This window comes from Homo sapiens, chromosome 15 (genome assembly GCF_000001405.40).
Source record: "Homo sapiens chromosome 15, GRCh38.p14 Primary Assembly".
NCBI classification, from domain to species: domain Eukaryota; kingdom Metazoa; phylum Chordata; class Mammalia; order Primates; family Hominidae; genus Homo; species Homo sapiens.
In genome coordinates this window covers 93,889,169-94,177,526 of record NC_000015.10, presented here as the reverse complement: position 1 = coordinate 94,177,526, position 288,358 = coordinate 93,889,169, and the positions used below count along the sequence as shown (strand labels likewise).

General features: G+C 38.8%; 4 long non-coding RNA genes and 2 pseudogenes across 7 annotated transcripts, besides 3 other annotated features; 3 read left to right on the top strand and 3 right to left on the bottom strand.

The window, feature by feature from the left end:
• Positions 8,579 to 9,259, bottom strand: H3P40 (H3 histone pseudogene 40; annotated as a pseudogene).
• LINC01581 (long intergenic non-protein coding RNA 1581) lies at positions 69,589 to 272,124 on the top strand. The gene is made up of 9 exons (NR_120320.1): positions 69,589 to 69,648; positions 94,172 to 95,252; positions 175,768 to 175,851; positions 194,506 to 194,634; positions 202,121 to 202,531; positions 214,595 to 214,843; positions 228,306 to 228,462; positions 229,945 to 230,030; positions 271,207 to 272,124. It is a non-coding gene; the product is annotated as a long intergenic non-protein coding RNA 1581 (long non-coding RNA).
• LOC105369203 (uncharacterized) lies at positions 78,091 to 113,537 on the top strand. Of its 3 annotated transcripts, XR_002957694.2 has the most exons (4): positions 78,091 to 78,270; positions 106,880 to 107,003; positions 110,599 to 110,758; positions 112,235 to 113,537. It is a non-coding gene; the product is annotated as an uncharacterized LOC105369203 (long non-coding RNA). The 3 variants fall into 3 exon arrangements; XR_243236.5 differs by lacking the exon at positions 78,091 to 78,270 and having other exon boundaries at positions 106,646 to 107,003; positions 110,648 to 110,758; XR_932631.3 differs by lacking the exon at positions 78,091 to 78,270 and having other exon boundaries at positions 106,646 to 107,003.
• Positions 143,255 to 149,026, bottom strand: LOC105371032 (polyadenylate-binding protein 4-like; annotated as a pseudogene).
• Positions 150,693 to 150,987: a silencer, noted in NCBI's record as "tiled region #6915; HepG2 Repressive non-DNase unmatched - State 22:ReprW, and K562 Repressive non-DNase unmatched - State 24:Quies". NCBI's record gives its function as "represses a minimal TATA promoter and a strong SV40 promoter by Sharpr-MPRA in HepG2 and K562 cells {active_cell/tissue: HepG2 | K562}" and the evidence as "EXISTENCE:reporter gene assay evidence [ECO:0000049][PMID:27701403]".
• On the bottom strand, positions 193,377 to 276,826 carry LINC01580 (long intergenic non-protein coding RNA 1580). Of its 2 annotated transcripts, NR_120322.1 has the most exons (4): positions 276,749 to 276,826; positions 271,238 to 271,355; positions 207,832 to 207,933; positions 203,595 to 204,067 (listed from the first exon to the last, which is right to left on the bottom strand). It is a non-coding gene; the product is annotated as a long intergenic non-protein coding RNA 1580 (long non-coding RNA). The 2 variants fall into 2 exon arrangements; NR_120323.1 differs by lacking the exons at positions 203,595 to 204,067; positions 207,832 to 207,933 and adding an exon at positions 193,377 to 193,741.
• Positions 193,614 to 196,182: an enhancer, noted in NCBI's record as "VISTA enhancer hs1686". NCBI's record gives its function as "enhancer in: neural tube[12/12] | hindbrain (rhombencephalon)[7/12] | midbrain (mesencephalon)[8/12] | forebrain[5/12]" and the evidence as "EXISTENCE:transgenic organism evidence [ECO:0001131][PMID:17130149]".
• Positions 258,196 to 258,777: an enhancer, noted in NCBI's record as "OCT4-NANOG hESC enhancer chr15:94461979-94462560 (GRCh37/hg19 assembly coordinates)". NCBI's record gives its function as "activates a minimal SCP1, AML or CMV promoter by ChIP-STARR-seq in primed H9 embryonic stem cells {active_cell/tissue: H9 hESC(primed)}" and the evidence as "EXISTENCE:reporter gene assay evidence [ECO:0000049][PMID:30033119]".
• Positions 276,827 to 276,927: 101 nt separating the features above from the next.
• On the top strand, positions 276,928 to 281,468 carry LINC01579 (long intergenic non-protein coding RNA 1579). The gene is made up of 4 exons (NR_138083.1): positions 276,928 to 277,176; positions 277,392 to 277,491; positions 278,191 to 278,263; positions 281,098 to 281,468. It is a non-coding gene; the product is annotated as a long intergenic non-protein coding RNA 1579 (long non-coding RNA).
• Positions 281,469 to 288,358: the final 6,890 nt, after the last annotated feature.

Below are 288,358 nucleotides of genomic sequence, written 5' to 3'. Positions count from 1 at the left end.
CTTCTGCACTGGGATCATGTTTCTAAAACATAAACTTTGGGGAATATATTCCAATCATAGGACCCATTATGAACTGCATGTCTAATCCATGTAGCAAAACGTCATGAGGAAGTGGTGTATAGATATGAGGCCTGCACAAGCCCTAAAGGCACAAATAAATTACATCAACACATGACTCGCATTTGTTGCATGCCTACTCCCACCAACCGTATCATGAAAGATTATCTATTACACTCTGTATGCCAAGAGAGCAAGTGGCTTCTTCAGATTGCTAAATGTTTCCATCCAAGACTGTGATAGAGTCATGGAAATAAATCCTAATTCAGTCCAACCTGAAAGGGCGGGAAAAAGGAGGTATCCTCCTGAGTCACTGGGGAAAAGTCCATGATATTGTTCTTGATTATAAACTGGATTATGATAAAGATGCCAGAAAAACTGCTGAAAGAAATTCAACAAAGATCCCAGAGAAATGCAGAACATCAGAGTATAGGTGAAAAATATGATGAGGGAAAGAGATCAAAGGAAGGGGAGAAAGGGTGAAGAAGGCTTGAAAACAAAGTGAAAGGGCCCAATGGGAGCAAGAAAACAGATGACTTTCCAGAGCTCAGTTAACTTTATCTAGGTGGCTTTCCTGGGGAATGCCTGGTCATTTTTCTGAAGGAATTCCTGAAATAGGAGGGGGCATGGTAGAAATGACAGGAGTGTCTGAGCTTAATGACAACTTGGTGATGCTGAAGTTCTCAAAGCTACATAGTCTCCAGAAGTTATGGTGGCTTTCTAGCATATGGCACAGAACCTAACAGGTAAGTTGAAGTAACAGAACAATCCAACATTTACCACGGTGTTTAATACTGGTACTCCAACCAGATCCCCATGGATTCCCCTTATTCTATTTTTAGGGCCCCAGAACTTTGAGGAACTTTTGGTCTTAAGAGCCAGCGTATGCTCTTCTTATTGTAGAGGACTGTTCATGGCAGAGTCTGAGAATTTACTTTCTCCTAAACCAACGATGGGTTTGGAAGTTTTATAATCCTGTAACCCTTACCAAGGGACAGCACAGTGGTGAGTTCAACAGACACTCCTGTGGGAGAAACTGAAGCAACTCCCTGAAAAACTTGACCTGAAATCTTGCTCCTGCTTGGCTTCCCCATTCTTTCACAGGTTTCCCTTGGGATTTCTTTATTGTAGTTTACCTGTACAACACTCCCCATCCTTTTTTTTTTTTTTTTTTTTTAAGACAGAGTCTTGCTCTGTCACCCAGGCTGGACTGCAGTGGTGCGATCTTGGCTCACTGCAATTTCCGCCTCCCGGGTTCACGCCATTCTCCTACCTCAGCCTCCAGAGTAGCTGGGACTACAGGCGCCTGCCACCGCGCCCGACTAATTTTTTTGTATTTTTAGTAGAGACGGGGTTTCACCATGTTAGCCAGGATGGTCTCGATCTCCTGACATCGTGATCCGCCCGCCTTGGCCTCCCAAAGTGCTGGGATTACAGGCGTGAGCCACTACGCCCGGCCACACCCCCCATCTTAAAGTCTGCTTTGGGGGCAGTTGGCTTCTAACACTAATCAAGCTCATCAGTAAATAAACTTTCAAATTTAACTATCTAATAGGGCTTTCTCTGGCTTAGAGATGGCCGCCTTCTTGCTGTGTTCTCACATGGTCTGTCTTCTCTGCATGCCTGCATCCTGGTGCCTTTTTGTGTGTCCAAATTTCTTTTAAGGGCATCAGTCAGATTGAAGTAGGACCTACCCCAAAGGCCTCATTTTAATTTAATTACCACGTTGGAGGACCTGTCTCCAAATACAGTCACATTCTGAGAGACTGGCTGTTGGGGCTTCAACATAGGAGTTGGCAGGGGACACAATTCAGCCCTTGAGAGTTGCATATGGGTTAAGAATTTCAAGTGTGAAATAGTTCATGCTCCAGTTTGAATAGGAAATGATTTAATCAGAAAGAGGCAAATATTACTCATTATTTACACAAATAAAGTTAGTGTTTGGTTAAAAGCTACTGAGGTATTTTGATTTGTTTTTAAACTGTCATTTGTTTAAAAAGATTTATTTTGATAAGATGTTTGGAGCCACTTGTATAGGATTTGGTAGGGACTTGAATTGCCTGGTAGGGAAATAGCCATCTTTTTATAATCTTATATAACATAAGCCCCCGTGAAAAAATTAAAAATAGACTGGCTGAAGAGAATTAAAATCTTGCAATGTAATGAAGAGCATCATTGTGTAATTGTACAAGAGGGTTGATTTATCATCAGGTAATCTCATTTCTGCTTTTGTCCAATATATAACTGAAATATTTTTTAAACATAAAGTTAGTAAAAGACAGTTGAAAGGATATTGCAACTATACACATACAGGACTGGCCGGGTGCAGTGGCTCAGGCCTGTAATCCCAGCACTTTGGGAGTCTGAGGCGAGCAGATCACCTAGGTCGGGAGTTTGAGACCAGCCTGGCCAATATGGTGAAACCCCGTCTCTACTAAAAATTCAAAAAATTAGCCAGACATGGTGGTGTGCGTCTGTAATCCCAGCTACTTGGGAGGCTGAGGCAGGAGAATCGCTTGAACCTGGGAGGTGGAGGATGCAGTGAGCTGAGCTCGAACCACTGTACTCCCGCCTGGGCACAACAGAGCGAGACTCCATCTCAAAACAAAACAAAGAAACAAAAAACAGGACCACCAAAGGCTGAAATACTCATGTATGACATTTTGGGTCACCCCACTGATTAAGCACTCCAACTGCTGAAGTGCTGGCAGGAGGCAAAGTAGCCATGGAGTGAGCCATAGAGTCATTAAGCCATCAGTATCATGCACAGGCATGGGACCTGTGCAAAGAAGATGACTAAAGCCATTACTCAGAATTTCCTTCCTTTTTGTGGCATGTAAATATTTTAACTAACTTCCCTATTTGTGTGGCTTTCCACAAAGATTGCATATGCATTGGTATCATCTAACTTTGTAATTATTTTGTGGTTTGAAATAGAATTGCCACAAAACTGAAAAAAGAAATAGATGTTAGTCAGAGGTCTTAGGGTTGAAACTTGAAGAAAGTGGAGAGAGTATAGTGGCTTCCTTTTGGAAGTGGAATATGTTCAGTAGAATAAGGGTAAGCTTGTTTATCTTTGGTAGGAGCTTTTTATTGTGTGTTATGTTTTGTTTATGTCTAGACAATGGTGGGGTATGGTGTGGTGGGTATGCATGTTTTATTCTAGCAACTCATGATCATAAGAGCCTTACTTTTTGAAGGAATTCCTGCATTGTGTGTCCTGGTGGGACACTGTGACTTGGGTGTCTCCCAAAGCAGGAGAGCAGGTACTCTTGAAAGTCATGGTGTGGAGGAGTGGGAAGGTGATGAAGGTTTGGCTGGTAAGACATGCACAGCCAAGCTTTTGAATCTTGGGGAGCGGTTGACAGATTCACAGCTTAAAGTTGTCACCAGCAGTAGCCTAAAGACACCAGTGTTATCAGCTTTAGTGTCCAGTGGCAATAGTACCAGTGCCCATGACTTAACCTCAGTTCATCCTGTGGTTTGAACTTGCCTGTGTTTTTGGATCCCAGTCTTTGTTGGTTTAGCTCTGATTATCTGGTCTTCTGTGAATTTTGAGAGTTAACCCAAGACCCTCCAAATACATTCCTTTTTGCTTGAGTTAACCAAATTCTTTTGCTGTGGTTTGCAGTATTACATTCTGATTAATAAACTCTATTTCTATGTTCATTCTCTCATTTTTCCCTCCTAATTTTCCAAGGCTAATTCTGCCTTTTCTGAAATGTTCCCACTTTGGGTATCGTTTTTCCCGTAAATATCTGCAGTACAGAACACCACTAACCAACACCCACTACCAGCACTTTTTTCTGCCCTCTGCTACAGGGCATTCTCCTGGCCCACCAGCTCTTTATTCTCTTACGCCTCCATCTTTTTTTTTTTTTTTTTTTTTTTTTTGGAGACGGAGTCTCGCTCTGTCTCCCAGGCTGGAGCGCAGTGGCGTGATCTCGGCTCACTGCAAGCTCTGCCCCCTGGGTTCATGCCATTCTCCTGCCACCACGCCTGGCTAATTTTTTGTATTTTTAGTAGAGACGGGGTTTCACCGTGTTAGTCAGGATGGTCTCCATCTCTGGGCCTCATCATCCACCCGCCTCGACCTCCCAAAGTGCTGGGATTACAGGCGTGAGCCACCGCGCCCGGCCACGCCTCCATCTTATTCCTCTTTCCTGTTTACATCCCTCTCTGGGTTTCTTCTTCCTTATTCACAAACTTCCTTTTTCACTAAACTGTAACACCTAATGCGCCAAATACAATGACTTTGACTAACTGTAGCTATACCCCAAGAACGACTGCTCTTCTCTCTCTTAAAGCACTCTATCTAACATAATTTATCATCTTAACAATTTTAAATTGTGCAATTTGGTAGTGTTAACTGTATTCGCATAGCTGTGCAATAGTTGTCCAGAAATTTTAATTGTGCACTGAAACTTTAGACTCATTGAACAAAACCTCCCTGCTTTCTGCCCCCTAGCAACCACAATTTTACTTTCTATGAGTTTGGCTTTTCATATACCTCATATAAGTAGAATCACACATTATTTGTCTTTTTGTGACTGGTTTATTTCACTTAGCGTAATGTCCTCAAGGGTCAACCATGTTGTAACATGTGACAAGTTTCTCTTCCTTTTTAAGGCTGAATTATATTCCATTGTATGTAAAGAACGCATTTTCTTTATTTATCCATCCATGAACATTTTGGTTGCTTCCAAATGTTGACTGTTGTGAATGGTGCTGCTATGAACGTAGGTGTGCAAAGATCTCTTGAAGTTCCTGCTCTTAATTTTTCAGACATATATTCAGAAATGGCATTACTGGATCATATGGTAATTCTATTCTTATGTTTTTGAGGACACTTCATACTGTTTTCTGCAGTAGGTGCATCATTTTACACTCCCACTAAGGAGTGTCCAAGGTCTCCAATTTCTTTGCATCCTTGCCAGTACTTGTTTTCTGCTTTTGTTTTTGTTTTTTAAATCATAGTCATCCTAATGGGTGTGAGATGGTATCTCACTGTGGTTTTGATTTGCATTTCTCTGTTGTTTAGTGATATTAAACATCTTTTCATGTGTTTATTGGCCAACTGGAGAAGTGTCTAGCTGAGTTCTTTGCCCATTTTTGAACTGGGTTATTTGTTTTTAATTGTTGAGTTCTAAGAAGTCTACCTATATTCTGGATACGAACTTATGAGATAGATGATTTGCAGATATTTTCTCCCATTCCGTAGGTTGCCTTTTCACTGTTGACTTTTTCGATGCCAAATAGTTTGTAGCTTTTATATAGTCTCATCTGTAGCTTTTATATAGTCTCATTTGTCTGTTTTGTTTTTGTTTCCTGTACTTTTGGTGTCGTATTCAAGAAATGAATGCCAATTCCAATGTCATGCAGCCTTTCCCCTATGTTTTCTTTGCGGAGTTTTAAAGTTTTAAATCTTACATTTAGGCCTTTGATTCACTTTGAGTTAGCTTTAGTATATTGTTTAAGGTAAGAATCCAATTTCATTCTTTTGAATGTGGATATCTAGTTTTCCCAATACCATTTATTCAGGAAGCTCTCCTTTCCCTATTGTGTGACTGTGACTCCCTTGTTGAAAATAATTTTACCATGTAAGCAAGAGTTTATTTCTGGGCTGCCTATTCTGTTTTATTGGTCTATATGTTTCTCTTTATGCTATTACCATGCTGTTTTGATTACTGTAGATTTGTATTATGTTTTGAATTCAGGAAGTATGAGAACTCCAACTTTGGTCTTCTTTTTAAAGATTGTTTTGACTATTCAGAGTCTTCTGAGATTCCCTATCAATTTCAGGATGGGTTTTGTCTATTTCTACAAAAATTGCCATTGAGATTTTGATAGGGATTGCAATGAATCTATAGATTTTTTGGGTACTATGAATATCGTTATAGAATTAAGTTTTTCCAATCATGAGCATAGGATGTCTTTCCATTTATTTTTATCTTCTTTGATTTTTTCAATAACGTTTTATAATTTTCAGTGTACAAGATTTTTGCCTCCTTATGTTTATCTGTTAATTCCAATATTTCTAGCATAAAGAAAAGATAAATATTTATGGTGATGGATATCCTAATTACCCTAGGATTATATGAATGTATCAAATTATCACAGGTGCCCCCAAAATATGTACATCTGTTATGTATCACTAAAAAATAAAATGAAATAAATTAAAAAAATGAAAAACAAAACCTTATTCCTAAGTATTTTATTCTTCTTTTTTTACATATTTATAATACTTTCAGCTCTTAAAAAATGTTCCCCGGTTTATTAAGTTATAACTGACAAAGAAAAATTTGTGTACTTGTGGTGTGCACTGTGATGTTATGGTATATTTGTACATTATTAAATGATTAAATCATACTAATTAACTATAATCTCACAGGCATATATATTTTTGTGGTAAGAACAGGTAAGATTTAAACTCTTAGCAATTCAAGTATTTATTAGGTTGATGCAAAAGTAATTGTGGTTTTTGCAAATACTTTTTTTTTTTTTTTGATGGAGTCTCGCTCTGTTGCCGGGCTGGAGTGCAGTGGTGCATTGGCAAAAAACACAATGACTTTTGCACCAACTTAATAATACATTATTATTAACTATAGTGGCCATGCTTTACAATAGAACACTCCATCCTTCAGCAGCAGGATACTATTCTTTTCAAGTACACATGGAACATTCTCCAGGATAGACCATATGTTAGGACACAAAATAAGTTTTAACAAATTCAAGAAGGTTGAAATCATACCAGGTTATCTTTTCCAATCACAGTGATATAAAACTATAAACCAATCACAGGAAGAAAATGGGAAAACACACAAATAGGTAGAAATTAAACAACATACTTCTGAGCAACCAAAGGGTCAAAGAAGAAATCAAAAGGAAAATTAAAAAATATCTTGAGACAATTGAAAATGGAAACACAACTTAGGGGATGCAGCAAAAGTAGACCTAAGAGGGAAGTTCATAGTGGTAAGCACCTTCATTATTCTACATTATCCTTTTTGATGGTATTGTAAAAGGGATTGTTGATTTTATTTCCTTCTGGGGTTTTCTGTTGTTAGTGTAGAGAAACACACTGAGTTTTGAGTGTTGGTTTTGTATCCTGCGACATTACTGGATTCATTTATTCTAAAATTGTTTTTGTGGACCAAACTTTTACCTTCTTCAATGAACCTTCTGCCCTTTATCCTCAGGTTCTGATTTATTCTTTGCTTTCTTGTTTACTATTTTTGAATCTAACAATGACTTGACAATTGAGTTAAAATCAGGAAACTGGAGTTGGTGATTGTTTGAAGGAAAGTTTATAGAGATTCATCTTCCTAGAAACATGTCCCTAAGAGCCTTTCCTTCCCTGAGTATTTTGTAATTGGCCCTCCTGATGGGGAGGATGAAAGACAGAAACATAAGGAAAGGAATAGAATAAGGGTTGTGAACAATTCTAGGGGAAAAGGACTATTAAAAAAATACATATAGGGCTGGGTGCAGTGGCTCATGCCTGTAATCCCAGAACTTTGAGAGGCCAACGTGGGTGGATCTGTTGAGGTCAGGACTTTGAGGCTAGTCTGGCCAACATGGTGAAATCTTGTCTCTACTACAAATACAAAAATTAGCCAGGCGTGGTGGTGCACACTTGTAGTCCCAGCTACTCAGGAGGCTGAGGCAGGAGAATTGCTTGAACTTGGGAGGCGGAGGTGGCAGTGAGCCCAGATCGCACCACTCCAGCCTGGGTGACAGAGCAAGACTCTGTCTAAAAATCAAAAAGAAAACAATTGGGTAATTAGGCTAGGGGATGCTTTTGAAAGCATAGTCTCAGTTGTGACCTAACGGACTCAATGACTTTGTTCACTAACACATTCTGCCTTTCATAGCCTCATCCCAGTGCTTCCTTCTGAGTTACTAAAAGTGATTATTTGTAACTCTATTTTAAAATAAGATTTCATTGATTTAAGCATTGAACTAATTATCCTTAAATAATATATCTGTTGGACAGGCAGGTAGAGGAGAGTTCTCATTATTCCTGGTCATCACCATGCTTCCATCCTATTCTATGCCTTTATTACAACACTGCCCTATCTAGGATGAAATTTATCTTCCTGACCATGAAAATTTCTCCTGAGACTGATGTGATTGCTGAAGACATGCTTGCTGACCACGACCTATGGAGAGTTTTTTAAAAATAGTTTAATGTATTTTAATAGCAAACTTACAGAAACAACACAGAAGAAAGACAACATTAAAAAACACGTACTGCATGTAGGACAATTCAGTGAGAAAAGTCTAGTGAATGGATGGTATCTGTCATTTGATAAAAATGCTACAAACACCATTTAGTTGCTGTCAATAAAACATTTACTTATTTTTTTTTAAAAAATCCAAATGCTAGCATTGTTCAGAAAAAAAATAACAGGTTTCTTAATTGTTATAAAGTTTAACCACTGAGACTTCTTCACTGAAAGGTTTGACTTGCATTAATGCTTCATGTAGGGACATAAATGCAGGGCATTTATACTAACAGTTCACACACAAACGAACACAGAAAAAAAGTGTCAATATCTGGTTTCTGTCCTCTGTTTTTTCACTGGCAATCATATACTTAGTTACCTTTTGACCCCATGGAAAAAAAAATATCTAACATTCAGAACCACCAATAACAAGAAGAAGAGAATTTTTCTCAGAATGAAATGTTCCCATCATAGAGGATTCTTAAGGACCTTCTCTACGTATGAGATGTGCTAGCTGGACGACTTTTGGCATAATTGTTACACATTTGGCATGGATAGTGCACAAGTTGGTGTCTTCAAAAAGGCCAACCAGATAGCCCTCACTCACTTGCCTCCTGCAAAGCACCAATAGCTGCGCTCTAAAAGCGCAGATGTTTTCAAGTCCTGAGCAATTACGTGCATCAGATGCTGGAAGGAAAGTTTGCAAATCAGAAGTTTGGAGGACTTCTGATAAGGTCTGATATCATGGAGTGTCACAGTAACCAGGCCTGTAATTATGAGTTTTCTTCACCCTTCCAGGAGAGGGCGCACTACTGCAAGCAGCTTCCACAGCCGGTTGCTTCCTGGGGGCTTTGCCACTGGTTGATCTGTGGGCAGTCGGCTTTGTACCAGCCACGGTCTTAAAAACCTCCTTACTTATCCCCTTCTCCTTCAGCTGGGGCTCAGCGAGCTACAGGTGGTGCTGGCATTAGAGATTTTATGATTGAGGTGTACTGTTTTGAAAATAGAATCTCAGGTTTGCTTTGTCAGATAGGCCATATCTATTTAATCTGGTTGTAGAATCCATACCCATTCTCCAACATAGTTTAGAACTAGTTATTAACAGAGGTACGCAGGTAAAAAGATCTTTCTGTCAGTACCCTTAAGAGGAAACGTGTACACACACACACGCACACGCGCGCGCGCACACACACACACACACACACACACACACACGATACAGTTTAGTTCATGGAGGCCTGCGCTGGCCACCTCCTGTCTTATTGCCTTTGGTAATGCAATCATAACATCTAAACTTAGCTACTGCACTGATTTATGTATTGTAGATATGGTTCTTCTTGATGGCGAGCAAGCAGGGGCCCTGGCTTGATTAAGAGGAAAGCAGAGGCCTTACCTATCTCTTTCACCGCTCTGCCTCCCAAAGCCTAGCACAGGGCCTGGTAAAACTTTAGTAATATTCATAGACTCAGAATGACAACGTGAATAATGACTCTAAGAATTCAGACCATAGGTTTAGAACCAAGGCTGTGAGTTTAAGAGTTTTACCGTCTTCGAATAAAACTTCCTCTCCAATCCTGTGAGTGTTGAAATCATACCCCTTTTTAAAGCCTTGGGGGAAAAAAAAAGAGAGAAAGCCCTTATGTGTATACCACTCCAAATGAGCAGGAAACAGCATAATTATTTAATGTGTGTATTAGCCTGTTCTCACACTGCTAATAAAGACATACCTGAGACTGGGTAATTTATAAAGGAAGGAGGTTTAATGGAGTCAGTGCCACATGGCTGGGGAGGCCTCACAATCATGAGAGAAGGTAGAGGAGGAGCAAAGTCAGATCTTACATGGTGGCAAGCAAAAAAAGAGAGCATGTGCATGGGAACTCCCCTGTATAAAACCATCAGATCTCGTGAGACTTATTCACTATCACGAGAACAGCACAGGAAAGACCCACCCCCCCCCATTATTCAATCACCTCCCACAACAAGTGGGAATTATGGGAGCTAAAATTCAAGATGAGATTTGGGTGGGGACACAGCCAAACCATATCAGTGTGCTCAAAGTAATAACATTTCTTCAGGAACTAGCCAGGAACTTTGAAAAGCAACAGATTTTCTTCACTCTACAGCTGCATGACTATGTGCAAAGTACAAAATGGAAAATCATGAAACCCCAAAGAAGAACTTGACGTCAGGGCAGATCTGAATTCAAATCCCTGCTCTTCCCCCTGGATTCATCATGTCTTTTTCCAGCCTTCCTTTTCTCATCTGTAGAATGGATGTGCTAATGTACTCACTTTTTAGAGTTGTGAGATAATTAAGCACTTAACATAATACATGTTAAGTGTATTAATATGTGTGTGGCACATAGTGAAAGTCCAATGTATGTTCGTTTTTTGTCAATTTTTAGTTCATAATTTGGAAATTAGCCATGACAATGATATTTCTGGTTGTTTTAAGGCATGAAATAAACATGTAAAATATCTTTTTGGGCTATTGCATTGATATTGGTCACAAGATGGATTGATGTAGATCACAAGACCAAACTGGGTTAAAAAAAAAATCTAATATGAGCCTGCTTTTTGTTTGTAAGTATATGGAAGAAATAGTGCCCAGAATAAAATCGGAACAAGGTGGAGGAAGGATTCATTCACACAAAACATTGCAACATTATTTAAAGTGAATCTCGGAGGCAGTGGGTTTTTTTTTTTATTTTAGTATTTTTGTGTGGGTGTGAGACGGGGTATCGCTCTGTTGCCCAGGCTGGAGTGCAGTGGCACTATCTTGGCTCACTGCAACCTCCACCTCCTGGGTTCAAGCAATTCTCCTGCCTCAGCCTCCCGAGTAGTTGGGATAACAGGCACGTCCCACCACACCAGCTAATTTTTGTATTTTTAGTAGAGACGGGGTTTCACTATGTTGGCCAGGCTGGTCTCGAACTCCTGACCTCAGGGGATGCGCCCACCTCAACCTCCCAAAGTCCTACTGAAAGGCGAAGACAGCTGGACCTCCTGGATCCAGTGGGGACTTGGGGAACTTTTCTGTCTTACAAGAGGTTTATAAATTCACCAATCAGTGCTCTGCAAAAATGCACCAACCAGCACTCTGTAGCTAGCTAGAGGTTTGTAAAATGGACCAATTGGCACTTTGTAAAATGGACCAATCAGCGCTCTGTAAAATGGACCAATCAGCAGGACATGGGGGGAGGACAAATAAGGGAATAAAAGCTGGCCACCCCAACCAGCAGCGGCAACGTGGTAGGGTCCTCTTCCTTGCTGGGGAAGCTTTATTCTTTCACTCTTCATAATAAATCTTACTGCTGCTCACTCTTTGGGTCCCTGCCACGTTGAAGAGCTGTAACACTCACCAGCAAGGTTCGCGGTTTCATTCTTGAAGTCAGTAAGACCACGAACCTACTGGAAGGAACCAAATCCGGACACACTGGGATTACAGGCATGGAGGAACCAACTCCGGACACAACGGGATTACAGGCGTGAGCCACGCCAGGACGAGGCAGTGGTTCTTACACTGTAGTATGCGTTGACTAAATAAATGGTCTCTTAAAATACAGATTGCTACCCTGCCCCCCCCCCCGCCCCCCAGCCACCACTCCCAAACTCCCCAGCCATTTCTGCATTTATGGTTTTGGGTGAGTCCTAAAAATTTGCCTTTACCATAAAAGGTTGATATGGCTGGCCTTGGGACCACATTTTGTAAATCACTGCAATGGCAGTAATTCTAAGCCTTGGTTGCGTCTTGAAAGCTGGAGAACTTTCAAAGATGCTCATGCCTGGGCTACATCCACAGAAGTTCTGGTTTCATTGGTCTGGGGTGGGGTCTGTTTATGAGGAGTTTCAAGAGCTTTCCGGGTGACCTAAATGTGTACAAGTTAAAGATAACTTACCTAGGATATATCAGAAGTAGTGTATTTTAGAAAAGAGCCATTCGATTATGAATTTAATAAATATGAATTGAGTACCTACCATCATTCCAGCCCTGTGCTATGTAATGGGAAAACAGATATAAATAAGAACGAAAGAGGAAGATTGCCACATTGATAGCTGCTAGAGTGACAGCCTGCCAATGAGCTTGTGCACAGAAGGCTGCTAAGATGGTTGGGATGTATGTGGAAGGCTGTGAAGTTCAAGTGAGAGAAGGTTTCACTAAGGAACTTGAACTGAGTTTTGAGGGATGAGTGAGCATGATGTTTTATGAGCAGAGAATAGGGGAAGGACATTTCAGAGAGAAGGCAGCCATAAGTGAAGGCCCGGAGTTGGGAATGGACACAGTATGTGTTCACGGGCTGCAGCCTGGTGTAGTGGTGCAGAACAGGGTAGGAGAAACAGGCTAAGATAGATTTCCATGCTTAGACTTATCCTATGGGATTTGACGGGGTATTTGAGGGTTTTAGGAGGAAAGTGATAGAAATAGATTTCATCAAGTACATCAAGAGGTAGGAAGATCTACCTGAGAAACATTCTCCAGATAAATGGGCACATAGAATAATCAGGACACCAGCTTCCCCCCGCCTTTAGCTAATCCGTCAACGTCTGATTAGAAGTGCAAGGAAAAGGGGGACGCATTTCTTTTCACTGCAAGTAGAGCTGTTTCAGACTTTGGGAATCTTGGGAGAAAAAGAGTAAATGCGGAGAGAGAAGACATCAGAGAGGAGAAGAAGGAGAAGGAAAGCGCAACAGAAATGACACTGTGATTCAAATCAGTTCAGAAACAGCAAATACAAATAAAAGAAGTGAAAAAAATTTCTCCAACTGCCCCTGATCCTCTGAAACCCTTTCCCAGTGAGGCCAAAGGCCACATACAGTAGCCTGCACTGCCCCCTGCAGGTAGAATACAGAAACGGCAATGATTGAATCTGGATTTTATTCTCAGCTTCGGAGAAAGCAGAGGTAACAAGAATGTGCCTTGTGTATCATCAATCTGCCCTCCAGCTAGGCCTGCGTATTACTTCTTTACTGTTTACGTTTAAGCCTAGTTTTTTTAATTACCATTTTTTTGTTTACATGTAAGCCTAGTTTTCTACTTACCATTTTTGTTGTTTACATTTAAGCCTAGTTTTTAATTACCATTTTTGTTGTTTACATTTAAGCCTAGTTTTTTAATTACCATTTTTTCACGGCTCTTTAAAAACACTTTTTTCCTCACATTTTACATCTGAAATTAGAATGTGTCTTGGAATCAGTTTAATTGACAAGTTTTTTTGTCTTTTCTTTATGATACATGACAGAGCATCTCACAACTGATGGCATCTTAGATTTGGCAATATTTATTTTGCATATGTCAAAGGTATGGCCTGGTGGAAGAGGAATGATGTTTTTGAGTAAGATACATCTGCTGTCACCTTGACTCTGATATCCCTTCTTACCTAAATTTTGGCTCTCCATTACTTACCAGCAATTTGATTTTCAGCAAGTTAATTATCTCTCTGAGTCTTGATTTCTTCGTCTTTAATGCTACTTACAAGATTTTGTACGAGTTAAATGAAATTCCATCTAAAGTCCTTGAACAGGCCTCACCTAGCCCATTAAAGTACCCAATAAATGACAGTTATTTCCAAATTTAAGTCTCAAAAAACAGATAGCTGTCCTGCTACTAACTGAGCGAAAAGCATTCAGACAAAACTACCCGCTCTTCATCCGAACCTGCTGTTGTATCCCAAATGCAATCTGTGTGGATTAATCCTTGGAATTTATGAGAGCTACTGCTGAGAGGCTTGCTTTATGTTGATCACAAAAGGCATGAGGGTTCAGATGAAGTCTGTGGGGGCATTTATTTTAAATGCACCTATTTGGATGCTTAAAGTCTTAAGCAGAACCCAGCTATCTTTGCCCACTATAATTCAAAGCCTCCTGTCTCCAAACGGTGTTAATTTTTTTTCCTGTGCCCTTAAAACTCTCCAGCTTGGTTTCTGCTTTATTCTGATAAACCTGGAAGTGCAGGGCCAAGCCTTTTAAGTAAAACTGCTTTTCCGGTATTTAAGGCGGTTGAACATAAATGAAATAGAAAATGACAATGATAACAGGTAATGCTATCGCTGCCTGCTGGATGCTGTTTGTAGCTCTCCCTAGCAATCACAGGATAAAATAAAGCCCATGTTGAAGGGCAGTTTCTCTAATTGCTGCCAAGGGATATGAGCAGCGTGGACTTGAAGCCTCTGTTAGCTCTGCAGGGGGCAGCTCTCAGGAGCACCTGGATGAAAATGGGGCTTATAAAGATGTTCCGAAGCAAGCTTTCATGTTTGCCAAGTGGCTGCCCCTTGAACTCCCTAATATTCCTTTTTTTTCCTTAAGTGATATGAAATCATACAGTTCAAGTTCTTAGCGTGAGTCCCAAGGAGAGAGAAGGAGCAATAGAAAGAGGAGGAAATCAAAGCTTTTCGTGGTGGCTGCTGCACGCTTTCTTGGTAGCATCATTGCATTTCTGAGGTTTATGGTGAGACAAGGAGCTGAAGGGGCACAGAAGGAGGTCTTCACATGCTTGTTCTGCCCAGGCCCTGCCCCTCTATGCCAATCTGCTTCAATTGCTGGGCATTCAAGCATTTTACACGACAACAACTCTGTTAAGTAGGTATTCAGTTTATTTTATACATAGGGGTTCCAGATAGATTAAGAAGCTTACTAGTATGTGATAAAGTAATGGTTTTAATCCAGGTTGATGTGACAACATTGCCTGTGTTTTTTCCCATGAAACAGTATAGCCTCCCAACGTTCCTTCACCCCAAGCAGAAACTACACCTGAATTCACATTCATCTACTCTGACAGATCTTGCACATGTAGTATTATGTCTATACTACGCATGTATTGGATATGTGAACATCTGCTTATTTATTTATGCTTCAAAACAGCCTGATGAGATAAAAACCATTGGGATCATTTATAAATGAGAAATAATAGGCCTCATTTATAAATGAGAAATCACAGGGCTTATATATAATATGTGTGTATATATACATGTACATATATACATACATATATATACATGTATATATACATATATATACATGTACATATATACATACATATATATACATGTATATATACATATATACATACATATATACATATATATACATGTATATATACACATATATATACATGTATATATACATATATACATACATATATACATATATACATACATATATACATACATATATACACATACATATATATATATCCGTGGGTTTAGCTCTCTGAATGTTTTCGTCACCGTTATAACAACTATAAAACTGGTTAAAGCACTCCATGAGCTTTTAATCTAACAGGTCTCCAGGGTCTTGTGTTATTCAGGCTCTGTTATCTTTCTGTTATGATAATGAAAGAATAGAAACAGCAGGAAAATGTATTTAATACACACACACACACACACACACACACAAACACATGGATATGTACACCCAGGGCAAAAGGCAGTCAGGGGCAGGTGAGGCTTGTTATGTTTTGTTTGATCTATTGCAGAAAAACCAAAGCCAAATTGCTCTGGGATTTCCTCTTTCTTGGATTATGTGGGTTCTTGGAAATGAGCCTCAGAGATCTCTGCAACAAAGAAGATGAAGTGGCAGATCCTCGGGAGAACATGGACCTCTGAATTCTGGGGACCCCTGGGCAACATGGGCATGGGACGTGAATTCTGTGTTTCCCGACACCAAGATGCTAAGAAGCTGCTGAGTGGAGAGTGGGTTCCCTGAGGCTGGGGTTCTCAGTAGCAGAGAGACTTCCCCAGGTGCCTCAGTGGGAGGTGGGCAACTTTTCTTCTACTCCATTAACCCCACTGGGAGTGACTGCATCAACTCCCATCTCTGACAGAATCTTCATCACATGGTGATCCCAAAGGCAGTTACCTGAGTCACAAAATGCTACAACAGAAACGTAGCCATCCAAGGAACACAACAGCCAGAGGGAAGAAGACTAGGAAGAATATAAAGAATCTGAGTTGAAAATAAATTGCAGCTAAATTAAAGATTCGAAGATAAAGATGAATTAAAAACCCAGCAGATTTCGTAGGAGGCTACTGGAACTTCGGCTGCAGGCCCTCACTTAAAGTTAAGCCCCCTGCTTGCATGGGTCACTATTAATACCCTAGGAAGAGCTCCAGCAGTGCATCCACAGGTTATACATTTATAAAAAGTTGCCAAGTTTAACCACCAATGGCTAAGATGACTGTCTCTTTCTCCTAGAATAATGAGTCTTCCTGGTGTGTTTAGGACTGAGAGAATTCCCAGGATGTGGGACATTCAGTCCTAAAACCAGCAATGTCCCCAGCAAACCTACTGGGAAGGTAGAACTCATCTTTTTCTTTCCATGTCTCTCTTCACAGAATGCACTGGAAACACCATCAGGGCTTATAGGCTCTGGCAGCAGAAAGGTTGAAAACGGGATCCATTTAGTTTGGGCTTATTGAGGTGTACGTGCTTTGTAGTGGTTTTGTGTTTAATTACTGGTTGTGTTTAATTACTGGGAACCACCCTAGGGTAGGAATGGCCTTCAGAATGTTAGTACTGCTTACATCATTGACCCAACTCAGCATTCTCTCATGAAGATACAGGACCTTGCTTGTACCATACTCTGATCACGTCCTACTGCAACTGGCCCCGGAAGCACAAGGATAGTAGAAGAGAAACAAGGTTTGGCATATATCGAATCAGAAGTCAATTTGTGGAAATGTCTTCAAATAGTCAAATGTACACAACTGATGGCAGAATTGATGGAATTCCCATTGATATTTAGTCAAAATAACCCTTTCAAGAATAAACTTAAGAATACAATGTATACAATTATAAATGCATCACATATATTTTTTCTTTGTTTCTGGGAATTGAGTGTAAAGTAATTTTTCAGATTTCCTGCTTGAAAGACAATTGTGCCATGGGCCTAAAGCAGTGATTGTGTTCGTGCCCAAATGCCTGTGGTTTATTCATCCTGACTATCAATAATAAAACAAATTTGGATAAACTCTGCTAGAGGAAAGACTAACTTATCTCTTTAGTCTCTCTGTGGAAAATATTATAAAATTGCAATTATATGAAGAGATTAAAAATGTAAAGCTAAAAACTGTAGGAAGATAAAAGCAGTGGGGGCAAGGGTCATGCAGTTATTTAGTAGAGGTATACCATCTTTCTAGATGTACTGGATGTTGGAGGTATTTGTCAACATATTCAAATTTGTATTCTGTTGTGGTTGTCTTTCACATTCTAAGCTAATATTCACTTTTGTACCCAATTTTGCATTTCTGTTTGCATTTTTTGAGAAGTCTTTTAATATATGAAATGATATAAAATTTATTTCCCAAGCCTGAATCTCACCTTGAAAAAACGTCAAAAAATTCTACAAGAATATATAGAAGTCTCTGTGTACACTTAAGGTGGTAGAGGTGGCTTGAGCAATATGGAATCCTATAAGCATTAAAAAAACACTAGGCAAATTTCATTCTGTGTATATTAAACATAAACTTTCATACAGTAAAAGATGATTTCAAAAAATCAGCGGAAAATAGCAGATTTGGAAAAATATGTTTGCAACCCTGACAACAGAGAAAGTGTTAATTTCTAAACTGTACAAAAGATCTTGAAATTGATGAGAAGGAGATGCAAAAACCACTAGAAAAAAGTGACACAGGATATGGAGGCAGCATTTCTCTCAAGCACACACATTAGGCCAGAAACCAAATTTTAGTAGATACTACAGCATTAATATAATGTAGACCCTGATCTATAATAACAATAAATTAGAAAATAATAATAATAAAACTATTCACATGGAAACATGAAACATACTTCTGAATAACTCACGGGTCAAAGATGAATTCATCACAGAAATCAAGCAATTGTTCAGAAATGGACAATAATAGAAATGCTTCCTTTCAAAGTTGTGGGATACATTTAAAGCTAGAGTCTTAAATGTTTGCATTGGAAAAGAAAGAATAAATGGGCTAGTGTCCACCTCAAGAAATTTTTTGGAAAAAATACTGTACCCAAAGAAGGCAGTAGGAAGAAAAAATGAGCACAGGTCGGGTGGCTCATGCCTATAATCCTAGCAATTTGGAAGGCTGAAGTGGGAGAATCACTTGAAGTCAGGAGTTGGAGACCAGCTTGGGCAACACAGCAAGGACCCAGTCTCTGGAAAATGTAAAAATCAGCTGGTTGTGGTGACACGTGTCTATAGTCCTAGCTACTTAGGAGGCTAAGGCAGGAAGATGTTTTGAGCCCAGGAATCTGAGGTTACAGTGAACTATGATCACACCACTGCACTCCATCCTGGGCAGCAGAGGAAGACCTGTCTCTAAAAAAAAGAAAAAAAAAATTAAAATAGAACAAACTAATAAACTAGAACACAAAGTTTAAAAAAAAAAATCAGACAAAAATCAAAGGTACGGCTGGGCATGGTGGCTCATGCCTGTAATCCCAGCACTTTGGGAGGCCAAGACAGGCAGATCATGAGGTCAAGAGTTCAAGACCATCCTGGCCAACGTGGGGAAACCCCATCTTTACCAAAAATATCAAAAATTAGCTGGGCCTTGTGGTGCATGCCTGTAATCCCAGCTACTTGGGAGGCTGAGGCAGGAGAATCACCTGAACCTGGGAGGCGGAGGTTGCAGTGAGCCGAGACTGCGCCACTGCACTCCAGCCTGGGCGACAGAGCGAGACTCCATCTCAATAAATAAATAAATAAATAAATAAATAAATAAATAAAGATGCTTGCTTAATTTGCATTGATTAATAAAGTTAAAATTCTGATGAAATTGAGAAAGAAAAGGCATAAATAAACCTATGAACTAAAAAGGGGATACAATTTGAGATATAATGCAGGTATAAGAAGAGAAAAGTATGAATACATTTATATCATTTACTTTAAAACTGAGACAAATGAATACATTTCTAGAAATTATTTCTGGCTATATTTATCCAATTTTCTAATTACAACTTACCAAAAATGTGACTCTAGAAGAAATAGAAACCAGAATTGACCTTTAACCATTAAAATATTAAATCAGTAAATAAAAGTCTATCCCTCAAATTTACCGTTGGGTCCGATGTTTTACGATCGAATTCTTCCAAAAATCAAGAAATACATCATCCTTAATGTTATGAAAATATTAGGATATACATAATATTTTTTCAGTTCATAGCACCCTTATTGTCTCATTATTTTTCCTGGCATATCAGGCTGAAAAAAGCTCCAAGGTTCTCTTTATTAAGCACTGTTACTGGTGGGTCTTTTTTCTTAGAGCTCCCAGATGGTGTGGGGCCGCTCCCAAGATGGCAGCAAGCCTTTTGTTCTCTGACCTGGGGTTCTTGGCCTCACGAATTCCAAGGAATGGAATCTTGGGCCATGTGGTGAGTGTTATAGCTCTATTGGAAGCCATGGGTCACGGAAGAAGAGAACCATGGAACCCAGCGACTTGTGTTCAGCTTGATTAGGACGAACCCGGGCACTTAGCCACGCAGGAACAATGGCGAGCCTCTAGCCCTATCGGGAGCGGCAGTGGGTGCCTCGCTGGATCAGAAGCTCAGCAGACACCCTGCCAGCTCTGGAGGAGTGGAAGTCAGCGACGGGTCTGCGATTATGGCAATCAGCAGTGGTGGACAGCGAGCGAAAGCTCAGTTTGAGCCGGAACAAACACGGACCAGAAAAGTGTGTAGCTGCAAGATTAGAGTGAAAACAGAGCTCCCAAGGTTTAATAGAGTGAAAACAGAGCTCCCATACAACAGGAGGGGACCCAAAGGGGGTTGCCCACTCCCAGCTCGAATGCCTGGGGTTTATATCTCAATCATTGTCCCTCCCCTGTGCTCTCAGATGATAGATGATTTGACTATTTCTTTGCCTCCTGCTTTTAGCCTAATTGGTATTTTAGTGAGCCCTCTTTACTACCTGATTGGTCAGATGTGAGCTGAGTTACAAGCCCCGTGTTTAAAAGTGGGTGCAGTCACCTTCCGCAGCTAGGCTTAGGAAATCTTAGTCGGCCTAGGAAATCCAGCTAGTCCTGTCTCTCAGCACTATAGTTAGACTTTCAACAAAAATAAATATATAGTGTGTATGAAGATGTTAAGTACAATGGAAAAAAATTAAAGAGGGAGTATGTGTATGTTGGGACAATTGCAATTAACTAGGGTTGAAAACTACGGTGTGAATATCACAGTAATCAAATGGACTTTGGTTAGGCAATGCATTCAGAAATGGAATGGGCATACATTTGCACCCCTCGTCCTTTTCTGTCTTACATGATCTCTCTACTACTTAGTAAATTTTCATTGCCTCTCAGGTGTCTGGAGTTAGGGGAGGCACCTCTCCATCACTATATAAACTGGCACGTACAATGTCTGGTCATTGTTTAGAAGGTCCACAATTCTAATCGATTAAAGAATACATGAACAAAAACTCAGCAATCAAATATTAATACCTATTTCCTAGATGCCCAGATATGCACTTGCAGGGTTGTAATCTCAATAGACTAACACAATTAGGGAAAGTCTCCCATGGCAATAACCTGATTGCATAGGAGACCGCACATGGCTTCATGCCATACCCAAAGAACCCCAGAGAAATCCAGGGAAGGGCTGAAATGCAAGGTAGTGCAAGCCAAATTCAAACTTCAGAGTTCTTGAGTGGGAGAGAAGTTGAGACACGTTCTCAAATAAAACGAAATAGAACAAGAGGAACTGTTCTCCCCAAACAGAATAGACAATATGACAAATGAGGCCCTCACATTCAGCAGTTGCTCTTGGAATTTATTTAATTTGAGTAAAATGTCATTAACTTTTACTGTTGCTTTCTTGAGCGAACATTTTGCCTAGCTCAAACAATACATGTACACAAAGCCTCAAAGAAATTTTTGTCAATGAAAAATTGTCTTGCATATCAAGGTCATGTTGAGAATTCCAGGAATAAATGTTTAAATGAGGTAAAATAGTCTTTTCAAAAGCAAAGGGTGAATACAAATAGATCATGCAATGTAAACAAAATGGTGAAATTCTGAAGGGAAAGAAGACAAAAAAAATTGTCTTCTCTATCAAGGTCATGTTGAGAATTCCAGGAGTAAATGTTTAAATGAGGTAAAATAATCTTTTCAAAAGCAAAGGGTGAATACAAATAGAGAGTTTTGTAGTTGGAATTTAACAGATTGCTTTTTGTAATGGGCTTCTTTGTGATTTAGTATTTTGAGTTCACGGCTAACTTATTAAAACTTATAAGTGAAAATGTCCACAATAATTCTATGCTGTTTAGATAGCAATGATAAGAGTTTAAATGGGGACTGTTTTCATTTCCAGTTTTTTGACTACCAGTCAAGTGGACACTTCATCAAAGTCGACCTGAACAACTAAAAATAACTTAAGATAGTTGTCCCATCAAATATACCTATTGGTAGGTATGTTCTTTTACCCAATTAGGATGTCACAATCTTCTTTGATCTCTACAATGATCACGCAATATAAACAAAATGGTGAGCTTCGGAAGGGAAAGTGATTTGTCTTGCCTAAAAGGCAAGTTCATGGAATTGTCATCTATTTAACAAAGAAAATGCTGGGATCAGGGCCGAGGTCTGCTGGTTGCTTGCTTTTTATCTGTATGGGCAGAAGGCTCTATTCTATCAACTGATGCCACTGCTCCCAAGAACAGAGATGCAAAATGTTATATGTCCACGTTGAATCTGTACTAAAATAAGAGGAAAAGGGGTAATGTCATGAGTTGTACTTAAAGCTAACATTCACTTTTTAAAAAAACGGTCCCTTATTCTGAGATTTGTATCATGTAATTAATAGTCAATGGTGGATTTTACATGAGTGTACTTGACACAGTTTGAATCTGCAGTTTATTTTATTTTTTAAATTATCTAAAAAATGTATTTTACTGATTGAAATGCAAAATTTTGGTACAACTGACCTAAAAATGTTTATATGATTATTTGTTCTCTTCTCAAGACACTACACTGGACTTTCACTATGAATTATCTAAATTTTGCAGAATGCACAAAAATTTTTTTTCACAGAATGAAAAAATCAAGTAACACATCAAGAACTCCAGTTGTATCCCTGTGTCAATCAGAGGTCAAAAGAGTTTGGTTTACTGTCATTGATAGGAGCGTTTTTCCTCTGTGTGTGGTTATAGGGCAAGCTTGAAATTCGCAACTTGGCAGACAAAGTAAAAGATCTGTGGGGAAATGGTGAGAAATTTGTCATTGCTCAAATCTGGTGCTCAGCCTTGAGCTGAGTTTAATATTAATCTTGATAGAGGAATTTTGTACTGGGACAGAGAATCAGAGAAATGCACCTAGAATTTATTGAGCATGTGGTAAAAATCCATTTTTGTAGGGCTATTTTTCTTCTGCAATAAATGATTAGGAGAGGAAAAGAGGAAAAGCTTAAAATTGGTGTCAAGCTCTTTATTTCATCCATTTGGGATTAGCTGGAAGATAAATATGTTTGTTTATAATGTATCACTTCCGATGAAGTTGAAAAGATGGAGGGGAGAAAAATATCAACCAGGCAGGGGCTTGGGACGATCTAGCTAAAGTCCTTACAGTAGAATTTGTCAAGTAGTAATGGACTATCAATGAGTTTTTATTGACTGAATCTGATACAAAAACTGAGTACAGTACTTAACCAATTCTATGAGGAAATAAATGTTACAAAATGAGAATGTATTACTCTTCCCTGCCTAAGATTTACAGATAAACACATTTTTCTTTTCTGTTAACAAAGCATATAATAACCTAACACATTGATCATTGTCAAATTTGGGAGCCTGTATTAAATTGCAATTGCACAATTAGGCCAGTAGAGCTACGTATCCCTGTTTCCACATTAAAGTGAGGCAACTTGTGTTCATGCCATCCTCAGTTTTTAAAGACAGAGGTGTCAATATAGTTTCTCAAAAATTGTCCATTATTCAACCAAGCACGGGGTTGAATCAAGAGTTGTAATTTGACACAAGATGGCGGCCTTAATGATATTCCTTTTTCAACCTCATTTCTAATTCTCCTCAGGATGCTCCCCTTCATGTTGTTAGTTGGGGTGTCTAGTGCTTATCTCTTTACTTTGCACATGTTAAATGGCTGCTTGTCTCAGATAAAACTATGCATTCCATCTTGGTAAACTTCTAACAAAGAATTTATAAGAGAAAAGGAAAGTACTACACTGTAAAATATGTGTGTGTGTGGTTTTGTGCAGTTGTAGGTGTTATGGATGTATTTCTGGTAATATTTCTCACCCACCTAAAAATTTCAGTTTATGATTGATATGGTTTGGCTATGTCCCCACCCAAATCTCATCTTGAATTGTAACTCCCATAATTCCCACGTGTCGTGGGAGGGACCTGGTGGGAGGTAATTGAATCATGGGGGCAGGTCTTTCCCATGCTGTTCTCGTGATAGTAAGTCTCAGGAGACCTGATGGTTTTCTAGAGGGGAACTCTCATTTATAAAGGGGAGTTGATAGTTCCCCTAAACAAATTGTTTCCCTCTGCCATGTAAGACATCTCTTTGCTCTTCCTTCATCTTCTGTCATGATCGTGAGGCCTCCCCAGGCATGTGGAGCTGTGAGTTCATTAAACTTCTTTCCTTTGTAAATTACCCAGTCTCAGGTATGTCTTTATTAGCAGCGTGAAAATGGACTAATACAATGATACACCAGTAGACCAGATATATGACATTATAAATGATGTCAGCTAATTTTACCTTCTGGTAGTACTCATAGTAGTAATTTTTTTTACCACTACTAGTAGAAATTTTTTACTACTATTTTTTGCTATCTCCATGGGGACTTTTTTTTATAACCATGGTTACCTTCTTGCAGTATTCATAGTGGGAAAGACTTGAAATTTGCTATCTCCATGAGGTCATTTATTATAACCATGGTTTTCTTCATATGACTGCTTTTTGTTTGCATAAATGTTATTATCAACTCTTTATTTTGATAATCTGTCCTGTATAGTATCTATAACAGAGTGTTTTGCATCATTTAAGCATCCGGACTTTGAACTGATCGTGGCTAGATGGTTTTCCACCACCTCCCAATGGTTTAATTTTCCATTTGGTTCTAAGTATTGTTTCCAGATTGACCAGAGGATTGTCTTAAAGGGGAAGATGTTATATGTTTCACCATCATGCTTCAAACCAAAGTCTTTGGAAGTTTGAAGAACCATTTAGAAAACTGTTGTCAGCTGAGGTTTACATTAAGTAAGTCTATAACTTTAAGGACTCAGACTGTTAACACATTTATTTACTTCTACTCTTCCAGGCTAAGTCAGAGTAGCCTGAATGGTACCTAATTACAAGATCGCTGAGTTGGCATGCAATAGGCTGGGTAACTGAACAAAGCAGTTCGTTGTTAGTACACTGACATCCTTGGGAGCTATGGTTAAAGTCCATGGAATTGGTGGACTCCTTCCTAAGCATCCAACTAGTCAAATCAAAACACGATCAATATCCTGTAGAGAGTAATATACGCTACAGACATTCCCAGGAGTGTTAGTGTCCAGCGGAGTCTAGACTATAGGGGCCCCTATTTTTTAAAACCAAGAGTTCCTTTTTAATGTAAAATGTTTCAAATGATTGAAGCTATTGTTTGTTAAGAAGTTTATCAGTTTCTAAGATAATATGTTTTTCTAGTTCTAAAATTAAAAAAATTTCATTCAGTGGAAACAAGTTGGAAAACACGCTGCAGGATATTGTCCAGGAGAACTTCCCCAATCTAGCAAGGCAGGCCAACATTCAAATTCAGGAAATACAGAGAATGCCACAAAGATACTCCTCAAGAAGAGCAACTCCAAGACACATAATTGTCAGATTCACCAAAGTTGAAATGAAGGAAAAAATGTTAAGGGCAGCCAGAGAGAAAGGTCGGGTTACCCACAAAGGGAAGCCCATCAGACTAACAGCTGATATCTCAGAAGAAACTCTACAAGCCAGAAGAGAGTGGGGGCCAATATTCAACTTTCTTAAAGAAAAGAATTTTCAACCCAGAATTTCATATCCAGCCAAACTAAGCTTCAGAAGTGGAAAAATAAAATCCTTTACAGACAAGCAAATGCTGAGAGATTTTGTCACCACCAGGCTTGCCCTAAAAGAGCACCTGAAGGAAGCACTAAACATGGAAAGGAACAACCAGTACCAGCCACTGCAAAAACATGCCAAATTGTAGAGACCATCGAGGCTAGGAAGAAACTGCATTAACTAACGAGCAAAATTACCAGCTAACCTCATAATGACAGGATCAAATTCACACATAACAATATTAACCTTAAATGTAAATGGGCTAAATGCTCCAATTAAAAGACACAGACTGGCAAATTGGATAAAGAGTCAAGACCCATCACTGTGCTGTATTCAGGAAACCCATCTCACATGCAGAGACACACATAGGCTCAAAATAAAGGGATGGAGGAAGATCTACCAAGCAAATGGAAAACAAAAAAAAAGGCAGGGGTTGCAATCCTAGTCTCTCATAAAACAGACTTTAAACCAACAAAGATCAAAAGAGACAAAGAAGGCCATTACATAATGGTAAAGGGATCAATTCAACAAGAAGAGCTAAGTATCCTAAATATATATGCACCCGATACAGGAGCACCCAGATTCATAAAGCAAGTCCTTAGAGACCTACAAAGAGACTTAGACTCTCACACAATAATAATGGGAGACTTTAACACCCCACTGTCAACGTTAGACAGATCAACGAGAAAGAAAGTTAACAAGGATATCCAGGAATTGAACTCAGCTCTGCACCAAGCGGACCTAATAGACATCTACAGAACTCTCCACCACAAATCAACAGAATATACATTCTTCTCAGCATCACACCACACTTATTCCAAAACTGACCACATAGTTGGAAGTACAGCCCTCCTCAGCAAGTGTAAAAGAATAGAAATTATAACAAACTGTCTCTCAGACCACTGTGCAATCAAACTAGAACTCAGGATTAAGAATCTCACTCAAAACCGCTCAACTACATGGAAACTGAACAACCCGCTCCTGAATGACTACTGGGTACATAACGAAATGAAGGCAGAAATAAAGATGTTCTTTGAAACCAATGAGAACAAAAACACAACATACAAGAATCTCTGGGACACATTCAAAGCAGTGTGTAGAGGGAAATTTATAGTACTAAATGCCCACAAGAGAAAGCAGGAAAGATCGAAAATTGACACCCTAACATCACAATTACAAGAACTAGAGAAGCAAGAGCAAACACATTCAAAACCTAGCAGAAGGCAAGAAATAACTAAGATCAGAGCAGAACTGAAGGAAATAGAGACACAAAAAACCCTTCAAAAAATCAATGAATCCAGGAGCTGGTTTTTTGAAAAGATCAACAAAATTGATAGACCGCTAGCAAGACTAATGAAGAAGAAAAGAGAGAAGGATCAAATAAAAATAAAAAATGATAAAGGGGATAAAAAATAACAAATGATAAAGGGGATACCACCACCAATCCCACAGAAATACAAACTACCATCAGAGAATACTATAAACACCTCTGTGCAAATAAACTAGAAAATCTAGAAGAAATGGATAAATTCCTCGACATATACACCCTCCCAAGACTAAACCAGGAAGAAGTTGAACCTCTGAATAGACTAATAACAGGCTCTGAAATTGAGGCAATAATTAATAGCTTACCAACCAAAAAAAAAGTCCAGGACCAGATGGATTCACAGCTGAATTCTACCAGAAGTACGAGGAGGAACTGGTACCATTCCTTCTGAAACTATTCCAATCAATAGAAAAAGAGGGAATCATCCCTAACTCATTTTATGAGGCCTGCATCATCCTGATATCAAAGCCTGACAGAGACACAACAAAAAAAGAGAATTTTAGACCAATATCCCTGATGAACATCGAGCAAAAATCCTCAATAAAATACTGGCAAACCGAATCCAGCAGCACATCAAAAAGCTTATCCACCATGATCAAGTGGGCTTCATCCCTGGGATGCAAGACTGGTTCAACATACGAAAATCAATAAATGTAATCCAGCACATAAACAGAACCAACGACAAAAACCACGTGATTATCTCAATAGATGCAGAAAAGGCCTTTGACAAAATTCAACAACCCTTCATGCTAAAAACTCTCAATAAATTAGGTATTGATGGGATGTATCTCAAAATAATAAGAGTTATCTATGACAAACCCACAGCCAATATCATACTGAATGGGCAAAAACTGGAAGCATTCCCTTTGAAAACTGGCACAAGACAGGGATGCCCTCTCTCACCACTCATATTCAACATAGTGTTGGAAGTTCTGGCCAGGGCAATCAGGCAGGAGAAGGAAATAAAGGGTATTCAATTAGGAAAAGAGGAAGTCAAATTGTCCCTGTTTGCAGATGATGTGATTGTATATCTAGAAAACCCCATCATCTCAGCCCAAAATCTCCTTAAGCTGATAGGCAACTTCAGCAAAGTCTCAGGATACAAAATCAATGTGCAAAAATCACAAGCATTCTTATACACCAACAACAGACAAACAGAGAGCCAAATCATGAGTGAACTCCCATTCACAATTACTTCAAAGAGAATAAAATACCTAGGAATCCAACTTACAAGACACATGAAGGACCTCTTCAAGGAGAACTACAAACCACCGCTCAATGAAATAAAAGAGGATACAAACAAATGGTAGAACATTCCATGCTCATGGGTACCAAGAATCAATATCGTGAAAATGGCCATATTGCCCAAGGTAATTTATAGATTCAATGCCATCCCCATCAAGCTAACAATGACTTTCTTCACAGAATTGGAAAAAACTACTTTAAAGTTCAGATGGAACCAAAAAAGAGCCCGCATTGCCAAGTCAATCCTGAGCCAAAAGAACAAAGCTGGAGGCATCACTCTAACTGACTTCAAACTATACTACAAGGCTACAGTAACCAAAACAGCATGGTACTGGTACCAAAACAGAGATATAGACCAATAGAACAGAACAGAGCCCTCAGAAATAATGCCACATATCTACAACCATCTGATCTTTGACAAACCCAACAAAAACAAGAAATGGGGAAAGGATTCCCTATTTAATAAATGGTGCTGGGAAAACTGGCTAGCCATATGTAGAAAGCTGAAACTGGATCCCTTCCTTACACCTTATACAAAAATTAATTCAAGATGGATTAAAGACTTAAACATTAGACCTGAAACCATAAAAACCCTACAAGAAAACCTAGGCAATACCATTCAGGACATAGGCATGGGCAAGAACTTCACTTCTAAAACACCAAAAGCAATGGCAACAAAAGCCAAAATTGACAAGTGGGATCTAATTAAACTAAAGAGCTTCTGCACAGCAAAAGAAACCACCATCAGAGTGAACATGCAACCTACAGAATGGGAGAAAATTTTTGCAATCTACTCATCTGACAAAGGGCTAATATCCAGAATCTACAATGAACTCAAACAAATTTACAAGAAAAAAACAAACAACCCCATCAAAAAGTGGGCGAAGGATATGAACAGACATTTCTCAAAAGAAGACATTTATGCAGCCAAAAGACCCATGAAAAAATGCTCATCATCACTGGCCATCAGAGAAATGCAAATCAAAACCACAATGAGATACTATCTCACACCAGTTAGAATGGCGATCATTAAAAAGTCAGGAAACAACAGGTGCTGGAGAGGATGTGGAGAAATAGGAACACTTTTACACTGTTGGTGGGACTGTAAACTAGTTCAAGCATTGTGGAAGTCGGTGTGGTGATTCCTCAGGGATCTAGAACTAGCAATACCATTTGATCCAGCCATCCCATTACTGGGTATATACCCAAAGGATTATAAATCATGCTGCTATAAAGACACATGCACACGTATGTTTATTGTGGCACTATTCACAATAGCAAAGACTTGGAACCAAGCCAAATGTCCAACAATGATAGACTGGATTAAGAAAATGTGGCACATATACACCATGGAATACTATGCAGCCATAAAAATGATGAGTTCATGTCCTTTGTAGAGACATGGATGAAGCTGGAAACCATCATTCTCAGCAAACTATCTCAAGGACAAAAAACCAAACACCGCATGTTCTCACTCATAGGTGGGAATTGAACAACGAGAACACATGGATGCAGGAAGGGGAACATCACACACCAGGGCCTGTTGTGGGGTGGGGGGAGGGGGGAGGGATAGCATTAGGAGATATACCTGATGTTAAATGACTAGTTAATGGGTGCAGCACACCAACATGGCACATGTATACATATGTAACTAGCCTGCACGTTGTGCACATGTACCCTAAAACTTAAAGTATAATAAAAAAATTCATTCAGTTCATATACTCTGAAGAAATTTCTAGGAGCAATAGGTTACATAACACCCTCCCCCCACCCCAACACAAACACACACACACACACACACACACACACACACACACACACTTTAAAAAACTCTCCTATTAGTTTGGTGCCATTACTTTCAATGGTGAAACCACAGTTAGTTCTGCACTAATGTAATAGATTCTAAGAATGCTGTTCCAGGAAGGAAACTCACTGAATTCTTTCTGAATTCTACAGTAAATATAGCTAAACTTATCTGAGTCCAGCAATTGGTATTAAAAGGTTGGAAGAAGATGAGCTATGCATCAGGAGTCTTACAGTAGGAAAGGTGGGGGAGAAACAAGAGGCAGTAATACTAGTAGAAGGAATGTTCTCCACTTTCAGTTACTATGGTGCTTTGGATTACCACTTTGGTCTTATTCCAAGTTTTCTCTCAATTATGGGTAGTGATTTGAGATTATTAAACCCATCACAATGTGGCTCACAATTCCATCTCTGGCCTTTCCTCTCTTCTCCTGCCTCCTGACGGGGTCATAGAAGCAGGGCAGGGAAAAGCAAATCACTTTGCTCCTGCTGCATGCATCTCCCACAAGGAGGCTGGCACCTTACTTCCAGCTCGTTAGGTTCCAGGGAAAAATATTCTTGAAATACTTTCTAAGCCAAGAGACCTACACAAGATCTATAGGGTGTCTGGGTGGGCTTTCTCGGGTCTTCCTTCTGCCTATATGTCATGTCCCCATCTGCCACTTGAATTGTTCCCCACATTCCCGAGACTGGCAGGACAGAGTCTCTGGACTGGCCTCCAGGGCATGAGCATCATTCCCTGGTCAGAGCTGGTCTTTTACCTAAAACTGTTGACTGAATGACAATCTAGAAAGTCCATAGGTGTTTTGTGAATATTATTTATTCAAATGACTACTTGAAACTTATAAATCATTGTAGGGTGGAGGAAAAACTAGAAAAGTTCAGGCAAGTAAGAGCATGTTCGTAGGATTTCATGGAAGTGCTGTTTAGAGATTAGGCTAAATTTATACCTGTGCCCATATACGAAGCATTCGCTGTCTGATCATCGTTTGCCATCCATTCATTTGGAATCAAGGAATAAATTACAAAGAAGGAACACATTGTGAAGAGATAGCTGGCCTAAATTATCAGCCTTTCTATTATCAAAATTTTGTATAAAGAACATGAGAACTAAATGCCAGATTATGTCAACCAGCATGTCCACTAGCCCTAGTGGTATATCTTGACATGAGCGTCAAGACTTGTTTTGTAAGTAAGTGTGATATTTAGCCCTTGCAAGATCGCAGTCTTCAGGTTAAGGATCTACTCTACTCATTACTAACTTTCATATAACTCAGATGTCTTTTTTTAAAACATATGAATTTATATTAAATGTATACTGTAAGTCTAGGATTGAAAACTGGACACTGAAAATTAATTTATTTCTATAAGCAAATGTAAATAAAAGTTTATAAAAATGTAGAACAATGATCATCATAGACATTAATTTCTTGAAATAAATCTCTTTTTTTGCCCCATTTTTGCTTACCTTCCCCTCATCTCCTTCTCCCATGTCAGCATACTTTCATCTTTTCTTCCCATCTTCCTGCCTGCACGCCAGGGAACCTACATTAACATAATATATGCCCCTCCATGGTTTCCTCGATGTAATATATAAAATGTGTAGACACATCGGCACATTTACAGAATGTAAAAATTATATTCACATGTCTGCATCTTGATTTTCTCACTTATTATCTAAAAATAAGCCCTCAAAATCAAGTGGCATAGCTACTCTTTTTCATGGCTGCAAACTAGTTCATGGTACGAATATACCATAATTTATTCAGCCATAAGCCTACTGAAAGATATTTACTGTGTTTGAAAAATTTTGTCCCTATGGACAATGCTACTATAAACATTGTAATGTGTGTATCATAGCAACAACTCAGAAAAAGAATAATTATTGATATTCTAAAAAGAGGAAGCTACAGCTAAGAAAAGTTAACTAACATTCAAATGACGACATCGTTGGTCTTGTTTGACTCTAATCAATGTTGCATGACACTATATTTTTTCTTGTTCTAATTTATTAAAAAATGTAGGTTAATAAATGGAAACATGTGAATCTTTCTAAGTCAATGCATAGATCCAGTACCTGACAGTGGAGATCAAATACAGCTTTGAAATTTAAGAAGAAAAAATGATTTTACATTTATTTTTATAGGTGGGTCTCTTCAAGTACCAAAGTTTATTCAAAATTTAGGCCTTTGGGGAGAAATATGGCAAATTAGAATTTTAAAGAAACACCTCCCGATAAAGGATATTTCAAATTGCCAGATAATACATTAGGAAAATCACATAATTCTGGTTAGGGGACATATGGATTGGCTTGGCTAAGACTAAACTTTCCACTAACAGCTATGTATGGAACAACTCTTGTAAGTAATTGAAGATAAATTAACAGAGGTCGGCTTATACAACTCTGGTCCCTGAGAAGAGAGAAGCAGAGACAGCACTCCATATTTATCTTGGATTTTTTCATGAAAGCATTTTCTAATTTTCTGTGGAGGAAAGCCAAAATGAAGCAAAAAGTGGTTGTCTTACTGCAATAAAGATACCAAAGCCAGGATTCCAAGCTGCGACATTGGCTGGGATATGAGGGGCAAAATCACAGAGAATAGAGAAGTGCCGAGAAGTAAACGCTGAAATCTCTGATCTAATTTCTTTAAAGTCATTGGCTGATTCCTAAGCTAAATGCAGCAGACTAAGAGTCCAAAAGTTCAGCAGGCTGCAGCATCTCAGGGGCCGAACAGAAAAGCTGAGATTGCAGCAGTTGTGTGTTGCTGGGAAAACTATGATGTTCAATTCCTGACAAGCTGGAAGTTTTTTGAGGTATACCCCAGACTTTCTGCTGAGTTTCAAAAAGGGCCACGAATTAGGAATAAAGGCTACAAGCTTGTAATAGGGACCACATCTTAGAAGACAGAACCATGGCTTAGCAGTAATCACAAAATGGAAATAAACTAACCCCAAACACTAAAATCAAACGCCCATTAGATTATGGGGATCTGTACTTCCTAGTTGCTCCCAGGAGAAAACCTAACCCTTTGTCTTAGTCCGTTTAGTGTTGCTATAAAGGAATACCTGAGGCTGGGTAATTTATAAGGAAAAGAGGTTTAGTTAGCTCACAGTACTGCAGGCCGTACAAGAAGCATGATGCAGACAGCATGATGCAGACATCTGCTCAGCTGCTTGTGAGGGCCTCAGGCCCCTTCCACTCAGGGTGGAAGGCAAAGGGAAGCTGGTTTATGCAGACATCACATAGCAAGAGAGGAAGCAAGCAGGTGGGGGAGATGCCAGGCTCTTTTTAACAATCAGCTCTTGTGGGAACTAATAGAGTGGAAACTCACTTACTCCTGAGAAAGATCATTAATCTAATCATGAGAGAATCAGCTCCCATGACCAAAACACATCCATTAGGACCCACCTTTAACATTGGGAACAAAATTTTAACATGAGGTTGGAGGGGAGAAACATCAAAGTATAGCACTTTTGTTGGAAGAGGACAGTAAAACCCATAACCTCTATAATATGTCATCTTGAATTTCAGGTTTCCCATTTGAAGCACTGGAGCAACTGACCAAAATAAAATTTTTAGAAAACCATAGAAAAAACCCACAGGAGATCCAGATAGTCAAGTTAAAATAACTATGATAAAAATGCTTTTAAAAGTGGGAAAATATGACAAGTTTTATAGAGTACAGGATCTGTAAACTGAAACTTTAGAACTGACAACACTGTATCTGACAGTAAGAAATTAATTTATAGGTTTAATAGAAGATTAGACACAACAGAACAGATAATTGGTGAGCTACAAGATAAGTCAGTGCAAAAATATCAAAACTGAAAGACAAAATGACATCAAAAGATGAAAAGAAAACACAAAAGACAAGGCATATGTGCCTAACAGCATGATCTAATTGAAATATAATGGGAGTATCAACTGTGAATAACACTTTTCCAGAAATACAAAATGTATAAAATTTTATCACTGGAAGGACTGCATTATTAGAAATGTTAATGGACCATTCTTCAGGCAGAAGAAAAAAAACACAAGAGAGAAATGTCAATCTACAAAAGTGAATAAAGAACACCAAAAAGTTGTCTATAAATGTAAATATATAAAACTTAAAAATACTTTAATCCTTTAAAAGATAATAGACTGCTTAAATAAGGTAATAGCAATGTAGTGTGGAAGTTTAGAATATATGTGGAAGTACAGTGTATACAAACAATAACAATAAAGTTGAGGGGAAAAATGAAGATACAATGTTATAAGTTTCTTACACTACATGCAAAGGTGTATAATATCACTTGAAGTAAGATGGCGATTAAATAAAAATGTATACTATAAGTCCTAAAAGATCCATCAAAGTAACAAAATAATGAGTCATGGCTAGTAAGTCAAGAAAGGAAATAAAGTGGAACCATAAAAAAAATCATTTAATTCCAGATAAAGCAAAAGAACGGGAATAAGAACACAAATAATAGATGGTTAGAAAACAAATAGCAAGATGGTAGGTTTACGCCTACCATTTATTTATTTATTTATTTATTTATTTATTTATTTATTTATTTGAGACAGAGTCTTGCTCTGTCGCCCAGGCTGGAGTGCAGTGGCATGATCTCGGCTCACTGCAAGCTCCACCTCCCGGGTTCACGCCATTCTCCTGCCTCAACCTCCTGAGTATCTGGGACTACAGGCGCCCGCCACCACGCCTGGCTAATTTTTTGTATATTTAGTAGAGACGGGGTTTCACCATGTTAGCCAGGATGGTCTCGATCTCTTGACCTTGTGATCTGTCCACCTCGGCCCCGCAAAGTTATTATTTTTTTCTTTTTTGAGACGGAATCTTGCTCTGTACCCCAGGCTGGAGTGCAGTGGCGCGATCTTGGCTCACTGCAAGCTCAGCCTCCTGGGTTCACGCCATTCTCCTGCCTCAGCCTCCCAAGTTGCTGGGACTACAGGCGCCCGCCACCATGCCCAGCTAATTTTTTTGTATTTTTAGTAGAGACGGGATTTCACCGTGTTAGCCAGGATGGTCTTGATTTCCTAACCTCGTGATCCACCCGCCTCTGCCTCCCAAAGTGCTGGGATTACAGGCGTGAGCCACTGCGCCAGGCTAAGCCTACCATTTTAACAATTACTTTACATATAAAATGTCTAAATACCTCAATTATAGGTCAGAAGTTGTGAGATGGATAAAATAAGCAAGACTTATCTGTATGCTATTTATAAGAAACGTGCTTTAATTACAAAGACACAAATAGGTTAAAATGATAGAAAAATATATTCCATGCCAACCCTAATAAAAATAATGCTGGAATGACTATACTAATATATGACAAACTGCATTACAGAGCAAAGATATATCCAAAGGGATATACGAAGTCACTTCATAATAATAAAAAGCTCAATTTATCAAGAAGATATAACAATCATGAATGTTTATGCACCTGATAATGGAGTGTCAAAATTCATGAAACAAAAATGGATGAAACTGGAAAGAGAAACAGACAATTACACAATTAGATGTCTCTCTCTCTCTCTCTGTCTCTGTCTCTCTCTCTGTCTCCTCTCTCTAACTCACTATAATGGAAATAAAGAATGCCTATGAAGAGCTCACCAGTAGACTAGGTATAGCTGAGAAAAGAGCCAATATTCTTGAATATAAGTCAAAAGAAATATCCTAAATATAAATGCAAAAACTGAAAAAGAAAGGAAGGATAAAAGAAAGAAGGAATGAAGGGAGGAAGGAAGGAAAGAAGGAAGGCGAGAGAGGGGGAATAACACAGGGAGAGAAACAGAGAAGAAAGGAGAAAGAGAAAGAGAGGAGAGAAGAAAACAATAAAAAATTGTAGAGACAATTTCCAAATGTGCAACGTAAGCACAATTGGAATGCTAGAAAGAAAAAAGAGAAAGCCAGAAGGAAAGAAAGGAGAGAGAATATTTCAGTGATATTGTTATTTGAGTGGTAATGACCAAGAATTTTGAGAGACACAAAATCAGAAATACAGGAAGCTCAGAGAGCACCAGTCACAATAAATACCAAAATAATACAGCTAGGCATATACTATTTAAATTGCAGAAAACCAAAGACAAGAAGAAAATGTAGAAAGAAGCCAGAGGGGGGGAAAATGCCTTATCAGTAGAGGACAAATGTTAAGAATTACAGCTGACTTTTCATTGGAAACCATGCAAGTAAGAAGAGTGGAATAAAATATTTAAAGTGTTGAAAGACAAAAAAAGCCAAAGTGAAAATTTATAGTCATCAGCATTGTCCTTCAAAAGTTAAGAATAAAGAGTTTCTCAGACAAACAAACCTGAGAGAATTTATTGTCATCAGGTCTGCCCTTTAAGAGATGTTCAAAAAGAAGTTCTTCAGGTAGAAAGAAAATAATGTAAGCCAGAAACTGAGATCTACGTAAAGAAAGAAAGAATATCAGAGAAGGAATAAATGTAGATAAAATAACATCTTTTATTTTTCTTGTACTTATTCAAGATAGTAGTGTAAATTAATAAAAGTAGCAAAGTATTGGGTGATTACAGCATATGTATGAGTGAAATGAATGACAGTAATGTCATAGGAATAGGAAGAAAATGGGTACATTCTGTTATAAGGTATGTGCACTATACATAAAGTGGAATAGCGCTATTTGAAGAAAGGCTTAGATCAGTCTAAATGTATATTTTGAACTCCAAGACAACTATTAATTTTTTTAAACCAAGTATAATTGATATGCTAAGAGAGAATAGAAAATAGAATAACATAAAATGTTCAATTAAAATCAGAAAAGATAGAAAAGGTTGGGGGAAACAAAGTAAATGAAGTAAAGAGAAAGCTTTTAAAAACATGGTAGAATGTTAATCCAACTACATAAATAATTACTTTGAATTTGAATGGTCTAAATAAAACAAACAGATGAAATTATCAGAGTGGATCTAGAAAATAAAACCCAACTATATTTTAGCCTACCAAAAACCCACTTTAAATATAAAGGCATGCATAGGTTAAAACATGCATAGTAAAGGGATAAAGAAAGAAATACCATGCTAACATTAATCAAAAGAAAGCTGCAGTAGCTATATTCATCTGAGAGAAAGCAGACGGCAGAATAAGAAAATTTATCATGAATGAAGAGGGACATTGCATAATGCAACGGTTTCTTCAAAAAGACATAACCATCCTAAATATATGTGCAACTAACAACAGAGCTTCAAATTATGTGAGGCAAAAACTTATAAAACCAAAGGGAGAAATAGAAAAACCCACTATTACGGTTGGAGATTTCAACACTAGATCAAGCTAGCAGAAAATTACTAAGAATACAGTTGATATGAACAGTACTATCAATCAACTTGGTCTGATTGACATTTATAAAATATTCAGCCAACAGCAGAATGTATATTCTTCTCAAGCTCACCTGGACCACTTACCAAGATAGACCACATTATGGGCCATTAAAACATCTTATGAAATATGAAAGAATATAAATCATATAAAGCATTGTCTCAGATCACAGTAAAATCAACCAAGAAATCAATAACAGAAGATAGCTGGATAATATGCTTCTAAGTAACACATGGGTCAAATAAAAAGTCTCAAGAAATATTAACAATATTTTGAACTAAATAAAAATGAATACACAATTTACCAAAATTTGTAAAATGCAGTGGAGGCAGTGCATAGAAGGAAATTTATAGCATTAAATGCATATATTAGAAAGGAGGAAATATCTGAAATCAATAATCTAAGTATCTAACTTAGAAAACTCAAGGAAAAATCAGTTAATCTTAAAGAAAGAAGAAAATTAAAAATTAGAATAAAAAATAAAAGAAATTTAAAACAGGAAATTGTACAGACAATAAAATATAAAAAATGGTTCTTTGAAAAGATTAATAAATTTGATAAGTCCCTCAATAGGCTAACTATAAATAAGAGAGAAGACACAAATTACCAATGTGTGAAATGAAGGAAAGTCATCACTACAATCCCGTGAACATTGAAAGGATAATACAACAATCCTATGAACAACTGAATGACTACAAGTTTCATAAGTTGGATGAATTTGACCAATTTCTTGAAAGACACAAACTACCACATCTCATGCAAGAATAAATAGGCATTCTTAATAGACCTATATATATTTTTAATTGAATAGATAATTAATAAGCTGAAAATATCAGACCTAGATAGTTTTTCAGATTGTTTTAAAGGTATATTCCACTAAGCCTTTAAAGAATAATGATACAAATTCTCCACACTTCTTCAGCAGAATAAAGTCTTATTAACTTATCCAAGAGGTCGGCAAAACCTTAATAACAAACCAGGTAGACATTAAAATTAAAAAAAAAAAAAACATAGACAGTTATCTCTCAATCAACTGAGATTTACTCCAGGAATGCAAGGCTCTACAGTCAAATCTTGGGCTACTTCATTCATGGCCCCATTATGTACACATTGAAGAGGCTGAGGATAGAGACTGGTTTATGTCCATTGGATGAATCATCCTGTCAACCTAGTTGTTTAATGTTTTTCTGCAGTGGATGCTCTCTGGTGAACCTTAATCTTATCATACATGGATCCTCACACTTTGTGCATACCTCCATTCATATCCCTCTTTCTCAGACTTCTTTGTGGCTAACCTTTCAATCTAGTTCTTTCTTGGTCCAGACTACTGAGGTAAACCCTTTGTCACTGTTCATAAATCCTTGTAAATGCTTACTTTAGGCTACTTTCTTCTTCACACAAAGTGGGCAAGCAGGTGTTCCACCACAGCTCTGCACACTGGAAGATTTCCTCTCACCACTTTCTTTTAGGATACTCCTGAGTGGGCATGAAGAGTAGCAGCAATAAATGTTCAGCTTATACCAACATAATGAGAAAACATCTAAAACAAGGCACAGATTCTTCCCCCAGAGGTTATATGTACCTAAGAAATAGAAACAAAACAAAGCATATGCAACAAATATAAAACAAGGAGCAAGTGACTGATTGAATTGAACCACTAAGCAATTACATTAAGTAAAAGTAGTATAAATACTCCAAATAAAATATAGAGATTGTCAGAGTGAGTTAAAAAGCATGACAAATATATGATCTTTTACATAAAGGCACTTTATATGTTAAGATAGACATAGATTAAAAGTCAAAATATGAAATAAGACATATACAATGTAACTAGCAATCAAAAGAAAGTTGAATGTCCCTGCCATAAGGCTTTTGTAGTAGCTGTTTCCTCTGCCTAGAAGGCTCATAACCAAAGTTCCCATGGGTCACCCTCTCACTTCCTTTAAAACTTTTCTCAAATATCATCGCTTAGTGAGGACCATCATGGTCATTCCTTTGTTTAAAAGTGAAAAACAAATCACCACCTCCCTGCTGTGTTCTCAATCTTCTTATTCTTTTCTATGTTATTTTTTTATAGTGCTGATTACCTCACAATGTATTATTTACTGAAATACTATGATGACTGTTCATTGTTTGTCTTTCTGGAAAGGAGGTAAGTGTTACAAGGGCAAAAGTCTTTATTTTATTCGCTAACATCGCCCCTGTACCTAGTTCCCAGTTCTGAGTCAGGCATGCAACTAATAATTGTTGAATACTCGCCAAATTAAAGTAAAATGAGCAAGAATTGGAAAAAAAGGAAAGTTGAAATGACTATGTTAACATTGGTTAAAAACTTCCAGAAAAAGGTAACAAACAGAAATGAAAAGGAACACCACATATGATCAAAGAGTCATGATATCATGAAAACATAATAATCTGATATGTATATGTGTAACAGCAGAGCTTCAAAATACATAAATCAAACTTTACATAACAGAAAGGAAAAATAGCCGTGTCTACAATATAGCTGGAGATTTTAACAGTTCTCTCTTGGTAATTGATAAAATAAATAGACAGAAATCAATAACGGATATAAAGGATAAAAAAATCTGACATACAGAGAACACTACAACCACCAAATTCTAACCCTAATGAGATACCATTGGACATCAATTAGAATGGCTAAAATTAAAAACCAAACAAAACCTTGCCAAAAACTGTTGGTGAGGATGTTAAACAACTAGGACTCTTAGGTTTAACTATTGAGAATGCAAAATGGTACAACTGATATGGTTTGCCTGTGTCCTCACCGAAAATCTCATCTTGAATTGTAATCTTCAAAATCCCCATAATCCCCACTCATCAAGGGATTGATCAGGTAGAGGTAATTGAATTATGGGGGCGGTTAGCCCTATGCTGTTCTCATGATAGTGAATGCGTTCTCTCAAGATCTGATGGTTTTATAATTGTTCGGTAGTTTCTCCTGCATTCATTCTCTCTCTTGCCACCATGTGAAGAAGGTGCCTGCCTCCCCTTCAACTTCTGCCATGATTGTACGTTTCCTGAGGTCTCCCCAGACATACGGAATTGTGAGTCAATTAAACCTCTTTCATTTATAAATTACCCAGTTTCAGGAAGTTCTTTATAGCAGTATGAAAACAGACTAATAAATCAACCAATTTGGAAATTACTTTGGCAGTTATTATAAAGTTAAACATAAATATAGCATAGGATCCAGTATTTAATACTTATTTATTTACTCAAGGAAATGAAAATCCATGTCCACACAAAGACTTGTACATAATTTTTCATAAATTAATGGTTTATGCATCATAAGCCAAAGCTGGAGTATTAAAATGCCCAACAGCAAGTGAATAAACAAATTTTTACATTCATATAGTTGAAATGTTATTCAGAAATAAAAATAGAGATTGCTGATACACACAAAAACATAAACAAACCCGAAACACAGGCACAGCCAGAGAAGTCAGACACAAAAGAGTATATAATATATGTTTCTATTTACAGGCAATTCTATAAATGACCAAGCTAAGCTATAGCTAAATAAAGAAAGCTGATCAGTATGTGCCTGGGAGTAGATGTATCTGCAGGGAATGAGGAAATATTTTTGTTGTTATGAAGTATCTTGTCTCTTGATAGTGGTGGTGTTCCCACCAGTATATATACTTGTCATAGCTCATTGAACTGTACACTTAAAATGGGTATGGTTTATTGAATAAAAATTAAAACTCAATAAAAAGAATGGCAAAAGAGTCATCAGGAAGAGAATGTAAAATTAAAATGTGGTATACTCACACAAACGAGCCCTGTGCATTAATGAGTATCAATGATCAAAACTACACACAATACTATTGATGAATTTCACAAACAAAATATTGACAGATAGAAGCCAGAAAAAGCAGAGCTTGTATTTTATTATTTCGGTTATATACAGTTCAAAACATTTACACTGAATCTCTGCTATTAGAAGTTAGGATGCTATTCACCTTTGAGTGTAGAGCTGTAATAGAAAGAGCCCCAAAGAGGGCTTCTAGGGTGCTGGAGCTGTTCTCTGCCTTGATCTGCAGTGTCACACCCTGGTATAAAACAGAGTATGACAAAAGTTCTGTTGAGAATGAAGAGCAACAGGAACCCATAAACATTGCTGATGGAGATGCAGACGTACTATAGCCGCTCTGGAAACCATTTCATGGTTTCTGAAAAGCTAACATACACTCATGTGAGCCACACATCACACTTCTGGGTATGTATCCTAGAGAAAGGAAACATGTCATTCAAAACCTGTGCATGCAGGTTTACAGCAGCATTATTTATAGTTGTTCACACTTGGAAACAATCCAGATGTTTTACAGGGATAAATGGGTAAATAAATTGTCGTACATCCACACAATGGAATGCTACTCAGCAATAAAATTAACTATTGAAGCATACAACAATATGAATGAATCTCAAGTACATTGTGCTAAATTAAGATTTCTCAACAGCAGGGCTCTTGACTTTTTTGGGCCGAATGACTTGTAGGGCATCCTGTGCACTGTAGGTTATTTTGTTGCATCCTTGGACTTTATCCACTAGATGACAGTAACACTCTTCCCTGACAAGTTAACTAACAAGGTCTCCAGACATTGCCCAATGTCCCTGATTCTCAGTGTGCTAAGTAAAAGAACCTAGTCTCAAAAACTTACATTTTATATGATTCTATTTATATGACATTATGGAAAAGTAAAAAAATGTAAGACAGAAAACTTGTCAGTGGTTGTTAAGGATTAGGAAGGGGGAGACTGAATACAAAGGGACAGGAAAAGAGAATTATTCAGGGTGTTAGAATTGTTCCATATCCTCTGTGTCATGAATACAGACCAATGCATACTGATCTATGCAAGTGTAAGTATATACATAATTCTCTGTAAGTATAGTACAATACAGTATGTAATGTTTTAAAAATTAAAGTAATAAAAGCAAACAAAACAAAACTAAGTGGTATTTAAAGCTGAAAAGTATAACTATAGTATAAATGGAAAAGAATCTTTTCACTCTTCAATTAGGAGGTGATCTTAGCAGAAGGGTTTTGGTGAGGTTGGTAAGGATAGCAAGGTTGAGCCAGTCCTGTAGGACATGCAGCGAGCTCAAGTTAAGGACAGTGAAAGTTAAGGACAATGAAAGTAGAAGGACCTGTCCTGCCCTGTCTGGAGTGTATGATACTATCCTAGAACTTTGATTTATGGGAAGGCTACAGAGGACAAGTAGAGACAAAAAGCAGCCCTCCTAACAGGCTGAAGATGGAGTAGAATAGGTAAATGACCTTGTGCTGAAGAAGGTCAGCCCAATGTGGACCCTGGGTTAGTCAATGGAGGACATTCCCCATGGCAAAGGCAACCAGAATTCATGCTGTACTCACAGTGCAATGTATGCTTTAGTCTCTCTCAGGGGTTTGTTGTGCAGCCCCAGCAAGGGAATCTAAGACACAGTTATCAGGTTGTGGATTACCAAGCTGTATTTTTCAGAGGTGCATTCTTAGGTGGTCTCCATAGATCCCATAACTCCCATTTTAGGGCTCTTTCCATGAAGCCATTTGGTTGCCCTGCTCCCTAAGTATTACAAAGGCTAGAATTGTTCTTAAAGCTTCTCTGATCTGTTGTCTGGAGAGAATCATGTTTGTTCCAGGGACTTTCTAAAGGATTTTAAGTTAGGGTAGATTGTACCAGAGAAATGAGTCAGCCTTTTCCAGGATCATGAAGTGTTAGCACATCTGATCTCCCGGAGGGTCAGGAGAGTGAATGGTCACTGGGTTAACTGCTGTCCTAGGTTTATCATATTCTGTATTCTATTCCTTTTCTAGGAGACCACTTGGAGCCACATAGGACAGATGACCCGCAAATCACACATGAAGCAAGGAGATTAATAACAGAGATTGTACTTTGCAGAGGATGGAAGTGTCAAAGGTAACCTAGATCTTCTATTAAAGGGCTACGAGTCAAAAAACTAGGCTGAGGAATGAATCAAGCCAAGTGTGAGGAGCAGTGGGGGAATGAATATAAGGCGTTGTCCTGATTAATTTTGGAGATAAAATTACATTTCCAAGATTGGGTCTTTTTGAGCCCCAGTCTTCATCAGCCTGGGGAAAGCAAATCATTTAGAGATTCGTGAACGAGACAGATGCAAAAGCTGGGAGTATAGATTGTGAACTAAAAAATTCCAGTGACACCATTCACATAATGTTTATATAAATGACACCTCTGCAGTGATGTTTCAGTTGTGTAATGCTCCCCTCTCAGTAGATGGATTTCAGGAACATATGAGTAGTCAAGGCAAGAAATACAGAAGCAGGAGAAGAGAGAGTGAGGACACTTAAGTAATACTGTGATCAAACAGTTTATTGTCAAACTAGATCATTTTTCAAAGGAAAAGGAAAACTATTATAACTACACAAGAACAACATTTAAAACAGTGCTGTACTGCACAACTGCTTACCTCAGCTATCCCCACTAAACAGGGCCTGCCTTCTGTGTCAGGTCAGTCTACTCCTGCATGTGCATTTTGGTTATGACCAGGCGTTCTCCTGAGAACTCAGCTCCCTAAGAGCCCCTGCCACCCCCTGGGCCAGGGAGGGAGCAGAGAAAACTAGGCACCTTTGTGTGCCCCCAACAGTGAAATCCACCACTGCTCTTGCAGGAGGAAAGTACAGATTATCCACCCCATGGCTGCCAGCCTCCATTGCTCCAGCTGAGTAGTTCTGCCTTCCCCAGTGAAAGGCCAACAGCACAGATGCCCTGGTTTCATCTGACCATTTCAACTACTTACAGAAGCAAAGCTGGAAGACCCAGCCCAACACACTCTACAGCCACAGTCTCAAGGACGGGGTGGGAAATCCCATCCAAGCGAAAATAAATTCAAAAATAAGAAGTGACAGCTTGGGTCGGGCACAGTGGCTCATGCCTGTAACCCCAACACTTTGGGAGGCCAAGGCTGGTGGATCACTTGAGGTTAGGAGTTCGAGACCAGCTTGGCCAACACGGTAAAACCCTATCTCTACTAAAAATACAAAAATTAGCCAGGCATGGTGGCATGCACTTCTAATCCCAGTTACTCAGGAGGCTGAGGCAGGAGAATCACTTGAACCCAGGAGGTGAAGGTTGCAATGAGCCAAGATCGAACCACAGCACTCCAGCCTGGGTGACAGAGAGAGATTCCCCCTCAAAAAAAAAAAAAAAAAAAAAAAAAAAAATGGAGTGACAGTTTCTGCAAATGAGAAGAAACAAACACAAGAACTCCAACACCATCAAGAAACAGAATATTATCCTAGTCAGAATGAAAATTTTGAAATGACAGATAAAGAATTCAAAATATAGATTGTAAGGAAGCTCAATGATATCCCAGAGAAAGTTGAAAATCAACACAAAGAAAACAGAAAAACAGTCCAGGAGATACAAGATGATGTAGATTTATTTAAAAACAGCAACAACAACAAAACCCCCAGAACTCCTGGAAATGAAATATTGACTAAAAGAACTTCAGAACACAGTTGAAAGTTGTAACAAGAGACAAGACCAAGAAGAAGAAAGAATTTCAGAGCTCAAAGACTAGTATTTCAAATTAACAAAGTCAGATAAAAATAAAGAAGAAATTTTTGGAAAATGAACAAAGCCTTTGAGAAATATGGGATTATGTAAAGCAACAAAACCTATGACCTATAGGTATTCTTAGGAAGAAAAAGAAAAAGTAAGAAGTTTGGAAAATATATTTGAGGGAATAATTTAGGAAACTGTCCCCAATCTTTTTAGAGACATAGACATCCAGATACAAGGAATTCAGAGAACAGCTAGAAAATGCTATGCAAAACAAACATCATCAAAATATATAGTCACCAGACTATCCAAGGTTAATATGAAGGGGCAAATCTTAAAAGCAGTTAGAGAGAAGCATCAAATCACCTATAACGGAAATCCCATCAGGCTAACAGTGGACTTCTCAGAAACCTTACAAGCTAGAAGAGATTAGGGGCCAACTTTTAGCCTCCTTTAAGAAAAAAGTCTAAGCCAAGAATTTTATATCCTGTCAAACAAAGCTTCATAAACAAAGGAGAAATAAAGTAAGTCCCAGAGAAGCAAATGCTAAAGGAATTCGTTGCCACTAGACCAGACCTACAAGAAATGCTCAAAGTAGTTCTATACATGCACATGAAAAGATGATACTCAACATCGTAAAAGCACACATAAGTAGAAAGCACACACATCCTACAAAGCCTTGTTAGCTAGTTGCCTTGAAGTCTCAAATACACAACTGAGACTTCAAGACAACCAGCTAACAAGACTATGATAGGAACAAAACCTCACACATCAATATTAACATTGAACATCAAAGGCCTAAATGCTCTACATAAAAGATATAGACTGGCCAACTGAATAATAAAAAAACAAGAGCCAATCATCTTCTGCTTACAAGAGAGCCACCTATTGGCTAAAGACATGTACCAGCTCAAATAAAGGGATGGAAAAATATGTATCATGCAAATGGAAAACAAAAGCAAGCAGGAGTAGCCATTCTTATATCAGATAAGCCAGACTTTAAATCAACAATAGTTTAAAAAAAGGATAAAGAAGGGCATTATATAATGATAAAGGGTTCAATGCAACAAAAAGATTTAACTATCCTAAATATATATGTGCCTAACACTAGAGCACGAAGATTTCATAAAACAAATGCTACAAGACCTAAGAAAATAGACTGACAGCAATGCAACAATAGTAGGGGACCTCAACACCCCACTGATAACACAGAAAGCCAACAAAGAAACTCTGGACTGTAACTAGACTTTAGAACAAATAGACCTAATAGACATGTACAGAACATTCCATTCAAAACTCACAACATATACATTTTTCTCATCTGTGAAAAGAACATTCTCAAAAAAGACCACATGCTTGGCCATAAAACAAATATCTACAAATTTAAAAAATTAAAATTATGTCAAACATCTTCTCTGACCGTGGGATAAAATTAGAAATTAATACCAAGAGGAACTCTCAAAACTACAGAAGTCCATGGAAACTAAACATCTTGGTCCTGAATGACTTTTGAGTAACCAATGAAATTAAGACAGAAATCAAAAAATTTTTGAAACAAATGAAAATAGAGACAAAACATACCAAAAACATCTCAGATATAGCAATAGCAGTGTTAAGAGAAAAGTTTATAGTGTTAAATGCCTACATCAAAAAATAAAGTTATCAAATTAACAAGCTAACATTACACTTCAAGGAACTAGAAAAACAAGAACAAACCAAACCCAAAGCTAGCAGAAGAAAAGAAATAACAAAGATCAGGACAGAACTAAAGGGGATTATGAACAACAACAACAACAAAAAACGATGATACAAAGTATCAACAAAACAAAAAGCTGGTTCTTTACAAAGATAAACAAAATTGATAAAACACTAGCCAGTTTAAGAAAAAAGGAGAGATGATTCAAATAAGCATGATCAGAAATGATAAAGGTGATATTGAAATTGATACCATAGAAATGCAAAAGATAATCAGAGTTCATAATGAACATCCCTACATCCACAAACTAGAAAACCTAGAGAAAATGGATAAATTCCTGAAAATATACCTCCCAAAATTGAACCAGGAACAAACTAGGCATCAAAGGAATAAAACTCAAAATAATAAAAGCCATATATGAAAAATCCATAGCCATTATCAACCGAATAGAGAAAAGTTGAAAGCATTCTCCGCTATGAACTTGAATGAGACAAAGATGTCCGCTCTCACAACCCCAATTCAGCATATTACCAGAAGTCTTAGCCAGAGCATTCAGGCAAGAGAGAGAAATAAAAGACATCCAAATTGAAAAAAGAGGAAGTCAAATTATGTGTATGCACTGATTACATGTTCATATACCTAGAAAATTCAAACGACTTCTCCAAAAGATTCCTAGACTTGATAAACAACTTCATAAAATTTCAGGATACAAAATTTATATACAAAAATCAGTAGCATTTCTATACACCAATAACATTCAAGCTGAGACCCAAATCAAAAGCTCAATCCCATTACAATAGCCACACACACACACACACACACACACACACACTAACAAAACATACCTAGGAATATATTTAACCAAGAAGGTGGAAGATCTCTACCAGGAGAACTACAAAACACTGAAAAAAGAAATCATAGCTGACACAAACAAATGGAAAAACATCCCATGCTCATGAATTGGAAGATCAGTATCGTTAAAATGACCACACTGCCCATAGCAGTCTATAGATTCAACACAATTTCTATGAAATTACCAACATAATTATTTGCAGAATTAGAAAAAAGCAATCCTAAATTCATATGGAACCAAAAAGGACACTGAATAGCTGAAGCAATTTTAAGTAAAAAGAACAAAGCTGGAGGCATCGCATTATCTGACTTCAAATTATATTACAAGGCTAAAAATAAAGTTATCAAAAACAAAAACAGCATTATACTGATATAAAAAAAAGACACATAAACCAATGGAACAGAGTAGAGCACCCAGAAATAAAGCCACACACCCATAACCAGCTGATCTTCAACAAAGTTGCCAAAAAACAAAAAACAAAAAAACACCAAGGGAAAAGGACACCCTGTTCAATAAACAGGGCTGGGAAAATTGGCTGGCCATATGCAGAAACATGAAATTGGATCCCTATTTCTCACCATATACAAAAATTAACTCAAGGTGAATTAAAGACTCAAATGTAAGACCATAATGTATAAAGGTCCTACAAGAAAACCTAGGAAAAACTCTTCTGGACATTGACATAGGTAAAGAATTTATAACTAAGACCTCAAAATCAAAACCCCAGACAGACATATGGGGCTTAATTAAACTAAAATCTTCTGCACAGCAAAATAAATAATCAACACAGTAAACAGACAACGAAGAGAATGGGAAAAAATGTTTGCAAATTATGCCTCCGATAAAGGACTAATATCCAGGATCTACAAGGAACTGAAACAACAGGAAAAAATAAATTAACAGGTGGGTAAAGGACATGAACAATTTCTCAAAATGTACAAGTGGCCAAAATGAGTATGAAGAAAATGTTCAACCTCACTAATCATCTGCATATTGCAAATTAAAACCACAATGAGATAATCGTCTTACATAAATCAGATGGCTATTATTAAAAAGTCAAAAAATAACAGATGTTGGCAAGGATGCGGAGAAAAGGGAACACTTATACGCTGTTGGTAGGAAGGGAAATTAGTATAACCTTAATGGAAAAGAGTATGGAGATTTCTCAAAGAACTAAAAATAGAACTACCATTCGACCCAGCAATCCCACTACTGGGCATCTATCTGAAGGGAAAAAAAAATATTACATTAAAAACTCACCGGCCGGGCGCGGTGGCTCACGCCTGTATTCCCAGAACTTTGGGAGGCCAAGGCAGGTGGATCACCTGAGGTCGGGAGTTCGAGACCAGCCTGACCAACATGGAGAAACAAGTTGTATAAATAAACATGTTAACATAAACAGTAATGTCTACTAAAAACACAAAAGTAGCCAGGCGGGGTGGTGCATGCCTGTAATCCCAGCTACTCGGGAGGCTGAGTCAGGAGAATTGCTTGAACCTGGGAGGTGGAGGTTGCAGTGAGCTGAGATCGCGACATTGCACTCCAGCCTGGGCAACAAGAGCAAAACTCCATCTTATTTAAAAAAAAAAAAAATTACCTGCTCTCATATGTTTATTGCAGCACTATCCACAATAGCAAAGTCATGGAATCAAACTGTGTCTGTCAATGATTGCTTGGATACAGAAAACATGGTATATATACACTATGGAATACTACTCAGTCATAAAAATGAATGAAATCATGTCCTTTGCAACAACCCAGATGGAACTGGAGGTCATTATCCTAATTAGAATAAAACAGAAAACAGAAAATCAAATACAGCATGTTCTTCCTTTTATGTGGGAGCTAATAATGGGTACACATGAACATAAAGGTCAAAGTAATAGATACCAGGGACTCCAAAAGTCGGAGTATGGGGTGGGTATGAGGGTTAAAAAACTTACCCGCCAGGCGTGGTGGCGCGTGCCTGTAGTCCCAGCTGCTCGGGAGGCTGAGGGAGGTGAATTGCTTGAACCTGGGAGGCAGAGGTTGCAGTGAGCTGAGATCAAGTCACTGCACTCCAGCCTGGGTGACAGAGTGAGACTCCTTCTCAAAAAAAATTACCTGCTGTGTACGTGTGAACTATTTGGGTGATGGGTACACACCAAGCCCAAATCTCATCATTATGCATTATATCCATGTAACAAACCTGCGCATACACCCCTTCAATCTAAAATAAAAAATAAAATGAAACAGGATTGTTCTGGACAAATAGTAATTGCACATTCATCAAAATGTTTTCTGTGCTGCATTTGGCCCAGAAGATTTTTTTTGCTACTTGTCACCCCCGAAGGCTATGAAATGTCATCCAAAGAAGCAGCAGAGACTGGGCGCGGTGGCTCACACCTGTAATCCCAGCACTTTGGGAGGCCAAGGCAGGAGGATCACCTGAGGTCTGGAATTTGAGACCAGCCTGGACAACATGGCGCAACCCCGTCTCTACTAAATATACAAAAATTAGTCAGGTGTGGTGGCACGTGCCTGTAATCCCAACTACTTGGGAGGCTGAGGCAGGGAAATTGCTTGAACCCAAGAGGTGGATGTTTCAGTGAGCCGAGATCGTGCCTTTGTACTCCAGACTGAGCGACAGCTCAAAAAAAAAAAAAAAAAAAAAAAAAAAAAGAAGCAGAAGGTATCTGAGAAGCATTGCAAGGACACGACTAGAGTCTTCAGTTCTTGTTCTTTCTGCATTGCCCATAGGAGCCCGAGTGATTCACTCTTCTCCTCATTTCTCACAGGTGTGGTTTGCAGCTCTTCCACCATCCCCTCACTACCGGGACGAGCTGTGATTTAGCAAGGCTAGTAAAAGTCTGATACCCAGAATATGTGTCCTTAATTGTCCCTCCCAGGCCCAACCACAAATGGATTCTCATCTCTAACCCTGGGATGCTTAACCTCATTATGAAGCATCAGTGATACTTTTGCCATCATTTCTTTTTTCTGATGTTTTTAAAACCAGGATTTATAACTCGCAAACAGGTTTGCTCTTAATGACTTAATCATTCAAATGCTGTTTTGGCTGAGGATACTTCCCAGTATGTGATAACCAGGGCTGTCTTTATTTACAAGATCAGCCAAATGTTGTTTTGATTTAACGTGACTCTCGCATGCAGCAGTGTACTAAATACATGTCAACTGACTGGCATATCATAGGGGCTGCCTTGATAAAGGTTGCCTATCATCTGACATGTGATAGGGCTCAGCTGGCTTTAGATTTAAAGTGCCTACTTATCTGCAGGTGACAGCCATCAAAATCAAGTGTGAGGTGCTGAACAAATTAGGGCAGTGGCTCTCCAACTTGAGTGTGTACCTGCATCACCCGGAGGGTTTGTTAAACCATAGATTTCTGACCCCCTGCTCCCAGAGACCCTGATTTATTAAGTCTGAAAAGGGACTTAGGATTTTGCACTTCTAACTGGTTCCCAGGTGAAATGAATGCTGCTGTTCTGGGGAACCATACTTTGAAAACCACTCTCTTAGCATTATTCAATAACAGCATCACTCACCCAGTGTGACCACAGCAATTTTTTTCCTCCTTTTGAAAAAAATCAGCAGTCGTTTTGTTTGAAGACAGCGAACTAAATGATGAGTTACATGTATTATTTACTATAGTACCAGTTTAGTAGTGGCACCAACATTCTGCAATATCATGCAATTTCTGCCAAGGTTGCTTCATGAATGAAATACAAAAGCTGAATGGGCAAGTTAAAGTCAATTCGAATATTTGAGAGCTTACTCTGAGCTAGGCACTGTGGTATGAACCCGAAAAGAACTAAGACCCTGTTTGCTTTTAGGAAAACCTACAATGTGGAGACCTTACCTTATGGGTCCTCTGAGAGTCACACTAGTAAAATCCTCACACAGTGGATGGGATTCACACCAGCTGTGGGAGGAAACCAAGAGATCATTTAAGGACCATAGGGGCAAAGAGTTTGAGAACATTTGACACTGAATCAGTATGATACGTTAGCAAAGGAGACAGGTGGTAATATAGAAAGCAATGCCCTGATCCACTGTATCATCTTCTGTTGGGTGAAAGAACACATGGACAGAAGAAAGATGGCCATCACAGACAAGGAAATTCAACAACACTGACCTCCTAACTCTTCCCATAGAAGGGTCGTCTCTGCCTATAATAGATAAGGCCCTACAGTAGAAGTGGTTCCATTTGAAAAGCCTGTGCTGATGCTAGTAATACATTTTGTTAATTTACCTAGTAAATCTCATCTCTACCCTGATTCATGCAGACTTCTGACCATACTAGTGTCTGAGCATGCCAGTGTATAATTTGTTCATAACTTGCCATTCTGCTCACCTTTTAAAACTTGGTGGAATTGGCTATCATCAGAAAGCATCCTTAAGAACTATATGGTCTGGAGTACTTAGAAAATTGATTTCCTGGGTCTGTGAGGCTAAGAACCGGAGTCTAGAATGTGCTGACCCAGCTCAATGTGCAGAGGTGGCAGGTAGACTCAGGTGGCAAGTTGGCAGCTGGCCTGCAGACTGATAATGTCCCAACCTGCCTTATGCTTCTTGAAAATGAAACCCTATTCATAAATAGAAAGAAGACACAGACACAAATAGCGATAAGCATCATAATGGATGTTTACAAGTAAGTGATACAGGGGCTCAACAGGAGATTCAATTGTTTCAGAGTACCTGCAAAGACTTCACATAGAAGATAGCATTTGAGATGTACTGAAAAGGACACAACAACTCTCTATAGGCAAAGATGGAGCGGTTCAGGTCCCAGACAGAGGGACCAGTCAAGCTCTTATAATTCCATTTGCATACTACTTGGTTAGGACAAATGGTTATTTGGCCAATGTCACGCTATGTTCTGGAGGACTTGGAAAGCTTTCTGCTTGAGGGCTACTGGTTTTATCATGAATGATCTCAAGGGGTCTTTTTGAATGCTTGTATTTTTCCTTGATCACACCTCACTCCAGCATGATTTGGAGTGAGGCAGAGAAGGAGAATCTACCAAGAAACTAAAAATTATACAACTTAGCTGACTCATTTAGGAAATTGCAGCCACATTCCAGGAAGTAGATATAACAGGAAAGATTTTAACTAGTAACAGATGCAGATGTTCGTTCTTTATTATATTTCCAACTACAGGAGTTCAAATATGCTGATAGGTCCCTGGAGGTTTGTGTCAACTTAGAAAAAGCACAAAACCATTCATTAAATTTTTCTGGCTTAATTTTTAAGAAATTTGGGGACCTCAGCTTGGATCTGCTTTAAAACCAAGACTTGAGGTGTGGGATTTATTGGAGAAACAATTTCCAAACTGAATGAAATTCTCAAATTCTTAAAGGATCTTCTGAACATTTTATTTGGCATCTTTCATCATTTCTAGAGGAAAGTAGTGTAGACCAATGGTTAAAAACCTGTACTTGGGGGTCATGCTATCGTGGGTTTAAAACCTTGCTCTACCACTTTCTAGTTGTGTGTACTTGAGCAATTTTCATAACCTTTATGAGCCTTGCTTTCCTTATCAATAAAGTGGGATCATAATAGTACCTCCCTCAAAGGGTTGTGAAATTAATTAGGGTACTATATATCTATTAATAACTACAGTAATTATCCGGGGGAGAGGGAAGACAGCTTGAGATGTCTGTGTGATTTTGAGCAAGTTATAGATATAGGCTTGCTAGAGCTGAGAAGGAGCCGAGGAAGCTTTTGGTTCAATTTACAGATAATGAAATGAAGTTCAAGAGATAGCCAATGTCACAGAGATTCTTTATACCTGGGTGAAGACCAAGATCATAGTACTGAGCAGGATTCTCTTAATTGCTCAGTACCCATTTTGTTAATAGCCTACCTCTTCTAGAAAAAATGCTTGGGTTTTTTAACTCTACTATGCAAATTAACTTGGTGCAGATTGATACTGTAACTGCCCAGGGGTTTCTTCCTGTCCACTGAATAAAGAAAGACCATGACATTATAGTGGAGAAAGAGTTTAGTAGACAAAAGGCCATCCATGCCACATGGGAGATAGAGTTCGTACTCAAATCACGTTGTTCAAAGCTTGTAGGTTAGGGGTTTTTTAACGGCAGTTTGGGAGAAGGGGTGGGAATGGCCAGGTAACAGGTGCTTACTGCTGATTGATTGGGGCAGAGATGGAATCATAGGGGGTTGATGCTGTCCTCCTGCAGGCTGAATTGCTTCTGGGTGAGGCCACAGGAGTGGGGTTGTCGGTCCAGATGCAGCCATTGGGTCCAGGTGGAGTCGTAGGGGTCAGACATGCAAAAAAACCTGGAAAGAGATCTCAAAAGGCCAATCTACAATAGCGGTGTTATTTGTAGGAGTAATTGAAGGAAGTTGTATATCTTATAACCTCTGAATAATTTCTGCACTTTAGCAGGACCCAGGTTCCTCTCCTTCCCTCAGCCTGGAGGCCTCCTATTAGTTTTACAAAAGAAGTAGAGTTTTGGGCGAGGCCTATTATCATTTAAAATGAAGCCTAAATGTCTTCCAAAGTTAGCTTGGCCCTGTAGCCCAGGAACAGTTCAGGAAAAGGCAAGATGGGGGGTGGGTTAGCTTAGCTTACAGTTATAATTTTCTCACTGATATAAGTTTTGCAAAGGCTGTTTCAATACCCTAAAAATCCACAACCCTTGTCGTGTTCCCTTTCAGAGCCCTTCAGTTGCTCTCTTCAAACTTTCATCTCTTCTTCCCGCCCACCCTGAGCACACAGTTGTACTTCCAGTGTGTATTTCACACACACATACAAAATGCTCAATCCATGAAACCTTTAACTTTATGCCCTTTTCATAAACTATTCTGCACTGGTTTTCCTCTTTGCCTCTTCTCTTTTTGCCTCATTTGCCTTTCTGAACTTTTCATCTCTTTTCCATGAAGGAGGGAGTAGACAATAGGGTCCAATACTGGAGCGAGGATCTAAAAACTAAATATTGGCTGTTGGCTTTTGTGTTCTGGAAGTCTTAGTTTGGTACCCAATTTCTTTATCTTATTTATTCTGCCACCGTCAGAGGTGTTTGAACCAGAGTGACTCCATCTTGAATAGGGGCTGGGTAAAATGAGGCTGAGACCTACCGGGATGCATTCCCAGGTAGTTAGGCAGTCTTAGTCACAGAATGACATAGGAGGTCAACACAAGATATAGGTCACTTTTATCAGACCTTGCTAATAAAACAGTTTGCAGTAAAGAAACCAGCCAAAGCCCACCAAAGCAAAGATGGTGATGAAAGTGACCTCTGGTTATCCTCGCTGCTCATTATATGCTAATTATAATGCATTAGCATGCTAAAAGACACTCCCACCAGTGCCATGGCAGCTTACAAATGCCATGGCAATGTTTGGACCTTACCCTAAATGGTCTTAAAAGGGGAGGAGCCCTCAGTTCCAGAAATTGCCCATCCCTTTCTGGGAAAACTCATGAATAAGCCACCCCTTGTTTAGCATACAATCAATAAATAATCATAAAAATAGCCAGCCAGCAGCCTTCAGAGCTGCTCTGTTTATAGAGTAGCCATTCTTTTATTTCTTTAGTTTCCTAATAAACTTGCTTTCACTTTATGAACTCGCGGAATTCTTTCATGAGCAAGGTCCAAGAACTCTCTCTTGCCGTCTAGATTGGGACCCCTTTCCAGTAACACCACTAACAACTGCTTTTGCTAAATCATGGTGTTACCTCTGCAATCTTACAAACACTTCCTCATCTGAGTAGACTACTATGAAACATTTGATGCTGTTGGCAACCCCTGCTTCTCTAAAGTCCTCTTCCCACTTCATCTATCCTGTTTTCTTCTTACTTCTCTGGCTGCTTGTTTTCCATATCAGCAATAAGGCTGTTTTCTTTTTTATCATTCACGTGTTCACTGGAATAGCACTATTCATTTCCTCCAACAACTTTTCCTTTGCATTCACAACTTGGCTAACCGATACAAGAGACCTAGCCTTTGGCCTACCTCTGCTTTTGACATGCCTTCCTTAGTAAGCTTAATCAATTCATGGAAAAATATGCAGCCATGAAAAGGAACAAGATCATGTCCTTTACTGGGACATGGATGAAGCTGGAAGCTGTTATCCTCAGCAAACTAACACAGGAACAGAAAACCAAACACAACATGTTCTCACTTATAAGAGGGAGCTGAGCAATGAGAACACATGGACACAGAGAGGGGAACAACACTTACTGGGGGCTGTCAGGGGAGGGCAGGGGGTGGGGATGGCATTAGAAAAAGAGCTAATGGATGCCCGGCTTAATACCTAGGTGATGGGTTGATGGGTGCAGCAAACCACCATGGAACACGTTTACCTATGTAACAAACCTGCACATCCTGCACATGTACCCCAGAACTTAAAAAGAAAATAGTGAGAGATGTAGTACTCTTCCTTTCCCTCAAACACTTAATTGGCCTAATTCCAATATTGTTATGTCTCAAGGAAGTAGGAGGCCTGGGGAGAAGGAGACAGAGGGGGCAACAACCCCCATCATAATATGCACACCATTCATCAATCACCTTTGCTGTCTTCTATGGGCATGGCTTGTGGCATCTCAAAACAACTGCAATAGTAACATCAAAAGTCAGTGATCATAGATCACCATAATGAATACAATTATAATGAAGTAGGTTGAAATATTGTGAGAATTGCCAAAATGTGACACAAAGACATGAAGTGGGCAAATGCTGTTAGAAAATGGTGCCAATGAACTTTCTCAATACAGGGTTCCAACAAACCTTTAATTTGTAAAACACACACACACATACACACAATATCTGCAAAGCAAAATAAAGCGATGTCCAATAGTCCAAACACAAACATTATTGTGTTTACTTATTGTAAACACAAGTTGGATATTGTCTCTCTCTGTGCAAATGCCCTGTGGCTCCTTTACATGATGAAATGTCCACTTTTTGGCAAGGTCTACAAGCCTATGGATGTGGTTCCTTGCTCCTTTGGGTCGTTTCCATTATTGTTTGCCAAAAACATAGTAGTCCTTATAGATTCTCAGAAATGGCATGCTCCTGCATGCCTTGGTACCATGTTGCATTTATTTTCTTTACTTAGAATGATATTTGCCTTCCACTCCCACATGTCTGCCTTGCAAGTACCTGGATCTTTCTTTATACACAGTTGACTCTTGAACGATGCAGGGGTTTAGAGGCACCAAACCCCTTGCAGTTGAAAATCTGCATATAATTTTTGATTCCTCAAAAATGTAAATACTAATAGTCTACTGTTGACCAAAAGCCTTACCAATAACATACAGTTGATTAACAAATATTTTGTGTATGTGTTACATACTGTATTCTTACAATGAAGTATGTTAGAGAAAAAAATGTTATTAAGACAATCATAAGGAAGAGAAAATATATTTGCTGTTCATTAAGTGGAAGTGGATGTAGATCATTATAAAAATTATCCTCTTCATTTTCATATTGAGTAGGCTGAGGAGAAGGAAGAAGAGGAGGGGTTGGTTTTATTGTCTCAGGAGTGGCAGAGGTGAAAAAAAAATCCACCGATAAGTGGATCCATGTAATTCAAACCCGTGTTGTCAAGGGTCAACAGTACGTTCCTTGAAAGCCACTGTGTTCTCACTGGAGAAAACTTGTGGGGATCCCTCTTCTGCTACCCTTTGGACGCTCTCGCATAATCTAAATTGCCTTTCTTACTTTAATTGCATGCTTGTATCTCCTCATTTAAGAGTGCACATCTTGAAGCAATGAGGGCTCTTTAATTTGAAATCAAAACTAACTCAGCACACTGCACCTAAACACTCAGCAAATTTTGAACACACAGATGAATGTAATCTAGTGCCACTAGCTGGCATGTTACCCAGGTTCATGAATCAGAGTGCTCACCAAGTCACCAAATGGGTTCTTAAAAATACAGATATTGGAGATCAGCCCAAGACACACTTAATCAGAGTTTCTGAGCTGGAATCCAAGACATGGGTTTCTGACAAGCACCTCCGTTGATTCTGAAGCAGCCAGCAAAAAACAGTCGAGAATCATTAATCCAAACCATTTCAGATGCATGATTGCGTTCTCTTATTCTCGAAGATAACTGGTTCTCAACTCTCTTGGGTACAAATCTGCATTTGTTTGTAGCACCAAGATTCTATGGCGTCATAGACATTGAACTGGTAATGTTGCAGCTATCCACAGATAATTAGCCACTGTTAGTGTCACTTGTGAACCGTTTGGTGGCTATTTCCATAGTCAAGTTAAGTTCCGGGCCTTTGAGCTCTTTAGTACACGTCATGCTGTCTTAGAATAGCCCACAAGATGGCAACATGATTTCATGAAATGGTGCTGGGGCTATTTCATGGACTTAGCCACAAGGTGACAGCATTGCACGGTGTTCTGAGTTGACTAGAAGGCTCCAAAAACTACTTAGACTGTTTTTCTAATTGAAAAAGCCTTATAACCCAACTTGATTTAAAAGCAAGCTTTACTTTCTCAGAATTTTCTAAAGGTGACTGTTTAAAAGATCACATCCACTATGGGATTTGTGTTGTTTCAGGTAAAACAGTATATCTCTTGACAGGTTAGTACCTGAAATGTGAGCAGAAATGTTTTTATAGGTTTGCTTTCTCATAAAATGAAAAATTTCCACGAATAGGATGACACAATCCATCTTTGTCAATGGTTAATGACTTCAGATGAGGGCTAGATGCAGGCTTTGAAAGGTTTGTAAGGTTTGTAACGATTTGTAAGGCACAAATCCATTCCCCTAGGGTGCAGTCCTTCAGGGGACCAAGGACACCAGGAGCTGGAGGCCTCCTGTAAAGCAGCCAGCAGCACTTGCCCGGGGCTCTGACCATTCCCAGGCAAGACTATGGGTCAGCCCTACCAGAGTCTCCAGATTTTTAAGAAGACTGGATATTTTCTTGTGGAGTTTCCCAAATCTCCAATATTGGCAACTAACACCAGTAATTTACAGCAGGACAAACAAAATACAACTGTGAGCCAAATTCAACCTCGGCCTGCCAGCTAGCAGCTTCTGTGTTCCTGGAAGAGTTAGGAAGACCAGAAGTTGGGCTGGAGGGGGTCAGAAGGGGATGACTGGGGGCCGGGACGGCAACAGTTTGCCTTTGGTTTTCTCCCGGGAAAAGAACGTTTAAATAATCTCTCAAACACTCATCAACGTATCAACGTAAGAGAACACAGATTTCGATGAAAGTATTGTTTTATTCAAAGGAGTCTGCAAAAGAAGTATCCACTATTTGAATTTTTAAATAGTATTAAAACATCTCCTTAGATTATTTTTCTTGGCTTTACTGGTGGGGGAATCATGCTTCTACTTGTGCCATAGGAATATTTTCATAAGTAATAATTGCCTTAATATTTCTATGTGACTCATTTAATTTTTTGTCTATATTGGAAATTTGTCATTTTTCCTGATTATGAAAGTAATACACATCCCTTGGGGACAGGAAGTGGGGGGACCTCAAAGAATATATAAACACTTTATAAACAATAAAAAGTAATTAATATTCCCTTGCAATGCTCCCCCTCTCTCTCATCATGGTAAAAACTTTGTGTGTGATTTTTCAGACTTTTTTCTGTGTATATAAAAACACATCAATATGAGATAAATATGCAAATCTAAGTTTTCATGGTTTTGGGGTTTTGTTACAAAGACATATAATACTGGTTTTTAATTTATCTTTTCACAAAATAGTATCATTGATGAATTGATTGATGTATTGATTTGATTCTTCTTGGAAATCATTATCCACAATAGACAGAACAGATCTGTGTTCACATTGGAGCCCCACCATTTACCGGTAGTATTAGATGAAATCCTCACCTAGTTTGTACCTTTAATGTAAATATTTCTGGTATTTCACAATTAAGCATAAGGCTGGCTTTGGTTTAATATGTATAATATTTTTAACATGTTGAGCAAGTGTTCACCTATCTATTGAAATAAAATGATTAATTTTTTAATTTTAAACAAAACTTTATTTTTTTATGCTTAAAGTGATTGTTATTGTTTTTTTTTCTTTTTTTATTATTATTATAGTTTAAGTTTTAGGGTACATGTGCACAATGTGCAGGTTAGTTACATAGGTATACATGTGCCATGCTGGTGCGCTGCACCCACTAACTCGTCATCTAGCATTAGGTATATCTCCAATGCTATCCCTCCCCCCTCCCCCCACCCCACCACAGTCCCCAGAGTGTGATGTTCCCCTTCCTGTGTCCATGTGATCTCATTGTTCAATTCCCACCTATGAGTGAGAATATGCGGTGTTTGGTTTTTTGTTCTTGCGAGAGTTTGCTGAGAATGATGATTTCCAATTTCATCCATGTCCCTGCAAAGGACATGAACTCATCATTTTTTATGGCTGCATAGTAAAATGATTAATTTGATTTTAAATTGTGCATGGCCATCAACTCATTAAATGCCATCTTGATGTCTGTTGAGATATTTATGACTTTTTCTTGAACTTTCAATATGGTGAGTTCTTTTAATAGATTTCCTATTGAGAATCTATTCTTGCATCTTGGTACAAACTTTTCTTCACTGTAGCATATTTTTCTTATAATGCTCTGCTCAATTCTTTGATAGGATGTGAGACTGTACCAAGTTTTATTTCTTCAGTTTTTATGCAGACCTTCTATGATTTGGTATGATTATTATGCTGGCCTTACAAATATGATTTTGGATGTTTTTCTTTTGCAATGAAACATTTAAAATGGCATCAGCATAACCTTTTCTTTAATAATGTGAAAGGAATTTGTATCAGTGGGCCTGGTGCTTTTTAGGATATAAAGCTCTTAGACAGCTTTCTTAATTTCTTTAAGAAATTTCTTATAGAAATCATCTTAAGTTTTGGGGCATATTGCAGTCACTTAGAGATTTCTTTCGAAAATCCTTATGCTGAAGCTCAACATAAACAGTTAAATTAGAATATCTGGGGGTATGTGCGTACATTAGTTTAGTTTGGTTAAGCTTTTATTTTTAAACCAACCTCCTCCTACTTCCATAATTCTAATGTGCAGCCAGGATTGAGAAATGCTACTTAGATCTCTATCTCGTTTGAGTCAATTTCAATAAGTAAAGACTTCATCTACATCATCTATGTTTAGTCGCTGTTTTTTTATGCGCACTGCTGAATATATACGTGTGTGTTATATTTGTATGGTAGATTTTCTTTCCAAGTTAGATTTGTCGGTAGTTGATCTGGTTCTAAAGATAGAACCAAGCTGGGCATGGTGGCTCACACCTGTAATCCCAGTGCTTTGAGAGGCCAAGGCAGGAGGAGTTCAAGACCAGCTTGGGCAACATAGCAATATCCTGTCTCTAAAAAAATAAAAATAAAAAAAATTAGCCAGATGTGGTGGCATGCCATGTAGTCCCAGCTACTTGGGAGGCTGAGACAGGATTACCTCTTGAATCCAGGAGGTCAAGGCTGCAGTAAGCTGTGATTGCACCGCTGCACTCTAGCCTGAGTGACAGAGCAAAACTCTGTCTTTGCAAAATAAATAAATGAAAATAGAGCCAACTCTGGGATTGATTTATTCTTTTTACTTTTTTAAATCTAATTTATTATGTACTCCTAATCTTAATTAGATTTTTCCTTCTCCTTTTCTTATATTTATTTTTTGTTTTTTTTCTTATTGAGCTGGATATTTAGTTCATTTACTTTTTCACATTCTTATTCAATAATGTGAATGTCTAATAAAAATTTGCCTCCCCACACAGATTTAGTCATATTCTAGTGTTGTCATTTTTATTTTCATGATATTTTGGAATCTGAGGTTTAACATTCTTGTTTTTTATTAACCTAAGATAAATATCAATTTTTAAAATTAATGGTTCAAAATATTTTGTTGCACTTAAAAATTGTATTCAAATTTTATATTACTTAGATAATTTGTTCTGTAGTTCTCCTTTTAATAATTTTCTGTTCCCTAATATGGCCGGTTTTTATAAATTTTTCATGGAGACATAGAAAAAGTTATATTGTCTGCTATGCACTATCATTGTGTTATTTCTCTTTCATAGCCAGTGCTTTTTCTGTTTATTTCTCTTTTTATTTATATCCTGTAGACATTGGCTCAAGTATTGTGATGTTTTTGTAACTTGGTACTTAAAGACTCATGTTCAACATACTTGTGCTATATACTAAATAGCTTATCATTATAAAATGTACTTGTATGTACTTGTTTACTTTTTCTTATCTGATAATAGTATTGAGATTCTTTCTTCCTTTCATTTATTTTTTTAAGCCTTCACTTACATGGAGTGTCCACTTATTGTTATGTTTTCAACATTTCTCATTTGTTTTAATTTACCTAAGTTATATTTATTTTATTTTATTTATTTTTTTGAGACACAGTCTTTCTGTCACCCAGGCTAGAGTGCAGTGGCACGATCTCGGCTCACTGCAGCCTCCACCTCCCAGGTTCAAGCAATTCTCCTGCCTCAGCCTCTCAAGTAGCTGGGACTACAGGCACGCGCTACCAGGCCTGGCTAATTTTTTTGTATTTTTAGTGGAGACAGGGTTTCACCATGGCTGGTCTTTAACTCCTGACCTCAAGTGATCCTCCCGCCTCCGCCTCCCAAAGTGCTGGGATTACAAGTATGAGCCACCACGCCTGACCTTTTAATTTCTTATTTTTATATATATCGGGATATAAGCGCAGATTTCTTACATGCATCTATTGTGTAGTGGTGAAGTCTGGGCTTTTACTGTACCCATAACTCAAATAGTGAACTTTGTACCCAGTAGGTAATTTTCCAATGTCCCACCTTTCTGAGTCTCCAAGGTCTATTATTCCACCCTGTAGGTCCATTTGCACCCATTGTTTAGCTTCCACTTATAAGTGAGAACATGCAGCATTTGACTCACTGTTTCTGAGTTATTCAGTTAAGATCATGGCCACCATGTCCACACATATTGCTGCAAAAGACCTGATTTCATTCTTATTCATGACTGAATAGTATTCCTTGATGTAACACATTTTCTTTATCCAGTCAACCGCTGATTGACACTTGGTCTGATTTCATGACTTTGCTATTGTGAATAGTGCTGCAATAAATATATGCATGCAGGTATCTTTTTGTTGTAGTGATTTCTTTCTCTTTGGGTAGATGCCAGTAGTGTAATTGTTGGGTCAAATGGTAGTTCTATTTTTAGTTACTTGAGAAATTTCTATACTGTTTTCCATTAAGGTTGTAGTAATTTCCATTTCCACCAACAGCGTATAAGAGTTTTCTTTTCTCCACATTCTTGCTAACATCTATTGTTTTTTGACCTTTAATAATGGCCTGACTGGTGTAAGATGATATCTCATTATGGTTTTAATTTGCATTTCCCTGATGATTAGTAATGTTCAGCATTTTTTCATATGTTTGTTGGCTGTTTATCTTTCTTTGAAAAATGTCTGTTAATGTCTTTTGCCCACATTTGCATGGAGTTATTTGGGTTTTTTGCTGAGTTGTTTGAGTTCTTTGTAGATCCTGGATATTAGCCCTTTGTCGGATGCTTAGTTTGCAAATATTTGTCCTCATCTGTAGGTTGTTTGTTCTGTTGATTATTTCTTTTCTTTTGCCCTGCAGAAGCTTTTTAGCTTAATTAAGTCCCATCTGTCTATTTTTTTTTTTTTGGTTGTGTTTCCTTTTGAATAAATTATTTGCTTAGGCCAATGTCCAGAAGACTTTTTTCCTAGGTTTTCTTCTATGGTCTTTATAGTTTCATGTGTTACTTTTAGGTCTTTAATCCATCTTGAATTATTTTTTGTGTATGGTGAGAAGTACAAGTCCAGTTTCATTCTTCCATATGTGGCTATCCAATTATCCCAGCATCATTTATTGAATAAGGTGTCCTTTCTCCAGCATATATTTTTGTTTACTTTGTCCAAGACCAGTTGGTTGTACATATGTGGCTTTATTTCTGGTTCTCTAGTCTGTTCCACTGATACATGTTTCTGTTTTTATGCCAGTACTGTTTTGGCTACTATAGCCTTGTGGTATAATTTGAAGTCAGGTAATGTGATACCTTGAACTTTTTTTTCTTCCTTGAATTGCTTTGGCTGTTCAGGCTTTGTTTTGGTCTAATATGAATTTTAGAAATTTTTTCTAATTCTGTGAAAATTATGTTGGCAATTCAATAGAAATTATGTCAAATCTTTAGATTGCTTTGGGCAGTATGGTCATCTTAATGATATGGATTTTTCTAATTTATGAATATGTGATCTTTTTCCATTAGTTTGTGTCATCCACAACTTCTTTCATCAGTGTTTCGGAGTGCTCCTTGTAGAGATCTTTCGCATCCTTGGTTAATACATTCTATTTTTTATTGTAGCTATTATAAATGGGATTGCTTTGTTGAGTCAGTCCTCAACTAGATTGTTATTGGTGTATAAAAATGCTACTGATTCCTGTACATTGATTTTGTATATTGAAACTTTGCTGAATTCATTTATGAAATCTAAGTATTTTTTGGCAGAGTGTTTAGGGTTGTCTAGATATAAGATCATTAAGATGGAAATTTTGAAGATATCTAAAATGAATGAAAATGAGATCTTAACATACCCAGATCTGTGATATAGCAAAAGCAGTGTTAAAAGGTAAATTCATACCATTCAATACCTACATCATAAAAGTAGAAAGATCACAAATTTACGACTTAATGTTGAACCTCAAGAATCTAGAAAACAAGAACAAACCAAATCCAAAGTTAGCACAATAAAAGAAATGACAAAGATCAGATCAGAACTAAATGAAATAGAGATTTATAAAACAGTACAAAAGATCAATGAAACAAAAAGTTGAGGTCATTCGAAAAGATAAACAAAACTGATAAACCACTAGCCAGACTAACCAAGAAAAGAAAAGAGAAGATCCAATAAATACAATCAGAGATGAAAAAGGTAATATTACAACTCATACGACAGAAATACAAAAGATCATCAGAGACTATTATGAACAACTATGTGTTCACAAACTAGAAAACCTAGCAGAAATGGATACATTCCTGGAAACATACAACCTCCTGAGATTGAAGCAGAAAGAAATAAAACTCCTGCACAGACCAATACTGAGTAGCAAGATTGAATTAGTAATAAAAAAATCTCCCAACAAAATAAAAGCCCAGGACCAGATGGATTCACAGCTGAATTCTACAAAACAAACAGATAAGAGATAATACCAATCCTTTTGAAACTATTCAAAGAAATTGAAGAAGAGAGAATTCTCCCTATCTCATTCCACAAGACTAGTATCACCCTACACCAAACCCAGACAAGGACACCACATCCAAAAAACCACAGAACTACAGATCAATATCCCTGATGAACATAGACCCAAAATCCTCATCCAAATACTAGCAAATTAAATCCAACAGCATATCAAAAATATAATACACCGTGATCATGTGGGAATTATCCCAGGGATGTAAGGATTGTTCAACATATGAAAATTAATAAATGTGATCCATCACATAAACAGAATTAAGGACAAATACCGTATGATCATTTTGATATATGCAGAAACCACCATTCAATAAAATTTAGCATCCTTCACCATAAAAATCCTCAACAAGCTAGGTATAGAAGAAACATACTTCAATATAATAAAGGCAATATACAATAAATCCACAGCCAATATTATGCTTAATGGGGAAAAGTTGAAAGCATTTGAGAACTAGAACAAGATAAAGATGCTTATTTTTCACCATTCTTATTCAACATAGTACTAGAATCCTCACCAGAACAATCAGGCAAGAGAAGGAAATAAAAGGCATCCAAATTGGAAAAGAGGAAATCAAATTATCCATGTTCACTGATATGATCTTGTACAATTTAATTAATTTGGTTTTAATTGTAGATGAAATCTGAAGAATTGTAAAAACTGTTCAACAAACTTTTATTTAATGATTTAATAGATATTCTTGATCTGAATAAAAGAAGATAGTGATTATAAATTTTTATAAATGTTATATAGAAAATAACAGCAATGAGATACATTTAGAGGATAAGTTACATTCTTAAATGTTTTCATTCTTATCAGGACAGAATGAAATGCAATGAATTAGGTAATCATCACAAGTGCTTCCCCAAACCTGCAGAGTAAATGTAAGGAAAGCGGGATGAAGGAAATGGTAAAGATAATGGCAGAATTTTGAATTGTTAGATGGTTTAAGGGTGAAGCGCATAGGCTCTGAGGCGGGCTGCTTGCCTTGAAGCTCATCTGTATTGTCTGCTCTTGGGAAAATTACTTTTGCTACCTAATGGCTGCGTACCTCAGTTTCCTCATCTATAATATGGGGATGAAAATAGTACCTAGCACATAGAAATCTCTTGAGAATTATATGTTATTCTTTTTATTAGGTTAAGAGTTCTTTGAAAAAAATTATAAGAAGAGGATAAAAACACAAATATGTTTGTTGACAAACGAGAAAAAGTATAATAACATATGGAAAAGTTTCTTTTAATTAAAGGCATAATTTTTAAACAAAATTAATGTAACTTTATCAAGAAAACGATCCTACATAGAGCAATGAAAGTTGAAAAACAGTTGAAAATTTTGTCAAAATATTATCTGTAATAAAGTTTTCCATCTAACTGCTCCTCCCCATACTTCCCTGCTCTCGTATCTGCAAAATATTGCCTTGTTTGTACATTTCCTTCACATTTGCTGCCTCACTGCCCTCACAGACATTTTGGCAGTCAGGCAAGTAAGTATATTTCTCATTTTACTAAGAAGAAAGCAGAGGATCGAAAAATTAAATAATTTGTCAACTATCACACAGCTGAGAAATCTCTGAGCCTGGACTGTTTGAGATCTTAACATATTGCTTTCAGTAGAACAATACCAATTTAGACTTGAATTGTCATAAAAGGTTAAGTTTATGTTTTAAATGCTGTGTGTAAGGAAGGCAGCAAAATGCACATACCACCTTGGAAAAATCTTAGGTAAAAGTTTATAAGCATTTAACACGTGCAGTGTTAACTGAACTAATCTGGGACAATTCAGTTACTGGAAGCTATTCAAGTTTAACTTCATCCAATAATATTTTCAGGGAGAGGGGCTGAATGGTTAACTTAGATTTCTGACAGTTACAAATTATACTTAATTGACTTAAAACTCTGATTCACTAGGCCTATCACTTCATGTTTGTTGGATAAGGTAAATTAAATAATTCTCAGTTATTTTAGACCAGTAGAAAATGTTGTAGCTGTACTCTTAAGTTGTAGTGAGAAATCAACTCAGACCTGGTGTAAAATCTGGGTTAGGAAGATGTTCGTTATGTTTTACTCTTTTGATTTTTATGTAAGACCATTTTTGCCTTTAAAGTCTTATGTGTTTCTCATTCTCTACTTCTCAGTGTTCTGACTTGCCTAAATCAAGCAAAAGTTTCTGCATCTACAAAACCAAGCAAGCCCCAACCATGTTTACATTCTTTTCTGCATATTTCTTTGCCCAGCAGCACCTCAGCACCGAAGAGTGTTCAAGAGTAAACATCATTCTTTATATAGACTCCAAGAAGAGGTAACCCAAGCAAATATCATGTGACTAGAAGTCTTTGAAAGCTAATATTTAGTGACCTCTTGTGTTCTTCACTTTCAAAATATTTGTCTCTGGAAATAATGTGAGAACCAGTTTGTCAAGGGGAAGTCAAAGTGGACAAAACTCAATTCTCAAATATTTCCCTCTATGGGTACCTAAGTAGGGGCTGTGAGTTGAAGAGATCAAAGAGGCTACCTATAGCACCTGTGGTTCTTTTGCAAAGAACAAAGACTGTAATCCGAGATTCAAACTCTATACCTCAGTCACATTTGGTAGAGGAAGAAAACCTTAGGGTTTTAGTTTGGGGAATTTTAGAGGAGATAAAATTATGTGACATCAAGGCAAAAGTACACATTGCCAAATTTAATTAAAATTTTGGTATTTAAGTTCAATATTTTAAAAGTAAAAAGAAACCTTTTGATAATAATAAAAATAGATACTTGCTGTCAGACTTGTTTTTCAGACAGTGAAATGTTGACTGTTGACTGTTTAAACAAAGCACAAACATTACATTTACATCAAAATTTAAATAACTTTTTACAATGGATGATAGAATAAGTTTAATAGAACACATTCTTTAAAGCAAATTAAAGATTCATTAAAGGATTATTCAAATCTGCTTAGATGGTTGACAAATTCAAAATTACAACCAGATACAGACAGATGGTCAATTATTTGAATTGCAAACTGAATTCAAACCCATTTATATTATTATTCCCAACAATAAAGAACAAATGTTACTTACATTTTTGAGAGGAGAGTTAAAATTATCTTCCCAGACTTAATACAAGTTTAAAAATTAAAAATAAATCCAATCTAAATACATAGTTATTATTACCACTAGAAATATAAATCATTAACTAGTACTTTGTAACCCAATAATTCACAATAATTCATTCACTCAACTGATCTTTAATGAGCACCTACTATATGTCAGGTTCAGTGCAAGGGGCATGGGTAGAGTGTTGAACAAAGAAGATAAAGTCCATTTTCTCCTGGAGTTGGGAGTCTAGTTGGGGAGGAACAAATACGCAGAGAGCCACAAGACAGAGAGTTAAATGCTATGATGCGAGAAGGACTGAGTTTACCGAGGGGTACCCAACCCATCCTGTAGAGTCAGAGAAGTGGCAGACTAGTGAACTGTTTGGGTCTATGGGTTGTCAGGAGGTAACCAAGTGAAGGGAAAATGTTTCCATGCCTTATGTACTTTGCAAGGGCTAAAACCAGCCTCACCATTAAGTGAGCTCTGTGAATTAGTAAAAAGGCCTTCTCTTAGTGAGGAGCTTGGTGCTGATGCACTATGGCTCTGCTTTTGACCAAGAGGCTTATTTAGATTTAAGCAAGAAGAGAGGGTGCAAAGAGAGATGTAGTTGGGTCCCCAAATGCCTGGAGTTAGAGGGATCTGTATCCTCAAAGGCTCCTCTCCAGGCATGGAAAGTAGGCTGTATTCCAGATGTTCATGTTCAAAGGGGCTTGGAGAATTCTGTCTGATTTGTAATGAGATGATGGTAACAAAGAAGCACATTTATCTTGGCTTCAGTGAAACTCAACAAAAAGAGTCTATTGAACAGGTGCAGCCAGCAACTGGGAGACGTGAAGCATTGATTGTAGGGAGAAGGTAGAAAGCTCTAGACTGTATAGAAAGGAGATTATCAAGAGCTGTACAAATACCCTTGTAACAATAACCTTACAAGGGTTCAGTGGATTCCTCTGTCTAGCCCAGAAAAAGTCAGCAACCAAGGATCATTTAAGAGCCCTTGGGAATCCTTAGTGGGCCTGGGGAAGGAAGAGAAGATGGGACAAATCAGAGGGAAGCTGCTCAACTTTGTTCTGTTTTAGTTGTGTTTTTGCTTACGCTTCACTGAGCAAAAGCTGATTTGGCTTTAAAAATTTTTGAAAGCCTCAGATGCAGTTGTCCAGACATATCTCTTAGCTTGGTTATGTAGTAGCTGTGAATCGTTGGGGAATGTAACCTCTCTGTGCTTAGTGTTCTCTTGTGAGAATTTAGATAATAATGCCTACCTTAATGGGATTGTTGTGAGCATTATATGCACAAAGCCATGTAAATTGTTTCACAAAGGCCAGGAACGCTACCAGGTGTGGTTGTGTAGATTGGGCACCGTAAAACTCTGTGAGTAGTCTGTCTGAAGGTGCCTTGCTGAATTCTGAAGTTCAAAATCTGCGTATCTGTATATGTTGGCTCTGGCAGGCATGTAGGAAGAAGGTGATATCTGGTACCCATTGTGAGGATGACAGGCAGAAACCTGTTATAAGAGTAGAGTAAACATAGAGAAAAGATAGAAGACAGCTATAATTGGATGGTAGGTAGTAAAATGATGGCCGGGGCACAACCCATCCACACCAATACTGAGCTAGGCAAAAAATTAACCCAGGCCTCATGGGTTGGTGTATCTGAGCCCAGCTCGAGAATGATATAGGACAGAGCTGTTCTGGCAATGTTATATACTCAGAGGCCTCAGTGCTTGCTTCTAGGTAAACTTCTGCTAATCTTCCCTTGGGGAAAGGTGTGACACCTTTTTTGCTCTTGTTTTTTTGCTCTTGTTGCACAGGCTGGAGTGCAGTGGTGCAATTTCATCTCACTGCAACTTCTCCTGCCTCAGTCTCCCAGGTTCAAGCAATTCTTCTGCCTCAGTCTCCAGATTAGCTGGGATTACAGGTGCCTGCCACCACATCCAGTTAATTTTTGTATTTTTAGTAGAGATGAGGTTTCACCATGTTGGCCAGGCTGGTCTTGAACTCCTGACCTCAGGTGATCCACCTGCCTCGGCCTCCCAATGCGCTGGGATTAGAGGCGTGATCCACTGCGCCCTGCCAATATGAATGATTTTCATGGAGCTTTGAAACCCTAATAGACAAGGGTTCTATGGAATTGAAAGCTGGAACAGTGGCATTTTTGACGTTGTCGGGGAAACCCAGACATGAAAGGTGACCCTTCTGAATCCAGTGTCAGCAGACTAGCATGGCTGTCCAGATCACAGGTATCAGAAAGCCACTACCATCATGAGCACTTTGTGGTTTACACTGGCAGGTTACCAAGGCCACTGGTAGCAGATGCATTAGGTCTTTGCCTAATGACCTGGCTTCTTTTGCAGGAATCAGCAAACTTTCTCTTGCAAAGTTTCTATTTCAACAAATTATTTCACTCCCAGAACAAGTTCACAATGAGAGTGAGGGGAAAAGATTAAAAGTAAGGAAATTTTCAACAGAGATTACACTCACAGTCTATTTTCCATGTATTTGGATTAAAGAAAATGCATTTACAATTAATCTGAGATGGTAGAAGAAATAAGATATATGTGTTGCTTCAATCACAGCTCAGTTTTCCTCCCAATATTACCTTCCACTTTACTGGGCTTTCCCACAAAAAATTAGAAATGAAACATCACTCTTGTGGAGGTACTGATACTTTGAATTGGTGTGTGCCTGTGTTTAAAATGCCAACCAGCAGTGATCATTTGAAGGTAAGCGTGACCTGAGATTGTAAGACCTTGAAGAGCAGAATCTTCACAAGGTTGGTCTTTAAAAAAAGAAATAATCATTTTGTTTTTGTTGCCACGAAATGACCTTGAATTTGATCCAGTTTAATACCTTTAAAGATATGAAAATATAAGATCCAGGAATGGGAAGTAATTTCTGTAAAGTTTGGACATAAGACCTGCTGGAAGACAATCTTGCATGGGTATTTTGCATTTTTGCACATCTTGTGAGAAGAAACATTGAGTGTCTTCATTTTGTACTATCATTGAAAGGATGTTTGTTCAGCCTTAGAAGAAAGAGATAGTAACTTTTTGCAAGCAAAGGACACACATGCTTACGCCTCATTATAAAAAATTTAGATATCTTCAGCTCAGGGTTTCTTTCCTGTGATAAGGGCACCTTATGTGCATGAAGCTATCTGGTCTTGTTTGCACTGCCCCATGGGACTTGGTGGACAAGGGAAACTGATGCAAATAATGCTGCTGATGATGATGCTTGCTGTGCTGTGAGTTAAATAGTCTTTTGTCTCTGACCCAGGAGTCTTGTGTTTTCTACCAACATCCATGAAACTGTGCAGGCTAATTTGTTAGCTTTCAAGTAGGATAAAATCTCAGACCCTTCACAATTATTGATCGGAGTAAAGGCCTAGAGCAGGAATTCTTATTCATGACTGGCGCTGTGGTGTTCGCTATTTGATATGAGGTTTGCAAATTGGTGTTTTTACTGAAGAATCTTTTCTACGAGTGAAACATGCCCACCCCCAAAATACACAGGAACGTTCAAACCTCAAACAGGACATAGATTATGTGATTCTATGGAGAAATTAAGATATTTTCAAACTCATCCTAGTGTCTTAGGTTGCAAACCAAGAAAGAAATGGAAATCCTGGTAATGTTTCTAGGATTTCCTCATCAGAACTGAAGTCAGGAGCCTGTGCCTCTTCATCTTCCTTCATACCAACAGCACTGGTATACTTTATTTCTATGGAGAGAGTCTATGGTTTATTTCTCTTTTCCCCATCCCACCACCAAGAACTCATTCTCATGTATATTCAATTCAAATTCTTTTAAGGTCACTTTTGCTAATAAGAACATATTTATCGCCTCCATTGTTCCACCTAGCAGTGTTCATTCTGGGTTTTTCTTCATTTTCATTGTTGACCCAGTGCTGCTGCCACCACCATTGCTGCCCTGAGTAAGAAATCTCCTCCTCCTGATTGCTATTCTCCTGAGCACACCTGTCATAAATCCTGTGGACTTCATTTGCCTTTGATCCTCTCTGACTTCCTGCTTGGTATTCAGAGCAGCAGAAAGGATGCCTTTCTATTTCATCACCTTCATCCTGTCTGCTCAAATAGGAACGCACCCTTTTATCAACATGCCTCACAGCTTGCCCCGACTCTGTCACTTCAGGGAAGAGATCTGACTGGTGACAGAATAAGGAAATCAGAGCTGCTGGGCTGAGAAAAACAAGAGCTCTTGAGGTGACTGTAAGGATCTTCTAGGAATAATGAGGGAAGATTGGATTGTGCACAGGCTACTCTAGTCCTTGGCATTCAAGAAACATCTTAGTCAGGGAACATGCACCCGCCCAGGCTAATAAACACTTAAGTGTCGGTTTCAAGGACAGACAATAATTCAGGCTCTTGTACCCAAAAGCAAAATCATACTGATGATCATTAGTTTTGGAATTTCTTCCTCTCTTTCAAATCCATTTTTGAACAAGTGCACACTTTTAACTTTTCTGTATGCCCTGGCTCTCTTAAGAGCCATGAACATTTAATAAACAGAGAGAAAACTCAGGATTGCAGATGATGTTAGGGCATGGTCACAGACACCTCAAAATAGATTTTTACATGAGCCAGGAATATTCCATGGGAAACAAAGGCAGCTACTTTTTTATGTCTGGTAGTAATTTTATTCATTTTACATGTAACTTTTCTTTCCAAAAAAATATATCACTCTCCTTGCCAAAAAGAATGGATAATCCTTTTGGAGAGAAAAGTTACAAGCAAAATGTGATTTTACATGTGTACATTAAATATATATATTTATATATATATTTATATATATTAATATATATTTATATATATTTTTTATATATTTATTTATATATATTTATATATATTTTATATTTATATTTATTTATATATATTTACATATATTTATATATATTTATTTATATATATATATACACACACACACACACATACACACACACCTTACTGTTATCTCCTTTTGCAAAAAGGAAGTTCAGTAGATGTTGCTATCCTGGACAACACCACAAGGTGCAGTTAAGAGTTTTCCAGGGTATCCCTGACCAAGTATATTGAGGGACATTTTGCTTGCTCCTTAAGGGAACCCCCACTTTCTTTTTTATTCAATAGATAGAATGTTTCTGGGAAAGCATGGCAATAGAATCCCCCAAGGATTGCACACAGAAACACCCCTGAAGACACAGGCCTCCTAGAACTGCAGATTATCCTGTTGAGACCAGATCCTCTGAGATTCTCACTACAACTCAACTGCCTGAGCTGCCCATAACTTGTAGGTAGCCAACCCTGCTCCACAGGGCCACAGTTCTATGCTACATCCTTTCTGCTTCCAGTTATAACACCATCACACACATCAGGATCATCCTGCAATATGTACATTGATGCTTACCTAGAAGGTCCAGCCCTTCCTCTTCCCCCGTGCCTTCCTCCCAGCAAAAGAAGTATGTAAGAATTTTGAGTTTTTGTATTATTCCTTTCTCATGCTGCTATAAAGACATATCTGAGACTGGGTAATTTATAAAGGAAAGAAAGGTTTAATGGACTCAGTTCCACATGGTTCGGGAGGCCTCACAATCATGGTGGAAGGTGAAGGAGGAGCAAAGGCAGGTCTTACATGGTGGCAGGCAAGAGAGCGTGTGCAGGGGAGCTCCCTTTTATAAAACCATCAGATCTCATGAGACTTATTCACTATCATGAGAACCCCACAGGAAAGACCACCCTCATGATTCAATTACCTCCCACTGGGTTCCTCCAACAACACATGGGGATTATGGGAGCTACAATTCAAGATGAGATTTGGGTGGGGATACAGCCAAACCATATTAGGGATGCTCCCATTATCTGTCTTCCTATCCTCCATCTTCAACACACACAGACACACACACGTGCATGCACACACACACACACACACACAGTGTGCTATTGAATTCCAGGCATTCAGAGGACAAGGCTGAGGTTATTCAGGACCCTGGTGCATAGACTGTGCTTGTGATTTATGGCTTCTCTTCCTCACACTTCCTGGTTAAAACCTCTTATACACCATCTTACGGAATCTTCTGTTTGGAAAGAAATGCAAACAGTTATGATTTATTTTATTTATTCCACTCTTTCCAGATGAGGAATGGTTTAAGCTGCATCTCATGTGATCTCAGGGGACACAGCATCATCTCTAGAAGTTCATTTAAAGAAAGGGGATTATGTTGGAATTACCTACTTTGTTAGAGCCCTTGAGCTGGAATCCTATCATGTCACAAACAATGCTGAAGGAATGTGCAAACTTCAAGAAATTAATCCCTAAGAGATGGTCTGCATTTCATCCAGATAACCTCAAAATTTATACCTAAGGCACCCAGGAACATGGGGCAGTATCAGTTTTTGTTTTTTTTTAATAAAGAAATTCTCCCTTGGCTTAACCCAGTCTCTTCCACCACCAAACACCATTTCTCCTGTTCTAGACATCCTGGCAATAGAGAATGACAGGTCTGCCTTCTCTTCTTAGAAGTCATTGAGCTTGTGAAGCAGGGCCTTTTCTCTCTTTGTGCAATTCCAATTCTTCCCTTGATTACCATACCATGGGCATGAGCTCCATGCCCAGTATTTGGCGTCTGGATCCATTTCCTAGAGATTGACAGTGTCTCTAGTGTCAGGGAGAGGAGTTCATCACAAAGAAACTCTGCTGGAGACTTTAGATTTGATTCACAGGCAAAAGAAAGAAAAAAAGAAGAAAGAAAGAAAGAGAGAAAGAAAGAAAGAAAGAGAAAAAAGAAGGAAGGAAGGAAGGAAGGAAAGAAAGAAAGAAAGAAAGAAAGAAAGAAAGAAAGAAAGAAAGAAAGAAAGAAAGAAAGAAAGGAGGGAAGGAGGGAAGGAAGGAAGGAAGGGAGGGAGGGAGGGAGGGAGGGAGGGAGTGGGAATTTCAACAGCAACTCTTAGAACCATTCCAAAAAAAAGCCTCCTCAGATAAATTATGCACAGTTAGTCCCCTAAGTGTACACACAAGGCATCTCTGTGAACTGTGCCTTTTCAGCTTCCGTCCTACTTGCATGCATGCCTGCTAATGGAAATCAATATTGCAATTAAATTGAGGAAGGGCACCTTCCCTCTAATCCTGTCAGCAATCATAGAACTTTGTTTATTCACTAGTTTTTCTTCTTGATTCCTCTTTTGTATTCATGTATAATGATGATTAAAGGGGTTTCTGCCTGCCCCACTGATGGTCATGCTTTACACTAGACTACCTTTCTTTCTTCTTATAGTTTATCCTTTAAGATCCTATTCACTCATTATCCTTTGCCTCATGTTATTCGCCCAGCAGACAATATTTTGCTTGAACACTTCTATTGATAGAAGATTCCCTGGTTCCTTATGGTGTGTTTTCACTATATTCTTAGAAAGATTCCTATATGTTCAGCCATATTTAGACTTCCCTATATTTTATGCATATCGATTCTGATTCTACTCTTCTTGTTTCATAGGTTTATTTGTTCTGGAACCAATAGCACAGCTTTGTGTTGATTATGGTTTTATTTCCTTCATTAGATTCGGCTACTTTTGCACCTCAGAAGATTATAACCAAGAGTCAAATGAATTGGCTCTTTGGTTTCTCCCTAATCCATGTCATTGGCAAGTTTGCTCATCGTAAAGTCAACTTATTTATTTCATCATGAATAAAAATGCTGATCAAAGCCAGTCTGAAAGCCGAATTGGGGGTAGGTTTGGAGTTGTTCAGCATTGATGGAATCCAGTGAGAATGAATGTTCATTACACAGAGACACCTATAATGAGAGTTAAAGAAATATGCTAATCATAGTGGTGTGACAGCATCTAAGGGAATGAGACTTCTGAGTGAGTGACCCTGGAATAATGGAAGGAAGCCTCTTTTACATGATTTCATAAATAGTTAAGTGGAAATTATCCAAATCGGCAGCACACCAGTTAGATTCTGGGAGGCATTTGTTTGATGATTCTTAAAGCCATATTAACATAACTGAAACCTAGCACTTCCCAGAGTGTACTTAATGGATTTCAATACAAATTCTTTGCAAAAAAACAAAAACAAAAAAATCAGCCAAAATTTTGGAAAGGGCTGGCTTAGGCAAAGTTAAGCAGGTTTCTTTCATTTTTAGACTTCTTAAAGTTTAAATAGAGAGTTTTGACAAGTAAGTTTCTTTTTTTTTTTTTTTTTTTTTTTTTTTTTTTTTTTTTTTTTGAGACGGAGTCTCGCTCTGTCGCCCAGGCCGGACTGCGGACTGCAGTGGCGCAATCTCGGCTCACTGCAAGCTCCGCTTCCCGGGTTCACGCCATTCTCCTGCCTCAGCCTCCCGAGTAGCTGGGACTACAGGCGCCCGCCACCGCGCCCGGCTAATTTTTTGTATTTTTAGTAGAGACGGGGTTTCACCTTGTTAGCCAGGATGGTCTCGATCTCCTGACCTCGTGATCCACCCGCCTCGGCCTCCCAAAGTGCTGGGATTACAGGCGTGAGCCACCGCGCCCGGCCGACAAGTAAGTTTCTTAATGGTGTATAATTTGTGTAACATTTCTTAAATTTATTTGCTGAAAGGACTTATTTTTTTCTTGGAATGATTTGAAGGGTTATTGTTCTCTTGGGAAATTCTACACTAATCAGGGTGGGACTAGGGTGAGGCAAGTGAGGCGCTAGCACCTGCACAACGTGAGAGCAAGCACCTCCTTAAATTGCACACCCTGGGTGCTTCATGGCTTGTACTAGTCCCAAACCTGGCTCTAAACCATGGGCAGTGGCACAGGCTAGCCAGGGAGAGACTTCTGAGTTTACGCGTGAAGCTATACCACAACATGTCTGCCGCAACCAGCCAGCTACCCAAACATTTCCTGAACAAATGAATTCCAACTAAAATGAAGAGGTATTGTCCCTGACTACTGGGATCAGTAAACAAACGATATCATGGAACAGTGCACTGTGAAACAGTTACCAGTCCCAGGGAAAGACTCCAAATACATGGAGAATAGCGAAGATCATCAACACTATGCCAACCACCAGGAATAAACATCCAAACACTTCTGTCCATTGCATTTTGGTACTGACGTTGCCAAGGAAAACAAAGCAGTCAAGCACCAGATGGGACAACGCTTTACTTACACAGAGAAGAGACAGAGCCAGATCAGCTTCAATGGCATGTCAGTCCTCCGTGGCCAGAGGGTTCCCACCCCACAACCCCTGGCATCCAAGTAGGGCAATTTACCTAAACACACTCCTCTCCCATCACAACAGAAGGACTCTGACCCCTACCCCAAGGAATATGAAATACAGAAAACTGGAGACATGCCTGAGGGTCATTGACATACATACTTAAGCAGAACTAAGGGATACTCATTGAGCCTGAAACAGGGAAAAATAGTCCCACACTTGGTAAGGAAGTGTTCCAGGCTCATGGCCCATTCTTATGTGGCCAAGGAGGGTCAGAAGACTGTACACGAGACTGCTTTTCTCAGCAGATATCAACATAGTTATTCTGTGACTGAGCCCTTTTAATTCACCCTGTGGTGTGTGCATGAGTACGTGTACACACACACCATCTAGAATATGAAACTGCAGGCTTTCCTTGGTCCAGCACAGTCATGTGTGACTCTTCCTGGCTAAATGCTGATGAACCTAAAGGGAGCATGGCTCGTTCCCCACAGTGCCCCTGTTACATGCCAGGACTTGAGGAATGATTAGAGTCCTGAGTTCAAGCTGAGAGGTAGTTGCCCTCCTCTATAGAATACGCCCTTGGCTTCTACTTCCCCATGGATGGAAGGTAAATCCTCAACAGGGTGCCACTTGAGGATCAGGAGATCTTGTATCTGGGAGCGGCTCCACTCCACAGTTCCCCACCACTCCTACCCCTATGTGGCCTATCCATTCTTTTTCTTTTATTATCTCAAAGTTTCTGTGAGTCAGGGGTTTGGACTTGACTTGGCTATATTTTCTGCTTCAGAAATTCATAAAGTTGCCATCAATGTATTGGCTAGGGCTGAAGTCTCACCTCAAGGCTCAGCTGGTGAAAGATGCACTTCTAAGTTGACATGGTTGTTACCAGAATTCAGTTCCTTGTAGGTTACAAGACTGATGGCCTCAGTTTGTTGCTAACTATAAGCTAGAAGCCTTCCTCAGTTCCTTGCCACACAGGCCTCTGTACAGGGCAGCGTACAATATAGAAACTTATTCCATCAAAACCAGAAAGGGAGAGAGTTTCCTAGAAATATAGACATTAAAATGTTATGTAACATAATCCAGGAAGTGACATTCTGTCATTTTTGCAATACTCTATTTGTTAGAAGCAATTCACGAGTCGTGCCCATACTCAAGGGAGGGAATCACATAAGAATGTGAATACTGGAAGTTAGGGAGAATTGGGGCCATCTTGGGGAATGTTTTCAAAGTCCAGGGAGCTTACAAATATGCCTTGGTTTATATGTTCTGCATTTGCAAGGTCTTATTTTAAGCCAGTGGTGGGTAGCTCACTAGAGCCTTCTGTGGTTTCTCCTAAGCAGGGACACACAGCTTTGTGCATGTGTATAGGCTTCCAGATGACCAGGTGTAAGTGGGATCTCAACAGGGTTCCTTTTGTCCGTCTCATTTAGCTAAATCTTCCTGTTACATTTCTGGCTGCTTTGCTGTTCTGTGAAATCTCCCAACTAGGACGGACCTGAGGCTGATGTTATCCTTCCCTGTTTATGTTACGTTTGCCACTCGTAGCTTTCTTGTTTTCAACAAGAGGATTTTCCACTATCTGCTCCAAATGCTGCAAGTTCTCCTCTAGCAGGGAGCAGAGCTTCCAGGCATTATGATCTGTCCTGCCTGTCTGGATGGAACTTCTGCTCCATACTATTGGTGAGTGGGGGTGCAGAGATGGGAAAAATTCCTAGCTAAAATGTCACAGTAGATTTTCTCAGATAAGTGCTTCTAAATTTTGTTATATGTTCTTTGGTCAATTCCCAAAGTCTTTAAATAGTAATTTTTGGCAAATTGTTACAGTTTTAACACTGCTTTATGCAACAGTTTTTCAACTTCATCACCCAGCCATTCAGAAATTCCTGTCTCCAGACCTACAGAATCAGAAACCACATTTTAAAAATAGTTTCATGTGATTTGTATGCATAATTCGCTTGAGAAACAGTAGTCTGGGTGATTTTCAGAAATTCCAAATGAGAAGCATTCAAATATGTACTGATATCCAAGATCCTCAGTTTGGAGGTTTCAGTACTATTTATTGTGGGATTAAGAAAAATTGAAAACACAATGCTTGTTTCTAGAATGTTAAATAGAAAAGTGTAACTATTTTCCCCATATATTAGAAAAAATACCGTGCATATTACACTTACCCCAAATATACAAAAATAATAATTTATAGTTATTAGTGGGATAGAGAGGAGTATAATCCTATCACCATAGGGGATAAAGTACCTCAACTCATAGTCCAATGCAGTATCTTGAAAATGAAAACAATAGCACTGTAACTATAGGAGTACAATAAGAACTGAACTGATTAAATGTTTACCCAATTCATTAGAAAATTCTATTGACTCTACCTTTAAAACCCATCTTGAATTTGTGGATATAATTGGTGTATCTGTTCAGTTGCCACTTGGTTGCCTACACCTGAAAGGCAATACGGTGGAGCCAATCAAATTACAATTGACCCTTGGACAGCATGGGTATTAGGGGTGCCAACACCCCTTGTAATTGATAGTCCGTGTATACTTTTTTTACTTCCTCAAAACTTCACTACTAATAGCCTCCTGTTGACTGGAAGCCTTATGGATAACATAAACAGTTCATTAACACATATTTTGTATTTTATATGCATCACATACTGTATTCTTTAAAAAAGTAAGCTAGAGAAAAAATGTCATTAAGAAAATTATAAAAAAGAGAAAATATATTTACTCTTCATTAAGTGGAAGTGGATCATCATGAAGGTCTTCATCCTTGTCTTTACACTGAGTAGGTGAGGAGGAGGAAGTGGGGGGTTGCTTTTACTGTTTCAGGAGTGGCAGAAGCAGAGGGAAATCTACATACAAGTGGATCTGTGTTGTTCAAACACATGTTCTTCAAGGGTTAACTGTCATTGACATCGAATCACCTTCATTCTTTCTAGCTTTGAGCAAGTTAGTAACTTCTCCATGTTTGTGTCCTCATTTATATAAGGAGGATAAAAGTATTTCACTTATAGGAAGCTGTGAGAATTAAACGAGTTAATATGTAAAAGGTTAAAAACAGGGTCTAGCCCTCAGAAACACTGTGTAGGCATTTGCTTTTATTACTCTCCAGTGTTACCAACATAGTCTGAGTCACTTTGATTTATTGTCTGTATTACTTAACAACACACTGTCTATCTGGCCTTTCTCCTTCTACTTTTGTTTCCTTAGGGTCTGTTATCCATCCTGTTTTCATGATGATCCTTTAAAAAATGTATAGGCCAGGCATGGTGGCTCTCGCCTGTAATCCCAGCACTTTGGGAGGCCGAGAGGAGCGAATCACTTGAGGTCAGGAGTTCGAGAGCAGTCTGGCCAACATGGTGAAACCCCGTCTCTACTAAAAATACAAAAATTAGCTGGGTGTGGTGGCGCATGCCTGTAATCCCAGCTACTTGGGAGGCTGAGGTGGGAGAATTGCTCCAACCTGTGAGGTGGAGGTTGCAGTGAGCCGAGATCTTGCCATTGCTCTCCAGCCTGGGCGGACAGAGTGAAACTCTGTCTCAAAAAAAAAAAAGTATGTAACTCTTTTTACTTTCTTGTGGCTGCAATGTACTAGAGCTGGCCAGCGCTGACGTAGGAGAGAGCCAGTGGTGCTCATCTCTTACTAACTCCGCCTCCAGTGACTTCACTTTAGTATACTGAAATTGGCCATGGTAGGATATACACACCATGGAGTTTGGCAAATGCTACAGATCACTTTCTTTTCCCTGGAAAGCTGTTTTTAAAACATTTACCAGCATACCACTAACTGATACCCTCCAAAACTTTTCACAACACTTCCAATAAGGTCTGAATTCCATCCTCTGTCCTACAAGGCCCTGAATGTTCTGAACCGTGCCTTCGTCTCAAACTTTATTTCCTTTCTCTTTGCCTTGCTAAGTGCTCTCTAGTAAAATAGTTCTTGATCCCATCCCATCACAGGGCCTGAAAGCCTCCTCCTCATTCTCAGGGATTTCTTTTTTTTTTCAAATTTCTGCTCAAATATCATATCCTTTGAAAAGTCTTTCCTGACCATTTTACCTCTGTCACTCTCTATCTCCCTATTCTTTGTTTTTCTTTATAACCCTTATAATTCTTTTATTATATTACCTATGTAAACATTTACTTACTACCCATTAGAATATAAGCATGGTGGTTCACCCCCGTAATCCCAGAACTTTGGGAGGATAAAGTGGCTGGAGATACCTTGGGCTCAGGAGTTCCAGACCAGCCTGGGCAACATGGTGAAACCCTTTCTCTACAAAAACACCAAATATTAGCCTGGTATTGTGACTTGTGTCTGCAGTCCAAGCTACTTGGAAGGCTGAGGTGGGAGAATTCCCTGAACCCAGGAGGCCGAGGCTGCACTGAGCCGAGATCATGCCACTGTACTCCAGCCTGAGGGATGGAGTGAGACCTTGTCTCAAAAAAAAAAAAAAAAAAATTATAAGATCAAGTACTTCATCTGTTTGTTCACTCTTCACTATGGACTACTCACTGTTCAGAGGAGTCCCTGTTGCACGCAAGTTACCCAATAAATCATCATTAAATAAATGAATAAATTAGTGCTTCAGTATAAATGTATGACTTTGTTTAACCCCTAGCACACGAGGAGAATATTTCCCCTTACTCTCGCCAACAATAGTAAGCTTTTAACGTTTGCGTGAGCAACAGAAAATGCTAAATGGCACTTACCGTGGGCTGGGTACTGTTATAGGTACTACATATATGAAAACTTATTTCATCCTTACAACAATCCTTTTACTGATGACAAAACAGAGAAGTTGAATAACTTGCCTGTGGACCGTGTAGCTAGTAAATGGTAGAATGAAGTTGCAAACCTTAAGCCCATGTTCTTAATCATTTTACTTTACAATTTCATTATTCCATTAAAAATGCTACCTATGACCAGGAGAGGTGGCTCACGCCTGTAGTCCCAGCACTTTGGGAAGATCACTTGAGGTCAGGAGTTCGAGACCAGCCTGGCCAACATGGTGAAACCCCGTCTCTACTAAAAATACAAAAAATAGCTCAGTATGGTGGCGGGCTCCTCTAATCCCAGATACTCAGGAGGCTGAGGCAGGAGAACCCTTGAACCTGGGAGGCGGAGGTTTCAGTGAGCTGAGATCGTGCCATTGCACTCCAGCCTGGACGACAAGAGCGAAACTCCTGTCTCAAAAAAAATGCTACCTATTGTTATTTTATTTTGCATTGCTTCTACTACTGGTGTGTGTGTGTGTAAGAGACTTTTGTATATTTAATGACCATTTGTATATTTTAATATAAAATACAACTGCAGGTTCTTTGCTCTTCATTTTTTTCCAACATAAGTTGGGATTTTGATCTTCCTCTGATTTATTCATAAGAATCTTTTATATTTATATTTCAGGGCTACTAAATCTTTGTCAATGGCGATTTTTCTTTGACGAATAAAACAATTTTTATATAGTCAAATGGAGCAATTTTTTTTCTTTTAGACTTTCGGGCTTTAATGATGTGTTAGCAAATGCTTCCCTATGATTTAATTTTTATGTGATAATTTCATTTTTAAAATAATCCTTTGCCTTTAAAAAATATATAACGTGACTTTGAATCAGACCAACTATCCCAGTAGTCTCCAACATGGCTGTACATTAGCATCTCCCATGTGTCTGAGTCAGATCCTGAACCAACTGAATCAGAATTTCTGGAGTTAGATCCTGCATATCTTTACATTTCAGATGTGAACCCCAATGATATATCTTTCTTTCTGATGTTTCTTTTTTGTATACTAGTAAAATAATCACCCAATCAGGGATATGATGTACTGTAACCTTTCTTCACCTGACAGTATATATTAAGTTTTGTTATCAGCATTATTGCAGTGTTGTAAAAGTTGTCTGCAAGTTTTCTTCTTCTGCTACCTCCTGGGACAATTTAAGTTGTAAAATGATTTCTTTTATTCTTATTCATCTCTACATTTAAAAATATCTCTTGTGTTAATTCCGGCAATTTGTATTTCTATATAGAAATTATCTCCATTAAAACTTTAAAATATAGTTCTAGATTTTTTGATTCCCCCAGTATTTTTGGTTTTCAGTTAGAGCCCTAGCAAGTCTATATAAAATACACTGAGGATGGTAATCTGATGGGGTTATGGTGGGAGCTATTCTTAGACTTGTATGGAAGCTCTGTTTGCATAGCATTTTATCTGAATTTGAAGAAAGATCCATTGTCTGTGTCAAATATTAATATTCCAGAGATGTACACAAAGCAGATTTTCATGTATTCACTGTCTCTTTTCAAGGATATGGCTTCCCCTATAACTCCTAGATAGGATCTGGAAAGGAATACAATTCTAGTCCCTTAATAGCATTAAAAGTAGGAAGAAAGATGTTTCAAAGTGAATGAGTCATGTAATGTTTGCCATTGTTTTTACCCTCACTTTCTATAATATGTACCATAAATCTCTATTTCACTTTGAGACGAATTGTGTCTTCTATACATTTTTTCCTGAATAAAGAAATGCCTGTCTTATTATCACAGATTGGCTCTTTGTGTTGTTAAACCTTTACAAAAAAGAAAAAAAAAAAGGCTTTTTAAAATAGAGAAAATACAGAGTATCTGTAAGACTCCTTTCAACTATTATTTATATGCAAATAAATATCTACAATTACTCCTGCCAGATAGAAGGTGAAGAGTGTTAACAAGCATAGGCGCATAAAACTCAGGTTTTCTATGCGGAAGTTGGGATAATCTGATCCTGGGAAGACTGAGTGATACTATTAATCAGATGTGATGAAAGTGCAAACCAATTGCAATGAGCCATACAATTTGTGCAAGATAGAATAGCAAATTATATATCTGATAGGAAGTTAATATCATATATATATATGGTAGTATATGTATATATATATATGTATACATCAAACAACTCAGTAGCAAAAATAAAATAAAATAACCCCAATTTAAAAATTGGCTAAGGACCTGAATAGACATTCCTCAAAAGAAGATATGCAAATGGTCAGCAGGTATATAAAAAGGTGCTCCACATCACTAATCATCAGAGAAACACAAATCAAAACCACTCCTGTTAGATAGGGGTTATCAAAAAGACAAAGACAAAAGATAAGTATTGGTGAAGAGGTGGAGGAAAAGGAACCCTAGTACACTGTTGGCGGGACTATCAATTAGCATAGTCAATATAGAAAACAGTATGGAGGTTCCTCACAAAATTAAAACTAGAACTACCACATGACCCAGCAGTCCCACTTCTGGGTATATATCCAAAGGAAATAAAATCAGTATGTCAAAGATATACCTACACTCCTGTGTTCATGGCAGCATTATTTACAAAATACAGAGGCAACCTAAGTGTCCAGAAGTAGATGAATGGATAAAGAAATTGCGGTACTCTGTGTGTGTGTGTGTACTGATTAACCTTGAAATAAAAAAGGGAATCTTGCCATTTGCAATAACATGGATGAACCTGGAGGACATTATGCTAAGTGAAATAAGCCAGAAACAGAAAGACAAATACTACATGATCTCACTTATATGTAGAATCTAAAAAAGTCAAACTTATAAAAGCAGAGAATAGAATTGTGGTTGCTAGGGTGTGGGAGAAGGGGTAAGTGATGGAGGTATTGGTCAAATGGTACAAAGATTCAATTACTAGAGATGAATAAGTTGTGGAGGCCTAATGTATAGCACAGCATCTTGAGTTAACAATACTATATTGCATACTTGAAATTTGCTAAGAAAGTTGATCTTAAGTGTCTTCACCACTGAAGGAAAAAAAACTTTTTTGAGATAGATAGATGTGTTAATTTGCTTGATGTGGTAATTATTTCACAATATGTACACATATCCAAGCTTCACATTGTATACTTAAATCTATACAATTTTTGTTTCTAGAGTATACATCAATAAAGCTGAAAGAAACATGAAAGATAGAATACTCAGTATTGTAACTTTCCATGGCATTAGTGCATGATTCTTTCTTCTCACTGAGGCTCAGTATCACCCCTTCCCATGTCATATGTTCACGGATGCCACGATGTCTTCTTTTATCCTCCCAGGGTTGTAAGCCAGGGTTTTCTTCACTTTAGTACTTATAAGTAGAAAGCTTTTTGAAGTACATGGTTTTCCTCTATTGATTATGGAGTATAATATGAGGATTGACCATAGCACTCATCCTCACCAATACTTATCTTTTGTCTTTTGTCTTTTTGATAACATCTAGGTATTTCCAGTGCCTAGCAAAGGAGAAAAGAATGAGTAATCCAAATAAATGTAATCATTTTTGTTTTTGTAGGATGCAGGTTGTTATTATGTGCGTGACTTTATCTATATAACAAGGATACCTTCAGTGTCTCTAATTATCCATCTCTCATTAAATAGACTCAGCCAATGATGATTAAAAATAACACCACCACCCATAAGAGTAGCTACCTCGGTTTTCATAATAATGGAAAAGTAAAAATTCCCTAGAATGGTGTCCCCAAACAGGAGGTGGTTTTGACTAAATTATGTCACAATTAGTAGTGAAATATATCCATAAAAATTGATATGGGAGACTATGTAATAACATGAATAGATGCTTGTAATATGTAGTATAAGGGGAAGAAGGATGAAGTACAACATATTCTTTCAGTATTATAAAAACACAAGAGAAAAAGAGAGAATAAGACCAAACCATAAATACCAACATGAGGAACAACTACTAACACGCTAAATTACCTCCAAGTGTCAGGATTGAGGGTAAGCTTTCAATTTATTTTTAGTTAACATGTACCTGTTTTCTAAATTTCTAACTAGACATGTTTCCTTTTAAAGAAAAGAGTTCTTGTGAGCACTTCTAATGGTTTTCCTCTGCCTTCCATTTTCATCAGATTGATGACATCACATTCTCCTTCTCGTTGTCTTTTGTAGCTCCTTTCAATTTACTAGCTCCCAGCACACCCAGTCAGCAAACATTCATTGAACTCTTTGTAATCTGTGTATGCAAGTAATGGAGCTATGTTCAGATGATGTATAGGGAAATTAGACATAATCTCAAACTTCAAGGGGTTCACTATTCATGCCATGGTGCGGACTAATAGTTAAACATAGCTCTTCACTGAGTGCTCATGGAAGAGACCGTATGCTTAGAGTACAGGGCAAGGGTCTGGGTGTGTCAGTAAGCAGGAATCAGAGACTTGCTTTTTTAGAATCGTGCCTAAAATGAAAAGGAACACACGCAGAGTCCTCCTATGCAGGGTCTCCATGGTATACTATAGGGACAATGGGGTATCTGTGCATCCACCTTAGAGAAAATGCTTTACTCGCTTTAGCGTGATGGAATCTTTTGCTTAAATGGCACTGTGATATTGTTGGCTGTTACCAGAGTTTTGCCGTGTGGTCCTACTGCTGATCTTTGCCTTTTTGGGGGAGGAAGAGCTGTTTTCACCACAGCTTGGCCCCATCAAATTAAAGGGAAATAAACATATGTATAGAATGAACCCAGAAGAGGATTTGTGAGTTCTTAATTTTAGAAATACATACTTTGTAGGATAGAGTTAGTAAAAACATAAAAAGGAGAGAATTCATTTTAAACAGTCAGAATTATTTCTTGCACTTTAAAGCACAAATGTAACCCTTTAACAGTCTTATGAGATGTCATATAATCTGTTTCAGATTTAATTAAAACATAAAGTGATATATCTTTTTGATAATGCTACAAGTTACCTTTCCCCACAATAATTTCAGTCTTTACTTTTCTGATCATGCTAATATAGTAAACCCCTGAAATGTCTACTCCATTTTTAAGTTTGGGTTGATTTCTTATCAATGCTTGGCAAATACCTCTTTTCTATTGCCTGCTTTGCTGTGAGACCAACCTTGAAGAACATGTAGATCTTTCTATGAAAGTGGTTGATCAGAATTCTGCATCTTTGTAAGTTCACTTGTTTCACCTTTATACCATATGCAGATTGCTATTAAAAGATGTTAATAAATTTGGTGACTGTTGGATGTGCTTTCTGGTTGATGTGAAAAATAATACTGTTAAGGAATGTGAACATTCATCGGTGAGTGTTTATTAAAGTCTCAGGCCTACCAAGCCTTTAGCTTAAGAGGTCAATCTTGGCTGCAAAAGCTGAAGAGAATCCAATTTACTTATAACTAACAATATTTTATTATTGCATCAGTATAACAGGTATTAGGAAACTGGCATGCTCACATGCTACACAGTATTTTGTGCTTTAAGAATCTCTGACATGGTTTTCTTATTTTCATCATTTTTTTGGTGTCTAGAAAGATGTGAATGTGTGCTTTTTGCTGCAAACTTAAGGTGTGTTTAACTGAGCTATCTTTCTTAAAATAGAAGGTGGCCATTTTCCTTCATTTAGTGTTTTGTAGTATACAAACAGTTTCCTGGACTGCTAGCCCTCGAAATGTTACATTTGACAGAAGCCAAAAGAACATGCTCTGAAACAATATCCAGGTAATTGGGCACTTACATTTGAAATACACAAGCACAGCTATGATGGTCATGGTGAGGAAGGATAACATGCTATTAAAGGTGACAGGTGCTGGGGCCACACTTGGGTCCAAGTCTTATTTCTCTCACGACTGGCTATGTACTTGGGGAAAAATCCTTTATCCTCTGCAAGAGTCCATTTTCTCATCAGTGACATAGAGATTATGAATATTATCTCACTGTGATTGTGAAGATTAAATGATATGCCTATATATAATGCTTGTAGCCTAGAGCCAGGCACATTGTCAACAGCCTTGATAACAGCTGGCAAATATTGTTTTATAAAGGAAACTGTGTAGTAAGTAGCTCCGCAGCTCTATCTTATTTTATTCTGGTTCTGCCCCTTACAAGTTTGTATGCTTTGGGGCATGTCACTTCACCTTATTGCTCTTTAATTTTTTGTTAAAAAGATGTAGATACCTAAGCTTAACTAGCCTACCTCTGTTTCCAGGTTTACTTGCAAGCTCCCATCAAATCTGGGTGAAAAGTGACTTTCTCAAAAAGATCTAGAGGCTGGGAGCCGAGGTAGACATGGAGACGCATTGACCTGGTTCTGTCCCAGCTGCTCAGCCACCAGCATTGTAGTTACCTGACAGCTGAGGCCTTGCTATTCTCAGGTGTCCCTGGTCAATGACCCAGCAAGGCGGGGATAGCCAGGGGCAGATCCTTTGCAGGTGATTCCCGACCAATGCATGAGGAAAAAGCCTGAAAAGAAGTAGCTATTGTGGGGAAAGGTAACTTGTAGCATTATCAAAAAGATATATCCCTTTATGTTTTAATTAAGTCTGAAACATAGATTATATGATATGTCATAATGATGCAAGGGGCTGTCCAATTCCAGTTCTGCCCCTCAGGAAATTTCAATCTTTGCTTGAAGATGCTTCAAGGCTGGTGGAGACGTGCCCAATACTGTGACAGCCCCACCTGCCCCATCCTGCTTCCATCCTTTTCTTTTCACAGGTATTCTTCCCCAGTAAACCTCTCTCACACCTACTTTCATCTCAGTGTCTGTGTCCTGGAGAACTCCACCTCAGACAGGAGCCAAGAGTAAAATAAATCAAGAATATCCAGCCATCATCAGAATCTGGCAGGGTGACTAGGTAGACCTTGAGAAGCATTGAGGCAAAGAGGTTCCAGCTAGACCCGAGGGCAATGGCCCAGCACCAAGGCTCAGCTGAGGCTGTGTAGAGGAGGAGATGAGCATTAAAGCACCTAAGTAATGTAAAACTGCCCTGTAAACTCCTAAAGCACTGTTCAAATGGCAGCAATTTTTCATCTGTGTGGCAATGCATTGTTTTGCACCTTGCAGCATCGGGGAACCTACCTAATAAGGTTTCTGGGGTGTTGGGCACTGACTGCAGTCTTCTTTCTATTGGCAAAGTTGATGTTATTTTCAAAAGCACTCCTATACTCAGAGGGCTGAGGCAGAGTTAATGTGACAGCAGTAAAATTCAGGATATGTGGAATGAACACAGGATCTTTGAGGCCAATGAAGTTCAGGATTTTTCTCTGGGCTGCCAGCTCCAGATGCTTACCTTAAGGGAAAACATGCTTCTGTTGAGGATTTTGATGACCTGCATTTATGCGGCATAAGATAAGAATATGGAATTGTCAGAACTTGCTTTCAATAATCCCAGTTCTCTGTATCGGACGTTTATAAAGATGTTTGTTGTTGAAAAATAACTGGATAAATTGTTAATTATAGGGCAAGAACGGAATGGACTTATGGCATTCGGCATGCATTTTAATGGACATTTGGTAAAGGGTTTACGGGGAAAAATGCACTGCTATGTTCATTGCTTTTGTGCCCTTAGGATGGAGGCATTCTCTTTAAGCTACATAACTATCTTGGCTTCACTGTATCTGTAATAATAAATACACCTGCACTTTTTTTTTTTTTGGCCAGGATTCCTTTATATGACCAAATTTTATAGAACTTCTTGGTTTAAATGTGTAGCAGGACAAATTAGCTGTAAAGGTGTGCCACATATTCACAGTGCTGTTTTCCACTATAAAGATATACCTCAACACTTTCCACTAAGCACCTAAAACATACAGAAATGTTCAAGGGATGAGGGCAAAGAAAATCTGTATTTTCAATCTTGAGAAGTGTGGAAAACATGATGAAATGGTAAAAACTATTGTGTTTTCTAGTTAGAAACATAATAGTTGTAAAATTTGGTTCCTTTACTAATATTGGGCATATGGAATTTAGAAGTATAACTATGTTTCAATATATTATTGTTTATTGAAGTGTAGGTTTTCCAAGTGAACTAACTTTTCATTAGATTTCATGTTTGTTACGCCGGAAGCCTCAGTCATATTCTGAGAATCAAAACTGAATTGTAGAGGCTGGGCACAGGGCTCACGCCTGTAATCCCAGCACTTTGGGAGGCCAAAGTGGGTGGATCACCTGAGGTCAGGAGTTCAAGACCAGCCTGGCCAATATGACAAAACATGTCTCTACTAAAAATACAAAAATTAGCCAGGCGTGGTGGCATGTGTCTGTAATCCCAGCTACTCGGGAGGCTGAGGCAGGAGAATCGCTTGAACCCAGGAGGCGAAGGTTGCAGTGAGCCGAGATCATGCCATTGCACTCCAGCCTGAGCGACAAAGTGAGACTCTGTCTCAAAAAAACAAAAACAAACAAACAAACTGAATTGTAGAATATGTCTGGGGTATCGTAGTTTAAGTAACAGTAAAGTACTCTGAGCTCTGACCTTTTCTCTTCAGTGTTGCGTAGGTGTGTAAAACACCTTTGAGTAACAAAATAAAGTTTAAAAAAGAAGGAAAAGTATATAAACTTAAGCCAGCTTTGCCTAATCAGCTTGATTTTTTAGCTATTGCTATCAAAGTTCTTGTTTGATGGAGCTTTGCAATTGTTATCGATTTCTGACGTGCAATGTTTTATTTTATAGAGGCAAGGTACACAGAAGCTTTCTGTGAGGGGAGACACCTAGAATCAAGTTCTATACCAACGGGTTCTGTGACCTGGGCCCATCCCCGAAGCTGAGAACTCTTGGTCTCCTTATATTCAAATGGAGGCGCTACATCTAGATAGGCTGAAAAAGTCTCTCTTACTCTAACCTTTAATTATCTACTCTTTCCCATGCTTGTTATTTCTTAACTTTGCACTTTCAAAACACAAATAAAATTTTTGCATGATACAGAAACCGGAGATCTCTGAAGTAAACTAGAAAAGGAGGCTGGGCGTGGTGGCTCATGCCTGTAATCCCAGCACTTTGGGAGGCCGAGGCGGGCGGATCACAAGGTCAGGAGTTCAAGACCATCCTGGCTAACACAGCGAAACCCCATCTCTACTAAAAATACAAAAAAAAATTAGCCAGGCGTAGGTGGTGCATGCCTGCAGTCCCAGCTCCTTGGGAGGCTGAGGCAGGAGAATGGCATAAAACCCGGGAGGTGGAGCTGGCAGTGAGCCAAGATCGCGCCACTGCACTCCAGCCTGGGAGACAGAGTGAGACTCCGTCTCAAAAAAAAAAAAAAAAACTAGAAAAGGAACCCAAGACAATATTAAGTAAAATCTCTGCTATCCTTGGCCAGCTGCTTTCCTGGGTAGACCCCTTAGAAGTGTCTAACAGTTGTTAACCTTTGAAAGTAACTTTCACAACATCAGATCCTGAGAGGTCCTGCCTGTTCACAGTCCCTTCAAAGGTGGTAGAAGTGGAGGCTCACTTTCATTACTTTGTGCCTTGAATCCAAGAGATTTGCAGCAGTATGAATTTTCTGACAGCAAAATTATTCTCTTTTCCTAATAGGCTTTTTACTTGGTTTTGCTTTGTACTTTTAAGAAGAGATGCACTTGGATTAGCTGGGTCATTTGGGAAAGAATGTCTGCCAGATGTATACTGTATGATTCAGATATTGTTATTACTGAAGACATACCATTTTTTTCATCTTCAGGAAGTTTGACAGTTGAATCCAAACACATCTTCATTGATTGCAGTGTTTGTTATATTTCCAGATACTTTAAGAATCCTGATTATTACTGTTTTGTGAAGAAAGCTTTTTTTTTCTTTAGTAAGCACCTGCCCTCCCCCAGACAATGTGACTCTTACGCAAGGAGTTCCTATAGAGTTTGAGTGATGGTGTACGCTCAACTTGTTATTTTCTTGCCCATTCTTGAAGACAACTGCTAGGAAAAGCATCCAATAGAAGTTCACAAACTAGAAAAAAATTGGATTTTTTTTTCTGGTTTCTCAAGTGAAAAATTCAGTACTCCACAAAGACCAAAATTTGTTCTGCTTTTGATATTAAAAAGAATATTTTTTTCTGTTCGTCTTCTACCTTGGGATTATATTAATCTATTGCCATATATGATTTTACAATTACATGGGGCCATGGTATGATTAATACATATGACATAAATATGTATTATGGAACTTGCATGAATACTAAAGAAGGACACCGATTCACTGCGGGACATTTGGGAAGTAGCTAGCTGACCTCTTGGAGACTCAAATCCCTCATCTGTGCAGGAGGCACTACTGCCCTCACAACGTTCATGTAAGAACCAAACGAGGGAATGCATGTGGATTGCAGCATAGCACTGTGCCTGGCAAATAGTACACTCAACAAATTACATGACAATTTATTTTCTCATGGAGAAACATGTTTTCAATTTCTGAATCATATTAACCACTTTAAATAATATTTTATAATCTAACTTAATAAATGCTTGTAAGAGGGGAAGAAAAGTTTGACACAATATATTGCTCTGAGAATTTTCCTCTTTATTCTGGGAAACTACACATGTTCATGACCAACTGATGAGTGAATTTGGTACAGGTCATTGGAAATGCCTTTCCCCCCCAATTCTTGGTAAAGAACATAAGGTTATGATATTAAGAGACATTTTAAACTGCTTCCTTCTTTTCTTTTTAAGCATCTTAAAGGCAGGTCATCTAGATTTACTCATTAATATTTGCAAATTGTCATGTAAATGCTTATTACCAGTACAATTATGGCTTACCACATTGACAATAAACTGAAGAAAAAAAACAAAATATCTAAATCCAGTAGCAAAGATAAGAGCCTCCTTCTATGGATGACTCCAGGGAAAATGCTTACATACCAAACAGAAAGAGATATCAGTTTAAGAATTAAAAACATCAAGGTATACTGTTAGAGCTAATGTGGATCAAATATTACCAGAATCGGTGACTTTTTAGTTATTCCAAAACACAAGTAACATACTTTTACTTTCATAGAGTTGAAGAATTTTAGAAAAGTTAAACTGGTCTTTATGGGTAAACATTTTCAGGTTTACAAAGTTTTAGTCAATTATAAAGCTTGAAGGATTATGAGATAACCAACCCCCTGCAAACATTTCTAGAATACTGTCTACCTGCCAAATGTCACTTGATTATGTGCTTAAGGTGGACAGAGAGTTCATGTGTTTGACTTATGGATCAGAGTTGCCGTAGTGCTGGGTCCCAGGTGAGTCCATGGTATGACAAGGGCAGGTTTTATGGGGTATACAAAGCAAAGGAGAGCAATTATGAAAATAAAGATATTTTAAAGTAACCCTAGTCCCTGACAGAAATTGGAAACTTAGGGCAAGAGGTGGCTAATGCCCAACAGTGTGCTGTGCAAAGGATAAACAATTGCCTCTTACAGAGACAGCTGGGAGGCCAATTTCTGTGGTGCAGAACCCACCATGGCCGATTTCAAGTTACCAGCATGAAAGCACTGAACACGTAGATGGGTAGAGATACTAAGAATTGGCTCTTACAAGATGGGCTCCAGCACACCACCAACTCTCTCAGTATGGCTGGCTCATCTATGCATTATTTTCTTGTTGGCTTATCATAAAGTGGAAAGTCTTACCGTGGTTAATCATTTTTTAAAATATTTTCTTTCATTTTCTTACCAGGGACATAAGAATAAATTTAATCAAAGTAGATAAGGAGAAACTGGATAAAGATGGCCCATGGTATAGCCTGGAGGGTGTCATTTTTACCATAGTTTATGTGGATGGTGCCTCCTGGAGTTGTGCAGGATAGGGCCTGCACAGCTATATGCAGTGGCCCTGCCACACCTTCATCTGCTTGACTTCACCACTTATCTCTCACACACATACACACACACACACACACACACACACACGTGCCCAGCAACTAATGATATCTCCTACTCTGTGCTAGGCAGTTATTATTCCAGCTCATTCCCTTCTTCCAATCTAAACTTGACCTGTGACTATTCAGGCTCCATCTGGTACTGGTGGTTCTCACAGGATACCGGAGCAAGCCTAGAGGGGAATCAGGAAGAGGGAAATAGGGACCTCTGAAAACAATGTTCATCAGCTATGTGCAGATGTGTTTCAGGAGGCAGTCTGGGAGGCAAGGGTAGAGAAGGCGCAGGATACTCACAGTTCTGTCACTAGCTCAGGAGCACTTAGGCATAGTGTTCATTATCTGGGGGAGGAAAAAGAATAAATCAGTGCTTCTACATTCAGCTAAATTACCCTTAAAAGACCTCGCCACTCAGTTGGCTTCCCCAGCTGAGTCATGGCTTCCTGAGCAGCCAGGGGGCCTAAGGAAGACTCTGTGGGTGGCTCTGAATGGGGCAATAACACAGTGCTAATCCCACCAACTTGGACATGAGCTTTTTAAAAAGAACAACAAGACCAGTTGATTGATGGTGTTATTTTGGTTTTTTGTGGGAAGGAATTTACTTTGGGAGTATACTTGTGCTGCTCAGAGCTTTCAAATGCAGGGAGGATTTTAGAGGAGGGAATGTCATGTTCCCAGACTTTTAGGGCACACCTGAGAGCATTATCCGGCAGACCAGGACTCAAGGGACTTGGCAGCAGGCACAGTCAGGCTCTGCCTAGGCACAGCTCTAAGTGTGGTCTGGTCTATGGCTGTGTGCACAACACTGGCGAACCGGCGCCCTCCTCCCCCACATACACATTTACAACATGCTCATCATTTCTTCCAAGGATGGGAAACCCAAAATAAATAAAAATAAATCTGGCTGCCATGTTCTTTTCTGCCAAAAATAACTAATAAAGCAGTCATTATAATTTTTCTAGGATATTACGGATCTTTCAAACAGAATGCCAAACTATAAAGATGTGTGGAATATGAGCACAATATATACTATGTGAGTAAAGAAGCTACAGGCTGCGGGTAATAGGAGAACTACTTCAAAGCAGCTATGGGAAAGCTAAAAGGGGTTAGAAGTAGGAGAAGGTTATTAGAACGTCATTAGGCCATTTCATGGAAGCCAAGAGCAGAAAGGCCACGGATGTATGGACTGGAGCCAGGATTGGAGCATGGGGGAGCCTGCATGGATTGGTGACTTTTTCCACAGAGTGTGGGTTCGTGCCTCTTTAGCTGTAGATCAGTACTCTGTCCATAGGTCTATAGGACAGAAAAGGATGGCCAAGAGCTCCTGAATTTTACATGTTCCAGTCCAGGGACTAAAGAGATTTCTCTTTCCAACCCAGTCTACACAATTGATGAGGAAGAAACAGGAGTTTCCCCAGGTCAGGTGTGACCCCTGATCAATCAATTGTGGATGGGCACAGAGTCGGGGAAGGATTTTGATTAACCGGGCTCGGGTCTCCTCTGCCCGCAGAAGTGAATACTACTTTGCCTCCTGCTGGAATCCCTTTCCGTCCATGAAAATACACAATGGATTAGAAGGGTCAGGGGTTTGGAGTCAGGCAAATCTGAGTCTCGCTTATTAGTTATGCAACTCTGGACGAATCACTTAATCTCTTCAAAATTCAATGTCCTCATCTATAAAACTGGACTAAAACTATTGGCCATGCAGCATTGTCAACCTAAAAGGATGCTGAGTGGGAATTTTCCTCATGCCCAAAAGTGAGGCCAAAAAGAACTGTGAAGAAATTGACATTCTCTGGCACAGCGGTTCTCAAAGTGAGTCCTGGGACCATCAGCATCAACCTCACCTGAGAACTTGTCAGAAATGCAAAATCTTGAACTCTAGCCTAGACTTACTGCGTCAGAAACATTGGACATGGCAACCAGTGATGCAGGCCGCAGTTTGAGAACTTCTGCTCTATGGACCTAGAAGGAACCTCCAAAGAGCCCTCCAGAGTGGACCACAAACTCCTGGTGGAGGCCAGTTGAATCTACTCCTCCCAGGTAACCTCTTCTCAGACAACAGTCTATAATGCAGGCTATGGGGAGGACAGGCACAGGAGGGAATATCTGGAGTCCAAAATATTTGGGATATCGAGGGTCTAGTGTGGTTTACATGGGAAAAAATAAGATTTCTCCACCTTAAGCCAAGTGAAGATTAAAGATTGGGGGTGTTTGAAACAACGGGGAATTAAGTCTCCCCTGGCCAGGTGCCATGTAACTGTGGAAAATTGCAGACCTGCTTTGCTGCCAGCACGGTTGGAAGAAGTTCTTGGGAAAATATTTCTCCTCTCTCAGAGCTTCTAGACCCTGAAGAGAGAGGGGAAGCAAAGGGAACTAGCAGACCACGTCTCCTCCTCACTGAAGGATAGGCCAACCAGATAGGCAGGGGAGGGTAGGAGACTGTGGCTTTAAATGGGAGGAGCTAAGCCTGGCATAGTGTAAAAACACCGTTCCAATAACCGGAGGTAAATAGATGCCATAGGATGTGACCCATATGGCATTGCATCATTGCAAAGAGTGATTTTTAAAAAGAGCTGTGTTGAAGGCAATTAGTAGAAAATAAAAAAATAAAAGTATTTGAGATGCTGTTTGGAAAACACATAAGCATCGAGGATGGTTACTAAAGCATTGTCATTTATTGAGTGCCTCCATGGTCCAGACTCTTCGATAAGCAACTAAAAAAAAGAATCACATTACATGTTTATAACAACATTGTGAGGCGGTTATAATTCCCACATTACAGAGAAGAAAACTGAGGCCCAGAGGAGGGGAGACAAGTTGCCAAAAGCACACACTGAGTCAGCAGAACCCAGCCCCGGCCACCATGTGCCTTTCCCTGACACTGAAGCCGCATTGTAACCATTGCTTGTTTAGGGTGGCTATTTTAATAATACGTTGATCCCTAAATCGGGGATGTTACTCATTTCCTTCTGGAATGGAATCCTTGAGCATTCCAACTGCAGATCAGGGTAGGGAGACTGTCTCTCTGTGCTTCATTGGTTCTTGTGGACCCCCACACAGAGGTCCCGGCCAGGGACAGTCTCCGCGCTGCTATTTCAGAACCGGGAGTCCGCTTTTCAGAGCTGGTATTTATTAGGTTGGTGCAAAAGTAATTGCGGTTTTTGCCATTACTTTTAGTGCCAAAAATCGCAATTACTTTTGTACCAACTTAGTACATGACCCTGTCTTGCGACTTAAAACTCAAGGCAAAGATACTCCAAGTGCTAACTTTAGTTTCTCAGACAAAGCTCTAGATAATGCCTATGAAAGGGCTCTGTAAATCGTGAAAGGGCCGAGCAGTGTGCAGCCTCACGGTGGAGTCACCTGGACTCCACTCAGAAAGGCTGCAAGTCTCTTACTTTGAGAGTGGCAAACGGTGCTTGCTGGCATCTTCCAGTCCTGAAAGTAAAATCGAAGCCATTCAATGCCTGTCTCTCCCTTGCACACACACCCATTTATGAGCATGAATCACAGATTTCCAAATAACAAATATGAACTTTAGAAAAAAAAAAAAACACCCACCGCATAGCCCAGAGCCTTCCAACCCCCCTTTCCAGCTGTCGATCAAGGCGGATTCTGACTAGCCCAGGAGGAGGGGGTGGGGAGGCGGAGCTATTAAATCAGGCCCCAGGAGGTTCGACACTTGCAGCCATTTGTAGTGAAATTACCAGCTGAACTTGGTTTAGAACCTCGCTGGAGCCCTCCCTGAAGGGTGTGGTTCAGAGCTGAGCAATTTGCTGTGGGTGAAAGCTTTGTGGTTGATTACTGAGCTAAGGAACAGGTCACCGAAAACCAAAGGAGCCGGAGGGTGTACCAGAAAAGCTTCCAGCTGCAAGAAGCCATGCTAAGGTCACTCTCATTCTTTTCTAAGCATCTAGAAATACATTGCTGTTAATTCTAATAAAACTTCAGCAGGTCCTCAAATAACATCTTTTCATTCAATGTCTTTTTATAACATTGATGAGAAAAAAAATAAAAAATATCAATTCCTGGCCAGGGCCACCATCTGTGTTTGCAAGTTCTTCCCATTTCTGCCTGGGTTTTTCCTGGGTACTTTGGTTTCCTCCCACATTTCAAAGATGTGCATGTTAGGTTAGTCTACATGGTCCCAGTGTGAAGGAGCGTGGGTGTGGGTGTGAGCGTGCCCTGTGATGGGATGGTGTCCTGCCCAGGGCTGGCTTCCACCTTGAGCCCTGAGCTGCAGGGATAGACTCCAGCCACCTGAGACCCTGAACTGGGATAACTGGGTAATCAATCATCATCATTGTGTTTATTAATCTTTCATCGACGTATGTATAGCTTGCATGTATTTCAATGTTGAATATTGTGTTTTGGTCTTTATTTAGGAGTTTGGGGATGTTTTTGTGACCAGAAATACGCTGTAGAAACTTAACTCTTGTTTATATCAATTAGCCTAGGATAAAACTGGTTTTGTTACACATCATTTTGCTTAATGCTGTGGTTTCCAAGAACCGACAGATGACATTAAGTGACGACTTTATTAGCTACGCAGGCTGACTGGCTTGCAAAAGTGCTCCAACAACATCCTATTTGGAATGGACACCAGTCTCACAAGGCAAAGCTACAGGAGCTTAGCTGTTGAGGAGTCAGCTCTTCCTTCCGAAGACCTGCCTCTCCTTGTCCAGAAAGCCTATGCCACCCAAAGGGACTGTGTCCTGACAGAAAGGCAGGCTGCCTGCCAGAATAAGGATTAAAGCACAGAAACTCAGGATCCCTCCCCCAACTTTATGTGGCTCACACAATGTGAACTGATGCTCACACCTTATACTTGTAATTGTGTCTCTACATTTATTATTGATAAAGTACTATCTTAGGTATGATCTCATTTAATATTTACAACTAACCTGGGTGTGGTGCTTTTAAGCCTCACTTGACAAAAAAAGCAAAAGAAAACATCCAAGTGTTTGTCCCAACAGGCATAGTAATGAATGGCATAAAAATCAATGTTGAGAGATTTGTCCAGTGTGTTTATCAATACCCCCTAGTATATACTTCATGTTAGATCTTTTAAGAATTTGTGCACAGAAAAAAAATCCACAAGAAATCATCTGTTCTTCAGAGTCAGGGTCCCTGTCTCTAATGATTATGGGTTATGGGTCTCCTCAAGCTCCCCTTTTTCTCTAGGCTCCCAGCAAGACCAGAACAACCAATAGAGGGCAATTCTTGCAACTCTGTGAGCCTTCATGCATGGCATATTTGCTTTCTCTTTTCTTTGAGCTAGTTTTTCTTTTCTTCTAATTAACTTGTCTGTATACAGAAACTTTAGATTCTTTGGGAACTGAGGACAGCTATAAATAAATACATAAATATAATAGCAACAAGCAAAAATGTGAGTGAGAGAGCCGGCCTCCAAGACAGACCTCCTGATTCCAAATTCATTTCCACATCACCATATGGTCTCGTCTGCCATTTCTGCTAAAGGATCCTTGGGACAAGGTGCATTTTGCTTCCTGAGAGATGGTGTATTAGTCCATTATTACATTGCTATAAAGAAATATCTGAGACTGAGTAATTTATGAAGAAAAGAGGTTTGACTGGCTCGTAGTTCTGCAGGTTGTACAGGAAGCAATAGTGCTGGCATTTGCTTCTGGAGAGGTCTCAGGAAGCTTGCAATTATAGCAGAAGGCAAAGGGGGAGCAGATGCCTTACATGGCGGGAGCAGGAGCAAGAGAACGTGGGGGGAGATGCCACATACTTTAAACAACCAGATCTCATGAGAACCCACTCACTATTGTAAGAACAGTACCAGGCGATGGTGCTAAACCATTCATGAAAAATCCACCTCCATGATCCAATTACCTCCCACCAGGCCCCACCTCCAACATTGGGGATTACAATTTGACATGAGATTTGGGTGACAACAAAGACCCAGACTAAATCAGATGGGAAGGTAAGGGACATGGAACACTGCGACCACATTACTATGCCCTCACCTGCCTGGGCAGCAGGGATCTCAGGCCTCATCAGAGCAGAACGATCTGGAAGTTGCTGGCCACATGCCACTGATTTTCTCTCCCAGGAGCAACCCAGCAGTCTTTCCTTGAGGGAGAAATTTAATTACAAGAAATTTGCAAACATATTTGGGAAGAAAGGTAGGGCAGCTATGCTTTAATTAGATAGAGGCTGGTTTTAATTGCCTTCCTGGCAGTGTGTCCCCTTGGGAGTCTGGTGCTTCTGCAAATGAAGACTTGAGTAGAGAATTAGAAAAGGAGCTTTGGTTTGGACATTCCTCGCCACTGGATTGGCTACCACATTCAATCCTAAATTGCAACCTGATAGAGTTATTTTCAGATTTCTGAACCTTACTTCCATCCATGTGATGTTGCTTCCAGTCTGCTGGAGCCGAGGGGCAACAGTCGAGCTGATTATTTGGTCTGCAATGGCCCTAGGTCAGAGCAACAGGCATGCTCGACAATCCTCTGCTGGAAAATTCCAAACTCCTCAGGCCCGCTTTCCATATAAGGAGCCTGTGTGCAAGTGTGTATGTTCCAGAATATTTGTACATGGAAATGAGAGTGTGTGTGAGTAAGCATGTGTATGTGTGATTGTGTGTGTGAGTGCATGAGGGTGGGTAAGTGTGCAGGCATGTGTGTGTATGCATGAAGAAATATGTTTTGTGGGGTTTTTTTTTGCTTTTCAATAATTTTATTTTTTTTCTAATTTTGTTACTATAATTTCCCGTAGCACCTTGGCGATGTTGAAAACAAATACAAACACAAGGATGTACTCATTTTAACATTTTATGCATGAGCATGTGTCACACCAATTTGGGGGGCGACAGTTTTGACAACAGGAACAAATCTAAGCAATCGACAAAACAGAAGCCGGATAACTGGCTCTGACCCCCACCCCCAACATTTAAGGGACGTCAAAGGACACCTGAATAAGGTTAAAAAAATCAAGTTGATATGGATATTTCAACAGTGTTCTGTATTGCAAAACTGAAAATAAAACCATTTAATACACAGCCCATTGATATCTGAGTTACGCTTTTAGGAACTGTCAACTCGAAGATTCATAAAAAGTTGTCAGCTTTTAAAAATAAACTTCAAGTTATCTAATAATCAGGTGAATTTCAAAGGAGAATTTACTCACAACTTGAAAATAAATTCTCTTTCAACTTCTTAAAATATCCTCATTCAGCTAATGAAAAGTGAAACATGTATGTATCTTTTTGGAAGCTCAGACTAGCATAGGCCCAAAAGCCTAAAGTTAAATTAATGGCCACCAAAATTGCAAGGAAATATTAAAAATTAGGAAAAACTCCATCATATATTATAGTCAATAATTTATAAAAGCCCCTCAAAAGGAATACACTGTTCTCTTTTGAGTTTTATCTTTTCTGTAAAAACAAAATTGGTAATTTTAAAATATGGTTAATATATATATTGCCAGCCTAAATACCAGAGACTTAACCGCAGTGTTGTTTGACTGGGTCACAGTAACACCAGTGGACATTTAAGCCAAGAGACTAATTATTAAGGCCATAACTAAGAAAACTAGAGAAGTGTTCATTAACTTTTAAATACTATTTTATGTTCCAGCAACATTCTTTTTGTTCTTCTTTACCCTAGTGAAGATGCTAACATTCCATCACTAAGACTTTCCAGAGCAAACCTGTTTATTTAAAAAAGAAAAAGGAATGTGAAATAATATTCAAGCTATCTTAATTTTAGGAAACAAAAATAAGTCAGAATTCTGCACAGCATCTGATCATCTGCAAATTCAGCACATAAGACAACTACCACAACAAACCTTTCTCATTGAAAGCTCTTATCTTCCTCAAAATCCAGTTGAAAACAATTCAGATGGATCACTATTTTAAATGTCAGTGTATCTGGCAAAATTAAAATTACTCAGAGACAGGCCCTAGGTATTATGAAAACCTTAATTATCAGGATAGCAAATGGAGACAGGTTTTGCAATGTCTCTATGTACCTTCTCTATGAAGTGCAAAGTGGTGAACTTGTGTGACTCTTGTTCTCTTCATGCAGTAAGAACTATGGCAGAGTGTGCATGAAGAAATAGGTGTTTGAGTGTGTGTGTTGGAGTGAGTCAATGTATGTGTGCATGAGTGAGCATGTGAGTATAAGTGTGTGTGTGAGTGTATAAACATGCATGTGCATAGGTGTTTGTGTATGCATGCCTAAGTGTGTATGAGTGTGAATTGCATGAGTGTTTGAATGAGAATATGAGTGAGCTTTTGAGTGTGAATGTGAGTGATCATGTGGTTAAGTGTGCGCATGTGTGTTTGCTATGGTCTCTCTAGTTGCATTAGGAGGAGGAATGAGGGAAAGAGAATGAAACCAGAATGGGCAGATTGCTCGACCTCGCCCTGACCTGATGGCGACAAAAGCGCAGAGCTAAAACTGTTGGCTACAGTGAAAACACAGTTTATCTCCCTCTCACACCTAAGCATCCTTAAATAAATAAGGGAGAGCAGACAAACAAGATTCCCTGGAAAACAAGATAATGAAGTAATCTTCCCATTTGGCTTCCCATGCAGGATCCACAGAGAGACAGGCGTGTGGAACAGCCTGCAGGCGGGTTCACAACACATTCTATGTCCACCCAAGCTTGTTCTGAATTGCACAGATGGGAGGCTCCAGCCAGAGTGATTTTAGCAAGCAGCAGAACCAGTGACATCATTCTGGCTGTAAGAGAGTGGAGTCCCTAAGGAGGTCTTGTTTCCCTCATTTACTGAAAACACAAAACGCATCAAGGGCAGAACTGGGGCCAAACCCCAGCGTGCTTGATGTGCATTTAGAAGATAATTTATCCTGGTTGCCTCAGAGAGGCCTGCTTACGCACGTATTGTCCCGTCTTCATACTAATCCCTTCTTTCCATCCCGTCAGAGGCCGTCTAGCTCATGTCTGGGATGTTTATACTCTGTTATCACTGGTCTCCTTTTTCACCCCATTCTATAAATTACTGCCCCTTAATCAACTTTAAAATTGCCTTGAGGATGTCACTCCCTTGTTCAGAGATATTTGCTGGCTCCGCATTAATTAGAAAATAAAACCTAAGATATTTAATTTGCAGCCAAGATTCAGTACAATCTAATTCTCACTGTTCTTGTTTTTGACATACCTTCTTCCACTTTATCAAAACTTGTCTACTAATTGCATAAGTAACATACCCTATTTATTCATTCTTTTATTCAAAAAATACATAATGAGCGCTTTTCATGTCCCAGGCAGCACACTAGAGACCATAGCACCTGCTGTGAGCAGCTATGCTACTACATTCTCTGTAGGAAATATTAATATACAGGGCTTCTGTGTGTACCACTTCAGGGGTGCCATATACAGTGATCACAATATAATGATGCCTTTTGGATTTTGTAGTGCGTCACCTCTATGTGTAATTTTTACAGCCTTGAAAGGGGAGTGGTTACATTAAATTCATTTTATGGTTGAAAAAACTAAGGCATGGTGTGGGCATTGAAATCCAGGGACCTGTATTCAAAACCGTTATATATAATTAACATTGTTCTGCAGGTTCTCTGGGAAGATACATGATCGTGCACTTTTCTGCTTTTAATTTTTTTTTTCGTATGCTAGAGTTGATGAAGAGAATTAACCAATCAACCTTCATCAAGGCAGGTTTGCATTTTCTATTTCTTCTGTAGCTGCATCAGCCCATCTAAATTCTACACTAGAGTCAACGTGCTGTCATTGAATGGGCATGAGTTTTGGGATCTGACTATTCTTAATTCAGATTCTGGCTCTGTTTACTAGCCTAGGTAATATTCACCAAATTAGTTAACCCTATGAATAAATTTATTATTCATTAAAAGGTTATAATATATTATAGATATTAGAATACATACATATATATGTTGCAGAATTTGTAGATAGATTGAAATACAATGGAAAGCAGAGCCTTTAATATAGTACCTGCCATACAATCTAGTACTCAATGAACACTAGCCATTGCTTTCCCATCACTGTACTCAGATTAAGGGGAGAGGCTGCCATTCCTCCTATGAGAGGCTTCTCTGGGATGAATGCTTGACACAATTCTCTGCCATTCTCAGGGAAATAAGGTAAGAAGTATACTCTCAAAGGTGTGCCCCTCATGCCTCTGTCAAACCAGATTATTTCTGGGTCAGCTCTGAAACACACTTCCACAAATTATTTCTAAGCCTTTGCTTGTGGACATTTCTGAACCACAATCCAGGGATCTAAGAGGGAAATTATGTCCTCCAATGCCTATGTTCCTGGGAAGGAACTTCCTATACTTTTCCTGTTTCTGTCTGGGTAACTTCCCACACCCTACCAAGGGCAGTAGGACGGGGTCCGAGGATTGCAGGGTGCCGCCCACTATGCAGTTGGGATGCATCACAAGTGCACAGTTTCTATCACACAGTCACACTGCACACGATCACTGCCAAATGGTCTCTTCCTATTGCTCCAATCAGCAAGTACACTTTTAAGCCTGAAGACTTGGAGGTTATGAATTTCATGTTGGTTCTATGCCTGATGCCCAATTAGATTAGATTCTACTTTCAGCCCAAAAGAAAAAAAAAAACAAACAAACTTTTCTTTGGAAAAAAATAGTTTTTGTCCAATTTATATCTTAGGTTTACCATGGGGGCTTTAGTTTAAAGTTGTTCTCATTGGAGATTCTTGATTGGCTGGAAGCCCCTGGGCTGTGCTTATAAGAAGTGGCCAAATAACAATGGAATGATACCAATAGTGGTACTGGGTAATGTATTTAAGCATCGTGTTCATTGTTTTGCATTCATTACATCACTGCCAGTGACTCCAGGCCACATACCAGACACACTGAAGGAGCCTTTCCTAAAATACAGATTTCCAGGCCACAGCCCATGCCTCAGAACCTAGTGTAAAATTCTATATTTTAAAAAATATTTTATTAGTGATGTTAGTGCATAGAAATACAGCAAAAGGGGAAAAAATCCCGAGGGTGATAACTACTATCAATGACTGGAGTAGGAAAAGTCATTTCCTAAGGTCCTTTAGAAAGTGGTGAAATTGTAGACTGGAACTCAATCCATCCTGATCTCAGAGCTTGAAAACATAACCCCTACCTAAAGTGAAACAGGTCCAAGAGCACAGACCAATCCTGTGGGATGCTGAGGGTCACTACCTGTGTATTCTGACTCAGTGGGTGTAAGAAAAGGCCCAGGAATCTACATTTTACGGAGCCCTCTGTTACCCTACATGATTTTGATGCAGGTGACCTGAGAACCATATTTTTATAAAACTCCTCTACTTCCTCCAATCTAAAGAAAATAATGCAAACATGCTTTCTCCTAATTAGTTGGCCTATTTCTTAGCTTATCTAGTCAAATCAGCCATTTCCACTGACGTGTCATGAGACCCTTTTTATTTTTCCATCTCTCAATCTTTCTTATCTCTCTATAAGCAGATGACCAAATAATAGATCTGTTAATTCTGGAGCCTAGAGTTCTGAGACCTTAATCTCTTTTTTTTTTTTTTTTTTTCTGAGATAGAGTCTCACACTGTGACCCAGGCTGGAGTGCAGTGGTGCAATCTTTGCTCACTGCAACCTTCTCCTCCCAGGTTCAAGCAATTCCCCTGCCTCAGCCTCCCAAGTAGCTGGGATTACAGGCGTGTGTGACCACGCCCAGCTATTTTTTTTTAATTATTTTTTTATTTTTAGTAGAGATGGGGTTTCACCGTGTTGGCCATCATTCTGCCCTTTACTAGATTCAATCTTCTCGCTTTAGTACAAATTTCTGTTCACAATTTTTCTTCTCAGGATCTACACAAATTTACATAATCTGTGCCCTCCCTAAGTCATTTTCTAGCACTCTTGCTCCCCTTTGCTAAGATGACTATACTGGCCTTATTCTGTACATATTACATGTGAAGAGTTCTCAGGCAATTTATTCAAAAGGCCTTCCCATGCCCAAAGTGAAAATTCTCCCTTACGTGAAAGGCCGTATGAGGAAGTGGAAGGTGTTGGGTGTGCACTTATCATGACCATTAAGAACCGAGCCACAGAGTGGACCTGACAACGTGAGAATTCTAACTTTGCCGTGCAGTAGCCACAGCATCTTCAACAAGTTACTTAATCTTTTGGGGATCTCAATGTGATTATCCATGAAATGAAGATAATATCAGGACTATAACAAGAATTAAATGAAAACACGTGTAAATGTCAATTAGAATTACATTTAAAGTCAGACAGACTTAGATTTGAATTCTCCCTCTGCCACATGCTTGAAGTTAACCTCAGCAAGTCTCAGGTTATAAAATAAATATAAAATTGTCTACCTCATGGGGTGTGGTGGGGAGTGAGTGCAAATGCTAATGTTTAGAAAATTCCCAGAACATTTCCTAGCACATAGGAAATGCTTCATAAAAGTTAGTTATTATCCTCAGCTCCACTCCCAGAGGCCGGTTCAAAGAATCCACACTGCTAACAAGCCCAGATCACGTTAACTCATAGAACCCCTGATGTTCCAGGTACCTACAGTGAGTGTCTCAGAGAATGGGGCTCAATACAAGGGGGTAGGCTGAAGAGTCTTCATCTTCATCTCAAGGGCTGACTATGGGGGTCCCAGAAAAACTCTGCATACCCTAGAGTCACATTATAAGAAGTTTTTTCTTTTAAATTCAGGAAACTGCCCATAACGCGTTTCAGAAAAATGACCCGCAACCATGTCTGTCTCCGCTCTCGTGTTCCCACTGAGGTTGCAGATGCACAGTGCCTCTGTCCACCCCTCTGCATGTCGTTCTTTGGGCTGAGTCTGTTAGCTGTGGTCTCAGAATCCTTCTTAACATGGCATGCACGCTGAAACCTTATTTGCTCTCTCTTCAAGAAAAGATCCCTAAGCTGAGCTTAAACTTCATTCCATCACATACCCTGCTCCGAGCCTGTCATCTCAGAGCAGTGACTCTTGACTTCTTGTTGGCTTCACATTTATCATATTTGTAGCGATTTTATCACAGTTACTATTAACTTTGCATCAGCACAAAGGGCTCCACAGGCCCAGATGAACCAGAAGTATTTTGCCCCTTTATTTTCTTCAAACCTTTTGCTAAGAATAGCAACAAAACCAGAAAGCCCTGGAGCCTTCATCCTCATTTATTTCCATGCCTGGATATAATTTAAGGAGATGCACTAAAAATGTCAAAAGTGAACAAATTGAAAAGAGTGTTTCAATCCTCCAGGCATGAGACAAACTCTCCAGGAAACTAATCTTTAAAATATTTGGAACTGACCAAAGGTTAATTTTAAACCCTTAAGTGAAAAGTGATGGTTTTTGTCCTCATCTGCTGGGTACAATACTGCACACTGAGGTACAGTGGGAAGACAGTCCCTCTTTTCTGTTCCCACCACCCAAGGCACGGTCCCCCACAGCAGAGGCATCTCCGCTTCCTGTTTCCGCCATTTCAAGGGATGGCGCTCCCATCTCTTTAAGCTGCCGCTCTTCCAACTTGGCAGGGCTGATTAGGAAGACCCAGTTCCTGACCACCGATGCTTTGCTACGCTAGGCTGGAAAATGCCTCCCTCTGCCCTTGAGAAGGGGGTCTGAATGTTTTGCGGGACTGACACCGCAGCAACATGCCGGTGTGTTTCACGCTGCTGCCTCCTGTTTCCCTTGAAGCTTTCACCAGACCCTGGATTTCTTTTTCACTTCCTGTTCTGAGCCATCGCCGGGCACTCATTACCCACCAGCTGTGTCCCAGCTGCCGCATTCTACACTAGAGGTGGCGCCCTGCACCCGGCGGGTGAGTCATTCCCCTTCTGCCTGCTAGCACAGTGCATTAAACCTTCCGGGGTCTTTGTTTGGAAAGCAGCTCTATAAATGTCAAGTATTACTAACTGTGCAGGAGAGAGGTGGGAAAACCAAAGGGCTTGGGAAGACTGAAGAATTGAGTAAAACCTTGTTCGTTTGTTTACTTTTTTTTTTCTCCTGTTCTTTCCTTTCTTATCTGCCACTCTACTTTGGATTTCCAGGCTAGCCAAAGGATTGAAATGACCATCCCCATAAATATGTAAATTGACACAAATCTGCAAATACTAATCACTTTAAAATAAAACCGAGATCAGTAGTATTGCTCACATTCGTAGTAACTTTGGCACATAAAATAGAAATGTAGGTAAATCAGGCTTATTATCTTATCCATGAAAAGCTTTCAGTCTAATACAATGAAAGACAATATGCACAATAAGTGTGTGTCGAGATCAGGAAATAGTTCCGTTTCCTTGGAGACAGCAAAGTGTGCCAGGGCGTGGGTATCCCGTCTTGGTAGCTACTGCGGCTGTTTTTACAACCTTTTAACTCTGCTTGTTTTTTGTCTCACTCTTTTTGATATATCCTCTCATTAGAAGGCCGAGAGATCTTCCTTAGATGCCAGTCTTATCAGTCTTTTTCTTATTGCTTTTGTTAAAACCCTTAGAGACGACTGTGGAAAGAGCAAAGGCAACCCACTCAAGTGTAAGAGAAAATCTTCCTAAATTCATCCTTTCAATAGCTAAAAAATTACCCTACACACACTTTTTTTAAAAAGCTGTGATAACTTATCTACTATTGTTTTGAATGGCATGGTACAATGAAGATGTATATCCCAAGGTAGAAATTTTTCAAGAAACTATTTATATAATGACCCACTCTTAAATAAGATTTTTGACTTTGGGAAGAGATTTTGTTAGTGTACACATCTCCAAAGATCTATTGTCATTGATTAATATCCAGGATATCAAGCTTAGAAAATGTTATTTTCCTGATGTTTTGACTTTCTGAGGATGTAAATACTCAACACACCAAACCCAAGGCAGTATTAGCAAGTGGAAGCTTACAAAGTGAAAGACATCAAATGAGCACTTGATTATTTAGGTTATTTAGCTGAGTCTTACAACCCATTGGGGCTTTTTTCTCTCATTGAGTTAGGCAAAACTCTTTGGGGGTTCTTGCTGGATTCAAAGCCTACTGAATTATGAGCAGGCCCAGGCTTCTCTCAAAGGGAAAACTGTCCGGTAAACTAAGAGTTATTTCCCTTATACTAATTTCAAAAGTATTTTCAAAACTGATTCCAATAAATGCCATACTCTGAGGTACGATTCATAGTTGAATAAGAACTTATATTACATAGGCTTATCATATTAGTTTCCTACTGCTGATGTAACAAATTACACAAATGTAGTGGCTTAACACAGCACTAATTTACTATCTAACAGTTACAGAGGTCAGTTTCAAAATAGGTCTCACTGGGCTAAAATTAAAGTGTCAGCAGAGCTGTGTCCCTTTTGGAGGCTCTTGGGGATAATCTGTTTCCTTGACTTTCCCAGTTTTAAGAAGCTGTCTGTATTCCTTGGCTTGTGGCCCCTTCCTCCATCCTCAAAATTAGCAATTTTGGGTGCAGTCATTTTTCCATGCTGCCATCTCTCTGGGCCTTTTTTCTGATTTCCTCTTTCACTTTAGGTATCCTTGTGATTACACTGGGTCTACTGGGATAATTCAGGATAATCTTTCTATGTTAAGGTCAGCAAAATAGCACTCTTAATTCCACCTGCAACCTTAAATCCTCTTTGTCATAGAAGGGAACATATTCAATATACACCGAAAAGGATTTTTCTTAAAAAAGAAAGAGGCTTTATTTCATCAAGCAGTTTGCTTATGAGGAGATGCAGCCTTCCACATAAAACCAAAGTGTGTTCTGAGAGAATAAAAAGAGGGGTTGAATTTTACAGAGAAAGTTCCCACCCAGGTTTCCACTCTGGTCCACCATGCAAATGAGGGATGCAAGCTTGTTTAGTTCAGATTGGTTGAAGCTTGTTTTGTTCTGATTGGTCGAAGCAGGTCACAGTCTATTATTTAGGTCCAAGTGATGAGATGGGGCTTTCTGGCTGCCATTGATTGAGGTGGCATAAACAGGAACAGACAGGTATAAAAGTCCCAAAGTTACAAGAGCATGTGGTTTCTTCAGGAGCCAGAGTATGTGGGTGACCTCTAGTCAGCAATTGGCTGCTTGGCTCCATTTTAAATTCAGGCCCAGCTAGCCACTCAGGATCCATCTTGAGGGGTTGGCTCTTTCAGCTTCGCACACTGGGCCTACTGGTATGACCCAAGATAATTTTCTTATATGAAGGTCAACTACAGCAGTCTTAATTCTACCTGCAGTCCTTTGTCATGTAAGGGAACACATTCCTAGGTTCCAGGCATTGAGATGTAGACTGCTTTGGGGCCAATATTCTGCCTCTTATATGTAGTAATAGACATTCGAGGTTTTAAGTCAACCAGTTGGTGGGGGAAAGTGAATATTTAAGTGAAATTCAACAAAAAATGAAAATGAAGACTTGAGTGCTGTATGAAGTCTCAGATCCTATTCTGGGAGCTATGCTGTTGGATGTTTATGAGCAAGCACCTACTCAGTATCAGACACTATCAAATCTGCAAGTATTAAAAAACAAATAAGAAAATCCCCATCTGCCCTCTGGTAGCTTACCACTGGGAGAGAAAGACAAGCACATTCACAGCATAAGAAGCAGACACTGACTGCTATGGTGCAGAGAAAAAACTGCTTCATCCTGGAGATGACATTTGGAAAGACTAAAACAATCAAGACCGCCCCCCGCCCCCGCCCCCCGCCCCCACAGGCTTGCCGCCACAAAGATATGATAGTCTTAAACAACTAAAATGAATTTTCCTCATATTGACACATTTAAACACTGACAAGACCCTCTGACCACATTCCTATGGCTTCTCCTAGAGCCTAGGAAGGGGCCAGTGTGAGAACACTGAAGTGTAAGGTTCACTTGTTTCTTCTTTGACAGTTAGACTTTGTTCTGCTGATTAGATCAACTCCCACAAACGTCTTCATCCCTTGAACAGAGTGTCTCACATAAAGCAAGCTATATTTTTGTTTCTCTCATAAGCCTGAGATGCAGGGACTTTCAGGGTTAACACAAATCATGGGTTTCCCTAAATATGTTTATACCGTTAAGGTCAATTTCAAAAGACTACCATAGGCAGCCTGACAAGAGAAAAGAAGTTAGAAGATGACAGCCTGGAGCTTGAGGTTGGGAGAATGGAAGTCTAAAAGCAATCCTCATCTTGCAGTCCACTTTGTGACTCTATACCTCAGATCTTGTTTTGGATATCATGTCATAGGCTGTTAATTTCCCCCCAGAATCCATTGTCCTGACCTTTTTATAATAGAAGCTTCGTCCTATAAACAACATGTGACTTTTATCAGAGCACTTGACTTTCAGGCTGAACTAACATTTCACAGCCTCCCTTGCAGCTAGAAGTATGATTGAGTTCTTGCCAATGGAACGTGAGCAGAAGTGACGTGTCTAATTTTAATGTAATTTCCTTTAAAGATACTACTTGTTGTCCACTTTTTCTCCTTTTCATTTCCTTTTGGTGAAGAAATGAAGAGAATCAGACTACCCACCTTGGATTCTGATATGAAAGATTTAGGATAAAAGAGCTACTCCATCAGCCTGGAAAGATGACTCACTGGCAAACTCTTAGATAAAGGTGAGAGAGAAAAATAAACTATTTTATTTAGTCCACTGAATTTTGAAGGCTGTTTGTTACAGCTACTTAGACTGACACTTAACATGGTAAAATAAGTAGTTAAAGGATCATCTTCATTCAGGGAAATGTTATTCCTCCAACAATGAATACATTATTGCCCAGACACTTTCTGAAAAATGACCCACAACCCAGGTTGAAATCATCCAGAAAGTTCTCTTGTGTCTCTGTGCTCTGGCCTGGCCTTTGTAGTCCCTAACTACAGAAAGTAGCTGCCCTTTGAGCAGCATCCTTTGAATGTGAAGAAAATATGAGCATGATTATTTCATTTCTGTTGTGTCCTCTTTGCAAATATGTAAGACTGAGTGCTTTGCCTGTGAAATTCTCATAGTGGGGACCTCTGCGCTTTTCTCCTGCTCACCTGCTTTTTCATTCAAACCTGTAGTGGGAGGAAACCTGTCAGCGTGTGTGGGTGACAAGAGTGAGTGAGAACTGGATGTATGGTCTGAGGTTACAGGAAAAGGTTGTTTATGTAGCCCCATTGGTACTCAGGAGATTGCAAAATGAAGCATTAAATTCAAATTTTCTGACTCACTATCCCCTTGAGAGAAGGACTTCAGAAAACACAGGTGTGCGGTCTACTGAGATGGAGGTTTCCTTTACAGTGGATTTCTGTGGAAATAAACTTTGACATTCTATCCCAGGGGTTACCTCTCAGAGAGACCCCTCGGGTGATGTGTATTTTGGAAACCTCAACAGGAATTTGTATTTAGGCGAGATTCACCTTTGGTAATGTCACTCACTCCTGATTTTCCTCCTCCCTCCCTGGACGGTGCTTCCTGCCCCCCACCCCCCCACCTTTTTTTTTTCCTCTGGCTCCTTCTTTTTTTCTGACTCCTAAGTGGTGACTGCTCCTGGATTAGCCCTGGGCTACGTTCTCTTAACTATAAACTTGTCCCATGGGTGTAAATATCATCTAGGTTCCAGTGACTTCCAAATTTTCACCCCTGATGTCCTCCTGGAACCCTGCACTTAGACATGGCAAGTGCTTATGTGGCTTTATGCTTGTCTGAGATCTAGAACTTACCATGAAAAAACACAAAGGAAAACGGCACAAAGACTTCTGCCCCTTCCCCAACCTGCTCCACATCCCATGTGTTAATGAAGGAAATTCCAGGTAAGGTAAAGATGTAAAAACCCCCCAAATATATGATGGCTGTAACACAATCACACACAATAAAAGTGTATTTCTCACTCATTTCAAATTGAAAATGGGTATCCCTGATCAGCTGGGGCTCTTCTCCCTGTGGCGTTTCAGGGACCTGAGTTCTATAGCTGTTGTTCTACCATCTTGAACATATCGTTTCCAAGATCACCATTCCTGTCCCAATTAGTGCTCAAGAGAACACGGAGGATCATCCATGGGAGTGTCCCATGGACAGTTTTAGAGGTGACTCACTTTTTTATTACATTTTACAGCTAAACTTCACACCAAACTGCAAGAGAGTCTAAGAATGAAGAGAAAACTGCTTTGGCAAGCAACTACCTAGTCTCTGACACAGTCCACCTTTTTGGTCAGCCAATATCCAGCTCCGCCTTGTCTTCTTACACAAAGCCCAGGCAAAGCCCAGGATTGCTAACTGTTGTACAAACCTGTTGGTCAGGCCTAGATGGAAGCTTTCAACCCCATTTCAAGTCAGCTGGCTTATCCAACCCTGAAAGGTCTGTGATCTCTCAGTTCTTTTTATAAACAGGCCTCTGCTTGCAAATGGCCAATTCTTGCCTGAGCTCATCTCTTTCTTGTAATACTTTATGAAAGGCAGCCAGTAGTAACTAATGCATAAATTTTTCCAACCAACTGGCCCAAAGGTCAGTAGACCTTTTTACCAAATGTTTCGCAATGTATAGCATGAATCTCCATCTTTCTCCTCTCTGTTATCAGGTTCCTCAGTGCCCAACCATTATGTCAATGCCTTTTACCTTAATTTTTTTCTTATGGCAACATTTTCTTCTGGAATTATTTCTGTACTGTAGCAAATGCCCTAAACTGTGTAAAACAGTTTGAAGACACTATTTTTTTTTCTATTTTTATCATTTGTTCCTCGGTCTACTCAATACGCTCCCTGCTTAAAACTCCCCTAGTGATTTTCTGTTGGGTTTAAAATAGAGTCTAAACTCTTTACCATGGATTACAAGCTTCTCTGTTAACTGGTTGTAACCTGCATTTCCAGCCTCCTTTGGCGCCACTCTTGTCCCACCAACTATATCACATTTCCTTTGGAACATTTTCTGCTTCTTGAACTTGCCCAGGTCCTTGCTGTTAGCTGGTCCCTTTGCCTATGATGATCTTCCTTCTTAGCATCACTTGAACTGCAAAAAATAAAAAATGAAACAAAAAACAAACTCCTGTGTGTTATTTACATCTAGAGGTTTAAATGTAATCTCCTTAAATAGACTTTCTCTGACTTCATACACCCTATTTTAATTCTTTGCATAGCACTTATTACTATCTGATTTCTTCTTCTCTCTTTCTCCTTCCTTCTTTCTTTTTTCTGTCTTTCCATCCTACTTTCCTTCGTCCTTCCTTCTTTTCCCTCCCTCCCTTCCTTCCTCCCTCCCTTCCTTCCTTCCTTTCTTCCTTCCTTCCTTCTCTCTCCTATTAGGATAGAAGCTTCATGAGACCAAAAATCTGTTCAATGTTATTCCATGGCTGTTACATCAAAAAAATTAACAATGCCTAAGCCTTTGTAATTGTCTAATAAATATTTGTTAGGTGAGTGAATGAACTCATCTTCTCAAGGAATTTATAGTACTAAATTTTACAATGAATCCAAAAAAGTCTAAAACTGGAAGAAACTTTATTGATAATTAAATATATTCAAATCCCCAATTTCATAGATAAGTAATTGAGTAACAGAAGTTGCAAGTTCTGGGGATATCTGAAACATCATCTCTTCTACCTCTAAATTTTATGATTATAAATTGTGTGATCCAAGTATACAGCTAGTTTATCTTGGATACTAAGAATTACGATATTTTTATTCATTTGCAGTCAATGACTAAGTGACCTAGGTTACAATGGTCACTGTGTACCAGGTATTCTCTTTGCTCTAATGGGTCAGTCAATGCAATCAGAGATAAATTTATATATCACAATGGTAACTCTCAGAGAGTTTCCCTCAATAATTTGATTCTAAGGGGAGACAGATCTTTTCCTTGCTGTTGAACATTAAGCTTTGCAGCTAATAAACCAGAGGTAGACAAACTACAGCCCATGAACTCAACCTGCTCTACCGCCTGTGTTTGTCAATAAAGGTTTTTGTTTGTTGGTTGGTTTGTTTGTTTTGAGATGGAGTCGGCCAGGCTGGAGTGCAGTGGCATGATCTCGGCTCACTGAAACCTCCACCTCCTGGGTTCAAGCGATTCTCCTGCCTCAGCCTTCCAAGTAGCTAGGACTATAAGCTCCACCACCACAGCCAGCTAATTTTTGTATTTTTTGTAGAGATGGGGTTTCACCATGTTGGCCAGGATGGTCGCGATCTCTTGACCTTGTGATCTGCCCGCCTCGGCCTCTCAAAGTGCTGGGATTACAGGCATGAGCCACCATCCCAGTCCGTCAATAAAGTTTTAAGGAGCTCAATAATATCCATTTATGTGTCATCTATGGCTGCTTTTATACTACAATGACAGAGTCAAGTAGTTGCGTCAGAGAAGGAATATCACTTGAAGCCTAAAATATTTACTATCTGGCCCTTTACAATGAAGCCTGTCAACTCCTGTAGTAAGCTATTTTCTCTGCAACCTCTCCTTCCACCCCCTATCCCACAAAACACCTTCTTCAGTTTATTAAAATGTAGGACTTTCTCATTGAGAAAACTTTAAAATACATACTACCTAAGTAGAGCAAGTGTGCTTCCTTAATAAACTGTAACAAAATTTTAGAATTTAATTGTATCTAAGGCAAAGTATTCTACTCTTTCTTTGAAGGAGGTTTCTGGCATGTAAAAGTGTCTCTCAAGAGATCAATAAAATAATATTCAGAAAAGTAGAGATTCAATGATAGATCATGAGTAACAGTCTAAAGGTTGTCTTTCATATTCATACTTCATTTTTTCTTTAGTAATAGAAGTTTTGGGTTTTAGCTAGTCAGGTAGACACCTGCTGAAATTGCATTTTTCCAACCTCTTTTGAAGCTTAGTTTGGCCACATCCTTACGTTGTAGCCACGGAAGCGCATACAGGGGGGATGTGAACAATTTCTGGGCCTGTTTTCACCTTTCCCTTTCTACTTCTCACTGACAGGAATGCATGTACCATCGTGGAATCTGGGCCAGTCACCTCAAACTATGAGAGCAAAGCTACATATCAGGTTGACAGAACAAGAGAAAGTGTGGGGAGCCCACCTCTGTGGAGTTGTCATGTTGGTTAAAACTGTTGACTCTTAGACTAACAGGGTGAATTAGTTCATTCTCACATTGCTATAAAGAAGTATCTGAGACCAGGTAATTTGTAAAGACAAAAGGTTTAATTGGCTCACGGCTCCTCAGGTTGTACAGGAAGCATGGTGGCTGCTGGAGAGACCTCAGGAAGCTTTCAATCATGGTGGAAGGTGAAGGAGAGGCAGACATGTCTTACATGGCCAGAGCAGGAAGAAGAGGGGCAGGGGAGATGCTACACACTTTTAAATGACCAGTTCTCACAAAAACTCCCCCACTATATGGTACCAAGGGGAGGGGGTGCCAAACCATTAGAAACTGCCCCATCGTCCAATCACCTCCCACAAGGCCCCACCTCCAACACTGGGGATTACAATTCTGCCTGAGATCTGGACAGGTTCACAGATCTAAACCATATCTTAGAATGACAGGAAATTATTAAGCCGCTGCTTTTTATTTTCCACTCTTTTTTCCCATACATGAATCTATATGCTATCACCGATAATAATGATAATATTAAAAATTCTCATTCACTTATAAAACACTGAATAGTGTATAAAATACTCCATAGTGAATTTAAGCATCTTACACATTTTACAGGAAGAAACCTGAATTTAGAGAGGAAAGTGCCCAGAGCACTACGTGATCTGGATAGAACTTGGGATTGATTCCAAAGCAGAGCATGGGACAGATGTGCTGCAATCCTAAACCAAAGACAACGAGACAATGAAGATACAGGCAATTTGGCAACTTTTGGGATTTTGATTTTATTTTTGGTCACTGGTCATTTCATAAGCATTCCCAACATCTCACTTTTGAATTGAAGAAACGGAGGCTAGCAGCAACTGACTTACTAAGGAGATGCATTCACTCAGCAGGTGTGAGTGAGATTTATTATACATTTAATTTTTGTCTACTCCTAAGATTATAATCTTTGCATTCAGTCCTGGCACTCTCACGTTGTCAGTCTTCTATGTCAATACCCTGGAAAGTGTTTTCAAAACTTTCTCGGTTTTTCTTCCTGAGAAAGTTCAAAGTCAGTTACCTCAGGGTTCTCCGGGTCAGAGGTTGATGTGGCCACTCTGACTCAGCCCCTGTGTCTTTGGATTACACAGTCATCAAGCCATGATGCCTTTTATTAGGAATTCATTCTGACTAACCTGATTCTTAAAGAGAGAAACACCATAATCCCACATAAATATGGAAATTATAGTAATTAATCAAAGATGTGAGGTAGATTTTGTTAATCTTATTTTCCAGAATGGGAAAGACAGGAGAAGAGAGGACAAGAAACTTTCTCAAGTTTACAAAGGAAGCCCCTAGTCAGAGCCCCTGTTCAGATCAAAGTCAGTATGCTTCTGGTGATAGATTGCTACTTTAGTGGAACCCAGTGAACCACATCTTCTGATATCCACATTCCTGTGTAGTTTCCTTCTGCATTGGCTCAGGGCGTGGTCATACTATTAGCTTTGTGTAATGTTAATTGTCTTAGTCCATTTAGTACCTGAGGCTGGGTAATTTATAAAGGAAAGAGGTTTATTTGGCTCATGGCTCTGCAGGCTTCCTAAGAAGGATGGGGCCAGCATCTGCTTCCAGTGAGGGCTTCAGGAAACTTCCAGTAATGGTGGAAGTTGAGCAGGAGCCAGCATGTGCAGAGATTTTATAGCAAAGAGGAAGCAAGAGAGAGCGTTGGGAGGTGCCAGGCTCTTTTTAACAACTGGCTCTTGTGAAAATTAAAAGAGTGAGAACTCACTCACTACCTCCAGGATGACACGAAACCATTCATGAAGGATCTGTCTCCGTGAGTCAATCACCTCCCATGAGGCTCCTACCTCCAACACTGAGATCAAATGTCAACATGAGGTTTGGAGGGACAAACACCCAAACTTTAGCACTAATATAAAGTAAGCTGGAGCTTGATAAGTGTTTGCACATTGTGTCATGTTTTTATGGATTGCTGGCTCTTGGAACAGTCTCTCTCTCTCAGAACCCAGCCACCGTGCTGAGAGAAGCCCACATTGCCATATTGAGAGGCTATTTGGGGGGAAATCTAGACACAGGGTGACAGCCCCAACAAAGCACCCAGGTGACAGCCAGCACTAACTTGCCACGTGCATGAGACATCTAAGGTGGATCTCCTGGCCACAATCAAGCTGTCCCATCTGATACCACAAGAGGCACTTTTCATGGCAAAAACTCCAATTACATTTGCACCAACCTAATAGTATCTTATGTACCATTTACAAAGGTATGCTTTGTAGAACTGATCAGCTGACTAAGGTCTATAGTATATGCCGTGGGGACAAATTTATCTTTTTAAAGTTCAAGCTGTATGCGTTCCTAGACTTTGTGATCAGGTCATATAAACACCATCCACTGATAACTAAGGCAAAAGATGCATAAGTTATTCCAGAAACAGAGAGAAACCAGTATTGCCAGTGAAACTTTTGGCTTCCTCATTGCGTACCATGACCCACTGAAACTTCAGAGCTGGAAAATATGAAAGTAAAATTGGTGACATCTCTTAAAAAGCATTTTTTTCCCCTCAATTACTCCTACCCTGTCAATTCCATTATGGCATGATTCAGCTCTCACAATTTGCAAATTATTTTCTCATTCTCACTGCAGTGCTGCTGATAGATGAACACTTTGGGAACGAAATCCTGGAAGAAGTTTGAGATTCATGAAGGGGATAAAGATGTTGCTGGGTAACAGTGTAGCTTTTGTGGACAGAGATGCTGGGGTGTCTCAGAAAGGAGTAGGAAGTCATTGGTGATAGTGTGGGGAAATTTTGTAATTCCCTTTGCAAAGAGCCCCTTCGCTTTTTAAATTCCTTGTATTTAGAGAAGTGCCCTCTCCCTTTACCAGAGAAGTTTAGGAAGGAAATGCAGCAAAGTAAAAATAGTCAATGCATACCTCACAGTGTGAAATGCAAGGTAATGATTGACATATGACAGCACTCACATGTCAGCTTCCCCTCTGTGATATTGACTTGCAACCTGTGAAGGAGACCTTACTTAAGATGCTCATGGATCAGAGTACAAAGAAAAAAAAATGTGTGTGATATTGTCTTTGAAGAGGGGAACTTTAGTTCAACTTCTGTGGCAGGCAAGAAGAAAGCAGGAAGTCAAACATTAAATGTTGAAACATTGATGACAGTCTGGGGTGAGCCTAAAAAATGCAGCACATCTGGAGAGCTTATTCAGACTATTAGCTGGTTTGTCGGATTCCTCCTCATCGATTTCTTACCACTTTATGAGCAGGTTTGAATCAAAGAGGCTCTACCTTTATTAGGTTAAACCTAGGCACATCTTGTTTGTTTGCAAGTGTTGACTGTTTTATTCTGGGTTTGGGGGTGAATTCGATATCTTACTGGAAAGTTTGTGCTGAAATTTGCTGAGGGCATTTGAGACCCAGAGTGAGGAAGGCACATGGATACTGTTTCTCCTACAGAGGCTTTGGAGGAGACTTCTGATTCTTGTGCCAAATAGTCCGGTGTGTCATTGACTGATTTGGGAAGAAACATTGAAAGGATATTTCCCAGTGTTTTGGAAGACCCAAGAATTTGAGACCAACCTGGGCAACATAATGAGATTCCATCTCTACAAAAAATAAAAAACAAAAGTTCACTAGGTGTAGTGCCACATGCCTATAGTCTCAGCTACTTGGCAGCTAAGGTGGAGCATCGTTTGAACCAGGAGTTTAAAGCTGCAGTGAGCCATGATCGCACCACTGCACTCCAGCCTGAGTGACAGAGCAAGACGCGGTCTCTTAAAAACAAAAACAAAAGAATACCACTAGTTACTGAATTCAAATAGGGTCACAGAAAGATGAATTCAGCATAGTGTAACACATCCTTGGAGGGAGAAGTGATGTGGCAGTTTCTTGGGCTACTACTTTTTTCAACTTGCAAGAAAGCAGCTTACAAATTGTAATTCAATCTAAAATACAGAATTCTGAGCCTTTGCCAGTTCATATTGGATTAATATTTCATTGCAGTAAATTGCAAAGTAAATCGAACTCAATTTAATATGTATTTATTGAGTACCTACCAAGTACTTGGCACTAGCATCAGCTCAAGGAATACATGGACGGATGTATCACAACCCCAAGATCAGAGGTTTATCTGGCTTTACATGTAAGTCCAGATGAGGCATGTTAACATTGAACTGGATTGTGACTCTACCTGCATTCACCAGACTGCATCTAGTGTAAAACTCCTTTCAACCATGTATTTCTGTGTAATCCCATGAGGTGGTTCACCTGAGCTTAGGATCAAGTCTATGCCCAGGCTTCAATGGCATCCTCCTGCCCACCGTTGCCCCTGCTGCAAAAGACTCTAGCACCTTCCTGATGCTGTCACTGCTATCCTCATGGGCAGCACCACCAATGCCCCACACCTCAGCATGCCAGTGTGTCCCACGCACTGTGGCCAAGTAGAAGAAAAGCAGGAGAATGGCTCCCCTTGTGTTTAGAGAGGGTTCTAAGTAGGACAATTTATGCCTCAACAATTAAATAAAACATCATTATCAGGTTTTACTTTTTGCACTGCTCCATCATCCTCTTACTACCATTCTCTCCCATTCCATGATCCAATATGGATCCTCAAGGCCAGACTAATGACGTATTAATCTACCAGAAATCACATTGTATTCAGAATCACTAATTCCCTCCAGCAACTCAGGTCTGAAGCTGATCCCTTCCTGCCAAGCTGCTTCTTCCCTTTGAAAGGGTTGCCCTCAATGTTTCTCTATCCCAGTTCTTGAATGAATGTATTCCTGGCAGATCCACTGACCAGACTTTCAGATATGCTTAGACATGGGTAAATTGCCTAGGCATGTTTGAATTGCTCATACACAGTAATGTGTACTTTATTTGAGTCCTGCATGGAGTCTTACATAGCAGGACTCTTTCTAGCACCTACTTCTCTACGAGCCCTGCCCCCCTTGTCAGATATCATTTCTCAGTGCTTGTCCACATGCCTCTTACCTTCTGTCCAATTCTGTGGAGTTATGGAGGTGCCTGTTTGTACTGTGTACTGTCTTACCTCTGTATATTTGCACATGATGCTTTCCTTGATCACATGTCTTCTCCTTCTCTACCTGATAAGCACTTGCTTATTCATATAGACTCTTCTGAAATTCTTCTTACTCTCTCACACTTGTTTCATCAGAGACCATCTGATTTTTGCTTTTACAGTAACTTGTGCCCACATTTAGGTATCACTGAGGCCATTATAGTCTAAGTGTAATTTTACTTGCTTATACTCTTCTTTGAATTCTGAACTCCTCAAGGGAAAAAAAAAAACAACACCTGTCTTATTGTTTTATTCCCAATGCCTGGCACAGAAGTCGACACAATGAAAATGTGGTCAATAGTTGTCAAATAGATTTCAACATAGATGTTCATGTTTAGATCAAAAAACAGTAACTATAAATGTCACCCAGAATCATTAGTGATATATGTTGAAAGAAATTATCCCTCTCTCCTCTGGGAGCTGCATGAATGAACATGAATGTGGAAATGCATGCTTGGACTTTTTATTTTAACTCAGAGGCCAATATCCAGAATCAGGGGCTTTATCCTAACACCCTCAAGGATGGCAGGGCAAAAGTTGAACGTAGGTATCTGCCTTTTTAGACTATCTCCTCTTTGAAGCTCTATAAAAACTATGCAAATCCCTTTTAGCAAATTATATTTTACTGTTAGCCACTTTGTGTAAATAAACTCAGAATAGAAGCAGACATGGTATGTTGAAATAATCATAAGAAACTTCATTGAAACCTCTTGGAGAAATGACCACAACTGGTGAAAAAACAAATAAAACCAACCACAAAAATGGTAAGTCAAAACAGAACAGACTAAAACAAGACAAACTGAAAGCAAAGCTTTAATGGCATTTTCACAGGAACTAAGGTCTCATTTATAATAATGTCAAATTGCAATGGCTGTTGGGATTCCCCTTTTCTGATGGTGGGCATCAGAGGTTCTGGGAAACTCATTTCTCCAAGATTCAGTCTAGAAAGAGTGGTGCTATCTTCAGTCTGGTTGGTGTTGGAAGTCAAATTTCCAAACCTAAAGTCCCAAATACATTGACACTCACAGCTCTTAACAAAGGCTGGCTGTGCATTTTTACATTTTTCTACACAATCCTCCTGTCTTCAAATGGTGTTATTTGTATCAGTCAAATATATATTCTCAAATCCTGGGTGATGCAATTTTGCTCGAGTTCTTTATAGAATTCATTATATCATATGCCCTTTAAAAGAAAAATAAAGCACATCGGTTGCTCATTTTGTTGCTGAACTTCAGTGGGAATAAGACAATTCTTTTTGATAAATGTGTGAATCATGATATCTGTTAATCCTAAAACATACTCTGCAAAAAAATGACATTCTGTATCTATGTAAAGAAATAGTGTCACATAAAGGATTACTTTATTTTTAACTTTTTATTATGGAAACTTTCCAACATACATAAGAGAAGACATAGTAGTAAAAATAAATTTGCATATAACCATCAGCCAGCCTCAAGAGGTATCAACTCATAACCAATCTAGTTTCATCTCTATCCCTGCTTACGATTGCCTTCACACAGACATTCTTTTGAAGCAAATCTAAGACATACATTTCATGCATAAATATATTGATAAGTATAAATAATTACTTTAAATATTATGAATTCAATTTTTTTTCAGTTCACCCAGACTTAAAAGAGAGGGAAAAGTTTTGGTCCAAATTACTTGAGTTAACTTGTCTACTTCCTGGCAATAATGTAGGAAGTCTATTCCTATTTCAATTGATGTTTTCACTCCATTTGATGTATCAACCAATATAAAAAAAGAGTTCTATAATGAATAACAAACCTTATGTAATGCCTTAGTTTTCTTCTTGTTGCTATAAAGGAATACCTGATGCTAGATAATTTATAAAGAAAAGAGGTTTATTTGGCCATGGTTCTTCAGGCTGTGCAGGAAGTGTGGCACCAGTATTTGCTTCTGGTGAGGGCCACGGGAAGCTTCCACTAATGGTGCAATGCAAAGTGGAGCCTGCATGTACAGAGATCACACGGCAAGAGAGAAAGCAAGAGAGAGAGAGAGAAGGGGGAGATGTCAGGTTCTTTTAACAACCAGTTCTCCTGGAAATTGCATTAGTCTGTTCTCATGCTTCTAATAAAGACATACCCAAGTCTGGGTAATTTATTAAGAAAAAGATGTTTAATGGACTCACAGTTCCACATGACTGGGGAGGCTTCACAGTCATGGTGGGAGGCCAAAGGCACTACTTACATGGCAGCAGACAAGAGAGAATGAGAGTCAAGCAAAAGGGAAAACCCCTTATAAAACCATCAGATCTCATGAGATTTATTCACTACCACGAGAACAGTATAGGGGAAACCCTCCCATGATTCAATTATTTCCCACTGAGTCCCTTCTACAACATGTGGGAATTACGGGAGCTACAATTCAAGATGAGATTTGGGTGGGTACACAGCCAAACCATATCAGGAACTAATGGAGCAAGAACTCACTCACTCTCTCCTCCCCAGGGAGGGTATTAATCTATTCATGAAAGATCCTCCCCCATGTCCCAAACATCCAAGCATTCTCCCCTGGCCCCCCAAATCTCATGTTCTTCTCACATTACAAAATACAATCATTCCTTCCTAATAGTTCCTAAAATTCTTAACTTGTTCTAGCATCAACCTAAAAGTCCAAAGTCCAATGTCTCATCTAAGACTCGAGGCAAATTTCTTATGGCTCTGAGCCTGTAAAATCAAAAACAAGTTATTTACTTTCAAGATACAACGGTTGCAGAAGTATTGAGTAAACATTTCCATTTCAACTTTAGGTGAGTTTTTTTGCTGCTGTATCTAATTAGCTGTTAAAAGCAGCCACACTGCTTCTTGATGACTTTGCTGTTTAAAAATTTTTTCTGCCATATAGCCTACGTCACCTCTCTTACTTCAGCCTTCCATAGAGCCCTAGGTTATGAACACAATGCAGCCAAGTTTTTTGCTATGATGTAACAATGTTCACCTCTGCTCCAGTTTCCAATAAGTTCCTTATTTCCATCTAAAACCTCATCAGCATGGCCTTTACTATCTCTGTTTCTATCAGCATTTTGGTCACAACCAACCACTTAACCAGTTTCTAAAAAGTTCCAAACTTTCCCTCATCTTTCTGTCTTCTTCTGAACCCTCCAAACTCTTCCAAACTCTGCTTCCACATTTTCAGGTATCTTTATAGCAACATCCCAATCCTCCATATAAATTTTCTGTCCTAGTCTGTTTATTGTTGTTATAAAGGAATTCCTGAGGCTGGGTAATTTGTAAAGGAAAGAGGTTTTTTAGCTCATGGCTCTGCAGGCTCTGCAAAAAGTATGGCACTAGCATCTACTTCTGATGAGGACCTCAGGAAGCTTTCATGCATGATGGAAGGTGAAAGGCAGCCAGTGTGTATAGAGATCACATGGCAAGAGAGGAAGCATGAGACAAGGGAGGGAGGTACCAGATTCTTTTTAACAACCAGCTCCCATGGGAACTAATAGAGTGAGAACTCACTCACTTCCTCCTACCCCAAGGGAGGACATTAATCTATTCATGAAGGATCCAGTCCCATGATTCAAACACCCCCATTAGGCCCCTACCTCCAACATTGAGATTAAATTTCAACATGATATTTGGAGGGGTCAAATATTCAAACCATAGCAGGTAACATGATAAATACTGAGTGACCTTTGATTATTCCTGTTTAACCTTTGCTATATTAGTATTTTTGGTTTGTCTCTTGATTAATACATTAATTCAATTATTCATAAATAATACACTGAGAACCTACTATGAACCATGCACCAATCCTAAGTTCTGGAAATACAGAGATTTATTAGGCCTTTTGCACTCCATGAATTTAGAGACTTGTGAAATAAATAGACAAAAAGCTAACTACAATGCAGTATGAGGATGACTTGGCTACCAGTGCTAAAGACAACCCTCTTAGTACTGTAAGTTCCATTGTCTTCCTTATTTGCCTCCTTGAGTTAGTAAGATTTTTTTATGAGTCAATGGGAAGATGCATTTGACAGCTATCTCCCTGGTGTTCCTGGCATTGCCCCTGATTTTCTAGCAGGTAGTTAGACTTTCTGCGGATTTCATGAAACAAGAAAATTACTCATTCCTCATGTTAGCAATGCCAAACGGTATATCATTCCTAGGCTCCTATGAATTTCTCAGCACCTGATATGAGTCCTCAACCTATTTCTGATAGGACAACTTGTCTTTCTTCTTTCTTTTTTGGAAGTGGCACAGCTTAGTCTCAAGATAAAGCAAGCCTCCTGGAGAAAATCCAGGACAGCTTCATTACCCCCAGTGGAGTGAAGAACAGGCATTGTGTTCGTATGGCCTAGTCTTTCCAATCTTCACGGGAGGGGGAAACAGAGTGCTCACATGCTATTGGTTTAGGCTGTAGTCAAAGGGCAATTGTTTTCTTCCAGAAGAGACATCTGAGACTATTTTGAGGAAAAGAAGAGAATCTTGCTGGGATTTTGAAAAGAACAGCAGAAACCTTTCAGAGAAACTTGGTAGAGCCTAAGAGGAGAAGAGAGGAGGGTCCACAGGGATGGGAGGCCAGATTCAGCTACCAGCCTCACCTCAGGGGACAGGGCTTTGAGAGAACAACTATTCTCTGAAACACTGCTGAAGTACCTCCAGGGGCTGGACTAGACCAGAGATTCTCACTAACTTCTTTAAACTTTTGTTAAATTTTAAAAACATAAAAAATACAAAAAGTACAGGGCACTATATAGCAATATCCATAGGCCCATCATCCAGAATAAGTGAAATAACAACTGAACAAAATAACAGCTTGTCATATTTGCCTCATAGATATGTTTGTTTCGAAAACATATAGCTTATATACAATGCCTAAGATTTGTATAATACAGATGAAATCCTATAGATGACGTTATCCATTCCTCTATTGATAGGCACTTTAAAATTGTAAAAAACACCACCATAATTATCAATATCTTATATATCACTGTGTGCACACTGTAAGAGTTATCAAGGTGTGTGTGGGGTGTCTGTGTATGTGTGTGTGATGCGTATGCATGTGTGTGTGGTGTGTGTGTATGTGTATGTGTGTGTGGCGTGTATCTCTGTGTGAGTGCATGTGTGTGTGGGGGTGTCTGTGTATGTGTGTGTGGTGTGTATGTATGTGTGTGGTGTATGTGTGTACATGTATGTGTGTGTGGTGTGTGGTGTGTGTGTGTATGTATGTGTATGTGTGTGTGGTGTGTATCTCTGTGTGAGTGTATGTGTGTGTGGGGAGTCTGTGTATGTATGTGTGGTGTGTAGGTATACGTGTGTGTGCGTTGTGTGTGTTTCTGTATGTGTGTGTGGTGTGTATGTATATATGTGTGTATGTGTATCTGTGTGTGCTGTGTGTCTCTGTGTGTGAGTGTATGTGTGTGTGGGGTGTCTGTGTGTGGTGTATGTATATGTTTGTGTGTGGTGTGTATGTGTGTGGTGTTTGTGCATCTGTGTGTGAGTGTGTTTGGGGGGAGTCTGTGTGTGTGTGGTGTATGTACATGTTTGCATGTGGTGTGTGTGTGTGGTGTATGTATCCGTGTGTGAGTGTGTTTGGTGGTATTTGTGTATGTGTGTGTGATGTGTATGTATGTGTGTGTGGTGTACCTGTGTGTATGTGTATGTGTGTGTGGTGTGTGTGTATCTGTGTGTGTGGTGTGTATGTCTGTGTGGTATGTTTGTATATGTGTGTGTGGTGTGTGAGTATGTGTGTATATGTGTGTGTGTGTGTGTGTGTATGGGTCTGTGAGTGTATGTGTGTGGGGGGGTCTGTGTGTGTGTGGTGTGTATATATGTGTGGTGTGTGTGTGTATGAGTGTGTATATGTGTGTGTGTGCTGTGTGTGTATCTGTATGAGAGTGTGTGTGTGTGTGTGTATGTATTTGGGGAAGAGGGTAGGTGGGTATCTACCTGCTTTCTCACTATCCTGGATATTCAGCGGGCTCTTTCAGACTGAAAAAGCAGTATTTTAGTTCTGAGAATTTTTCCTTTATTTCCTTTGATAAATTATTTGATAATTTCTTTCCTTCCATTTTACATGTTCTCTTTTTCTGAAAATACTGTAAGTCAGAGAGTGAATATTCTAAAGTAATTCTCTAAAAACTTTCCACTACTCCTTTTTTTTTTTTTTGAGATGGAGTCTGGCTCTGTCACCCAGGCTGGAGTGAAATGGTGCGATCTCAGCTCACTGCAACCTCTGCCTCCCGGGTTCAAGCAATTCTCTGCCTCAGCCTCCTGAGTAGCTGGGATTACAGGTGCATGCCACCACGCCCAGCTGATTTTTGTATTTTTAGCAGAGACAGGGTTTCACCATCTTGGCCAGGCTGGACTTGAACTCCTGACCTCATGATCCACCCGCCTCGGCCTCCCAAAGTGCTGAGATTACAGGGGTGAGCCACCATGCCTGGCCTCCTTTTCTATTGTGAAATCTTTGCCTTTTTCTTAGACTTCTTATTAATTTTCTCTACTTTATTTCCAAACATTGTATTAAATCTTATAATTTTCATTTCCATATTTTCATTCTTGTTTGTTGAGAATTCCTTGAAAAATTATTTTCTTGATTCAAGCAATTTTCTCTTATCTCCCTGATCATATGTGTGGGAGTGCACGTATTTAATTTTTCATGCCATACATTGCCTTGTTCCTTCTGAGTTCTTTCTCTGTTTTTTGTTTGTGTTTTGTTTTTGTTTTGTTTTGGGTTTTTGTTTTTTTTTTTGCCTTTTGATTTATTTCAGGGATTTCCACAAACAACAAGTGATCCACTATTCATTCCTAAATAAGAAGTGACACTAACATGTTGAGTGTAAGCCGCGTCCATGGGAGGATTTGTGAAATGGTAAACTGAATTGGAGGCAAATTGAGCAGAGATCCAGAAGCTATTCTGGGGGCTGCCAGAATACTAATATCCCTAGGTCTTCTCTCTTGGATCACTCTACTTAGCCAATCTAGAATGTATCAGCATCTTCCCTTGGGGTTTTGAGCCTACACTTTGGAACTAAGTGGGAGAGGAGGATAAGGGGATTTATTGTTCCATAAATACATAATTGTTTACTGAATTCTCCTGTTTGTGATTTGAATGGCACTACCCCCTGCCCTCACCTGGGCATGGCATCTGGGCATACAGAGCTTTAAAAGGCTCTTTTTCTCAGAATAATCTTTATCTTTTGCTGTAGTTGAAGGAATGAGAGAAGAAAGGAGGAAACCTGGAATCTAGCTCCTTCTTGCAGAGAGTCTCAATTGACTTTTCTGCTTTTAAGATCCATTCCTTACTTTGCTTTCAGAGGTACACGGTGTCTCTAATTCCTAAGCTTTCTACATTCCATTTCATTGATCATTTTGCTTATTTTTAGAAGTCCTTTTTCCTTATAGCACTTAGGGTTCTTTATCTGTGGTCATCTCATTGTTTTTCCTTGTCCTTTTAGGTGGCTTTCTGCGTAGAAAAAGAACAGACGCATGGTAATAGTTACCATATTTAAACAAAAATCTTTTTGATACATTTTCAAATCTGCATGTTATTTTATTATCTTATTCCTTGTCATGTGTTGTTCTCAGGTGTAGTGTACACTATTCATTTCACTGCATCTTTCACATACTGATTTTTTAGTCACTTTTCTCGAAATGGCTGTATTCAGGCCAGTCAACTTGCTGCTCTCATGATAGTTTCCTTCTGTGCTTTGCGTACGCTTCATCTGTTGACTTCTGAGTCAATTCAATATGGGTACTGCTTTTTATAAGCAGATTTTGGGGGAATTAGTTTCAAGCTTGCTTCTTTTGGGGTCCTCCTTGTTTCTATGGTGGTCTCCAGTTTTTATATTTGTTTTTAGCTAAGAGTTTTCCCCACATTGTTAGAATTCCAGTTGCCTGCAGGGCCTCTACATTCACCTAAGCCTTGGTAGGTGGCTTAATTGCAGGGCATATGGCTGTTTGGAGAATGCAGATTTTGTGGACCGGACAACTTTTCCCAGATTCCAGGCTTTGTGCACAGAGTATGTTTTTAGCTCTCAGCCCCCTCTACTTCATCCAGCACAGGGTCTGGGGCTTTAACAGCCAGAAAGTCGACAAGGGCAATATACACCCAGACCCTAAGGCACACATGTGGACTCCTTGCCTCCTCAATCACTGGGCTTCAACTCCGACTTACTGCTTGAGGTATGAATTTGCTCTTCTATGGCATCTGGATAGTATCTTTCCTGTGCTTTCAAACTCGGATACTTTTTTCTCATATTTTATCTAGCATTTTTACATTGTGAAGGAGAAGAAGAACAAGAGGGAGACAGAACCCAGAGTCCTCATTTTATAGCTATTGAGCTGCTCAGTGTGTGTGCACGCATGGGTGTGTACATACACACACGATCTCTTTCCATGCTTTGAGGCATTTCACCCCAGGTGGCTCCTAAGCCTGAAGAAGCTTTAAGACAACTCACAGGTTTTTTAAGTGGGAGGGAGAAAGGACTCCCACTTCAGGGTCAAGTGATCACATCAAGGCACCCTGAGCACAAGAGAAAGTGGGCATGTCTATTACTAACACGAATAGAGGCTCACAGAAGTTCCCTTAACAAAATACCTTCCTCCTAGGCTATTCACACTTTGAAATCCCACTCAGACTGAGTCTTCTTTTATTTCTGAAGGCAGCTACTTTTAATCTGATGTCTCTCACTAGATAGACTTTAGGGGGTCCATCAAAGTCTTGAAATTTTATGCCAAACTCTATGGATATGGGATTTATTTCAGGTGAAATAATCTAGAGTGTTTATCTTCTGACAGTATACAAATAATCCTAGTGATGAAATATACTTAGGCTTATTTATCACGTTTATGCTTTGATTTTTCAAACATCTCAAGAGGGGTAGTGAGCTCCCAGGGACAGGAACAGGATCTGCTGTCTCTTTATCCCCATTCTTACACAGCATCTGGCACTGCTTCAATGAATGACAAGTATCTGTTGAATGAATGCATGAAAAGAAAAGTGGTAGAGTGATGGAGAGTGGCACTGCTTTGAAAGGGGAATGTTGGATGGAGTGGCCCAGAGAGGAAACTCGATGACTGGGATTTCAGAGATAAATCCATTGGTCTTTACAATATGTCACTTGGCTGAAAACAGTTAACCAATGAACAAAAGAAAATTAATTATTAAAATCCCTGACTGAGTAACTTTTCATAAATATTTCTAAAGCATAAACAATGACAAAACGTGCATGCTCTTATGCAGTAGAGGTAATAGAGATTAATACAGATCTAAATTGTGTGCTATTGAGCATCAGGGCAGGAAAAGAAGCCAGAGATATTCCACACATGGCCTCCTCTATTAACCCATTTAAAAATAATGGGGCAAAAAATTTGATCACAATTTTCAGATCAACTTCCCACCAGGCCTCCAGGGAGCCTCCAATTTTATCCCATCTCCATTATGCTTTGTAGAAAGACACATGACTTCTTTATCTCTCAAAATAAGAACCAGGCTTCTTGGACAGATGATGCAAGAAGGCAATTATGGGCACACCAATTGCTTCCACAGCTTGGAAGAGAAGTCCCTGATATACAAACATGCTGCTCTGCTCTTCAAAAAGCCTCTCAATCTGGAAGGAAGGTCACTTGAGCCCAGATGTTCAAGGCTGCAGTGGGTTACGCTGTTGCCACTGCACTCCATCCTGGATGACAGACCGAGATTCTGTCTCAATAAATAAATAAATAAATAAATACCTCTCAATTTGGACTGTGTTTGATTGCATAAGCCCTTTCCCCATCTCCAACAGATTTTATAGTTAGAAGGGAAGGGACGTTTGAACAGATATTGGGACAAATTGAAGCAGGATTTCTGAGAAAATGCAGTTACAACTTTAGTATAATATCCTCCCTGCCAATCTAGTGGGGGCACAGTAAAAATAGATGAAGTGGCCTGCACAGTGCTAAGTGGCTTCAGTCCCTCATGCTTTTTCATATATTTCTACCAGGTTTCCAGAGCAGTGTCTGCTGCCAATCACAGGTGTTCACTGAGGAGGAACTCTGAAACAGAAAGTAAATAATACGCTAATTATCTTAGTTGGAGATAGGTGGGGAAAGGAATGCATGGCAGGGAGGGTCAAGTGAATATATTAATAAATAAGTAAATTTCCTAACAAGTAAAATATGTCTTTTGAAAGCTTCCAGACTAGATTATCTGTGGAGATTTCCAGAATCCCCCTGCCCCTGTGGAATATTCTACCATTTCTCTAACATCCTTATTTCCTATAGTAAATTCATAAAACAGAAGTTCATCTCTAAAATGAAGTCAGCATTCGGAGCAAAGAAACCCCAAAGCTGCTTAAAATTGTCTGGAGCTTTGGAAACACACCCAGAACTACTCAGGAAAGTACAAGTCCTTGTTCCCATCTTGCCGGCTTTGCAAAAGGGCTCATGTCCCTCCAGCATCATAAATTATCTTTCCAGTATGGGCCCTGGTTGAGTAGCGCAAGTCAAAGACAAAGGGCTGGTCACAGGCACATTTTGAAATAGGTTAAGCTTGCTTCTGGAGTAGTCTGTTTTTTCTGTGGAGCTCTGACCTACCTCGCTGGGTTCCTGAGCCTCTACTTTCTATAACTTAACTGGTAGCCTTGTCTTCCTCCCCTTCAGTCCCACTCCAGCTCACCAAACCTGGGCTGCCTTGGGCCAATCGCACATTCACCACAACATTAGAGATGTATATTTCTAGGGTTCAGTGATACTTACATTTCTGCATTTAAGATCTCAGACTCTTTGGGAGGCCAAAGTGGGTGGATCACTTGAGGTTGGGAGTTCTGAGACCAGCCTGGCCAACATGGTGAAACCCAGCCTCTACTAAAAATACAAAAACTAGCCCGGTGTGGTGGCGTGCACCTGTAAGGTGCATGGGAGACTGAAGCACAAGAATTGCTTGAACCTGGGAAATGGAGGTTGGAGTGAGCTGAAATCACACCAATGCACTTCAGCGTGGTTGACGGGGTGAGACTCTGTTTCAAAATAAAATAGAATAAAATAAAATAAAGATCTCAGACTCTATTTGGCTTCCAACCCCTCAGTCAATTATAATTTGTTAGTTCTGTGATCTTGGGGGCAACCACAAGGCTTTAATAAGTCATGTTTTCTCATCTGCAAAATGCAGATTATAATTATATTTTTGGAAATTATTTTGAAAATTAAGTGCACAAATGTGTGAGGTATGAAATGTTCTAATGCATGGGCAATACTCAATAAATATGAGAGGTCTTCAAGAAGTTCATGGAAAATGCGTATTATGGAAGAAACTATCCATTGACCCCAAAATTTTTGCACCAAAATAATCTCATACTAACTTGTTATAACACATCTAAATAGGACCTAGATTGAGGCACTAAGAAGGATAAGACATCACTTTGAAAAGAGCTTCTCTCAGAGCGACGTGAATTTGGCTACAATTGAAGCAAGAACAAACATCATATTTATGATGAAGCATGGGTGGAAGAATGGTGAAATAATTGATGCTTTAAAGAAAAGTTTATGGGACAATGTCCCAAAGAAACCAGCAGTTTACAAATGAATAACTTGTTTTAAGAAGGGACAAGACAATGTTAAAGACGAAGCCTGCAGCCACAAACCATCCACAACAATCTTTGAGGAAAACAATGAAACTTGTTCATGCCTGAATTGAAGAGGACCAATGATTAACAGCAGAAACAACAGCCAAGTCCACAGTCATCTCAACTGGTTCAGGTTACACAGTTCTGACTGAAAAATTAAAGTTGAGCAAACTTTCCATTCAGTGGGTGCCAAAACCATGCACCCAGATGAGCTGCAGACAACGGCAGAGCTTTCAATGGAAATTTTAAGCAAGCGGGATCAAGATCCTGGAGGATTTCTTTGAAGAACTGTAGCAGGAGATGGAACATGGCTTTACCAGTATGATCCTGAAGACAAAGCACAATCAAAGCAATGGCTACCAAGTGGTAGAAGTGGCCCAGCCACAGCAGAAGTGGACCGGTCAAGAGCAAAGGTCATGGCAACCATTTTGTGGGATGCTCAAGGCATTTTGCTTGTTGACTTTCTGGAGGGCCAAAGAATGATAGCATCTCCTTATTATGAGAGTGTTTTGAGAAAGCCAAAGTTTTAGCAGAAAAATGTCTAAGAAAGCTTCATCAGAGGATCCTTCTCGACCACGACAATGCTCCTGCTCATTTCTCCCACCAAAAAAGGGCAATTTTGTGAGAGTTTCTATGGGAGATCATAAGGCAGCCACCTTACAGCCCTGATTTGGCTCCTTCTGACTTCTTTTGGTCTCCTAATCTTAAAAATATCTTTAAAGGGAACCCATTTTTCTTTAGTTAATTATGTTTAAAAGACTGCATTGACATGGTTAAATTCCCAGGACCTTCAGTTCTTTAGGAATGGACTAAGTGGCTGGTATCATTGCTTACAAAATTATCTTGAACTTGATGGAGTTTACATTGAAAACTAAAGTTTATATTTTTAATTTTATGATTTCACTCAAATTTTCCACTAACTTTTTGAAGGCCCTTTATAGTACTATTATTACTATTGTTATGGTCTAAATAATATTTAACCCAAACAAAATATTTCATAATGATAGGTCCTTATAAATCATTAAGAGAAACAGGATGGAAAAAAATTTTGTCATAGGTTAACTCTGTTTTTCTATCTATCTTACTATCTATATATCTTCATCATCATCATCATCATCTATATGTCTATATCTATAATAGGGGCACATGAGAAGATAATGGGTAAGATTTAAAATTGAAAATGTCTCCATTTCTAGGGTGCATGATTTTCACCAATATGAACAACATTACCTATATGAGCCATGGGTGTGCATTTATAGGATCTCCCATTTTAATGACTTTAGTCATTGAATTCATTTATTCACTTCATCACTCAATCAATATTTAATGAGAGCCACTAAGTGCCAGGGCTTGGTTTAGATGATGGATCCACAGGAATAATAGCCTATGGTTCTTGACTTTAAGAAATTCATGGTTCCACTATGAAACCAACAACTCAATAAAAACATTCAAGATGAGTCCAATATTAAATGAACTCGTTAATGCTTGTTAACGTCTTTCTATGTAGAATCTGACCCACCCCCAGTGGCCTCACAAATAATTCTTGAGAAGATATTCTTGTTAAGTGGCTCAGCCTCCCCAAAGGGGTGTTAACAAAACATTTCTCACTGGGGCCTATGACTACTTGTAGTAGCCCCACACACCTTTGTAAGGAATAAAGGTTCATTCAAGAGAATTGTTTAAAAAACACATAAACTATGAATTCTAACAGTTTTCTAAAACCTATTCTTGATTTAAGCCTGATGAACAGAGAATGAGGAATCTGGACTCCATCACTTTCATTATCAATAAGCTCTACACCCTTAATATTTGTTCTTGCTCTGGTATCATTGGCCCTCACTTAGGGATGTGATTTTAAAAATCCTAGCGAAATTTATTAGATCAATTAAAAAATATATTGATTTTGCCCCTTGGACTATTCTCTTTTTGCTACAATTTCAGCATTGTATCATGCCTTTCAGTGTACAAACATCCATCTTTAAAAAAAAATGCTCCCTTGATTACATATAACTCTCCAGATACTTGAGTGTTTCTCGGCTCTTCTTTTGAGCATCTTTTAGAAAGAGTTGTCCTCACCTCCAACCAAGCCTCCATCCCATACAGTCTGGCTTTTAGTCCTACCACTAAATGGAAAGACATGATTTAAACCATCAATTAAATCATTTCTGTTATTCACTCTCTTATGTTATGTAGTCACTCACTCTCTTCCTCTTGAAACACCCTCTTGTCTCCAAGCTTGGCCTTCCTGGTAGCTCTCTCCTCTTTTCCCTCCCTTCTTGGTCTCCGTTGTTGGGGTCTGTCCCTCTTCCTGACCTCTATACTGATTGCTGGGGACTCAGTCCTTGGATCTTTTCTAATGTTACCCTTCTCACTAGGTGATCTCATCTATTCTTGTGGATTTAAGCACTGGATTCAACGATTTATTTTTAAAAAACTTAATGTATGTCTGCAACTTGGAATTCTCTCCGAATTTTAGATACTTATCTCACTCCCTTGCACACACCATCAACATTTAAATGGATCTTGAATGTCTCACACTTAAGCAGCTCTAAAAGAATTATTTATTTCCCCTTTATCAGATATACATATTTTTAAACATCCTGGCTTCCCTGTCTTGGTAAATTATTCCACCATTTTCTTCGGTACCCAAACCATAAACTCAGTAGTTACCCTTGATTCCTTATTTTCTCTCCATTTTATTCCTAATTCATCAGGCATATTTTATGGACTCTACTTCCCACATACAGGGCACATTGGTCTACTCCTTTGACTCTCCAGTGCCAGCAGAGTGCTCAGGACTCATCGGCTCCCAAATGGAATCCCACAACTAGACGCTGCTTCCAGTTGGCTTCTTCCTAACACACTCCCTACAAAACAGATGGGTTCTTAAAAGAATTGAATCTTATCACTGTTGCCAAGTGAAGAATGACTCGGTTTATAAACTTAGCAAAAAGAGCTGGATGACTCATCAAGGGTTGCGGCCTGCAGGGTGGCCATTCTGACAGGCTGGGATGCGTAGTCTCCGGCCAGAAGGCAAAAACAGACACTTTGAGGGAGAGGCAATGGGAAGAAATTTATGCTGAGTGGGGTAGCCAAATATACATAATCAAAAAGCTGGGAGGAGTCATGAATATTTATGAAAGGAGAAATATGTGTATGTTCAATTAGGCTTCATGCCCCTTCATGGGTCCCATGTTCAAAAAAATGGCAGCATTATTATGACCTGAGAGTGGAATTTTCTGGCCTCTGACATCAAAAGATGAAGCAGAGGACATTACAATCCTTACTGCGCATTCTCCCTAGACTGGCTAGAGCCACTCCCTGGTCTCTTATCAGGAGAAAAGGAGGGGCAGTGTCAAGCAGTTGGTTAGTATCAGTGGTGGAGCCTTTTGAAAGGGCTGGTTTCTGTTGGACCCTTAGGGAAGAAAGGCTAACCATTGTTAGAGACGGAGGGGATATCAGGAAGTGAATCCGACCTACCATTTTGCCATGGCCTAGAAATCAGTTTTCAAGGTTACTCGGGGATGTCCTTGACCAAGAGATTGTTCATTCAGTCAGTTGGGGGGCTTAGGATCTTATTTTTAGTTTACACTCTACTCCTTAAATATTCTAATAGTTCCTGTCCTTCTGGAATAACCTCTGAGTACTTTATCTTGGCCTACAAAGCCGTGAATGATTTCTCTTCAGCCTTATCTTGATCCATTTCAGTCTTTGAATTCCTCTGGCTGACCCAGTACTTTCCTGCCTTCAGCTTTTGCAGAAGCTCCCATCTATGCCTGAAATGTTCTCACCCTGACTCTTCACATCTTTTGCATGTCAACTCAAATGCCACCTTTCATAGAGGCACCTCATCAGTACCCATCTAAAGAGAGCCCACATTATTCCCTATTCCATCCGTTATTTATGTCTGAATCATCGTTCTGAACATTCAGTGGATTTTTTTTTACTGATAACTCAGTCTTTTCTTTCACTCTTGAAAACTGTTGTTTCTGTCATTATTTCCCTTCCTCAATATTTCTGCTCTTTCTGAAGTTTTATTGAACAGATATTATACTTCCTACACTTATCTTTCGTAACATTTAACTTTCCTCATGCTAGCACTTGGTGTTTTTTTTTTCTTTTTAATCTGTTTTGAGAAATTTTCTGGGCTTTATGTTTTAGACAAAAATTTAGTTTCTGGCAATTTCTATTTTACTATTTTCTTATTTTTTTTGTAATTATATTTTTAATTGTCTCAATAGCTTTTCCTTATTTTTTAATTCTCTTTCATAACACTGTGTTCTTACTTTCTGTATTAGATAGTTTCTTAAACCTTTCTCTTTTTTTTTTTTTTCATTTTCAACTCTTATTTTAGGTTCGGGGATACATATGCAGTATATGGGTAAATTGCATGTTGCCAGAGTTTGATGTACAAATAATTTTGTCACCCAGGTAGTAAGCATACCCTCACACTCCCACAGCCCTGCACCCTCAAGTAGACCCCAGTTTCTGTTGTTTGCTTATTTGTGTCCATGTGTTCTCAGTGTTTAGCTCCCACTTATAAGTGAGAACATGTTATATTTGGTTTTCTGTTGCTGCATTAATTTGCTTAGGATAATGACCTCCAACTGCATCCATGTGGCCACAAGGGGCATGATTTCATTTTTTATGGCTGTACAGTAGTCCATGTTGTATATGTACCACATTTTCTTTACTCAGTCCACCACTGATGGGCAGCAAGGTTGATTTCATGTCTTTGCTATTGTGAATTGTGCTACAATGAATATGCAAGTGAATGTGTCTTTTTGGTAGAACAATTTATTTTCCTTTGGGTATATACCCAGTAATGGAATTGCTGGGTCAAACGGTAATTCTGTTTTTTAAGTTCTTTGAGAAATCTCCAAACTGCTTTCCATAGTTGCTGAATGAATTTACATTCCCACCAGAAGAGAATGTGTTCCCTTTTCTCTAAAACCTTGCCAACAGCTGTTATTTTTTAACTTTTTAATAATAGCCATCCTGACTGGTGTGAGATGGTATCCCATTGCGGTTTTGATTTGCTTTTCTTTAGTGATTAATGATGTTGAACATTTTTTCATATGTTTGTTGGCCATGTGTATGTCTTCTTTTAAGAAGTGTCTGTTCATGTCATTTGGCCTTTTTTTAGTAAGGTTATTTGGTTTTTGCTTGTTTTTTTTTTTGTTTTTTTTTTTTGTTATTGTTGTTTGTTTTTTTTTGTTTGGTTTGGTTTGGTTTTTAAGATGGAGTCTTGCTCTGTCTCCCAGGCTGGAGTGCAGTGGCGCAATCTCAGCTCACTGCAACCTCTGCCTCCCAGGTTCAAGCGATTCTCCTGACTCAGCCTCCCGAGTAGCTGGGATTACAGGGTTTCACCATGCTGGCCAGGCTGGTCTCAAACTCCTGACCTCAGGTGATCCACCCACCTTGGCCTCAAAAAGTGCTGGGATTAAAGGCTTGAGCCTGTTTTTTGCTTGTTAATTTGCTGAAGTTCCTTATAGATTCTGGATACTAGACTTTTGTCCAATGTATAGATAACAAATATTTTCTCCCATTCTGTAGTTTGTCTGTTTACTGATAGTTTCTTTTGCTGTGCACAAGCTCCTTAGTTTAATTAGGTCCTATTTGTCTATTTTTGTTCTTGTTGCAATTGCTTTTAGAGACTTCTTCATGAAATATTTGCCAAGGCCTATATCGAGAATGGTAGTTTCTAGGTTTTCTTCTAGGTTTTTTGTAGTTTTCGATTTTACATTTAAGTCTTTAATCCATCTTAAGTTGATTTTTGTATATGATGTAAGAAAGGGGTGAAATGTCAATCTTCTGCATATGACTAGCCAGTTATTCCAGCATCATTTATTGAATGGGGAGTTCTCTCCCCATCGCTTGTTATTGTCAACTTTGTCAAAGATCAGATTGTTGTAGGTGGGTTCTCTATTCTGTTCCATTGGTCTGTGTGTCCGTTTTATATCAGTACCATGGTGATTTGGTTACTGTAGCCTTGCAGTATAGTTTGAAGTCGAGTAGGGTGATGACTCTGACTTTGTTCTTTTTGCTTAGAATTACTTTGGCTATTTGGGCTCTTTTTTGGTTCCATATAAATTTTAGAATTGTTTTTCTAATCCTGTGAAAAGTGACAGTGGTAGTTTGACAGGAATAGCATTGAATCTATAAATTGCCTTGGGTAGTATGGCCATTTTAGCAATATTGTTTCTTCCTATCCAGAGCATGAAATGTTTTTTCCAGTTATTTGTGTCATCTCTAATTTCTTTCAGTGGTGTTTTGTGATTCTCGTTGTAGAGATCTTTCATCTCCCTGGTTAGCTGTGTGCCTAGGTATTTCATTCTTTTTGTGGCTACTGTGAATGGGATTACATTCTTGATTTGGCTCCCAGCTTGAATGTTATTGGCATACAGAAATGCTACTCATCTTTGTACGCTGATTTTGTATCCTGAAACTTTATTAACGTTGTTTATCAAATCTAAGAGCTTTTGGGAGACTATGGGGATTTTCTAGGGATAGAATCATATAATCTGTAAAAAGAGTTAGTTTGACACCGTCTCTTTCTATTTGGATGCCTTTCATTTCTCTTACCTGATCGCTCTGGCTAGGACTTCCAGAAGCAGAAATCTTCTGGATAGAAGTGGTGATATGTTGGATAAGAGTGGTGAGAATGGGCATCCTCATCTTGTTTTGGTTTTCAAGGGGAATGCTTCCAGCTTTTGCCCATTTAGTGTGATGTTGACCATAGGTTTGTCATAGAAGGCTCTTATTATTTTGTGGTATGTCCCTTCAGTGCCTAGTTTGCTGAGGGTTTTTAACATGAAGGGATGTTGAATTTTATCAGAAGCCTTTCCTGCGTCTATTGAAATGACCACGTGGTTTTCATTTTTAGTTCTGTTTATGTGATAAATCTTATTTCTCAATTTGTTTACACTAAACCAATTTTGCATCCCAGGGATAAAGCCTATTGATCATAGTAGATTTGCTTTTTGATGTACTGCTGGATTCGATTTGCTAGTATTTTGTTGAGTATTTTTCTGTCTATGTTCATCAGGGATTGATATGGTTTGTCTGTGCCCCCACCCAAATCTCAATTTGAATCGTATCTCCCAGAATTCCCACGTGTTGTGGGAGGAACCTAGTGGGAGGTAATTGAATCATGGGGGCTGGTCTTTCCCATGCTATTCTCTTGATAGTGAGTAAGTCTCATGAGATCTGGTGTGTTTATCAGGGGTTTCTGCTTTTGCTTCTTCCTCATTCTCTCTTGCCACCACCATGTAAGAAGTGCCTTTCACCCTCCACCATGACTGTGAGAACTTCCCCAGCCATGTGGAACTGTAAGTCTAATTAAACCTCTTTTTGTTCCCAGTTTCAGGTATGTCTTTATCAGCAGCATGAAAACAAACTAATACATGGATATTGGTGTGAAGTTTTCTTTTTTCATTGTGTCTCTGTCAAATTTTAGTATCAGAATAATGCTGGCCTCATGGAATGAGTTAGGGAAGATTCCCTCCTCAATTTTTTGAAATAATTTCATTAATGTTGGTGCCAGCTCCTCTTTGTATATCTGGTAGAATTTGGCTGTGAAGCCATCTGGTCCAGAGCTTTTTCTGGGTGGTAGGTTTTTTGGTACCAATTCAATTTTGGAACTCGTTATTGGTCTGTTTAGGATATCAGTTTCTTCCTGGTTCAATCTTGGAGGTTGTATGTTTCTAGGAATTTATCCATTTCTTCTAGGTTTCTAGTTTGTGTGCATAGGGGTTCATAAGAGTCTCAGAAATTTTTTTTTGCATTTTTCTGGGGCTGTACACCTTTCTTTGGATACTGATTAGATTTTTGTTGTTGATGTTTAGTTCTTTTCTAAGGGCTATTTTTCTTTTTATTTACATAAAAATATTCTTGTGCAAGCTCTTGATTTTCCTCTAATGCTTTGTGACTTTTGGCTATTTGGGTATGTTTAGAAGTAAAGAACTAGCTTAATTAGTATGCAGGATACAGTATTTTTTCTATCATATGTCTCCTAAATGGGCCCCTCTCCTGAATAGGAGAAATAAATGTGAGTTTTGTAGAGTTTAATTGCATCTGTCAGAGAGGTCCACTTCTCCATTTTGTACATGGGCAGGGAACAGGCAGGTAGCCGAGAAGCAAGTAAATTGCCTGGGTAATGAGACTGACTCTCAAGTGGGAACATTTAATATGCATCTTTCTGGATGTCCAGATCTCATTTTAATTTAATCTGGATTCCCTTTTATGATCTTTAATTGTCTAAAGACTTTCCCTGTTGCTCTCTTAGACTTCAACATCTATACTAGGAGTCTTCTCTAAGATAATATTTCTAGTTATTTAGAAAAGAGTTCATAGAATTCTATCTAGTGAACAAGTGCTCCAGCCAGCTGCTCTGTATATGTCAGTGACAGAGAGGAGCTGGCTTACCTAGCTGATCTGGAAACAGTGCTTTAACCTTGAACTTGGATGATTGCCTCCAGCCCTCATTTACTGTGTGCATTTGTTAACCCCAGTGGGGTGTTCCTCAGACCTCTGTCAGGACTTCTCTCTGCAGCAGACTTTGCCTGTGGGTACTTGGAGTTCTAGATTTTTCTATGTTGGTTGTGCTCCCATTCAACCTCTTCTAATTTCTACTATTAAGAAATAGCTTACAATTTCAGAGCCACTAATAATATCCATGTGTGTTTTTAGCACAAAAGTTTATCATATATTTTAAAGAATCTTTACCATTATTTATGAGGGAATTTGGGAGGGATGGGAAGTAAATAGGTGAGCTCAATGCTATCACTATTTATTGGAAGTTCCTCTACATCTGCAGCAGTTTTATCTCCTTCCCTAACCCTAACCATTTCTTTCTAGCCCTGGGGTCCAAGATTCTTGTTTCACAGGCCTATCTTACCATGTTTAATGCACCCTTGTTAGTCACCATAATACATGTGGCATGGTGTGAGATATTAGTGAGTTAAATAAAATACATATGAGAAGCTCCAAGAGAGTCAGGTACGAATGATCTGTGGGCAAAAGGGTCAGTGTGACTAGGTGGAGTCATGGACGTGCACAGAGGAGCCAACACAATAGTCTTCACAGAGTGGGTAATTGAGCTCACTCTTGAAGGGAAAGAAGGCATTCGGGAAGGAGATGACCCCATGCAGAGAGGACAGAATTCTCTGGGCATAAGGTATGAAAGTATTACACAGGATGGGAGCCCAGTGTGCAGGGGATGAGACAGGATGCAAAATCAGGAGCCAGATCCTGAAAGGCTTGTGTCTATTGTACTAAACAATTTGGAATTTACCCTACAGGCAGAAGTGACCCATTGAAGGATTTTAAATGTGGACATAACGGGATGAATAAATGCTAACCTTTAGTCAGCTCTTAGGATGCACCAGGCAGTGCTCCAAGTGCATGCCAGGGGTTAAGTCATTTAATCATCATGATGACCTGATGAGGCCAATGTGAGGAATATCCTCATTTTCTACTGAAGATGTTGAGTCCTAAACATAAGTTTCCTAAGGTCAGGCTCTTCATCTGTTCACAGATGGGCCCTGGGTTTCTAGCTCTGGGCCAGCGTGATGAATGTATGCAGAATGAATGAATGAATGAGGCTCACGGGTTACACACACAGGGAAGGACAGAGCTAGGACCTGAAGAAGGGTGGCCTTATCCCAAAGCCTACACATTTAACCACTATCATCGTTTCTACATTAAAAAGATGAAAAAGATAATGCTGGGTAGGGGAAGAGATTGGAATGTGATCTGACTGGAAGGAGACTAACAATAAAATTACATGCATTATATAGTGTAACTCAAAGTATAATCACTGAATATTAATTTGAAAATAAGCATTGTGGGAAAAAGTAAATACTATATATTTACTTGTTTAATTTTTTGACTTTTTCCACTAGAATCTGCTCTCCCTGAGGTCAAAGATTTTGTCTACTTTGTTTATTGTTGCATCTTTAGCACCTCAAAGAATTTCAGGCATAGAATGGTTGATCAATAAATATTTGTCAACTAAATGAATGGTTATGTAATTTTGAAAATATTGTATATTGGATCTTCCTCTTGGTGATTTATAACCTATATTAGCATATTAATGGCAATAAAAAACTTTGATTTTTTTAACCTAGTTTTTAAAAATTCTATTTACCCTCATACCATTTTATTCTTAGAATTAGTGTTTTTCTTATAATTATTGTATTAGGATTAGATATACTTTGAGGGAACTTCTCTTCAGGAAGTTTCTACTCAATATATTGTTATATCAAGGAGTTATTTTACATGCTGGAAAATATCCATATTATAAATTATTATAAGTAATTAATAATTAATATTAATAATGATATCCACTCATTATTAATAAAACAAAGAAACTGTTTTAGACAATGGCATACCCAAGCAAAGCAAGCAAAGTGTGTCCTATTTGGATTAAGTCAAGTTAGCACTGGTAGGGCTGCATGGGGTCTATAGAGATTCAGAGGTTTTTTTGTTTGTTTGTTTTTATGAAGATGAAGTCTTGCTCTGTCACCCAAGCTGGAGTGCAATGGGGCAATCTCGGGTCACTGCAACCTCTGCCTCCCGGGTTCAAGTCATTCTCCTGCCTCAGCTTCCCGAGTAGCTGGGATTACAGGTGCCTGCCATCGTGCCCAGCTAATTTTTGTATTTTTAGTAGAGACAGGGTTTCATCATGTTGGCCAGGCTGGTCTCGAACTCCTGACCTCAGGTGATCCACCCGCCTCAGCCTCCCAAAGTGCTGGGATTACAGGTGTGAGCCACCGTGCCCAGCTAGAGATTGGGTTCCTAAGGATACCCAGTGTAACGTGAGAAAGGTGGATGCTTATAATTTTAGAATAAGTTTGTACAGTGCTAAGGATTAAGGAATAGGAGCCTGTGGTTCCCCTAGGCCTGCTTTTTTCACTATTTCTTGCCTTTCCTCTGCTCTGTAGTGAGCCACGGATGGTTAGGAGGAGGGGACATCTGCAGGCTGCATCTCCCAGACCTCCTGTCATCTGGCTTTTAGATGAATTCAGCCAATGGCAGGCACTGGCATGAGAAAGGAAGGAGATGCCAGGGCATTTTTCTTCCCTTTTAACTGGTTCAGGCGGGTCTCCAGTAGCAAGGCTGTCCCTCCACTGTATGGCTACCTGCGGTGCAGACCACAGTTCTTCTTTTTTTTTTTTTAATGGAGATTTTTTTTCTTTATTGAGAAACGTAAGACTTGGGTAATCAAATGAAACCAATTTCTGGGGGGAAAAAATCAAAACCCACAATAGAAAAAAAAAAGTTAACACTGTCTGGGCCACAGCAGAACCCAGAGAACATATTCGTATCATTGAAAAATTCTAGGCGCTTCACAATTGACCTTTTGATACAAAATGACCTATTAAATTTGCAATTTGTAGTTCTTGGTGTTGAGGTCCATAGGACAAGCTAGGAAGACTTCAAGCCTTGAGCTGAATTCCATGAGGGGTTATTTGGCTTTTGAATCGGTTTTTCCTTGTCTGAGTGGTAGCAGCAGCAACAGCGCCCACCTTCTGGGCAGCTTCTTTCTTGGCATGATGAGCCTGTAGAACTGCTACAGCTTCATCCACCTTGGAGCGGAGAGACTCGGGGGACTCTAACACGTGCAGCAGCTCAGAGTTGTCGATCTCCAGCAGCATTCCCGTGATCTTCCCAGCCAGGTTTGAATGCATTGTTTGGATGAGTGGGAACACGCGTTCTCCCAGCATCTGCTTCTGTTCCGTGCGGGGGTGCTGCAGCCAACATGGAGGCAGTGAGTGGCTCCCGCCCCTGCACACGGACCGCAGGCTGGGGCGCCGGCTGAGGCTGTATGGCAGGATGAGGGCTGCGGACACAGGAGGCGTATTTGTAGGGGGCAACATCCTGGGGAGCAGCAGCAGCAACAGCAGCGCGCGGCGCAAAATTCTGCCCAGCTGTGGGAACGCCTCCAGATTGGCAGCTGGGAGGCACCAGCCCCACCAAAGTCCATAGCCAAGCAAGACCACAGTTCTTTAGGATGAACTCAGCGCCAGGGATATGGGAGCACCACATCATCCCTTCTCTACTCCAGCCTTAGGATGGTGGCGACATCCTGATGTTACTAATTCCTGAGTTGCCTCATCGCCCCCTATTTGTTTCTGAGATCCTTCACTACCTCTGAAAGCTGAATCCAATTCCCCCTGCTTTGAATACTTGGAGTTACTTTTGTTTTCTTAGTCGTGGCCTAAATGATATGGTCAACAATAACAAATAAAGGAAAGAGTGCTGCTGGAATAATTGTTCTAATCTACAAAATGAATGACTGGTGGAAAGATGATTTTCGTTTTTGAAATTCAAAGATTCTATAAATGGCATTTTCTAAAGTGCTGTCTAAGGGTCATCTGCTTCAGAATTCCTAGAAAAGTTGATTTAAGATGCATGTTCCTGAACTCATCTTTAACCTGCTAACTCAGAATCTCTAGGGGATGGCAGGGGATTGTGCAATATCAACCTACTGCCTACCGCCTTTTTGAAAAATAAAGTTTGAAATAAAATGGTCTACTCTATTTGAGCTTCTTGGGAATGTTTTGAAAAGAAGTGACACAATGTGCATTAAGGTATCCTGATGGATTTTACGTGTGCTCTATTTCAAGAGATGTCACCTGTCAAATCAATAAATTTAGACGAGTTTGGTTAATTTTTAAAACGTCACATTGTATGAACCTTCCAAAAGTAAACTACGTCCTAAGAAGTGGTAAATATGTTGCACTTACCACTAAGAAATTTCATAATCTACAAAATAATGAATACATAAATATAAAACTATGTACAAGCCAGATGAGTTGGCACACCCCTATATTCCTAGCTACTCAGAAGGCTGAGGCGGGAGGATCAGTTGAGCTCAGGAGTTTAAAGCCTGCCTGGGGCTAGCTGTGGTGGCTCATGCTTGTAATCCCAGCACTTTGGGAGGCTGAAGCGGGCAGACCACCTGTGCTCAGGAGTTTGAGACCAGTGGGGACAACATGGAGAAAACCCGTCTCGACAAGAAATACATAAATCACCCGGGCACAGTGGTGCATGCCTGTAGTCCCAGCTACTCAAGAGGCTGAGGCAGGAAAATCGCTTGAGCCTGGGAGGTGGAGGCCACAGTGAGCCATGATGGTGAAACTGCACTCCAGCCTGGTAGACCGTGAGACACTGTCTCAAAACAAAACAAAACAACAACAACAACAACTCAGCCTGGGCAACATAGCAACACCTCATCTCTATAAAAAACAAAACAAAACAAAACAAGAAACCAAAAAGAAAAAAAAAAAAACTATTTACAGACCAAAATTGCATGCCATTCTTGTTAAACTAGTGACTGCCAAAGCTGTTTTATCATATCCTGAAAAAACTGAACTTATGTAAAGGGTAGTAAGTATTTTAAATACATTTCCAATCAAGATAAGTTTTAATACATTACTTAAAATATTCAATGTGCAACACTTTAAAGAGAAACTAAATAGGTCGGGTGCTTCAGTGATAAAATATTTTCTTAGCCTAGGTTTCAGCAAAAAAGCAAAGCTTGAGGCAAGCACTGAGTGCAAATAGTTTTTTGGTGGTGGTTGGGGGGCGGCGGACTGGGGGGAAGTGAACTCAAAGTGGAGAAGCAGGAAAATGGGAAAAGAGGAAGCCAGTCCAAGAGTGCTACAAAGTTGATTGTGACTACAGGCAACTGAGGCTGGATCCCACTGGGCATACTTCAATGAGTCAAATAGAGTAAGTGCGCTTCAAAATCGCCCTCCAGTTACATAGAAGAGGGAGGATTTATCCCTCAGTTCTTTTCCTTCATTGGTCAGTGGTTACCCCATGTTATGTTGACTTGTAACACTTCCAGGCATGCGTATAGGTTAGTCGCTGAATGGGACTTTGCAGCTAATCTATGCAGTGATGGCAAAGTAATTCTAGTAAAACAAGAAAAGAAAGAAAGAGCGAAATAACAGAAAAAAGGCACACGGTAGAGCTGAGACAAGCTGCTGATAGGATATACCGGTAATAATGGCTTCTGTAAGAAAGTGGGCAAAAAAAATGAAATACAGCCTAAGGGGAATCTAATATACCTTTTAAAAGATCTTTAATCGTTATCAGAAATGACTCCAGGCAAAGGGGTGTGGGTTTTTTCAAATGCGTGAATTATAAATATTTTATTTCAAGAAATGGTTTTTGTATTTTTAGTCTAGATTCTGTTTATGGCCCATCTCTTCTCCTTCTGGCCTGATGGGAAACATTTGTCCCTTTGTAGTTAGCATGCAAAACTTGGAAAGCACCCATGAAATAAAAGCAGGTTAAAATAAATTTCCTATGACATAAAATTAACCATCAGAGCTATGCCTTAGAATTGTTTATTTGGTGGCTGGAAAGAGTCTTGTTGGACACTGAGCAGATTACGGAGTTGCCACCAAAAGGACTTCTAACATAGGTTTCTCTTAAATCATTCTGGTGACAATGTAAGCTATGGTATGCTGGAAGCATTTGAAAAAGTTCATGATGTGTCTCCAGCTCTCTTCTCATAAGCACAGGGAGTCATTGTTTTCTTCTCTGGATGGTCTCAAAATCCTCCATAGCTGTCTCTCCCCCAGCTCTCCTTCTGTGATTTTCACTGCTCCTTATCACGTTGTCTTCTATTTTGCCATTAATATTTTTACAGAAAAAAACACTTTTTTAAACTTTTCTATTCTCTCTGCCAGTGTAGATCCATTTGTATTAATCTATCTCCAACCTGAAATTCCTCCAGAAACTGTTTAGGCTGCCGGTGCTGGTTGGTACCTGCTTCTTACGTATTAGTAAGAGCCTAAACCCTGGAGTTCATCAATCCTCTGTTTGTATCTGGGCTCCACCACTTATAAACTGCATGAATCTGAAATGCATCTTAACGATTTGAGCCTCATGTTTTCTTCTGTGAAATGGAGATATTATTTCTCACAGGATTATTGTGAAACCCAAATGAGGTAATAGCTGAAAAAGAGTAAACGCTTTGTGTCTGCATTGTGTCTGCAACATAATATACACGTGTTAAATGATAATTAACATCATTATTCAGTGCCATCATCAATTTATGTTTTTCATCTGTATCCTTAGATGTTATCTTGAATTTAACAGTAAATGTAAAGACAGAATTCCCAGTAGCAATAACTTGACATCAGTCTTGTCTACTGGCTTTAAACGGATGCTCTTTGAACCACAGGGCTGATAAACCAGGTGTGTAGAGACCTGTAAATAGAAACAAGTCTAATCACATGTTATTTAAAAACAAACCTAGATGGCAGAAGCAATTCTTCAGTGAAGGCTTCAAGCAACACCTCCAAACTTCTGACACATCTGGGAAGCGGTACTGTAGAGCTGACCTACCTTGAATGAGACCTTTAAATGTGAGTAGTTTTTACTGACTTTCTCAGAGTCACAAATAGCAGTAGATTTTGTTGCTGCGCTTGCAATCATGTGAAAAAAAATGCAAGTTTCACATGTGGACAGTGAGGAAATGATTCTTGGTCTTACTTTGTGCTCTTCAATCCCACCCAAAGTGCAGTCAACACCACACAGTAAAAGAACGTTTTACTCAAGTTGGTGGCTCAGACAGGCAAGCTGAAGACCAAAAGAATAAGAAAATAAAGTTGATTTTTTGAAATCTAACTATTAACCACACTGGCATGTGTGAATTAACTTCTGCAGTGAACCAGAAACTTTTCTGCAAATATGAGGACAAAGAGTTTGGGAACTCCTCAAACACTTATTAAGGTATCTTGGTTGTGAAATCAGGAAGGTGGGATAGGACTAGGATTGGAATGGGGTGAGTAGAAACCTAACCAATGGCCTTTGACTATTTGGAGAGACTCTATACACACAGAAAAGGCTGCTCAGCTTGAAACATGAGAAAAGGAATTCAGGGAGCCAGAATTTCACAGGGTTTATCTAAAGGCCACCCAGGAGAAAAGCTCACTGGCTGTAATATGCACAAGACTGTCATCATAAAGATGCTTTCTGCCGAGGAGCAGGGCTAACCTGATCTTCATGGGTACATGATAGCATCATGGAATTCTTAGGAGATGACTTTTTGAAACTGGCCCTCAAGAATTGCTTGCAGGCATAGTTATGTTTAGATCTGAGGTCTGATTACCCCACATTAAGAAATGAAGTCTTGATGCTTTTTGTGATAGTTTGTATAGCAATCTTACCTCAACACTGCCAGTCTACTTTTTTTTTTTTTTTTTCTGAGACAGCGTCTTGCTCCATCACCAAGCTGGAGTGCAGTGGCACAATCTCAGCTCACTGCAACCTCTGCCTCCTGGGTTCAAGCAATTCTCCTGCCTCAGCCTCACAAGTAGCTGGGATTACAGGCATGTGCCACCATGCCCAGCTAATTTTTGTATTTTTAGTAGAGGCAGGGTTTCACCATGTTGGCCCGGGTGGTCTCAAACTCCTGACCTCAGAAGATCCACCTGCCTCAGCCTTCCAAAGTTCTGGGATTACAGGCATGAGCCACCACGCCCGGCCGAAGGTGGGGCCTTCTTGCCCAACCAATTTTGTCTTTCACGTTACTGACCCAGATGATTCGAAGAACGAAGATAGCTATTGGCCTCATCTCTCTCCATCTCTCTGTCCTACCCCACCACCCCTTCTTACCCTCTCTCCCTCTCTTCCCCTGTTCACCACTAGGAGCATAACAAGCCTGCTCCTCCTGAATCAGGGTGACCTCTGTGCACTGTAAAGATGCAACTCCTTCAAGACTGGCTGGGCTACTCAGGCTCTGATCACAGGCTTCCTCCACCAGTGAGCCAGCCTGCCAGTCAGTCATTCATGAAACATTTATTTAGAATTTGCTGTGTTTCAGGTAATGATAAAAAAAATAAAATAAAAGAAGAAGGAGGAATAAACTTGATCTTCCTCTTTAGTAATATGCAATTTATCTTTCGGATTTTTCGAAGGTTGATTCTCTAACTGCAGGTCAACGCTTCTTGACTCCCTGGTTTTCCTTCTTGACTCACTGCTCAGGAGACTGCCCTTTTAGTGATAATTCTGCTCCACTTCTGCTTTCAACCTGCATATTCTTCATGAGGAATCTACTGGATCCTTGATCCTATACCCACCACTTCTCCACTGGGTTTCCCTTTTCTTAGATTCATCCGTTTCCATTAGCAGCCACATTCCTCCAGACACTGCCATCGCTGTGACACTAATTTGGCTTGCCTTCTGGCAACTGAACTATTATGCCTCTTAATACAATCGTCCCATCTACTCCCTGAGGAGTGCCTGGGCAAGTCTGGTGTTCTGGGGACCTGGTTGCAGAGTCATATTAGTGGACAACTTTTCTGTTGCTTTCTGATGCTACTGCAGGTGGTGATGATGGTACCAGCATGCACACTTGTCAACATTATCACATTCAGTCCCACAACAGCAACAACAGAAAGGAGGTGAAGATATCATCCACACGTTAGCAACCAGAAGACTTAGCTCCTCAAAGTAAAGTAGTTTGCCCTATGTCACCAAGTGGAAAGTGGCAGGGATAGCTTTACCTGTTCCTGAAACCCAGGCTGTTTCTCAAGAATATCTCCACTATGCTATATTGCTTCCCTTGCAACTCCATTCCAGAGTCTCCTGACTCCTAAAAATCCAGAAACATGTCTCCAAGCAAAGCTAAATCAGTGCAGTATCAGAGAAAACGGCAAAAGTTAGTCATTGTCTGTGAAAACTCTTTCTAAACTCAAATACCATTTATGAATTCCTCTCTCTCTTCTAACATAGATAATTCACATTTATTTAGCATTTTTGCCTAAGTTAGCTCTTTGCTGATCATACTGGGGAAATGGCACCCTATTATTTGGGCCATCTTATCCAGCTGAACATTCTAATGCATTACTAATTCCAAAACAATTTTCTATGCCTGCAATGTCCACAATGATAGCCACTAACCACATATGGCTCTTGGGCACTTGAAGTGTGGCTAGTCTGAATTGAGATGTGGTGTAAGTGTGAAATACATACTGGAATATAAAATCTTTGTGTAAAAAATAAAAGCAGTATCTCGTGAATAATTTTTTTACTGAGTACATGTAAAAAATACTATCATGTAGAAATGACAGTATTTTGTATCTACTGGGTTAATTATGTTATTAAAATGCAATCACTCTTGTAATGTGGCTAGTAGCAAATTGTAAATTACATACGTGGCTCACCTTATATTTCTGATGGACAGCGCTGGCCGCTATAATCATAGCAATATCAGTTCAGTCTATCAGCTTTGAGGTGAATTGTTCTACTAGAGTGTATAATATTCTATTCTGTGAGACGGGCAAATGCTATCCTTTTTTATTTCTAGAACTTATTTCTAGCATTGGGTCTTCATGAAATTATGTCCTTTGAGAATGGTATGCAGTTCTGTGGTGGGGGATGCCCAGGCAAATCTGTAAAGGTCAGTCTTATGGTTCAGCATTGGGACTTGCTTACAACAGCACATTGTCTAAGCCAGACTTGGGCTCTCTTATGTGCTTGCATTTGTAGCAGCAATTATGGTTTCCAGGGTCAGACACTTTCAGGCAGTTAATAACCAGTTTGACTAAAGGTCCATCAGCTTCCTAGCCATTCATTAAATCCTAAGAAATGCCTTACCCCAAGGTCAATACTGCTTAGCTCAGTCATACTTTATGATTGAAAGAATGCCTTCCTCTTCCATTGTCAATAGTATTGATTGGCAGTTCTTTGGGTGGCCTGGTCATTTTTATTTGTCCCCCTTTGTTTTCAACTGTTAAGGAGATGACATCATCTTTTCTCTGACAATATGGAATTATTGCAATGCTGAAAGCTGAGTACAAGGAGGTCCACTGTCAAACTTTGGACCTCACCTCTTCATTATTATTGCAGAGTGACTCACAGGGGAAAGGAAATTCAGAGGAACAAGGGGGCCCATGCCATAAACTCTACAAATCACCAGGCTGATAAACCACCATCTTTACCACCAGTCACAATGCTCCCATTAGACTCAAACAGAAGAGTAGGTATGACTAATTCTTCCCTTTGCCCGCCAAAAATAAATCACAGCACTGAGCTGGAATGAGACACAGACTTTTCCAGGATGAAGAGTTGAGTTGGAGGCTGAGACATAGGAAACATTTTGAAAAGGAGCCAGGCAGCTTGAGCAGAGGATTGCTGAACACGCTCCCCAGACCAGATCCTTCATGAAAGCTGGGTTGTTAGAAGCAGCTGCCAGGACTTGCAGGATATGGTGGCAGGTACAGCATTTTACTAGACATGAAATATGTATTGTCCTTGTCAAAAGGCTATTCCCTAATCCATTTACATAAGCCTCTGTCCTTCAAAGACTTTTACAAATTGTTCATGTTCAGCGATCATTCCAGTTCTTCCCAAAAGCCATATATCTATAATTCACAGCAGCTTATGTACAAATATTTTGTTTGCATCTGATTCACTGATGTTCAACTGCATGACGCAAGGCAAGCAGTACCCGGGATGTAAAAGGTAGCAGAAAGAACCTGGATACTGGGATCAGGCAGATTGAACTATAATGTTTTATTTTTAATTTTGGATTTCTCATCTGTAAAATGGGAGCATTTATATGATTTGGTAGAATAAAATGTATAAAAGATCTATTGCAGTGCTAGTACCAAGTAACTATCATCATAATGTTTGGGGTTAGTCCACAGTAGAATGAAATGGCTGAAGCTTTTCATTATTTTTGGTAAGAATCAATACATTTATCAAGCCAGAACAATGACTTACACTGTTCTAGGAGTTACCTCCAAATCATGACTGGTTATTTGGAAACACCAAAAAATGAATTTCTTTTATGATTAAAATTATTATTGTACTTATCTAATCCTGACATTTTGGAATAATGTGGTATAATTTAGCATCAAAGATCAAGTTTAGAAAAGTCATTAGGAAGATGATGAAGATTTAATTCATGTAAAACTTCTTGGTGTTCACTTAGCTCATGCTTCAGTTTCATAATATACAGCCTATCACTGTGGGACGGACATCTGTCCTTTATACAGGTTGGAGAAGACAGAAATGAAAACAATACATTCTGGAGTGACAGGTCCTTGCATATAAATCCTAGTTCTATCCCTTAACTACTGCATGACCCGTGGTAAGCACCTCTCTGTACCTCGGATCCCTGACATATAAAAGAGAATAATGGTCCCAAAGAGATATTTGCACACCGATGTTCACAGCAGCATTATTCACAATAGCCTAAAGAGGGAAGCAACCCAAATGTCTATGGAGAAATGATTGGATAGACAAAATATGGCATATATACAATGAAATATTATTCTGCCTTAAAAAAGAAAATTCTGACATATGCTACAACATTGATGAACCTGGAGGACATTATGCTAAGTGAAATAAACCAGTTATAAAAGGACTAACACTTGATGATCCCTTCTACGTGAGGTATCTAGTGTAATCAAATTCATAGAGACGGCCAAGCACGGTGGCTCACGCCTGTAATCCCAACACTTTGGGAGGCCGAGGCGGGTGGATCACGAGGTCAGGAGTTTGAGACCAGCCTGGCCAATATGGTGAAGCCCCGTCTCTACTAAAAATACAAAAATTAGCCAGGCGTGGTGGTGCACATCTGTAATCCCAGCTACTCAGGAGGCTGAGGCAGGAGAATCTCTTAAACCCGGGAGATGGAGGTTGCAGTGAGCCAAGATTGTGCCACTGCACTCCAGCCTGGGTGGCAGAGCGAAACGCTGTCAAAAAAAATAGTGAAAAAGAAAATTCATAGAGATAGAAAGTAGAATGGTGGTTGTCATGATCTGGTGGGAGGGAAGAGTGGGAAGTTGTTTAATGGGTATCAAGTTTGCAAGACAAAAAGAGTTATGGAGATGGTTGGAGGTGATGTTTGTACAACCATGTGATTGTACTTAATGCCACTGAACTGCACACCTAAGAATAGCTGAGATGGTAAATATTATGTTATGTTTACTTTACCACAACTTTAAAAATTAAAATAAAAAGCTGAATAACAATATTAATTTCTTTACTTTTTTGTTGTTGTGTTGATTAAATGGACTAGTGTCTTCCATAATTTAGCCCAGTGCTGGGCACATACATACCAGCCCAATAAATTGTAGGTATCAAAAAATACAAAAATAAAAACAAAACACCAAAAACTAGCAATGGATATTTTTTGGATTCACAACTCTTGGCTCTGAGCTAAGACTGTTAAGGCTGAAAACAAGCTTAAAGTGTTCCCCAAACCTGGAGCGAGACAGCAGTTACGGGCGAGCCATGGTGAAGTCCTCAGCAAGACAACACTCCATCTTAGCCAAGGTGAGTGTGTGTTTCTTATAGTTCAGACAGAATGCAAAATAGCAAGTGGTGACAAAGAGGACAAGCAAGGTGCCTTAGGACGTGCCTGAGGGGAAAGGTCAGAAGGAAGTCCTCTGGATGGTGTCCCACTGTGGCGGGAGGTCACTGGGTGTGCCTGAAGTCCAGTCCTCAGAACACAGCCCCTGACGCTCAACCAGGCAGTAAATTTCCCTCATTATAAATGCCCTTCACAGTCCTTCACTCACTTGGATATGTCTTTTCCCTGAAGCTAACAAGCTTGGCAAACTTGCTCTTTTTCATAAAACATGGTGCCACTAGGAATATTTAGGAAAAAAAAAAAAAAAAGAATGTTTCCTAAGCAGCTGAGATGGTTGAGTACCTGTCAGGTTTGCAGGGGTCATCTCACACCGGGATATGCCCAAGCCCAGCTGAGGCTACCTAAGGTCGGGCAGCAGGAATCTTTCTCAAGGGGCTGGGTTAATTTGCTCTTTCAGTTCACTTGCACCATCCCTGCAAATCTGGCCATGCTCTCTTCCTAGTGATCTAAAATATTCCAGTTTTTAATTAGTTCCAGGCCAGTCAATGCGACTGCCCCATCCACACAATGCATTTGTGCCAATTCAAAGTCTGAAGCCGATGAACTAATACAGCCAACTGAAGACCTGTTGAAGGAGGCAAATGGGGCCGTGCTGCTGCTGGAAAATTTGCCTGGAGTGCCTGCCAGCCCCTGGGGCCCTTTCCAAGCCAGGCCTGAACCACAGGCCTGTTAGGAAAGGACTGCTGGATTCAGCCCTTACCTCTTCAGAAACCAAAGGGTAATTAAAGCATGGGATGCAAATTCCCCACAATATGGGGGATGTGTCCTATGATCTATAACATTATTGGCCCAGCACATGTTAACAGAAGTCATGAGCAAAATCCACAAAGGCCCAGCAGGATGGAGAAAAAAATTAATACAGGTACAGTTCCTTCTAAATATGTAGCCTCATTTGCCCCTGAAATACAGAGCCAAGCCATTTGAGTCTGCAGCTCCGTTTCACCCTTTGCTTCTGTATTGGATAGCTTTAGGGAATTTTACATCCAAAATTGTCTCTTAATAGTATTGCTTGGCATTTCTTAATTATGAAAAGGAAAAAATTCATATATCACATATATGTGTAATGTATGCTTGTGTATATGTGTGTATACATATAATTTGAGTTTGAATTAACATATTTAAATTCTGTATGTTTCTTCATATTACATTTTAATACAACACTAATGTGTAAATCATAACCCCCAAAATAAAATAATATGCATCTGGTAAAATTTCTCATGTCAGCCAGGATTATGTTTGCTACAATTCAATTCAGGTTTTATTAGACACACCGTGAATGTTAAACTTTCTCATTTTAAGTGCTCTCTAAAAACACACTTTTCATTCATTCATTCATTCATTTATCCATTTGATGTATATTTCTTGAGTATGTGTAGCCACTATGTGTCAGGCTAAACCTACCATTTAGCAGTGAACAATAAAAAATTCATAGATGAAACTCCCTCCTTCATGGAACTTATAATGTCATGATATTATTTACCTTCTTTTTTAAAAAGAAAATAAATGCATCCCGAATACTGAAGATTCTCAAGTGATTATTGCTAATTGTCATATGGTCATCATTTCTCTCAGCTTTTAAATCATATTTACAAACTCGGTGGGTGATCTTTGACTTTGACAAGTCCTCAATGTCATTGTCATATCACAGTGGAAATGGTATTGACCCCACACCTCTGCCATACTGCAACTCAGTGACTAATCCCACAAAGACCCTCTGGGGCTCATAATGGTTGGATCACACTTTTCATTCAGGAAGTATATGCTTTCCCAGCCTGGCATGGATACAAATTTTGGTTGAGATAGTAGGAAAAAGCACGGTCATTTTCACTGAACTGAATTAAAAAAGCAGTCACAAGATGGTTGGGTGCAAATCCCTCTGGGGGGAGAAAAATGAAACAGAGACTCCTTGTGTCTCAATGACCCTGGTGCCCCAACATCAAGGTCTCATGTCAGGTTGGCGGTACTCCCGTCCTCCTCTCACTGCTCTTCAGCATCCTGCCAGATTGCTCCTGACACTGCTCCAGCCCAGGTTTAAGGAGGAAAATGTCACATTTTACACTCCTGAGGATTTCTCCCGGCAACCTTCTGCTCCATACCACACCACAGTCTTACTTCCCAGTGTACAGCCTAATCCCTACTCTTGCAACTTCCCGAGTAGCTTCTCCCAACCCCTGGATGTCTGGTCACTGAAGAAGAATGTCATCACAGAGCAGGAAGAGTTTATCACAGAGGATCAGGTAGAAGGACAGAAATGTTTTGCTATGTGTCTATTAGAAATTCTTCTTTACCAAGACAGTAAAAAACCAAAAGAAAACTGGGAAGCAGCAGATCTGGCTTCACCTAGTCAGAATGAGCTAGACTTACCTATGACCTGCAGTGTTGACCAGGACTGTCAGTTAAAACTAAACACATTTCACAGTGGCAGCCAGCCAAAAACATAAATTCTGCCAAAAACTAAACACTGCACAAGGTCTGCCTAGTTTCAAAACATCTATGCCAACCCCACAATACACAGTGTGCTGTGAGTGTGATTTTGCAGAACCGCTGCAGGGACAGTCTGAAGGAAGGGGGTCAGCTCTGAAGGCCAGCAGCTCTCTAGGTTTGGGGAAGGGTCTTGGGATTTCTCTTTACCTCCTATGACATAATAAAAGCCAGGTGTGGGGGGAATGTCTATTAAAAAGGGTCATTTGGTTGGGTCATATGCCCACTAAATAGCTTTAAGAAAGGAAGTTTTCAGAGAGCCCCGGGGGAAGCATGAGTAGTCTTTCTGGGTCACCTCTTTAAGATAGTTGAGGTTGCAAGTAAAAGCAAAGTATACCATTGTAAGAAGGCTTAGCTTAAGGAAATAAGGACTATTGTTTTGTTTTATTGCTTATTTTAAAATTAGATGAGTCTTAGAAAACATAACGGCCTCAGACTTGTGGATTTTGCATCCCAGGCTAGGAAAGGCATGATGACATTTGGGAACCACATGGATATATCTAATGGCTTGAGAGCGTGAGAATCCATCAATAAAGGGCATACATTGTCTAAGAATATAAATACATGTGCATATTTTACTGCCTGTGTTTAACAAATATATTTGAGACATTTCTCTGTGCTGGGTCCTGAGGGTGAAACAATGAACGGTTCTCTCTGAGCACTTAAAAATTTTGTGGGAGATGGAGACAAGCAAGTAGGAAGCTGTGGAGGGTGGGGTGAATGCTAGCAGAAGGACAAGCACAGAGCTCTGTTGGGGTGGAGAGGAGGGACATCTTACTCCATCATAGGGGGGCGGGGAGTCAAAGAAATCAAAGGACTTTCTGGAAGGATATGAAGGACTATGGGAGTCAATTTAATGGAGAAGAAAAGAAAGAATTAATAGTGAGCTTATTGGCCAGGAGCAGTGGCTCATGCCTGTAATCCCAGCACTTTGGGAGCTGAGGTGGGTGGATCACCTGAGGTCAGGAGTTCGAGACCAGCCTAGCCAGCATGGTGAAACCCCATCTCTACTGAAAATACAAAAATTAGCCGGGTGGTAGTGCTGTGCACCTGTAATCCCAGCTACTTGGGAGGCTGAGGCAGGAGAATGGCTTGAACCTGGGAGGCAGAGGTTGCAGTGAGCCGAGATCACGCCACTGCACTCCAGCCCAGGAGACAAGAGAGAAACTCCATCTCAAAAAAAAAAAAAAAAAAAGAGCTTCTTATAGTTGGATTCCTCTTCAATTCCAGATTAGAATTTCAGTTTTCATGCTCATCATAGTGAAGGACCCTGAACCAAGGTCTTCTTGATGAGACATTATTATGCAGCCCCACTTCAGCTGTTTCTTTTTCACAAAAGATACTGACTTCCTTCTCCCTGCTCCGTGCCAATGACCTGAATTACCAGCCTCAGATTGCAATCCTATTTCAAAGAGGACTTCCCTGCTGCCTTCAACTCCTGCTTAAACACAACTAGCCTGGAGGAGTCTGTTCTAGTTCTCCACCCATATGAAAAGACCAATCAGAGTATCAATGCCCTTTGGTAAATACTAAAGTAGTCACATCTCCGGGAAGCATAATTTGGATCTGCTGGGCAATCCGTGAGACATCATACCCTCCTCCGCAATCCTCTATTTCAACTTCTTTCCAAAAAGCTCATGACAATCAGGTCCTATTAGGCTTTGTGATTGAAGCTATGTAAGTTAAAAGCCAAGTGTGGTGGTGTCTCTGTAGTCCAGATGCTCAGGGAGGCTGAGGGAGGAGGATCACTTGAGGCCAGCAGTTTGAGGCCATAGTGCACCATAATTGTGCCTGTGAGTAGCCATAGCTCTCCAGCCTGGGCAACATAGCAAGGCTCCATCTCTAAAAATAAATAAATTAATTAAAAACTAAGTAAATTATGAAGCTTAATTCAGTGTTTTGTTGTTGTTGTTGTTGTTGTTGTTTTTGAGACGGAGTCTCACTGTCCCCCAGGCTGGAGTGCAGTGGCACAATCTCGGCTCACTGCCAGCTCCGCCTCCCGGGTTCACGCCATTCTCCTGCCTCAGCCTCCCGAGTAGCTGGGACTACAGGTGCCCGCCATCACGCCCGGCTAATTTTTTTTTTTTGTATTTTTAGTAGAGACGGGGTTTCACCGTGTTAGCCAGGATGGTCTCGATCTCCTGACCTCATAATCCGCCCGCCTCGGCCTCCCAAAGTGCTGGGATGACAGGTGGGAGCCACCGCGCCCGGCCCAATTCAGCGTTCGATATTTGAAGACGATCTGGGTCAGAGGAGACCGCATGAAAAAAGAGTTTGGGGTTTTAGGGCAGTAAAGTTTACCAACTAACACCTGCGGACTTGCCCTCTCTTATTTCCCCACTAAAATGTGTATAAGTGCACAAGAGGAGGTGCAGAAATGGCAAAATTAAAGCCGAGACTACTGACTGTGGGCTGTCTCCCTGTGGGAAGACTTTCTCATCCTTGGCTAGGATGGCCTAACCAGGGGAGGCTTTTAACCAGGTTCTGACAACTGGAGTTACTTCAATTCCTTTGATCTTTTTTAAAAGTTAGTATCTCGGGCCCGGGCCAGGCCCAGTGACTCACGCCTGTAATCTCCGCACTTTGGGAGGCTGAGGCGGGCAGACTGCTTGAGGTCTGGAGGTCAAGACCAGCCTGGCCAACATAGTGAAACCCCGTCTCTACTGAAAATACAAAAATTAGCCGGGCGTGGTAGTGGGCGCCTGTAATCCCAGCTACCCGGGAAGCTGAGGCAGGAGAATCGCTTGGAGAATCACTTGAAGCCAGGAGGCAGAGGTTGCAGTGAGCCGAGATTGTGCCATTGCACTCCAGCCTGGGCAATAAGAGCGAAACTCTGTCTCAAAAAAAAAAAAGTAATATCTCAAAATATGTATTTATCTTCCAATATGTGAAATAATCCTGTATGAAAAACATGCAGTATTTATTTCACTCATCTAGACCCCAAATTCATGTTCCTCAGTAGCAAACACATACAATTCTTTCGATTTTTCTACTGGTATATAACCAACATGTTTGATATTTTCATTTAGAGAGATTATCTATTGTCTTCCACTAAAGACGATGAATATTTAATTGCTCTTACATTCTCCCCACCTCCAGAGTGGGGGGAAGAAGAGATACATCTTCTTCCTCTCTTCCATCATTTCCAGACTCTCAATAGGAGAATTCTGTTTGCATTATGATTGTACATGCTACCTAATGTTCACGAACTAAATTCTGCAGTGTGCTAGGATTATATTTATTTTCTTGCACAAAACTTTGGTTTTCTGGAGATTTTTGTTTATTTATTTATTTTATTTTTGAGATGGAGTTTTGCTCTTGTTGCCCAGGCTGGAGTGCAGTGGCGCCATCTCGGCTCACCGCAACCTCCGCCTCCCGGGTTCAAGCAGTTCTCCTGCCTCAGCCTCCCGAGTAGCTGGGATTACAGGCATGCTCCACCATGCCCGGCTAATTTTGTATGTTTAGTAGAGATGGGGTTTCACCATGTTGGTCAGGCAAGTCATGAACTCCCGATCTCAGGTGATTCGCCTGCCTCGGCCTCCCAAAGTGCTGGGATTACAGGCATGAGCCACTGCGCCCAGCTGAGATTTTTATTTTTTGTTTGCTTGGCTTGTTACGTGGTTGTTAGCAATTCTTCTTCCACAAAAACTCTGATAGACAAGGTACAACACATCCTCAGGAAGTCAGACACACCAGGTAATCTATGAGGCCCATCTTATACATGTTACTCCCAGAACCCTCTCTCCTCCAGCTCCAATCTGGGCTGGCTGGGTAACGAACAACACTAAACTCAGCGGCTTTATACAACATCCATTCTATCATCTCTCACGGTTCCATAGGTTGCTCAGCTGAGCAATTCTGACTAGGGTATCAAGACCTCAAGACTCCCTCCATCTCATCAGGCCTCAGGTGGCTCCATGTGGTGAGCTTGGGCCTCCTCATAGAATAGCCATCTCAGGGTTATTAAACTGTTTGGCTTTCTCCAGTATTCAAAAGCCAAAGGTACCAGATTTCTCAATGTTTGGACCTCAAAAGTCCCAGAATGTAATTTCTACTCAATTCTATTGTTCACAACAGTCACAAAGCTAGTCCAGACCTAAGAGAAGAAGGAATAAGCCCCACCTCTTCCCAGAGTCATAGGAAAGCCGCATTGCAAAAAAGGATGTGAGATGGGGGACTACATGATCAGCTATAGCTGTGTACCTTGTAATTCATGAAACCTCCCTCTCCCATCATTTTGATAGTTTCCTTTACCATCATCTAGAGCACATTTTCCAGTGTGGTGGTCAATAGGCACATGAAGTTATTTAAATTATTATTATTATTATTGAGATGGAGTCTCACTCTGTTGCCAGGCTGGAGTGCAGTGGCATGACCTCAGCTCACGGCAACCTCCACCTCCTGGGTTCAAGTGATTCTCCTGCCTCAGCCTCCCGAGTAGCTAGGACTACAAGCTCATGCCACCACGCCCAGTTAAGTTTTGTATTTTTAGTAGATACGGTGTTTCACCATGTTGGTCAGGATGGTCTCCGTCTCCTGACCTCGTGATCCACCCTCCTCAGCCTCCCAAAGTGCTGGGATTACAGGTATGAGCCACCACTCCCAGCCAGAAGATGTCTTTACCTATTCTGTGATAGAATCATTATTCACTTGGTCCCACATCTTTCTCTTTATAGTTTTATTCCTTTACTTTAGTGGAACACATCAATAAGTATATTCTAAGAAATGCCATATAGGTATCAATTTTTCAGATGTTATATGTCTGTATATGTCTTTATTATTCTTATATTAATTAAAAATGTTAAACTTTTACGTTAGCTTCAGGGGTACACGTGAAGGTTTGTTACATAGATAAACTCATGTCACGGGGGTTTGTTGTACAGATTATTTTGTCACCTAGGTATTAAGCCCAGTACCCAATAGTTACCTTTTCTGCTCTTCTCCCTCCTTCCACCCTCCTCCACCTCGGAGTCTGTTGTGTCCTTCTTTGCATGTATAAGTTATCATTTAGCTCCCACTAATAAGTGAGAACGTGTGGCATTTGGTTTTCTGCTCCTGCATTAATTTGCTAAGGATAATAGCTTCCCGCTCCATCCATGTTCCTGCAAAAGGCATGATCTCATTTTTTATGGCTGCATAGTATTCCACGGTGTGGTGTATATGTACCACATTTCCTTTATCCAATCCGTCTAAATGGGCATTTAGGTTGATTCCATGTCTTTGTTATTGTGAATATGTGGCAATGAACATTTGCCTGTATGTGTATTAATGGTAAAATGACTTATATTCCTCTGGGTATATACCCAGTAATGGGACTGCTGGGTTTAATGGTAGTTCTGCTTTTAGCTCTTTGAGGAATCGCCATAGTGCTTCCCACAATGGTTGAACTAATTCACACTTCCACTAACAGTGAACAAGATTTCCCTTTTCTCCGCAACCTCACTAGCATCTGTTATTTTTTGACTTTTTAGTAATAGCCATTCTGACTGGTATGAGATGGAATTTCGTTGTGATTTTTGACTTGCATTTTTGTAATGATCGATGATATCCATCAGTGATTAAAATTTTGAAAAGATTACATTTTGGGGGAAACATTTTCCCCAGGGTTTTGAAGGCATTGCTCTATTCTCTTTAAGCTTACAGTGTTGCCTTGAGAAGTTGGTAGACCTTCTGATTCCCACCCTTTATATGTGACTCTTCTCTCTATATATCTTAAAACATTTAAGATTAGGAAAATCATCTTCATTGTTCTGAAATTTTATAAGGATATGACCTGACAGTCATTTTTCACTTATGACATTGGATGCTCAGTGGGCCTTTTCAATCTGGACAGTCATGATCTTCAGTTCTAAAATGTGTTCTATGTAATTTATTTTATAATTTTCTTTTCATCATTTTCATGACAGGACCCCATATGTCAACATCAATAGGTCTTTTTTCTTTGACACAGTATGTTTCTTTAGAAAGGTGTTAAATTTATTTAACAAGTAAACATATTTAACAAGTAAATTTAACACCTTTAAAGTAAGATGCCATTGGCCTGAGGCAGTCCCCACACCTTGAGTTTCTACTTAATGAACTGCAACCAAAGCCAGCAGACAAATGAACCAAGATCTAACTATGTATTTCTTGTAACACATAGTAGGGTCTCAGCCAACTACAAGCAGCCAAGTTTAAGCCAGTCACGGGCTGTCAACTGATCAAACCATGTCCAAGGAAGACAAATGCCTAGCTGTAACCCATAAAACTATTTCTGTATAACACTTCCATTTTCAGTCTATAAATACCATTCATGTTGTGAAATGAAGCATGAAGCTCTCTGAACCACTTCCGGTTCTGGTTCTGAGTACTGCCTGATTCATAAACAGTTCTTTGCTCAAATCGACTCTGTTAATTTTTATGTTATTTTATTTACTTATTTATTTATTTTTGAGACGAAGTCTCGCTCTGTCACCCAGGCTGGAGTGCAGTGGTGTGATCTTAGCTCACTGCAACCTCCACCTCCCAGATTCCAGAGATTCTCCTGCCTCAGCATCCTGAGGAGCTGGGATTACAGGCACGCACCACCACATCTGGCTAATTTTTGTATTTTTAGTGGAGACAGGGTTTCACCATGTTGGCCAGGCTGGTCTCGAACTTCTGACCTCAAGTGATCCGCCCACCTCGGCCTCCCAAAGTGCTGAGACTACAAGTGTGAGCCACCGGGCCTGGCCAATTCTGTTAAATTTAACTTGTCCAGAGTTTTCTTTGGTTTGTTTTGGCTTTTTGAGTTTTGCTCTAACAAAGAATAAAGCCCATACTGTCTTATTTGAAGTATGTGCTGCTCTTGCTGGCATCCTGGGAGCAGAGCAGGAGGATAGCAGTTGGATTCAATAGGTAAAATTTTGTTAATTTTTCTTCTTCTTTTCTTTTTTTTTTTTAAATTCTGGAGCCCTCCACACACCCCTCCCCTTTTCCCCTCTCAACCCCTTGGCCACCTTCACTTGTGCCTGATACTGCTGTGTCTAGAGCCTCCTGGGTTAAAACTCTTGATACAGAAAGCGTCGTATCTTATACAGGGAAGAAGAGGAGTAACCATCTCATTCCATGGGCTGTGAAGGAAAATGGAAAATCTCGCTGATCCTTATATACACTTCCATCAGTTTTCTTGTGTCAGGTCAATCCCACACCTTCCTTAAGTGGCACCTCAAATTCAGGACCTCTCCAAGGTTCTGTACCATGAACAGGCATGTAATGTTTTGGCATTCCTCCTTGCATGTACTGAGGAACTTTCTCCGCTTTGTCCAGGCAGTTGCTAGCCATCCAAAGCCGATCTGTTGGCATCTAATGGGCTTTCAGGAGGGAGTAGAGATAAGCCTAAGTAAGAACTTGTTTTCTGAAGTATCTAATTTAGGATTTCTTTCCTTCCCCACCCCAACTTATATTTTTGTCTTGATATCCATATGGAGATCAAAGTTCCAAGATATGTAAAACAAACAAAACAGGAAGAAGTTAGGAATGATATCCTTGGATATAAAGTAAGAAAGAGACTGGCGCTGGAAGAACAGATTTTGTAAAGTCTCATTTCAGATGTTATTCTTCGTACACCTTTTCAGCAGGAGGATAAAAACAGATTAAAATGTTAAAAAAAAAAAAAAAAAAAGGCATGAAGAAGCTGGGTGCGGTGGCTCACGCCTGTAATCCCAGCACCTTGGGAGGCCAAGGCAGGCAGATCACGAGGTCAGGAGATTGAGACCCCATCTCTACTAAAAATACAAAAAATTAGCCGGGCGTGGTAGCGTGTGCCTGTAGTCCCAGCTACTCGGGAGGCTGAGGCAGGAGAATGGCGTGAACCCGGGAGGCAGAGCTTGCAGTGAGCCGAGATGGCGCCACTGCACTCCAGCCTGGGGGACAGAGCGAGACTCCGTCTCAAAAAAAAAAAATTAAAATTAAAATTAAAGCATGAATAAATTGATATAGTAAGAGGGCTAAGCAGTAGTACTTACTGATTCTTATTTTGTAGGCCAGAAGAAGAATACCGACTAAATATCTGCCAGTCTGTTGAAATTGTAAAGGGAATGTCTCCCAATATGCACTTCGGCTTAAGTAGGGAGAGCACCACACTAACCAAAGGAAGAGGTTAAGGACCCATTTGAAGGATGAGGATCCACATGAGGATCCAAACCCAGATGCGTCTTCTGCATGTCATGTGTGTACACACGTGTGCGAATTCCTAGGCATACATGTTAGTTCTCCTTCACATAAACTGGTCCATTGTACAGCAGAGGTGAAATGCTTCCCCTTTCATCTGTAAACATTGTAAAACTCTCTACCAAAAACTTCAAAAGTCCCCTAAAATTAAATATAAAGTCTGATTTTACATATGATTATAAATGCAAAAATATTAAATAAATGCATGAGCCACTGCACCCAGCAATTCACATCATTTTTTAAAATATATATATTTAAAAATAAAAACGAAGATGATTGATTCTAATATGATAAAGAACATACTATTTGGAATGTAAAAAAGCACCAAATAAAGTTTGATGCTTATTTGGAAAACTGAGTTTAGGTAACAGTGTTTAAAGCATGTTAAGTAACAGGTCAAAAGAAAACAAAGGTTCAAGTCTATAATCCCAGCACTTTGGGAGGCCGAAGCGGGTGGATCACCTGGGGTTAGGAGTTCAAGACCAGCCTGGCCAACATGGTGAAACCCCGTCTCTACTAAAAATACAAAAATTATCTAGGCGTGGTGGTGGGCACCTGTAATCCCAGCTACTCGGGACACTGAGGAAGGGGAATTGCTTGAATCGGGGAGGCAAAGGTTGCAGTGAGCAGAGATCACAACATTACACTCTAGCCTGGGCGACAGAGAGACTCCATCTCAAAAAGGAAAAACAAAAACAAAAAATTCTTATTTGCAGAGCAGCTCAGAGGTTTTTATATGCTAATTATAGAATGAATTTGAATTTCAAAGGTGAATTTCCAAGAAGCTATTTAATAGCCAATTTCACTGTCAATCCTCTTCCCCTCCCTGCCAGCATGCTTTAAGACTCATTTTTCTTATGACAAGGGTGTTAATTCTTACCACTATAATATGAATTAACATTGTTCTGGAAGATTCAGCCAATGCAATGTTCCATGAGGTCATGAGTATTATAAAGCATGATGATAATTTATCAATTTTTGCAAGTGACTTACTTGCCTTCTCAGTAAAACTAAGTGAATCAACTAAATATTATATATAGTGGAAAAACAACCTCTTTCCTAATAGCAAAAATAACAAAATGATACGTAGGCACAAGTCGAGCAAGACCTGGGTACAACAATAAGACACAATGTAATTTTACCAATAGACACAGAAGTCCTGGAGAAATAATGCAATAGAATGTTACTGGATAAGAGTGGTACACAGATGTTAGTTTTCCGGAAAGAATTTTAGGTTTAATACAATAAAAGTCACAACGCAATCTAGGTGGGAGTAACAGTAGAAAGGGAAATGTTTGATTATATGGCTCTAAAGAATATTTGAGGGAATAAATACTAAATAATTGCCCCTTATTCAATCATGTAAGAGGCAAGGAAAATTGATCAGCCAATCAGATATTAAAACATGTTGTAAAGCTGCTCTCTGTAAGGTTATACTAATAAAGGAGCACATAGGGAGAAAAATGAAATAGAATTGATGGTATAGAAACAGCCTTTTTCAGTACATATCCTTGTGAATATTACCTTGAAACACAATAAACCTGCTATACCAAATAATAAACTTTGCTGGGGCAACTTGTTTACTCTTGGGAAAGATTGAAGATACTGCCTTTCCTCACCACTCAAACTAAAATCCATCAGATAGACTGAGTATTTAAATGTAAAAAGTGAAACCACACAAGAAATGAAAGAAAGCGTAGGTGAAGCTATATCTGATCTTGGAGGGAGAAGGTCTTTCTAACTGTAACACCAAAGGAAAAGGAGAAATGACATCACTGATGGGCTTTCTGACGCTCTGGAGAGGGGAAAACTCTTTACACCAATCGACTTCTTAAGATTAAAGGACAAATACACAGTGGAAAAAACCGAAAAATACGAAGAGTGTTCATCAAAACGAATGACACATAAAGTAAATATAAATATGAATAAACTCATGGTGAATTTACAAAAGTGAAAATATAAATAGTAAATATAAAAGCAAAAGCCCAATGCAGTGATTATCAAAGAAATGCAAATTAAGATATAATGGTGATATGTCATGTTCACTAACAAATTAGCAAAGATTTTTAAATGCTCAAGTTTTGTAATCGAGCAATAGTACGCACAAGCCAAATACTGCTGGTGATAATATAAACTGGTATGGTTTTTTAAGAAAATACTTTAGTATCATATATATTAAGAGTCCTGAAAAAGTTTGTGATTTTTAACCTGGTATTTCTCCTTTCGAGAATACAACCATAAGTCAAAAACATCAATGAAGAATTATGAGTGAAATGTTAATTACATTCCTTATTTATTAATACAAATTTATATGTATTAATGAAAATGGGAGGAAGGTAATTACTCCAAACGTGAAGTATAATCACATATTTTGTGACAGGTCCAAATAATGAAATGTCATAACAACTTTAACATGTATATTTTAAAAGAATATTATTTAATAGCATCAGAAAAGGTCATGCTAAAATGTGACATAAAGAGGCAGGGCACAAACATGTATTGGTAGGATGATCCTGGATCATCTTCAAAGAAAACTGGAGAGAAACAAAAAAATCAGTGTGATTATCAATGTGTGATTTCAAACAAATATTCAAAACTATTTCAGCACTCCCCACCAGCATGCTTTGAGATTCATTTAATGAACTTTTATATGTTAAATGTTAGGTAAACACAGGACATTCTATTGTAAAAATTAGGTTAGTTGAATGCATGAATGTATTCCTCCTGCAGTTTTATTTTACTTCTGGAGAGAGTCTGGGGAGTCTACCCTGAGCTGTGTTTCTGACATGGCATTGCTGCCAGCGTAGAAGCTAAAGAATTGGATAAGAAGAGGACCTTGCCCATCCAATTTTCAAGAGAGAAAAACAGAGGGACTCTAGAAAACTTTCTAGAACTAATGAAAGTACGTAAAATCAGCCATGCAAATTTAAAAGCCTACGTTGTATTAGTAATATTACTTTTCTGAGACAATGGCCTAAACATAGAAAATAAGCATTTTCAGCAAGCTAGACGAACATTTGGGGATAGATCAGTGCATGATGATGCTTCTGTCATAATTTTTAAATGTTCTATCTGTTTACTCATTAGTAAGATCTTATCATCTTTAAAAAACACAGATTTTCATCATTTGTTACATCATTCTCTTACTTTCCTTCCATAGTCAAATATTTTATAGTTGTTTGTGGTAATTTCTGGTTGTTTGTGGTTTATTCCTTAAAAAGTTATTATTTAAGGAATCAATGTGGAAGAAAAATGTATGTGTTATTATTGCTTATGAAACTTTTGAAGTTTGAGGAAGAATCAAGGAATGGTGATGATGTTGGAACTCCCCCTTCCTGAAATAAAAAGCGATTTTAATTTTATTTAACTTGAAATAAACAGCAATTTCCTGAAATAAGCAGGAGCCATTCAGAATTGGGAAAAATTAGCCACATTATTTCGGAAAATAAATCGAGATGCGGAACTTTTCTTGGGAGAACAGGTGTTTTCAATTACTCTAATGAACGCAGTCTTGGCTTTCTTATAGTAATCACCACACAGAACATCTCTAACATCATTGACATATTCCTTGAGATCAAACTTTCTTCTTTATTTTCATTTATCTTGCTTTTAAATATATTTTTCGAAGAGAAATTTCATCTCAATAAACTCAAGACATGGTTCTCTTTTCTGGTTCATTCCTGTATTTTTATTTGTATGTTTCTCCTTATATGATCCTAATCCAAACAGCTCTGAGTTTGTTCATATAGCATATAACACTCTGCTTCCAGCAAGAATTTTAGGTGGTTTGTTAGTAGGGCTGCCAGCGAGGCAGAGAGAGCCCCTGGCAGACACCTGTGCTAAAGCACAAAGACCTCTATCTCTTTGCTCAGTGTGAGCAGGAAACATTTCATCTCCAACAAATCAAAGCTTAGAACATCGCCAAGTCTCACGGCTCAGGAAGCTGGTGACCCTTTGGTTATCTACACCAATTTCCATCCTCTATGGAACAGCTAGGTCTTCATATCCCAAAGGCAGCAAACGCAGTGTCCTCTGTCATCCTCGGCAGAGCACACAGTGGCAGGCCCAGAGAGATCCTTATAGGTCTGCTGCTCGAGTACTTGGTTTTAAGTTGCCAGGTGGGAATTGTGCATCCAGAGAAATCTCTCTGACGCTGAAACTTCAAAGACATACAGATGGTGTTACATTATGAATTTCCATCTTTCTACATTGGATAACCCCTTCCACATAAAAGAAAAAGAAGGCTACACATTTTTACAAATTCTTTATAGTACTCCAAGCCTTAAGAAAAATGTATTTCCACCAATGTGTTTTCATGGCTCTCTGATAACAAAGTCTAGAATTTTGTATAGTTTACTCTCTAACATCCATAACATCCATGCATGATAATGTCTGTTGCCTAGTGTAACTGTTTATAAGTTATATCTAGCAGCATTTGTATTTTAATATTTACAAAGTAATTGTTGCAGTGGTTGCTAGAAAAACAAACTGTCTTTCCATTTGATTAGTGTTATGTAAATTTTCATTAATGTTATATTCTACCCTTTAGGTGAAAATGTACGAGTTTCATATGTGTGTACAATTTGTATGTGTGTGCATGTATATGTGTATGCACACACACACACACACACACACACATATTTTTTCCCTCAAGCAGGACTTACATTTTGATATCTGTTGCATTAACTAAACTGAGTCCTTTATGAATCATCACACATGTTACAAGACACTGATCACTGCTGCTCTTTCCTTATCTCCTTGACTGTCTTGCAAAAGACTAGTCACTGGGTGAAGAACCCAGGATCTAAAACAACATTATTCTTTAGTATTATAGTTTAAGTGCATCTGAAGGCAGTCTGGTGACATTTAAACAGCAACACCAATTATCTTCAAGTCAGTGGGCTGTGTTCTGATGTTATTAGCTAGGGTGACCGCACGTGTTGTGGAGCTTGTCAGGGGCATTTCAATGTCACCTGTGAAGGGCTCACAGCTACTCTCCATGCATGGATCAGAGAAAAACTATGCCAGCTCTCATTGCGGTTAAACATGCTACATTCCTGGTTAATTTGTATTTCCTGGATTTATAAGGTAGAGTACTGTAATACCTGATCTTAGCATATAAACTCCCTAAATTATCCAGCAGAAACTGCAGTGTGTCTTAGATTTGAGTTTTAAAATGGAAATTAATTCATAGTGCCAGGACACACTCTCTGAGGTCAAAGTTGACAGGACAGGAGAGGCATGCTTCGTCCAATAGACTTTCCAGCTGAGCGTAGATTCCACCCTGGCAGGCCAAAGTCAGCAGGGTTGGGAGTCATAAACGGGAGGTCTGGAACGGTCCCCCAAACCTTAGGCAACTGAAATCTGGCAGGGAGAGTCTGACAAGTGAGTCAAATAGTTTCCCAAACACATCTGTGCGAGTGAAGAAGGATCTAGCAGAGCCAGTCAAAACCAGCAGGGGAGTTTAGGTAGGAAAGGCTGAAAATTGGCCACATGGCAGGAAAGTTGCCTGTCAACATGTGTTAAATGCCCAGGATGGGAGCAAGCACTGCACCAGGTAACTTGCAGGAGCAGTGAGGTGAATATGATCTTTAGATGGTGTCTTCGGAAAACCTCAGATTCAATTGGTTTGCAGGACAAGGGGAATCCAGGGCCGCATATGTCACCCGGCACTTCCCTGTTACTCAGATCTCCCTGATCAATTTACGTTCTCATCAACAGCATGAGCTTTATGGCTTAGTTTTTGGTCAGAACATATCCCATAATAATTTGCAAACCCCAGACTCTGGGGGAGGAAGCTAAAGGAAGGTTTAAAATAAAAAGGAAAAGAGGAAATATGCTTAAAATTGGAACTGTTTGAACTAAAAAGGAGGTAAAGAATTAAGGAATGAGCTCAGAACTACAATTACAACAAGAAAGCTAATAGAGGCCAGGCGCGGTGGCTCATGCCTGTAACCCAGCACTTTGGGAGGCCGAGGCAGGTGGATTGCCTGAGCTCGGGACCAGCCTGGCCAACATGATGAAACCCGTCTCTACTAAAAATACAAAAATTAGCTGGGTATGTTGCGTGCGCCTGTAATCCCAGCCCCAGCTACTGCGGAGGCTGAAGCAGGAGAATGGCTTCAACCAGGGAGGCAGAGATTGCAGTGAGCCAAGATCGTGCCATTGCACTCGACAGTGGGCAACAGAGTGAGACTCAAAAAAAAAAAAAAAAAACCCAAAAAACCCTAATAGAACGAAATGGCCCTTTGGTGGAAAAAGAAGAGGCACAGGAGCTTTAAAAAAATATCTGAAAGGCTGAGACTTCAGAGGGCCATAGTAAAGAGAGGAAGGTAGACTTCAGTGGTATCTTATAGCTGGAGCTATGAGATCTAATGGCTCAATTTTCAGGAATTTTGTGACCTGGTTGTTAAATACAGCCATTATTAAACAGTAAAATATACAAACAACGACTAAATAATCTTATAACAAAGCTAATAAATATTCAAAACACATCACTTTCTAATTATTCCACTACATTTTGCCCTTATCTATGCTCTTCGGATTGCGTTGTTTTACCTACATAGTGGAAATACTATGTAATATGAGATACTCTGTCTCTCTTCCCAAGTCTACTTTCAGTGACATCAGACTGGCAGCCTAAAATCCACCATGGTGAGAATACTTACACGATGAAAATTGAAAAAAGCTACAAACACAACCTTGGTCTATTATTTTGCTGCTTGTCTCGACTTAAGAAAATGACTATGGAGCAACTATTTATAATGTAAAATAAACTTAAAATATGTCAAGTCTGTAGCCGTTACATGGTGAATTGCATAGGAAATTAACGAGATTATATTTTGTAGTATCGGAAAACTATTATCTGACTCAAAAAAAAATGAGTAAGAATTTTGACATACATCTTGATTAATTCGCTTCCCTTTGATTAACTCAAGTAAAAGAACACATCAATATTCATGTTGAAACTTCACTTGGTTAATCAATTGCAGTTTTAGGTTGGCTATAGATACAGGAAGTCAGACAAAATCAACAATAGCATTCTGTGAGAAACAGCTAGTGATATGGAATTTATAATAAAGAGTACTGTATATTTTATTATTATTTATCAGCTGTTTGCCACATATCCTTTATATGGATAAATTTATAATAAACATGTGGTGTCCGGAGTTGGTTCCTTCCTGTGGGTTCGTGGTATCCCTGACTTCAAGAATGAAGCTGCGGACCTTCACGGTGAGTGTTACAGCTCTTAAAGGTGGCACTACCCAAAGGGTGAGCAGCAGCAAGATTTATTGTGAAGAGTGAAAGAACAAAGCTTCCACAGCATGGAATGGGACCCAGCGGGCCACTGCTGGCTAGGGTGGCCAGCTTTTATTAACTTACTTGTCCCCGTCCATGTCCTGTTTCTGTCCTATCAGACTGCCCTTTTCTCAATCCTCCCTGTGATTGGTTACCTTTAGAATCCTGCTGATTGGTCCATCTTACAGAATGCTGATTGGTCCATTTTACAGAGCGCTGATTGGTGCATTTTACAAACCTCTTGCTAGCTACAGAGCGCCAATTGGTGCGTTTTTACAGAGCACTGATTGGTGCATTTTACAAACCTCTTGTAAGACAGAAAAGTTCTCCAAGTCCCCACTCCACCCAGGAGGTCCAGCTGGCTTCACCTCTCAATGTGTTTATACTTTTATCTGCATTTTTCCCCAGAGAGCTGGTCATTAAACATTTATCAGCACATCATTGAGTGGAATCCAGACAACAATTTAACAGCAGAAAATGGTAGGGTGTAGTTGGGAAACTTAGTGGTGGGACTGTAAGAATGGAACCTAAAATCATAATTGATTTTACCTTCAGATTGGACAGCAGATAGTCCACTTAATAAAGCAAATGTCAGACTTTCTATGTGCTTGATGACAACAATGTAATAAAAGTCAGTGAATGTGGCTGAGCATGTTGGCTCATGCCTGTAATCCTAGCACTTTGGGAGGCTGAGGCAGGTGGATCACTTGAGCCCAGAAGTTCGAAACCAGCCTGGCCAACATGGTGAAACCCTGTGTCTACTAAAAATACAAAAAAATTAGCCAGGTGTGGTGGTGGGTGCCTGTAATCCCAGCTACTTGGGAGGCTGAGGCAGGAGAATTGCTTGAATCCAGGAGGTGGTGGTTGCAGTAAGCTGAGATTGCGCTACTGCACTCCAGCCTTGGCGACAAGAGAGATTCTGCCTCAAAAATTTGAAAAAAAAAAAAAAAAAGGCTTATACCCTAAGAAATTTATGTGTGCAGTATTTGTGATATATCAGTTTGCAAATGTGATATGTGATGGAGATAACAAGAGGGAGTGTCCCTCTTTCTACCCCATGCACTCACTCACCTTCACCTTTTTGGGAATAAACTGAAAACACAAAGCATTGTTACTCATATGTAAACCATGTAGGGAGTATCTCTGAGGTTCTGGACCAGCACACACTCTTCAGGATTAGAGTCCAGAACTCTGAAGATGAAGGCACTATGCCCCAGAGCATAAGAATGTTGAGTCACGGCATTTCTTACAGGGGATTTAGCTACTATCAGCCTGAATGCCTCTCCAAGGTGACTCCAGAAATCCAAGGTTCTAGCGCACAGGCCCTGTCTTCCTCAGGAATGCTATTCAAATAAATCCCCCGCCCTCCTCTCAGGCCAAGTTCTGTCTTGTTGCGAACCAAGGAGGAGCAAACAGCCCAGCTGCCTTCCACTCTGAGCAAACTGTGTTTCAGTGAAAACAGCAATTACACAAGAGTTAAAGATGAGGGAACTTCTTGGCCGGGCGCAGTGGCTCACGCCTGTAATATCAACACTTTGGGAGGCCAAGGCTGGTGGATCACTTCAGGTCAGGCGTTTGAGATCAGCCTGGCCAACGTGGTGAAACCCCATCTCTACTAAAAGTACAAAAATTAGCTGGGTGTGATGGTGTGCACCTGTAATCCCAACTACTCAGGAGGCTGAGGAAGGAGAACTGTTTGAACCCGGGAGGTGGAGGTTGCAGTGAGCCGAGATCGTGCTACTACACTCCAGCCTGGACAATGGAGTGAAACTTGGTCTCAAAAGAAAAAAAAAAAAGAATGGGGAAACTTCTTATAAGACTGATTCAGGAAGCGGTCTGGGTCAAATGATAACCACAGTTAGTCTCCCTCTCACACACATGAAAGTCTGCAGAAACATAGAAACAACATCCCCTTGTTTAAACTAACTCCAAATAAGGTGATCCAAATCTGGTACCCAAACTCATCGTGCAGGTGTAATAAACAGCACTTCCAGATCAGAATGAGCCTTAAAGTATCATCTGTCCTCTATGATGGCACGATGTACCTTCTATGTCCATTTCTGGAGCCTTGCTGTTGATAGCTATCAACAACAATGTTTGGAGCAGTCTGAAGAACTTTAGAAAGGCAACCAAAAGGCTATTTGGGAATAGCTTTTGAATACAAACTCTATCCATCTATCAATCTATGCCCCCATCTCATAGAGCTAATCTGATTGAAGTCTTTTTACTAGGGAGCCAGGCAGACATGATTTTTTACAAGCTGAATCGCCTGGGGTTTAAAGGTGCCTGCAAGAAGTTTGTTTGTGAACAACTGGGTCTGTATGCAGCATTGTGTGAAGGGGAGGGGGCAGCAGAAGGAGAATGGAGAATGCTGCATGGTCTATGCTTTCTGTTCAAATATGCAGCACCTGGGACATGCAACAATCATTCAACAATAAGTGTATTTATTTTGTGTGTACTTTATGTCAGGCACTATTCTAGGCACCTGAGATGTATTGAAGAACTGTTTCTGAAGAGCTTATGCTCTAGTGACATGATATTTCATATAAAAATTACATATGCATATATTTATATATATAAATCTAGAACATATATAATGAGAATATATAACTACTATATATACTATAGCATACAACTATTATATTCTATATACTACATATAGAATATTATATACTATATATACTACTATATTCTATATAGAGAACATTATATACTATATATACTACTATATTCTATATAGAGAACATTATATACTATATATACTACTATATTCTATATATAGAATACTATATACTATACATACACAACTATATTCTATATATTATATAGGATATATAATTATATATAATATATAATGAGAATATATTAGATATATATTATAGATCTATATATAGTATACATATACAATATATATTCTCATATATATATTTAATATATAATACATTATATTATATAAATATATACATTATATCATATATAGAGTGTATGTTAATAATATAATATATGCTAATATATTATATATTAGTATATATAGTATATAGTATTCTATATATAGAAAATAGTAGTATATATAGCATATAATATTCTATATATAGAATATAGTAGTATATATAGTATATAATATTCTATATATAGTATATAGAATATAGTAGGTATATGTTATAGTATATATAGTAGTCATATATTCTCATTATATATGTTCTAGGTTTGTATATACAAATATATACATATATATTTTTATATATCAAATACCATGTCACTAGAGCATAAGCTCCTTAGAAACAGTTCTTCAACACATTCAGGTACCTAGAATGGTGCCTGGCATAGATTACGTTAGATTAAGTTTCATATAATTATATGAAATTATATAATTCATATAATCATATGAAATTATATAATTCATATAATCATATGAAATTATATAATTCATATAATCATATGAAATTATATAAATTTATATAATCATATATAATGGTATATATAATATAATAATATATTGTATATTATATAATAATATAATATATTATAATATATTATATTATCAATATTGTATATCATATATACAACTATATATAATGAGAATATATTATATGTACTATATATAGAACTATAACATGTAACTACTATATTCTCATTACATTATATATAATTATATATGATGTATGATATATTATTATATATTCTATATAGTATATAGAATATAGTAGTATAGTACATAGTATTCTCTATATAGAATATAGTAGTATATATAGTATATGTATTCTATATATATACTATATATAATATATAATGAGAATATAGTAGTTAATTATACCATTTTAAGCCACTACATATATACCTTTATATATATACCTATGTACCTATATATATACCTATATAACTATATATATACCTATATATATATACTACTATATATACCTATATATATCTCTAGCTGGGGAAAAATGACTTCATCAGTTCACCAGAGGACACATTGGTTGGTTCTCCAACATTTGTTCCTCCTTTTCCCTACAGACAAATGGTTTGCGTGGGCTGAGTAGACATCATGAATTGTCTAATCCAATTATGGTAATGCCATCCTCCCTGACAGTGATTAGTTCAGGAAATAAAGCCTAGGGCAACCACTGGTCACAAGGCAGTCCAGTCAATGAAATGCTCAGGAACATCGCTGGGAGCTGCGGAACATCCATAGTCTCTCTTTTTTCATAGATAGTGTGTTGCATGGTTGAAGTAGAAACTCAGAGGTGGGAAAAGTTGAAAGATACACAGAGAAGTACAGCTGGAGCCCTGATTTAAAAAAATAAAATAAAATGTACCTGAAACTTACTCCCTCTGTAGACTTTTTAATTGCATAAGTAAATAAATTCCCTTTAATGTTTCAGCTAGTTTAAACTACTTTCATTCTCTTGCAACCTGAACCATCTTAACTGACACTCAGCAAGATGTGGCATTAGGGTTTGGAAAAGTATGTCAGTAACTCAGTATTGTAAGGAAGTGGAAATATGTGCCTGGCCATGTCATCTGTGCATATTTCTCCTCCCAGGACCATTCTATTCCTGGCCATCTCTGTCACTTCAGTGGAGAAGCCATGAGCAACGTTCTCAACGTCCAACATTCCTCTCTTATGGTTAGTCCTTGCCCCAACACGACATAGTTCTGAGACATATTGTCCAAATAATCATTCAGTTTCCCTTAGGAGAAGGAGGGAAAAAATAGGAGGGAAATCAGTGAGGAAGACTCACCAGATGTATTTTTTTTTTTTTTTTGGCAACTAACAGAAACATCTGAGCAGTTCAAATCCCCCCCTTTTCTGTTAGAGAACACTTGCTGCTGATGTATATTAGTTGTATTTTGTTGACATGTGTTTTTAATAATAATGATGATGATGAGAAAACCCCCAAAAGTTGATAGCAAACAGAAAAATGCTAGTACTGACAAGGATTTGTTATTTCCCTAAAGCCAGGGAGTGCATTTTTGGGATGACCTGGGGTCAGTCTCCATCATCAAAATCTCACTGTTCTGAGCATTTCTCTGCTGAGTACATTTCCTTTAGTGAACTGAGAATTATTTACTTTAAAAAACCCCTCTAAACCTTTACTCTGAATTGCAACCACAAAGGTAGAGATGCTCTTGTTTTTGTCTGGGGCATTTCCCCCCACTATCTGCTATATCTTATTAAATCGTTCAGTGTCTGTGTCCATATTGCATTATTTTTTTCACAGACGAAACATTTTGTCAGCTGTCAGAGACCGTGAAAAAGTGACCATGTTAAGACATCTGGCTTGATTACTGGGGACACTGAAGCTGAGGCCTTCCAGAAGAGCAGACTCAGAACAAAGTCTTGTTCTTAACATTGTCTCAGAAGAGGCAGTCTTTAACACCTCATCTCCAAACATCGTACCATGTTTACCTCTGGCACACGCCAGCCCCCCATTGTAACCGATTGCTCCAACTTGGCTCACTCGCTCAGCTCGGAAACTCAGGGCTCAGCCAGCTCTCCTATTCAGCCCAGCACTGGGGCCAGCCTGGCTCTAACTGGAAGCCACCTTCAGTTTGCATTCTGACCTGCAGCTCTCACCTTCATAAGCCAGACTTTCAGAGTGTTCCAATAACTTGGATTAACTTAAATATTTACAAACTTTGGGGGGTTTTGTGTACTTTATGTATGTTCATTGTAGAAAATGTCCATTAAGGAAAAAATCCCCCATATGCTACATTCCAAAGATAACTACTACTAATATTTTATGTATGCATTTTCAGATTTCTTTGCAAATATTTTTTCAACCTCATACACAAATATATATCCATCTATATCTATATATCTATATGGATATGGATAAATACATTTTTAAATATTCTAATGTGGATGCATATGCCAACATAATATATAAATAATTATACTATGCATATAGTTTTATAAGGTACTTTTTATTTTCCACAAAGAAATTGTATTTTATTTTCAGTAAATACACATGTACTTTATCATTGTTAATGAGATGAGGTATTCAATTATATTAATATCTCATGTCTTACCTGTAATAAATGGACATTTTATATGATGACCCAGTTTTTTATTATTAAATAAATTGGTGCTTCAATTTTAACCAAGTTATGTCACTGTCATCTAGGATACATTCTTAGAAGAGCATTTCCAATGTAATAGGATTTAGATACTTTCTAAAGTTTTTGCTACATATCTGTATTTTGCTCCAGAAAAGTGGTACAAATTTATGCTTCTAGCAGTAGTGCATGAATCAGCTTAAGCTTTGACTGTATTTAAATGTTATCTCCAGGGTCGATGATTAGAGGGATCATGAAGATGGCTTTCATGTTACCAGTCAGTTACTATTCAACCAGGTCAACAGTGGTCAGTACCATTGTTGATGTTACAAAGGTTGTGAAATCCTTAACGACATGACATAATTTAGTACCAAGTGACAACTGACTTAAAGAAAATCAGATATAAGATTCATAATATATTTGCAGAGCAAAAAGCACCCTAGCAAAAACCAAAACTAGGTATTTCATGTAATTTTAATCACAGATGCAGCATTCATATGTGATGCACTAAGATAGGGCCCCAAACAAGTAATCTTTGCCTAAATTTTCTCTTTGGTTCTAGGCCTATATTTCTTTCTTAGTGCAAGATATCTATCTATCTATCTATCTATCTATCTATCTATCTATCTATCTATCATCTATCTATTGTCTTCCTCTATATAGTTATGTAATCCCATACCTCCAGAGTCCAATTTCCAACTCTTTTCCCAACTTTCCGATTTCTGTTATGAACGCTGTCAATTCTCCTGTTTCCCAGGCTCAACATGTCTGAACTGTCTTTAGCACATCAAAATCATTGCATTTCTCTGTAATATCCCAAAATCTGGGCTTCATATCTTTCTCTCAACATTTCTGGTCTCCTTGCTACCTGGGTTTTCCCGTTTCTCATTCACTTGTTATTTTATGACTAATTTTTAAATTTTCCTGAGTTGTGACTCGGACTCAGCTACTCGCCACATCAAATGCTCTAAACGACTCCTGACTGCTTTCTGAAATAAACCCAAATATCGTATCTGGGTATCCCAGGCCTGAATGCTTTCATCCCATTTAGCTGTCGCATGATGTCCCTCTCAGTTCTCCCCTTCACGCATTCTCCCATCTAGCTGAACTGGAGTATTGCTGTGCTCTGAACATGTTCCACGCAGTTTTCATTTTAAAATTCGCCCTGATTATTCCTTCTCCAGGATGCTTCTGCTCATCTACTAGTCCCATGTCTTTACTATCTACTCCACCTTTAATATTTCTTCAGAGTTTTAATTCAAAAGAGACAAGAAGCCTTCCTCCAGTGCATTTCCACTACATATTATTTAGTCTTTGGACATGATAGGCATTTGTTTCCTTGTATCATCCCTGTGGTTAGTCAGTTCAGCCGCTTGTGAGCAAGGGCTATGACTTGTTTCTCCATAAATCTCCTGCAGTTACCGGGTGCCTCGAGTAGAACAGTTGCTCTAAAATAGCTGTTGGGTGCCATGAAGATAGGAAAGGCTAGAAGGGGAATTCGGTAGGCTAGTGAGTGTTAAAAACATGCTTTAATACTTGAAAAGATGTAAAAATGACTTTCATGCTCAGTGGAAACTCAAGTCATGTTAGATACTCCAAGTTACATGATACATTTTATACTTTTAGAAATCTCAGAATCTAGGAAGTGACAATGGGTTTTTCACAGATAAGTTAACTCTATGAGGGCTACTTTTTATTCCAAGTGGCTGTTTTTTAAGGGCCAGTACCGTCATAAGGCTTTGCTTGATCATCCTGTACAGTGATGAGGCTGTTTGGAAATTACACTCCTCCCCTTCCAGTAACTAGCGTTCCTCACCTTATGTGAATTCTTGGTTTTTCTAAGAGAGAGAAAAAAAATCCCTTTAAATTTCATTGATACTCCTTTCTTTATTTCTCAAGCTCCTATTTCTTGGAAACCTATAACACCTTCACAACTGGCATGCTCCAAGTTGAATGGGTCTGTGAGGAAAAGTAACTTCCACTATTGATAAGGTTGCTGCCCCAATCCCCAGACCCCAAAAGGATAAGGAAGACAAGACACCTGAAAGATTTATGACATTGTTTTTGGTTTTCATATTTTTACACTAATTTTGAAGAAGCATAAAAACTAGCATTTTACTGGTAACTCAATTTCTACCAATGAGTGGAGTTGGATTTAAGGTAGTGAATTGAATAAGAATTTTGGGTAATAAATTCATCGATTTTGTGCCTATACAATTATTTTAATACTGATACTAAGTCAAGATATTCAACTGCTCAAAAACCTTCCGTGGGTCCCCGCTGTCCCTAACATTTAGCCCACGCATGACCTGCTAGCCCCTTTTATAGTCAAGCTATACCTTGACTTGAAAAGTATACCTTTACATTCTTACTTCTAAATAAAATAATGTAGGCATGTGATGCCAGGCTATAACATTTAGTTTAATCCAGGAAGCAGTTGGAACCATTTACCACATTTAACATGGGGAGTAGCTGAGTCAGATCCATGCCCTAGGGATAAAGGAGTAGAGTAGTAAACAGGAGCCCTCCATGAGAGGGAGATGGGCACATTCACAGCATCACTCCTTGCATCCTTTAAAGGTTCCACTAGTCCGGATGCTGATTCTGGTACTCTAAACCCTATTCAATGCCCGTATTTATGCATGAAACATTCCCAGGTTATTTCACCTTAAAGGGACAAATAATTTCCTTTTTAGGCATTCTATAGCACAAATCGTCTGAGAGATCGTAGAAGCATTCAATTTGTGATTGCTTTGCTATATATCGTCTTACATGATCATTTAATGGGTTTTTAATGTATATTATTTGTTTCTTTGATTAGATTATAAATTCCTTGAGACCTGTGATTATATTGTACACATCTTTAGAACCAAGGGACAAGTTTACATAATGTATTTACTGTAGATATGCTATCAACATTTGGCAAATATTGTTAATGCATAATGAAGTTTACTTTGGGAAACGTGATTGCTCTGTTACCTCTGGCTCCCTCTAGTGATGCCCAAAATATGACATCTAGCTGCACATTTCTGTTTCATCCCATTTGTTGGAATTTTATGACTATCAGATGTGATGCAGAGAACAAATTCAGCTACAAGCAAAACAAAAATTATAATTATGATATATAACAATATTATATATTAAATGATTATGTGAGACAGTGATCATGTAAGACCATGATATATAGCAAAGCGATAGCAAATTGAACACTTCTATGATTGCACAGAAAATTTGTGCTATAGAATATCTGAAAAGGGAATAATTTGTCCCTTTAAGGTGAAAGGGACAATAAATTATTGTTGTGTTATATTTTGCTTGATTAATAATATCATAATTATTACAGCCAAAGCGCATCAATCTCCTATTTTATGCCAAGGGCTGCTGAAGACAATGATACGTATTTTCTCACCTAAACTGCATGAGAATCATGTGAGATAGCTATTATTGTCTTCCAGCATTTACAGGTGAGGAGACCAAGACACAGCAATGTCTAGGGACTTGCCTAAGGACACACAGTGGGATTTCCCTCATTCTAGTGTGGACAGATTGGAGCATGTGAATGGATACCTTGAAACTCTGGAATAATTAGGCTGCTGGTTGGTGTGCTTTACCCCTAAATCTTACTCAAGAATGGATGGTTCTGACAAACACATGTGCACAGCAGGCAGTACTTAGTTTATTTTGAAAAGAACTGAACAACCGCATATGGCAATGGAAATAAAGGAAGCTTGTTCAAATGGCCAGTCTACGCTCAAATTTCTAAATGAGGTAACTATTTCAGAATAAGCCTTATTTTGTATTGTTTTGCCTATGAATTGACCTAATTAAAAATTAAATAATTTGCATGGTAATAACACATGTACCTTCTCATCTGTTAGTATCACAACTCAAATGGAATTAAAATTTAAAATGTCATATAAAGTGGGAAAATAGTAACTCATGTTAACATTCGTATTGATCTCTTATTGTATGAGAGAGAGAATCATATCACTAAATAAAGAACAAAGTGCATAAACTCAAAAGAAAAGTCTCTTTCACATTCTATGTTACCTACTTGCAGGGAGGTAAATAATGTAGGTAGGTCTTACCTGAATGATGGTAGATTATCAATACAAATCTATATTTCCATACAAATATACATTTTTCAATACAAATCTATATTTCAACACAAATATATATTTTTAAGTATAAATTATACATTCTTCCTTGCTAGACAGCACTAATATTTTTTGAAAAACAAAACAAAAAAAATCTCTCTGTCTCTCTTTTCCTGAGCATACATTATTATTAACAAGAGGCATCTGGTTCCCATTAATATTGAGAGAAGAAATCTATCTTAGGAATTATGGTTTAAGTTGAATTGTAGGGCAGGAGAATTAGCCATCCGTCCTGCTTCACATGCATTTGTAGTCATGCTAATCACCAGCAGGAATCAAGTCAGTCTCTCTCTCAAAATGAATTAAATAATGTAAAATCTCTTTCACTGTATTTAGGGCAAGTGAGCCATATGTGCATGTGAGATCGAGAGCATGAATGTGTGTGGTGTGTGTGTGTGTGTGTGTGTGTGTGTGTGTCTGTGTGTGTATGAGGAGACGGGGAAAGGAGGAGAGCAAGAGAGGAAAGTCCTTGGAAATAAGCCATCATGTTGCTGTTCATAGCAAATACTCCATCTACTACAAGAAAAACATCAGGTCTTACAACTTCTCCATGGGTTTATGAGTACTACTTTTAGGGATTATCCAGGTACTTGGAAAGGTAGTCAAAAAATAAATGATTTCTCATTAAAAAAAAAAATAAAATGGAATTTGCAGAGCCAAATGAGAAGTCTCCAGGAGTAAACAATGGCCTGTAGCAGCCAAAAGATGTAATGTGAGTGAAAAGCAGGGTTGCTTAGTGCCCGGAACCCTTAAGTCTAAGCAGATAGAATTAGATTTGCAGCCTCTGCCTGCCAATCATTTGCTCTGTGACCCTGGAAAAGTTGCTCAGCTTTTCTGAGCCTCCTTTTCTTCACCTGTGAGTGAAATGATTGGTATTTATGTCACGGGACCATGGTAAGGACTAAACTAAATGAGACCTTCTCTTTGAAATTCTTTTAAGGCCCACAGTGTGGTTGAAGCTCCCAATAATACTTGGATCCTCTTTTGGTTTCTTTCATCTTACCTGGGGAAGGCCGGTTGCCAGTCTGTCACCTGCTTGAAATATCTGCACATAGCCACGCTAGTCTCACATAATGGCAGATCCTGATTACCTTAGATGAAGTAAGATAAACAGATCAGAAGCTTCGGTTCTGCCTGGACTAATTAAATAATGGCTTGTTCATCTACACTTTGGCCCCCAGCCAGATGGGAGTCAAATATGCCAACCTTGACTTTGCCCATGAAGATGCATGGTTCCCTTCTTTGCCAAAGGAAAAAAAATCAAGTTTGAGAGACAGTTCCTATTTCTTAAAAAGTATTTGGGTGTGCATACATACCTTCTTTTGCTTTTCTTTCCTCCCTTCCTTTTCTCTCTCTCAACCCTTTCTCCCATTAAAAAGGGGTTTGAGTGTAGAAAAATGTCAACTGAGTTTCTCATTTTAATAAAATAAGCACCTAACTTAAGTGGGGGAAAAAAGCATTTTATGAAAATATGTCTCTCTTGCTTATGAAGTTGAAATCTTGAAGTAGTTTGTCATGGCTAAAATTTGGCACAAAGCACTGAATATCCTTTGAATGATTATATTAAGATAGAGGTCAAAAGAAGAAGAAAATTGTTCCACAGAAGGCCATTAGATATTCCCATAGGAAAAGTACTATAATGGTCCCATAACTATACACTGTTGAAACCACTGGCTCACAAAATGCAGAGTAATGAAATGAGGCTTGTTTTATACTCTTGCTTCATTAGATTTCAGGTTCAGAAGTGAAGGGTTAGAATATGTGGCCAGATGGGCTAGGAAAGCAGTTTGAAGAATAAAAGAGGCATCAAGGAGAGGTCAGATGTTCCAGAGTAAGAAACTTCTCATAAAGCAAATGGAAATGTAAATTAAGCCATGGCAATATGTCACAGGGGCATAATAAACCTTGACATTTCCACAATGTGTGAGAACTGTTATACCCTGTGCTCTGCAGATCATATTTGTGTGATATTCTCTTGGATGAGGGCCATTGACAAGTGTTATCTTTAGAAATTGTCTTCAGTAGTCCAGGAATGGAAAGCAAAGACTCAGATCAAGTTGTGGGGGAAAGAAAAGTTATCATCACTGACTGAATGCCAACTGCCTGCCAAGTACTACGCTAAGTGCTTTCCATTTTTCTCAGTCCTCAACAAAAGTTTTATTCTTTCGAGATTGTTACCACCTTCTTGCAGATGAGATAACATAGTACTGATACTACTAAATAATACGTCCCAGTCAACATGGCTGATGAGTGACAGCACTGAAATTTTACCCGAACCTTGATGAGTTTAGTAATGTTTATTTCTTCTCATTACAGCAAGTCTGCCATAAAGAAAAGAAGTAATTTATTTACCTGGAATCTGAGATGACTTTTCTAATCCAGCACTCCCAAAATGTGCTAAAAGGGACACTAGCCTTGGGATTATTTCCCAAAAAAATCATTGCTGTTTAATGTGTGTGTCCTTATATATTCTTCGGTGTCTTTTCAAAGATTCAAATGCATATTAGCTTACTTAAATTTCTGACAACCCCTATGCTAAAAGAAATAAAGCTGTTTAGCTTCATTTAACTGAACTTCAAAATTTTCTTTTGACCACAACACCTTTAAATCTCTGACTGAATCAGTGTTCATCCCAATATTCTTTGAGAAATGCCATTCCAAAAACCAACACGACATTCCTAATCTTCCTCTTGTCTGGTCGTTTCCATTGGCAATGGATTAACAAACATGCAGGATTGAAAACTCACGGCCAGTAGGAGAAGGACCTCTTTCAATAAAAAAGAAGAAGTCAGGATACATGGAGCAGACCAGTGTAGAACATATTTAGTTTTGGGTTTTGATAAACAGAGTTCAAATCTAACCACTGGATAGGCAAACTTGGACAAGATTTAATCTCTCTAAACTCTGGTTTCCTCATCTGTATGATGAGAATCACAAATCCTACTTAATAAGATAGTTATAAGGAGAAGATAAAATAATAATTCCTATAAAATTTTCTGTAAACCATGAAGAGCTAAGTGACATTATTTAAACCTTGCTATTTCTTTAAGTAGTCTCATTATTTCTTCATGTGTCTTGTCTTTTATTATTGTAAAATCAATTGCAAGACATAAACATGAATGTTCTGAGACCTCAGGATTACACCTGCTGTGTGAGTAGTTAGGAGAGGAAGTAAAGTCAGCAACAACTTTCCATGGACTTTTACTGTGAAATTATAATTATAGTAAGACTGCCTTAATGTGATATGTAGTATTTGTCTAAAACCAAGACTTACCATGATATCTAAGGCCAAAACAGTGGGCTCTAGGAAATCTCACTTAAACATGTCACAATATTCTTATTACTCCTATTAATTGATTTTCTTCAGAAAATTCTAGACAGCACATAACTTAAATCATATAAAATTGTTTTCATAGGTCAAGAGTGGGTGAATAAAGGACATGAATAGACATTTCTCAAAAGAAGGTAGACAAATGGCCAACAAACATACGGAAAAATGCTCAGCATCACTAGTCATCAGGGAAATGGAAATTAAAAGCACAATGTGATACCACCTTACTCCTACAAGAATGGCCATTAATAAAAAGTCAAAAAAATAGGTGTTGGCGGATATGAGGAAAAGGGAATGCTTATACACTGCTAGTAGGAATCTTAATTAGAACAATCACTATGGAAAACAGAGTGGAGATTCCTTAAAGGGCTGAATATAGATCTACCATTCGATCCAGCAATTCCACTACTGGGTATCTACCCCAAGGAAAAGAAGTCATTGTATGAAAAATACACTTGCACTTGTATGTTTATAGCAGCACAATTAACAATTGCAGAGATGTAGAACCAATCTTAATGCCCATCAACTATTTAGCAGATAAAGAAAATGTGGGATGGGTGCGGTGGCTCACGCCTGTAATCCCAGCACTTTGGGAGGCTGAGGCGGGCAGATCACGAGGTCAGGAGATCGAGACCATCCTGGCTAGCACGGTGAAATCCTGTCTCTACTAAAAATACAAAAAATTAGCCGGGTGCAGTGGCCAGCACCTGTAGTCCCAGCTACTCGGGAGAATGGCGTGAATCCGGGAGGCGGAGCTTGCAGTGAGCTGAGATCGTGCCACTGCACTCCAGCCTAGGTGACACAGGAAGACTCCCTCTCAAAAAAAGAAAAGGAAAAAAAAAGAAAATGTTATATATATATATTTTTTTCTTTTACATTCCATAGTATGTGGAATACTACTCAGCCATTAAAAGGAACAACATAATGTCTTTTACAGCAACTTGGATGGAGCTGGAAGTCATTATTCCAAGTGCAGTAACACAGGACTGGAAAATCAAAAACTGTATGTTCTCCCTTATAAGTGGGAGCTAAGCTATGAGAAAGCAGAGCATACAGAGTGATGTAATGGACTTTAGAGACTAAGAAGGGGGAGGAGTGTGGGGGAGCAGGGATAAAAAACCTACACATTACGTACAAGGTACACTACTCAGGTGATGGGTGCACTAAAACCTCAGAATTCATAACTACATAATTCATCCATGTAACAAAAAACCACTTGTACCCCAAAAGCTACTCGAGAGGCGGAGGTTGCAGTGAGCCGAGATCGCGCCACTGCACTCCAGCCTGGGCGACAGAGCGAGATTACATCTCAAAAAAAAATTTTTTTTGAAAAAAAGAGTGGGCCAGGCATAGTGGCTCACACCTAGAATCCCAAAGTGCCTAGAATCCCAGCACTTTGGGAGGCCAAGGTGGGTGGATCACAAGGTCAGGAGTTTGAGACCAGCCTGGACAACATGGTAAAACCCCATCTCTACCAAAAAATATACAAAAAAAAAATTAGCAGGGCATGGTGGCACATGCCAGTAATCCCAGTTATTTGGGAGGCTGAGGCAGGAGAATCATTTGAACTTGGGAAGCAGAGGTTGCAGTGAGCCGAGATCATGCCATTGCACTCCAGCCTGGGTGATAGAGCAAGACTTTGTCTCAAAAAAGAAAAAAAGAGTGGGTGAATATTAGCGATTTCCTATAGCTCCACCTAAAATATATCTGAATATCTACAAGAAATAATTCTAAATGCCCTTAAGCTGCACACTTGTGGAGTAAGCAAAGAATTCTTTAGGAAAAGAGTACAATTTTAGTGTCATATTAAAAACTTACATAATTTTTTTTCTTCATACAATTTTGATAAGTTATGTGAGGCCATTTAGTGAACTGGACCTTTATGGGGAAAATTGCATGAGTTCCTCACAAAAAGGTGGAACCAGCTCGAGTCTCTGCTAAGATGTAAGGTTGACAAGGACACATGGTTTTTCTATTCACTGCCCTGCTCTGTTGTCTAGAATTGATCCTGCTCAACCAACTTACAGGTGGTTGGTAAATATTAGGTTGGTGCAAACGTAATTGTGGTTTTGCCATTGAAAGTAATGGCAAAATCCACAATTACGTTTGCACCAACCTTACACTTGCTAATGAAGTTAGCAAGTGAATGGATCGTCACCATATGAGTGTGTATATTATAGGCATTTGCCTGTAGGAAGTTCAAACTTCCTCACGTATTTGATATTGCCCATACCAATTCTTGTGATTCAAAATGCCATGTCCCACTTTACCTACTACTAGCCATGTAATTGAAAGAAAGCTGTTTCTGTGTATGACTCCCATGTTTCAAGTGGAAATAAAAGCATAAAATGAAACCATTTTCTATGATTTTGTGCCTAGTACATAGTGAGAATGAAAATCAAATTCCATCATAATGTTACAATCTCAATTCCTTCTTTAACCAAAACAACCAAATTGCAACCTCATTCTATTCCCTTATCCAATGTTCTTTAAACAAAAGACAGTTATCTTACAGTGCTTCTATTACTCACTCACAGGAAAGAATTTGGGAAAATAAAGGAACTCTAGTTTTCTGGGAGGCCCTGTACAGTGGTATGGATAATATAAAAGCTGTGATTTATCAAGCATTTGCTCTCTGCCAGGTATTATCCCTGATATCCAGAGATGGCATCTACTGCCCTTCATCTTGACCCTCGGCTGACTTGTTTGTAAGAAAAGAAGGTGGCAGTGTGGGTTCCAAGGCTAGGTCAGCTTCCACCATGGTCTCTTGGACTCTCCTGGAACCCTGCTACCATGCTCTAAAAAGCCCAAGACACATGGAAAGACCATATGCAGGCATTCCACTTGAAAATCCCAGCTGATCCCAGCCTTCAAGTCATCCCAGCCCAAGCCCCCAACCTGTGAGTGAGGAAGCCTCCAGATGATTCCAGCTCCCAGCTGTCCCTGTCACCCAAGCTGTTCTCCAGTCTTACTAGCTGAGGCCTCAGAGGCCGTGGAGCAGAATCAGACCACCTCCGATGTGTTCGGTTTAAATTCTTGCCTCACTTATAAATTATTATTAATCCTTTCTGTCCTCCACAGGCCACAGCCATAAAGTCAAAAACAAATGGGAATTGGCCTTAATTGGAAGGAAGTCACTGATTCCAGAATTTATTTTGCTGTGAGAAGGAAGAACATTGACATGGAAACACTCATTTTGAAGTTGACAGAATGCTGCCTGGAGGATTCTAAGAGAAAAGTAGCATGAGTCGTCTACCATGCAAAGGGAAAGATTAGGTCTTATTATAATCATCCTGCCTAAAAGAATCCCAGCCAGTCAGTATAAATAAATAATCAGGAACCTGGGGAGGAGCCAAAGGTCCCAGAGAGCAAATTGTATCTATTAATACATTTTTAAACAGATGGAAGATAAATGAATAGTGTTTGGCATGGAATTGCAATATATTTTTAATACAGCCATTCATGAGATTGCCTCAGATGGTCAGTTGGTGGGCAAGGAATAACTAAGGGAACAGGGCTAGGAACAACCAAGTTTTAGTCACTCCCAGTGGTTGCTAGATTCTTCCCAAATAGAGTTAGGTGAGTCTCAGACTTACATTTAGGAAGCATCTATAATTGACTAAAAGTATAAAAATTAGATTCTGGGGGAAAAAATACCGTAAGTGAAAGACAGTGTTATTTTTTATGAGATGTAAGGGAAAGACAAAGAGAGAAACATTTGTTAATGATAGTATCTTCAGACCTTTTTGGAAGGTGTTTTTTTGTTTGTTTGTTTGTTTGTTTGAGACAGAATCTCGCTTTGTCGTCCAGGTTGGCGTGCAGTGGCGCCATCTTGCCTCACTGCAACCTCCCCCTCCCAGGTTCAAGCGATTCTCCTGTCTCAGCCTCCCAAGTAGCTGGGACTACAGATGCATGCCACCATGCCTGGCTAATTTTTTTTAATTTTTAGTAGAGACAGGGTTCCACCATGTTGGTCAGGCTAGTCTTGAACTCCTGACCTCAAATGATCCACCTTCCTCGGCCTTCCAAAGTGCTGGGATTACAGGCGTGAGACACCACCATGCCAGGCCATAAAATCTTTCCAGAACATTTGTTACCCTATATCTTCCTTGCCCATTCTCTACCTTTTTCCAGTGTCATGTCCCTCATGTTCCTGAGGATCCAGCTCGGGCTATGCTCATTTATTCATTCTCCTGGCATTTGTTGAGCATAAGTTTAGACCAGATGTCATGCTTGGTGCTACATTAACAAAGTCAAACAGTACAGCTTCTGCCTTCAAGGAACTCCTTATTTAGTGGGAGAGACTAATGCCTAAATAGACCATTGCAGGATAGTGCAATAAGTCTTCAATAAGGACACACATGCCGAGGAACCTAGAGAAGCATACAAGAAGGTGCCGAGCCCACCCTGTGTACCTCAAGAAAGGGCTTCCACAAGAAGTTCTGCCAGTCCTAAGGAATGAAGAGGATGGTGTAGGAAATATAGTGATGGGGGAGAAGGAGAGTGAGCAAGAAGGGATCATTATCAAAGCAAGCAGGTGCCAGTGAGCAAGAAGGATCATTATCAATGCACGCAGGTGCCCAGAAAGTGAGAGAGATAAGAAACAAGAATTGTCTGGGAATTGCAATTTCTCCTTTGAGTAGCCCGTCTTGACAGCCTTTATTCTTTAACTGCACTTTGTATGATCTCCCCCATAGCCCTGCTACATTATCAAATCCTTCGCTATCCTCATTATTTGATCGATCTGTCTCCCTGGCTTGGTTATGAGCCCTTTCAAGGTGAGGCTATGTCATTTATCTGAACATCCCTAGTTCCTAGCTCAGTATTCAGTATATGCCTAGTGATTTAGCCGGCCTGCATTTATTGTCAGTGTAAAACACCAACTGATCCAGCTATTCAATAAAATGGGTCTCTGAATTTGATTTTGAACCTAAGGGTTTAACTGGAATAAAACTGATTGCTACCAGGTTGATACCACTGACTTATCTCAGAACCCTGGCTTCCCTTAATAGGATTGACTCACACGATAGGGAGGGCATTTTCAAATCAGGAAGACCTTGATGGAACTCTGCTTTGCTCCCTGACAACTGAGGGCCCCCGAAGCTTTCCACCCCTTTGAATCTTGTGGTTCATAGCTGTAAAATAGGAAAGACAATACACTCAAAGGTTTGCGATGAAGATTCAGTGAATAAAGGATTGGAATCACTTCCTAGTGATTGGTACAGGCGAGGCACTTAAAAGAGGCGAGTTGTATCTCCTTGGATCTCACCTCCCTTCTTTCCAGCTTCTATCTTTTATGAACTGGCCTGAAGGCCATAACCAAAGAGAAATACGAATCATTAATGCAGCTCCTCTTTTATTGCTGTGGGCACCAGTTACTGAATTCTAGCTGCTGAGCTCTTTGTATACATTATTTCCGATTATTCAGAGCACAGCTCGGTAGGAACCACTTCCGGTTCCCAGGTGAAAAAACTGAGATCATTTGCCCCAGTTCTCACAGCTGGGCAGGGACTGGAATTGTAACCAGGAAGTGGGTTTGAGTGAGCCTGTGAGAGCTGGCTGCTAAGTTTTCAGAAACTCCATGAGCCGATTGTTAAACAGAGCCATTCTCTAAAATTAAATTATTCAGGCTTACAATTAATTTAATTAAATACATTACATTAAAAAACAATGAAATCCCATCACTACATAATTATTTTCTATATTTTACTGCAATTTATGTCAAGAGTCAGCAGAGAGTCAAGAATCAGCCTCCTAGTTATGCTTGGCCCACCACCTCTTTTTGTAAATAAAGTTTTATTGAAAGACAGCCATGCCCATTTGTAGAGGGGAGCTGTCATGTGCCAGGTGCTTTAGATTAGCAATCTCAGTCAATTTAGCAATGTAACATTAATCAGTCATAATATTGACTGATAGGATAGAGTCAGGGCTCCTGGGATTTAATTCGCACCCAGTCCTAACTTGGCAAGTGTGACTTTGGGGAAGTGGTTTAACTGCTCTGTGCTTCAGTTGTCTACATCTGTACAATGGTATCTTGTGTCTTGGTTCCTGGGGAATCAAACAAAAAACTGCTTACAGAGACCTTAGAAAAATTCGAGGCACTAGCAACAGGACAACAAATGTTGGTCATTATAGTTTGATCCTTTCCAGGAGATGGTAGGTCAGAGATCATCCCAGGCTAGCCAAGAAACAGCAAGAGAGATCAAATGACTCACCAAAGTACACTAAGGACAGCAGCCTAGATTCAAACCCAAATCTTTCCGATATTTAAATCCATGCCATTTCCAATAGACCATGTAAGGTTTAAATGACAGAGCATTCATCAGGGACCCAGCCCTGTGCTCAGCCCATTTAACTGGAGATTGGGTTTTTAGTAGGCAAACAAAGAGAGATTAGGATGAAGAGGGTTATTGGAACTATACTATAGAGGATTTTTTGTTTGTTTGTTTCCGTAATCCCAGATAAAGGAACTTGTACTAAATTTGGAATTTGCTAAGGAGCTATCAAAAATTTCTCAGCAGTAGAGAGACATGGTTTGTTCTGTCATATTATGTAGAAATCTGCTCCCAAATCAAGTAACAGTTGGTTGTGTTTGGTGACTAATCAAATCACCCATCTGTGGGAAAGTTCCAGCTGCTTCCTGCGTAACCCACTGGGTCCTCTGGCTGAAACTCACTAACCAGTGCACATCTCCGTCGGTGGCAGCATAGTACACATTGCTTTCCAAGCAAGATCCATCCCCTCGGAGCATTTTCTACTCTTTCCTGTCTTTCATGATCACATCCCAATTAATTAAGGAAGTCTTGCCAACTACTACACCTTAAAGCATTCCCTGCCTTCAGGCCCCCCAGAAACTACCCTCATGTCCAGCACCCATGGTCTCTCATGATGGCTGGAAGTCTGTATAGCACAGTGGTTACGGCTCTGTGTCTGACCTCACCAGACTGCTTGGGTGGTGTTCCTGCTCTGCCGGGTGGATAGAACACCCTGGGCAAGCTACTTAAACTTTCTGGCTCACAGTACTATTGAGGAATTTAAAAAGTTAACACTACTGATGTGCCCAGAACAGTTCCTTGTACACAGGAGGAGCTCAATAAATGCTGTTGCTGCTGACACTGATAACTGGGTTGACAACATCTTGTAACCCAATATCTGTGGATCCAGAGTCTCCTCACGCTAAAGCAGTGTCCACATTAGTACCTGAGTCATATTTCTAAAACACTTGCCACCTCTCCAGCCCACTCTGCTACCAAACTACAGTTTCTTAATGTCTGTGCCGATCTTGCCTACGTATTTACATTAATGTTGCTTAGTATGCACCTCAGATATTCCTCATTATACAGCTCTACACATCCCCAGGGACATCATGCTTTATTCTCTTCCTGCCACTTTATGCTTCAATAAGTACCAAGTACTTAAGATCCCTGGAACACGCACCATTGTGACTGTTCAAATTCATGCGTCTTCAGAAGAGTCTCTTCCTTAGAGAGATTAAAGATCACTGTATTCAGGTCTTCTTTTCCTAATATTCAATCTCACTCTTATTATGATTTATTTTTCTTTGCAGCGCTTGTATGTTATACATTTACTTTTATATTTATTACGGGTCTGTAGCCCCTACTGGAAAAAAAAAATACTTGGCAGACTCCTTGTCATATTCATCCTTGTATCACTAGCCCCTAAAAGGGTGTCTGTTCATCTAAAATTGAGTTTGGGTGTACCAAGCTCCAGCCAATCTAGTAAGTCCTAAATTGTTGAACAAAAGAACAAAGGACAAATGATGGTACAAATAAAGGGATATCTCGTGCCTTTGTGCTTTTCTATAGCCTAGTCTCTCCGAAACAAAAGCCTTTCCCACCTTGTCTTCCCTGAGAACTCTGATTCATGCATCAAAATCTATCTCAATGACCAACTCCACCGTAACACTGAGGCAGGAGAAAAATAGAGAAAATGAGGCCGGAGAATAGCAAAGGGAATTAAAAGTTGGATACAGCACAGAATAAGTAAAAGCAGAGAACAGAAGCAAGGTGAAGGGATGGGTGAACAGGAAGGGAGATAAAAAGCAGATATTCAGCAGCCAAAAAAAAGTGAGATAAAAAGGTGAGCAAGGACCCCATGACCAGCAAGACTGGGACCAAACCAGTAAGAGGCAGCGCTTCAGAGATGGGCATGCACATTAGAGAGAAAAAGTATCCTTAACATAACCTTGTATGATAATCAGCTACTTAAGGTTCATGCCTACGGGCTGCATATCATGCATGTACTTAAAATTATGGGATAGAGATGATGCACAAGCGCACAGGGGCCAAAGTAACTAAGCAACACACCTATCAATCTAAAGGGTAGACACTGGCGAGAGATTAGGCAGCCTTGGGAAGAGAAGAAAAAAAAACACATAAAAAGACCCAAACTACACCAAACTGATGGTGATCTCATCTCACAGAGGTCAGTTCGCTCTCCTGCTCCGAGAGTGTAATACTGAGCTTCATACACTTTCATCGCTTTGCTTTGCTATGTATGTGTCTTGTCCAACTCTTTGTTCGGGACACCAAGAACCTGCAACTGAGTGGCACCATCTGGTAGCAACACCACCCTTGATTTTCACTCTAAGGTAAAACTTTCTACTTCTGCTGTTTTTGTGACTTGGACTTACAAATGATCACAACATGTGTGAGTATTTAAAAAGTTGTCCCATTTGTAGCCCGTAAGACCCTGGGGGCAGAGCAGAGACGGGACTTTGACAGGGCCAGCATAGACTTGGACATAGGCATTTGTGACCCTTAGTAGAGGTTGCTGGATTGAACTGTGTGCTCCTAGAGGTCCTTAGAATGCCTTGCAGATGCCTGATATGACAGGGGAGAGGACTGTGCAGGATCTCTTCAATCACAAATTCAGAGCCTCCAGGTCACAGGACAGAATCGGCTACCCACATCTTTCATCAGCCTTGGCCTCAGGGATCTGCAGCTTTGCTGCAAAAGAATCACAGAGAGCAGATGTTAATGGTGGCCTATGTTTGCATTTAGTGAAGAAAATTCAGGGAACTTGTATGCAAAATTAGCCCAAGCACCGAGCTCATGGCAGCCAGCCAATTCTGTCTACTAGCCTCCTGTACCCTTCCTTTCAAGGTTTCGAAAAAGTCAAAGGAAGCCTGGAGATTCCAAAAGAATTTTCAGTGCAAAGCAATTTGCATGCCAGAAATGTCTTTTCTCTCTTCCAGTTAGGCCCTTCTTCTCCTTATTATTGTTATTATTATTTTACATTGTGCATAGATAGAAAGTGGACTAAATAACTGGGGAAGATGAGTTTGGTTGTACAAATTCCTGCTGACCTAGTGAATAAATGTTAGCAATAGAGGCCAGTGAAAAGGAGAGGCTGAAGGGATATGGGGGAAAGAAATTGATAGAAGATGAACTTTTCACATTCAAGGTTAATTCTGACCAGAGATACCAAAAAAAAAAGATATTTTTTCACCCCTCAACTCTAGGAACATAGCTTGCATCAAATGTTTCCAAGATTGTTTTAAATCTTTTCTGTGGCTTCTATAGGAACCCCTAATCCCAGGTCTCCCTCTCTCTTTCTCTCTCCCTCTCTCTCTCTCTCTCTCTCTCTCTCTCACACACACACACACACACACACACAGACACACACATCTCATCCTAACCCCCATTCTTGTCCCAAGTTAATCTCTTTATCCTTGCCATCCCTAAAATTGTTGTATATGTTCTTATGGCAGAGACTAAAGATGTGATCACATTGGATATTTTCTTACAAAGAATAAACCACTAGGACATAATCCCCAAAATGCCACTTTTTGGCCTGAGCTGGGATCCCTGGATGCAAGCTGCCACCATCCAGTATCTAGGTAGGAAAAGTATATCTGACAGGATGTGTCTGAGGATATTTTGCCAAAAGCAGTGAATATTGGGCCAAAAGCAGTGATTATTGGGAGAATAAAGGGCTCCGATGAAAGACAAGTTCTCACTCAAACACAAAGGGTGAAATAAAGGCATTTCATGGAGACAGAATGGGGGAAAAGTCCCATTTTTCTCTGGTTTTCTGTTCCTGTGAGAATCAGAGTGAGCACAAAACCATGAAAACAATAGGCCCAGCTGCAGGGGCAATAAGGCAATTTATTAGGGAGATGACATTTTTAATGAGAAACACTTGCTGGAGGAGAACAAAAGGGCTTGTTTGGTCAGAAAGATGCTCTTGAATCTCTTCTGAAGTGCATGAAAAAGTAATTTCATTTACGCATCATACCCTGAGCTGTGGAATTTCCTCAGGCTCCAGATGTTGTCCGGCGCAGATGCTGAACAAATGGAACAAATGTCCTAAGAGGTTTTTTTTTTTAAGCAACTCAAGGGAATTTTATGAGCTTTGTGGCCAAGAAAATCATTAGCAAATAATGAGCTTAAGAAAGAAAGGCTGAGGTTAGCAATATGTTGCTGGACGTACAAAACTATTCATAATCATCTGCAATCGAGACGGATCAGTTTTCAACTTAGAAAAACAGAAATCAGTGGGTGTAGCTGCTGTGTTTTGGGCTTCCTCACTGGCCTTCTGAAAGTGATTTGGTAAATATTGTGTTGGCTGTATTCCAAAAATAATTAAAAGCAACATATTTATTGTTTGAGATTTGAAAATCTAAAACACAAAGATTATTACCTTATAGTAGTAATTCAAATGCTTCCAGAGAAGGGGCAACACCACTCTTTTGGCCTGAATTCTCTTTTGAGGGTCCTGAGTTCTTCACCAGCTAACACACAAGGTGAGCCAGTGTCCTGAGGCAGCTTTAATAGGAGAGCCTAATCAGGGTGCCCCTCTGTGCTGACTGCAGGGGCTGTAGTGCTCCCTGAGGGAGCCACCAGGATCTCTATATGGCCTTTTTTCAGCCAGCTTCTTTCTCTGCAGCTCTGACAGGGGCCTGTATGAGTGGTTTTGGAAGATCATGATGTCACGCAGGGTGCTTTAGGTCAGGATCTGAGAACCAACTATGTTTGAAAATTCAGGACATGGCCAGGCATGGTGGCTCATGCCTGTAATCCCAGCACTTTGGGAGGCCAAGGTGGGCAGATCACCTGCGGTCGGGAGTTCGAGACCAGCCTGATCAACATGGAGAAACCCCGTCTCTACTAAAAATACAAAATTAGACGGGTGTGGTGGTGCATACCTGTAATCCCAGCTACTCAGGAGGCTAAGGCAGGAGAATAACTTGAAAACGGAAGGCGGAGGTTGCAGTGAGCCGAGATCATGCCATTGCACTCCAGCCTGGGCAATAAGAGCAAAATTCTGTCTCAAAAAAAAAAAAAGAAAAGAAAAGAAAAAGAAAATTCAGGACAAAAGAAGTCTCTGATTCAAGTGTCAAGATCTGTGCATAGGACTCAAGTCATGAGTGCAACTTCAGTCGGGAGGGCTCATGTTAGGACAGTAAATAAAGATACAGGTGCACAGACTGGTGCAGCCATGGGCGAGAAGGCAGAAGAAGTCAAAAGATAGTCACTTCTATCCTTGAGCTAAAAGGGCCAGATGTTCTTTAAATGTCTCACCAAGCCCACGTATAACAGGACTCCAAGCTCCTTGACATCACTTGCATCACCATCAGTGTCATCAGCATCACAACAAATATGTTCTTTCAGCACTTACTATGCATTTGTCATTATCAATAGCTATGCATAACCCTTATCCTCACAAATCTGCAAAGCAAATACTAATGTCCATCTCCACATTTTAGGGATGAGACATTGAAGCCCAGAAAGGTTAAGTAAATTGTTCCAGGTCACATAGCCAGTTAGTGGTAGAGAGGGTGCCCATGGCACCATCACCAATGTTCCTGGTCCTCAGTACTTGATAATGTGCTCATGCATCGATTCTTGGACCACACTTGTAGCATCTGGGCTTAGCAAGGGGGAGATGTGTGAACTAGGAGGAGTGGCCATACAGACCAGTGTTTAGAGATCTGGCCAGGGTGTTGCACCATAGAACAGCTCTGTCCAGCTCTGGGAAGTGGTTTTTAAATAAACCTCTTCAAAGCAGTAAATTATCTTCCATCTCTTAAGCAGATGGATGATAAACAAAGTCAGTTAAGTAATGTCCATACATGTATTAACCTAGCAGTTGAAACATGTGTGGAGATCTTTAATCTGTCAATGAGATTGAGTGGGAATGCTGTAAGCTAAGGCTTACATCAGGACAACTTTAGCTGCAATGAGTACAACTTTCCTGCATCAGGACAACTTTCACTGTTGTCTGTTTGCTGGCATTGTCTACCTGGCATTGACTCAATAATAACGCAGAAGATGACATCTTGATCAAGACCAATTAACACATTCCTTGCAGCTGTTTATTGCTATCTGCAGTGAAGACAGCATCTGAGGAAGCAGCTGGCAGCCATTGCCTTTTCCAAGCAAAAAGCAGCTCTTTCAGCACAGAAATCAGGTTGGCCTTAAGCCAACAAGGGTGATAGTGCTTTCAAGAACAGAGGATAATCAAGGGTTTTTTTTTTTTCTTTAACCCTAATATGACTGAATTCTGATCAGAGTGTTTGAATAGAAGAAATTGGCCAAAAACTAAAATGTCGTTGGTCTCCACGTACCTAGGGCTGGTGAATGGGCACAGGGAGTGACTTTTGTAGAACCAAAACCAAAAGAGAGCTTTTAGAATTGGAAGAATGAATTGCAACACTGATGGCTACTAGCTATTGAAGACCTTCAATGTATAAAATACTGTGCCATCCATGCTGTGTGTTTTCCCTTTCATTCTTTCTAACAGTCCTACCAAGTAGTGACTATTGGTTTTCTTTTGAACATGTTAGGAAATTAAGGCTCAGAACAGACAATTTGTTCAAGATTACACAGCTGGCCAGAAATGGAGTTGGAGTCACAGTGAGTCTCCCTGAAGTGAAAGCTGGTACTAGCCACCACTTTTTTTTATTTTTAATTTTATAATTTTTTTTTTTTTTTTTTTGGAGACAGAGTCTCCCCATGTCGCCCAGGCTGATCTTGAACTACTGGGCTCAAGCAATCCTCCCACCTCAGCCTCCCAAAGTGCTGCGACTACAGGCGTAAGCCACCACATCTGGCCTTGTGACCACTTTAAACAAAGTTAAGACCCTGTATGTTTTTCTATAATTAACCAAAATGACCAGTAACTTCCTAAGGAGAAGAGGATAAGTAAATTAGTTTTGGGATGAAGAGAGAGAGGTTTTGAGAAGGTGTTGTTAAGTTTGTGATAAAGTAACACAAAAGCACTCAAAATAGCTCACATAAAAACCGGGGAGAAATTGGTGCTAGTTTATAGTACTGAAGGACAGGATGCAACTCTGTTTTTCAAAAGGGGCTGCACTTACATGTAGAAGCCAGCAGCAGCTTTCTTCATCCTTCTTCTCTTTTTACCTGGTTTCATCCATGCTTGCCCCATCTTTACTCCCTTTCCAGACCACTTTTTCCTCCTGACTGACCAACCTCTCCACAGTGCACCAGTTCTCAGTTCAAACGACCAGTCCAGACTAATGAAAATGACAGCTTCGCAATTAGAATCTTCCAGAAGGAACTTCTATTGGCTCCCTTTGAGTTAGAAGCCTATTAAATCCTGCTGCTCCTCCCCAGCTTCATCTGGCACCTGCATTCACCTGCATTCACCAACCTGGTGGCCAAGGTCCTGCCTTCTGAGATGGAATGCACTAGACAGCAGCCATCGTTTGCCTCTGTGGAGCCTTTCCTATGATTTCAAGCTAGTCTATTGGCTTATCTGAGCTGACATTCGTAATGGTTACAGCTCTTACCAGCTCGACCATTTACCGACTCTAACTGTATGGATCACTTACCTACACTGAGTCACAGCTTGCTTCTCTAAAAGGAGCCAATCATCATAATGACCTTATAGTATTGTTGAGAAGGCTCAGTGAAATCCAACCTTCCAGGTGTGGTGGCTCATGCCTGTCATGCCAGCACCTTGGGTGGCTGAGGGAGGGACGATCACTTGAGGCCAGCATCTGGGTAACATAGGGAGACTCTATCTCAAGAAAGATGAAAGAAAAGAAAAGAAAAGAAAAGAAAAGAGGAAGGAAGGAAGGAAGGAAGGAAGAAAGGAAGGATGAAAGAAAGAAAGAAAAGAAAGAAAGAAAGAAAGAAAGGAAGGAAGAAAAAGAAAGAAAGAAAGAGAAAAGAAAGAAAGAAAGAAAGAAAGAAAGAAAGAAAGAAAGAAAGAAAGAAAGAAAGGGGGGAAGGAAGGAAGGGAGGAAGGAAGGCAAGGAAGGAAAGAAGGCAAAGAAGGAAGAGAAAAGAAGAAAAGAAAAGAAAAGAAAAATTCAGTCTTAACATAGTGTTCACCAAGTGCTGGCAATTATTATCTCAAATGTTAGCGGAGTAAACTACTGTGAAGGTGAACGAGGCATGAGATATTATATCTTTTTAATAGATAAAGACACTGAGGTTCAGGGAGTTTCAGTGATTGCCTATTTTTTGCATAATTTGTAAGTGAACTACAATTAGATCCCAGAGGACTTCCCATATACTATGTCTTTTCATGCAAGAAACTGCAGCCGAGAAAAATGGCCTCTATAGAGAAAATGGCAAATATTGAGTGGGGATGGGAGTAGGGTAGGATGGGTCTCCAGTGAACTCCTGCCCCTGACTCTGACTATCCCAAGATTCTTCCCAAGGGGAAGACTTTTACATGCCTCCTCTTCTGCCATCCTCCCACTTTGGATGTTACTATAGGCCTTAGGCCACAGGCTGTATGTGACAAATCTGAAAGAGTATGTTTTCCACATACAAGCCAGTCAATTTTTGTGCTTCATCTTTTTCAAATAAAGGTCTCAAACATAAGGAAATTAGGGAATGATGATTTTTAAATGTTCAAACATTCTTCCAAGGGATTTTTGAAAATTTAATGAAAACAATCAATCCAAATGAAGTACTCCTTTGGTGGGGGAGTCATCCTGTCTCCTCTCCATGACTCTCCCATCCGTGCAATAATGTTTTTTGTGTGTGACCCACATACTGTGAAAGAGGGCAGGAGGAAGCAGTAGGTTGAAGGAAAACAGGAAAATGTGTTGAGGTTATCAGTCAAGTAGACACTCTTTTCTCCCCACCCCTCCAGAGTTTATCACCAATCCAACAGGTTAGTCAACTGTATTTTCTTTTTATGTAAAAGGCTATATAATTTACCAGCCCTGGGAGTTAGAAGGATAAAGCTCTATAGTATCATAGCTAAATATGTGGCTATAAGGCATTCAGAGTTCTAAACACTAGACAGTGGTAAAATAAAAGAAGTTGGGGCATTTGAGGGTCTGGGGTGACTTCTCTCTTGGGTTGAAAAAATAATTCAAATGTGAATGTTCCAAGGGCAATGCAAAGCCAGGCTCAAAGCTTTTAGTGCCAATAGGTCCTAATTTGTGGGTGGGAGAGAGCAGCAGGCAGCCCCTAGCCTGGGCAATGATCTCCTAGTCAGGCAGTGCCAACAGATAAAGACACTGTAAAGTGTCTTGTAAAGTAATTCCAATAAGAGGTGGCCAGGACTAACTAAGGGGATTCGATGGTACTGGAGCCATAAAGGAGGGAGTCTGTAGGACAATGAGAGATATTGAGAGAGGGAAGAACATTAGGGACAAAGAGTAATGTATGCATAAAGAAGAATGATGAGCCACAAGGCTTAATACACTTAGAAAAGTATATACTTTTATACCCTGAAAATTCAGTGTTCTACTGTACTGAGTCTCATCCTGGTATGGTGATCTTGATGCTGTTGGTAGATGTTCTCGTTCTCCTGGGAACACGGTGGGACAAAGCTTGTTTGCTTCTTTGAAGCTACGTACAGCCATGTGATTTGACTTGGCTAATAAAAGGACTAAAGTGATGTGCATCACGTATGAACTAAACTTTTAAGACCCACATTTTCTTCCTACTGCTGTGGGAATAGTGAAAGTGCATGTTGTAATGAAGTGCACATGATAGAGGGACCATGGTGAGTGAGCCAAGCTCCTCTGACAATCTTCATCGGACGTCATGATAGTTAATTTTATGTGTCAGCTTGACTGGGCTAAGGGATGCCCACATAGCTGGTAAAACATTATTACTGGGTGTATCTGTGAGTGTGTTTCCAGGAGAGACTGGCATTTGAATCAATAGGATGAGTAAAGAAGATTGCCTTCCCCAATGTGAGCACCATCCAATCCATTCATGGCCAGAATAGAACAAAAAGATAAAGAAAGGGTGAATTTGCGCTCTCCCCTTGGGTCTTCTATCTTCTCCTGTACTTGGACATCAGAGCTTCTTTGAACATCAGGACTCAAACCATTCTCCCTACTGTCCCTGTTCTCAGACCTTTGGCCACAGAATGAGAATTATACCATTGATTTCCCTGGTTTTTGGACCCTTGGAATAGGACTTAATTATACTACTAGCTTTTCTGGCTGTATTAGGCCACCCTTGCATTGCCATAAAGAAATACCTGAGGCTCAGTAGTTTACAAAGAAAAGAGGTTTAATTGGCTTATGGCTCTATAGGCTGTACAGGAAGCATAGCTTCAGCATCAGCTTCTGGGGAGGCCTCAGGAAGCTTACAATCATGGCAGAAAGTGAAGTGGGTGCAAGCACTTCACAAGGTGAAGCAGGAGCAAGCAAGAGAGAGAGGAATGTGCCACATACTCTTAAATAACCAGATCTCATTAGAACTCACTCACTATCATGAAGGCAGCACCAAGAGGATGGTGCTAAATCATTCATGAGAAATCTACCCCCATGACCCGAACACCTCCCACCAAGCCCCACCTCCAACATCGGGGATTACAATTCAACATGAGATTTGAGTGGGGACAAGTATCCAAACTATTTCACTGACTCTCTAGCTTGCAGATGGCATATTTTAAGACTTCTCAGCTTCCATAACCACGTGAGCCTATTCTCATAATAAATCTCTTATATCTTTCTATGTATGTATGCATCTATGAATCTATGTATCTATATATGTATGTACATATTTATCTAATCTATCATCTATCTATCCTATTTTTCTCTGTTTCTCTGGAGAACCCTGACTAAAATAAATACCTAGAATAATTCAGAATTAAATTTTGTTGTATAATTCACTGAGATTTGGGGGTGGTATGATTTTTCAGCATACCTTAGTCCATTCCAACTGATACTCTTGCAACTGCTAATGTGTTTGGGAGTATCTGAAAAACTCTTTTACATTTTCAAAGCTATACCTGATTAGTGGCAAACTCCAAGGACTCAGCAGCAGATTGATAAAGGAGGCAAAGAGATGTTCTATCTTGACAATTACATCTTTATTCCTGGATTAAAGACCCTCTTACTCACCCTATTTACCACCTCTTGCCTTCATCTCTAGGCAAATTGGACTGGGACTTTAGGCTGGCTTTCTTCCATAAAGCTCTTTCAAGATGGTCTCCTCCGGGAAGAGTCTCCACAACGAAAGCTGGAAAAGGTTTCCTTAACTCCAGACAGATGAGCTCAGAGAACCACAAGAGGGCAGGTGTTCCCTAAATCAGATCTGATGGCTGCCTGGTTCAGACATTGGACTTTAAATTTAAATACTAGTTCAAGACTAACCCTTATTTTCAGTAAAGACAACATAGATGAGCACCGGGTTTGGAATAAGAAAATAACAGTTCTAATGCAGAGATGAGTCTTTGATAAGACTGGATGAACTCAAGGATTTGAAACAGTTTTCTGGGGATCCTTAGAGGCGCCAAGGAAATAACTGAGAAGGCAAGGGGAAGCCCGAACAGAGAGAGTGCAGGTCTGCATCTCAGCTTCCCAGTGCTTCTCGGCTTTATTGTCAACTATTGTGCTTCTCAGGAAGATATTGGTTAAGAGAGGTTTATTTAGCTCTAATCATTTATGACTTAATTATTTTACCCTTACAAGTGAAAAGCTTGTATCTGACCCTGAGCCACCATTTTTTCACCCATTTTTTTGAGGGGGAGGAGACAGAAACATGGCTTTTTAAAATCAGAATCTATCTGGGTTTGAATCTCAATTTTACTTTGGTTAAATGACTTTGGGTAAATTAAGACCCACTAAATCTCAACATGCTAGAAAATCTAATCACCCCATAACTAAAACTCTGCCAAAATATCTATTGCTTGTAATTGTGGAAAGGGATTTCCAAAGGGGTTCTATGTATATTAAAAATTAATATCCCATTACATATATTTATGCAAATGTATATATAATGGGATATTAATTTATAATATATATAGAACTCATTTGGAAATCACTTATATATAAAATATATAATATATATTATAATAGGATATATTTTATATTATATAATATATATGGGAATATATATGGGATAATGGGATATATATTATATATTATAAAAAATATATATTATAATGGGATACATTATATATTATAAAATATAATATATAATGGGATATTAATACATATAATGGGATATTAGAGATAGATGTTTTAGTAAGGAAAACAACTGAGACTTTGAAATGGGCTCAGAACAAAAAGTGAGTGACTATCCTGTCTAGCTCATCCATCTCTTGTTCATAGAAATGCAAATCAATTGTGACTGGTGGAATGCAACCAATTATTGCCTCATGGATAGACCATCAATTTGTAAATTCATTTCAGATTCCTAATTTCCTACATATGCCTCTGCTTTTTATACCAATTATAACATTTACCCGTTCTCTTATTAATTAATAAGCTAATAAAGTCTTTGATACCTGTTCATTTTATATCTATATAAAATTCACAATTATACCATGTCTTAAAAATTATCTTAATAGTTTCAAAGACATCTTACTCTTCTAGCTTTGACCAGAAAAATGAGGAAATGAAGAGAGAGAGAAAGTACATTATATTTTTATAAGGTTTTTGACTCCAAAGAGACATCCCAAATTGCCATTTTCATGTTTCCAACTCTAACGAGTATATAAACCCTGGGAAAATCTCAAGTTATATCTTTTGGTTTATAATGAAGATGCCTAAGGCTCAGGAAAGAAAGAGATTACAATAGTTAAAATCTGGGGGGGGAAATCATGAATTTAAAAATGTTTTTCCTCTGTGTGTCTTTAAAACATAAACATAGAAGATTTATTTTGTAAATCAAGTGTTTGTTCCTTCTGACCGCCCAGGCTCTGGATCATTTTCCTATAGGATTCCACAGGCCATCGTTTTATGGATGTATTCATGGACACATCTGGATGTGCAGAGCAGGATGGTCCAGTACGTCCTCCTTAGACAGGGCAGACAGCCAGCCTTGCCGTAGATCTTTCCATTATCCATGGTGTCCCTCTTGCTCAATGATGTGCAGCTGAAGGAATTGTTTGGGAGAAATGAGACCCAGGGGAGAGCAAAGGAACTCAACATTGTAAATTAAGAGAGACACTCATGGCCTTTCCAACCAGAGGAAAATAAACAGGGTTACAATGAGAACACAAAAAATCTGTCTGGAAAATCCAGTATACGCCCAGAAATCTAGTTTTCTTCCAAAGATTGATAGATGAAGATTTAATAATTCCCCAATATAGTAACTGACACATTAAAATAGAATTTCATAGAATTAAATTTTTTTCTTAAGTCTCATAGGAGAAAGAAATTTAAAAACCATCACATACCTATAAATGGAACATGATAAATGCATATGGAAAAAAGAGCAAATAACTGGGGTAAAACATTTTTTAGAGAAATAAATTGTAAGAAAAAAAAAAAACTTTTGACTTAAAAATTTTCTTCACTGTTAGACCAGAGAAATGACAGTTGTATTCTAAGTAGTGGTATTAGTAATAGGAGTTCTATATCATTATTTCTTTTAGTTTTGTGTTTCTCCTGTTAAGTCTAGGATCTTATACTATCTCTAAAGCAGTTAGGTCACTAACAACCTATGAAAACACATGTAGTATTCCTGGGGACATTCTTTCCAGAAGGCTGAAATTCCTTACATAGAAAGAATCTTTCACAACCATTGGTTAAGGTAAAAATACAAAACTAAAATAAAACTCCCATATTTGAAGAAAAACAATGAGATTCTCTACTTATTCAATAGTAAAGATTAATTTGTTGTTCAGGCCTTAAAATATGCAGGGCACACAGGCACTGAGAGGATACCCAGTTGCTATGGATGACATTGCTATCCAATGTAAGAGAGTGACCTGACAGTCTAGATACATTTCTGGAGGGCAACTAACAACACTTACGACAACCCTTAAAGATTTACATAGCTTTTTCCTTGGCAATTTTCACTTAATGCAATGTGTCCTAGGGAAAAAAAGCATAGACGAACCTAAGGATTTAGCAGTGGGATTGTTTAACACAGTTTAGATTAAAATTGAAACTAATAAAGAACAGCCCTACAGGATTAATGTGCACATTATCATACATCTGTCTGATGATCTTGAAACATCCATCAGAAGTAATGTTGTGGAAAAATTTTAATGATATGAAAGCAAAAGAAAAAGTCACAGGTTCACGATGTATTTTAAATGGAATAAAGCAGATGTAGTGCGAGTGTGTGCGTGTGTGCACAATGCATGTGGACACACACACATTTATGTTTATTTATTTATATTTACTTGTATGTGGATAAACACACCAAAATATTTACTATATTGAATTCTGAGAAACATAAATGAAGATTTTTTTAATTGTTTTATTTTGATTATTTCATTTTGAAAAATTTGTAAAATAAATATTAATTGTAGCAATAAAAAATAGCTTATTTCCATATTGTCATTTATTTTTAAGGTAGAGGGACTGGAAGGAATCTTTATAAATACCTATAACTGTGCCTAGTATTTATATACATAAATGAATTTAAACTTTATCTGAAGCATATAAATAGGTGTTCTTATTTTATTTTAATATATGATCTAATGGTGACTAAGAGACACTCAATGGCTTGCTTAAGGATACTACAAGTAAGTGTTAGAGCTGACATTTGATCCCTGGTCTGTCTCCAAAAACCTTTACTTTCTATTTAAACCTTAATCCTTTAAATGTCTTGGATCAATCAAACTAACAGCGAAATTATAAGTAAGCAAACTCAAATCTGTAAATATATTGATTTAAAAATTATTAACAGGTGTGATTAAAGTATGGTATGGATGTTAAAATATACCTAATAGACATGTTTAAAGGATTAGGGAAAATGAAAATATTTAGAAACTCAATACCTCACCCTGAACCCCTATGAAACCCCTATAGACTCCTGGCATATATACCCACCAAGTGACAACAACTGCATTATACCATTCTTACCAGGAATGTCATTATATTCATGTCTGCAGTGTACTACCATTTGTAAAAATTGCTTTAACTATTGGTCCTTTTATACTTACTGCACTCTGCAGTTGACACTGGCTAAAGAAAAACACAAATGAAAAGTGCTTTACTGGTGACATTTCCAATCCTTGATTATCATCCTCGAGCAGACCAGTAGTGATGCCTGGGGCTCAGTCATTACCCTATCCATTTCTCTCCCATTCTGTCGTAAATATACCAGACCTTCTTCCCTTTTTTCAAACCCCAACACCTCTCCCTACTTTTCACTCTCAGCTAATGACTCTACCTCCTATTTCCCTGAGGGTGGAGAAAAACCATGAGGAAAACTTCTCTACTTCTCTGTCTACCACACTTGCCCATTTGTGCTCTCAGCCCTGACTCAGCTTTTCTTCCTGTTACCATGGATGGAAATTTTGATGCTCCTAGCTAAAGCCAAATTATCACAGAAATAAGGATACTTCTTTCACATTTCTCCTCTCTACTATTAGCTAAGACACTTACCCTTATTTCCTCTATTAAAAAAAATCAGAACACAAAAACACTTGGCCCCACTTCTCCCTTCAACAACTGTGCCATTCTTCTGCTCCCTCTCTACAACAAAACGTAAAAATTTGTCTCTACTTGCTGTTTCTAATTTCCTCAGCTCATTTTCTCTTGAACTCATTCCAATCAGCACTTTCCCTCAATACTCTACTGAAGATGCTCTTGTCAAGGTCACAGCTATATGAGTTGGTTCAATCCTAGTCCTCATCGTACCTAGCAATCAGCACCTTTGACAGAGCCCATCATTCTCTGTATCTTGAAGGTCTTTCTTCCACCCACCACTCTCTCCTGGATTTTCTTCTGTCTCACACTGGCTTCCTTTCAGTCACCTTCTCTTTCTCTATTTGTCTTGTTAAACTTTGATCTGTAGAATATCCTGAGATGCTATTTTTGGCCTCATTTTCTTCTATCTACAGTAATTCCCTGGGTGAGCTCATCCACGTTACGGCTTCAAATTTTGTCTATATTCTTATTACCTCCAAGCTTGTAATCCTTAAAGAGGTCCTCTCCCTAATTTGAACTCTCTACTGGACATATTTACTAAGTTGTCTAACAGGCACTCCAAGTTTAGCGTGTCCAGGGATGGAACTCTATCACTTGAACCCCTGTCCTGCTCCTCCCGAAATATTTCCTAGGTCATGGATGCCATCTCCAGTCTCCTAGCTGGGACACCCCTCCTTCTTGCACTTCTCTCATGCAAATACTGTTTGCTCAACCTACAAAACATTTCTCCACAAATCAGCCATATCCCATCCCATCCATAGCAACCACCCTGATTCAGGTCATCAGCATCACTTAACTGGAATCATTTCACTAATCTGTAGCAGGTCATATGGATTCTGCCCTTTCTACAGTTCATCTTCATCTTAAATTCAAGAGTGATTGATAAAATACTTCTGCTCAAAATTCTTTCCATTATTTCCCAATGCTATCCTCTCCCTACCTCCCTAATCTCGTCTCTGTCCCTAGCTCACTCCACCCTGGCCACCCGGGCTTTCTTCCTATTCCTGGAAGGTGTCAGGCTTACCCTGATCTCTGGGGCTTGCCTTTGGGATCAGGAATACTCTATTTCTGGAATATCTCCTCCCAGATTCTATGGGGCTTGCTCCCTCCCCTCCACCAGGTCTTTGCTCAAGTACCACTCCCTTATTTTGAAGTGAAATACTTTCCCATTCCAGCATGCTCTTTCCTCATTATTATGCTTCATTTTTTTCTTTAGTGGTTGTAAGACCTAACACCCTATAGTTTACTTACTTTCTATCATCTGTCTCCATTTGCTAGAATGAACATCAGGGAGGGTAGGAACTTCTCTGTTTTGTTCATTACCTTAGCTCCCTTGGCTGCATTGAACATTACCTGGAAAGTATACACTCAATAAATATTTGTTAAATGAATAAACAGGTACATGGAAAATAAAAATATGTGCATCTATACATGCAATTGATTAAAATTGTATAAAGATACTCTAAAAGATAGCAGAGATTAGAATAGGACCCTAGGATTAGAGTGAAAGGTGTATAAACAAGATTTATTACTACATATGCATATATATTTTTTAAGAGACAGGGTCTTGCTTTGTCACCCAGGCTGGAGTGCAGTGGCCACTGCAGCCCACATCACAGCCCAATGAAACCTAGAACTCCTGGGATCAAGAGGTTCTCCTGCCTCAGCCTCCCAGGTAGCTGGGACTATGGGCACACACCACCATGTGCCACTAATTGCATACTTTTTACTGTTTGATGCTTGAGTCCTGTAAATATATTACCAATTTAAAAAAGCTATCAAAGTAAGAAAAGAGGTCTACTTGTCAGTCTCCTGATGCAGCAAGATCGCCAGAGTTTTGCTAGATTGGATATGGGCCTCACATGTTTACATTTCTTTACCCGAATGCTTATTGTTTTCTACTTCACCTTCGTCATATTTTCTATGAAACCTTTAGCCACTCCTTGTTGTATTTTCTCTGCTACTCTGATTGCACAATCTCAGTACCCAAATCACAAACTATTTCTGCAAAGACATCATTAGGGCCTTTGTCGGTTAACAGTCAGTTGAGATTACTTTTCTATTTCCACTTATGAAGATTGCTACTGCAGATGAACCAAAAGCCCATCGCAGCCGTTCCAGTGGATTTAGCTGGGACATTTATTTCCACAAAACACCAGATGGTTTAGAAAATTCAAATAATTCAGCGAAGATCCTATTTGGATGACTAACAGGTGAAAAGGAAACCAACATTTATTCGATCCCTACTATGTACCTGGAGCTGACCCAAGAACTTTTCTATGAGCCACTTTACATCACCAAGATGTCATTGCTTTTAGCCTCAGGAATGACCCTATCTAAACAAGTCCTACAGATTCTTCCTAACTTAGTTTCACTGCTACCTCCTTTGAGAGGTCTTCCCTGATGCCTCCATTTTATTTAGTTTTTCTTCCTATAAGAGCAACCTATATTTAATTCTTAATTGCACTCTTCATGTGATTTTTCTTTTGCATTTTTTCACTCTACGTGTCTTGGAGGCAAGGATTCCCATGTGTTACTTCGTGCTTTCTCTCTGGTGCCTGTCATGGTGATTTTCCCATAACAGATGGCCAGTGAAACCTTTTTGAATCAATAAGTAAATTAATTGATAAATTATTTACTATTTTCCATCTTTTTATTTTTTAAAAAAGAATTACCCAGAACTGCCTTGTAGTGGGTAATTTTGCCTTGCAACGGGTCAGCAAAACATAGTATTTCTTTAAAAATTGAAACAAATACTAAAGAAATACTAAAACAGATGCTAAAGTAAATAAAAAACATTTCCCTGTCTGCAAGGTGCCTGGCATGGATGTCAAAATGAATTCATAGCAGAACACGGTGCTTAAAAATAAAGAATCCCAGTGTAAAATAAAACATTTTCTTGACTAAGTTTTCGGTTTCATGATTAAAATACCTTTCACATCTGAGAGAGGAGATAAGCCAAAATATAAATGTCAAGATAAAATTGCTTATGAAAATGTAGTAGAGTTTAGCTTACAACATCCTTAGGAGAACAAAAGTGTCTCCCTGACCAGTACCCAGCAATAGAATTAAGTTATGGCCATTATCTAATGGAAAAGCTTAAAATGTGTCTGACAAGTAGGATCTCTCAATGAGATGGGGCAGAGGAGTTCAAAAACCTCAGAAGGAACCTCATCATAACGAGAGTGTATTCAAAAAACAACAAAAAGGCCAGGTGCAGTGGCTCATGCCTGTAATCCCAGCACTTTGGGAGGCTGAGGTGGGTGGATGGTTTGAGGCCGGGAGTTCAAGACCAGCCTGGGCATCATGGCAAAATCTGATCTCTACAAAAAATACAAAAATTAGCCGGGCATGGTGGCACATGCCTATAGTCCCACTACTCCAGAGGCTGAGGTGGGAGGGTCACTTGAGCCTGTGAGGTCAAGCCTGCAGTGAGCTGTGATCATGCCACTACATTCCAGCCTAGTCAACAGAGCGAGACCCAAAAACCAACAAAAATATGTGACACACAGGAATATTTCAGCCCCTTTCTCTGTCTCTTTGTGTGTGTGTATCTTTCTCTCTCTTTCTCTCTCTCTCTCTCTCACACACACACACACACACACACACTCATACACTCATGCCATTTTCTTGTGGCTGCCACATATTATGCAATGATCTTAGTAGTCTAGCTGACCCCAGGTGACAATTAACAGGAGATGAAAGAGAAGGAGGAAAAGGAAGAAATGGAAAAGTGGAATGAGGAGGACACACACACACACACCACACACGACATGCATGTGCACACATACACGGTCTCATTTGTTTTTCCAACAATATTCCTGGGTTGAAAGAAAGGATGAGGATTGCTATGATCATTGCAAGGATATAAAAATTGAAGTAGGAAAAAGCTAAAACAATACACACAAGGTCAACACCTTGGACAAGGAAACTTCTGAAGCCTGGGCTATAGATTTCATCAGGATAAGAATGTTCAACGTTACATTTTCGCTGAAAAGGATTCCCACTATTTTCCACATGCAGTTGCACTGACCGTTTTAAATGAAATAATTGTATATATGCAAAGGTCCTGTATAGCTTTTCTAAAATTTGACAATACTACTAAAAACTTACTTGAAAATCCAATAATAGGGCTTTGGTTTTTACCCAAAGGAGTGGAAAACTTATGTCCCTACTAAAATCTGCATGTTTATAGTAACTTGACTCATAATCGCCATAACTCTTGGAAGCAACCAATATATTCTTCAATAGGTGAATGGATAAATAAACTGTGATACACCCAGGCAGTGGAATATTATTCAGTACTAAAAAACAAATAAGCTATTGAGCCATGAGAAGACATGGAAGACACTGAAATCCATATTACAAGTAAAAGAAGCCCATCTGAAAGGGCTACATACTATATGATTCCAGCTACATGATCTTCTGATAAAGGAAAAGCTATGGAGACTGTAGAAAGATCAGTGGTTGCCAAAGGTCAGGGGGAAGTTAGAGATGAATGGGGAGGCACCAAGAATTTTTAAGGGCAGTGAAATTATTCTGTATGATACTATAATGGTTAATGTATATTATTATACATTTGTCCAAACCCAAAGAATGTACAATACCAAGAGTTAACCTTAATGCAAACCACAGACTTTAGGTGATAATATGTATCGATGTAGGTTCATCAGCTATAACAAATCTGCCACTCTAGTGGAGATCGTTGATCATGGGGGAGGCTCTGTATGTGTGGAGGCAGGTACTATATGGGATATCTCTGTACTTTCCTCTCAATTTTACTGGGACCTTAAAACTGATCTAAAAAGAAGTCGTCTTTTTAAAAGTGAAATTTAAAAAAAATAACATAAAGCTAAGATTTTTCCAAACTATCAATAATAAAAAACAGATTTTTGAACTATCATACTTGAGGAATGCGTGAATTTTCTTTCTGTTATTTCAAAAGGTGATTGTGACAGGACTAGGAGCAAACTGCCGCATCCTGGGACTTAGAAATGGCAACAAGGTTAAGACTGTTGCAGAGCTGTAGGACTATGAGAGAACTGGCTGGGGTTGCCAGGGCCAGGGCCTATAGGTGTATCTGTCACCTCATCATCAGAGCTCTGGCCTCTGGGTGTCCTTTCCTGCGGGGACCCTGGAGGTCAGATGCCAGACCTATGACAACTGAAGAACCATGAAAGGAGAGAGAGTTGCTTGTAGAGGCCACATAATCTTCAGGCCACAGACGGAACTGTGGTCTTTTCAGCTGACACGCACACAATTCCTACTATAACAAATCCCCTTTCAGTGAAAAGTAATAAATCTCCTTTTGTTTCAAGAATAGTCCTTTGGGATTTCTGCTTTTGCTTTCAGAAAACTCATATGAGAAAAATTGAATCCACACGGTTTGGTGAGAAAAAGATAGGCTAAATAATTAGATGGGATTTGATCATCTAGCAAGCAGGCTAAAGATAGGATAGCAGGCTTGTATTTCAGACTAGAAACGCTTATGTTTGGTGGGGATACAGAAGACGCAGACACATCCATTCTTCCCTTTCCCAGGTTTTGCCAGCTTTATTCTCAGTTGGCAAATATCACATTCCAAGTGTTTACTACTTGAGATTTAATATAAATGTGGCCTCCATAAATAGAGAGGAAAGAAGCATTGAAATAAACTTCTAATAATAGGCTGATAAGGAAAAATATGTGCATGCATAATTATATATATGAACATGTATATTTTAACCAGAAACTACTTTTCTGTGTGTCCCATAAATGATACACTAGATACAGCTTATTTTTTTCACTTTAAATTTGACCTGTCTTTAGACTCTCATTAATATTCTGTCCTATTCTCTGTCTTCCATGGGGTACAGCATAATGGTTACATGCATGACATCTGCCCTGTGACCTGCTAGTTCACAAGAGGCTTCAGCCTCTACTGCTGGCTGATCTTTGGACAGTTAACCTTACTATATCTAGGTTTTCTGGTCTATAAAATAAACACTAAAGTAATACTACTATGTTTCCTCTGAGGCCTACAGATAATCCCTATTCTGTAACTATCAAGGTACCTGCTATGCAGTAAATGCTCCATAAATGTTGTTATTATTTTTACCTCCCCATGAATTCATTCCTAAGCTGTAAAACAGGGATAATATTCATACTTATATCACAGGGTGCTGTATGATTACGTGAGTCCTCTAAAAATATTTATAGGTATCTAAAATATTTTTAGACTCAGAGTGTACATTCCATAGGAATTCACTATTGTTCTTCTCCCATTTCACCTTGTTCTTGGCCAGGCAATTTATTAGTTTTTAAAACACCCTGTTTCTCTCGAATAATTTGAAAAGGAAAATATTTATCATAGTGAAAGGGCTGCTCAGGTTTCTTCTCCCAGATCTCTCCAAGGCAGTGAATATCAAACTTAAGAGCTAGCAGCTAATGACAGGAATTAACAGCTCTTGCTCTGGACATAGTTGAGAGAACATTCCTCATACCTAGGTCTCACTTCTATCCTCAGATGCTTATGTGGGGCACCGCTCACTTCAGAAAAGTAGGTTATACTAGAATTAAAGTGACTTTTACTGGCTTAAAGACACAGTTCCCCAAATATAATTAGAAAGATTAATTTAGAAATTAAGAACATAAAAAGAGTTTTATAGTGCCTCAAGAACTACGATTGACTTTTTAAAAATCTTTGCAACTTAACTGGGTTTGCCTTACTGAATCTTAAATTCTGTGACCAGTTGGTTTTAGATTTGCAAAGCTAAGGCAGCCAAATTGGTTATTGTTTCTACTGGAAGGCAAATATGCAGGATTGACTAGATGTGACAGATATATTCTATTAAATTTACAAGTCTAAGTGAAACTGGCTAGTTCCAGTGGAAAATCTCAATAATTTGAATAATAAATGCTATTTTCATCAACTATGGACGAAAAGGAATTTAGAATATAAATTATTTTAAAGGATCATCATCTCAAGAGCCATGGGCTGGTGCATTCGCGCATTAAAATACCTATTCTAGACAAATCCTCCAAAGAGCAACTGTTATATTTCAATCATCTTGATTCTCTATAGTTTTATGAATGTCCCTGTCTTGATTGAAAGAACTGGGAAGAGTGGTGGCCAGTCTGACAGATGTTCCATAGGGTTAAGGCTGGGGCCAACTCTTACCTATAACCGTGGTCAATTCTTCAAAGGTCCTTACAAAGCAGAAGGTAGAAGAAAAGGTCAGCAAGTCAGAAGGGAAATTTGAACAGATCACACCATCAAAGAGACAGGCCTGATAAAGTATTGATATTTAAACCTAAAATGCAGATCTGAGGTAACAGACCTGGGGAGCTAAAGAAGCAGGGAGCAACACTTCAGGCAGGGAGGGCTGGCTTACACAAATCGTAAAATGTGCTGTTGCGTGTGGAGGCTCCTGGTGTTGTAGGTAAAGCTCACATGTCTAATGAACCAAAAATGAAACTGAGACCACCTTGTAAATGTAATCCTCTGAGTGGTAGACATTGTGTATTCATGTTCTAACCAGGATCTGTCATGAATCCATCTCTAAATTCTGTTCATTTCTACTGCAGAAATCAGGAATTGGCCATAGACACACACACAGAAAGAAAAATGCATAAAATTATACCTATTGTTAATAACCTCTCCTACCGTCTTTACTTCAGAAACCACACTTTTCACAGTAGTCACCTATGTAGATGCCACAGCCTTAAACCGTATCTGAATTGTATTTATTAAATAGATAAAGAAAAGTTATATGTGGTAGGTATGAGCTATTAATGTCAATGAATGAGCCATTATTTTTATTGCATAAATTACTTTGGTGAGTAGAAAGCATATACTAGAATATTTGCATAAAACACACAGCATATGCAAAATTTAATATATATATAAAATATATACAAGTAAAATTCTTTTAATATATATATAAAATATATACAAGTAAAATTCTTTTAAGAACTATCTTGGATATATTGTTATGGTTACCTAATATAAGACTATTTTTGCTTCCCATTATAGTCAATCCATAAACCTATGTGTGGGAGACTGAGAGAGTAACTTCTGGCAGAAGAAAGATTTTTGTGGTCTTTGTCGGCTTGGCCTGGAGAGAGGTTTTCTAACTTGACATGGGAAAGTTTTCATGAACATGACAACAGAAATATGAGTCCATGACTGAGTGAGGTTCCAATCTATAAGAACAGGACATAATGAGGAAGTGACAGGTCACACTGGAAGCTGAGTTAATTGATTATATTCATACGGAACATGGTAAGAACTAAATTTACTTTGAAAAATCCAAATTTTAATGATAGTCAAGATACTGAATTTTCAGGTATTAACTTTCTGTTGTGAGTTTTAAAATTTCTCTTTGCTATGTACAAATATCTTTTTACCCTAAAGCTATTTTTTCCTCCATTTCTGAATAGAACACTGGATTCTTCATAGGCTCATGAGATCACTACTCTTCTGATAAAATGCAGGAAAGGAAAAGAGGGAGCCATATGAACCCTTCTTCTCATTTTTCAGTCCAATTTGCAGACTAACGAACTTTACGCTAATGAAAATTTGAACTAATGAACGTTTCCCTTGTCAGTATTAAATCTTATCAGTGCCACCATCTCTAAATGATTACTGATCTCATTTTTGATCCAGAACTCTTTCACTCTTGTTGTCTAGGCTGGAGTGCAATGGTGCAATTTCAGCTCATGCAACCCCTGCCTCCCAGGCTCAAGCGATTCTCCTGCCTCAGCCTCCCAAGTAGCTGGGATTACAGGCGCCCACCACCATGCCCAGCTATTTTTTTTTTTTTCTACTAGAGGAGAGGTTTCACCATGTTGGCCAGGCTGGTCTCGAACTCCTGACCTGACCTCAGGCGATCCACCTGTCTTGGCATCCCAAAGTGCTGGGATTACAGGCGTGAGCCACTGCACCCTGCCTATATATATAAATTCTATAATAATTTGAGACAAATATCAAGCCCTCCTCCTTCCATAATATCTTTCTTCTCTACTAGAATAAACCATAATTTCCTCCTCCTCTGAATTTCTGCACTTTCATACAGATATCATCAACAGAGAGTGAGCCTTCTTAGCTGGAGGTGTTTGAGCATAATCTCTGGCCAATTGTTGACTGAACACTACCAGAGCACTAAGATTCAGGCTGAAAAATAATAAATAAAGGAACAAATAAGTGAATAATTTCTAAAAATAAGCAGAGCAGGGACATTCGCGGCCACACCAGGTAGGGGAGACAGAATTCACAGATTTAATTCATGCATGTTACAAAAGAAAACAACAACCCTCAGAGAGAAAAGGACTCAGAATCCAGAACTGACACAACATATTATCTAGAATGTCTCGACTTCAAATAAAAATTATAAGGTGTGCAAAGAGACAAAAAAGTGTGATCATATTTAGAGGAACAAAACCTGTCACTAAAAGTTGTCTCTCAGTGTCACCGGTATTAGATTTGTCAGACAGTGACTTTAAAACAGACAGGTTCAATGTGTTCAATGAATTAAAGGAAACCGAACATAAAGAATTAAAGGAAAGTATGTTAATAATTATTCAATGGCTCGGCTGTCTCAATAAAGAAACAGAAGTTATAAAAACGAACCAAGTGGAAATACAGGTTGTATATAGCAACATAAGGATACAATGTAAGGTTATCTAAAGCAATAATTATGGCAGTGCCTTGTTGGGTTTATAACATGAATATACACATGTAATACTGCATGTGAAAACAATAACACAAATAAAAGTGAAGGAGAAAGATGGAGTGGATACGAGTTTCCATATTTTACCAGAATTTAGATAAAAATTATAACCGTAATAAAAAAAACTAAGCAGAGAGGCTCTATAAGAAATTTTATACAACAGAAGTCACCAAACTATAAAAAAGATCAATAGAAAATACCACGTTTAAAGAACACAGAGAAAAAAAAATGAAGAAAAATAAAGGGAGTCCTAAATACCTGTGGAATAGCTTTGAGTATAACAATTTAGGTGTAATGTTATTTCTAACAGCAAAGGATAAAAAAAGGAGAAGAAAAATATTTCAAGAAGTGATGGCTGAAAACTGTCCAAATTTGATGAAAATCATTAATCTGCAAGGAGCACCGATAATCCTCCCAAAAAAAACACAAAAATATTCACACCTAGATACAACACAGTTAAATTCTTAAAAGCCAAAGACAGAGAAAAATCTCAAAAGCAACGAGAGAAAATACAGGGGAATAAGAATAGATATAATAGCTAACTTTGTCAATCAGGGATTCTAAACCAAAAAAAAAAGTTTTTGTTTTTGTTTTTGTTTCTTAATGAAGGTGAAATACAAACCTCTCCAGACAAAAGCTAAGATAATTCATCATTTGGACACTTGCATTATCAAATTTGTTTTTAAATTACTAAAGGAATTTTGTAAATATGTAGGTAAATATATAAGACTTAATGTAAAGTATTTTCTCTTTTTTCTTAACTTCTTTAAAAGACATAAGGTTGTATAAAGTATGTTTATAATACTGTATTGTTAAATATGTAATATATCTATATCTATCTGTCTGTCTATAATACATGTGATGATAACACAAGAGCAAGTATAGGAAAAAGTATATATAGTAGAGCAAAGTTTTAATAGTTGATCAGAAATTTGTTAGTATTATTTTGAAAGATACTGTGCTAATTTCAGATGCACACTATAATCTTTATAGTATCTACTAAGAAAATGAAGAGAAGTATGAAAATGGCACACTGAAAATATTTATTTAACATAAAGGCTGGCAGTAAATCAGAAACAGAGGAAAAAGAAAGACATGGGATAAATAGAAAACAAGTAGCAAAATAGCTGATATAAATCCAACCATGTCAATAATTACATTAAATGTGAAAGTACCAAACTCTGCCCTTAAATAGCACAGAATGTCAGAATGAGGTTTTAAAAATTCATCAATGCACTGTCTAAAAAAGAAATATGCTTGATTTTAAAATACAGGTTGGAAGGAAAATAATTTAAAAATATAAATCATGTAAACAGTAACCATAGAAGTGCTAGAGTGGCTACATTATTATCAAATTTAAAAAAACAGGAAATATTACTAGAGGCAAAGAGGGTTACTTTATAATGATAAAAGGCTCATTATATTAAAATGATTTTAAAATTGTAAATATATGCATACCTACCTCAGAGCTCCAAAATACATAAAGAAAAAAAACTACAGACTTGAGAAAAGAATTAGAATTAGACAACTTAGCAATAACAGTTGAATATTTAAACCAGCTAATCTCAGAGATTAATAGAAGAGCTAGATAGAAAATCAGTAGGTGTATGGAAAACTCAATTCTAGCAATCAATTTTATCTAACCAACATATACAAAATATTCTACCAAATGACTGTAGAACACCTATTAAAGTGCACATGAAATATTCCTCAGGATAGGAAAAAAGGTCAGAAGATATCTCAATAAATTTTAAAAGACTGTCATCACACAGAGTGTCTTATCTGATCACAATTAAATATCCATTATAGAACCAGACTAACAACAAAGGAAAATGCCAAATACTTGGAAAGCAAGCAAACTTCTAAATAATGCATAGGTTAAAGGAGAAATCACAAAAGAAATTTAAAGATATAAGAAATGGCACAAAGTAAAAGTCCAGTATATTAAAATTTATGGAATTTAGGTAACCAGTGCTTGAAGGGAAATGTTTACCTTTAAGCACCTATATCTGAAAAAAAAGAGTTTTCAAATCAATAAACTAAACTTCCACCTTAAGAAACTAGAAAACAGTAAACTAACTTAAAAACAAATTAAATATTAATAAATATTATATTAGAAATAAATGAAATAGAAAACAAAAATAATAGAGAAAATCAACAAAATAAAATTTCTTTGAAAAGATCAACAAAATTCACAAGATTTTAGCTAGACCAATTAAGAAAGAAAAAAAGAGACACAAATTAACCAAAATCAGAAATGAAAAAGAAGACATCATCATCAACTTTACAGGAATTAAAATTCTCATAAGAGAATTTTATGAACAACTTTATGACACCAAATTAGATAACTCAGATGAAATAAACAAGTTCCTACAAAGATACAAATTACCAAAACTGATGCAAAAATAAATGTTTAAAGTTTGAATAGCTTATACAAAAGCTTATACACAAATGTTTACAGCAACATGATTTCCAACACTCAAAGACTAGAAACAATCCAAATTTCCATCAACTGGTGAATGGATAAACAGATATGATGTATACATCCAATGAATACTATTCTTCAATAAAATAGAATAATATATTAATGCATATTACAATATGTACAAACCTCAATTATTATACCTATTGAAGTTTAGGCTTAAAAACATATATTGTATGTTCTATTTGTATGAAATATTCAGTAAATGCAAATTTATGGAGATACAAACCTATTAGTGGTTGCCTGTGGCTGCTTATAGGAGCAGGGATTGACCATAAACAGGCTGTAGATAATATTTGGGGGATAAGGGAAGGTTCTAAAAAACTGGATTGTGATGATGATTGTTTAACTCCATATAAATTTACTAAAACTCATTGAATTATACACTTAAATTGAGTGGATTTTATGGTACGTAAGTCATACTTTCATGAGGCAGTAAAAATAAGCAACATAGATGATGTTGCATTCTTTCCTGCTGCAACTAGTCAGAAGCTTATGATGTCAGGTTGTTTCATTATTTTGGTTGGTCACTTGGTTCAGGTGGCGTCTGCTAGATATCTCCGTTGTAAACACGCCTTCTATGGTCTGAATGTTTTTGACTTCCCACAAATTCATCTGTTGAAATTCTAAGCCCCAATGTGGGACCTTGAGGGGTAATTAGATCATGAAGACAGAGCCCTTATGACTGCAATGAGTGCCCTTACAAAAGAAGACTGAGGGAGCTTGTTTGCACCTTCCACCATGTGAAAACACAGTGGGAACACGTGCATAAACCAGAAAGCAGACCTTACTAGACACTTAATCTGCTGGCGCCTTGATCTTGAACTTCCCCCACCTCTAGAACTGTGAGAAATAAGTGGCTATTATTTATAAGCTATGCAATCTACAGTATTTTGTTCTAGCAGGCCAAATAAACTAAGACAATATCTTTTCCATAGATAATTAATAAGTAATCTAAGGGGCAATATTTTGATACTATATGAGTGTTCCATTTCTAACAAATGCTTGCTATCTTATTTTATCATTTCTTCTTTAGCTTCATTAGCTATCATCCTTCATGAAAGTGAGCTCACTCTCCACTCCGTTTTCTTTGCGTATCACTATGGACACCTTTATTCTTTTTCATTCAATATGTTATAATTGATCTATCTCTATTCTATTTTATAGACGTATTGCCCTAACGTTGACCAGCTGGAGTCCCTTCAAGTTAGTTCATCCTCCTTTTGACATGTCTGCATCAGCCTCTGAGCACTTCATTGCTTTCCAGCACAGCAAGATGTTACACATTCATTCTGTCCTTTTCCTGACCCAGCCATTTCTCCATGTATTCCTGGTAGCTTTGGGTGGTTAATGGTGTTTAAAATCAGAAATGATATCTTCTTTATCCTCCCTCCTCTCCACCCAATTGGAACTCTAAAGAGTTGCTGAGTCCATAATAAATATTTCCAATAAATGTTGGTGAGATTTAATCTCATCATAATGATCTGGGAATGCTTGAGAGTCCTGTGATGGATGTGTTGGTGAGCAAGAGGAGACAAGCGGGTGGACTTGAGCCCTAGCTGGCATTGCTTCATCGGGTAGCCTCTGCAGGTCAATACATAGTCAGATTTATTCTCTCCGACTGTAAAAATAATTACCTGCTTCTTAAGAGTTCTGGGAAAATTAATTTGCTAATGCCTTTAAAGAGATTTGAAGATCAAAAGTTCTATGTATATGCTAATATTATTATCTTAAATGGTTCTCTTGCTCCTGACTGAAACTGAGATGGCTAAATCACAGTGTCATTGTAAAACCACACACAATTCCCTATCACTTTAATGGCCAAGCAGTGCAAATCTGAATGGTGGCATTGCAGCAGCAACAAGCAAAATGCAGAACAGTAGGAGTGGTTCTTGAATCTCAATATCTAGGTGTGCATTTAGTTGAACCAATACTCATTAACTCTCCACTATACCTATCTACTATGTGTAAACTATTGGGCACAGTCCCACTTTCTAATTTTATTTATCTTCATTCCTTTCTGAACTTACTACTTCCGAACTAGCAAAAATCTTCTGCAGAGGCCAGATAAAAGTTTGCAAAACAGATAGTTATGTTACATTGAAGAGAAGCTGTCATGAGCAATGAGGAGACCTGGTCTTAACCTCTGCTAATAATAAGATCTGACACTAGGTGAGGCAAGTCATTTCTCTGTGACCCTAGTCATTGGTCACATTCAGAAACCATGATGCTGTGATTCTGGCTGTTGAGGCTATTGACTTTGCATGAAGAACTGCAGAGACCCACAGCAAGGGCCAGGATATAACGAACAAATGAGAGAAAGGCAGGCTGGACTGTGTGAACTATACAGGGTGATACTGCACCCTCCATTGGTTGGTCTTTAGTTGTTCACTGCCTACATAGTCACGGGCATAGATAGATAATTGTGACTTGGGGCTATCAGATGTTTTAGTAGTTTGTCTATAAAGGTGGTTGTGATAATTCTACCCTTCCCTGTATGCACATCTCTTTTGCAGTGTAATCTTACCACTTCTGCCATAAAAAAATAGGAGGGAATGTTTTCCCCTCGCAGGAATCTGAACTGACTTTGGGATATACTTTAATCCAGAAAATGAAAATTAAAGAATGTTGTGTGACTCCCAAACCTTGAATTTAAGAGGTATGCAGCTTCTGTTCTAACCTGTTGGACACTGACAAAACATGCCCTAAAGAAATCCAGAAGAAAAAAGCACTTGGGGAAACAGACCCAGCCATAGCAGCCTGTCCTGCCATCCTACAGAGCTGAGCCCCCCGTAGGATGAGAGAGCTCTAACAAGACCAGTGGAGAATCCACCAGACCAACTCACAAACGCATGAGAAGTGATCGTTCATTGTTAAGTACCATAATGGTGAAAATAGAAAGCTAAGCCAATAACAGAAATATGTATTGAACACTTACTATGGGTCAGTACTCATTCAAACCCTTTCAACGTAATAACTCATAGAATCCTTTTAAGAACCCTAGGGGCTAAGTACTATTTTTACTTCAATTTAACAGATGGTGAAACTGAGTCAGGCAGGGATTAACCAACTTGCCAATGCTTTCACATACATTAAGTGGTGCAGCCAGGATTCAGTCACAAGTAGGTTTGACTTTGGAGGCTGTGTCTTAATCCCTATACAATGTACACAGAGTGGACATTTCCCCACTGGCCTGGGGGCATCCTTATGACGTCGATTTTTTCCAGGTAAATAAGCAGCATAATCTTTCACTCACTAAAGTCTGTCCAGCAGCCCGATATCAAAAGAAACCACTCATCCTCCTTTCAATAGGTCATTGGACTGTGGGTGTGTTTTTAGACCTTTGAAAGACCATTATCAATCCTGAGTGTTTACTCTTGATAACACTCTTCAGCTATGAGAGGGTGCAGAGTCATAGGGTCCAGACACATAGCTCTGAGATAGAAATGAGGGCAGAACTTGTATCACGAAATGTGTTTGTCTGGGATTTCAGGACAGGTCACCTTAAAGCAGCAAGCTGGTTAGGCAGGGAACAGCCACACAGTTTACCAGTATACAGACCAACAAGGGAGGCAGGGCTGTAACATGATCCTATCTGACAATAGTACAAATGAAGTGCCGAAAGCAATTGCCTTTTATACACAGGCAGATAAACAATCATCCGCCTTTGCCTTCAGAAACAGGTCCAGGCATTCAAGAAGGAGAAATGCTAAAAGAAACGTGGCACTAATGTGTCAAAACGTGGCACTAATGTGAACAATGACTTTCTTGCTTAAGGTGATGACAAAACAGCTCCTGATAAAGAATGAAATAAACATCGCATGGGAATAATTGTAATGAGGAATATCTCACTCTTCATCGAAATATCCATGAACATCATCTTATACACTGTGAAAAATATAATTACAGAACTGACCCGGACTGGAAATGTGAAGAATCTATAGCTAAAGCCTGGCTTATTTGGATAAGATTCCACTATTTGCTTATCGAAGAAAATTACCATGAAGTATTTTTGTGTCTTCTGCAATATATCTTATTTTAAAATATTGGAATATTCATTGAAGAGTATTTAAACTTCTTAAGGAATTGCCCTGGTTGTGTTTTTGAAACCTCTTACTACTGAGGATATTACATTAAAGACTGAAAACACTTCCTCAGATAGAAATCGAAGATATGAGAAAAAAAATAGATGCATGAGCAAGGGTATTTCCAGCCTGCTACATAGGTTGTGATTCCGTTCAGTAATAACAAAGCAACTTTCTAGATTCTCTATGTGAATATGACTGTGTGAAGAGGTACATCTAGCTCAGCAAGGATTCTATGTGTCAGTGACACATATTCCTTTAGAATCCCATATTCCATAAGAATTTTTGAAAATATGGATGTCAGGGTGAGCACTGTGAGAAGTGAATAAAAGTAATAGCAGCAAGGAGCTATTAAGCATTCAAAGCTATTCAGTGCTTATTAATGTATGGTAAGCAATATGAATATCTTACAGCTCACAGAAAAACCTAATGAGGTAGGTATATTTTACATTTTTGAAAAAAAAAGAGGCTCAGAGAATAAGGAATTTCTAGACGTTCAGAGCCAGGTACCACTTTGTCTCCAAAGCTCTGGCCTTCCTAGGATACATGTAGGAAACCCGGCTCTTTGGCCCCACTTCAAACCAACACGCCAGGTGTAGCTCCAAATATCTCAATCACTACCAGGATCTCATTTTTCCACGCCTCCCCTCCAAGTCATCAAAACCGTCCAGCCCTGTTTTGTTTTTGAGCCACTGTTTAAAAGAGTAGGAAAACCAGTAACAAACTTATTCCACTGTCTTGAGAGATGTAGAACTATTCTTGTTTCTATATATTGAGGCACTGGCATATTTCTTATGTCTTCTAGTTTTTCACTTTTAATCATTCACTTAACTTTTTTTTTTTTTTGAGATGAACTCTTGCTCTTGTCCCCCAGGCTGGAGCCCGATGGCACATTCTCGGCTCACTGCAACCTCTGCCTCCTGGGTTTAAGCGATTCTCCTGCCTCAACCCCCCGAGTAGCTGGGATTACAGGCACCTGCCACCACGCCTGGCTAATTTTTGTATTTTTAGTAGAGACGGGGTTTCACCATGTTGGCCTCAGGTGATCTGCCAATAGAACAACTATTTATGTGCAAGGTGCTATGCTATGCATTAGAGAATCAACAACAGACAAAATGTAAATGATGCTTGCCTTAAACAAAGAATCACAGAGATAAATACGGAACTATAAATGTGCATTAAATCCTGCAATAGAGAAATTTATGATGCTATAGAGCTACACTGTTCAATACAGTAACCACTAGCCAACTGTGGCTATTGAATTTAAATTTACTAAAATTAAATAACATAAAAAATTATTCTGTCACACTAAGCTACATTTTAAGTGCTCAACAGCCTCTTGCAGCTATTAGCTACCAGATTGGAAAGCACAGATATAGAACATTTCCATTATTACAGAAAGTTCTACGGAACTACCTATGTCTTTTCTTCATAACATTTAGACTACTCTTTGGTTTACTTATATTTATTTATGTTTGCTTTATGTCTATCTATTTCACTAGAATGTAAACTTTTCCATGCCAGAAATTTTAATTCCTTCTTGTTACTAGAGGTTTACTCTAAACTGTGCCTGGTTTGTCTAGAGCTCGACATCTATCTATCCCTTGCTAGATTCTCCCTTTACCCACAGGCCTTGTATGTGGTTTGACAGAGCAATGCTACCCAGTGGCCAAGGTCTTCACCAACAGTGTCCCAAACTGTATCTGGGCTCAATGCATGCTTTATTGAATAGCTTAGCTCCCTAGAAGAGTCATCCCTTGGAGTCGGTATTTTCCCCGTCTCTCATTCTACTGATACCATCCCCTCTCCCTTTTGTTTCCTACTAGTCAATTGTGCTGCATGACTTGCTCCTGAGCATATCTGAGCTATGAAAGTCCTGCATGCCCATTCCTGCATTTCCCAATGGCACAGTGGGTTGCATGAGTGAACCTCGCATACATCTTATTATAAAAGCACATGAGCTGAACTTTCCATCTTAAACTCTCTTCATCCCTTCAAGGACAAGTGAGATGATTCTGCTCTGAGAAGCCCGAAGAAGAGAGCAGAGAATAGAAATCAATATGATGTTTAGAAAGGTTCTCTAAGAATTTGCACCCTATGCCTGATGACCACTAAACAATGCCATTTGTAGCTAGCGTGGATTGTGCTGTACTGACTTGCTCAGTGTTTTTAGTAATTTAGACACTTGGTATAAGACTTTAGGAAAACAATTTAGAATATATAAAAACAGCAAAAAGCTGTCATAGCAAGCTGACAGAGATAGATTAGATAGATAGATAGAGGTATACATATATGGATATAGATATATGTAGATAGGGATGGATGAATAGATAGATACATGACAGATAGATAGATAAAGGTATAGGTATAGATATATGGATATAGATGTATGTAGGTAGGGATGATGAATAGGATGAATAGATAGATAGATAGATTGATTGATTGATATAGGTATAGATACATGGATATAGATATATATAGGTAGAGATGTTAGATAGATAGATGATAGAGGTATTGGCATAGGTATACAGATATAGATATACGTAAGTAGGGATGGATAGATATAGATAGATAGACAGATATAGGTATAGGTATAGATATATGGATACAGATATATATAGGTAGGGATGGATAGATAGATAGAAGATAGATATAGGTATAGGTATAGCTATATGGATATAGATATATGTAGGTATGGATGGATGACTAGATAGCTGATTGATAGATATATGATAGACAGATGGATATAGGTATAGGTATAGATATATGGATATAGATATATATAGGTAGAGATAGATAGATGATAGATATAGGTATAGGCATAGATATATGGATATAGATATATGTAGGTATGGATGGATGGGTAAATAGATATAGATAGATATAGGTATAGTTATAGATATATGGATATAGATATATGTAGGTAGGGATGGATAGATAGATAGAAGATAGATACAGGTATAGGTATAGATAAATGGATATAGATACATGTAGGTAGGGATGGATGAATAGATAGATGATAGATAGATAGATAGATATTATAGGTATAGGTATAGATATATGGATATAGATATACGTAGGTAGGGATAGATAGACAGAAGATAGATATAGGTAAACATATAGATATATGGATATATATAGGTAGGGATAGATAGACGATAGATAGATAGATAGATAGATACATAGATAGATAGATAGATAGATAGATAGATAGATAGACAGATTTATTAATGCTCCTGTTCTCTTTTGCCCTACATTAAGAATACCCCTTTGCCTCTCAGCCTCCTCCCACCCCTCTTGTGACCCCCTCCAGTGAGCCTTTGGTAGATAATCTCCTGCGCTCATATTAGATGCAAACAAGGTAATTGCTAAACTTAGAAAGACCAGAAAGTTATTGGTAAGAAGGGAGGAGGTGATAACGCAAGCTTCAATGGACTGAATTGTATGGGCAATGAGAAGAAGGGCTTTAGTGGGGAAGGAGACTTTGAGGTTACGGTGGGGGTGGGGGTGGGGGTGTGCATGAGGAGGGAAAAATAGAGGTTTGCACAAAGATGTTATGTTTTTTGCTGCTTATCAGAAATATTTTAAAAAATAAAGCAGTAAAAATTTAAATTTCTTTCCGTTGTTTTTCTATGCTGAGCTGATTATTTTTAAAAACTGGGCACTGTCCTGGGAAGGGAACATTAAAAGAGATTTACATGGATGTATTTCTGATGTTCAACAGATAATTTGCCCAGAGAAATTCAAAGAAAGAGAAATTTATGTGCACAAAAATATGTACCCAAGCCTTACTGACAATATCAGAATTTGGAGATATTAATGTTGCCATCAAATAGGAAATGAATCAAGTAAACTATGGTTCTCAACTGGCTAGAGACATCCACCAGCACAATCCTACTTAACCTTTACTGAATTTCTCCTTTGCATCATTTTTCTAAGCATTTTGCATATAATAACATATTTCATTTTCACAGTAACCTTATGAGGTAGGTGCTCACTATTGCCATTTAACAGATGGGACTATTGAGGCACAAACAAGTTAAGTCCATTAATCAAGGCCACCAAGCCAGGGAGTCTTTTTTTCCCCCTTTGAGACAGAGTTTTGCTCTTGTTGCCCAGGCTGGAGTGCAATGGCTCGGCCTCGGCTCATTGCAACCTCCACCTCCCAGGTTCAAGTGATTCTCCTGCCTCGGCCTCCCAAGTAGCTGGGATTACAGGTGCCCACCAACATGCCCAGCTATTTTTTGTATTTTTAGTAGAGACGGGGTTTCGCCATGTTAGCCAGGCTGGTCTCGAACTCCTGACCTCAGGTGATCTGCCCGCCTTGGCCTCCCAACGTGCTGGGATTACAGGCATGAGCCACTGCGCCCGGCTCACCAGGGTGTCTTATTTTGGTATCAGTGCTTTCTCAATCAATACACCATACTGCTGTTAATAGCGTGCATGATGGACATGAGGCAATACATAATAAAAGAATCATTTATGACACGTTATATGAAAATGCAGAATTAACATTTTGTAAGTTGTTAAAACCGCAGGCAGTCACACGTGTATGTGGATATGAGCTGGACCTGGAAAGGAATTGGGTTCTGGCGATGAGCTTATGGCCGATCTACCTGAATCTTTTGAACTTTCATAATATTATTATATGATTTTTACAAACAAAAATACGAAGCCAGGGTAATCACACAAATGTTAATTCAAAAGCCTATTTCAATGATTTACATTTCCTCCATATGATTGATTTTATATATTTACTTGAACAAGTTTTTCCTTGCTACTTTTCCTCTTTTAAAAATGTGTCACATACATCTTCTTCAATAGGATTTTTAAAGAAGGTAATTAAATCCACGTATAAACATATGGTTATGTCTAGTTACACAATTAATGTTAATATATGGCATGTAATCATCATCTAATTGGAATTATATAGCATGTGGTGACATAATTATAACATGTAATGATGGCAAGATCCTTATTTAAGCCGAGTGTAATGACTGCAATTTGAATTAGATTATTCTTAAATTATAATTTCCTAGTTGCTTTAAGAGTCCCTCAGGGACAGGAACAGGCTGAGTCGTGCCTATTGTTAGGAAGAAAAAAGAAAACAATTTAAGTACCTAAGAAAATAAGGTGATCGGAAATGTGATATTTTCTGTCTTAATCAGGCAGAAAAGAAAGGGCTTTAACTAAAGCATATTTTTATATTATTTGTTAAATAAAACTTGCTTTCAAGCTGTGACCAAAAAAAATGTCACTTTAGGCTGACCTTTGGGATTCACCTCATCGGTCCACAGAGGATATCCATTAATCACAGAATGGGGTACAGAGGGAAAGCACTGCCATCCTGGTGATGTTCACCCCCATCCACAAGTCACTTTACCCTGATCCCCCATGAGTTTTTTTTCTGCACCAGACATCCTGTTACAAATGTCTTGTCCTTTGCAGAAAGTTCTCCTTCTGAAAAGGGCAAAAGATGACATCCTCAAACTCGCAGCAATAATTGGAAGGAGAGACACGAACTCCCCGTTGCTCTGGAGAAAGTGATGAAAGTTCCCGGGGCTCTGGCTAATGACAGGAAACACATAAGTGGACAGAGTATCAGGTATCAATAAATGAGTCTGGGAGTAATAAAACAAATTAGGGAAGGGAAAATGTAAGCTAAACGTGGAAGTGTCTCTTTGAGCTGAGCTGCCTGAAGTGCAACAGCCTGCCACGGAGAAGAACGCTCTGAGCCGCCCACGTTTAATCAGTGCAAATCCCACAGATTTAGATATTGGAGATGAGAAGCAGCAGGACTTGCTGAATAAGTAGCTCTCAAACATGGAGGTTGTGGAATATTTTTGTTTTGCTTTGATGCCTTAAAAGCTGTAAGCACGCCTCAGCATTGGGGCTCGGAGGCTTTGGAGTGGGCATTCTTTGTTTTTAAGTTGTTTCTGCTGAGATTTTCTTCCTTGCTTTAAATGAACTGTGGGAAACTCCTTTGGGAACCCGTGGTTCTTGCAGAGTTCCGTTTAGGAACCGTAGCTGAGGCCTTTGCTTTTTGTACCAGGTAGTATTCCTGGAGGGTGGTAAGGTGGGCTCAGTGTTTTCAGGAGTGTTGGACTTGTGGCTCTGTCCCTAACCTTCTCTGTTAGAGTGGATGAGCCAATTTATCCCTCTGAATTGTATCCTCATATGTTAGATGAAGGTGGGAATAAGAAAAGTTCTAAGCAACCTTGGACAAAAAATAGATCCTTTTTGTTAGAAGCCTCCATGATTTGAATTCTAAGTCATCAGAAAGGGTGGCCTTATTGGGAGGGACTGATGGTAGCTTTGGCCTCCATCAGCCTTGGGATTCCAATCTCTGACTCTGTTTAACTCCTAACAACAACATTCACTTAACCTGCAGGTTTGGGCCAAATCAGAACACACCAAACCTGCAGAATAAAGTGGAATGTGGCTCATGGCCATGTTGAAGCAGGAATTATCATGATTTTATAACCAGGTGAATCAGTCTCAATTTGGAGGTTCTTGTGGGCTTAAACCCACCAGGACAAACCCACCTAAGAAAGTGCAATTATTTATTATTTTTCCTTTGACCATTGTCTCAAAGAGTGGCCCTTGTCCACTGGAGGTCCTCTCTCAGGTCCTTATGGATTAGAAGAACCATCATTAGCTGAGGTCAGACTCTTATGCAAGCAACCAGGGATGGTAGAAAGGGTGTGTCCTCCAGGTTCCTTGGGGTGCAAAGGCTGAAAGAATGGGGGCCCTGGGCCTTCTTGGTGGGCTGTTGTTCCCTGTTCTCTCTGCCACAAAGAGGGTCCTGGAAGCAGGAGTGTATTGGACTTGAGAAGGTTTGGAGGAAGGTGGGGAATGGCATACGGGTCTACCTCTTATTTATCCAGGCATCCTGGTCCTGCCAGACCTAGCATAGTGGTGTCCCAATTACTATCCTAGATCAGCCCCTACTTGTAGAACAGAATGAACCCTGGATGCCCTTGGATTCCTCCCAGATTGCTCAGGGAGTTCCAATAGGTCTCTCCCAAGTTCTATGGATGCTAACCTTTCTTGTAATCATTTTCCCTTCTTCTGATTTTATCACCAGCCTCTTGGGGGGCCCCAGGATACAGTTCAAATGCCAGCTTGTCTGCTCAGGAATTAAGGGGTTCCTGCCGCTGCTCCACTCTTCAGGTATTTGAGGAATTTTGACCCTTCATGGTTCTCCACCCCAATGTCTTCTGATTATTTGTTATAGTGCAACAAACAGATGCATAGAGACACAGGGGTGTGCATACTTAGTTCTTTATGCACAGGGTAATGCCATTCCTCTTTTGTGCAGTTGTCATATTCTTTTATTAGAAGCCTTCCTATCCATCTGGCCATCTACTTAAACTTGGGGGCCCAGTCTGGAAATCAATCTAAGACACACATTTTCCTTTAAGCCTAAAGTATCTCTATCCTTGTATGCAAACACTTGGTCTTTGGAACAAGCTCTATTCATGAACTCAGGCATGGAGGCCCCTGCTAGACTTCCATGATGAAGAAAACCTGAAAGTTCCAATGAGAACAGGGCTTAGGGAAGATTCTGGGTCTCCAAATACAAGGGTCAAAGCAAATGGCAAAACTGCAAGTGAGTTGTATGTGTTGACACGATGATAAAATTGACTTCTTCACTAGGTATCAAGGTACAGTAGACATTGCACACTCACTGGAGGTTGCAGATTTCCAAAACGAATGAACTAGAACTAGTTTCACAACTCTTGGACTCCCCAGACAGAGTCCCCTGGTCCAGTTTGAGGCTATATAACCATTGAAGAAGTTAAAGAGAGAGAATTTTGAAAGAGGATTTTTAGAGACGGCTGTGGAATCTGTCAGTGCCTCTCCCCGCACCCCATCCCAGAGCCAATGGGTTGGGGAGGAAGGCCTTCTTACCTAAACTTTAGTGATGGGAGTTTGGAACAGGCATCTTGGAACAGGATATGGATTCTGGCTGTAAGCAGAGGAGACAATGAAGGAGAAAGAGAAATGGTAGAAGAAAGAAGGAGCTGTAGGAGGAGAAAGGATTTCACATTAAAACAAGTTTTGGCAATCCAATTTCTGAACAGAAACCATGTTTGCTATTTAAAGTCACTTGCAGGTTTGTCTCTGGCCTAAGAATGAATTGGATATTCTGGGATACCCGATAAGGCAACTGGAGACAGCAATCAAGTCAAGTTTCTAGGCAAGCTAAACATGTCCTGCCCCTGCTTGAAAGAACCTTATGTTGTTAAACAGGGAAAATTCATGATAAATCATTAGCTTCTCATATACACGAATAACAAGCAGAGGGAGGATAGACCAGGGTTTGAATTCTGCCCCTTTGTAGTACTTAGAAAAATATCTTATCTTCCCAATCCTTAGTTCATCCATATGTCAAAGAGAGACTTCAACCCTTGCTTTGTTTGGTTATCATGAGAACTTCGTGAATCATATTAGCAAAGTGCAGTCAGTTAACCCAACATCTAGCATATAGCTAGGTGGTCAAGAAATGTTATTTCTCTTTCCCTTTTTATAGTAAAGGGAAGAGGAACATTCTTTTTATGGTTCAGCATGAAAGCTGAACCATGGACATTTTTGTATCAAAGATCTTGCTGGAGAGTAGTTGAGCATCATTGAGTTCTCAGAATAACCTAAGGCTGAATAATTATTTAATCATGTTGAATAATTAGATGAAACCTATGAATTAGAACATGAATAACCACAAATATGGATGTAAAGCCCAACCTCGTGGGAAAAGACATCTGTCCTCATAAGCTTTCTCAGTTAGGAAAGAAGTCCTTGTCTCAGAAATTCTGTTTAAAAGCTAACAATAAATATAGAAGGAACTCAAACTATTTAATTCTGTTTGTTGATGTTGTTGTTGTTGTTGTTGTTGTTGTTGTTGTTGTTTTGAGACAGAGTCTTGCTCTGTCGCCCAGGCTGGAGTGCAGTGGTCCCATCTCGGCTCACTGCAAGCTCCGCCTCCTGGGTTCACGCCATTCTCCCACCTCAGCCTACCGAGTAGCTGGAACTACAGGCACCTGCCATCATGCCTGGCTAATTTTTTGTGTTTTTAGTAGAGACGGGTTTTCACCATGTTAGCCAGGATGGTCTCGATCTCCCGACATCATGATCCACCTGCTTTGGCCTCCCAAAGTGCTGGGATTACAGGCGTGAGCCACTGTGCCCAACCTATTTAATTCTGTTTTAAAAGCTAACTGGAATATATAAAGAGCTCAGACAACTTTACAGAAAAAAGATCTAATAATCTGATCAAAATATGGGCAAAAGATTTGAATAGACATTTCTCAAAAGAAGACATACAAATGGCAGACATATGAAAATGTGCTCAATATCATTGATCATCAGAGAATTGCAAATGAAAACTACAATGAGATATCATCTCACCCTGTTAAAATGGTTTATACCCAAAAGGTAGACAATAACAAATGCTGGCAAGGGTGTGGAGAAAAGGGAACCCTCATACACTGTTGATGGGAATGTAAATTAGTACAACCACTATGGAGAAGAGTTCGGAGGTTCCTCAAAAAACTAAAAATTGAGCTACCATAAGATCCAGCAATCCCACTGCTGGGTATATATCCCAAAGAAAGGAAATCAGTATATCAAAGAGATATCTGCACTCATATGTTTGTTGCAGCACTGTTTACAATAGCTAAGATTTGGAAGCAACCTAAGTGTCCGTCAACAGAAGAATGGATAAAGAAAATGTGGTACATATACACAATGGAGTATTATTCACCCATAAAAAAAGTATGAGATTCAGTGATTCGCAACGACACGGTGGAACTGGAGGTCATTATGTTAAGTGAAATAAGCCAGGCAGGGAAAGACAAACATCACATGTTCTCACTTATTTGAGGTACCTAAAAATCAAATCAATTGAACTCATGGACCTAGGGAGTAGAAGGATGGTTACCAGAGCTTGAGAAGGGTAGTGGGGGGATGGGGGAAGGTCGAAATGGTTAATGGATACAAAAAAAATAGAAATAATTAATAAGACCTACTATTTGATAGCAGAATAAGATGACTAAAGTCAATAATAACTTCATTGTACATTTTAAAATAACAAATGGCATAATAGGATTGTTTGTAACACAAAGGATAAATGCCTGAGGGGATGGACACCCCATTCTCCATGATGTGCTTATTTCACATTGCATGCCTGTATCAAAACATCTCATGTACCCCATTAATATATACGCCTACTATGTACCCCAAAAATTTTTTTAAAAATAAATAAAATTTGCCGGGCGCGGTGGCTCACGCCTATAATCCCAGCACTTTGGGAGGCCGAGGCGAGTGGATCACAAGGTCAGGGGTTCGAAACCAGCCTGACCAACATGGTGAAACCCCATCTCTACTAAAAGTACAAAAATTAGCCGGGCGTGGTGGCGGGCGCCTGTAATCCCAGCTACTCAGGAGACTGAGGCAGGAGAATTGCTTGAACCCAGGAGGCAGAGGTTGCAGTGAGCCGAGATCACGCCACTGCACTCCAGCCTGGGCAACAGAGTGAGACTCTGTCTCAAAAATAAATAAATAAATAAATAAAATGTATGTCTGATCTAAAAAAAGCTAATAATGATAGCTCCTTTATTGAGTGCTTACTGTGCGCCTGAGATGGTTCCAACCATTTTCTTTACAGGTTGCTTTATTTCCTCCATCTGCACAGATGAAGAAACTGTGGCACAGCCAGGTCCAAGCACTTGCCCCAAGCAGTTACTCAGTGGCAGAAGCAGCTTTTGAACTGAGATAAGCCTGTGCACTAATCTGCTATGGTACAGACCTGCCTTTTGAGATATACCGAGCCAAGACTGGCTTTGTCTAGTGTGCCAAACGAACAAGGCCCTGGGAAATTGCTTAGCAGTGACAGTCACGTCTCAGGAATGGCTGCTGAATATGAACAGGGACTGCCAGACAGCTGCTTCCTGATCTAATGGCCTCTCTTTCTAAGGGCTGTCTTCCACATCTACTACGTGGATCACATTCAAAAGCAGGGCTATGCTTCTTCTGGAAGCAAGGAGCTACCTTGAATACAGAAAAATATTCAGGTCTTTATTGCCATCGTAAATTACTTGTGGCCTTGTGAAAGGCTGAGGATGTCGCCAAGCAGGAAACTGTCAATATACCATCAAAGCCTCCCCACCCCATCCTGGCCCCCAATCTGTGCATTGATTATTGTTCTACAAAACCAGCAAAAAATAAATGTTTAAACTAAGTTCAAAAATGAAGCAAAATAATACCCTCTAAATATATGTCTCTCCGTGTGTATTTAATGTATCAATTTATAGTCAAAAGCTAGAAATTATCTACCAAGGAGGCAATTTATACTGTATTTTTTGTCCCTAGAGGAAAAAATGCATGCCTTCTCACAGAATAGCAAAATTTGCAATATGATTGTTTTATATATATTTTAGGCCATTTGTGCAACAAATAAAATATTTTTAAATCAACCAGAAACAAGTCATATTTTGTAATAGTATTAAAAAATAGAATCTATTAGTTACATGCCTCATTTAAAAAGGCTGAATTGTTGGCGGGCAATTTGAGGGTATTAGTTGCATGGAAACACTTGCTTTGGATGGTTGATCACGATTTTATGTTTTAATTCAACACAAGATTAGTTGTTATTTTGATTTGTCCAACTCTAATATCATTGAATATTAAATCATTCACCAATACACTTTCTATTTCTCATTTTTTTGATAATGATGAATATTTAAAAAATAAAAATGCCATTCAAAAACAGGGCTTTCTTTCCTATATTGTTGATGCAATTTTCTACTCTGTAATTCTGACTATATTCCACATATATAACTAATGTGTTTGTCAATCACTCATTGATTCATTCATTAAAAATATATTTATTGAGCCAGGAATATATGTCAGGAACTGGGTTAGCTGCAGAGGGACAAAATGATGAGCAATATGGTCATATTTCCTGTTTTTAAGAAGCTTATGGTCTTGAGCAAGTGTTGGCAAAGCTTTTCTCTAAAGAGCCAGGTATTTTAGTTTTGTGGGTAGTTGCAACTACTTAACGCTGCTGTTACAGTGTGAAAGCAGCTATGAACAATATGCAAATGAGTTAACATGGCTATGTTCCAGTAACACTTAATTTTGCAAAAACAGATGGTGAGCTGGATTTGACCCGAGGGCTGTAGTTTTCCAATCCCTGGTCTAGAAAGGAAAGTAAATATTTATCAAATAATCACACAGATTATTTGCCATGGTAAGTTTGCTAGTTGTAATTCACAGTTGGCTTAAGGGCCATGAAAGACAGCTGCCTTTCACTGTAAGCATGAGCAATAGACTGGTTCCAAGTGGACAAAAAGGTCAGAGAAGTATCTCCTGGGAGAGGAACTATTGAGCTGAAGTTTGAATCAAGAAGTAGATGTTAACCTGGTAAAGAGCGAAGGAAAGAGCATTGCATGCAGCAGGAACAATATACGCAAAGGCCTTGTGATGCAAAGCTGTTCTAGTTTTACGGAGTGAAGGAAGACCACAGTGATTGAAACAAAGTAAACAAGAGGGAGTGCCATAAAACATGGAGACGTGGACAGAGCTTTTCAGATGACTAGATATTGAACAATGCTAAAGTGAAGAGTGTTTTGTTAGGTCTCCCCAAAGGGCCAACTCTCAGCTTCCATTTATAAATCTGGACCGGGAGCCCAAAGCTAAGGTCATTTCCCCCAAACCAAAGCAAGGCTGTGAGGTTCAGTCATGCGTCTCCTGAGAGTGGAAACTTGGCCTTAACTGACTTTACTGCTGTGGGTGGACACATGGCTGGACACAGTGAGGAATGAAGGAGCCAATTTGAGGGCAATCGGAAGACTCAACTGGAGTCTTGGCTTCCCCATGTGACCTTCATGAAATCATGAATACTCATGATGTAACAAACTTTAGAGATCATCCAGCTCTGCAGTTTTCACCTCGTATTTCCAGGATCCCCAGATTTCTGCAAAAAATACTCTGGAAAGCCCAGGTAGGTGAGGAAGACAGTGGGCAACCAGGGTTTCAAATCATTCTGCTCTATTAAGATCTATGAAAAGATAATTGAATCCTGAATAAGATTCCACATTCTTAAAGGTGGCAGAGGGGAGGAGAAAAAAGTTTGAAATCTATTACCCTATAGACAATTTCTATTACATTATGGACACTTCCCATGGAAAGAAACCAGCTCCCCTCACTTTCCATTGTGCTTGCTGCCGCTCAGCTTGAACTACACGTCCTGTCTGATTTCTTATGCAAGGTTCTGGACATCCAGGAGAAAAAGCTCCTCCTGGGAGATTTTCTCAGATGGCCTTTGGCTGCAGTGGTGCATCTTGGGAAAACCTGAGGCTTCTGCTGACTGGCTGTACATTGTGCACCATAAGCCTGTCCTCTGAAATAGATATCAGTTCACCCTCCCTTCTTATGCACAGGCCTGTGGTCCCATTCAAGGACATCAGATGGGTAAATAAAGTAACTCTGCAGACACTGAAATGCAAAATGTAAATGGGACATGGAAACTGAAATGTCCTGTTATAATTCAGGACTTTTCAATTATTTATTTCAGGACTAATTCAATTATTTCTTTCAAATTTTATTTTAGATATGGGGGTACATGTGCAGGTTTGTTGTCTGAATATATTGTGTGATGCTGAGGTTTACGGGTCTGAATGCTCCTGTCACTTAGCAGAGTACCTAATAGTTTTAAAACCCTTTCCTTCTCTCCCTCTCACCTCCAGTAGTTCCCAGTTTCTATTGTTCCCATCTTCATGTCCACGAGTATCCAATATTTAGTTGTCACTTACAAGTGAGAATATACAGGACTTGGTTTTCTCTTTCTCCACTAATTCTCTTAGGTTAAAGGCCTCCTCATGCATCCATGTTGCTGCAAGGGACATGGTTTTATTCTTTTATATGGCTGTGTAGTGTTTCATGGTGTATATGTGCTACATGTGCTTTATCAAATCACCTAGGTTGATTTTATGACTTTGCTATTGTGAATAGTGCTGTAATGAATATCCAAGTGCATATTTCTTTTTGGTAGAATAATTTGTTTTCTTTTCAATATATACCCAGTAATAGGATTGCTGGGTTCAATGGCAGTTCTGTTTAAAGTTCCTTGAGAAATCTCCAAACTGCTTTCCACAGTGGCTGAATTAATTTACATTTCCACCAGCAGTGTATAAGTGTTATCTTTTCTCTGCAGCCTCACAAGCCTGTTGTTTGTTGACTTTTTAATAGTAGCCATTCTGACTGGTGTGAGATGATATTTCATGGTGGTTATGATTTGTGTTTCTCTGATAATTAGTGATGTGAAATTTTTTTATGTTTCTTGGCCACTTGTATGACTTTTTTTTTTTTTTTTTTTCTTTTTTTTGAGAGGGAGTCTCGTTCTGTTGCCCAGGCTGGAGTGCAGTGGTGCAATCTCAGCTCACTGCAAGCTCCGCCTCCCAGGTTCACGCCATTCTCCTCTCTCAGCCTCCCAAGTAGCTGGGACTACAGGCGCCGCCACCATGCCTGGCTAATTTGTGTGTGTGTGTGTGTGTGTTTAGTAGAGACAGGGTTTCACCGTGTTAGCCAGGATGGTCTCGATCTCCTGACCTCATGATCTGCCCACCTCAGCCTCCCAAAGTGCTGCGATTACAGGAGTGAGCCACTGCGCCCAGCCATGACTTCTTTTGAGAAGTGTCTATTCATGTCTTTTGCCCATTTTTTGATGGGGTTATTTATTTTTTTCTTGTTCATTGTTTAAGTTCCTTATAGATTCTGGATATTAGATCTTTGTCAGATGCAACATTTGCAAAAATTTTCTCCTCTTCTGTAGGTTTTGTTTTTCCTCTGTTAAAAGTTTCTTTTGTGTGCAAAAGCTATTTACTTTAATTGAGTCCCACTTGTCAATTTTTGTTTTTGTTGTAATTGCTTTTGAGGACTTAGTCATAAATTATTTCCCAAGGCTGATGTCCAGGATGGTGTTTCCCAGGTTTTCTTCTAGGATTCTTATAGTTTAAATTTTTAATTAATCTAGAGTTAATTTTGCATATGTTGAAAGGTAGGGGTCCAGTTTTATTCTTCTGCATATGGGTGGCCAGCTATCCCAGCACTATTAATTGAATAGAGAGCATGTTGACTTTTTTGAAGATCAGATGGCTGTAGGTATGTGGCTTTATTTCTGGGTTTTCTATTCTCCTTCATTGGTCTGTGTGTCTGTCTTTGTACCACTACCATGCTATTTTGGTTAATTTGCAAATGATATAAATCTATACCTAGAAAACCCTAAAGGCTTCACCAATCAGCCATCAGCCATGAGTTCCAGGCTCCAGAAACTGTTGAACAACTTTGGTAAAATTTCAAGATACAAAATCAATGTACAAAAATCAGTAGCATGTCTATATACCAATTATATTCAATCTGAGAGCCAAACAAAAAAAAATGCAATCTCATTTAAAATAGCCACAAACAGAATAAAATACCTAGGAATGCATTTAACCATGGTAAAAGATCTCTACGAGAAGAGCACTGCTAAAAGACATAGTAGATGACACAAACAAATGGAAAAACATTCCACACTCATGGATTGGAAGAATCAATAACATTAAAATGGCCATACTGCCCAAAGCAATCTACAGTTTCAACATGATTCCTCTTAAAGTATCAACATCATTTTTCACAGGACTAAAAAAAACTTGATTTTTCATTCCTGTCTTCAGTGTGGCTCTAAGGTTCGATTTTCAAATTCAATAATTACTGCCATTTTAAAGTGGGATAACTTCTACTGGAATCAAGAGGCTTGCATTCTTATCTGCCTCTTCCATTGCTTTTTTTCTTTTTTTGTCGAGACAGAATCTCACTCTGTCACCCAGGCTGAAGTGCAGTGGTGGGATCTTGGCTTGCTAAAACCTCCACCTCCCGGGTTCAAGCGATTCTCCATCCTCAGCCTCCCAAGTAGCTAGGACTACAGGCGAGCACCACCATGGCTGGCTGATTTTTGTTTTTTAGTAGAGGCAGGGTTTTGCCACATTGGCCAGGCTGGTCTCGAACTCCTTACATCAGGTGATCTGCCCACCTCGGCCTCCAGAAGCTGGGATTACAGGCACGAGCCACCATGCCTGGCCTCCATTGCTTTTTAATGTCATCCCATGTTACAGTTGGCATTCCTATCACAATTTTTCTTATGTGCCCCTTGAATTCAATTTGTTGCTTCCCGATCCATGTCTTTTGCTGCACAGGCCTGCCAATTCTTGCCTCTACTTATTTAATGCCAACATCAAACAGAATCTGGTAAATAAAGGAGCAAATTCATTCCTCATTTCTGAGGTTGGGTTTAGCTGTGATAAACCTGTTGTGTTCCAATTTAGAAATGTACTAAACTTAACTACACTTCTCCCAATATAGCCTTTGGATCTGTATTGGCAAATGTTTCATCAGACAAGCTGCAAACAGTTCTGACTGCTGAAAATCTCCAAAGTGGATGTTCCATGGGCTTTTTAGCCAGAAACTACCTTAGATAAGTGATGGCCAAAGTGTACAGGTGAATCAGCAATTTTAGCTACTTGGTACATTCTAAATTTATACGACCTCATTCTCCAGCTCTTCAACTCAGCATGTGGGAGAGAAAAAGAAGATGTCCAAATAGCTGCTCCCATTAAAATCCCCACGTGTATGAACTCATAAAGCCCCATGTCCCTGTTTCAGGCTGGGATTCCGCATTTCAGCTTTGCTGTTGGCAGCAAGACGCTGTCAGGTCCCTACAACTGGTTCTTAAATGTGCTGTGCTCTTCTCCCTTGGTCACGGAATTGGACTGAATTGTTATGATAAAAAGTGCATGCTATTTGGATTCCCAGAAGGCAATATCATAAAATATCCACTTGTCGAATTTTATGTGAGTTGATTATACATTTATCCATTACTCTTCCACTGCCCTCAAAAAAGAATAAGAAAAAAAAAACTTTTTGATTGAGTTTTAAAATAATCATCCATATGAGTGTTCTTTTTTAATTTATGAGACCAATTTCAAATATTAAAGCTTCAGAGTAAAGAGAATAAAGACCTACTCTGCAGTAAAGCAAAAAGGCACAATGAGAGCTGCAGTCTGGAAGAATTTTTAAATTGCTGCTAATGGGAAAAATGAAATGAGGCAAGTGGGGATAAAAAGCAGGTTCTTGTGATTGTTCTTTAAAGGCAGAGCCTTCTAATGCCTGCAGAAATGTATATTGCAGAGACCAGAAAAGTGGATTTACTTATTGTGTAATAATTACATTACGGAAGTAAGCATACATCTCTTATGTGATGTCTGAGAATTCATATTCGGGAAGACTTCAGTATGCCACTTTCGAATCCAACAAGGTATTACATGGCAGAGAAATTCACAAGGGGTTTGTTAATGCTAAAAAATCAAGATACAAAAAGGTACACTGAATTAATGAAAAAATGCCATTTAAAAATTGGAGAGAGTATACCAAGCATTTTGCATACATTTTCAAAATCTGGTCATCCGCTTTACAAAACAAGGAACACTAAAGGCCAGTAGTGTGTTGGAGTCAACTTTCACTAAATCAAGTCAACTTTCACTAAATCATGATGGCTGATTTTTAATTTCTAGGAATCTTGTGAAGTGGTTGCTGAACTTAACCATTACTTTAAAAACACAGACTATAAACTCACTATTAAATACTTTATAATAAAACAAAGGCAATATTCAAAAGTTAACAGTTTCCATTTTTCTAATATTTTTGTCCTTAAATTTACTTATAGTTATTATCACTGTATGGTGCAAAGACTATAGATTGATGTAATACTGTACATCTCTCCCTACCTTCACATTCAGTAGGACGAACTGTCACTTGAAATAGACCACAGTGGGAATTTTTACCCCCTCCAAAATCAGCAAATGATGTAAACTACAGCTTAATTCATTATTTTGTTTTTTGTCTAGACCTAAGATAATTATGGAGAAAATGTTTATGAGGCAGAATAAATTTAAGAGAAGGAGGTCAGGTGCAGTGACTCATACTTGTAATCCCAGCACTTTGGAAGGCCAAGGCAGGAGGATTGCTTGAAGCAATCAGGAGTTCGAGACCAGCCTGAAGAACATAGAGAGACTCTGTCTCTCTAAAAAAAAATTTAAATTAGCTTGGCATGATGTCACACTCCTACAGTCCCAACTACTTGGGAGACTGAGGTGGGAAGCTGGCTTGAGCCCAGGAATTCGAGGCTGCAGTGAACTGTGATCATAACACTACACTCCAGCTTGGATGAGTGAGTAAGACCCATCCTTGCCTCAAAAAAAAAAAAAAAAAAAAAAAAAAAAAAAAAAAAAAAGGAACGTGTCCACAGCTATTAGATTGTGAATAGCATAAAAATTCCTTCAGAAACTATTCTTTCATTACTCAAAAATTATTATTTGATTTGGCAACAACATCACTTAGGTCACTAAGTGATTAGTGATATTATTTCACTAATAAATAAGTGAAATTCTCACATGTGCCTTTGTTGTTTCACTGTTATCTTATTGTAAATGTAAATTAAACAGCAACAAACAATTCATTTCAGAACTACAATCACTCAGTCAGTCCCAACCACAGTTTAGCTGTGGGTGTAAGAGTAGGCAAAAATCAATGAAATGATTCTGCGATTAACAATCGGCTATAGGAAATTTATACTACAGAGTATTGTATACCGTATTTATAAAATGTATGCTACACATCTTTTATATCAGTAAAATCTATGATAAACTCCTGTGTGTATATATGTGTATATATTTTCAAAACACCAGCACACAACTGAGTAAGGCTCAGAGACTGTCTTCCCTGAGGTCACACAGGGAAGTGATATCCTAAAATTCAGATATCATCTTGTCCCTCTACAGCAAGTAGTGGGTATTAAGGAACTGAGTGGGTATTAAGGAATTGTAGTGGGTATTAAGGAACTGAGGCTGGTGATAGTGAGTAGCATCTATTAGAGGAGGTGAAAAATGTCGATGGCCCAGGCGTTTCTGCAACCCTTTCTTTACAGAAGTCACCACTGCTTTCTATGCAATCTCCTGTTTGTTTTTTTCTGACAGTTGCTGGGAAGGGTTGGTCTGATAAAACCCATGGCCACCTCAATACTGTCCCTCCTTTTTTTTTTTTTTTTTTTTTTTTGAGACGGAGTTTTCACTCTTGTTGCCCAGGCTGGAGTGCAGTGGCACGATCTCGGCTCACCACAACCTCCGCCTCCCGGGTTCAAGCAATTCCCCTGTCTCAGCCTCCCGAGTAGCTGGGATTACAGGCATGTGCCACCACGCCCGGCTAATTGTGTGTTTTTAGTAGAGACGGGGTTTCTCCGTGTTGGTCAGGCTGGTCTCGCACTCCCAACCTCAGGTGATCTGCCCGCCTCGGCCTCCCAAAGCGGTGGGATTACAGGCGTGAGCCACGGCGCCCGGCCTCCTCCTTCTTTTGATCATATAATTAAACACGCACGAGCCTAACCAAACCACGTGTATGCGAGTCTTTCATCAATTACGTTTCCAAGCCTTACCATTGTCAGCCCTCTGCCTCCCTTTCCTGTAAAACATAGGCACAAATTTTAAGGAAATCGTTCTCTCACCCTTTTTAAAGTAATGTCAGTTTCAGACAAAACACGCTCTTCAGTAGTTCCCTATTGTAGGAGCTAGCACTTAAAATAGGCGCATGACCACTTTTATCTGAAGTTTTTTCTTGCTGTGTAACAGCAATAAAATAAAAATCTTACATTTTTTACAGAACTTTAAGCTTTATAATGTATTTTACCACCACTGTATCTTTTGACGCTCATTACAGCAGTGAGATATGTAGGATAGATCTCATGTAACTTAAAAGGAAATTGAGGCTCAGGAAGATTAAAGCAAGTCTGTATGGTTATTGCCCTATCATATCGTAACTCAGGTTTTATTTTTCGTCATCACAGCACCAAACACCCTGAAGTGGAAATGTAAAAAGAAAAAATTCATAAGGTTTATTGGGCAAAGCAAGGCAATAAAGAAAATTACAGAATCCAAATAAATTGAGCAGGAAAATGCCCATCAGTTTCTCATTACAGAAACAGAAGAGCAAGGAAAGGAGAGAAAAGGCATTGGAGACAAAAGTTAGTTTTTTGCAAGTGATATTTCTCAAAGAAATAATGATTTCATCTAACCAAAAAATCACATCAGTTCTTGATGTCAATTCACAGCATCGATGAGCTGATTCTTTCATTGTAGAATAAGAAAAATGAAAAGTAATTGAAAAGGTAATATGTATTAGTATTAGCTCACCTCTATGAGCAGTTACCATGTGCCAGACATTTTACCAAGTGTTTTAAGTCAATTACTCATTAATTTCTCAAAATAATCCTGTGAGGCAACACTGTGGTCATTCTAGTCTATAGGTAAGAAAACAGCCTTAAATACATTTCCTCAAGTAAAAAGTTCAGAAACTTTTATTTGAACCCAGGTTTGTCGAACTCCAGAACCTGTACTCTTAACCCCTATGCTAATCTAGAGATAAAGTAGATTGCCTGTTGCTACTCATCTTGAGGCATTTTACAGCTGCTGCTTCTGCTCAAAAAGCCTATGTTTACTTGACATAGAATTGGGTAACTCCAGGAGCAACGTAAGCTTACAATCCAGCCCTGGACATCAGTGCAGAGCCTGCCCATGGGGGTCAGTGCGGACTAACAGAGGAACCCAACCTTGGCATGGATTGGCTGTATTTCTTTGGGCACATGGCATCATCTCTGAACCAGCTTCTTTATGATAATGATAGGTGAACTTTTGCAAGGGCTCACTGGGACAAAATGTATTAAATTGCCTTGTACTGGAATGTCTGAGGTACTCAGTAAATGCTACTGCATCCTTGCACATTTTGGATTTGCATCATAGGAATGTTCCACCAGGAAGATTCAAATAAATTTCCCTAGGTATGAGCTGGACCCCAAGCAGAATACAACTGCCTGGGAGAACTACACAAAATGGGAGAGGGCAGATGTCTATGGCTTTCCATATTCCACACCTCACAAGCATGGAAATGGCACTGATGGGGTGTATGTGTGATCACTCAGAGGTAACCCTGTGCATTTATCCTCATTTCTCCACCCAAGGCCTCTCAATGATCTGAGGACCCACACAGTCCTCTGTGGCTATGAGTTTTAAAGGTTATTGAAACTAAACATCTTTCACTTTCACCATCCTTTCTTCTTTCCAAAAGGAATTTTCCTCTATTTTCTCCAGAGTGCTCTTGATTCTCTGCCTTTTGCTAGGGAATTTAATTAATGCATCCTAATAAAAAGGAGAAACCATGTGAATGTGAGTTAGCAGGCTGAAATTCAGGCCACTGCTGTGTCTCATATCGATTATTGCTTCATTTTTTTTACTTGGTTTATCGACTTTCAGCCTCACCCCCTTTCTGGTTCATTCCGCATGGTGATCTTCCTAAAACTCAGATATCATCTTGCCCCTCTACAGCAAACATTTCTTCACTGGCTCTTCATGTCTTCAAAGGAAATTCCAAACCACACTGAAAACCTCCCATTTTCCATCAAGCTCCAGTACCAGATCAATTCTTCAGCCTTATCTCTCACCATTTTAATACCATCTGATACTGTAGTTACACTGGATTATTTGTAGTTCTGCAAATTGAAGACTTTACTCAGATTATTTCTGCCTTTCTCTTATAATTCTTCGAACCCAGATTGAGTATCAACAGTGTCTGGAGAACCTGGGCTGAAAGGCAGTGGCTATTTTGTGCTTTTTTACATACTCTATCACACTCTATCTATCTCTATCACAGCTCTTACCTGGTAAGGTGATAATTGTTGCTTACTTATCTCTTTCTTTCACTAGTTCAGGAGTTCTTAAACAACAGGAACTGTGTCTTTCTTTCTCTATATTACCAGCATTCCTTCTAGGGCTTTGTATATAGACGGCAATTTGGAAATGTTTATTAAATGAATGCATCTTACTTATTGACATAAAATACATTCAGACTTATAAACATGTATAGCCATAACTATATCTCCATCCACCTCTGCAATTTTAAAACGATAATGTATAAATAGAAACTGAAAATCAGAAGAGATAAGTTTCAGTTTCAGCTCTGCTACTTATAAACTGTGAGCATTCGGGCAAGTCAATGAACTTTTTAAATCTCTTTATCAGTAAAATGGATGAGTACATCCACTCTAGCTATCTCAGAGAATGTATCATGACTAGATGTGACTGCAGGATGGATCTGGTCGTACCCCAGCCAAATCTCCCTTTTGGAGTGAAGGACCTATTAATTTCACCAAGTGATGGGCCAGATAACAGCAACAGATTGCTAGCTGTCAACCCTATGGGGAGTGCCTTGCTCAAGATTAATTCCTTTTCCTAGCAAGGCTCTTATTTAGTGACTTGGTACAGGTAAGGTTACAAAGATGGGGAAGAGCAATCCCATCTTCAGAGCTTCCCACGGGGTTTGAGGTCTCTTCTGACACCATCACACAGCTCCACATCTCCCTGTTCCCATCCTGCTATGCTTCAGTCCATACTACAGATGCTGCCTCCAGGGACTCTCTCGATTGTACCTCCTGCATGCTAATTTATTAATCTCCAAAATTCCCTTTATCAAAAAAAAAAGTTATCTTGCAAAGGGGTCATGAGCACAGACTTCTAGTGTTACTTAGTATAGATATTGTAAAAATAGGGTTTTATATGGAAAACTGTAAAGACAGAGCAACAATAAAGCACATATAATCCAAGTTCTCCCATTCCATAGAAAGGTATGCTTAGGTTACACAAAGCTAAAATAGATCCATCATGGCAAATGATCCAGTAGAATGGTTATGTTTATACCCCCTCCCACAACTAAAGTTTTCTATGTATTTGTAGGGGGTGTGTGCAGGGACTATCTATGTGACTATATAACTATGGAAAAATTACCTTGCTAGAAGGAGGGACTATGTGAGGCCCAGTAGCTAGAATCAGTTTTTTCTTTCTTTGAGCTATTTTGCACCTGCTAAGCCAGCTTCTGCTAAAATACTAAAAGGGGGAGAAAATGAGGACCATCCAGATTTGCCTCTCTTTGCCTCAAGCCAAAAAAATTCTCAAAGACGCTCATCAAATCTCCACCAGAGTCTTTCTGAACTACATAATAATCATGAAGTCTTTCGATGATAATCTCTAACGTCTACAGTCTAAAACTTATAGATGTGTTATCTCATGCAATCCTTTCAATAATCCTATAGGGTAGAAACTATTATGGAGACTAGATGGGAAACTAGAATTTAATGAAAAGTTAAAATTCTCTCAAAGTCTCATAGCTGGTAGGCAGTTCAGCTTGCATTGGCACCAAGCCAGAAACTACTCTGATCCATGACTTCCGATGAGTTTCGTCAAAAATAAATTATAATTATAATGATATAATGTGTATTAATATCAGTAGAGTACATTATGATACTCTGTCAGATAAAACTAGATTATCTTTCAGATAATGCTATACTAAATAATTGTCTTAAAATATTTTAAAAAAATCTTTGTCATCAAATTTGTGTTTTTAAACTATAATGTATATAGAAATCACAGCAAAATACAAATTTTAGGGCCCCACACCCAACAAGGTTTTAGATAGGCCTAGAAATCTGCCTTTTAGAAAGAATCTTCAGTGATCCTTAGTGAGATGGGTCTCAATCCACACTTTGAGAGATGTGAATCTAGCTGTTAGGTATAGCATTTAAAACCATTAGGCACATGGTCACTTAAACGTACGCTTGATATCATTCTACTAAAAACAAAATTGAGCACTAGACACTTAACTATGACTATTATTAACTTATCTCTACCACATTGTAGATTTTACTTTCACTGTTTTTATTTACAGCAATTTTAATGTCTATATGGGAGGATTATGTATGTTCAATAGAGGTAAATAGTATAGTATCTATCATGTGAAAGGCACTTCAACCCATTATAACTAACCCTCACGTCACCACGATGATTCCTATAAAGTAGAAAATTGAGGTTCAGAGAAGTTAAGAAATATCTCCACATCACACAGTTCATAAATGCCAAAGTTAAGATTTAGATACTGGTTCAGCAAATTGAGTAGCCAATATTGTTTTCACCAAGACACAATTTTTCCCAGTCACAGTCTTCCAATCTGTTGAGTTGCTTCATGACCTCTCAGAGATAACTCAAGTCTAAGTCCTTAAAAAGAGAGCCAGGGGTAAAAGTATTAGGTTCATCTGATGGTGAGTTCTCTTCAAGCCATATACACATTTAGCTCCTCCTCATCTAGAAACAGGGAATTGCCTACGTTTTTAATACAGAAGAGAGAGGCTAAGTATTTGTGTGACCATTTCAAACACTTCCAACTGCTACCACGCCAACAATAAAGGGAAAAGAAAAAAGAATGAGAAGAAAAGAGAACAATTCACATTTAAGGTACTTATTTAGATTAATGAAGCAAAATGTGCCTTCAGAATCTAGCACTAAAGTTTTGCTTCTTTTTTTTTTTTTAATGGTGGGTGGGTGGAAATGTGCCATATTTATCTAAACACATCTTATAAAATCATCTGGTGTAGGTGCAAATTCAGTCTCCTTGCTTCTGGTCTCTTTTTCTTCCCATTCCCTCAGGGGTAGCTTTCTGGGAATTGCTAATTCATTGAGGATGCTGAAGAGGACAGGACCCATGCTGATGACTCACATTCTTTCAAATACAGTCAAGGGTGGGCCGGAGGACTGCTTTGGTTGAATCCCGTTACACACATCCTCTGGCTCTCTACAAGCTATTTGTAGAAGCAGACAGAAAGCTCCAGGAGAGACGATCCTTGTCAGAGGGCTGGGAACAGCACCAGAAAAACTGTTTCACCCCATCTCTGACTCAGATACTTCCTGCCCTGGCTGGAATCAGATGTTGCCAAGACAGCTGTGGGAGAAAAAAAAAATGGAAGAAAACCTAACTTTTCAAAAGTAAGCTTCTATTTAAACGGAAGTTAATCAAGTAGTTGAATTTGGACAAAGATTCAGGTTGTGACTGCCCAATGCCACCAGAAAGTCTGAGCTCAGTGCCAAAGTCCCTCGTGGCTAAATCCACCAGCTCTGGCAGGGTGGGTCTGAGGAATGCACTAGGTGTTAGACACATCCGGACTCCACAGATTCTGCTAGGGGTTCACCTGGATGACAACAACCGAGCAGCCAGGTTGGGGGAGAGTGAAATCTAAAATGCATCTCATTTTCTTTTGTATTTTTTAAAGTAGTGAAGAGCTCATTTCTACCATATTTATTTTCTTTAGTATTTTTTAAATACTAAAAAAAACTCATTTTCTTTAGTATTTTTTAAAGTTTCATGAAGAGGCAATTTCTACAGTATTTATTATTTGTGCTGACTATAGAGGCACTGCTTGATTAAAATAGAATATGGACAATTCACTAAAGCATTAATGGAAAAAGCCACCCAAAGTCTTACCACCCAAAGATAACTACTATAAAAAATTATGCACTTGAATCCATATCAGAACATTTCTACTCTTGTTTCCTAGTCTGTATATATGTATATGTATTATATTAGTGACCTCATATAAGAGTTTTATACCAATTTTCCACTTTATATGAGGTTATTAAAGTTTTTATAAACTTTTTACAATTCTGATTTCTTTCATTTTCTCTCAAATTGTTTTCTCATATAAAAATAACATCTTATACTTACTAAGTGCTCACAATGTGTTGTCACACAGTGTTCTAAGTGCTGTATATATATACATATATATATGTGCTAATTTAATAGTCACAGCAAAGCTTAATTTATATCTGAGGGAACTGAGACTCAGAGAGATGAACTGACTTGCTGAATGTCACACAGCTGAAAAGAGGGGAAGCCAGAACTTTTCCAAGTGATCAGATAAAGAACTCACACTCACTGTATATACCTCTTGTCTCTATATAACAAATCTTCCTTAAAAAAATAGATATATTTTATCATAAAATAACTTTTCTCCTACCATAATACTCTCACTCCAGGGAGCTATTTGTTTAACAAATAATCACTGGGATCATACGCTAGTCCAGACACTGTGCTAGTTATTGGGAAAATACAAAGTTAAAGGGGACACAACTCTGATTCACTCATTAATTTATTAAAGCACAATTTGCTGAACACTACATGTATCCATTGTTCCAGAAGCTAGAGGTATAAAAGGAAAATGGTAGAAGGACTTGTTTCATGGAGTTTATATTCTCATTGGGTGAAGAGAAGACAAAAACTAAGCAAACAAAAATATTTTGTGACGTCAATGTTGTGGAGAAACAGCAAGGCAGGAGGTGAGGAGGTTCTGGTGCTCTTCTCCATGGGTGCTTGGGGAAGGAAGCCCTCACAGGTGAATGGCATTGAAACAGAGACATGGGAGAAGTTAGGGAGTGAAGCACATGGCTGTCTGGAAAAAACCATTCTGCACCATGCCACAGTTCTGAAGAGGGGCATGAACATAAATATAAATAAGTGTTTCATAGCAGGGAAAGCAAGATACAATCCATGGAAGCAAAGACCAGGAAGAGCAAGCCATCGAACATGGCAGGAGGGAAGGCTGCGCATGCGGGGGTGGTGAGGCATAAATGGCCAGAAAGTACGTGGTAACCACATTATAATGAACTTGAATGTCAGATTGTCTTACTGCAGTAAGAAGCTGGTCTACAGTGGAATATCACCTTACACTTTTTAAGATGGCCATTATAACAAAACAAAACAAGAAATAAAGTGAGTAGGTCAGATGTGAAGAAACTGGAACCCTTGTAAACTGTTGGTGGGAATGTAAAATCGTGCCGTCATGATGGAAAACAGTAGGAAAGTTATTCTGAAAGTTGAAAATAGAGCTACCAGGGAATCTAGCAATCCAAGTTCTGGGTATATGTCCAAAAGAAGAGAAATCAAGATCTGGAAGAGTTATCTGCATTCCCATGTTCACTGCAGCATTACTCACAATAGCCAAGATATAGAAACAACCCAGATGCCCACTGACAGATGAATGGATAGAGAAACTGCAGTAAATATATATAATAAAATATTATTCAACCATAAAACGAAGGAAATCCTGCCATTTGTGATGACAGGGATGAACTCTGAGGCTACTGTGTGCCAAGTGAAAGAAGCCAGTAACAGAAGGACAAATACGGTATGATCCCACTTGTATGAGGTATCGATAAAAGTCAAACTCAGAGAAGCAGAGAATAAAATAGCGCCACAGGCTAGAAGAAGGAAAGAAATGGGGAGTTGTTGTTGAATGAGTATAGGGTCTCAATTATGTCAGATGAGTAAGTTTTAGAGATATGCTGTACGACACAGTGCCTATAGTTGACGATATGGTACTGTGCACTTCAGAATTTGTTAAGAAGCTAGATCTTACCACATACACACATAAAACAAAACAACATAATAAACAAAGCAACATAAGAAAACTTTGGGAGATGTTGGATGTGCCCATTACCCCGACTGTAGTGATAGTATCCAATGGGAGTTTAATCCAAACTCATCAAATTGTACACGTTAAATATGTGCAGTTCTTTGTTCACTATACCTTAATAAAGCTGTTTTTTATAAAAAGCTGGTCTGCCGTCTTCTATCTCTAGAATTCTGTCATCAACTCATTCCCTGTTTTCATAAATCCCAATGAGAAACTTCATACATTTTAAGTCTCGATCATCAGAAACCCACTTTTTAAAAAAGGTTTTGGTGTTCAACATTCTTTAGAAAACACTAACAATTGTCTTTGCTCCTGGACTCTTAAAGGAGCAATGAAAGAGGCTTTATCATACCTAAGACACAGCAACACTTCTTTTTTTTTTTTTTGAGACAGGGTCTCACTCTCTCACCCAGGCTGGAGTGCAGTGGCACAATCTCAGCTCACTGCAACCTCTGCCTCCCAGCTTCAAGCGATTCTCCTGCCTCAGCCTTACAAGTATCTGGGATTACAGGTGCACACCACTACCACCCAGCTAATTTTTGTATTTTTAGTAGAGATGGGGTTTCACCATGTTGACCAGGCTGGTCTTGAACTCCTGACCTCAAATGATCCACCTGCCTCGGCCTCCCAAAGTGCTGGAATTACAGGCGTGAGCCACCACACCAGGCCCAGCAACACTTCTTAAACACCTTCTTTATAACTCTATCCCTCCCACAGCCTCATGCCACCTATTAGTGGCTTTGGTCTTTTTTCCCTTCTGGTTGTATGGGACCCCCAAGGTCACACAGGTGTCTTATTCACATCTGCCTCTTGTTGGCATCCCTTTCTTGTCCAATATCATTTTAAATGACTGTGCTCTTGACTTGGAGCATGTCTCATCCTGGAGCGTAAATCCTCCATCACTCTTTTTTTCAAGAAGAGACACACTTGTCAAAAAACAAAAACTTCCTTCCCTTGAAGAACAAAATCATTGATTCTGTTTGCAAATTATACACATTTACAAAATCTTTAGCTCATAGCTCCAACAGAAATATCCAGCCCCTAAGTTCCCTTGTCCCTAAAACTGTAAATTTAATTTATCAGTAGCTGGCACCATTTCCCTCTCACCTTGAGTTGAAACCATGAAGCCCAGAGGACTCGTTTTTTATTGGCTCATGCTCCCAGCAGCCTGGCTGTCATGGGGAAGGTGCACTCTCTGTTTCCTTCTAGAAGGGATGCTGGAGCCTGTACGTTAGGTCCCCAATCCCTTATGGAAGGCTCTGAAACATTACCTCATTAGCCCTGCCTTAATGCATGACCAGGATTTTATGTCTTTTGCTGCATTTGAAAGACATAAAATCAATTAAAAATTTTTTTTGAAAATACAATGTAGGTCTCGTAAATAAGCAGAGATGCACAATTCCACAACACACAGCAACAGTTCTTGTTAAACCTCTCTCCCTCTGACAACATACAACAGCTCCTTCTTTTCCAATTCATTACCACCTCACTCATTCTTTTCCACTTACTAAGCATAACTTTGAATAGAGTCTACACTTTCCAAAATCCTGTGCCCTTAACAAGCCTTCTTGAAGCTCAAAATTCACTGCAGAGTATAGTCTGTGCCCTACACCAAAGGTGTCTTGCAAGAATAGCATCCTGTTGAATTCCATTGAAGAAACTTCTTCTACATAACAACCGGCATAACATTAGTGTTCACATTTCAAAAAACAACAATGAAAATGTAAATCCTGGTAACTTTGGTATCAAATCACAGTTATTTGTAAAGATGTCAAATAAATATAATGAATTAGAAGTTAAAATGACAGTTTAACCTGAAAATTTTCAAAGACAAAACACAGCAAAAGGAGTAGGAGATAAATGGTAAGGACCGCTAAGGTCATTCTCCTGCCCTGAATCGACCTTCCCCTGAGTGTCTGAGGACTGGGTTTCATTCCAACTCCCTTCAATTGCCTTGACATTCAACCACACTTCCTGAACCTTCTGCCTCATTCTTCTCTCTGCTCAATAAAACATTTTTGTATCCAAACCTAAAATAACTTCACTGATTTTTTTACAATTGTAAAACAACAAAAACTCATTATGAAAAGTCCAAATTATATAAAACTCTAAAAAGCAATAAAAATAATGGCACCGCTGAGAGATGACAATTATTAACATTTTGTTATACTCCATTCAAGACAATTGTAATGTGTATGTTTATAAATATAGATGCTTTTTTAACCTTAAAAAATTACCATGCTTATAATATATGTCATATATTTATCTTTATTTTCATTTTAAATTTTTTATACTATAATTTATTTGAAATTATAAAAGTAATACATATTCATTATAAGTGAGACAATTCAAAGATGTGAATAAAAAATTAATCATCTTCTTTGATCTTTTCCTTTTTTTGTCCCCTAACATTGTTAATATAACAATGTTATATTAACATAACCACATAACAACCAAAACATTGTTAATTTGTAAGATTTTTGAAAAACAGTATAAAAAAATGAAGCATAACATGTTTGGGTGTTGTTTTTCACCAGCAACAGCCTTCCTGAGAGAAGAAGAAAGATTAATTTGACGTGCTCACCTATATTCTACTGATTTTGCTGTATATATTTTAATGTTTATACTTAAAATAACCAACTTTTGATTTTGTCGATTTACTCCGTTGTTTCATTATTTCATTATTTATTAGTTCATTACTTTTTATTCTAGTCTATTATTTTCTTTCTTCTATTTGCTTTGTGTACAGTTTAATCTTTTTAAACTAGTTGCTTAGGGTAGGAAATTACGTGATCAATTTGAGATTTTTCTTAAAAAATAGTTCTTCAGTTATAAATTTCCCTTTAGTACTACTTTAGCTGTATCCAATGAGTTGTGGTATGCTGTTTTTGGATTTTATTCATTTCAATTGTTGATTTTCAAAGTATTTTCTAATTTTACATGTGATTTTTTTTCTGTGACCCATTGATTATTTAAGAGTATGATTGTTTTTTAAATTATCACAAATTTGTAAATTTCCTTCTGTTATTGCTTTCTAGTTTTATTTTATTTGAGTCAGAGAACATACATTTAGTTATTTCAATTCTTTAAACTTTATTAAGTTCTTTAAAAAATATTGCCTATTGTCCATTCTAGAGAATGTTCCATGTGCATTTAAGAATGTTTATTCTAAGCTGGGCATGGTAGCTCATGCCTGTAATCCCAGCACTTTGGGAGGCTGAGGCAGGCGGATCCCGAGGTCAGGAGATTGAGACCAGCCTGGCCAACACAGTGAAACCGCGTCTCTACTAAAAATACAAAAATTAGCCGGGCATGGTGGTGCACGCCTGTAGTCACAGCTACTCAGGAGGCTGAGACAGGAGAATCGCTTGAACCCGGGAGGCAGAAGTTGTAGTGAGCCAAGATCGCACCACTGCACTCCAGCCTGGGCAACAGAGCCAAGACTCCATCTCAAAAAAAAAAAAAAAAAAAAGAATGTTTATTCTACCATTTTTGGGTGAAGACTTCTCTAAAATTCTGTTAGGTCTAATTACTTTATAGTCTTATTTAAGTCTTCTATTTCTTTGTTGATATTCTTTCTCATTGTTTTTCCTAGTATTGAAAACCCATACTGAAGTCTCCAATTGTTTTTGACTTGTCTATTTCTCTCTTCAATTCTATCAATTTTAGCTTCATGTATTTTGCGACTTTGTTGTCAGGCATAGTACATATTTATATACACACACACATGTGTGCATATGTATATATACACATACATGTGAATATGTGTAATTTATATTATATATAATTACATATATTGTTGATAAAGTAATATTTATGTCTTCCATTTTGCTCTTTGATTTCTGAAGATCTTACTTTTTTCCCCTTTAATTCTCCATACTGTCTTCTTCATACCGTATAGATAATTCTAGTATACCACTTTAATTTCCTTACTTTTAAGCTGTGTATTTTTAGTAATTCTCTTAGTGGATGCTCTGGGAGTTACAATTAACATCCTAAAACAATCTAGGTAAGATTAATACCAAGTTAATTTCAATAGTATGTAAAAACTCACTTCTGTATAACTTCACTCCCCCTCCCATTTGTATTATTATCACACAAATAACATCTTGATTCATTATAAGCTCATCAACTCAGCTTTACAGTTATTGCTTTAAGTAGTTTTCTTTAAGTCAGATAAGACAATAAAAGTTTCAAACAAACATATATTTATACTGTTTTAAAAGTTTACCTATATATTTATCTTTCTTGGTTTTCCTTATTTGTTTATGAATTCAAGTTACTCTATTGCCTCTTCAACTCATCTTGTAAGATTTATTTTAGCATTTTTTTGGCAGGTCTGCTAATAACAAGTTTACTCATTTTGTTTATCTGAGAATGTCTTAATTTCTTCTTTGCTTTTGAATGACAGTTTTGCTGGATATTAAATTCCTGGTTGAAAGTCTTTTCCTTTCAGCACTTTAATTATGACATGCCACTGCCTTCTTTGCTCCATGATTTCTGTCATTAAATCAGTTATTAATCTTACTGAGAATCCCTTGTATATGATAGGCCACTTTTCTCTTATTGCTTTGAAGATTCTCTCTTTGTCTTTGTTAAAGGACCGTTTACCAATGGCATACTTAGAATAAATCTCTTTGAGTTTATCAAACTTGAATTGATTGGTAAATTTTTGGCCATCGTTTCTTCAAATATTCTTCCCTCCCCTTTTTTTCCTCTTCTTTTGGAAATTCTATTATAGATATGTTGGTATGCTTAAAGTGTACCAATGTCTCTATTCATTTCTCTTTACTCTTTATCCTTTTTGTTCCTCAGGATGTATACTCTCAAGTGACATTTGTTCAAGTTTCTTCTGCCAGCTCAATATGTTGTTGATTCCTTCTAGTAAATTCTTCATTTTAGTTCTTATACTTTCCAACTCGAGAGTTTCTATTTGGCTCTTTTTTAGAGTCCCTTCTCTACTGATAATCTCTCTTTGGAAAGACATCATGCTCACAGTTTACTTCAATTTTTTAGACATGTTTTTCTTTAATTCCTTGTACTTTTAAAATTTAAACTATTTATTCAGTATAACATCTGTGCTTCTTGAAGTACTATTTCTCTTGAGTACTTTTTTCTCTTTGTGTGCCAGATACCTTTTTCTTTGTAAGTCTTATTCTTTGTTGTTGTTGAAAACTAAACATTTGAAAGAATATGATATGGCAACTCTTGAATTCAGATTACGCTCCCCTACTTTTACAGTGTTTTTTACTTGTTGCTGTTTATTAGAATTGTTTAGTGACTTTCTCATACTAATTTTGTAAAATTTGTATTGTTTTGGTCTTGTGCAGCCTGTGAAATATCTACTTAGTTAGCTTAGTGATCAGCTAATGGATTGATGAATATGTCCTTACATTACTTGTGTCAATAATTCTCCAAATCTTTGCTAAGTGGCTCTGTGTGTAGATATAGGGAATGCCTACAACACTCAAGCAGACAGTTCCCAACTCTGCCCTAGCCGTCACTTTTGGCTTTCACAGTAAGGGAGGAGGCCACCCCTCATATTGTCTTATGCCCAATTTCTGCCTCCAAAGAAAGATAAAGTAAAAACTAAAAGGCAGAAATGAAATTGACAAGCAGACAGCCCGGCGCCACACCCTGGGCCTGGTAGTTAAAGATCGACCCCTGACCTATCAATTATGTTATCTATAGATTACAGACATTGTATAGAAAAGCACTGTGAAAATCTCTATCCTGTTTTGTTCCGATCTAATTACCGGTGCATGCAGCTCCTAGTCACGTACCCGCTGCTTGCTCTATCGATCATGACCCTCTCACGCGCACCCCCTTAGAGTTGTGAGCCCTTAAAAGGGACAGGAATTGCTCACTCAGAGAGCTCGGCTCTTGAGACAGGAGTCTTGCCGATGCCCCCGGCCGAATAAACCCCTTCCTTCTTTAACTCAGTGTCTGAGGAGTTTTGTCTGAGGAGTTTTGTAGCTGGTCCTGCTACAACAGAGTCTTAAAGGCAGACAGAAATAAGGGATTAGGGTGCTCTCAGGTCTTTATGGGTATGCATACAGCCCTGGGCATGTGCAAGCACATGAGTATGATGGTTAATTATATGCGTCAACTTTAATGGGCCACAGTATACCTAGATATCTGGTTAGACATTACTTCGGGGCATGTCTGTGAGCATGTTTTCAGAAGAGATTACCATTTGAATTTGTGAGCTGAGTAAAGCAGCTGGCCCTCCCCAACATGAGTGGCCATCAATTCATCCATCTAAAGACTGAATAGAACAAAAAGACAGAAGAAGTTTAAATTTTCATTCAACCTGATTGCCTGTGTTGAGACACTGATCTCCTGCACTTGGCACTTCTGATTCTCAGGACTTCAGACCTAGGCTAGGATCTACACTATTAGCTCTCCAGCTCTCATGCCTTCAAACTACACCACTAGCTTTTTTGGATCATCAGCTTACGTACGGCAGGTCATGGAACTTCTCAGCTTCCATTATCACATGAGCCAATACCTTATAATAAATCTGTCTATCTATCATTTATCTACCTATCTATCTACTTATCCATCTATCAATCATCTCTCCTGTTTCTCTAGAGACCCCTGACTAATATAGCAACCTTCTAAATGTCCAGGAGTATGCCAAAGCTTTCGAAGTCCCCTATAATTCCCCCATATTTCCTTTTAAGTTTTTGATTAGCCTTTTGTTAGCTCCAGCTATAATTCTGCCTCATGCAGCTGCAAAGGTAAACAATCGCCACTGGTTGTTTTCAACCAATGAACCGCAAATAAGGCCATTCACACAGAGTAGCTGAGTCAGGTCAGTTAAAGACAAGCCCCAAGAATGATGCTTTTCAAAGTACTGCCAGACAGTAAACGGAATGGTGTATTTGGGTAGCTCCAAGTCCATTCAGCCCTTTCCAGCAGCTGCTAGGTTACTGTTTTTCAAATGTACCATGGATCTTGGGAGGAGAGATGAGATTAGGTCAAATTGTAATGCCATAGAATTTATTGTTCCTACTAATATTTAGCCATTACTCTTAAATAAATTTCTTCAGATTGTTGCAAGCCTTTAATTAACTTCCAGAGCTCTGAAAAAGTTGATTTTGACAGTTTTAAACAGTATTCTTATTGCTTTTATAGAGAAAGGGGTTTTTTAAAGATTTTTCGGAAGTCTTCAGTCATTTTTTAATAAAAATTGTTAAGACTATATATAGTTTCTGAATACAATTTAGCTGTGTTCCAAATATTCTAGCATAGAGTGCTCTTCTACTTATTTTTAATTATTTAAATTAAAAAATTCATTATTGAACCAAAACTTGATTTGAGAAAGTGTTTCACATTTTCCATGTATATACTCTCTTGGTTTCTTTATTTTAGTTTTAATGTATTAAAGAAAAAGTGTGACCTTGTCAGTCTTGACTTTTGCATGTTTATTAAAGTTTTCTTTGTGGATACTTCCATGAATGATTTTTGTAAATGTTTCTGGAAATAAAATTATATATTTTTTGTGCATGGGTACAAAGTTATATTAGTCAAAGACTATATGTTGCTGACCTACATAATCTGTAAACTTTCCATTTAATTCATATTTAAAATTTTTACCCTTTTAGGAACTTTTCCTTACGGTTAGCACATAAACATAATGTTTTATTTGCATGGGACATTTTCTTTCACAAAATATCTCCCATTTTCATATTTACTGTTTTGGCCCTTGGTAATTCTTCTGCATCTAATGTTCTTCTAATATTACTATTATTATTCTTGCTTTCCTTACTTGTATTTGTCTAGTGTATATTTTCCTAACTCTACATTTTCAATTTTTATTTTATCATTTTCTCTTGCCAATTCAACACTTTAACTTATTTTCCTGGTAGATTTTATGAACCCACAAAATCTGAGACAGGTAATTTAGAAAGTGTATTTTACCAAGGTTGAGGACGCCCCGTGGCACAGCCTCAGGAAGTCCTGATGACATGTGCCCAAGGCAGTTGGGGTGCAGCATTTTAGGGAGACATAAGACATCAATCGAGTACATTTAAGACATACATTGGTTTGGTCCAGAAAGGTAGGCAACTCAAAGTGGAGGTGGGGGTTCCAGGCTATAGGTAAATTTAAACATTTTCTGGTTGACGATTGGTTGAGTTTGTCTGAAGACCTGGGATCAATAGAAAGGAATGTTTGGGTTGAGATAAGAGGCTGTGGAGACCAAAGTTTTATCATGCAGATGAAGCTTTTAGCTAGCAGGCTTCTGAGAGAGCAGAGAGAAATGTTTCTTATCAGACTGAAAAGTCTGCGTTGATGTTAGTGCCTGAGAGGTATAATGAGGCATGTTTCCACCTCCTCTTCCCTTCATGGCCTGAACCAGTCTTTCAGGTTAAATTTTAAGAGCCCTGGCTGAGGAGAAAGTTTGTTCAGATGGTTGGGGGGCCTTAGAATTTTATTTCTGGTTTACAATTTAGAGTTCTTTCATATCATTTGTTTTCAATAATGTCATCAGAGAGATATATGTTATGGAACAACAATAACAAATATTTAGCTCTTCCTTAGATATTACGTATACGAATGAGTCTTATTCTAGATTAGCGGTAGGCCTTGAAAGAAATTTATGAAAAGGTAGATTTTTAAATTTGGTTTATTTTCCCTTTATCCTCATAAGGCACCAAAGAATATCAAGTCTCTGTACTTGATATGTCAAGATTTTTAAATAAAATAAAATCTAATGCTAAGTTTAAAATAACCAGCTGAGTGTGATGGTTCATGCACATAATCCCAGCACTTTGGGATTCTGAGACAGAAGGATTGCTTGAGGCCAGGAGTTCAAGACCAGCGTGGTCAACACAGCAAGACCCTATCTCTACAAAAATATTAAAAAATTAGCCAGGAGTCGTGGTGCATGCCTGTAGTCCCAGCTACTTGGGAGGCTGAGGCAGGAGGATCACTTGAGCCCAGGAGCTCGAGGTTACACTGAGCTACAGTTGTGCCAGTCACTCCAGCCTGTGCGACCAAGTGATACCCTGTCTCTAAAATTAAAAATTAATAAATAAAATAAAATCATGCTAATTGGAATTGAACTGCAAATCCAAGAAGTTAGTGGCCTTCTGCAAAAGAATGAATGGCAAAGCTTTTTATTAAGTGCATAGAAGATATTATAAACCACAATTTCTATCCCAACTTGGACAGTTTATTTAAGGTCTGAAAAGTAATTTGTTAAAAATGTTATCTATGACCTCATGCTAATTATTTTATTAATATTATTTCATTTAATTCTCAAAGAAAGTGATAATACATGGGAAGTGTATGGACTGGAATTTGGTATATATTAAATATGCAATAAGTGCGAGCCAGTTTTATTGTGAATATGAATAACTTATGATTAAGAAGTGCTTATGGATTTGTTATCATCACCTGTAAAGAGGTTAAGTGACATGATTGACCAGATCTACTTGGTTAGTTAGTAGCAGAGACAGAATTCAAGTTTTTGTAAATTTTATTCCAAACCCAATTCTTTTCCTTCTTTGTCTTACTGCTTTAAAAGGAAAAAAATAAACAAATATAAAATGTTGAAAAGTCATTGAGGCCCATTTTACAACATAACTACTGCAACTTCCAAAGAATCCTCAAATATAAAGAAAAATACTTCTGATTGTTTATTTTCATTTTCTAAATACATCTTACTCATTTTTCTAATGCCAAATGTTAATTTACTAGTTCCCAGTAGTCATGACAGGACTTCTGTGTAGCGGGTGGTATTTAGACAAGTCTCAGGACCCTATTTGACAATGAACTCTGCCCAGATAGAAGAAAGTTCTATCACCATGAAAGGAAGCACTCACCCCTGGGAAGGGCAGTTGCCAGTTCCACCACTTCCAGCACTGCCCCTGCTGTTATGGAGCCATCAGAGAAGATGCTGCTTCAAAAAACAAACTCATTTGCAAACCTTTCATAATCCTTCCTGGGGATCTCAAGGTCACACTAACTTCTATCCTTCAAAAGCCTTTCTCATCTGCATTGCAGAGACTTAAACTGATCTCCAAATATTCTGCTATATCCTCTTTAACAGTGTCCTTTCTCTTCTTCCTCTCTCTGCCTGCCAACCTCGCCTAATTCTCTTACATATTCCACAAGGCCACATTCAATTAGCCTTGTTCTATGACAATTTCTCTAAACCATTCAGTCTACATCAACCCTTGAAATGCGAACAAATCATATAATATTTTGTATTCTTTAACGTCAAATTAAGTGTAATGTCCTGCAAGAACAGGAACTGTCATATGCATGTTATCACCCAGCGAGAACTAATATAGTTCCAGACACATAATAGTTACCAAAATAAAATTCCTTAAGTTAAAAAAAACTTTGAGCCAGGCACAGTGGCTCACACCGGTAATCCCAGCGCTTTGAGAGGCTGAAGTGGGTGGATCACCTGAGGTCAGGAGTTCAAGACCAGCGTGATCAACATGGTGAAACCCTGTCTCTACTAAATAGAAAAAATTAGCTGGGCATGATGGCGCATTCCTGACATCCCAGCTACTTGGGAGGCTGAGGCAGGAGAATTGCTTGAATCCAGGAGGCAGGTTGCAGTGAGTCAAGATTGTGCCATTGCTCTCCAGCCTGGGTAACAAGAACAAAACCCTGTCTAAAAAAAAAAAACAACAAAAAACAAACAAACAAAAAATAAACAAACAAAAACTTTAGAATAGTATGATGGCTACATTTATATATGTCATTTAAATATGTTCTGTGGATCTAGCGTGGCTGTATTCCATGAACAATTTTTGGTGTTTTTGTACTGTAGTCATGTAATTATAAAATGCAATAAAAAACAACCCAAAAACCCCCCCTAAATCCATGTAAACATTTTTAACCTTACACAAATTTAAGAGTTTAAACATTATTAAATGTCAAACCAGAGCTTTGCCTCCTCATTAATCAAAGTGAAAAGGAGAATTAAGACCATTGTTCCTAATTATACCAAAATTTCAACCTGCTTTTCTACTAATTTTATATTGCTTAAAAAATATGATATGGTATAAACTAAAATAAGCATGTAATAAATTTTACTAGTAATTATTTTAGCCAAACATTTACATCAAAACATAAAGATAGATATTTTAACAGAAAATACATCACTTATATATCTTCAAAATCACTGTAATTTAATCCAAATTTCATTCCTAAATTTTAACATATCTCTGGCTTCAGAATGACTTTAATCCATTGGTTTGTAGTCTCAAATCTCTCTTCCTAGAGACAAGTCTTGAACTCTAGAACTTCAGTTCTTTAGGAAAACTTAACATAAAAATCCCATTTTCACTGGCTCATTGTGAACTTTGCTATTTCTGACTTTAAAATGTCTTTATCTCTTTGCTGATAGTTGACTATAAAAATGCTTCATTTCTGATATCATATCAAATTATTTTTCTTGTCCTTGCAAGAAGAAGAATGTCTACTGTTGGTGTGCTGCCAACATCACTTCTTCTAGTTCACTTTCCACTGTGTGTTTGTTTATATACATAGAAACATATATAACCCATTTGACGAGGTCTCTCTTATTTTAAGGAGACTTGATTTCTTTTCATATTTATTTACTTTCTAAATATAATGAAACTTTTCAACAAAACTATAAAATGGTTTTGTTTTCATGAATTCTACCCTTCCAATGTTCAAATATTTCGGAAAATGCTTGAACCTGTTGTGCCTCCAGTTCTCTCATTTAATCTGATGCACAAAAAGTTTCTGAACACCTGCTATGTGCCAGTTACTGGTAAGAGACTATTTGTTTTAAGTGCACATGCTTTCACAGAGAAGAGGTTGGCATATTCTATTCTAGATGTTTCCAATGCCTTTGTCATTGTGGAAATACCATTTGTTCTCAGCCCAAAAAAGTACTGTGAAAATGTCTCAGCCAAAATATAAAAATCAAAGGTGTTTTGTTTCCCTAAATACTCTCTAGTCTGTGGAGATCTGAACACCTTATCTTTCATGTGCTGCTGCTGCTGCCAGGCAGTTTTAGGTGAGTTGACCATCCTTGCTTGCCCACACTTAATTTCTATCTTCTGAAAATGCAGTGTCATTATATGCTTGGCCTGACCAATGAGTTAATGACTAGGGATCACTTTGAGTGACAGCATTCCAGTTCTACAGCAATAATACATCTGACTCAAAGGAGAAACCACTGATCATTAGGATCAGCAATTAGAAATCTATACGTAATTGCCCATCAAAGACTGGCCCTTGAACTCACTTTTTGGGTGCATTCTGCAGGTTATATATGGAACCTAGAAGTGAAAAAATAGCAAATGGCATGAAAAGATGCGCTTTAAGTAGCACTCTGATGCTGTGACAATCTGGGAGCCATCTGTACTGAGAGATACAGTGTTCCTTTGTTTAAAAAGAAGATTTCTTTTATTAATAATCTCTCACACCAGCATACCCATAAAAGAAAAGTCATCCCAATCTCACATGGTCTGGCGAGGAGGGAGCTGGTAAAATACTAGCATGAGCACCTAATGCCTTAGCAGACTAGAGATATTACCAAAATATTGAGTAAAGAGTCTTCAGATTATGAAGGGATTAAATATCTATTATAAATTTTAAAGTAAATTTAAAATTAATCAACAAATCTTAGATTAACTGTAAAAAATATGAACCATCACATGGAACAAATAATCTTTTAGTCTATATATTAAATTCTACTGAAGTTATCCATGAAGTTATGTTTAGGACTCAGGAGTCAAAAGCTGAATTTTTAATAATGAATATTATCAATCAAAAAGTGAAAGTAATATTGACATAAGGTGAAGAAGAATCAAGGGAGTTCTGAGAAAGTATGTTTCAATAAAACAATTACAAAACATTCCTGATCATTTTATCTGTGGTCATTCCTTTAGAACATATATAATATGTATTTTTATCACGTATGTTTCTGGTGGGCCATGATGAGAAATGCAGAGATGTTAAGCATCACCTTAAATCTACACAAACACTTGAAAAAGTGTTGAGATAGTCGCATTTGAGAGTGTGCCGAAAGGAAGACAGCTTCTAAGGGACCAGATATTCTTAGTGGAAATGCATATCCACCTCAGACAGATGGCCTTTGCTATACCTATATATTTGTCTCTCATGGTTTAATTTTTTAATGGACTTTATCACCATTCAGCCACATCAGTACTCATCTGTTGTTAATCATCATGCAGACACAAATGTACTTTGACTTCAGTGAGTGTTTTTCATCTGTGTAAAAAACAACACAAAGGAACAAGGAGAGTGAAGGACAAAGACTGTGGCAAATATTTAGAAGGAAGAAATATATGGATTTTTATGAAGTGAAAAAAAAATCCACGTTATTTAGAGTTATCTTGTACTTGTGTTAGGAAAAAGATATTTAAAAATTGGCATATAGTTTCCTGTGGCATTATTTGTGACATTATTTGTCACATATCTGAGATGTAATGTGCTATTACTGAAGTATTCTTCCTATCTTCCATTCTGTAGAAAAACCTGAGATACAAGCAAAATAGGACAATATCTGGTGTCTTGGTCCATTTGTGTTGCTATAAAGGAACACCTGAGGCTGGGTAATTTATAAAGAAAAGAGGTTTATTTGGTTCCTGGCTCTGCAGGCTACAGAAGAGGAATGGCACCAGCACCTGCTTTTGTTGAGGGTTCTGGAAGCTTCCACTCACGGTGGAAGGCAAAGGGGGGCAGGTGTCATGTGGCAAGAGAATAAGGAAGTGAGAAAGGAGGTGTCCACCTCTTTTCAATAAGCAGTTCTCACAGGAACTAAGACTGAGAACTCACTCGCTCCTGCAAGAATAGGAGAATGGCACCAAGCCATGAGGAATCTGCCCCCATGACCCAAACACCTCCCACTAGGCCTCACCTCCAACACTGGGGATCAATTTCAACATAAGACCTGGTGTGGCCAAACAAATTATATCCAAAATATAGCATCTAGTTTGTTTGGTTAATTTTTAAATTGAATCAAAGTAATAAATTATTAAAAATGGTTTGTGCATGTCTCAGAATACATTGCAAGTTAATATCTATTAATATAAACTCATTTGGAAACCATTTGATGTAGGCTAGAGCTGATTTGTGTATGTGTGTGTTTACTATAGATGGAGCCTGCTAAGTGAATATCTGTGTCATCAGTTTTATATGTTATACCCATGTTTCATTATATAAGAACTCCAATTTTGGTTTCTTTAAAGGATGTCTGGAATTTAAAGACAGATTCAAAGCTATCTGAATGCAAAATTGTTCTAGATTTGTAATTTTTTCTTCAATCATTCTTATTTGCTAACATTTTTAAACAAATTATCTTGATCAAGTTATTTAAGTCATTGTTCAATGCCATTGAACTTGGTCTTTTGAAAATGAATTTCTTTCCACACTCATATTCCATTGCTTTGAATAATTCTTATTTAAATTATGTAATTAAAATAACAAATATACCTGACACAAACAACCTTGGAAGTAAAAAGCAAAAGCTATCTTGTGGTTTGAAAAGAAGTGTGTAGCCTATGAGAACTTAAGCATTTAGTGTTCTATGGGCATCTGTGAAGGAACAGAGTGTCATTCTGGAGGTTAGATAAATTGAAGGTCACTTAAGAGCTCTTTCTATCATGTTTAAAATAACATCTGAAGATCAAGACATTTTAAAATGTGGTCAGTGGGGCCAACTTTGTAAAACACAATATTTTATTCCCTCTCGCCTGAGAAAAGAAAATTATTTTCTTTGAAAGCTTTATCATTGCCTTGAAAACAGGATAACCTTTACTAATTAGCAGCTAATAACAATGAGTGATAAAAATCAAACATTATTGAAAGAAGATAGGACGAAGTGACTTCGCATGCAAATTTAGGAGATAATTCATTAAAGGTAATCTTGAATGGATGACACACAACTTACTACTAAATGTCAATTATATTGTCTTTATAGTATAAAATATATAGATTTATCTAACAGCAGTGCTTACTCTTCATCAAACTAGAAATTTTTATTATTGGGAAAGCCTGTCCCAAATAAAAAGGGAGGTTGATATAATGATGTACAAAAAAATTGCTAACATGTTTCCACCAGTTTAGGCACAAATGAAGAAAACTGAAGAGTCCTAGAGTGTTGATGAAGCATAAATTGGTAATTCTTCCTCAAAGAAAACCTAGGAACATTCATTAAAAACTTTAAAAATATATATACATATTTACTCGGCACTTCTGATTCTAAAAAATCCTCTTGAATAAACTATTACAAATATGCAAAATGATATGTGTGTTACAAAATTCTCAACAGGATTGCATAGGAAGGAAGGAAGGAAGGAAGGAAAACAGGAAGCAACCTAGTAGTCCCTACTGACTTCTAAAAGGGTCAAGCTTATTTATGATTATAAAAGATTAGTTGAATTATGCTGGTTATATTTCTGGAACTGAATGACAATGAAAATGGTTGTGGTTCAATCATTTCCACTAGCAGCACCATAACTAGACTATTTCAGCTATGTGCCCACTCACCTGTGTAGTTTCTACACACAAAAAAAGCTTACCATTCCATCTTGGTTTCTGCATAATTTTTGAGTTGCCAATATCCTTCTAGTCAACTCCATTCTGTATATTATCAGAGTCAGAATTGGTTTCCCTTGCTTGCAGCAAAAACTTTAAATGGTACACATTATTATTCTTCTACAATAAGATTAGCATAGTATTCTGTCACCCAAGAATGTATCAGTGTGCTTTTTAACCATTCCTTTATTATCGAGCGTCTTAACTCATTCCTTTCCTCCTCCTTCCTTTCATTGTTGCTAGCAACAATGTATTTCTTGATTTGGACACTGGTTATACACTTCGTTCAATTTACAAAACTTCATCAAGTATACTCATGCATCCTTTCCATTTTTTCACTATAGAGATTACACTTGAAAACAGATTCTACTTATAACTACAGACAATCTAATATCTCAAATTTTTTAAACTGGCAGAAAGTCTGAACTGTCTAGATCGATAGTCCCTCTTCCTTTTGCTCTCTTGATATTCCATTCAAATATTGTGAAACTTTGAAATAATGTTAACTTTAACCACCATAAATACTACCAATATAAGATAAGTAGAAACATAATGGAAAGAGAAGATAAAATATTTGTCACAATATAAGAAAATAAAAAAATAAAATTTGCGTAGACTACATTCCTTATTTCTAAATTGGTCCTGCCTATTACTCATCCTACGTCCACCTGATATTCAGCCAGTGCTCAATTGGTCAGAGTTCTTTGTCAAGTAGACCTATACAAACCAAATTATTAATAACTGAGCTTAGTTCTTGGTGATTCTCCCAACATAGAATAGAGGTTTCAATAACTTTATCACTGTCCATAGTAGTTTCAAGGACACTCTCCAAATGGTTGGATCAGATAATGTCACATTCATTCAGGAACAGTTTGGATTATGCTCAAGAATTGAGAATCTAGCAGAGCCCAGAAGTAAAACAAGAGGCACTGCACACAGAATAGTTACTTAACCAATGATGATAGGGCTTTGCTTCCAAATTCTAGATGTTTCTTTTGTGATTCATCTAACAGAGCTTACTATAGATTCCATAAAGCACTCTGAACCACCACTGAAATTCTAGTTATCATTGTATTTACTGAGCCCAAAGGGCCAATTTATGTAACTATTTGTACAGGTAGAGAGATATGTGTGTCTTAGGTTCCATCTCAAACTTGCAGGTTTTCAAGCCACTTTGTAAATTTATGTAGCAGCACATCAAACTCTCCAATACTGCCAACAAAATCCAAAGACAGCAACTGAGAGATGTGTCTTCTGTCTTCTTAAGGTAGGGAATGCAAAGTGAGCCTACTGCTTCTTCCCTTGAAAAGGGAAATTTATTCCAATATGCTGCAATTCTCGGGATTCTCAGACATTTCACAGAGGTGGTAGACGTTAGTGTATTCATTTTTTTTCTATCTTGCTTCCAATGGAAAACATGTGTCTCAGCAGAGTGCCTAATGTTCCTGCTATTTCCAGTTTCCTACAAATTATCAGCATGATTTTGCCCATTTAATGTAAAAGTGTGATGTCGTGTCATACAATGAGTATATTTTAGCATAGATCTCTAGAGACAATTTATCCATGAAACAAGAAAGTAAGGAATACTACTGTTCCTCTCAGATGAAAGTAAACTTCTGATGTTTTCTGACTATAAGAATGAATAGGGGAAAAGCATTTGCCAGATGGAAAAGTGCATGCCAGGTGCAAGGGCCTTGTGGATTGTGTTATCATTGGTGTTTTACAAATATTTGTTGTTTGAAGTCTCCTTGTGGAGGGGTTATTCTTTATTCACACCCTGTTGAACTCAGACACAGCCACGTGCTTTCTTGGACCACATGAAGTCTGAAGAGATGTGAAGTTTGTTACTTCTGAGCAGAATGGGGTTTCGCAAGTTCTCTTTTCACTAATGCCTTGCTTATGGAAGCACAAGTAAGGATGCTTCATGAGCCTGGGTTCCCTGAAAGGGTATGTTCTACACATGTGGGAGGGAAGAAAGGAGAGAGGAAGTATTTCTTTCTTTCCTTTTTTTTTTTTTTTTTTTTACTTAGAGATGGAGTCTCGCTCTGTCACCCAGGCTGGAGTGCAGTGGTGCAATCTTGGCTCACTGCAAGCTCCGTCTCCTGGGTTCACCCGCCATTCTTCTGCCGCAGCCTCCCGAGTAGCTAAGACTACAGGCGCCCGCCACCACGCCCAGCTAATTTTTGTATTTTTAGTAGAGATGGGGTTTCACCGTGCCAGGATGGTCTCAATCTGACCTCACGATCTGCCCACCTCAGCCTCCCAGAGTGCTGGGATTACAGGTGTGAGCCACCGTGCCCGGCCAAGAGGAAGTATTTGTATAGCAAGGTCAGAGGAGTTGCTTCCTTGACTAAGGAAAACTCAGGGTGTTTATGTGTGGGATCTTTCAGAGGGGTTTACAGATTTAAGATGCTATGAATACTCTAAATACTCTCAGATTTCCCTAATTTAATCATTGAGATCCCACTCTATGCACTCTCAACCAATAACATAATTTTCACATGAGAGACTAGACAAGGCTTTTAATTCAATTGATGTTGCAACTTAGCAACCCACAAATCAACCCCAGAATGCCTTCTGATGATCCTAAATCTGGGGCAACATAAGCTAAGAATCATGCAGCATGGTGTCAAAAGTTAATGAGATTCAGTCTACACTTTGAAATGAGAATTTAGGTTGTGAGCTTCCTGGCTTTCAGTTACCATTATGTTATTAGAAGCAGCCATTGTACTATGGTGCCCTAGAATTTCTTCTAAAGGTTCCCTTTTTGTACAGCAGCAGTTAATCAGTTTCTCTCTGGCTGGCCAAAGTGAGCAAACTTCCCGGTGACCGCAGGAACAGCCTAATTTGCTATGTTGCCATAAAGTTTCTCAAGCTGCTAAATATACATTCTAGCATAGGAAGAGAAATTTCATTTCATATCTATCGCTAGTAATCTATTTTCTGGCACCAATTTCTCTACCAGTAGAGTTCTGTCATAGTGGTAACACAAACTATGGTTAATTTACAAAAAAACAGAATTCACTGGAAAGATACTAGTATTTTAAATGGGAAAGATGAAAAACCAAGATAGCTATAGAGGGCCAGCCATCAGACCTACAGGAATGGTATCGTAACAGGAACACCCTAGTCTGAGCATTGCCACTGGTAAACTCAATTGTTTGTCACTGTCAATCTGCTAAAATTCAATGGAAGAAGGATTCAGTGGCCTAGTTCGGATTATTGGCTTGACAAGAAAAGGGCAAAGCCATTCATTGAAGGACAGTTTCACCAAACAAGACTGTATACCAAAGAAAAAGTACTTCCTCAGGAGGAATTATTGATGCTTTTAGGAAAGAAAGTTGGAAAGCTAAAAATATAAAATAAAACAAAATAACAAAACGGCATAATTTTCATGATATAGTGTTAAGTGTATATAATATATATTACATATAGTAAGTAATATATATCATATTAACCATTATCACTAGGTGGTAGGATTACCTGTGCTTTTATAGTTTTCCTTTGTACTTTTTGAATTTCACAAATTTTCTATTTAAAAAGTTTATATATGCTAAAAAATAGGAAAACACAGTAAATGTAAAAATAAAAGAAATCGAAGGGCTATTTGGAAGTGGCACTACATTACTAAGGAGTTGATCATATATCAGTTGTGCATATTTCAGACTATTTGCTTCCCCTCTTCTCCTTTTTGCTAAACACTAATATTTCTGTTTCTCAGCTTTAGTACAAAATGGGGAAAATGTCATGGGAAAGGAAAATAATTGACAATAAAAATAATATTAGCTAATTTTACCAAGTACTCATGCATCCCCATGTCACTTCTTAGATTCTACAAAAAGAGTGTTTGGAACCTGTTTCATCAAAACGCAGGTTCAATTCTGTGAAATAACACAGCACATCACAAAGCGTTTTCACAGATAGCTTGTTTCACAGACAGCTTGGCACCATCAACGTTTCCGAACCTATTGAGGACTTATAAGGAAATATGAATATCCAGGCCTAAAAACTAGAGACAAGCTATCTGTGAAAATGCTTTGTGATGTGTTATTTTTTATCACAGAATTGAACCTGCATTTTCATGAAACAGGTTCCAAACACTCTTTTTGTAGAATCTAAGAAGTGACATTCTGCCAGCATAGGCACGCATAAGTACTTGCCAGGAGTGACATACTGCCCAGCGTTTTGCTAAATACTTCATATGATATAGGTATTATAATTATTGCCATTTTACAGATGAAATACTTGAGGTTCAGAGATGTTACGTTCTTACTTAACACAGCTCACCTGAGCAAATAAATGAAATGAAATTCAAATGTGCATTTCTTTCAGCTTTTTTAGGAATTCTGAGGAAGTTTAGGAAATGTTTGCGCATACTGTTTGTTCATGAACCTTCATGAACACATTTGGAATGATTTTAAGAGATACAGGAATGAGTTCTGAGCAATAAGAATTTTTTACATTTATGCTTCAAATACTTAGTGAGCATTCACTTTGTGCCAAGATGTCTAAGGTTTGTGCTGTTGAAGACATAAATGCTGTCTCTCTAGGTCAATCCATAGCTGTGATTTTATAAATTCTGTGTGAGGTTTTGATTCAATTCACGTTTTAAAAATTTGTCTCATCTGATAACTCAAGACTTTCCATAAACTGGCAGTAAATAAAGCAAATAAATTATTGAGTGTAGGGAATAAATTTAGAATAGAGAGAAAAGTATCTCTGGAAGGCCATACAAGATATGTTAGTGCTCATAACTTTGCAGGGTTCAATATCAAAGTCAAGAATAAATGCTTGAATTGATGGATACCTCATTTCCTCTGATTTGATTAATTCACATTGTATGCCTGTATCAAAATATCTCATAAACCCCTTAAATGTATACACCTACTATGTATCCATAAAAACAAAAACAATTAAATAAAAAGTCAATGTCCATCTATAGTCATAATACTCCAGCCACAGCCACAATATTGCTGAAATTTTTCCACATCAATAGCAACTTACAAGGATGAACTTTAAATCTGATTTCTCTTGGTCAGATTGCCATTTCCCAAACACTTCCTCACTTCTCTATATTTTATAAGATTTATCCAATTTCCACTAGAATAAAAATTTCAGTGAATTTGTAAAGTGATATTTCCATTCATATCTTGGGATTTCACTTACCTCTGACATTTAGAAGTTCCTTTGGTAAGAATTCATAAACAAGGCAATGGCTTACATTCTTAATCCAGGAAGGAAGGAAGAGGAAATACTTCACTGGAGTAAATGTCATTACCTTTATGCTAAAATATGTTATATGGAACTTAATTTTGTGGAATCCTGTCATTTTCAAAATGCTTTCCTGTATTTCAGAAACAACAACAAATAAGCGTTGAGAACTTACCAAGTGGCAGGCACTGTAGGAGATGCCAACTGTTCATCATGGACCTTCATGTTGCAGCTTGGGCCCATCTTCCCCATCTCATCTCCCAGGACTCAAACTAGCAAATCTCCTTAGGCTACTGTGAGGAGGATGGATTAAAATGGGGAAAAGGCTGAAGCAGGGGGAATTAATTAGGAACCTGTTACAGTATAATTAGGGACAAATTATGATGGTCTGCATCATTGTAGTAGTAGTAGTAAAAATTAATTAAAATGGACAGATTCAAGAAATATTTAGGCAATAGATTGACAGCACTGGGTGGTTAATTGACCTTATTTTGAGAGTTTGTGTGAAAGATGGGAATAAGTGAACGATAAATCTCAGGATTTTGTTTGTTTCTAATGTCTACAAATGGGGAGAAAGTTGTGGGACTCCTTGTTCATCTTCAGGCATCTTTAGGCATAAGATTCAGTTACCTGAAGCATAGTCAAGAGGAGATGCTTAGTTAGCACTTAGGTTATAATACAGAAGAGAAATTTTGTTGGATATACAAGTTTGTGAGCAATTAACATGTAATAAAAGTAACCAGATCACCCCAGGGGAGCTTTTATATTGATAGTGAGGGGAGCCCAGAAAAGACCCCAGTGCCTATAAAAGTGCCTGGCAGATACATAGTTGTCAATTGATAAGTGCATGAAATAATTAACTAATGAAAGAATGAACAGACATAGAGATACCTCTTTCTGATGAACAGATAGATGTATAAACCAGTAAGATCATTCTATGTGCTATAAATGAAGTAATATTAAATGTTTCATTCTATGTGCTATGGAAAGAAGTAATATTAAATGTTTCCTACAATAATTCATTAAATTTTACAATAAACACAATAAATTAGACATGGAAAATTATTTTCTTATTTTAATCATGATATGATTGAGGCCAAGAAGGGTACTTTTGTCCAAAGCATCAAGGGTGCAATTTGTAATGATAGAATCAGGACTATAACCAATTTTCTTTTTTAATATTAAATGATAATTTATTGAAAAAAAGGTTATATTTATTTTTTTGGAATGCAGAATTCAGAAAAGATAACAGAGGTAGAAGAGGGAAAATTTGCTCTTTGGACTATAATGCAAAATAACAAGAGTCAGAAGGCAGCCCTGCAAATCGAAACCATTTGAAATAAGTGAAAGAAGATTAGAGAACCGTGGTCCTTTCTGCCTTTCTCAAAGCCAGCACCAGTATTTCTTTTCAAAGTCACCCTAGAGAGGGCCCAGAATGGACTCTTATCCTGCTAAATTTTCAGAGTCCTGGGTCTGTCCCTAGAGAGGGCCCAAAATGGACTCTTTGCTGTTGGATTTTCAGAGTCATGGGTCTGTCTCTCATCAGTGCTAAAACAGCAAGATTTGTATTAATCATCCTGTTCCCCAAATGCATAACCTGAGATTCTTTTCAGATATTCAGGTTGTTGATGGAAATTTTGTTTGGAATTTAAACTGCATAACAAATTGAGGCCCCTTTGCCCTCATAAATCAGAAAGCTTCTTTAGAGGGGTTTTAAGTCTCTAAGTTGCATTAGTGGGTGTTTTAACATGTCCAAAAGGCAAATATTCTTAATGCAAGTAGCTCCTCTTTTTTCATCCATCAACTAGAAACTCATTCCCACACATTTCTTGTGCATGTGTGTGCTTCTATCTACTTGAGAAATGTGGGATTAGGTAGAGGGGAGGAGCGATACATTTTTAGTCTAATCAATCAGTCTTTCCAGGGATCTCTATGGGGTTAGGTTACTTAGGACTTCAGGGCATATTTTCTTCTGATCCACATGGACATTGCACTTTTTAGAGAATAAGAGGGACTGATGCTTTCATCACAATGACTGTCATTCTGAAGTCACTGTGTTTTCAGGATAGAGCATAGGATTGCCTTTCAGAAATCCCAAGAGAGGGAATCTCAAGTGAAAAAGTGAAAGTAATGGCAAATTCACAATAAACTACCGCCAAGGGAATAGAATCTTTTAAGTGGAATTCTGTCATCAACACTATTCTGTTCTGGTGTTAATGACAGAATAAAATTCTATTTCCTTGGAACAGAATAACCAACACTTTCAGGCTATCTAGGGGAATATCCGTTGTCTACTACACCCAGATTTTAGGACTTGGAGTTATCTCAGTCTCTTCCCTTTCTAATGAAAATCTCTACTCTTGATGCAGCTGTTACTATTCATGGCAGCCCTTCTATTCCCAAGGCCACTGCTTTATTTCAGGCATTTTCAGTGTCCCTGGCTGGAGAAAAGGGGCTCAGATTTAGGGAATCACTCTCAATTATACAGAACTAAACATCATGAGATACTTATTAAGAAATCTTAGCAATGGAGGTATTTCTTAAGAACATCAATTTCTTCTATTATCTAGTTATTGGTGCAACCAGCAGGTCTCTGGTTTGTTATTTCATATTCTAGTTTGACCTACTTTCCAGAAGAAGGGTTTCCTTAAGTAAGTGATAAAAGCCAGTTGTCTTTATAGATACATCCTGAGGGTACCTTAATGTAGACTCTTCCAATTTATTCAAGACTATTGTCATTTGATTCCTACTGACAACTTCAAAGCCTAATAGATACAGGGTAAACTGATAAAATTGAGTTCCTTAGACTGCAAATCAGTGAGACAAAAACTGAACCTTGGGCTTTCATCTAGGAGTATCAAATCCCTTGCTGCAAAGACAATGAACTTCAGACCCAGACAGTCATAGTTTGAGCTCTCTATTCTCTCTCTCTCTCTTTATTTTTTTATTTTTTATTTTTTTGAGATGGAGTCTCACTCTATTGCCAAGGCTGGAGTGCAGTGGCGTGGTCTCGGCTCACTGCAACCTTCACCTCCCAGGTTCAAGCAATTCTTCTGCCGAGTAGCTAGGATTACAGGTGCCTGCCACCACGTTCAGCTAATTGTTTGTATTTTTAGTACAGACGGGGTTTCACCATGTTGGCTAGGCTGATCTCGAACTCCTGACCTCATGATCTGCCTGCCTTGGCCTCCCAAAGCACTGGGATTACAGGCATGAGCCACCACGCCCGGCCTGAGCTCTCTATTCTCTAATTGGTAGAAAGTTATTTAATCTGATTCTGAATGTCCTCATTTAACAAATGAGTATAATAATACTCACATTTAAAGTTTTATATAATTATTTGTGATAACATATATGAACTATCCGATGCATAGTAAATGCTATTGATATCTTAATTGTAATATTATTATTAATCTATCAAGGATTTGTAGTTACTATTACTACAACTAGTATTGTGACTGTTATTACAACTACTGTCACTGCTATCACTGCAATTACTCTTATGACTGCTAATACTACAAGGACCAATCTATTTTATAGGGTTGTTATGAAAGTGGCTGTATGTAAAGCTCATACATAAGTGCTTGGCACATTGTATGCACTCAATAACTGTTCCTCTTCCTCCAAGTGACTAGATATACTCATATTGATGGGGTTGAAGAAGGATGATGACCTCTATTTGAAAACTGTGAGATCTTAAGGAGATTTTAATGATTGAAGACGTTCATAGAACTTTTCTCTGAAATTGGCTTTATAATGTGGGAAAGGGCAATAATATTTGTGGCATATTGAAGGGTATGGAAGATCTACAGGCATCATTTGTTCAATAATCACAAGAAAACCTGAAAGATATGTTTTGATTCCATTTAACAGGTAAGTATGGAAGTTGAGTAAATTGTCTTTTCTGCTGTTTTTTCAATAACCTCTTCTTCAGGGATGCCTATCACTGTTGCAATTTCAAACATCACTTCTCTAAAGATAACTCTCCAAATCCAAATCTGCAGGTGGGAGAGTGCTCATTTCTACTAACAGTCTGACTGTTCTTGAAAAGGGAACGTATTTAATACTAAATTCATGGGTTTTCTTACTAACCAATACTTTCATATTGGGGGAATATCCATTGTCTATTGCACTCAGATTTGAGGACTTGAGTTACCTTATTTTTCTCCTTTTCTGATGAAAGATTCTCCACTTGAAGCTGCTGCTGATATTCATGCAAGCCCTTCAATCCCCATGGTCCCTGTTTCATTTCAGGCTTTTATTAGCTCATGCCTGAACTAGTATGATAGCATTGTAATAAAATTTTCTATTTCACTTTTTTTTTCTGTTTTTAGGCTGTACTTTACTGTCAGATTTAGTCTTCCTCAACTAGCAGTATATAAGTTTTCACTCCCTAGTTACAAATTTGATGGATTCCTTTAAAATTTAAATCCAAACTCCCTGGCATTCAGGACCGTAAGACAATTTTCTCCCAATATATCTCTACAACCTTGTATGTAAATGCTACCATAAAAATAAGGTTCAAACAATCCACTTGTAAACACGCTACACAGGCCAGGTGTGGTATCTCACACCTGTAATTCCAGCACTTTGGGAGGCTGAGGCAGGATAATTGCTTCAGCCCAAGAGTCAAGACCAGGCTGGACAACATAGTGAGAACCCATCTCTATAAATAACAAAAAAAAAGTAGCCAGGCATGGTGTATCGCACCTGTAGTCCCAGCTACTTGGGAGGCTGAAGTGGGAGGACTGCTTGAGCCCAGGAGGTTGAGGCTGAAGTGAGCCATAATCACACCACTGCACTCCAGCCTGGGCAATAAAGCAACAAAGTGAGACCCTGTATTTCTCAAACAAACAAAAACAAAAAACAAAAAACAAGAAGGAAGAAAGAGAAGAAGAAAGAAAAGAAAAATACATAAATAAAAATAGACACATAGACATGCTGTAGAGTTATTACGGGCATACAGTGTGCCAAGCACATATGTATGAGCTTTACATATAGTGACTTTCATAACAACCCTATAAAATAGAATGACCATAGTTACAGAAGTAGTCACAATAGTAATTGTAGTAGCAGCAGTGATGGCACCGGCCACCTGTCTGGAGCGGCCGCTGCAAAGACACCGGCTGCACCAGGGGAGGTGCCGCCAGAGCTGCGCACTCAGCAAAGCCAGGGTGGGTGGAGGGCCGGGGCGGGGGGAGCTGGGAACAGGCAGGGGTCCCGCCCCCTACCGAGCTAAAGGGTGGGGAACCCGTGCTAGGGGCACAGCTGCAGAGCTGCCGCCGCAGACCCAGGCATCCCTGTGCTTTCGGGGGGCCAGGAAGCCCCTGACCCCACAGGTTCAGCAGTGCCTGCTTGCTCCCATTCCTGGCCTCTGCCTGCTCCCTGTGCCCACTTCAATTTTGGAGCAAAGTGATGGCCAAGCCTGGGTGCTGCTGCAACCTGGCCAGGCGTGCGCATGCTCAGGGAGGCGCTGTTACACCAGCCCCCTGCCTCCTCAGCCCCCTCTGGACTTTGGGCACTGATGAGCACGGGAGAGAGGCGAGGAGGCGCTGTGGGCTGCTGGGCTCAGGCCTAGAGGCGCCCTTCAAAACGAACAGCCTGGGTGCTGTGGAGGGCACGTTGATGGCAGCAAAAGGAAGACAGGCTACTGGACAGAAAGGGACGGGTCCCAGTGAAGCCCCACCTTCAAGCCAGGGATGGCTTCAATCCTGGAGGCCGCGCTGTCAGTTCCGGTCGGAGTCTGTGGCCTGGAGTGAGCACTAATGGTTCTTTTTCCAGGCCCGCCCATGGCCACCCATGGACCAATCAGCATGCACTTCCTCCCTTCTGAACCCATAAAAACCCCGCTCCCCGGACGCAGCCGGAGTCACGCGAAGTCGGAAGTACCAGCTGCGGGAAGGAGCTGCCCACTGTGCGTCTTCTCAACTTGTTGGGACAACCTTCCTGCGGAAAGGAGAGACAACCTTCCTGCAGAAAGGAGCTACCTGCTTCAGGTCTACTGAGAGCTGTTCTGCCACTCAATAAAGCTCTTCTCCATCTTGCTAAGCCTCCATTTGTCCGCAATACCTCATCTCCCTGGACGCAGGACAAGAACTCAGGACCCGCCTGGAGGTACTAAAAGAGCTTTAACACAAACAGGGCTGAAACACGCTCCCTTGCTTGCCACATTGCGGGTGACGAGAAGGAGAAAAGAGCTGTGTTCCTTTGAGGATCCCAGACCTAGGGTCTCCCTGAGCCAGGGCTGTGACACTCCCTTTGGGGTTCTATGGTTCCTGGCATCTTCAAGCTTCCAGGCGCCACCACCTTCGTTCCCTTCATCCAAACAGGTGCCCACAGCAGAATCCACATGCCGTCCATCTGGTCCAGCCTCACGCAGAGCCACAACTGTGCTGGCGCCTGGAGCTGCCAGCCCCACTGCAGCAGCCGGTATGTATGGCTGTTGCCGGTCCCTGCGCTCGTTCACCCACACACCCCTTGCGGCTCCGCGCCTAGCTCTCCCTGGGCAGGTGTGGGATCTGGGCTGGTGGCGGGAGCCAAGCACAGCCTACCGGGCCAAGTGGGCGGAACAAGCCCAGTGGGCACGAGCAATACTCAGGCAGAAGGTGCTGCCAGCAACAGAGGTTTCTGGCTGATGAAACGACACCTCAAGGATCCCATGACAGCAGTAATAGTAGCTGTGGTAGCAGTCATAATAGTAGTTATTGTACTAGCAGACGTAGTAGTTATAACAATAGTTATAATAGTTGTCTTAATAGCAGTGAGAGTAGTTACAGTAGCAGTTAAAATCGTTGTAGGAACAGCAACTACAAATACTTGATTGACTAACACTAGTACAACTAAGATATTTATAGTACTTACCATGCACCGGAGAGTTCACACACATTATTCTTTGCCTTTTGACCATTTTCCTCCTTTGAGATAATTGTCTCCTCATCTGTCTCTCCTCTCTCTCCTTTAGGCATTTCATCTGTGAAACTATTTATATCCCTTAAGGGATGCCCCTCCATATCTTTATATCTACTTCTCCTTCATCCCAGCTCCAATATTGTGTCTTACCATCATTATGTTTTGTAAAAGGAAAAAAGAAGCCATTCCCTACTTTAAACTTCTCTGCTTTGTATCTAGGACTGACATTCAGACGTGGAGCAAGTTGGACTGCATAGGGACCCACCAGTGAGATGGACGCTGTCTGTAAACGGTAGGGATGGCGGCCCGTCGCGGTGGCTCACGCCTGTAACCCCAGCACTTTGGGAGGGCGAGACGGGCGGATTATGAGGTCAGGACACCGAGACCATCCTGGCTAACACGGTGAAACCCCATCTCTACTAAAAAAAAAAAAAAATCAGCCGGGTGTGGTAGTGTACCTGTAGTCCCAGCTACTTGGGAGGCGGAGGCAAGAGAATCGCTTGAACCCGGGAGGCGGAGGTTGCAGGTAGCCGAGATAGCGGCATTGCACTCCATCCTGGGTGACACAGTGAGACTCTGTCTCAAAAACAAACAAACAAACAAACAAAAAGGAGTAGAGATGGCTGTGCTGGCCACACTCTGCCTCCATCCACCTTTCCTGACACTCTACTCCATGCTGGCCACTTGGCATGTTTGACTTTCCATCACTGACTGCCCTGAGCTAACCTACTTTTTTTGTCTGTTATTTTCCATATGAGCAAATCCCTAACAAAATCTTAAATTTTTATGAGGGGATGTAGGAGGGGTATTATCTATGGATGTTAATGGTATTTTTCATAGATGCCATCTTTTCTAATTTAAAAATTAAGGCATAATATTCAGAGTAGGAAATCTGTAATACATGAAGTTATAAAAAGTGATCCTTTATGTAATCACACATAATCCTTCTACCTCTAGGACATCATGGTACATACATGTTGATGTCTATCCTTTTAGTTTTATACACACAATTTTTTGTCAATTGTTTATTTTTATTTAGCAAAATAGTGTGACCATCTCAAAAAATACTCATTCTTCAAAAGTGTACCTTTTCCAATAGTGCCCAGTGAAACCTTTTATATATATATTTACAAAATTCATACTGAATACTGTAATTATTTCCTTGTTTTCAGGCAAAACCCTTTTTACTATTTTTATTACTTATTGATACATAATATTTGCACATATTTATGGGGGACATGAGAAATTTTGGTACACATATAGAATGTGTAATGACCAAGTCAGGGTATTTAAGATATCCATCACCTGGAATATTTACCATTTCTTTGTGTTGAGAACATTTCATATCTTTTCTTCTAGCTATTTTGAAATATACAACATATTGTTAACTACAGTTAACCTTCTGCGCCGTCAAGCACTAGAATTTATTCCTTCTGCCTAACAGTGTACTTTTAAATGGATGCATAGATCATAATTTACCCTCATTTTTGGTCACTGAGAGTATATGTAGAGTGTATACTTATTTAGGACAGAGTGAGGATTAGGGTTAGTAAAGCCCTCTGCCTTCCCTAGTTCTTCATTATCCCGTTTGTACACAAGCATTAGTACATAATGCTTTTCTGTGTCTCACCTCTAGCTTTCAAAACTTTGTATGGCAAAGCAAAACCCATCCTTGTGTTTATTCCCAGAACTTGCTTCCTAACAGGTATCTGGGGATGTTCCAATGTCCCCTTACCCCGTCTCCAGGACCTTCCTATTCCCAACTGCCTTTCTCTGATCTTCTCTAGTAGTGATATTTGTATGCTGGGAACTGTACTAAAGGTTTTCTGTAAGATATATTATCTTTTTTTGTTTTTAATTCTCACAGCTCTGAGAGACAATTATTATGCTTACATTCTCCCATGCCTTCCCCTCTCACCCCTAACCTTAGAGGATATACTAATTTGCATACTGGTTTAGAGAGAAGCAGAGGGCCATCTGTTTGAGTCTAAGCTAGGAAACTTTTTGCCTTTGAAGACTTTCACTGAATGTGCTAAGAAGAGAAACCCCTCTGCAGACACACACAGACGTTCTGCAGTTTCCCAATCTCTGGTGCAGTTCTGGCCTTTTGGGGCTTTAAGGGCTTTGGCTAAGGTAAGAAGAATCTGTCATTTCTTCCCAAGGCTCAGAATGGGCAATTATAATTGTTCTTGACAAGTTTAAACAGGCCAAAGGAGCTTTTCTCAGATTTGGGGAATTCCTAAATGATTTTTTAATACAAATCTTTTTTTTTTAATGATAGAACATTATACTCACAGTTCTTGTTTTTTAGGGCTCTGTTTGCATTGGGTATTTTTCCTATTTTGAATATCCAAAGCTGGAAAGTTTGAGGTTTGTTTTCTGCCAGGGCACTCTGAGTAGAACTTGAAAGTTTGGCTTGAGAGACCTAACATAGCTTTGATAGTGTTCACCCAGTTATTCTATAAACGAATATTTCAAAAAGAGGATTTCGAGATCCCTCAAATGTCGAGTCACCAGATAAAATACATGATGCCCAGTACGATTTGAATTACAGATAAACAACAAATAATTTTTAGTATTAATGTAAGTATGACTCATGTCAATTGGGATATACTTATGCTAGAAAATTGTTGTTTATCTATATTTTTTATTTGCTAAATTCTGCAAACTTATCCAAGTGTTTATAATTAACTACGCTGGTGAAAACACCAAATAATGAATGTGTCCTAATATTTCCTGAGGACTATATTAATATAATTTCATGTAATCTTTCTAACAATACTATGATACACACATAATCAATTCTATGTAACAGAAAAGAGAATTGAGCTTCAGGGAGTTTTAAAATTTGGCCCAAATCACACTATTGGTGAGTGGCAGATCTGTGAGTTAAAGACAGGTCATCTGATTGCAAAACCCACCTTCATTCCAACTCGCCTAAGGTGTTTAAAATGTGTTAGGAACACTGAGCAGCCCTTGCTTCCCCATGAAGCAAGCAAATACCTAGAAAGCTGACCTGAAGTGCCTGGGGCCCACATTTCAGGTTCACAGTGTAATTATAGTGCTTGGCATTCAGTGCAGACACACACATCATCATTCTAATTAAGCAACTGTCTTAATTATCAGGTTCTCCAGGGAGGCTGCTCTGCCAAGTCTGGTATTTCATGAATAGATCTGAAAACAGACATTATCTCTTCTCCCAGTGAAGAGAGAGCGATGAAGCCTCAGGACAAAAGGAGGCAGTGGGATGATGCCACCAAGGGACCATTCTGAAGAGCCATCAGCAAAAAGCAGCCACACCTGCTTATGTGGCTCTGGGACAAATGATCTGAGCCGTGACGTGGAACTTAGATGCAGTAAAGTCCATTGTATTGAGCCTTCTCTGGCACTCCTCCCAAAACAGAGAGACAACAGTTCTGTTATGTTTTGTTTGGTTTGGTCTCCCTCAACTCATCAATGAGCCTTTTTAAAAAGAATAATTCGGTACTTTCTTTAAAGGTGGTAGAATTGGCTCTTACTCTAGTCTGTTTTCTCCTTCCTAAGGGAGGAGCATCCTTCTTGTTAACACAGAACCCCAAACTATCTGATCAGAAAGAAAATAATTCAATCTGCTGTTTGAATTGACTTCCAGCAGCGTCTTAAATTTTAATTGGCCCCCGGCCTAAAACAACCTCAAACTGTATGTCTTCCATACTCCTCTCACCACCACCATCACCACTGCCCCTACAACCACTCTAAGCATAGTACATATGGTGAACATACCATGATATTGAATGCTATTCTCACTCTGCCTTCTCTTAATCTGATCTTACTCAGGTTCTGACAGTTGACGCTGAAAACATTTTTTGTTGTTGTTGTGGTTGAGACAGAGTTTCGCACTTGTTGCCCAGGCTGGAGTACAGTGGTGCGATCTCGGCTCACTGCAACCTCCGCCTCCCGGGTTCAAGTGATTCTCCTGCCTCAGCTCCCCAAGTAGCTGGGATTACAGGCATGTGCCACCATGCCTGACTAAGTTTGTATTTTTAGTAGAGACGGGGTTTCTCCATGTTGGTCAGGCTGATCTCGAACTCCCGACCTCAGGTGATCCGCCTGCCTCGGCCTCCCAAAGTGCTGGGATTACTGGTGTGAGCCACCATGCCCGGCCATGACACTGAAAACATTTTAAAGGAGAAACAGATTACCAATTATCCATAAAGATGAGAATTATCTGGCAACATTTTGGTTAGATGAAAACTGTGACTAGAGAGCTAACAAAAACAAACACAATGAGCACTAGATATCTGCCAGGCATTGTTCACAGCCCCTTTTTTGGTCTCATCTGATCCTTGCTGTAGATCAGGAATCAACAAACTAAGCTTTCACCACTTGTCAGGGGTAAAGCCATGTCAGTCTGAGTCCCAATGCCACACTGTTAGCCACTCTCCCACACCACCTGCTCCAACTATTTGAAGAAGGAGAATGTTTTTCCAGTTAATAAAGTTAATAGTTAAAAACTGAAGGATGCTCTTTGTTTTTTAACTTTTATTATTAACCAAAACTTGAAAATATATATCCTCCCCCAGTGATACCTCTATTTAGAATATTAGAATGGATATTTGGTACTTAGCCTTCTATTTTCCTGGATGAGTAATATTTTGAGGCCTGTGCAGTTGTTTAAGATACAGATCATTCTGTCTCATACCAAGAGGGAGTTTCCATGCTCTTCTGTGTTGGGCTGGCCTTGTAAGTTTATTTTAATATGGTATTAGCATCCATCGTCACCACTAATTGCTGTTTACTAAGGAATCACACAGTGCCTGCCGTGTACATCAGAAACACACTTGACTGAGCTTACTCTTCACTAGGAAGCAGGAGGCAAAAATATGAATTAGCTTCTTTTTATGCATGTGAAGATGCTTGTCTGTCTTTACTACTTCCCAGGAATACTGCCAGTGAGGAATGCTCTGGAATTCTAATCTATTAGTACTGAATAACATAATAAAACTGACATGAATACAAATGACAAGGTGTAGTTTACACATCCTGGTATTAATCTCAAGAGCCTGAGCACTCACATGAAAGCAAAGGATTAACCACTTCTCCTTTGGGGATCTTGTTCCGTCACTCTCTGTGCAAACATTCACCTGTAGAAAAATGAGATTTGGAATTAGGCTTTAGGAGTCACTGGAGGGTGATCAGTAGAGAACAAAATGCCTTCCCTTGAGAAAGTCCTGGAAGCTCCTAGCTCAATCTCTGCTCTTGATCACCTTGCTCTCTTGGTTGGTTGGTTGCTCGCTTTCCCCCTTAATAATTCTGAGGCTCTGACTTTTTCACATTGCACATGTTTATCTTGCAAAAAAATGCATGCATATCTGTACTTATAAAACACATTTATTGGGGAGTTGTCATCTATTTAGTAGAATAATTAATTTTTCTAAACACCCTGACTGAATTCTTTTGAGGCATGAAAAAGAGTATCAGACTCAATATGGGGAAATAAAGATCTTTGGCTCAAAGATCTTTGGCTACTTCTCAGGGATTCTGAGGCTTCTTTTCATGAACTTGTGATACCATGCATGACGCATAGAAGTTTACACATCCACAGCAGGCAGACACCATCCTGCTCCATCCTTCCATGACAATCGTGATGTAGTCGAAACTTACAGAGGACTTACTGTGGCTAGGCATTTGTTAAGGAATTTGCTCAGATCATCGCCAGTGGGACCACAGATGGCCTCTGAGGTGCCTCAGAAACATAACCAGCCTCTCTTAGGCACTGGCATGATAACTCATTTCTGTTTGATTGTGCTGTATGTAACATAAGCATTAGGAAGTTGGGAAAAATATACTTAATTTATTTGTCCCAGAGAAGTGAAGAAATTCATAAGATTATGGTCTCCAGAGCCAGAAGACTTGGGTTCAAATTTCAATGTGAGCAATTACTAGCTGGGTGACTTTGGGCAAGTAATTTAACCTCTTCGTGCCTTCCATTCTACATGAATAAAATGGGAAAATGAATGTGTCTGAGAATAAAATGAATTAATAGATGTGATATGCTAAGAACAGTGTCATTATTGAATTAAGGTTAGCCAATAACCAACCACATGTTCAAGTTTAGTGAAGAACTATAGACCAGATGGGGATTCTTGATTTTACTATCATACTCTCATTACATTTCTGGAATAATCTCTACTTGATCATCAAGTATTATTTTTAAATGCTCTACACGAATCTGTTTATTAATATTAATTTAATAATTGAATATGTTAATATTACATATTTTATGATATTCTGTGAAATGATACTTATATTATTCCTAAAAAAGATAGGGCCTGCTTATTAGTCTGTTCTCACACTGCTATAAAGACAATACTTGAGATTGGGTACAATTCAAGATGAGATTTGGGTGGAGACACAAAGCCTAACCATATCAGTCTGTAGTTTTCTTTGTAATATTTATCAAGCTTTAGTAAAACTAAAATGCTTATTTCATATGAAATATCTGGAAAATTTTTCTCTTCATCTTCACTATAGAATAATTTAAATAACATTGTAATTATTCTTTAAATGGTGATATAATTCCTCTAGTGATACTTTTCCCAGAGTAGTTTTTTTTTAACAACTTTTATTTGTTCCTTCTACAGAAAATGGACTTATGTTTTATAGTCCCACAGGACTAAGTTTTAGTAATTTCACTAAAAATTTTCCATTTGATCAAGATTTTCATATGTATTTACATAAAGTCGAGTAGTATCATTCTTATGACTTTCGAAATTTCTCTTGCTTCTGTTGTTACTTATTTTATGTGCTTATATTTTCTTTTGTCTTGATTAGTTGATAATCTATTAAAAATCAGCTTTCACATGACTAGTTTTACTTCTTTTTAAGACTGATTTTTAACTTTTTAATTTCTTATTTGTCCTTTCTGTCTTCCTTATGTTCATCTTGCTGTCTTTTTCTAACTTCTTGCATCAGATGTTAAGTCTTAGTGTTTAAAGATAAGAATAGCAAAGCTTTTGAGTTTTCTTTTGATTTTAGTTGTATCCCATGTTCTGTTTTGATTTTTATAATTGTCTGGATAAGCTGAGGTTATACGCTATATATTTCCTTGGTACTAAAAATTCATTAAGAAATAATTCATCAATCTCCAATGGTGGAGTATTTTTTTATTATAATTAATAGTCATTGAATTATAATAATATAATGCTGTCTGCATATTTATTATTTAGAATTTATTATGGTTTACTTGGTGACTTAATTAATACACAACCAGCTTTTGAGTGTGATTTGTCAGCAAGGTATGTTCTCTCTTATTATACAAAGTATGATTAATATCAATCAGGTGTACTTTTTTATTAGGGTATTTAGATATTCTATACCTTTGCTTATTTTTCGTTCATTTTATCATGAAATACAGATGAATTCAATTATCTTGCTAACATTCATGTTTCTTTAGATAGTAACTATTAGTCTTGCTATGAGCAATAATAAATTTTCTCTTTATTATCACCAGATTTTAGTCCATAATTTTATCTTTCTTTGGGTTTACTTTGTACACCTAAATATAGTTAATTTTCTATTACATGCTCTATCAGCATGTAATAAATAAATGACTTCTAGCCCAGCTATGATTAATGAAGCAATCAGTGAACTTACTTTACCTCTCATCTTTCTTCTCTTCCTAATTCATGTTGTTGGATCATTTCTATTATACATTGTCAAGGCATTGGAAGTGTGCATTATGCTCTCATTCTCATATGCACTTCTCTTTTAGTCTTTCTCAATCAAAATGGATTGAATATATTCACCACCTCCAATTCTTTTGTCTTATCTCCTCAGCCATTCCTTGGTTCATTGAAGTTTTGTTTTCTAGTAATTTCATCAAGAAGGGATAATGGGTAAATATTTGCTGGACATTCCATGTTCAAAATTGCCAGCCAAGAAAGCTTAGCTGGATATAAAATCTTTGTCTAACACTTTCTTTCCTTAAGGATTTTGTAGATGTTGTTCCACTGTTTCCTGTCAATGAATGTTGCTTAGGATAAATCTGAACTCAGTTTGATTTTTGTTTCCTCTTACACATGACTTGACCTTTCGCCTTGTTTGCCAGAGAAATTCTTCCTTTTATTGTAAAAAACCACCAATGTCAACAAGGTATATCACAGTATATATTCTAGCATTAACTATTAACTACTCCGTGGTATATTTTGTGCCTTTTCAATAGGTAGGTTCATAGTATTTATGTGGCAGGAAGTATTTTTGAATTATATATTTAACAGTTAGTCTTATTCAGTTCGGCTTTCTTCTTCAAGGACTTTAATGATATGCATGTTAGATATTCTTTGTCTATATTGTATTGTTTATTATTTTCTTTCCAAACCTTTTAGACTGTTTATTTCCCTTTTTATGTTTGATTTCTTCTTTCTATCTTCTGTGGCTTTACTGTGACTTTCTCTGTGTTTATCCTATCTTGGTGCCTTTCAACTATATCTTGATTTCTGTAACAGCTTTATTTTCCCATTTTTTTCCCCTGAAATTTGCCAGTTCACCTTTCATATCCTTCTGCTAAATTTATTATCTCTTCTCTGAATTCTTGCATTTTGGCTTCATGGAGTTCCTCATAGAAGCAATTAATTATTCTTTGGGATTTTAAACTTTTCGTCAAACATACTTGGTCACAATTTTTATCTATTCCATGGCAAGTGCATGTATTTGAGGTCTAAGAACTAGATTGGTTTCCTAGTTTCACTAAACACAATGTACTAAGTTGTTTTTTTTTTTTCTTTTTTGGTATATTTTAGATGACTTCTAGGAAGAAAAGAAAAAATTCTGATTAAACAGCCATATTCATGCTGGAAGTCTACACTTTGAATTTCTTGCACTCCAAGATTCTAACTGTTGACCAGTTATCAGCTGACATTCTATATATGTTTGATGAGTAGCTGAATGGCTGAAAAGATTAGTGCAAACTAAAGAATTACTAAAGTCCTGAATGTGATGTTTGGTTATGTCTATAATTTATAGAATTTTCCCTATTATTTTAAATGCTAACATTTCATGGAAGTATATTTGAATATAAAAGATTATAAAATTACTAATCCAGCATTTTAAAAATCCCCTGCTGAATTTCTTAGAAGCAGATATAAATAATATATTCTCTAGGTAATTTCATGTATTTATTTTTTTCTTTCATGTTCTAATTTTGTTGAGACAAAAGGAGGGCTTTTTCTTTCAACCAAAATAATCAGAAATCTTATCAGTTTAGTAATTAGGGATTGAAATACAAAGCTAGTGAAGTAAGGCTACATTGCAAAGTCTGATAGTGTACAGTAGTTTAATGTTTATTTCTCTGGCATCATGTCCTCTCTGTAAGAGAATGTGTTGGAAGGTAAGCACAAATAGTTTTTTGCTTGACATGCTGTATTTCGTCATGCTGCTAATTAGCACAAACACTTACTCCAAGAAGTGAAATCATTACTTTCTCTGGGAGTAACTGAGAGGTTCTTTGTAGTGGAGAAAAAGCCCAGGTGTCCAGCTTGAAATAGCAATTACCACCCAGGTGTCTGTCGTAGTAACAACAAAATACTTTAGCTAAAAATCCAAGAAGAAGAATGGAACTGCTTCATTCTTTCTATGTTGGATGGCATTCACGAATATGTATTAGTAAATAAAATAATTATCTCTTGCTGTGTAAAAAACTACTTCAAAATTTAGCAGCTTAAAACAGCAAGCATTTATTATCTCACATGGTTTCTGAGAGTCAGAAATCTGGGAGCAGCTGAGCTGGGTGGCTCTAGCTCTGGACGTCTTGTGAGGTTTTACTCCAGCCGTTGCCTGGACAGTCACCTGAAGCTTAGCTGGGGCTGGAGGGTCTGCTTGCAAGCTCCCTCCTCTGGCTGTTGGCAGAAGGCCTCAGTTTCTCACTATGTGGGCCTCTCCGTAGGACTGCTTGCAACAAGGCAGCTGGTTTCTCTCAGGGTGAATTATGAGAGAGAAAGAGATAAAAATTGAACGTCTTTTATAGCATAATACCATCCCTTCTACTATATCCTGTTGGTCACATTGACCAACTCTGGCACAATGCAGGAAGGAACTACAAAGAGTGTGAATTCAGGAGGTGGAGACTATTGGGGGCCATCTTGGAAGCTGATAATCACCAGGTACTAAACTTGTTCCAGGAAGTACCCCAGGCATAGATAATACATGTATGAATAGGACAATTTATTTATTCCTTTTATTAGTCTTGTGATCAATAGAACATGTATTTAATATCTACTATATGCCAGCATCTGTGTTACACAAAAGGTATTCTAAAGTAAATAAGACATGAGCTTATCCTTATATTCTGGCGGGAGAGATAAATATGTCAGTAAATAGACAATGGTGTTCCACTCTAACATAAAAGAGA